We start from the raw sequence: 288,358 nt of genomic DNA on the forward strand, positions 1-288,358 counted from the left end.
TGTCCTTATGTAGCCCCTCAATAAAAGAACCACAGGCAACCGCCAGGTTTCATAGGCAAAGGTTTATACATGAATTCATGGGACAAGTGCGTGAGAGCAGCTGCTAAACCTGCGCATCTTCCATTCGGTCGATTATTCACGAAAACCACGAAAGGCGTAAAAATGCACATCCAATCATGTGATGTAGGAAGAATAGGAACACATCACATACATCACATACAAACATAAGTTCCCAAATCCCAATACAAACATTTTAGGCTAGGGATAGTTGTAAACTAATGTAAGTAGTGAAAGGCTTAATACATGACATGCTAAAAAAAGACAGACTGTGGGTTCAATAGAAAAGGCAGGTCATATTTAGGACAAACAAACACTTATTACTTAGGAAACTTATACACATGCTGCATTGTTAAGTTAGCTGTGCTGAAACACACAAGAGGCCCAAGCCACATTAGAATGAGAGTTTTTCTTTAAAGCTGCACCAACTGTTGCTTTCAAAATGTTCACTTAGCACAAACAGGGTGGAACAGAAGGGTGTATCATGCCTTAGCACAAGGGTCCTAAAAACCACAAGTAATTCATATCTTGGTGAGGGGAACTGTGTAAGGGTCAGATAAGCATTAGCACAAGGCAGGGCTTCCGTGAGCATCATGTAACATATAATCACTTGTTGTGCAGGAAAGATAGAGATGCAGAATGACGTCAATGTTACTTACCCACCCATGAGGTGACCAGTAATCGTGCATGTGCTCTTGTCAAGAGGTCCCCCTCCTCTATTATCTTATCTGTACTGCTTGTTCTTGCTTACGTCAATGCTGAACTTGTCATCATAGTTTTTTTGTGGTTTTTAAAGTATAAATACCACTGCTTGTGAACTAGAACTTTTAACTTCAGTCATGGCTCCTATGGAGAGACTGCCTGTTGTTCCCAGCTGAAAATCGATTAAACTATATTACTGTGTCAAATTGATCTGTCTTATTTTATTAACAGATTTCCCTCTAACACATGAGACAGAAATAATGATTACCTCATCATTATAATTAGATTCGTGGCGTGAGGCTGATATGAAGGTGCAGCAATTACACAATCATCAGAGTATCCAGCCAATCAAACTGAAATGACAAGTCATGATAGGAGTCTGATACGGGATGGCTGCAGGTTTGACCTTTGCATGCTCGATAGCGAGAACTATCCAATGTACAAGTACACTAATTCTGCACAATTCCTACCCAATCAAAATGCAGGTCTTTGGACCTCTGGCTGTATACGGTCATAGATGTGTCTAACTGTTACTGTTTCTGGGCAGGCGAGAGAATGCTTACCATGTGATATGTCCTTTTGTGCAAGCCTTGCATTACAATCTGCTCAGCAAAGTGCATTAGTTTACCCGAGGTCATGAGACCTTTAGCCACATCTTGCAGGTCTTGTCATCACCAAATATCACATATGTGAACAGAAGAAGATGGATCCCACATAAAATAAAACATGCTTCCACACTTAACAACCAGAGGCCAGGATAAGTGACCAATGCAGCTGCCCCACACGGCCCACACCAGCAGGCGCAGTGTGTGACCCTCTCCACCTGCCATTCATAACAGTGATGTGCACTGTGTCATGGACTTCACTGGGACCTGCCCAGGGTGAAGCTGCAGACGGAGTGACTATCCTTGACTCAACCTCAGATATTTCCTATCCCTCATAAGTTCCAATGAGGCCAAAGTGGGGTGTTGCTGTTGTGCTTGGTCCAGGGGACTTCCAGAGGTGACTCTGCAAGCACACACAGCTTTGTGTCAGCTGGCTGCACACAGAAACACAGCAGTTGCACAGGTGATCGGTGGGGAAAACTGTTCAAGGAGGTTTCTGGCTCCTTTGCAAGCGCCTTCACGTGTTCCAGCACGTCCATGATCAATCAAATGTTCTTCGTGCCCAGAAGCTCTTGTCTGGTTCTCTCTATCCCTTTGAGTTTCTTCCTTCACACAGCTTCTGACAAAGGAGGCTCTCGCCTGGTCTGGTGCCCGGCGATGGTCCGCCCCCTCTGTAAGCTGCCCCTGTGTCTCTTGCCACAGCAGTGGTACCCACAGGGCTGTGAAGAGTCTTGCATCCTTCTGAGGTGTGATGAGTCACTCATCCCCGTCCTCTGACATGCCCGCCAGGCCCATCTTATTACTTCTGTTAGATGCTTCCAGATCAATTCTCTTCTTTTGAAGTTTCTCGCCTCCCTGTTCATGGCATTGTGTGACCTGTTAGCTCCCTGCCAGCTCCACCAACAGTTCCCCTGTCACACTTTTGGCTTTATCCGAGAGGTCAGTCAGCCACAGAAGGTTTCATCCAACCTTCTCCTTTATCCGCTTGCTGCAGCCACCATAGACCCCTGCTGCGGAAACTTACTCCTGCGCTGACATTTACTCCTCAGGAGGGGAGGGGCAGGCTGCTTCTGCTTCTTACAGAGGGGGCTTGGTTGGAGAATGTTAAGAGAATTTAAAAACAACCATTCCTTGCACATCCATCAGCCATCGACTAGAACCTAACTGGTCACGTTACTGTCTCACTAGTGGAGACGTGATGAAGGCACGAAGCAGCATACAGAATGGAGCAGACCTTGTTTCATTCACGTCTTCGTCAATTATTGCTTTTAACTGCACCTGCTGACAATATCCCCCGTCCACACTCTCTAAGGGCTAGAAAAGGATGTCCCTGCAGACGTCCGAAATGAGTGGGATAACGCCTGCCTCTTTGCCTTTAACTCATATGAGCTATGTGATTAGATGCTTATGGGTCTCTGCATTATTTATCTTTCACAACAGGTAAATACTATCATAAGTGTTTTATCTACAAGTGAATCACTATTGAAATATTAGGAAAATAAAAAAATAAAAAAAGACAAATAAATCAGCTTGAAGTACAGCAAGACTTGAAAGTCTGAGTTTATAAATTACAACTTCAAATGTCAATGTATTATCTTCCTTATACATGTACACCCTCTCTATGTACTTATGTATCTATATATTTATTACTTTACTCCTAGTGTAGAAGGAAAAAAAGCCTTTGACTCTCTCTAATGCACTACTCTGTCTCGCCCTGGACCTCTCTCAGTCTGTCCTCTGCGTCCGCTCTCTGACTCACCCAAACCTCATTGTACTGCCGTGATCTCTAGAACAACCCGTCCTAGACTCTTCCCTCCTCTGCGTCCGCTCTCTGACTCACCTAAACCTCATTGTACTGCCGTGATCTCTAGAACAACCCGTCCTAGACTCTTCCCTCCTCTGCGTCCGCTCTCTGACTCACCCAAACCTCATTGTACTGCTGTGATCTCTAGAACAACCCGTCCTAGACTCTTCCCTCCTCTGCGTCCGCTCTCTGACTCACCCAAACCTCATTGTACTGCTGTGATCTCTAGAACAACCCGTCCTAGACTCTTCCCTCCTCTGCGTCCGCTCTCTGGCTCACCCAAACCTCATTGTACTGCCGTGATCTCTAGAACAACCCGTCCTAGACTCTTCCCTCCTCTGCGTCCGCTCTCTGACTCACCCAAACCTCATTGTACTGCTGTGATCTCTAGAACAACCCGTCCTAGACTCTTCCCTCCTCTGCCCCTCCTGGCTCACCCCAAACCTCATTGTACTGCTGTGATCTCTAGAACAACCCGTCCTAGACTCTTCCCTCCTCTGCGTCCGCTCTCTGACTCACCCAAACCTCATTGTACTGCTGTGATCTCTAGAACAACCCGTCCTAGACTCTTCCCTCCTCTGCCCCTCCTGGCTCACCCCAAACCTCATTGTACTGCTGTGATCTCTAGAACAACCCGTCCTAGACTCTTCCCTCCTCTGCCCCTCCTGGCTCACCCCAAACCTCATTGTACTGCTGTGATCTCTAGAACAACCCGTCCTAGACTCTTCCCTCCTTTGCGTCCGCTCTCTGACTCACCCAAACCTCATTGTACTGCTGTGATCTCTAGAACAACCCGTCCTAGACTCTTCCCTCCTCTGCCCCTCCTGGCTCACCCCAAACCTCATTGTACTGCTGTGATCTCTAGAACAACCCGTCCTAGACTCTTCCCTCCTCTGCCCCTCCTGGCTCACCCCAAACCTCATTGTACTGCTGTGATCTCTAGAACAACCCGTCCTAGACTCTTCCCTCCTCTGCCCCTCCTGGCTCACCCAAACCTCATTGTACTGCTGTGATCTCTAGAACAACCCGTCCTAGACTCTTCCCTCCTCTGCGTCCGCTCTCTGACTCACCCAAACCTCATTGTACTGCTGTGATCTCTAGAACAACCCGTCCTAGACTCTTCCCTCCTCTGCCCCTCCTGGCTCACCCAAACCTCATTGTACTGCTGTGATCTCCAACATAAGCCTTTCTAGACTCTTCCCTCCTGTATCCCTCCCTGGATCATACCAAATCTCATTTTACAACTATGATCGCCCTAATCCAGTTCTACAGACTCTTCCCTCCCCATCTACACTTTTACTCACCCCAAACCTCATCTTACTACGATGATCTCCCAAGTAACACTTCCTAGACTCTTCCCTCCTCTGTCCCTCCATTATTCCATTCAATCCAACTAACAGTCTCACGTCCTCCACTCACATTAACTCATATTCCCCTGTACTAATCCACCACTAATACATTTTGGGTTCCGGAGTAGCGTGCTATTCGCCAAAAAGCACTTCAACGCCTCGTCAGGGGTAGTAAGCGCTATATAAATACAATTACAATCATGCATACTTGGAGAATCTCTCATTTATATCAGACTCATTCCCTACCACGTTCCACATTCAAATCCCTCTTACAATGATAATTAGGTTTACATAAAATGAAGATCATTTTACATTAGTCCAATCTGTTGCTTCCACAATGTTTCCAAACACCATCCAGGTATAAAGCAGTCCCCACTTTCATCCCCACACTGAATGTGCTTGTAACAAGCAGGCACGTTCTCACCTGCTCTAGTGCTTGAGCCGGTGGTTGCTGGTGGTGACCACCAGTGCTCTTGTTTAGGGACTGGTATCTATTGTACCTAATCAGACATTGATCAAAAACAAGAGAGGGAAAAACACCCAAAGGCGCTAGAAGGAGGAAGAGAGGGAAGGGGAAACCGCCGCAAAGGAGAAAGCAGGAGCCTGCAAGAGTGACAGGGGCAGGGAGTGTCTGTCAGTGGATGAAAGAGGCCTGAGGAGGGGTCTAAGGCTACGCAGCCTTGGTATTGGCAGTGCTTAATATGAGCCGGTGGTGTTCGGTGCGGAGCACCGGCACTTATTTTTGAGGGCTGGCACTTATTTTTCTGCCTCAAGCTTTTGCTGCGAGCAAAAGACACATATGAGAAAGACAGAGGAAGAGAAAAACTCAAAATCGTCACAATGGAGGAAAGCAGAAAGCTGCAAGAGTGAGCTGAAGGGCATGGAGTGCCTGTAAATGGATTAAAGAGGCGCGAGATGGCTTCAGGATTACGCTGCCTCAGTATTCCGCGCTCACACATTTAATTGCAGCAGCTGCGTGTTTAAGAGGAGGGCTTTAAGCACCAGCACGTTTTTATTTGCAAATTAAGCACTGGCAACATTGATTGCATCGGCCTGCCAGGGAAGTTTTAAGGCATGGACAAAGTGGGCAATTGCCAGGGCCCCTGCCTCGCACAGGGCTCCCTGGTAAAGTGAGTGGACGGCAGAAATTCCTACCACTGTAAGGTAGCTCATAGAAAACGGCATATTTATTAACTTCACCGGTGAGCATGGTTAACGGAAACCTATAGCCACATTTGCTAATCATTTGTGTGGGCTAACTAAGCATCGCGCTGACTGATGCGCACACACTGGCAAAGGTATTTATTAAAAGTTATTTTGCGCTGGGAATGTGCCCTTTTTTCGGCACAAATAGCACTTTGCCCACTTCGTGTCAAGAGAGCATTACTTAGGCAGATTAGCACAAGCGCCCATAGTTTTTTTTTATTCTAATGCAAAGACTGATCTACTAAAAATAGCCAGACCGGGTTTGCATCAAAATTATAGCGCCTCCTTGAAGCAGGCGCTAACATGGAACGATGTTTTACTTTCCACAAACATTCCACACATTGCATGTGGGTTTCTTTAGCATCATCACCTTTGCCTTTCTCTCTCTCACACACAGCTCTCTCTATCTCTATCTCTCTCCCTCTCTCACTTACACACACACACACACACCCCTCTCTCTCTCTCACACACACACACATACACACACACCTCTCTATCACACACACCCACACACCTCTCTCTCACTCTCTCTCACACACCTCTCTCCCACTCTCACACACACACACACCTCTCTCTCTCTCACACACACACATACACCTCTCTCTCTCTCACACACACACACCTCTCTTTCTCTCTCTCTTTCTCACACACACAAACACACACCTCTCTCTCTCTCTCTCTCACACACACACACACACACACACACTTCTCTCTCTCTCTCACACACACACACACACACACCTCTCTCTCACACACACACACCTCTCTCTCTCTCACTCTCTCACACACACACACACACACATCCCTCTCTCTCTCTCACAAACACACACACACACCTCTCTCTCTCACACACACATACACCTCTCTTTCTCTCTCTCTTTCTCACACACACAAACACACACCTCTGTCTCTCTCTCTCACACACACACACACACACACACACTTCTCTCTCTCTCTCACACACACACACACACACCTCTCTCTCACACACACACACCTCTCTCTCTCTCACTCTCTCACACACACACACACACACACACATCCCTCTCTCTCTCTCACAAACACACACACACACCTCTCTCTCTCACATACACACACACCTCTCTCTCTCTCATACACACTTCTCTCTCTCTCTCACACACACACACCTCTCTCTCTCACACACACACCTCTCTCCCTCTCTCTCTCTCACACACACACCTCTCACACACACACACTTCTCTCTCTCTCTCTTTCTCTCTCTCTCTCTCTCACACACACACACACACACACACCTCTCTCTCTCTCTCACTCTCACACACACCTCTCTCTCTTTCTCTCTCTCTCACACACACACACACACCTCTCTCACACACAGACACACCTCTCTCTCTCTCTCTCTCTCTCTCACACACACCTCTCTTTCTCTCTCTCTCTCTCACACACACACAGACACCTCTCTTTCTCTCACACACACCTCTCTCTCTCTCTCTCACACACACACACACACCTCTCTCTCTCTCACACGCACTCACACACACCTCTCTCTCTCTCTCTCCAGGCATCTCTCGCACACTCAAACACATCTCTCTCTCTCAAACCCTCCGTCTCCATTTCAACCCACCCCCTCCACCTCACCCTTCTCTCTCTCACCCCCTCCACCTCACCTTTCTCTCTCTCTCCCCCTCACCCTTCTCTCTCTCACCCCCTCCACCTCACCTTTCTCTCTCTCTCCCCCTCCAACTCACCCTTCTCTCTCTCACCCCCTCCACCTCACCTTTCTCTCTCTCCCCCTCCACCTCACCCTTCTCTCTCTCTCACCCCTCCACCACACCCTTCTCTCTCTCTCCCCCTCCACCTCACCTTTCTCTCTCTCTCCCCCTCCACCACACCCTTCTCTCTCTCTCCCCCTCCACCTCACCCTTCTCTTTCCCTCACCCCTCCACCTCACCCTTCTCTTTCCCTCACCCCTCCACCTCACCCTTCTCTTTCCCTCACCCCTCCACCTCACCCTTCTCTTTCTCTCCCCCTCATCTCACTATTCTCTCTCACCCCCTCCACCTCACCCTACTCTCTCTCTCCCCCTCCACCTCACCATTCTCTCTCACCCCCTCCACCTCACACTTCCCTCTCAACCTCGTTCTAGATCTTCCCAGCGCTTCCTCCTGTTCTATCTCACCCCTCCCTGCCTCTGCAGAAGACTCACCTCTCTACACCACATGTTCCACAATGTCCTCACTTCGCCCCGCGCCCCACTTCTCCTTCGGCGCTTCACCCCTCTCCCCACCGTTCTCTCTTTCTCCCTAGTTTTTTTATCTGACCAGTTTTTCTAAACCTCTCCTTGCTGTCTCTTTAACTTCCATCTCTTTGTTTTTCCTCGAGTCTTTCTCTCTGCGTCTATCTCTGGCTGCCTCACCTGTCTCTGATTCACCCTCTCTGTACATCACCTCTCACCCCCACCCCTCTCTCTCACCTATGTCTCTCCCTCCCTCCCTTCCACTACCTACATCTTCATCTTTCTACCGCTCCTGGCCTGTCCTCCTGGCGGCCCCCCCTTTGGTACTCTCTGTACCTCTCTCCCTCCCTCATGTGTCTTTCAGCAGCATCTACAGCCCCCCCTTCTCCCTCTGCTTCAGTTCCCTACTCCCTCTTCTCTTCATGGCCCTCCACATCTCTGTTATCCAGTGGCGTAACAAAGGCTCCCGCAGGGGAGGGGCGAGCTCCAGGGGGCACCTCAGCACAGCACCCTGGCCCGAGAGCTCCCGAGTGAGTCAAGTCAAGAGTGGGGCACCTCCACGACTGTGCAGGAGGGGGGGAGGGGCTCTGTAGGAAAGTACCATCTTGCCTGGCATGTTACCCCCATTTTTCACTGTATATATGTTGTTTTAGTTGTATGTGTCACTGGGACCCTGCCAGCCAGGGCCCCAGTGCTCATAAGTGTGCCTGAATGTGTTACCTGTGTTATGACTAACTGTCTCATTGAGGCTCTGCTAACCAGAACCTCAGTGGTTATGCTCTCTCATTTCTTTCAAATTGTCACTAACAGGCTAGTGACCAATTTCACCAATTCATATTGGCATACTGGAACACCCTTATAATTCCCTAGTATATGGTACTGAGGTATCCAGGGTATTGGGGTTCCAGGAGATCCCTATGGGCTGCAGCATTTCTTTTGCCACCCATAGGGAGCTCTGACAATTCTTACACAGGCCTGCCACTGCAGCCTGAGTGAAATAACGTCCACGTTATTTCACAGCCATTTTACACTGCACTTAAGTAACTTATAAGTCACCTATATGTCTAACCTTTACCTGGTAAAGGTTAGGTGCAAAGTTACTTAGTGTGAGGGCACCCTGGCACTAGCCAAGGTGCCCCCACATTGTTCAGGGCCAATTCCCCGGACTTTGTGAGTGCGGGGACACCATTACACGCGTGCACTACATATAGGTCACTACCTATATGTAGCTTCACAATGGTAACTCCGAATATGGCCATGTAACATGTTTATGATCATGGAATTGCCCCCTCTATACCATCCTGGCATAGTTGGCACAATCCCATGATCCCAGTAGTCTGTAGCACAGACCCTGGTACTGCCAAACTGCCTTTCCAGGGGTTTCAATGCAGCTGCTGCTGCTGCTAACCCCTCAGACAGGCTTCTGCCCTCCCGGGGTCCAGCTAGGCCTGGCTCAGGATGGCAGAACAAAGGACTTCCTCTGAGAGAGGGTGTTACACCCTCTCCCTTTGGAAAATGGTGTGAAGGCAGGGGAGGAGTAGCCTCCCCCAGCCTCTGGAAAAGCTTTCATGGGTACACATGGTGCCCATTTCTGCATAAGCCAGTCTACACCGGTTCAGGGACCCCTTAGCCCTGCTCTGGCGCGAAACTGGACAAAGGAAAGGGGAGTGACCACTCCCCTGACCTGTAACTCCCCTGGGAGGTGCCCAGAGCTCCTCCAGTGTGCTCCAGACCTCTGCCATCTTGGAAACAGAGGTGCTGCTGGCACACTGGACTGCTCTGAGTGGCCAGTGCCATCAGGTGACGTCAGAGACTCCTTCTGATAGGCTCCTTCAGGTGTTGCTAGCCTATCCTCTCTCCTAGGTAGCCAAACCCTCTTTTCTGGCTATTTAGGGTCTCTGTCTCTTGGGATTCCTTAGATAACGAATGCAAGAGCTCATCCGCGTTCCTCTGCATCTCTCTCTTCACCTTCTGCCAAGGAATCGACTGCTGACCGCGCTGGAAGCCTGCAAAACTGCAACATAGTAGCAAAGACGACTACTGCAACTCTGTAACGCTGATCCAGCCGCCTTCTCGACTGCTTTCCTGGTGGTGCATGCTGTGGGGGAAGTCTGCCTCCTCTCTGCACTAGAAGCTCCGAAGAAATCTCCTGTGGGTCGACGGAATCGTCCCCCTGCAACCGCAGGCACCAAAGAACTGCATCACCGGTACCCTGGGTCTCCTCTCAGCACGACGAGCGAGGTCCCTTGAATCCAGTAACTCTGTCCAAATGACTACCACAGTCCAGTGACTCTTCAGTCCAAGTTTGGTGGAGGTAAGTCCTTGCCTCCCTACGCCAGACTGCATTGCTGGGAACCGCGACTTTTACAGCTACTCCGGCCTCCGTGCACTTCCGGTGGAAATCCTTTGTGCACAGTCCAGCCTGGGTCCACGGCACTCTAACCTGCATTGCATGACCTCCTAAGTTTTTCTCCGGCGACGTGGGACTCCTTTGTGCGACTTCGGGTGAGCACTGTTTCATGCATCCTTGTAGTGCCTGTTTCTGGCACTTCTGTGGGTGCTACCTGCTTCTGAGAGGGCTCCTTGTCTTGCTCGACGCCCCCTCTGTCCCCAGACGCAATTGGCGACATCCTGGTCCCTCCTGGGCCACAGCAGCATCCAAAAACCCTAACCACATGATTTGCAGCTAGCAAGGCTTGTTGGCGATCTTTCTTCAGGAAAACACTTTTGCACAACTCTCCACGGTGTGGGGGATCCGTCCTCCAAAGGGGAAGTTCCTAGCCCTTGTCGTTCCTGCAGAATCTCCAGCTTCTACTGTCCAGTAGCAGCTTCTTTGCACCCACAGCTGGCATTTCCTTGGCATCTGCCCATCTCCAACTTGCTTGTGACTTTTGGACTTGGTCCCCTTGTTCCACAGGTACCCTCGACTGGAAATCCATCGTTGTTGCATTGCTGATTTGTGTCTTTCCTGCAGAATTCCCCTATCACGACTTCTATGTCCTTTGGGGAACTTTAGTGCACTTTGCACTCACTTTTCAGGGTCTTGGGGTGGGCTATTTTTCTAACCCTTACTATTTTCTAATAGTCCCAGCGACCCTCTACAAGGTCACATAGGTTTGGGGTCCATTCGTGGTTCGCATTCCACTTTTGGAGTATATGGTTTGTGTTGCCCCTATCCCTATGTGTCTCCATTGCATCCCATTGTAACTATACATTGTTTGCACTGTTTTCTAATACTATTACAGCATATTTTGGTACTGTGTACATATAACTTGTGTATATTTGTTATCCTCACTCTGAGGGTACACTCTGAGATACTTTGGCATATTGTCATAAAAATAAAGTACCTTTATTTTTAGTATATCTGTGTATTGTGTTTTCTTATGATATTGTGCATATGACACTTGTGGTACTGTAGGAGCTTCACTCGTCTCCACGTTCAGCCTAAGCTGCTCTGCTAAGCTACCATTATCTATCAGCCTAAGCTGCTAGACACCCTATACACTAATAAGGGATAACTGGGCCTGGTGCAAGGTGCAAGTACCCCTTGGTACTCACTACAAGCCAGTCCAGCCTCCTACAGGCTCCATGTACTGTACATGGGGACCCCACCAAGTACTGTGCAGGGGACCCTCCATTTCCTGTGCACGGGGCCCTCCATGTACTGTGCAGGGGGCCACTCCATGTACTGTGCACGGGGGCCCTCCATGTACTGTGCAGGGGGGCCCTCCATGTCTTGTGCAGGGGACCCCCTTAGGTTCCCTTAACCACTGCGTCTATCCTGCCCAGTCTATTTGTCTTACTCAGCAGGGTCACATGGAACTGTCTAACCAGAGAAGTACACACAGCAACACAGAAGTACTAACAGTAACACAGAGTACTCACAGTAACACAGACGCACACACAGTAACTCAGAAGTACTCACAGTAACACAGACGCACACACAGTAACTCAGAAGTACTCACAGTAACACAGACGTACACACAGTAACACAGAAGTACTCACAGTAACACAGAGTACTCACAGTAACACAGACGCACACACAGTAACACAGAAGTACTCACAGTAACACAGACGTACACACAGTAACACAGACGTACGCACAGTAACACAGAAGTACTCACAGTAACACAGAAGCACACACAGTAACACAGAAGTACTCACAGTAACACAGAAGTACACACAGTAACACAGAAGTACTCACAGTAACACAGACGTACACACAGTAACACAGAAGTACTCACAGTAACACAGAAGTACTCACAGTAACACAGACGTACACACAGTAACACAGAAGCACACACAGTAACACAGAAGTACTCACAGTAACACAGAAGTACACACAGTAACACAGACGCACACACAGTAACACAAAAGTACTCACAGTAACACAGACGTACACACAGTAACACAGAAGTACTCACAGTAACACAGAAGTACTCACAGTAACACAGAGTACTCACAGTAACACAGACGCACACACAGTAACACAGAAGTACTCAGAGTAACACAGACGTACACACAGTAACACAGAAGTACTCACAGTAACACAGAAGCACACACAGTAACACAGAAGTACTCACAGTAACACAGAAGTACACACAGTAACACAGAAGTACTCACAGTAACACAGACGTACACACAGTAACACAGAAGTACTCACAGTAACACAGACGTACACACAGTAACACAGAAGTACTCACAGTAACACAGAAGTACTCACAGTAACACAGAGTACTCACAGTAACACAGACGCACACACAGTAACACAGAAGTACTCACAATAACACAGACGTACACACAGTAACACAGACGTACACACAGTAACACAGAAGTACTCACAGTAACACAGAAGCACACACAGTAACACAGAAGTACTCACAGTAACACAGAAGTACACACAGTAACACAGAAGTACTCACAGTAACACAGACGTACACACAGTAACACAGAAGTACTCACAGTAACACAGACGTACACACAGTAACACAGAAGTACTCACAGTAACACAGAAGTACTCACAGTAACACATAGTACTCACAGTAACACAGACGCACACACAGTAACACAGAAGTACTCACAATAACACAGACGTACACACAGTAATACAGAAGTACTCACAGTAACACAGAAGTACTCACAGTAAAACAGAAGAGGGACGTGGATGGGGACGAGAAAGTTATTAAATGTTTAAGTCAAACAAAAAGGAGACGGCAGCCAGTGCTTTCCACAAAATAATCTGGGAATGTACCTAAAAGTCTAATCACTCCATGGTGCTAAAGGGTAGGGGTGCGCTGCCAAGCACCCCAAAGATCACCCAGACAGGAAGGGTTAAAGGTAATGTAGATTCTTGTCCTGAGCACTCCAAGGTGTAAAAGGACCATGGAGGTTTGCATTAGAGCTACCGTTCTCCTTCCCTAAGGGTGCGAAACGTGTGACCTGCTCTCCTTGGACGCCTGCCTCGGGGACTCTCTAGATGTCTGGTGGGCTGGGAGTGTGCATCTGCTTTCCTGCCAGCCAGTTCCTTCTGTAAGGAAGCCCCTGTCCCTTCTTCCCTTGTTTTGTGGTGGGCATTGCCTAGAAGCGAGGAGGCCAGACCTGCCATTAACAGAAATCAGTAAAAGATGCTGTCTGCCCTGACTGGAACAGTGACTGTAATCTGAAGAAACCTTAGAGTTTGGCTGGTCCAGTGGTCCCTTCCAGCCAGTGATGGCGCTTCATTGGGGCTCATGGAAGGACCATCACTGAGAGGGGCGGCCCAGAGATGGGGCCCTTTTTGATGTTGTTTGCTAAAAGTCCAGAAATAGGCCTAGGAGTCTAGAGCAACAGAGCTGCGGTGGCCAGATCCGGAAAAAGAGGAAGTGGGAGAGGAGCAGTCCTAACCAAGGCGATGATGAGCAGGGCCCAGATGACTGACGCTTGGATGGACCCTCTGGAGCCCCGAGGACCCTGCAACCCAGCTGGTCAGACCTGACCCGGAAGCATCTGTGTGAGAAGAGGTCAGGGACCTGCAGAGAGCATGGCACTCTGCTTCACTCATGTGCTACAATGTCTGACTTAAGTATACAAATAAAGTGATGGATGGAATGCCTGAATTAATCTCACCCACTGGCAATCATTCAAGGCCGCATCCCAATTCATCATTATCCATTCCACCTCAGTTTGGACCCAGCCATATGCAGATCAGTTTGACCCTGCTCCCCATGGGAACAGTCCACCTTGAACTGCCAGGCCTGGCCCTTACTTGGGGCTGCATTCCGATCCAGCATAGTTTTCAGGTTCAGGGAGGACCCGGGTTAGCAGCTCTGGCTGGACTGTTCTTATTGGAGCAGGGTCAAGACTGATTTGCATATAGCTGGGTTAAAACTGGGGTGACATGGTGGGCAAAATAATGATGGACTGGGATGTGGCCCGAGTGCTTACCAGCGGCTGAGATTAATTCGAGCCTCCATTCATCACTGTTTTGTACACTTACTGTGCCTGACTTTGGAGGCCACAGAGACATGCTGAGGATGTTTGTCCTTACCATGGTCCTGGCTCTCTTACTGTGACTTTTCTCCCTTCACATCGGCTATTAACTGATTTCCCTACCCAGGATGCTTTGCATGGTGATGCCAAGCAGGGAAATCTGGTGATGGTAGCTACCATAAATGGCATCACTTTGATCTGATAGTTCAGTAGTGGGCGGGCTGTCCAGTGAAAGGTTTCTAATGATAGACCCAGCCAGGGCATCGGAAACCCAGGAGTTCTCTCTATTTTTTCAACCTTACTTCAAATAACCCCGAAACTCTGTCATTGTTGGACCCGGCCCCTTTTTACAGGTTCATCCCCAAACTTTTTGCCTTCCTCCTCCTGTTTTTTCTGACCTCTTGCTGGCTCTAGGACTCTGAGCACTTTATCACTGCTGATCAGTGCTAAGTGCAGGTGCTCTCCCTTCTAAAGGTGGTATGATTAGCTTATACCTAATTGGCACATTTATTTTACCTATATGTCCCTTGTACAGTGGTATCGCTTATACCCAGGGCCTGTAAATTAAATGCTACTAGTGGGCCTGCAGCACTGCTTGCACCAGCCGCAGAAGTAGCCTTTCAAACCTGTCTCATGCCTGCTAGCACAGGGCCTGCGTGTGCAGTTTGCTGCCATAGGGACCTGGAATCCAAACTTACTTGCTAGGCACAGAACCCTCCTTTCACTACATGTAAGTCACCCCTAAGGTAGGCCCTAGCTAGCCCTATGGTAGGGTGCCATGTATGTAGAAGGCAGGGCATGTGCCTGGTTGTATGGCGTGCCCTGGTAGTGACAAACAGCCTATTTGGCTTCTCACTGCTGTGAGTGCTGCCTTCTCATAGGATTACGTTGGAAATGTCGTGCCTTATGACTAGGAGGTATTGTCTGATCTATGAGGGGTAGTGTAGGCATGTTTGGTATTGTAATGGTAGTAAGAAATGCTGCTTACTGGTGTAGGTGGATTATTATCATTACAGAAATGCCACTTCTAGAAAGTGAGCATTTCTCCGTGCTTATGACTCTGGTGTTTTGCAGCCAATCCACGTCTGAGCAGAGTGACAGCTGGGCTTTCTGCATACTTCTCAGACAGTCTGTACACAGGGAGGGTGGAGGTGTCACAGAGGTGCATCTACATATTGAATGGTCTTCCTGGGCTGAGAGAAGAGGAGGCGGGGCACACTTGAATTTGTATAGGCTGTGACTTGCCTCACACAATGGGCTAGTTTACCCCCAACCTATGTCTGGAGCCAGTCTGGGGGAGAGAGGGGACACTCCTAGAACCAGTTGGAACTGGTTGGAGCCTCTCCTCCCCCTTTTTGTGAAAGGTTGTGCAAAATTGAGTATAAGTCAGGGGTTTTTCCCCATGTAGAGAAGACACTAATGGACTGATTTGCACACTGGATGGTGCTGGCAGGACTCGCCAGGAACTGCCTTGGTACTGCTGCTGTTGTGGTGACCTATGACCTGCTAGGTCATTGAGAGGGACTGCCACTACTTCTTGAACCTTGTGCTGGCAGATTGCTGGGGCCCTGCCGTCTCCAGGTCCTGGGTGGTGTGCCCCCCCCCCCCGAAACTCTTTTGCCTCTCAGCGCATAGCAGCGCTTTGCCCTTCTTTTTCCCCAAAATCTGAGGAGAGCGCTCCAACCCCTGGCTGCTGGAGTGCAAAGGGGCCGAGCAGGAACGCGTTAGGAGAACGCACCTCCTTACTTATGGTCGGGGCCCCGGAGGTAACTGCTTCCTGCCCCCCCTTTCTGCATCTTGGGGGCGTGTAGCAGAGCCGGAGCCGCCGCCAGTCTTCTCAAGGTGTAGACGAGGCGCACGCTCCATTTCGAGCTCAGGGGCGTGAGGCGGCTCTGGATTGGTATCACCGCCCAGTCCAGGCCAAGGGAAAGGAGCAGGGCCGGTCCGCAGCAGGAGGATCCCCCCCATGTAGCGCTGCTCCTCCCTGGAGGGAGAGTAGTGTTCCAGGAAGCCCTGGAGGGCCCCGGACGCACTGCAGAGACAAGGCGGCATTGAAAAAGGCGGCAACCGCACCGCAAGGACACGGGGGCTGTAAGAGGAGCACGTGAGCTCCAAGTTACAAGTACCACATTCCTCCTGACAGGGGCGCAGGAGCTCCCATGCTAGACAGGATGTGTGATACCACCCCTTATATGATAGCAGAGCAGGAGTGCCCTGCCCTCAATATGGACAACGTGTTTGCTACTGGCAGATGCCTTTGGGATAATGCCTGGGCCTCTGTCTGGGTTCACTGCACAGTGTGTATTTCTGGGTGATGTTTCATGGCAGGTGCAGTCATGATAATGTGGTACAGTGATAATTATGCCATGAGCTTTTCTGATGTTTTATTTTTATGGGCGGTCATGATGTTACTTTGACATGTATGATGATATGTTTGCCATGACGTGCATTTCTAATAACAATGTTTTCCTGACTACTGCTTATGTTGCAGAATAACCAGTAACCTAAATGTTTTATGTGACTACTGCTGGCTTTGCAGAGTAACTGTACTGTGCAATGTTCTAACAACTGCTTGGGTAGCAGGGTATTACTGACATGTTGTGTTTGGTCTAATGATGTTGTGCACAATACAGTTTATTTTATAGAACTTGGTGTTGTGTTTCCTTTGTGGTGTACATATTGTGTCACGTGTGTTGTGCAATTGCCTTACACATTGCCTCTGGGATAACCCTGACTGCTTGTGCCAACCTACCAAGGGGGTGAGCAGGGGTTATCTTGGGTGTGTAAGTCCCTCGCCCTGACTGGGGTGGGTTCTCCCTGGCTTAGGTGCATACCCTAGCCAACCAGAAACCCCATTTCTAACAGTCATTCATCGGGCACACATGTTCATTCCGGGTCCTGCAACCTTCTTGTGTCATGGCACACATTTTACTGCATGCTATGACTACTAGGGTGGGCGGGACTCACGGAGTTCCACTCTATGGAATTCTGCGTAGTTGCGTAAAAACTTCTTGACATTCCATGAAGTTCTGCGAGCGAGAGGAAATCAGTACATTGCGCTGATCTTGAGCTTGTTTCGCTGAGAAATAAGCGTGAACGGCACAATGCAGAGCCCGAGAGGGCGCTGCTGCTAGAGTTTGTTTTACTGCCACTCAAGTAGATTTTAAATCCACCAGGTGCCCTCCTAGCGCCCGAAAACTCATGCTAGGGGACGCCAATTCTCCCTTGCACTCGCCAACGTACCATTGCGAGCTAAGCTTGAGAAAAAACTCCCAGACAGCAGCCAGCGGAATTTGTCCAGAACTCTGAATCACATGCGTAACACGGAGTGGCTAAAACGCTGCGAACTCCTCCGGCGGAATAGTTTATCACCCACCCCTAATGATTACCCCATCAGGCAGTCCAGAGGACCCCACCAGTAGGTCACCTCCCCTCTGGGGGCGCAGCGCTCTGTGCTAAAATTAGCAGACACAGACAGGTGTGAAATGGCAGGAGGCACCCTTAGCTATGTGGCGGGGTTCAAAATGGGCGCACCCCTGCCCTGACCAGCATAGCTTTGGGATCTGTCATCAGAAATCAGGGTGCAGTCAGTGCGCGTGCACAAGTTGAGACCACTGGTGCTAGAACAGGCCAGGGCGTATGCAGTCAATGATGTTGGGGGGAGCACAGCCTTCCTTTCATGGGAGTGCCTTCCCCCTTACACACCTTCGTGTCAAAATTGTTTCACGCGCGAAGGACACTATGCACTATTAAATCTCCTCTCCAGTGCCTAACTGCTCGCAAGCCTGCTGGTAGGAGCTAGCTTGTCTTCTGTACTTCTCTGCTGTGTGGGTGTTCACATTAAGACCCGCACTTCGCTGCTCCCCTCTGTGTGCTGCTTGAAACTTTCACCAAAACAGTTTAAAAATAAAAGCGCGGCCCTAAAAACATGAACATATTGTAATGTGCCCAAGCTAAAATAAGCCGCAATTATAGGCGCTGAATATTTATATCCCCGCTAAATGCATGCACGCTGCGAAGAACATTAACTATGTTTGCCAAATAGATCTGGTTTCCTGCATTTTCAATATATCACTTTATGATTTTTTTAAATACCGATAGAGATCTGAGCACCTCACAAGCTAACTTTTCATGAAAACAGTAGTCGCATGAGAAGCACGCACAATGGCAGTTGTCAACACAGGTTAATATGCAGGGGTGCATGCCACTAATCCAAAGAGTTGGATGAAAGTGCTTGAACTTATCCTGATCACTGGTATATACTGTGGACACATTTCATTCCGTTGCTTCTTGGCCTGTCTGCGCCATTACAAATAGTGACTGTTGGTACTGGCCATTTTTACAGGGTCATCCCAAGACTTTTTGCCTTCTTCCTCCTATTTTCTCTGACCTGTTTTTGTTGACATTAGGACTCTGGGCACTTTACCGCTGCTAACCAGTGCTAAAGTGCATGTGCTCCCCATGTAAATTGTACTGGTGATTGGTTTATCCATGATTGGCATATATGATTTACTAGTAAGTCCCTAGTAAAGTGCACCAGAAGTGCCCAGGGCCTGTAAATCAAATGCTACTATTGGGCCTGCAGCACTGATTGTGCCACCAACATGAGTAGCCCTGTGAACATAGCTCAGACCTGCCACTGCCGTGTCTGTGTGTGCAGTTTTAAACTGCCAATTCGACCTAGCAAGTGTACCCACTTGCCAGACCCAAACTTTCCATTTTACTACATGTAAGTCATTCCTAAAGTGGGCCCAAAGCAGCCCCATGGGCAGGGTGCAGTGTATTTAAAAGGTAGGACATGGACTGGTGTGCTTTACATGTTCTGATAGGGAAATACTGCTAAATTTGTTTTTCACTATTGCAAGGACTCTCTCTCCTATAGGTTAACATGGGAATTAGCTTGAAATATATTTTAAATGTAGTTTCCCATTGGGAGCAGATAGAAATGTGGAGTTTGGGGTCTCGGAACTCACAATTTAAAAATACATCTTTTGGTGAAGTTGTTTTTGAACTGTGTGTTTGAAAATGCCACTTTTAGAAAGTGGGCATTTTCTTGCTTAAACATTCTGTGCCTTTGCCTGGCTGTTGAATACACATCTGGGTCGGGATGACAGTTGGGCTGTTTGTGCATTCACTCTAGACAGTCACGCAAAAGGAGCTGAGGTGTGACCTGCATATCCTGATGGCCCATCACCAGGATGATGGGTCTTTCTGAGGAAGGTCTTACTGTGGGAGGAGCTGACACTTGCACCTGAATAGGGCTGTTCCTGTCCTCACACAAAGTAGCCTCCATCCCCCTGGAGTGTGTCTGGGGCCAGGACAGGGAAAGGCAGGGTCTTGTGCACTGGAAAGACTTCGCTTTGAAGTTTGCCTACTCCAAAGGCCGAACTGGGTATAAGTACTAGACCTCTGACCCCAGAAAGTTAGAACAATTCTGGACTGAGGACATTCTGCCACAAAGAAGAGCTGGATGCTGGGGGAGGATCTGCTACTCTGCCTGTTGCTTTGCTGTGCTGGCCTGCTGCTGCTACGTCTGCCCTGGGAGTGAAAGGACTGGACTTGGCTTTCTACATTCTGCTTCCAAACGTTCTCCAAGAGCTTGGACTGAGCTTGCCTTCTGTTAAGAAGTCCCAGGGACATCAAAGACTTCACCTGCCAGTGCCTGGGCTCTCTTGCTGAGAGTCCTGATTTGCCAAGTGATGCCAAGTCCAGTGCCTGGGTTCTTAGGAGAGAGTTCTGGTGCAACAAGAAAGAAACTAGTGCATTGACTTCCAGAACGACTTAGGAACCGGTGCCGCTCTCAGACTCACGCCACTGCCTGCACCGGAGACGTGGTCCCCACTTAGTACAACGACCACAACATACAATGCAGGCCCGACGCTACCACAGTGCCGATGTCTGTGGCACCTGACTACAACTCCGCCCAGAACCTGTGGCCCCATGGTGTGATTGTGACACCTCAAAGTCGATGCCTCGCATCTGGACCTGCTGGATTCATCGACCTCGCCTTATTGTAAGGAACCGATGCCTCACCGCCAGCGCCTCATCACTTCCTCTGCAACTGCATCACCTCCCCGACTCCGTGCAATGTCTTTGTTTTCGCATTGTTTTACAAAGTACTGTAACCGGGATCTGTACGACTCCGTAGCCGACCGCGCTCCCTCATGGGTGGCACCGGACTGTTGGACGCAACTCTGTCACGCTGTTTTGATAGACACAGTTGAGCTATTGTGTTTCTAAGCGCTATATTACATTTAATCATTGGAAATTCATATCTGTACTCGTGCATGTTGGGTTTTTGTCGTTTTGGTCTTGTTTTACTCAGATAAATATTGGCATTTTTCTAAATTGGCATGGAGTACTATTGTGGTGTTTTCACTGTGACTGTGCCTGTGTACAAATACTTTATACATTGCCTCTGAGATAACCCTGACTGCTTGTGCCAAGCCACCAAGGGGGTGAGCAGGGATTACCCTAGCGGTGTGACTCTCTTACCCTGACTATAGTGAGGGTCCCAACTTGGACAGGGAGCAAACCACTGCCAACTAGAGACCAATTTCTAACAGTGACCAAATATATGGAAATCAGCCTTGGCTCCAATCCTAAAGTGCTCGAACTGCCAGACCTTGTCCTTTCCGGACAGTAACACCAGCAGCTCCACACAGCTCTAGCCTTGAGCCTCAATGGTGAGCTGCATGGTATCAAGAGCTGTGATCCCAAAGGCCCCCAATGATATACACATCCAAAATGGCACCCAAAACTGACAAGGGCTGCTTCAATGCTTTCGAGTGAGTGTTTTCGAGTGTAGCGTCAGAATCCTGGGGCCAAGCTACACCCCTAGCGTGAAGGACAACTGAGACCTGAAGCCCACCCAGAGGTGTACAGCTGGCAGGGTGGACCTGTTGCTGGTCCATGGCACCTAGTGATGAAGTTCAGTTTATGGGGGACCCTGATACTGGTGTTAGGGCGACCAGATCTTATGCACCAAAACCAGGACATTTGGCAAAAATAGAAGGACTACAAATTTACTTCAATGGAGTGTTGCAGAATGACAGCTCGGTCAACACAGGAACGCGGAAGAGGGACTAAGAAAATAAATAAAATGTAATTTTTTTAAATGAGCACCATATCTGATAATTAAATGCATGCTTATAACACCTGCTCACCAGACCTAAAAAAAGTGCTTCTCACAGTTTTAGTTGAGACCGGGACATGAGCCCAATTTGCTGGAATCTGCAAGGGCAGCTGGTGAATATCTGGGACGGTCCCAGCAAACTCAGGATGCCTGGTCACCCTAACTTTTATCAATGCTGGTTGACTTGTACTTCTGAGGCTGGTTCTTGGTGGCTTCTGCCCCACGGGGATCTGTGGGCTAGCGGCAGCAAGGTGCAGTCAGTGGGCAGAGGAGAAGCAGAGACGGTTTAAGCCATGGGCAAAGTGGGCAGTTGCCCAGGGCCCCCACCTTCCAAGGAGCCCCTCTCTAGCTCACTTCTGTGTATTTTTGCATCTAAATCTTCAACATATAATTCAATATTGTTAGGCAACATATTAGGCTTGAGTTTGCAGAAAGTGGGTAATAAAATTCAAAGTTGTTTTAAACAGGGGCCTACAAAATACTTCTTGCCCGAGGCCCCTAAAATCCTTCAGATGACACTGACTCGAAGCATGTGAGAGCCCTTATGCCAGTGTCAGCCTGCCCTGCTGTATCAGAAGCGACTGCGGGGACTCGACATCTCGACAGAGAGAAGGGTTGTCCAAGGGAAGCTCATTTGCATTGGTAATGAGAGAACAGAACTTGGTGTACTTTGCTGTCAGCGAGGGAGATAATGCATGCATTTTAATTTACCCCAAGTTTGTAAGGTGACATACCTCTTTCCTTAAGGGTGGCTGTCATAGCCGAACCTAGCACATGCTAGCAGATAATGCCAACGGGCTACTGGTGGGCAGTGGTACAGGCGACCCCCTCCCCTCAGATGTCCAGAGGCATATGCATACTTTTTAACATTTCCATTTATAGTTATCCATATTTTTTGACCATTTTATCTGCATTCATCCATATTTATTTTGTGTTTTGCTGATTAATGAAGTTGTAAAACTGTACATTTCCATATTTATTTAACTGATAGACACGTACTCATACTTTGATGTCTGTCGTGTTTTAGCTACTTCAGCTGCCAAATATTACATAACAACACATCCACTGGTAAGTATCAGCATTATCCCACAAATGCATCTTAAGATGTGCCATAATTTAAAGAAATCTCCTCCTCTTCTTTAACCCCCCATGCTGTCCATCTGCTCAGCTGTTGGCCTATAATTCATGAAAGACAGCAGGAGAGTCGCTTAAAGCAGCCGTTCCCAAAGTTTTGACTTCTGTGGACCCCCACGTTATTACTGGATTCTGGAGACCCCCACTGAATCTTTTTTGGAATCTGGGGACCCCCCACTGAGTCAGTACTGAAAACTGTGGACCTAATCTGTTAATCTTATTACATTTTCTAAGCAGTGGCGGACCCCCTGAGGATGCTTCAAAGACCCCCAGGGGTCCCCGGACCACAGGCTGCGCACCAATGATTTAAAAGCAAGTCCAATTGTCTGTATTTGTCCCCTTTTAAAAATGCATGCAGACAGAAAACACTTTCATTTCTGCCTGTATTTAGCTGTAAAAATCAGTAAACTTGGAAAACTGGGAGCCTCACCTATGATCCCTCATCCACGCAGTAGCCACAGAGCCTCCTGGGAGGATATTGCTAGCCACTGCGGCTCTGCTTACCTTCCATTGCCAGATACCACCTAAACTGCTTGAGTGAGGATGAGGAAGGGTTGAAGGCTGTGTCAATGTTTGGGTTTTTATTCAGACCCTCCGTATAATGCATTAGCACAGTGTTTTCAGCGTGACCCTCTCCCTACCTTCCGTCCTCTGCATACCACATCTTTCTGGGTACAGCCTCCTCTCAGTCCAACCCATGTCTGCCTCAGTTTCTCTTATTGTGTTTCTGCAAAGGCTGGCACCTCAGACAGAGATCACAGCCTCTCCATCTTTAAAGCCCCATCCCTGCAACCATCAGCCAGAGACCACAGCCTCTCCATCTTTAAAGCCCCATCCCTGCAACCATCAGCCAGAGACCACAGCCTCTCCATCCCCATCCCTGCAACCATCAGCCGGAGACCACAGCCTCTCCATCCCCATCCCTGCAACCATCAGCCAGAGACCACAGCCTCTCCATCTTTAAAGCCCCATCCCTGCAACCATCAGCCAGAGACCACAGCCTCTCCATCTTTAAAGCCCCATCCCTGCAACCATCAGCCAGAGACCACAGCCTCTCCATCTTTAAAGCTCCATCCCTGCAACCTAATACTCTCTAACCTCCGCGAGCCTGCCTGTGTGCACCCTCTGCATGAGCCCACAGAGCACCCCCAATCACACCTAACCCCTACTCTTTTTACCCTGCCACAAGGAAACTGGGGGAAATGCATGGAATGTTGTCTTGAGTGCAAGACTCATCCCAATAACCAACAATAACCGTTCGATTACCTACTACCCTTAGGTTGTGAAGTAGCATGCTACTCACTGTAAAGCCCTGGATTACCCACTGCCCTTGGGTTCTGTAGCAGCGTGCCACTCACTGTAAAAACCTGGATTACCCACTGTCCATGTGTCCTTGGGTAGCATGCTACTCACTGTAAAGCCCTGGATTATCCACTGCCCTTGGGTTCTGGAGCAGCGTGCTACCCACTGTAAAAACCTGTATTACCCACTGCCCGTGGGTCCTAGGGTAGCGTGCTACTCACTGTAAAGCCTTGGATTACTCACTTGCCTTGGGTTCTGGACTAGCGTGCTACTCACTGTAAAGCCCTGGATTACCCACTGCCTTTGGGTTCTGGAGCAGCGTGCTACTCACTGTAAAGCCCTGGATTACCCACTGTCCATAGGTCCTGGAGTAGTGTGAAACTCACTGTAATTCCTGGATTACCCACTGCCCTTGCGTTCTGGAGTAGCGTGCTACTCACTGTAAACCCTAAATTACTCACTGCCCTTGGGTTCTAGAGTAGGGTGCCACTCACTGTAAACCCTGAATTACACACTGCCCTTGGGTTCTAAAGTAGCATGCCACTCACTGTAAAGCCCTGGATTACCCACTGGTCTTGCTTCTGGAGTAGCGTGCTACTCACTGTAAGGCCCTGGATTACCCACTGCCCTTGGGTTCTGGAGCACCGTGCTACTCACTGTAATACACTGGATTACCCACTACCCTTGGGTTCTGGAGTGGCGTGCTACTTACTGTAAAGCCTTGGATTACTCACTGCCCTTGGGTTCTAGAGTAGCGTGCCACTCACTGTAAAACCCTGGATTACCTACTGTCCGTGGGTTCTGCAGTAGCGTGCTACCCACTGTAAAGCCCTGGATTACCCACTGCCCTAGCATGCTACCCACTGCCCTTGCGTTCTGAAGTAGCATGCTACTCACTGTAATACACTGGATTACCCACTACCCTTGGGTTCTGGAGTGGCGTGCTACTTACTGTAAAGATCTGGATTAATCACTGCCCGTGGGTTCTGGAGTGGTGTGCTACTCACTGTAAAGACCTGGATTACTCGCTGCCCTGAGTTCTGGAGTAGCGTGCTACTCACTGTAAAGATCTGGATTACCCACTGCCCGTGAGTCCTGGAGTAGCGTGCTACTCGCTGTAAAGACCTGAATTACCCACTTCCCTTGCTTCCTGGAGTAGCGTGCTACTCACTGTAAATACCTTGACTACCTGCTGCCTGTGGGTCCTGGAGTAGCGTGCTACTCACTGTAAAACCCTGGATTACCCACTGCCCTGGGGTTCTGGAGCAGCGTGCTACTCACTGTAAAACCCTGGATTACCCACTGCCCGTGGGTCCTAGGGTAGCGTGCTACTCACTGTACAGCCTTGGATTACCCACTGCCCTTGGGTTCTGGAGCAGCGTGCTACTCACTGTAAAACCCTTGATTACCCACTGGCCATGAGTTCTGGAGTAGCGTGCTACTCACTGTAAAGACCTGGACTACCCGCTGCCTGTGGGTCCTGGAGTAGCGAGTTTCTCACTGTAAAACCCTGGATTACCCACTACCCTTGTGTTTTGGAGTAGCGTGCTACTCGCTGTAAAGCACTGCAGCACCTCATCAGGGGCTGTAAGCACTATATAAACACAACTACAACCCTGAGTTATGCTGTCTTTGGCCAGCCTGCTGTGACACAGAAACGGCAAAGATACTTCATGTATATCTGCAGCAGGGTCTGCCATCTTGTAACGCTGATTTTGGATAGCATGGTAGTCCCTGAAGCATGCACTGGAGCAAACACTGCTTACAAAATGTGTGCACTCATGTCGTGTGTTTTGGCATGAGTGCATGAGATGCTATCACATGCAGGCTGCACTGAGGTAGTATCGCGTGCATCAGGACCCACTGCGGTATGAATTCTAAGCACTGGCAAACCCATTAAGTCTCACTTACGCAAGAGCTCTTAGCTCTGCCAATGTCTTTAAGCCTGTTGAACAGCAGTGCAGCTACTGTGCAGCTTGCCTGGGATCTAGAAAGAAAGCGGTATGACGTGGTCAGCACTGGCTGCATCACAGAGCTTTTTTCTGGGAGGGAGGAAGGCGACAAGCAACATCAATGCCGGTGGGGAAATGGAAGGCAATGCAGGAGGGGGCGGGGGCACAGAGGAAGCACAACAACACAGGAGTGGGGCGGAGAAAGTAACATGGCAGGAGGGGGTGGGAGGGGCAGGGCAAGCACAACAACCCAGAAGGGAGCGGAGAAAGCAACAATGCAGGAGGTGGTGGGAGGGACAGGGCAAGCACAACAACACAGGAGGGGGCGGGGAAAGCAACAATGCAGAAAGGGGTGGGAGGAACGGGGCAAACACAACAACACAGGAGGGGGTGGAGAATGCAACAATGCAGAAGGGGCGGGAGGAATGGGTCAAGCACAGCAACCCAGGAGGGGGTGGGGCAAGCAACAATGCAGGAGGGGGCGGGAGGAACGGGGCAAGCAGAACAACACAGGAGGGGGTGGAGAAAGCAATAATGCAGAAGGAGGCGGGTGGAACAGGACAAGCACAACAACACAGGAGGAGGCAGGGCAAGCAATAGTGCAGGAGGGGGCAGGCTGAACGGGGCAAGCACAACAACACAGGAGGGGGTGTGGCAAGCAACAATGCAGGAGGGGGCAGGCTGAACAGGGCAAGCACAACAACACAAGAGGGGACAGGGCAAGCAACAATGCAGGAGGTGCGGGAGGGACGGGGCAAGCACAACAACACAGGAGGGGGCGGGGCAAGCAACAATGCAGGAGGGGCGGGTGAACGGGGCAAGCACAACAACACAGAAGTGGGATGGAGAAAGCAATAATGCAGAAGTGGGTGGGTGGAACAGGGCAAGAACAACAACACAGGAGGAGGCAGGGCAAGCAATAATGCAGGAGGGGGCAGGCTGAACGGGGAGAGCACAACAACCCAGGAGAGCGCGGGGCAAGCAACCATGCAGGAGGGGGCAGGCTGAACGGGGCAAGCACAACACACAGGAGGAGGCAGGGCAAGCAATAATGCAGGAGGGGGCAGGCTGAACGAGGAAAGCACAACAACCTAGGAGAGCCTGGGGCAAGCAACAATGCAGGAGGGAGCAGGCTGAACGGGGAAAGCACAACAACCCAGGAGAGCGCGGGGCAAGCAACCATGCAGGAGGGGGCAGGCTGAACGGGGCAAGCACAACACAGAGGAGGGAACAGGGCAAGCAACAATGTAGGAGGAGGTGGGAGGAACGAGGCAAGCACAACACAGGAGGGGCCGTGGCAAGCAACAATGCAGGAGGGGGCAGGCTGAACGGGGCAAGCACAACAACACAGGAGGGGACAGGGCAAGCAACAATGCAGGAGGGGCGGGAGGAATGGGGCAAGCACAACAACACAGGAGGGGGCGGGGCAAGCAACAATGCAGGAGGGGGTGGGGGGAACAGGGCAAGCACAAAACAGGAGGGGCCGTGGCAAGCAACAATGCAGGAGGGGGCAGGCTGAACGGGGCAAGCACAACAACACAGGAGGGAGAGTGACAAGCAACAATGCAGGAGAGGGCAGGCTGAAAGGGGCAAGCACAACAACACAGGAGGGGACAGGGCAAGCAACAATGCAGGAGGGGGCGGGAGGAACGGGGTAAGCACAACAACCCAGGAGGAGGCAGGGCAAGCAACAATGCAGGAGGAGGATGGAGAAAGCAATAATGCAGAAGGGGGTGGGCGGAACAGGGCAAGAACAGCAACACAGGAGGAGGCAGGGCAAGCAATAATGCAGGAGGGGCGGGCTGAACGGGGCAAGCACAACAACCCAGGAGGAGGCAGGGCAAGCAATAATGCAGGAGGGGCGAGCTGAACGGGGCAAGCACAACAACCCAGGAGGAGGCAGGGCAAGCAATAATGCAAGAGGGGCGGGCTGAACGGGTAAAGCACAACAACCCAGGAGAGCGCGGGGCAAGCAACCATGCAGGAGGGGGCGGGCTGAATGGGGCAAGCACAACAACCCAGGAGGGGCGGGGCAAGCAACAATGCAGGAGGTGGTGGGCAGAACGGGGCAAGCACTACAACACAGGAGGGGGTTGTAGGAGGCTGGACTGGCTTGTAGTGAGTACCTAGGGGTACTTGCACCTTGCACCAGGCCCAGTTACCCCTTATCAAACCTCTTTCTACACAGAGACTCCTTGCTCCTTTCCAGCTAAGGCTTGTGACTTTTGGACTTGGTCCCCTTGTTCCACAGGTACCCTCGACTGGAAATCCATCGTTGTTGCATTGTTGGTTTGTGTCTTTCCTGCAGAATTCCCCTATCACGACTTCTATGTCCGTTAGGGAACTTTAGTGCACTTGGCACTCACTTTTCAGGGTCTTGGGGTGGGCTATTTTTCTAACCCTTACTATTTTCTAATAGTCCCAGCGACCCTCTACAAGGTCACATAGGTTTGGGGTCCATTCGTGGTTCGCATTCCACTTTTGGAGTATATGGTTTGTGTTGCCCCTGTCCCTATGTGTCCCCATTGCATACTATTGTAACTATACATTGTTTGCACTGTTTTCTAATACTATTACTGCATAGTTTGGTATTGTGTACATATATCTTGTGTATGTTTGCTATTCTCATACTGAGGGTACTCACTGAGATACTTTTGGCATATTGTCATAAAAATAAAGTACCTTTATTTTTAGTATATCTGTGTATTGTGTTTTCTTATGATATTGTGCATATGACACTAAGTGGTACTGTAGGAGCTTCACTCGTCTCCTAGTTCAGCCTAAGCTGCTCTGCTAAGCTACCATTATCTATCAGCCTATGCTGCTAGACACCCTATACACTAATAAGGGATAACTGGGCCTGGTGCAAGGTGCAAGTACCCCTAGGTACTCACTACAAGCCAGTCCAGCCTCCTACATTGGTTGTGCAGCGGTGGGATAAGTGCTTTGAGACTACTTACCACTCTTGTCATTGTACTTTTCATAAGAGAAAAATATACAAAACAAGTTCAGTGTGTGTACACATAACCAAAAAGTTTTGCATTTCTTTTCTCACCTCTTTTCTAAAGTGCTGAAAAGTACCTCTAAACTTTCTAAAAAGTTCTTAAAAGTTTAAAAAGTTTTTTCTGTCTTTCTAAAAGTTCTGAAAACTTTTTTCTCTTTTTCTATCACTTAAACTCTTTCTAAAAATGTCTGGCACAGGCCAAAATGTTGATCTGTCCAAACTTGCATATGACCACCTTAGCTGGAAAGGAGCAAGGAGTCTCTGTGTAGAAAGAGGTTTGAGTGTAGGGAAGAATCCTTCCTTGGAATTATTGCTTAACATGCTTAGAGAACAAGATAAGGCCACAAGGGCCCCATCTGTTGAAAAAGTAGCCAATGGTTCCCAATCTGATCCAGGGACTCCCCTAGGAAAAGATTCAGGAAATAAACTTCATAGCCTGCCCAATACTAGACAGTCTAGCATAGTTGGTAATGATGAAGAGGTACACCATACAGATAGTGTTATCTCACATCATAGCAAAAGTATTGTTTCTCACCACAGTAGAAGTGATGTTTCTGTTAACCAAGCTGTTAGGGTGCCTTCTGTAAGGGACAGGTCTCCTTCTGTCCATTCTCACCACACTTCTGTGTCAAGGAATGTCCCTCCCACCCACCCTGATGACAGATTGTTAGAAAGGGAGCTCAATAGATTGAGAGTGGAACAAACCAGACTGAAGCTCAAGAAGCAACAGCTGGATTTGGATAGACAGTCCTTAGAAGTAGAGAAGGAAAGACAGAAGTTGGGTCTAGAAACCCATGGTGGCAGCAGCAGTATTCCCAATAGTCATCCTGCAAAAGAGCATGATTCTAGGAATCTGCACAAGATAGTTCCCCCTTATAAGGAGGGGGATGACATTAACAAGTGGTTTGCTGCACTTGAGAGGGCCTGTGTTGTACAGGATGTCCCTCAAAGGCAGTGGGCTGCTATCCTATGGCTATCATTTAGTGGAAAGGGTAGGGATAGGCTCCTTACTGTGAAAGAAAGTGATGCTAATAATTTTACAGTTCTTAAGAATGCACTCCTGGATGGTTATGGCTTAACCACTGAACAATACAGGATAAAGTTCAGAGAGACCAAAAAGGAGTCTTCACAAGACTGGGTTGATTTCATTGACCATTCAGTGAAGGCCTTGGAGGGGTGGTTACATGACAGTAAAGTTACTGATTATGAAAGCCTGTATAAAACAATCCTGAGAGAGCATATACTTAATAATTGTGTGTCTGATTTGTTGCACCAGTACCTGGTGGACTCTGATCTGACCTCTCCCCAAGAATTGGGAAAGAAGGCAGACAAATGGGTCAGAACAAGGGTGAACAGAAAAGTTCATACAGGGGGTGACAAAGATGGCAATAAGAAGAAAGATGGTGAAAAATCTCAAGATAAGCATGGGGATAAGGATAAAACCAAAGATCCCACTTCAAATCTTAAACACTCTTCAGAGGGTGGGGATAAAACTAATTCTTCCTCTTCTTCTCAACCTGCACACATTAAAAAGCCTTGGTGCTTTGTGTGTAAAAACAGAGGCCATAGGCCAGGGGATAAGTCCTGTCCAGGTAAACCCCCTGAGCCTACCACCACTAATACATCAAGCTCTAGTGCCCCTAGCAGTAGTGGTACTAGTGGTGGTACTGCTGGCAACAGTCAAGCAAAGGGTGTAGTTGGGTTCACTTATGGGTCCATCATAGAAACTGGGGTAGTCAGTCCCAAGACAGTTTCTGTCACACCTAGTGGCATTGGCCTTGCCACACTGGCTGATTGTCCACTTACAATGGATAAGTACAGGCAGACAGTTTCAATAAATGGTGTTGAGGCCTTGGCCTACAGGGACACAGGTGCCAGTATCACTTTGGTGACTGAAAACCTAGTGGCTCCGGAACAACACATCATTGGACAACAGTATAAAATTATTGATGTCCATAACTCCACTAAGTTCCTTCCCTTAGCTATAATTCAGTTTAGTTGGGGTGGAGTTACTGGCCCTAAGCAGGTGGTGGTATCACCTAGCTTACCTGTAGTCTGTCTCTTAGGTAATGACCTAGAGGCCTCAGGTTGGGCTGATGTAGAGTTTTATGCCCATGCAGCCATGCTGGGCATCCCAGAGGAATTGTTCCCTCTCATTTCTACTGAAATGAAAAAGCAAAGGAGAGAAGGCCTGAAAACTCAGGATCCCTCTCCATCAACAGGTAAAAAGGGTATCACAGTATCCCCTAACCACCCTGCCATTCAGGATACCATTCCTGTGGTGGGAGAAACCTCTCCTGGGATGGCACCTGTTCCAAGGGAAGCATCAGCTGGCAAAGCTGTACTCCCTGAGGTAGAAGTACCTCTCTGTGGGATAACTAACATTGGTGAGAAAAAGAGCACCATTTTAGTTAACATGGAGCATCCCTCCAACCCTCCCAGAGAAACTTTAGTGCAGAAACTCTGCACTGCCTCACAACACGTAGGACAGCATCCCTGCCCTAGTGTGGAGCTCATAGGACAGCATCCCTGCCCTGCTCCAACCCAAGAGAAACAGCATCCCTGTTCTCTCTTCCAGCCATATGGACAAAAGTTTTGCCCAGCTATGGCTTTTCTGAGACAGCATCCCTGTCTGGCATTTCCATCACTACAAATAGGTTCAGTGGACAATTCCCACTGCTCTAAATTAAAACTTACTGATAGAAACTCTGAAAATACATCTTCACATTGTTGCTTAGCTAAAAAACTTCAAACAGGGTGGTTTACATCCCCACAGGGAAGTAACCATACAGTGGATGATAAAGGGAGTAACCAGTCTATTGCAGAGCTACTCTCTACTTATCACCACTTAGACAATAAAGTCTCAACTGGCCAAGGTTAGCCTTATTGTCCTTCGTTTGGGGGGGGGGGGGTTGTGTGAGAAAGTAGCCTCTTTCTAGCCTTGTTACCCCCACTTTTGGCCTGTTTGTGAGTGTATGTCAGGGTGTTTTCACTGTCTCACTGGAATCCTGCTAGCCAGGGCCAGTGCTCATAGTGAAAACCCTATGTTTTCAGTGTGGTTGTTATGTGTCACTGGGACCCTGCTAGTCAGGACCCCAGTGCTCATAAGTTTGTGACCTATAGGTATGTGTTCCCTGTGTGATGCCTAACTGTCTCACTGAGGCTCTGCTAATCAGAACCTCAGTGGTTATGCTCTCTCATTTCTTTCAAATTGTCACTAACAGGCTAGTGACCATTTTTACCAATTTACATTGGCTTACTGGAACACCCTTATAATTCCCTAGTATATGGTACTGAGGTACCCAGGGTATTGGTGTTCCAGGAGATCCCTATGGGCTGCAGCATTTCTTTTGCCACCCATAGGGAGCTCTGACAATTCTTACACAGGCCTGCCACTGCAGCCTGAGTGAAATAACGTCCACGTTATTTCACAGCCATTTTACACTGCACTTAAGTAACTTATAAGTCACCTATATGTCTAACCTTTACCTGGTAAAGGTTGGGTGCTAAGTTACTTAGTGTGAGGGCACCCTGGCACTAGCCAAGGTGCCCCCACATTGTTCAGGGCCAATTCCCCGGACTTTGTGAGTGCGGGGACACCATTACACGCGTGCACTACATATAGGTCACTACCTATATGTAGCTTCACCATGGTAACTCTGAATATGGCCATGTAACATGTCTATGATCATGGAATTGCCCCCTTTATACCATCATAGTTGGCACAATCCCATGATCCCAGTGGTCTGTAGCACAGACCCTGGTACTGCCAAACTGCCTTTCCCGGGGTTTCACTGCAGCTGCTGCTGCTGCCAACCCCTCAGACAGGCTTCTGCCCTCCTGGGGTCCAGCCAGGCCTGGCCCAGGATGGCAGAACAAAGGACTTCCTCTGAGAGAGGGTGTTACACCCTCTCCCTTTGGAAAATGGTGTGAAGGCAGCCTCCCCCAGCCTCTGGAAATGCTTTCATGGGCACACATGGTGCCCATTTCTGCATAAGCCAGTCTACACCGGTTCAGGGACCCCTTAGCCCTGCTCTGGCGCGAAACTGGACAAAGGGAAGGGGAGTGACCACTCCCCTGACCTGTACCTCCCCTGGGAGGTGCCCAGAGCTCCTCCAGTGTGCTCCAAACCCATTGCATCTTGGAAACAGAGGTGCTGCTAGCACACTGGACTGCTCTGAGTGGCCAGTGCCATCAGGTGACGTCAGAGACTCCTTCTGATAGGCTCCTTCAGGTGTTGCTAGCCTATCCTCTCTCCCAGGTAGCCAAACCCTCTTTTCTGGCTATTTAGGGTCTCTGTCTCTTGGGATTCTTTAGATAATGAATGCAAGAGCTCATCCGAGTTCCTCTGCATCTCTCTCTTCACCTTCTACCAAGGAATCAACTGTTGACCGCGCTGGAAGCCTGCAAAACTGCAACATAGTAGCGAAGACGACTACTGCAACTCTGTAACGCTGATTCTGCCACCTTCTCGACTGTTTTCCTGGTGGTGCATGCTGTGGGGGTAGTCTGCCTCCTCTCTGCACTAGAAGCTCCGAAGAAATCTCCTGTGGGTCGACGGAATCGTCCCCCTGCAACCGCAGGCACCAAAGAACTGCATCACCGGTACCTTGGGTCTCCTCTCAGCACGACGAGCGAGGTCCCTTGAATCCAGCAACTCTGTCCAAGTGACTCCCACAGTCCAGTGACTCTTCAGTCCAAGTTTGGTGGAGGTAAGTCCTTGCCTCCCCACGCCAGACTGCATTGCTGGAAATCGCGACTTTTGCAGCTACTCCGGCCTCCGTGCACTTCCGGCAGAAATCCTTTGTGCACAGTCCAGCCTGGGTCCACAGCACTCTAACCTGCATTGCACGACCTCCTAAGTTGTTCTCCGGCGACGTGGGACTCCTTTGTGCGACTTCGGGTGAACACTGTTTCACGCATCCTCGTAGTGCCTGTTCCTGGCACTTCTGCGGGTGCTGCCTGCTGCTGAGAGGACTCCTTGTCTTGCTCGACGCCCCCTCTGTCCCCTGACGCAATTGGCGACATCCTGGTCCCCCCTGGGCCACAGCAGCATCCAAAAACACTAACCGCACGATTTGAAGCTAGCAAGGCTTGTTGCCGGTCTTTCGGTGGGAAAACACTTCTGCACGACTCTCCATGGCGTGAGGGATCCGTCCTCCAAAGGGAAAGTCTCTAGCCCTTGTCGTTCCTGCAGAAACCTAAGCTTCTACAGTCCAGTAGCAGCATCTTTGCACCCACAGCTGGCATTTCCTGGGCATCTGCCCATCTCCGACTTGCTTGTGACTTTTGGACTTGGTCCCCTTGTTCCACAGGTACCCTCGACTGGAAATCCATCGTTGTTGCATTGTTGGTTTGTGTCTTTCCTGCAGAATTCCCCTATCACGACTTCTATGTCCGTTGGGGAACTTTAGTGCACTTGGCACTCACTTTTCAGGGTCTTGGGGTGGGCTATTTTTCTAACCCTTACTATTTTCTAATAGTCCCAGCGACCCTCTACAAGGTCACATAGGTTTGGGGTCCATTCGTGGTTCGCATTCCACTTTTGGAGTATATGGTTTGTGTTGCCCCTATCCCTATGTGTCCCCATTGCATCCTATTGTAACTATACATTGTTTGCACTGTTTTCTAATACTATTACTGCATATTTTGGTATTGTGTACATATATCTTGTGTATGTTTGCTATCCTCATACTGAGGGTACTCACTGAGATACTTTTGGCATATTGTCATAAAAATAAAGTACCTTTATTTTTAGTATATCTGTGTATTGTGTTTTCTTATGATATTGTGCATATGACACTAAGTGGTACTGTAGGAGCTTCACTCGTCTCCTAGTTCAGCCTAAGCTGCTCTGCTAAGCTACCATTATCTATCAGCCTATGCTGCTAGACACCCTATACACTAATAAGGGATAACTGGGCCTGGTGCAAGGTGCAAGTACCCCTAGGTACTCACTACAAGCCAGTCCAGCCTCCTACAGAGGGGAATGCAAGAAGCAACATGGGGACCAGGGCTAGCAAGCAACAGTGTGGGAGGGGGCGGTTGGGCCAGGGCAAACAACCGTCAAAGCGGGAGGGAGGGGCATGCAAGCAACAATATGGGAGCGGGTGTTGGGCCAAAGATTCAAGCAAGCAGAATGGGGCAAGCAACAGCGTGAGATGGATGGTGGAGATGGCCTGTAAACACATGCCCTTCTACAGAATGCTGCATTGGTGGATTCTGCATCGGTTGAGAGAGCAGGAAGTTGTAGCGAGGAGCACGGGGGCCCCCTCTTTAATATTGTATATTTACTCATGAAATGGTTGGACGGGTGCAACCGCTTGGTAATGGACTGTACAAGACTCTTGGAGTTAATTTATGGTGGACGGATGGTTGACAATATCCTACCTAGTGGGTGTGGTAGCTGGATGATGATGTCCTGAGGACACCCCTCAATTACTTTGGGGTTAAAAAGTCAACAACCCCCACCCCAGTTGTTTGACATTTACAATTAACAAGAGGGGCCTGCAAATTCGTTGGAACTTCTCTATGTTTGCTTGAAGATTATACAACCATTGGGGATTGTCTAGTGTCTTTGTGTATTAAATGTTGTAAATATAATCACCGTACAAGCACTGTCTCGTCTGCAATACCTATTCACATTTGCACACCTTGTTTGCATATGTATGAACACAATACATGTATGATGGAAATTCTTACTTTGTCCAGCACAGTACTTTCTATGGTAATGTTCCTAAACAATCAATTTGGAATTGAATGAGGTTAAGTAAATTAGAGAGCCCCCATACCTATGGATGAGCTCTCTGGACTCGAATGAGTACCAGTTTGTGCAGATTAATAGATAAACTTACCTATGTCGTATGGGTTGTCCTCGTCATAGATACATACCCTTAAGGAGTGCTGTAACTAAAGAAAAAAAAAGTACCTCTGAAAGTGCAAGCAGTGGAAGGACACTAGGCATTGAAGCAGTACATGGGCCATGCTCCTGCTGGGGTGTGAGAGCAAACACACAAAGAAGAAGTGAAGCTGGCATGAGCTGATCAAAGAAGCAAGGAAATGAGTGACAATGAAGCCAACCAATGATAAGCAATCAGCAGGCTGTAAGCACCATGTAAGTACGCAAAGGGTCTTATTTACAGTATTTTGGTACAAAGCGGTGCTGCAAGGCTTTTTACTGCGCTGCCCTTCGTCAAACAAAAAGGGCAGGAATGCACCATATATATGAGATACAGTGCATTGCTCTCGTTTTCCGCTGCACTGGCGCACAATTGGCTGCCATGCTACAATGAAGGCACCCTTGCACCTTGGTAGGAGTGATTGCTTTTGTTCAGTGGCTATGGCATCTAATGCATAATTATATGGTATGCCCATTTGCTGTGTAATTGCAGGTTTCACAGAACATGTGTCTAACTCAAATGGTTGAATTGTTCATTCTCTTTACCATATTTGTAATGCTGATTACCTTGCTTTGTTTCATTTGCCTTATTGTCGCAGCTCATTCTCTGTATGCCAGATTGCGATTGTTTCAATAAAATGTATTGAAAACCTATCTTGCATCTTTAGGGTCTCGTCTTGGCATGCATGAGTAATAATACAAAAGGAGTAAGATCTGTTTCCATGACTTTCGTGGGGAGTCAGAGTGACATGTTCAGGTTGCCATAATCACTTTCCACGTCAGTAGGTTCGGGGGTTAGGGTGGGACACTGTGAGCTAGCCACGAGTTAGGCCGGCAGTCACTAATGCTGTGGAAAGACTCAGTCTCCCACACTCTGCTGTTCTAATCATGCAGTCCTATTATCTGAGAAGGAACAGCATAACGCAGGGAGCAAGTGTAGCTTAAGGTCATGATGTATCAGCCGCCTGTCCATACAGATGTATAACAATGGCTTGACTCATGATTCTATGATTGTGAGAAAATGTTGAATGTCACAGAAAAGGACACACAACATAATCACACGGCTTGGCCACTTTCTGCGCAAGAATACACTTCAGTTAACAGCTCAACTAATGATACATTCACTGTGAAATTGTCAGTGTGGCAATACCCTGTCAAATGATAGTGTAGACTGAAGTATAACGTACATGTGTATAAGTATAACATTTGTCACCATCGCATGGATGACAATCTATGACAATATGAACAAAGCTAGGGGAGAACCACGTCACAAGTGTGTATCCCATAGAGCATCATGTGATCACACCAGGTATCACAGAGTGATGCTAGGAGGGAACCACATCACCAATGAGTATCCCATAGTGCATCATGTGATCACACAAGTGAGTATCCCATAGTGCATCATGTGGTTACACCAGGTATCACAGAGTGATGCTAGGAGAGAACCACATCACAAGTGAGTATCCCATAGTGCATCATGTGGTCACACCAGGTATCACAGAGTGATGTTAGGAGGGAACCACATGACAAGTGAGTATCCCATAGTGCATCAAGTGGTCACACCAGGTATCACAGAGCGACGCTAGGCAAGAACCACATCAAAAGTGAGCAGCACATGTATTGATATGGTGATACCTTGACAAAGCAAATAGGCTTGCCTTGAATATTGAGGTTCTCAACCCTAGGCAGAGCCAATAGGCTTGCATTTCATATATTGGTGTGGTGACCACTTGACAAATCCAGTAGGTCTGCCTTGTGGTAACCTCTTACGTTGTGATGTTGCCCCTGGTATAGGTGGTATTAATACACCCAGCCTTCAATCTGTACAGAGGTCGTGGTGGATAGACCAGTCCAACATCATACTGCACTATGCACAAACTTCACCCTGCATAGAGATTTTTACGCACAGGCAAAGCCTTTGTCTTGTAGAGTGATCTTTATGAACAGGCCAGTCCCTTATTAAACGCTACTATGTGTAGCCTTCGTCCTGTAGAGTGGTCTTTACGCGCAGGCCAGTTCCTCATTAAGCCCTACTATGTGCAGGCTTTGCCCTGCACAGAGGTCTTTGCAGAGAGGTCTGTCTCTCCTAACCCTAATACTTCCAGCCTTCCCCCTGCACAGAGGTCTTTGCAGAGAGGCCAGTCTCTCCTAACCCTAATACGTCTAGCCTTCGCCCTGCTCTCTTGGTCTTTGCAGAGAGGCCTGCCTCTCACCAAACCCTAATACGTCCAGCCTTCACCCTGCAAAGAGGTCTTTGCAGAGAGGCCAGTCTCTCACCTAACCCTAATGCGTCCAGCCTTCACCCTGCACAGAGGTCTTTGCAGAGAGGCCAGTCTCTCACCTAACCCTAATGCGTCTAGCCTTCGCCCTGCTCTCTTGGTCTTTGCAGAGAGGCCAGTCTCTCACCTAACCCTAATGCGTCCAGCCTTCACCCTGCACAGAGGTCTTTGCAGAGAGGCCAGTCTCTCACCTAACCCTAATGCGTCCAGCCTTCACCCTGCACAGAGGTCTTTGCAGAGAGGCCAGTCTCTCACCAAACCCTAACACGTCCAGCCTTCACCCTGTACAGAGGTTTTTTAAGACAGTATAATCCCTCACCAAACCCTACTAGGTGCGGCTTTCACCCTGTACAGAGGTCGCCACAAAGAGGCCAGTCCCTCACCAAACCCTGCTAAGTACACCTTCCACTCTTTACAGAGGTACACTGGGCTGCTGTTTACTCGACTCAGCTCTAATACTGAAAACATGTTAAATAAACATCAATAATTTATTTAAATGTTAACCTAAGTTTAAGAAAGGAAGGGATTAGGGTGTCCTGCACTGTTTAACTTTATGAAAACCTTCATTTGTGAAGCTATCTTGCAGGAAATCTGTACAAATATGATAAAGAAGCTTGAAAATTCAATAAGTGTAATTCACTAACATGCAAAACCATTTCACTTTAGTAAATCAGCTTCTATCAGTGCATTGAAAAGTATTTTTTTAAAGGGAGTTTCCAGACCTGGATTTAGAAACATTCATGACCCTCCCCCACCCCTGACAAAAATGGCACTATAAACCAAGCGGCGCGTCACTAGCTATGCACACCCTTTGGGTGGCCTGGGCTGACATAATACATCAACAACATTATAGTTTATTAAATCAAACACAGGAGAAGGTTTTGTAGGGCGCACATCCTGAAGTCAGGGACTTCGAGGTCCTCTTATATGTGATAATGAAGAAAAAGGAGGGAACGTGACATATGGCAATTGTCTAAATTACTGTAATTACTGTACACATCATTACATCATTTTAGACATGAGAGTAAGTACTAAGTGGTACAGAATCAGGGGGTGAGGCCAACCCCCTAAGATGGTGGCTGAAGAACTGGAGTGCTCACTGACCCGGCCCGAGTATCCTGTCACCGACAACTGCTTGGAGCAGCATCGGATCTTAATGCCACCACCATTTGCTCCTGAGAACGTACTGAGCCTGGAGAGCTACTCTGGGGCTCGCGGCGGCTGCTCTGGGACTCGGCCTGGTGCTGCGGCCTGCTTTTCACTGGGACCCCGGATTTTCCTGATCTGCGGGCCACGCGTGAAGCATAAGCGCTGTCAGAAGGCAGAGAAGGCGCAACACAAGCAGATTAGGACACCACCTGGAAACCGCAAAGTTAAGCATTAAGCGTGCTTCAGCCAGGTGAGAAGATGTGCAGGTGGCCCGTTGATGCAGGCCTGCCCGTGACTGTCCACAAAGGATCACAAGCTGAACTTGCATGACCACGAGGCTGGGGCCCAATTAGTTGATATTGACTGCTGACAGTACTGGGGGCACGTCAACTGCGCTGAACCACACAATTAGATGTTCTGCGATTTTTATACGTGTGGAGGTCCTCTGGGGCTTTGTAGAGTCTGTCCAATGCCCGAGCAAACCCTCAGCCGCGATTGCTGAGTCCTGGGTGCAGCAGGCAAGGTTTGGTGCCTTCTTCTTGGTGCAGAAGGACTTCAGTTCTCGAGCCTTGGCTCTTCTTTGTTGCTGGTCTTCTTGTGTCCTTTAAATCTGATTCTCTGGTCTAGGGGTGCCCACTCAATGCTGTATTTAGTGGGCATTTAGGGAAGTACCTAGCAGTGACCAATGGTTCATCTACCTGAGGGTGGCTTCACCCACTATGTGACCACTTCCTGTGGGCAGAGGTCACTTCCCTACACCTGATTGGCTATTTTCCTTCCCTGCAAGATAGAGGAAAATGAGATGGTGGCGTCACCTTGCATGTAACACCTTAGGGGTGGTGCAGGCGGGAGCTGGCCACTCCTCCGGTCCTTTGTGTGTTTTCCCGCCGTTGCTCTGGCCAAAAGTTGGGGGTTTGCAATGGGGGCGGCCATCTGCTGCAAGCAGCAGGCTTGGGGGTCGAGTTTCAAGGACAGTAAACCCTTTGAAGCTCGCTAGCAGGGCAGTGCACATTCCTGGGAGAGGTGTGATAGCACCTCTGCCCAGGAAGGGCTTTGTTCTGGGACCCAGAGAGCAGGATCTCTCACCCCAATGTACCAGAATCTTGTCTGGTGATGGCAGGCTGGTTGTCACCGACCAGCAACCATGCCAGGGGTAGTTAGCTTTGCAGCGGTCACGTCTAAGGTGGCCCTGGGTACCTTTTGCAATAAATCCAATACTGGTACTGGTTTGAATTTATCATTCTGAGTTGTTTGATACCAAACAACCCAGAGTTCAGAGTGGCCATCTTGTAGCTGTGAAACTCGTACTGACCAGTGTCTAGCACATGCATTTAAAATGGCTGCTCTGTTCACTTACTATGTCCCAGGTTTGGCAAGGACACAGTGGGGGCATATTGTTCATGCATCTATGCCCACACATACAGAATAGTGCACTTTGCCTTGGGGCTGGAAACCCGGCAGAGGGGTGACTTACCTATATTGCATGCAGTGTATAGTGGACAGGGCACACAGGCTGTGTGCCATGTCGAGTTTGTGTTTTAGGATTGCACCAGGACACTCAGCCTGGAATGGCAGTGCTGGGGGCACCTGGATGCATGGCCCTAGAGGGTGGCACAATCTGTGCTGCTGCCCTCAGGGGCCTACCCTTAGTACTCCATGTCCTGGGTACCTAAGTACCATTTACTAGGGACTTATAGAGGCAGCGTATTGCCAATTGTGCCAATACATCGCAACAGTTTTGTGAAAGAGATCTGGTCCAGGGAACCTGGCTAGCAGGGGCCCTGGTCACTAACAACTTTGAGACCACATCAAATACCATGTAAAAAGTAGGGGGCTAACCATGCCGCAAGAGGCCTTTTCTCACTTTTGGAGACACACTGCTGCATGCAGCGAGTGAAAAGACGCCCAGCCACATAGAAAACGTCAGGGTTTCCTTAATTAAAGATTAACAGATGGCTGTGCACAGGAAACGATTTTCATTCCAGGAGGTTAAAAAGCACCTGAATTCTGCAGGCCTTCAGTATGCCCTACTGTTCCCCGCCAGGCTGAAAGTGATCCATGAGGTGCGCTATCACTTTTTTGAAACACCAGAGGAAGCTTGGGAGTGGTTGGAACTGAATTTCCTGCGCACATGAAGCCAGCATGCACACCATTCTCAGCTGCTCAAGCCTCAACTTGTTCGACGGAGGAAACGGTGTCCCTGCACCTGGAGCAACCCAAAAGGGGATCCATCCATACAGCAGGCCAGGGAGGGGCCTGAGGCAGCAATTACCACCACGACTACCATGAGACGTAATAAAGACCACCTCAGTTCTAGCTCATCACAGGGTAGTTTCTCTGAGTCAGCAGCATTGTGCTTTTTCCATTATTCACCCTGCAGATGACTCATGACTGGATGAGATACTGGGTTTGAGTATGCCATTTAATGTGCTAGCTACATATATATATATATATATATATATATATATATATATATATATATATATTTGTTAGAAATGGGGTATTTGGTTGGCAGTCAGGTTACCCCCTGTCCACGCAAGGACCCTCACTCCAGTCAGGGTAAGGGAGAATCACACTCAGTAAACCCCGCTCACCCCCTTGGTAGCTTGGCATGGGCAGGCAGGCGTAACTTCAGAAATAATGTGTAAAGTATTAGTACCAACACACACAGTAATACAATGAACCACTAAAAAATGACACAAACCAGGTTTAGAAAAATAGGTAATATATATCTAAATAACACAAGACCAAAACTACAAAAATCCAAAATACACAAGTCAAGATATGAATTTTCAAAAGAATAAGAGTCTTAATCCTTAGAAAACAGTGAGAAGGCTGTTGTTACACAAAGTACCTGGTTAGTGTAAAAAATAAAGTCGCACGGACGCGAGCGTGTATTGGGAAAAAAGTCAGCGTTGCGTTGATTCCTTACTCGCCAGTGAGGCCGTGCGGCTTTTTCTTCTTCGGTCGGGTTGGCGATGCACCGTTTTTCTCCCTCGCAAGAGAGCGATGCGTTGATTTCCGGACGGGCACCTCGGATCCGTGCAGAGTCAGGTTGACTTGGACACCCAGGGACGATGCATGGAAAATCTGGTTGCACGGTATCAGAAAACTGTGCTGCGTGGAGTTTGCGTCATTATCAGCCTCCGTAAGCGGGTGTTGCGCATTGTTTCTCAAGCCGCAAGCATCAATCTCCCAGCCGCAATGCAGGTGGAGCATTGATTTCAGCCGCGAAGCCGGCAGCGCGTCATTTATCAGCTGCGTCGTGGAAGGTGTGCCGTAAATTTCCCCACATAGCATTTTGTGTGTGGATTTTCAGTTCTTGGCTGCCATCTTCACCTCTCAGGGGTCCAGGGACTGGATAGGACACAACTTGGCATGGCAGGAGTCTCAGCAGAGAGTCCAAGTGCTGGCAGGGGAAGTCTTTGATGGCCCTGAGACTTCAACAACAGGATGCAAGCTCAGTTCAAGCCCTGGGACATTTCTTCGCAAGCAGGAATGCACAACAAAGTCCAGTCTTTGTCTCCTTTCACAGGCAGAAGCAGCAACTGCAGGATAGCCCAACAAAGCACAGTCACAGGCAGGACAGCACTTCTCCTCAGCTCTACAGCTCTTCTCAAGGCAGAGGTTCCTCTTGATTCCAGAAGTGATCTAGTTTTCAGGGGTTTGTGGTCCACTACTTATACTCATTTCTGTCTTTGAATTAGGCAAACTTTAAGGAAAAGTCTCTCTTATTTGTAAGATCCTGCCTTGCCCAGGCCCCAGACACACTCCAGGGGGTTGGAGACTGCATTGTGTGAGGGCAGGCACAGCCCTTTCAGGTGTAAGTGACCACTCCTCCCCTCCCTCCCAGCACAGATGGCTCATCAGGAAATGCAGGGTACACCCCAGCTCCCTTTGTGTCACTGTATAGCAGTGAGGTGCAAACAGCCCAACTGTCAAACTAACCCAGACAGGGAATCCACAAACAGGCAGAGTCACAAACATGGTTTGAGCAAGAAAATGCCTACTTTCTAAAAGTGGCATTTTCAAACACATGATCTAAAAACAAACTTTACTAAAGTATGTATTTTTAAATTGGGAGTTCAGATACCCTAAGCTCCCTTTTTCTATCTGCTCCCAAAGGGAATCTGCACTTTAATATATTTAAAGGCGGCCCCCATGTTAACATATGAGAGAGATAGGCCTTGCAGAGTGAGAATCGAATGTGTCAGTATTTTACTGTTAGGACATATAGAACACATTAGTATATGTCCTACCTTAAACATACGCTGCATCCTGCAAATGGGGCTACCTAGGGCCTACCTTAGGGGTGTGTTACATGTAAGAAAAAGGAAGGTTTAAGCCTGCCAAGTGGGTACACCTGCCGAGTCGAATTGGCAGTTTAAAACTGCACACACAGACACTGCAGTGGCAGGTCTGAGCCATGATTACAGGGCTACTCATGTGGGTGGCACAACCAGTGCTGTAGGCCCACTAGTAGCATTTGATTTACAGGCCCTGGGCACCTCTAGTGCACTGTACTAGGGACTTACTGGTAAATCAAATATGCCAATCATGCAAAGCCAATTACACATACATTGTACATAGGAGCACTTGCACTTTAGCACTGGATAGCAGTGGTAAAGTGCCCAGAGTATCAAAAACAGCAAAAACAGAGTGCAGCACACATCAACAACCTGGGGAACAGAGGCAAAACATTAGGGGAGACCACGCAAGGATGCCAAGTCTAACAATATACATATATATATATATATATATATATATATATATATATATATATATATATATATATATATATATATATATATATATATATATATATATATATATATTTATATACTCTTTTTTCAGGTACTGACTAATCTGCTAAGGCCTGAGAATCCTAAGTAGCGGTCTGTGACGGGCCTCGAACTCCACGTACATACAATGTACCTTTGTTAGGATTTGACAGCCCTATGCGTGGTGTAGACCTTTGACACTATGTAACCACTGTCTGAACACCACTGATTGCTGCTCCTTGTTAATCTCTTTTGTTCTACAACCAAGGCTGAGGTCTAGGTGGCTCTCCTTGGTGGATATGGCTTCACCTCCTATTCTAGCTCGGTGTCATAGCCGACTGCACCCCCTTTGCGAAGGCAAATGTTTATCCACTTTGAATATGTTATTGCTGGTTCTAATGTTTGGTCTAGCAGTTATTGGAAACTGGAGCGAGTATTTAGATTTTGGGGTTTATAGTTCATCATTGTCACCTTATCCACCACTTCAAAGGAACGAAATGTGTTCTTTGGGGATGACTGCAGTGGCAGAGGAAAACTTTCTGCATAATATTGGTGTCGCTATGACCACGATCTCAAGCACCTATAAGGTTGTCACCTGAATGTGTGGGCCTTGGATCTGTATACAAGAGACACAGGGGCATATTTATACTCCATCTGCGCCGATTGTGCGTCAAACATTTTGACGCACAATCAGCGCAAATGTTGCCCCATATTTAAACTTTGCCGCCCGAGCCCGCGGATGACAAAATTCCGCCGTGTGCGTCATTTTTTGGATGCGGCAACCCGCCTTGCGTTAATTATATTCAAGGTAGGCGTTCCCGTCCAAAAAATTGCTTAAATGGCCGTGCGTCGTATTTATGCTTTCGGGCAAAAATGACACACGGCCGGGAGGCGGAGCCAGAAAATGACACACAGCCCGATTTGCGTCAAAAATTAACGCCTGGGTCAGGGCAGGCGTTAAAATGGGGCAAACACACCTGTATGTAATCAGAACACACAGAACAAACAGCAGAGCAGCAACAGGGAGCCATGGAGGTGATTCCAATCCAGCGTGCATGCAGACGCAGAGCCCAGCAGCAACAACAGCAGCTACAACAACACCAGCAGGGACCCCAAAGGCAGCGCAGAAGGCAGGAGAGGATATTCCGCCCAAGAACAACCCTTCAGGGCCTCAGGGAACATGACATCATACAGAGGTACCGGTTGAACTGGCAGGCCATTCAGCAGCTGCTGCGAAACATTGAACAGCAGTTGGCCCCCACTTTGGTGACACCCTGCACCATCCCAACAGAAACATAGCTGCTTGCCGTACTTCATATGCTGGCAAGGGGCTCTTTTCAAACAACTGGTGCCCTGGTTGGCGGAATATCACAACCATCATTCTCTGCCTTTTTGCCCAAAGTACTGGACGCCATCATTCGACTGACACCCCGCCACATCTGCTTCCCTAACACACTGCAGAAGCAGCAGGAAACTAAACAGGGGTTCTATGCAATCAGTGGCTTCCCACACGTCCTTGGTGCAATCGACTGCACACATGTACGCCTTGTGCCACCTGCTGCAACTGAACACCTCTACCGCAACAGGAAGCACACACATTCCATTAACGTGCAGGCCATAGTCGATCACTGGGGATTGATCACCAACATTGTTGCTAAATATCCTGGGAGTGTACATGACTCATACATCTTCCGTCACTGCACCATCAATGAACACTTCCAGGATGGACGGTATGGCAATGGACTACTTGTTGGTAAGTACAAAAACCTACTTATATACACACTCCACAGCAACCCTCTGGGACACACAACACATACACCACAACAGCAACATGTCAACAGGAACACACTGAGGTCGTGACATCGCTAGCCATGTTTCTCAAGTCACCACTGAACCTGTCACACATTGGAATTTACTGTACAGCCTAATGTGAAGACATCAATGAGTGTGGTTGCCTAAATGTCACCTTGCAAATTGTAAGTGTCCCAATGACCTTTACATTAATACATTGCCTAAGTCTAAAGGTATGGGATGTCCAGGATACTTTGATATGAACGTGTTAACAACACTTTCAATTTTAACTGTGCATGGAACTATCATCTCACCCCCAGTGAAGACATATGGACACCTGTATCACAAGTCACAATGCTAGGGAGGGCACACTGTACTGCAAATCCCAAAACATACCGCTGACAAACGGTCCGCAGACAAACACTTGTTCAGCCAAGGAAACAACACAATGCAGATGCTATAGCCTACAAGCATAGGATGTCACATTAGTACACAAAAGAGTCACAGACAACACAAGACAACTACTGCCATTAAAGGTCTTTTCAATAGTGCCAGCTACATCAACAGGATCCCATTCATTTTCTCTTGCAGCTGATCAGGGGTATGGCATCCAGCCATGGATTATGACACCATTTGGCAACCCGAGTGCAGCTGCAGAGCGTGCATACAACGAGGCCAATAGGAGGACACGCAGCATTGTCGAGCGGACCTTCGGCATCCTCAAGTCAAGGTTCCGCTGCCTCGACATCACTGATGGTCTGTCGGATCATCCTCACATGTGCAATATTGCACAACATTTGCATCAGAAGAAACATTCCCCTCCTGGAACCAGAGCCACACATGCCGGAAGAGGAGGATGCTGGCCTGCAACAGGAGGGGGAACTACAGAACACAGCTGCTGGTATATGCAGGCGGCAACAGATTGTAAATAATTTCTTCTGAGTATGATCACCTTCACCACTTTAGTTAACTATTTTAAATAAACACCTATTCTAATCACCATATAATGGTCTGGCTATTCCTTTTTACACACCTTCATCTCTAGTTATCAGAATATGAGTGTTGCCTCATGGAGCATTGCTGAGATACTGAGTAGGACACAGAACATCCCAGAGCTTATGTGATGCCTAACATACAATGGTCACACACACACACACTCTTAATGACATATATCATGTACATATCTCCTTTGAAGGCCTATAGCAGAGGACCACAACTATTTCACACATACATGTTGAAAGCAAGGTCCAACGCAGCATATGGCACACAACTATGACACCATCACTCAATAAGGGGAAAACAAGCCTCATAGACCTGGTCACAACCCACCTGTCGGAAGAGGTCCCTGGAATACTAAGATGTGTACCCTGATAATACCTCCTCTACACACACAGACCAACATTAGCAAACCAGTGTGCTACAACCTTTCCTATGGTATGCCATTGTCATAGAACATCTGACTGCATGGACGTCAGGTCAATTTATACACTGTCTTCTAGTTTCAAAGCCCTGTTAGCACATGTAGATTGCTTCCCCTTGTGAAAATGTCTGTTGGCCCTTAGAATGCAAGTCTCACCTACAGGACTGGTGAGAAACAGATGAAGCCCACACCTGTGATCACCTCCATGCACACCACACATTACAAAAAGCACTGCCCCTGATGATGCCTGGAACAGTATAGGAGTTGCCATTATGTCAAATACACCATCAACCATTGATAGTAATTAAGCCGTGTAACACAGCCCTTGGGTTCATTTGTCACCTTCAAAAACACAGGATGTACACAGATTGACATGTCAACTGTCTAGTTTGTCCTCCAAACAGTCTCAGTCAGACCACTGATTATGTAACTTGTCCAGTATCTGGCTCCTGAATCATCTTGCATTCTGTCAGCCTGACTGGCAACTGTCTGTGCGTCACACTAAAGTATCCCTGTGTCTACATATGTACCACACTTGCGTTAGCAAACCTGCCATTCATCAGGGGGCATTGGGCATGGGCTTCTACCATGCATACACAAATACATTGTATAGCATCATCTGCCTTTTAACTGTACCATTTGAGTTAAATCCTCTTGGAAAAGCAAAATTCATGGCCCATCCCTTGTCTGGGTTGCATTTATGCATGAATGACAAAGTGTGACAGTGTCCCAGGGTCATAGGCAGGGATTGGGTACAGGGCTTTCAGCACAACCAGCAACCTCTGATAATGTCCATGAATAATACACAAATGTCAGAACCATGACAGTTCACACACAGCATCACAGTGCGCACAACATAGTGAAGGGCCGTGTGTGGTGAATAGCTGCAAGAATAAACAGCACAGAGGCTATGATGTGCCCAGATGCAGTGGGAAGTGCAGAGGCCAACCTGTGTACAAATGTTGTAATGACACCTGCCGGAACATGACAATTGAGACATTATCTCACTCAGCACACCAAGGTTGCCCTGTTGACTGTCTCATTACACGTCTTTAGTGACAGGGTGGGACCATCCACATGTTGGTTCACATGTCCACATCTACTTTACTCACATTGATCAACCAAGGATACTCAGTTGATACAGGAATAGCTGCCGCTGACTCATGATGAGTCCTGGACCGAAATGTGACAAATTACACCCCAAAAAAGCTACAGGATCATCATTGGACCACACACATGAACAAGACACCTATGTGCAATTGATCACTGGAAATATGTGGACACATGCTGTCTTGAATGCTGGTCCACCACAGCCACTTGATAGTTGGGGCTTACTTCAATGGCCTCAACTGTGGTGTCATCATACATATGAGATTGACCCTTGTCTGTCTGTGCAAACAATATGGTACCCACTTCCTCAATTCATGTGTATGACTCACTGTGGGATTCATCAACTAGTGCCTAGGAAGCTCTTACCAATACTCTAGGACATTGGATGTAGAAATTGTGGACCTTTGACATGAACATGCGTCCGCCATCCATCTGGTGCATGCTATGTCACATGTGGTGTCTACGTGGCCCTAAAACTTGGAAGTATACTTTGCGGGTGTTGTTACATGTATGACTAACACATGCACTTGCTCATTTCAATTTTTACTTGCATCTTAGGGTTGGACACATGGAGGTCACATTCATACAACCAAATGTACAATAATGCTTCATGTGATGTACACACACACTTGGTCAACCAACAAATTAGTTGTCAAAGCACACACTTTGAGCCAAAAGCAATTAGGTATTGTACATATGTGCGTCACATTGCTATCCTCTCCTTATGGCAAACATGCACAATTTGTGCCACATATATATGTAGGGCACACTTATGACCATCTATGATGTCAGCCAACTGTAAACATACTGTGAAGGGTGTAGTGGATGATGTTCCGCTGCAGTATGATGTCACACATGTGAACATACACCATTAACACCATACTGTCTTCAATTAGCCAATCTTTGATGTGTTCCAAATGTAAAATAACCAAAAAAGAAGTAAAAATGCCCCAAACCAGTTAATGCACTGTAATTTTGACATCCCTAGCGGTGTCCGTCATTTTTTGTTTACCAAAACTGTATTTGCGTAATTTTTTTTGACGCACAGGAGTGAAATTTAACCCGCATCCAGATATTTGTACAGTCCGTGTATCAATATGTGGATGCGGGTTAATATTCACGTCTGTGCGTCAAAAAAAATGACGCAAATACAGTTTTGTGCAACAAAAAATGACGCATAACGCGAAAAAGGCGGGACTTTTCATACAGGAAGTGATGTAATAGGATATCCTGTTTACAGATCATGTACAGTGGGTGTACTTTCACTTTCACTTTGCAGTCTATGATCTTTCTACACTGTGTGGCCGTGTATAGAGTGTTGTCCAGAGATTTTGTGCTGTTTTTGTCCTGTGTGCTATCTGTAAAGTCCTTTTGTGAAATAAATATTGTTTGTGTATACTGTAGTACTGTGTTTTGACTACATTTGTCCATTTATCTTGTGTATTTCTTGTTTGTGGGAGTCTGTTGTGGGTAGTGTTAGTTTGGGGATAGTTGGTTTTTTTTAGTGTTTGGGTTTACTTTTTTCTGTCTTTTTACCCCTACTTTCACCCATTTCCCCTTTCTATATCTTTTACCCCTATTCCTTCTCTTCAATTATAAGTATGTCTGGTAGGCCACATCTTGGCAGGATGGGGGAAGAGGAGTTGGGGGGCTTCATCTGGCTGATGACACATTTCTTGCCGCTCATGATCCAGGCAGGGGGCAGGGTCATACAGGGGTACCCGACAGAGGCGTGCAGAATCCGATGGGGAAAGGTGCTGCATCACCTGCAGCGTGTGTATGCCAGCCAGAGGAGTGACCACCAGCTGAAGCACCGGTGGGCTGACCTCATCACCAGGGAGCAGGATCTCTTTTTGACCACCTGGGAATCATGATTGGTGGCACTGTTGGTGAGTACGACTATTGTTATTGTGCACAATTAAATGTTCTGTAGTGACATCAGTGGATTAGTGCAATGTCTGCCAGCTAACTTGATGACTGTGTGTAATTTTGGGGAAATATAAGGGGATCATTGATGCACTATGGCAAGGATCACAATTGCTAGCTGTCAGGTAGCACGTGCTCAGCAAACTTACAGGTAACTTTACCATGAAGGAAATTGGTGCGGCCTTTTTGTCAGCACAGCTAACAAAATAGGAGCCAATCATGTCTATATAGGGTATTATTGACAGAGAAGTACAGATGTACCAACATTTAGGACAACTATGTTGATGCAATTGCTAGACTGACTTTAGAATCACTACATGATGCTGAAAATGAATGCTGCCTTCACGTCAATTGATAATAGCAAAGTGGCTCAAACATTGGTCTCATGTGAGTCTGGTGAGTGTGGAAGGAAAGCGTTCACAGAAGTACTATGAATGTGTGGGATTATTGTGTTTCTTGATCTTTTTGGATACATGTCAGTTCATGCTTTGAAAACATTGTGAAAAGGTGTAAGGTGCCCTCAGCTAACATCTTAAGATGTTTGTTGGAATCGGTTGAGCCACAATCCAAATATGGATGGCAGTCCAAGTGTATGCACATGGCTTCACATCTCCATAGTTGGTGCAAATCACCATAGCTGGGCCATATCAATTGACTATACTGTAACAACAGGATGGCTTACAGGAGTCCCTGCCCCTCCCTCTGTACATTGGGCCTATGTGCACTAAATGTGTCATGGCCACAAGGCATGTTTGACTGGTAATGCAGTCCTCAAGTAACCAGGCTTTGGATGTCTCTCTTGGATGCACATGATGAGACGATTACACTTCATATTTTTTAGTGCTCACCAATTATGGGGCAAGTTTGCAACCACATGATAGTTAGGGCCAATGTATGTGTGCAGATATGTGTGTAACTGTCACAGGAGACCCATGCTATGTACAAGTTGGCCGTGAAATATCAGATGCAGTACCATCATGTCTGAATGGCTGCCATTTCCTTATTCAGCCTACACATTGTAAATGATACTGAAAATGTTGCACTGTGCACAGATTTTGAGCACATTTCTTCCTTCCATACCTTACAGGTGGACCGGCGCCCTACACTGTGGGAGAGGTGGCGACATTTGAGGACCCCGACCACTACAGTAAGTGTTGATATGTCTGTTATGTGTTGTGTTTGCTGGTTATGGACTCGTGTGAGTTGGACGCATAGCAAGGTGTGATGCGGTGGGCAAGTTTTTCACTTGTTCCATGAGTGGGAATGCAGTTCTCACATGTTTTGAGTTAGCCAATGCGTATCCAATGGTATCATGTAGGGATTGTAGGACATCCCTGTAGGCCCCACTGTGAGTACAGGGGATACTCATGTCTCTGACACTTGTATCACCAAGAGTCGCAATGGAAGTCAGCCCCTATTAATTCAGCCTATCAGTCCCACATTCTCTAAGATTGGTGGAGCTAATAGCTTCCCAATAGACATCTGCTTCCACTATTTACCTACTTAAGTTTGAAACAGTAGGTAGAACCTCCTAGCAGCATGTACTTCCACATGCAGTGCATCAAGTCTGTGGAACCTGAGTGTAATGGCCTAGGTGTGCATGCAATTCATGATCATGGGTGTTCTAGCAACTCTGTGTCTGATGTAAGTCAGGCCTCACTGGAAGTATATGTTTTGTACTAAGTTCTGCATTTCCTGACATGTCTGACCCTATGAGTGCTCCAGGGTTTGCTGACTCCAAATTGTAGATAGACCTTACCTGTGCTGTGTCTGTAGACACAAACATGTGTGGAGTTTTCTATACACTCCTCGGTATACATGTTGTTGGCAAATTATAGTTGTTTATCCACCCCCCCCCTTAAACACGGGCATGGGTTTGTGAATGGGGTACCTAGTACTGATGCTACCAGTATGTTACACATACCTGTGAAGAATTGACGTTTTGGTTGCATACTAGTATACACACTCAGGTTTGGCACTTGGTACTATACTGGAAAGTCCAGTTACAACTTGCAGACCATGTGGCTTTAGTTTTGCTTTCCGTACACTGACATTTGTAGCCCAGCTCTTGGTGGAGGATATGCAGCATGATTCTTAGATGTTAACTGTCAGAACTCAGATTGCAAGTCAAAGCCAGTTGTTACCCATCTTGTGGGTTATGAATGTGCTTTGTGTGATGTGACCTTTGTAGTCTGGCCTGCCATGTACTTCCTCAGGGACATTCGATGCTCTGTATCGTGATATGAGCTGTTAGAAGTACAGTAGATGTAATGTCTGATTAACTTGCTGTGCCGTTTCACACAATGCAGTTACTAATGTGGAATATCTGCATTTTTCTTCACAGCAGCTAACATGACTCCAGACCAGGTCCGTGAATTTCAGCGTCGGGCCATGCGATACCAGCACATCCTGCTGGTGGAGTCGGGGTTCCGGAGGATGGCCCGGCGATATCGCCATGAACGTGCCTCCGGGGCATGGCGAGCCTTCCCACAGGGTGGGCCTACTGTGCCCACCACAGCCACCACAGAAACAACCACCAATCAGAGCCAGGTGGCCCCACCCACAGCTGCCTCTGTTGAATCTACATCTGCAGGACTTCCTGGCCCCAGCATTGCTACCGGTGCAGGACAGCCCACACAGACCTCCTCCACCGGTACCCAGACTGCCACTGCTCCAGCTGTTGACCCTGCAGCCTTCAATAGACTTGAACACAAGATGGACAAAGTGCTGCGCAAGGGGAGCCACCTGAGCCGGGACGTGCGGCACATTAAACGGCGGGTCAAGGATATCAAGAGGACCCTCCGGAGGGCCAACCTCTAGACAGTTGAATAGATGGACATGATACCCTCCCCCCCCTCCTCTTTCCTTGTTCTTATACTTAGTGGGCTTAGGGGGCTTAGTGTTAGGTTAGTATAGGCTGTTAGTTTAGTCAGTGTTAGTGGGTGGGAGGTAGGGGGTCCTGCTTGTTTCTTTTTTGACTTATTACATGTGTGGGTGGGTGGGTGGCTGGTTATGTTGGGGTTCTTGTGTGTAAGAAAAAAAAATACCCAAAAAAGCAAAAAACATTTTTTTTAAAAATTACCAACAAAATATATATTTGTTTAGGATAGTATAGTATGTGTTTAGGTTAGTATGTGTTGTTCTCAATGTGTCCCGTCTCATAAGGGGGTTGGGGAGCAGATGTTTAGAACGTTTCGTTACATGTGATTAAGTAAGTGTAGCTTAGGTTAGTTAGGGACAGTTGTGGGTAATGAGTAGTCAGGGTAGATTAGGGTAGGTAAGATTTTTCCTTCAGTTTCCTCATCTATGGTTAGCTTTTAATAAATATTTGGTTACCCCTTAATAGTATGTGTTGAATGGTACTTGATCGTGGGTTTGGATTCCGTGTACATCTCTTTTGTACTATAACATCTGTGTCCTATGCTACAAACAAATCCCAACTGAGCTGTACGATTGGCAGCTAGCCCAGAGCTACCTTGCAAAGTGTCTACCCTTTGTTGCAACCACCAATCACAGTTAATATGGTTCCCAATGTGTTTCTGTTGATAAGTGTGTTTTCAAAGTCACTAACAGTGATTCCAGACTTGATACTGGGGAAACAGTTTTAGGTCTGACTGCAGTGTGATGACCATGCACACCCTTATGAGTTCTCATTGGCAATCTTGTATTCTTGTCTTCATGACCCTCATACATCATTTGTGACACAGTTCGGCATGATTACCTATTTGTATGTTAACTCAGACACCTTCATTTATGCAGTTTTTTTTTGTATTTACTTAGATTAGTGTGGCATGTTTATTGTGTTATTTTTGCATGTTGACAACATTTAGCGGGCACTATTTGATGACTTAGTTATCCCCTGAGGAAGCATTCTTCTGTCCAACACAGCATGGTGGTGTATGGTTTCTCACTTCATCAGATTATTCCCTCAGGATGGGCAGAGTATGATGCAATCATGGTCACTGTGCAGATTTCTCTAACTACATAATATCTGGACAGTTGTATTGAAAAGCTACGTTATTTGACAGTAGGGACATTTCAGTTATCTACTGCGCAGTTGATATGTCACATTACCCAGAGACAGATTTGTTGTGTAAGTGCTATTTATTGAAAAGTGCTGTAGTGCTATATGTACATTGTCCATGATTGTGAGTCCATTATAGTGATATCTTACATTGTGATCCAACACAAGGGTTTACCAAAATGCTTTTGTCATGCTGGGGTTGCTGTTTCAGACAGTGCAGAGGGACAGACTTAGCCAATGAGTAGGAGAGAGACAATCACTGGGCTGGGTGACAAGATATACAGTGGTTAGCAGAACAGTGCTTGAGTACAGTTGTTGTAAGACTGTCATGTTTCAAAACGCAGGACTTTGGTAATAGTTGGCCATGTGGCAGGGACTAGTGCTTCCGGGTACTTTTCCTTGTGAAGGTGATCTGTTCCATGTCTTCTTCTTCTGATGTGTGTGTTGCCTGCTTTGTCCTTGTTGTTGTTGGTTGTGAAGGGGCAACACACACCTCAGTGTTAGAAGACGTGGAGTCAGACATCCCGGTGGCTGATCCCTGTCCAGTTATGAAGGGCAGTACTGCAGCAAGGAGGGCGTGCTGGTTCTTGAGAATAGCAGCCACATCACGATGGTAGGCAGCCAGGTCGGCCCTGAGGGGTTCAATGTTGCATTCGTGCACGCGTTGACAGGATTGCTGTTGTAGGTGTTGGGTGAACTGTATTACAGCTGTGCTGATTTCCTTCTGGGTTTTCTGCAGTTCCTGCAAGATAGATGTTAGGGCTTGCATAGCTGCTGCCTGATCTGCAGATGACATCATGCACGAGCGCACCCCCTCAAGGCTGGCTGCCATAGTTTGCATCCCCACAGGCACCTCCTTGGCCAGCTCCTGCTGTACCCCAACTACAGTTCTCTCAAAGCTGGTGCCTGTGTCATCTGAGTCCTCAGCTGTATTGGAGCTGGCAGGTCTTACAATTGGGGTGGTGGGTGGATCCTCTGCGATGTCTGCTTGTTCTGTGCTCATACTTGTGACTGAAGGTGGGGTCTGCAGGGTTTCAAGGACCTTTTGGATGGTCTCCTGGGGAATGTTTATCGGCTCGTCATCCATGTCATCAGGGAAATCTGGGACAGGCATATTGGCAGGAGATCCATCTTCCTGTGCAATGAAACAGGGTACAATTAGTGTGTCTGTGTTGTGACAATTGTGATGTGACGTGCCTGCCTTTTGATGAATTCACTTTGTGATCGTGTTTTGTATTAATATCTGCAGTCCTTCAGATGGGCATTGTTTCAGGCCTATGGCCCACCTGTGTGTCACATGTATGTTATTGAGTTATCAGACTTGTCAGCCTCATCGCCTCTAGGTGTTGCTTTATGCCAAATAGAGAATTGCCACCTTCTTGTCCTACTCGACCCTCCGTGTACATCCATTCTCATGGTGAGACCTTTCACTGGCTGTGGGTGTTCTGATGGTCCTGGCAGCACACTTAACTATCAGGACCTGCCCCAAACCCTGATCGTTCACATCGACTTAAATGTCATTGACATGTTGCATATCCTATGCATGGCAATTTTATGATGTGATATGGATGTTGACATTGTTAATGTGTCCTGCTGATGTTGGGGAATGTGTGTTACATTAGATTGCCCTGATAGTCGTATCAGTGTCCTATTTCATCCTCTGACTGTGCAGGTGTATTTCAGTGACCAGTTACATGTGTCCCCTCCTCAATGCTGTTGTCTGAGCAGTATGACATTTGTGATGTTGCCTTGTTACCCAGGCACAGGATGGACCCTGACATATGCAGCATGGGTGTGTCCTTAGTGCTGTGTAGCTCCTATTGCTGTTTACTTTGGCTGATGTATGTGACAACTATGGGCATTGACATTTGAGTGTATTGGGGACTTTGTCTTGTTTCAGGGGATTGTTGCAGTTGTCATCCTCACCCCCTAATTTAGGTGTGTATGATCCATGGGGAGGTTACTGCCATTGGCTACTTGAGCTGCACACAGATCAGAGGTGGTAGTGGCAACTGTTGTCGCAGTTACATTGCAGTTGTCGGTTTGGCTAGAGGATTGCTAATAGGGCCCTAGTTAATGTAGGAGGTATGTTGACGGACGAGTGCCAGGATGTCAGTTTGATGTAGTGGCCTTCCCTCCTGTCGTGGCTTTCCCTTTGCTCCATCGTTGGCATGACAACATGCCCCCATGGGACTGTTGTTGGTGTTGTGTAATGGTGTGCCCCAGGTCTTCTCAGAACGGGCCATACTCCCATGCCGTGCCCCTTTACCCATGCCACTCCATGTATTAGATGACTTCCATGCATTTAGTGGTCGGTATCCCCCCCCATGCTCACAGTTGACATTATGCATTATAATTCCCCATGCGACTTACCCTGCATGTGCGTTGTGTCGTGGTAGTCTGCGCTGTCCTGTCCTTGAATCCCTGTGACGATCTCCTCTGGGATGACGGCTGCGACCATCTCCTCCATGTGGTCCAGGGCCTCCTGGTGTGCTGGACTCCCACCTCCCGTCTGCAGTGCTGACTTCCTGTTCCTGGCCATCTTTTCCTTTGTCCTACGTTTGCAGTCATGCCACTCGATGACTGTTCTGTGTACTTCTGCCACACTGTTAATCTTGTCGACAATTTGTTGCCATATGGCCTCTCTCCTACTGATTGGCAACTTAGAGGTGACAAACAGTTGGTGCTGGTGTTCCGTCACCTCTTTAACCAGGATTTCCTGCTCCTCTGCACTGAAGCGACACTTTCTTTTCTTCTTAAAAGTGTCCTGGTTCTTGTGTGGGTCCTCCTGGCTGGTTCCTGGTCTGCTGTCATCTTCCTGGGGTCTGTAGTGGCATCTGGGATCCATTTTGGCTCTCCTCTGGTGAAATGGCAGTGTTCGCTGTGTTTTTTTACGCTATTGCGTAAAAAAAACTGCGCATATCCGGTTTGCGGTGTCGTAAATCGACCCACAGTAATTTCCGCTGCGTTAACGTCGTTTTCCTTTACGACTTGACGCTGAGGTGTGCGTCAAAAATAATGACTCCTACCTGTTGTTTGCGCCGCCGTGCGTCAAAGTATAAATCTGACGCCCGCACGGCGCACCAAAATGGCATTAGCCGGCGGTAATATTTTTGACGCAAAAATATGGGCCACAGGGCGTTGACACAACTCAATAGATGCACTGCACGTATTACAATTTTGCAGGAGACCCACCTTTCCAACCACAAAACCCAGAAGCTGCACAGGAAATGGAGGGGGCAACTGTTCCGTAACGCTTACTCGGCCTTTGCCAGGGGTGCGGTGATATGGCTCAGAGCCGGGATCACATTTGCTCTCCTTGACACTAGGATAGACGTGCAAAGGCGCTATGCTTTACTGAAGGGCACGCTAGGGGGAGCTCCAATAGTGTTGGGGTGCATCTATGCACCTAACAAGGACCGAGATGTCCTGCTCCCACATCTCTGCACCCTACAAGCGGAGTGGGCGGCATCCCTTGGGTGCTTGGGGTGGGGGGGCTTTGGTGCAGTGCTTGATCCCACCTTAGACAGATTTCTCCCCTCTCCCCCCGCCTGGCACTCCACCAATACGTCAATCTAAGGCTGCAAAGCAATGGTTGGAAGACTGGATCCTTCAGATGTCTGGCGCAGCCGGAATGATGCCCTACATGAATACTCCTTTTATTCTAACCCCCAAGCACTACATTCCCACCTCGACAGGTTCCTGTGCCCCACTACACTCCTTCCCAATGTGATACACGCCGCACACCCAGAGAAGACGATTTGTGATCCCAACCGCGTAGAAATAACCGTCTCGTGGAGCCGAGTGCCAACCCTGATACCCACCTGGCACCTGCAGCCGGCCGTCCTGGAAGGCGCTGCTTTCAGGGATACCCTGGCCACCACCATTGACATCCATTGTGCCCAGAATGAGGGCACTGCCTCCTCCTCGTCAATAGAATGGGAGGCTTTCAAGGCCACAATTCGTGGCTCCTCCGTGGCACGATTGTAGGCGCTAGGCAACCCTAGAGGGGTGCCTAGAAACAAAGGTGCGCAGATACACTACTGCTGAAGCGCTCCAAGAGGCGCGCACTGTTCATGCTGAGCCGCTGAACACCTCCATCTCAGACTATAAAGCCTACACTCGGACACGACATGAGGAGGCGGATAGGTCAGGGCCATTGTTAGCTCACCTGATTTGATCCGATGCCACACCTGCACCCATTGTATCCATGCAAGACCCGGTTCATGGGTTACTCGATACACAGCGGCCGTTAATGGGGCGACTCATGTTTATTCTCCACTGGATACTGCCCCGCCTTCCCCGGACCCTGGCACTGCTGATGCATTCTTGCGAGTCGCAGCGCTACCCCGAGTGTACCAGATGAAAGGGAAATCTTAGGAGCGCCCGTAACACCAGGAGAGATTCGTGGGGTCATCAAGGAACCTGCTAGGAATAAAACACTGGGATTAGATGGACTCCTGATATAATCTTACTCCACAAAGGTCACCACATCAGTGCAGGAGTAGAAAAACTATACAACCTCTCCTTGAAGGAGGGTGGCTTCCTCCCTCCACTAGGGAAGCGGTGGTGACGTCGCCTTTGAAGCCAGGTAGACCACCAGAAGAGCTCACTTCATACGACCCCTCTCTGTAGGAGGCTGGACTGGCTTGTAGTGAGTACCAAGGGGTACTTGCACCTTGCACCAGACCCAGTTATCCCTTATTAGTGTATAGGGTGTCTAGCAGCTTAGGCTGATAGATAATGGTAGTTTAGCAGAGCAGCTTAGGCTGAACTAGGAGACGTGTGAAGCTACTACAGTACCACCTAGTGTCATATGCACAATATCATAAGAAAACACAATACACAGTTATACTAAAAATAAAGGTACTTTATTTTTATGACAATATGCCAAAGTATCTAAGAGTGTACCCTCAGTAAGAGGATAGGAAATATACACAAGATATATATACACAATAGCAAAAATATGCAGTATAGTCTTAGAAAACAGTGCAAACAATGTATAGTTACAATAGGATGCAATGGGGAAACATAGGGATAGGGGCAACACAAACCATATACTCCAAAAGTGGAATGCGAACCACGAATGGACCCCAAACCTATGTGACCTTGTAGAGGGTCGCTGGGACTATTAGAAAATAGTGAGAGTTAGAAAAATAACCCTCCCCAAGACCCTGAAAAGTGAGTGCAAAGTGCACTAAAGTTCCCCTAAGGACAAAGAAGTCGTGTTAGAGGAATAATGCAGGAAAGACACAAACCAACAATGCAACAACTGTGGATTTCCAATCTAGGGTACCTGTGGAACAAGGGGACCAAGTCCAAAAGTCACAAGCAAGTCGGAGATGGGCAGATGCCCAGGAAATGCCAGCTGTGGGTGCAAAGAAGCTTCTACTGGACAGAAGAAGCTGAGGTTTCTGCAGGAACGAAAAGGGCTAGAGACTTTCCCTTTGGTGGACGGTTCCCACTCGCCGTGGAGAGTCGTGCAGAAGTGTTTTCCCGCCGAAAGAATGCCAACAAGCCTTGATAGCTGCAAATCGTGCAGTTAGTGATTTTGGACGCTGCTGAGGCCCAGGAGGGACCAGGAGGTCGCAAATTGGACCAGCAGAGAGAGGGGACGTCGAGCAAGACAAGGAGTCCTCTCTGAAGCAGGTAGCACCCGGAGAAGTGCCAGAAACACTACTAGGATGCGTGAAACGGTGCTCACCCAAAGTCGCACAAAGGAGTCCCACGTCGCCGGAGACCAACTTAGAAAGTCGTGCAATTCAGGTTAGAGTGCCGTGGACCCAGGCTTGGCTGTGCACAAAGGATTTCCGCCGGAAGTGCACAGGGGCCGGAGTAGCTGCAAAAGTCGCGGTTCCCAGCAATGCAGCCCAGCGAGGTGAGGCAAGGACTTACCTCCACCAAACTTGGACTGAAGAGTCACTGGACTGTGGGGGTCACTTGGACAGAGTCGCTGGATTAGAGGGACCTCGCTCGTCGTGCTGAGAGGAGACCCAAGGGACCGGTAATGCAGCTTTTTGGTGCCTGCGGTTGCAGGGGGAAGATTCCGTCGACCCACGGGAGATTTCTTCGGAGCTTCTGGTGCAGAGAGGAGGCAGACTACCCCCACAGCATGCACAAGCAGGAAAACAGTCGAGAAGGCGGCAGGATCAGCGTTACAGAGTTGCAGTAGTCGTCTTTGCTACTATGTTGCAGGTTTGCAGGCTTCCAGCGCGGTCAGCAGTCGATTCCTTGGCAGAAGGTGAAGAGAGAGATGCAGAGGAACTCGGATGAGCTCTTGCATTCGTTATCTAAAGTTTCCCCAGAGACAGAGACCCTAAATAGCCAGAAAAGAGGGTTTGGCTACCTAGGAGAGAGGATAGGCTAGCAACACCTGAAGGAGCCTATCAGAAGGAGTCTCTGACGTCACCTGGTAGCACTGGCCACTCAGAGCAGTCCAGTGTGCCAGCAGCACCTCTGTTTCCAAGATGGCAGAGGTCTAGAGCACACTGGAGGAGCTCCGGACACCTCCCAGGGGAGGTGCAGGTCAGGGGAGTGGTCACTCCCCTTTCCTTTGTCCAGTTTCGCGCCAGAGCAGGGCTAAGGGGTCCCCTGAACCGGTGTAGACTGGCTTATGCAGAATTAGGCACATCTGTGCCCAAGAAAGCATTTCCAGAGGCTGGGGGAGGCTACTCCTCCCCTGCCTTCACACCATTTTCCAAAGGGAGAGGGTTTAACACCCTCTCTCAGAGGAAGTTCTTTGTTCTGCCATCTTGGGCCAGGCCTGGCTGGACCCCAGGAGGGCAGATGCCTGTCTGAGGGGTTGGCAGCAGCAGCAGCTGCAGTGAAACCCCAGGAAGGGCAGTTTGGCAGTACCAGGGTCTGTGCTACAGACCACTGGGATCATGGAATTGTGCCAACAATGCCAGGATGGCATAGAGGTGGCAATTCCATGATCTTAGACATGTTACATGGCCATATTCGGAGTTACCATTGTGAAGCTACATATAGGTAGTGACCTATATGTAGTGCACGCGTGTAATGGTGTCCCCGCACTCACAAAGTCCGGGGAATTGGCCCTGAACAATGTGGGGGCACCTTGGCTAGTGCCAGGGTGCCCTCACACTAAGTAACTTTGCACCTAACCTTTACCAGGTAAAGGTTAGACATATAGGTGACTTATAAGTTACTTAAGTGCAGTGTAAAATGGCTGTGAAATAACGTGGACGTTATTTCACTCAGGCTGCAGTGGCAGGCCTGTGTAAGAATTGTCAGAGCTCCCTATGGGTGGCAAAAGAATTGTTGCAGCCCATAGGGATCTCCTGGAACCCCAATACCCTGGGTACCTCAGTACCATATACTAGGGAATTATAAGGGTGTTCCAGTAAGCCAATGTAAATTGGTAAAATTGGTCACTAGCCTGTTAGTGACAATTTGGAAAGAAATGAGAGAGCATAACCACTGAGGTTCTGGTTAGCAGAGCCTCAGTGAGACAGTTAGGCGCCACACAGGGAACACATACCTATAGGTCACAAACTTATGAGCACTGGGGTCCTGACTAGCAGGGTCCCAGTGACACATAACAACCACACTGAAAACATAGGGTTTTCACTATGAGCACTGGCCCTGGCTAGCAGGATTCCAGTGAGACAGTGAAAACACCCTGACATACACTCACAAACAGGCCAAAAGTGGGGGTAACAAGGCTAGAAAGAGGCTACTTTCTCACACAACCCCCCCCCAAACGAAGGACAATAAGGCTAACCTTGGCCAGTTGAGACTTTATTGTCTAAGTGGTGATAAGTAGAGAGTAGCTCTGCAATAGACTGGTTACTCCCTTTATCATCCACTATATGGTTACTTCCCTGTGGGGATGTAAACCACCCTGTTTGAAGTTTTTTAGCTAAGCAACAATGTGAAGATGTATTTTCAGAGTTTCTATCAGTAAGTTTTAGTTTAGAGCAGTGGGAATTGTCCACTGAGCCTATTTGTAGTGATGGAAATGCCAGACAGGGATGCTGTCTCAGAAAAGCCATAGCTGGGCAAAAACTTTGTCCATATGGCTGGAAGAGAGAACAGGGATGCTGTTTCTCTTGAGTTGGAGCAGGGCAGGGATGCTGTCCTATGAGCTCCACACTAGGGCAGGGATGCTGTCCTAAGTGTTGTGAGGCAGTGCAGGGTTTCTGCACTAAAGTTTCTCTGGGAGGGTTGGAGGGATGCTCCATGTTAACTAAAATGGTGCTCTTTTTCTCACCAATGTTAGTTATCCCACAGAGAGGTACTTCTACCTCAGGGAGTCCAGCTTTGCCAGCTGATGATTCCCTTGGAACAGGTGCCACCCCAGGAGAGGTTTCTCCCACCACAGGAATGCTATCCTGAATGGTAGGGTGGTTAGGGGATACTGTGATACCCTTTTTACCTGTTGATGGAGAGGGATCCTGAGTTTTCAGGCCTTCTCTCCTTTGCTTTTTCATTTCAGTAGAAATGAGAGGGAACAATTCCTCAGGGATGCCCAGCATGGCTGCATGGGCATAAAACTCTACATCAGCCCAACCTGAGGCCTCTAGGTCATTACCTAAGAGACAGTCTACAGGTAAGCTAGGTGATACCACCACCTGCTTAGGGCCAGTAGCTCCACCCCAACTAAACTGAATTATAGCTAAGGGAAGAAACTTAGTGGAGTTATGGACATCAATAATCTTATACTGTTGTCCAATGATGTGTTGATCAGGGTGCACTAGGTTTTCAGTCACCAAAGTGAAACTGGCACCTGTGTCCCTGTAGGCCAAGGCCTCAACACCATTTATTGCAACTGTCTGCCTGTACTTATCCATTGTAAGGGGACAAGCAGCCAGTGTGGCAAGGCCAATGCCACTAGGTGTGACAGAAACTGTCTTGGGACTGATTACATCAGTTTCCACTATGGACCCATAAGTGAACCCAACTAGACCCTTTGCTTGACTGTTGCCAGCAGTCCCACCACTAGTACCACTACTGCTAGGGGCACTAGAGCTTGATGTATTAGTGGTGGTAGGCTCAGGGGGTTTACCTGGACAGGACGTATCCCCTGGCCTATGGCCTCTATTTTTACACACAAAGCACCAAGGCTTTTTAAATTGTGTAGGTTGAGAAGAAGAGGAAGAATTTGTTTTATCCCCACCCCCTGAAGAGTGTTTAAGATTTGAAGTGGGATCTTTGGTTTTACCCTTATCCCCATGCTTATCTTGAGATTTTTCACCATCTTTCTTCTTAGTGTTCTCTTTGTCACCCCCTGTATGAACTTTTCTGTTCACCCTTGTTCTGACCCATTTGTCTGCCTTCTTTCCCAATTCTTGGGGAGAGGTCAGATCAGAGTCCACCAAGTACTGGTGCAACAAATCAGACACACAATTATTAAGAATATGCTCTCTCAGGATCAAGTTATACAGGCTGTCATAATCAGTAACTTTACTGCCATGTAACCACCCCTCCAAGGCCTTCACTGAATGGTCAATGAAATCAACCCAGTCTTGTGAAGACTCTTTTTTGGTCTCTCTGAACTTTATCCTGTATTGTTCAGTGGTTAAGCCATAACCATCCAGGAGTGCATTCTTAAGAACTTGGAAATTATTAGCATAATTTTCTTTCACAGTAAGGAGCCTATCCCTACGTTTTCCACTAAATGATAGCCATAGGATAGCAGCCCACTGCCTTTGAGGGACATCCTGTACAACACAGGCCCTCTCAAGTGCAGCAAACCACTTGTTAATGTCATCCCCCTCCTTATAAGGGGGAACTATCTTGTGCAGATTCCTGGAATCATGCTCTTTTACAGGATGACTATGGGGAATACTGCTGCTGCCACCATGGGTTTCAAAACCCAACTTCTGTCTCTCCTTCTCTACTTCTAAAGTCTGTCTATCCAAATCCAGCTGTTGCTTCTTGAGCTTCAGTCTGGTTTGTTCCACTCTCAATCTATTGAGCTCCCTTTCTAACAATCTGTCATCAGGGTGGGTGGGAGGGACATGCCTTGAAACAGAAGTATGGTGAGAATGGACAGAAGGAGACCTGTCTCTTACAGAGGCCACCCTAACAGCTTGGCTAACAGAAACATTACTACCAGTATGGTGAGAATAAATGCTTTTGCTATGATGTGAGACAACACTATTTATATGGTGTGGCTCATCATCATTACCAACTATGCTAGACTGTCTAGTAATGGGCAGGCTAGGAAGTTTCTTTCCTGAATCTTTTCCTGGGGGAGTCCCTGGATCAGATTGAGAACCATTAGTTACTTTTTCAACAGATGGGGCACTTCTAGCCTTATCCTGTTCTCTAAGCATGTTAAGTAACAGTTCCAAGGAAGGATTCTTCCCTACACTCAATCCTCTCTCTACACAGGGACTCCTTGCTCCTTTCCAGCTAAGGTGGTCATATGCAAGTTTGGACAGATCAACATTTTGACCTGTGCCAGACGTTTTTAGAGAGAGTTAAAGTGATAGTAAAAGATAAAAAGTTTGTCAGAGCTTTTAGAAAGACAGAGAAAAAAACTTGTTAAACTTTTTAGAACTTTTTAGAAAGTTAGAAGTACTTTTCAGCACTTAGAAAAGAGTGAAAAGAGGAAATGCAAAACTTTTTGGCTATGTGTATATACACTGACCTTGTTTTGTATATTTTTCTCTTATGAAAAGTACAATGACAAGAGTGGTAAGTAGTCTCAAAGCACTTATCCCACCGCTGCACAACCAATGTAGGAGGCTGGACTGGCTTGTAGTGAGTACCAAGGGGTACTTGCACCATGCACCAGACCCAGTTATCCCTTATTAGTGTATAGGGTGTCTAGCAGCTTAGGCTGATAGATAATGGTAGCTTAGCAGAGCAGCTTAGGCTGAACTAGGAGACGTGTGAAGCTACTACAGTACCACCTAGTGTCATATGCACAATATCATAAGAAAACACAATACACAGTTATACTAAAAATAAAGGTACTTTATTTTTATGACAATATGCCAAAGTATCTTAGAGTGTACCCTCAGTGAGAGGATAGGAAATATACACAAGATATATATACACAATAGCAAAAATATGCAGTATAGTCTTAGAAAACAGTGCAAACAATGTATAGTTACAATAGGATGCAATGGGGAAACATAGGGATAGGGGCAACACAAACCATATACTCCAAAAGTGGAATGCGAACCACGAATGGACCCCAAACCTATGTGACCTTGTAGAGGGTCGCTGGGACTATTAGAAAATAGTGAGAGTTAGAAAAATAACCCTCCCCAAGACCCTGAAAAGTGAGTGCAAAGTGCACTAAAGTTCCCCTAAGGACTAAGAAGTTGTGTTAGAGGAATAATGCAGGAAAGACACAAACCAACAATGCAACAACTGTGGATTTCCAATCTAGGGTACCTGTGGAACAAGGGGACCAAGTCCAAAAGTCACAAGCAAGTCGGAGATGGGCAGATGCCCAGGAAATGCCAGCTGCGGGTGCAAAGAAGCTTCTACTGGACAGAAGAAGCTGAGGTTTCTGCAGGAACAAAAAGGGCTAGAGACTTCCCCTTTGGTGGACGGATCCCTCTCGCCGTGGAGAGTCGTGCAGATGTGTTTTCCCGCCGAAGGAACGCCAACAAGCCTTGCTAGCTGCAAATCGTGCAGTTAGCGTTTTTGGACGCTGCTGAGGCCCAGGAGGGACCAGGAGGTCGCAAATTGGACCAGCAGAGAGAGGGGACGTCGAGCAAGACAAGGAGCCCTCTCTGAAGCAGGTAGCACCTGGAGAAGTGCCAGAAACAGGCACTACAAGGATGCGTGAAACTGTGCTCACCCGAAGTCGCACAAAGGAGTCCCACGTCGCCGGAGACCAACTTAGAAAGTCGTGCAATGCAGGTTAGAGTGCCGTGGACCCAGGCTTGGCTGTGCTCAAAGGATTTCCGCCAGAAGTGCACAGGGGCCGGAGTAGCTGCAAAAGTCGCGGTTCCCAGCAATGCAGCCCAGCGAGGTGAGGCAAGGACTTACCTCCACCAAACTTGGACTGAAGAGTCACTGGACTGTGGGGGTCACTTGGACAGAGTCGCTGGATTCGAGGGACCTCGCTCGTTGTGCTGAGAGGAGACCCAAGGGACTGGTAATGCAGCTTTTTGGTGCCTGCGGTTGCAGGGGGAAGATTCCGTCGACCCACGGGAGATTTCTTCGGAGCTTCTGGTGCAGAGAGGAGGCAGACTACCCCCACAGCATGCACAAGCAGGAAAACAGTCGAGAAGGCGGCAGGATCAGCGTTACAGAGTTGCAGTAGTCGTCTTTGCTACTATGTTGCAGGTTTGCAGGCTTCCAGCGCGGTCAGCAGTCGATTCCTTGGCAGAAGGTGAAGAGAGAGATGCAGAGGAACTCGGATGAGCTCTTGCATTCGTTATCTAAAGTTTCCCCAGAGACAGAGACCCTTAATAGCCAGAAAAGAGGGTTTGGCTACCTAGGAGAGAGGATAGGCTAGCAACACCTGAAGGAGCCTATCAGAAGGAGTCTCTGACGTCACCTGGTGGCACTGGCCACTCAGAGCAGTCCAGTGTGCCAGCAGCACCTCTGTTTCCAAGATGGCAGAGGTCTGGAGCACACTGGAGGAGCTCTGGACACCTCCCAGGGGAGGTGCAGGTCAGGGGAGTGGTCACTCCCCTTTCCTTTGTCCAGTTTCGCGCCAGAGCAGGGCTAAGGGGTCCCCTGAACCGGTGTAGACTGGCTTATGCAGAATTGGGCACATCTGTGCCCAAGAAAGCATTTCCAGAGGCTGGGGGAGGCTACTCCTCCCCTGCCTTCACACCATTTTCCAAAGGGAGAGGGTGTAACACCCTCTCTCAGAGGAAGTTCTTTGTTCTGCCATCCTGGGCCAGGCCTGGCTGGACCCCAGGAGGGCAGATGCCTGTCTGAGGGGTTGGCAGCAGCAGCAGCTGCAGTGAAACCCCAGGAAGGGCAGTTTGGCAGTACCAGGGTCTGTGCTACAGACCACTGGGATCATGGAATTGTGCCAACAATGCCAGGATGGCATAGAGGGGGCAATTCCATGATCTTAGACATGTTACATGGCCATATTCGGAGTTACCATTGTGAAGCCACATATAGGTAGTGACCTATATGTAGTGCACGCGTGTAATGGTGTCTCCGCACTCACAAAGTTCAGGGAATTGGCTCTGAACAATGTGGGGGCACCTTGGCTAGTGCCAGGGTGCCCTCACACTAAGTAACTTTGCACCTAACCTTTACCAGGTAAAGGTTAGACATATAGGTGACTTATAAGTTACTTAAGTGCAGTGTAAAATGGCTGTGAAATAACGTGGACGTTATTTCACTCAGGCTGCAGTGGCAGGCCTGTGTAAGAATTGTCAGAGCTCCCTATGGGTGGCAAAAGAATTGCTGCAGCCCATAGGGATCTCCTGGAACCCCAATACCCTGGGTACCTCAGTACCATATACTAGGGAATTATAAGGGTGTTCCAGTAAGCCAATGTAAATTGGTAAAATTGGTCACTAGCCTGTTAGTGACAATTTGGAAAGAAATGAGAGAGCATAACCACTGAGGTTCTGATTAGCAGAGCCTCAGTGAGACGGTTAGGCATCACACAGGGAACACATACCTATAGGTCACAAACTTATGAGCACTGGGGTCCTGGCTAGCAGGGTCCCAGTGACACATAACCACACTGAAAACATAGGGTTTTCACTATGAGCACTGGCCCTGGCTAGCAGGATTCCAGTGAGACAGTGAAAACACCCTGACATACACTCACAAACAGGCCAAAAGTGGGGGTAACAAGGCTAGAAAGAGGCTACTTTTTCACACTCTCCCTCTTAAATACGGGGTGTAAGATCTTGAGTGAAATCCTTTGCCGTAGACTCCGTTCATTGTTCAGTGTGGCCTTGCGCCGCGCCCCGTACCTCGTTACACCGCCATGTCACGACTGGCTCTCGCGACCATCACCCACTTGCAGGCTGTGTATCTCTTGATGTATGTCGGGCACTTGACACCTTGGGGTGCGGATTTATGTTGGCGGCATTGACCCACTATGCAACCCCCCAGGCATACAGTCAACGGGTCACCGGGCCCAATGGCCAGAACAGCCCCCCCCCCCTATTTCTGCGACATATCGGACCACAGGTGGCACCAGACGGGGCGCCCCTTGTCACCCCTCTTGCTTGTCGCAGCGTTAGGGCCCCTAGCACAACATACTCCTAAGGAACATGGTGGACGGGGGCACCTCGGGGTGAATAACGCACCCTGCGCCCTGGTGCGCAGGTGAGGTGATGCTCCGCTTCCGAGATCTTCGTGCTGGGTCACAGGGCAGAGCCCCCCTATCCACACCCCGTGCGACACCCTCCGGTCTCATGCTAGGATTGGAAAGTCTTCCTCCTCCCAATGTGTTAACCATCCTATAGGTCCGGCTTTACAACTCGGTGAAGAGGAACTGTGTGTAGCTGCTCAGATGCTTCGTTACCTGGATATTCATATTTACCGAGATCCGAAGCACACACGCGAGGGCCGCCCCGTGACGGCAATCAAGTGAATTACAGCGCAGATTGCTTTTTGGACCACTCTACCGCTGTGGGTGCAGCCCCCGGCCTGGCGAGGCTGGTAATGTCGCTGCGCCCTCTGTGCTGTTTTGTGACTCTCCCGGTAGTTGTGCCAGGCTGTTCATTGAATACTCTGCTGGGGGCCCCGCCTGGGCGGGGGGGCGCTGAAGGCTCGGCCTCACTAAACTACATCTCGGACTACAGCTGGCCTGGGAGCCCCCGGCCTTCAAGCGTAAGGCAGAGCGGGCAACGCCCATGGCTGGCACACTGACGGAGATCACCTTCATGGGCAGAGCGGGCAACGCCCATGGCTGGCACACTGACCGAGATCACCTTCATGGGCAGAGCGGGCAACGCCCATGGCTGGCACACTGACCGAGATCACCTTCATGGGCAGAGCGGGCAACGCCCATGGCTGGCACACTGACGGAGATCACCTTCATGGGCAGAGCGGGCAACGCCCATGGCTGGCACACTGACCGAGATCACCTTCATGGGCAGAGCGGGCAACGCCCATGGCTGGCACACTGACCGAGATCACCTTCATGGGCAGAGCGGGCAACGCCCATGGCTGGCACACTGACGGAGATCACCTTCATGGGCAGAGCGGGCAACGCCCATGGCTGGCACACTGACCGAGATCACCTTCAGGGACTGATGTGCCCTGGTGTGACCACCTCCGACTACAGCTGGCTCTGCAGTGCTGGATGCTGGTGGTGCCTATACCGAGGTCACGTCACCATGCTCACCTAGTACTGCCCTCCGCGCTCTCCCTGCGCCACCTGCGATGACGACGCGTCGTTTAGCGCCGCGAGAATCGCAGGGAGTGTCGACACTCGAAGCGCTATTCAGGATATCACGCGACCATCACACGCAGACTCCGGGCGCCTGCATGCACTTCCAGACCTTGCTTTTAACACAGGCCAGCAGGGTTCGACGCGTGCAGCGACACCGGGCCCAGCCGGGAGTGAAGCCCCTCACACCTCGGCCGCTGCCTCTGCCTGAGCTCCGGGCACACCTGAGGAACTGTTGCTTCCTTTAAAATAGACTTGGGAGACTGATCTCACTCAAGAAATTCCTGACAAAAACTGGGCACGAGCACCTGAATATCCCACACGCATCTCCCGCAAGTCTGGATTTAAATGTATCCCGTTCACTATTCTGCACAGGCCGTACTCAACACCACAGAGGCTTTCCAGAACATTCCCAAAGCCCCCGTTGTACGGCTCGAGTGTCCACCCTTTTACATGTTATGGACTTGTCCCCCACTACCAGAATATTGGGCAGGGGTGCTGTCAACTTTGTGGGAAGTCCCAGGGCTGGATCAATGGGGTGCAGGGGCGCAGTGTCTGATACAAGACCTGCTCTATGAGCGCCCCCTTGTGCCCAGCGAGTGTCAGAGACAGTGTGGGCACCTTGGGGGAGGTCCCAGGGCTGGATGAGTGGGGTGCAGGGGCGCAGTGTCTGATGCAAGAACTGCTCTATGAGCGCCCCCTTGTGCTCAGCGAGTGTCAGTGACAGTGTGGGCACCTTGTGGTAAGTCACAGGGCTGGATCAGTGGGGTGCAGGGGCGCAGTGTCTGATACAAGAACAGCTCTATGAGCGCCCCCTTGTGCCCAGCAAGTGTCAGTGACAGTGTGGGCACCTTGTGGGAAGTCCCAGGGCTGGATCAATGGGGTGCAGGGGCGCAGTGTCTGATACAAGAACTGCTCTATGAGCGCCCCCTTGTGCCCAGCGAGTGTCAGTGACAGTGTGGGCACCTTGTGGGAAGTCCCAGGGCTGGATCAATGGGGTGCAGGGGCGCAGTGTCTGATACAAGAACAGCTCTATGAGCGCCCCCTTGTGCCCAGCGAGTGTCAGTGACAGTGTGGGCACCTTGTGGGAAGTCCCAGGGCTGGATCAGTGGGGTGCAGGGGCGCAGTGTCTGATACAAGAACTGCTCTATGAGCGCCCCCTTGTGCCCAGCGAGTGTCAGAGACAGTGTGGGCACCTTGTGGGAAGTCCCAGGGCTGGATCAGTGGGGTGCAGGGGCGCAGTGTCTGATGCAAGAACTGCTCTATGAGCGCCCCCTTGTGCCCAGCGAGTGTCAGAGACAGTGTGGGCACCTTGTGGGAAGTCCCAGGGCTGGATCAGTGGAGTGCAGGGGCGAAGTGTCTGATGCAAGAACTGCTCTATGAGCGCCCCCTTGTGCCCAGCGAGTGTCAGAGACAGTGTGGGCACCTTGTGGGAAGTCCCAGGGCTGGATCAGTGGAGTGCAGGGGCGAAGTGTCTGATACAAGACCTGCTCTATGAGCGCCCCCTTGTGCCCAGCGAGTGTCAGAGACAGTGTGGGCACCTTGTGGTAAGTCACAGGGCTGGATCAGTGGGGTGCAGGGGCGCAGTGTCTGATACAAGAACTGCTCTATGAGCGCCCCCTTGTGCCCAGCGAGTGTCAGTGACAGTGTGGGCACCTTGTGGGAAGTCCCAGGGCTGGATCAGTGGGGTGCAGGGGCGCAGTGTCTGATACAAGAACTGCTCTATGAGCGCCCCCTTGTGCCCAGCGAGTGTCAGAGACAGTGTGGGCACCTTGTGGGAAGTCCCAGGGCTGGATCAGTGGGGTGCAGGGGCGCAGTGTCTGATACAAGAACTGCTCTATGAGCGCCCCCTTGTGCCCAGCGAGTGTCAGAGACAGTGTGGGCACCTTGTGGGAAGTCCCAGGGCTGGATCAGTGGAGTGCAGGGGCGAAGTGTCTGATGCAAGAACTGCTCTATGAGCGCCCCCTTGTGCCCAGCGAGTGTCAGAGACAGTGTGGGCACCTTGTGGGAAGTCCCAGGGCTGGATCAGTGGGGTGCAGGGGCGAAGTGTCTGATGCAAGAACTGCTCTATGAGCGCCCCCTTGTGCCCAGCGAGTGTCAGAGACAGTGTGGGCACCTTGTGGGAAGTCCCAGGGCTGGATCAGTGGGGTGCAGGGGCGAAGTGTCTGATGCAAGAACTGCTCTATGAGCGCCCCCTTGTGCCCAGCGAGTGTCAGAGACAGTGTGGGCACCTTGTGGGAAGTCCCAGGGCTGGATCAGTGGGGTGCAGGGGCGAAGTGTCTGATGCAAGAACTGCTCTATGAGCGCCCCCTTGTGCCCAGCGAGTGTCAGTGACAGTGTGGGCACCTTGTGGGAAGTCCCAGGGCTGGATCAGTGGGGTGCAGGGGCGAAGTGTCTGATGCAAGAACTGCTCTATGAGCGCCCCCTTGTGCCCAGCGAGTGTCAGTGACAGTGTGGGCACCTTGTGGGAAGTCCCAGGGCTGGATCAGTGGGGTGCAGGGGCGCAGTGTCTGATACAAGAACTGCTCTATGAGCGCCCCCTTGTGCCCAGCGAGTGTCAGTGACAGTGTGGGCACCTTGTGGGAAGTCCCAGGGCTGGATCAGTGGGGTGCAGGGGCGCAGTGTCTGATACAAGAACTGCTCTATGAGCGCCCCCTTGTGCCCAGCGAGTGTCAGAGACAGTGTGGGCACCTTGTGGGAAGTCCCAGGGCTGGATCAGTGGGGTGCAGGGGCGCAGTGTCTGATACAAGAACTGCTCTATGAGCGCCCCCTTGTGCCCAGCGAGTGTCAGTGACAGTGTGGGCACCTTGTGGTAAGTCACAGGGCTGGATCAATGGGGTGCAGGGGCGCAGTGTCTGATACAAGAACTGCTCTATGAGCGCCCCCTTGTGCCCAGCGAGTGTCAGTGACAGTGTGGGCACCTTGTGGTAAGTCACAGGGCTGGATCAATGGGGTGCAGGGGCGCAGTGTCTGATACAAGAACTGCTCTATGAGCGCCCCCTTGTGCCCAGCGAGTGTCAGTGACAGTGTGGGCACCTTGTGGGAAGTCCCAGGGCTGGATCATTGGGGTGCAGGGGCGCAGTGTCTGATACAAGAACTGCTCTATGAGCGCCCCCTTGTGCCCAGCGAGTGTCAGAGACAGTGTGGGCACCTTGTGGGAAGTCCCAGGGCTGGATCAGTGGGGTGCAGGGGCGCAGTGTCTGATACAAGAACTGCTCTATGAGCGCCCCCTTGTGCCCAGCGAGTGTCAGTGACAGTGTGGGCACCTTGTGGTAAGTCCCAGGGCTGGATCAATGGGGTGCAGGGGCGCAGTGTCTGATACAAGAACTGCTCTATGAGCGCCCCCTTGTGCCCAGCGAGTGTCAGTGACAGTGTGGGCACCTTGTGGTAAGTCACAGGGCTGGATCAATGGGGTGCAGGGGCGCAGTGTCTGATACAAGAACTGCTCTATGAGCGCCCCCTTGTGCCCAGCGAGTGTCAGTGACAGTGTGGGCACCTTGTGGGAAGTCCCAGGGCTGGATCAGTGGGGTGCAGGGGCGCAGTGTCTGATACAAGAACTGCTCTATGATGCCCCCTTGTGCCCAGCGAGTGTCAGAGACAGTGTGGGCACCTTGTGGGAAGTCCCAGGGCTGGATCAGTGGGGTGCAGGGGCGCAGTGTCTGATACAAGAACTGCTCTATGAGCGCCCCCTTGTGCCCAGCGAGTGTCAGTGACAGTGTGGGCACCTTGTGGTAAGTCACAGGGCTGGATCAATGGGGTGCAGGGGCGCAGTGTCTGATACAAGAACTGCTCTATGAGCGCCCCCTTGTGCCCAGCGAGTGTCAGTGACAGTGTGGGCACCTTGTGGGAAGTCCCAGGGCTGGATCAGTGGGGTGCAGGGGCGCAGTGTCTGATGCAAGAACTGCTCTATGAGCGCCCCCTTGTGCCCAGCGAGTGTCAGTGACAGTGTGGGCACCTTGTGGTAAGTCCCAGGGCTGGATCAGTGGGGTGCAGGGGCGCAGTGTCTGATGCAAGAACTGCTCTATGAGCGCCCCCTTGTGCTCAGCGAGTGTCAGAGACAGTGTGGGCACCTTGTGGGAAGTCACAGGGCTGGATCAGTGGGGTGCAGTGTCTGATACAAGAACTGCTCTATGAGCGCCCCCTTGTGCCCAGCGAGTGTCAGTGACAGTGTGGGCACCTTGTGGGAAGTCACAGGGCTGGATCAGTGGGGTGCAGGGGTGCAGTGTCTGATACAAGAACTGCTCTATGAGCGCCCCCTTGTGCTCAGCGAGTGTCAGAGACAGTGTGGGCACCTTGTGGTAAGTCACAGGGCTGGATCAGTGGAGTGCAGGGGCGAAGTGTCTGATGCAAGAACTGCTCTATGAGCGCCCCCTTGTGCCCAGCAAGTGTCAGTGACACTGTGGGCACCTTGTGGGAAGTCACAGGGCTGGATCAGTAAGGTGCAGGGGTGCAGTGTCTGATGCAAGAACTGCTCTATGGCGCCCCCTTGTGCTCAGCGAGTGTCAGAGACAGTGTGGGCACCTTGTGGGAAGTCCCAGGGCTGGATCAGTGGGGTGCAGGGGTGCAGTGTCTGATACAAGAACTGCTCTATGAGCGCCCCCTTGTGCTCAGCGAGTGTCAGTGACACTGTGGGCACCTTGGGGGAGGTCCCAGGGCTGGATGAGTGGGGTGCAGGGGCGCAGTGTCTGATGCAAGAACTGCTCTATGAGCGCCCCCTTGTGCCCAGCGAGTGTCAGAGACAGTGTGGGCACCTTGTGGCAAGTCACAGGGCTGGATCAGTGGAGTGCAGGGGCGAAGTGTCTGATGCAAGAACTGCTCTATGAGCGCCCCCTTGTGCCCAGCAAGTGTCAGTGACACTGTGGGCACCTTGTGGGAAGTCACAGGGCTGGATCAGTGGGGTGCAGGGGTGCAGTGTCTGATGCAAGAACTGCTCTATAAGCGCCCCCAGGGCTCAGCGAGTGTCAGAGACAGTGTGGGCACCTTGTGGGAAGTCCCAGGGCTGGATCAGTGGGGTGCAGGGGTGCAGTGTCTGATACAAGAACTGCTCTATGAGCGTCCCCTTGTGCTCAGCGAGTGTCAGTGACACTGTGGGCACCTTGGGGGAGGTCCCAGGGCTGGATGAGTGGGGTGCAGGGGCGCAGTGTCTGATGCAAGAACTGCTCTATGAGCGCCCCCTTGTGCCCAGCGAGTGTCAGAGACAGTGTGGGCACCTTGTGGGAAGTCCCAGGGCTGGATCAGTGGGGTGCAGGGGTGCAGTGTCTGATACAAGAACTGCTCTATGAGCGCCCCCTTGTGCCCAGCGAGTGTCAGTGACAGTATGGGCACCTTGTGGTAAGTCACAGGGCTGGATCAGTGGGGTGCAGGGGTGCAGTGTCTGATACAAGAACTGCTCTATGAGCGCCCCCTTGTGCCCAGCGAGTGTCAGAGACAGTGTGGGCACCTTGTGGGAAGTCACAGGGCTGGATCAGTGGGTTGCAGGGGTGCAGTGTCTGATGCAAGAACTGCTCTATGAGCGCCCCCTTGTGCCCAGCGAGTGTCAGTGACAGTGTGGGCACCTTGTGGGAAGTCCCAGGGCTGGATCAGTGGGGTGCAGGGGTGCAGTGTCTGATACAAGAACTGCTCTATGAGCGCCCCCTTGTGCCCAGCGAGTGTCAGTGACAGTGTGGGCACCTTGTGGGAAGTCCCAGGGCTGGATCAGTGGGGTGCAGGGGCGCAGTGTCTGATACAAGAACTGCTCTATGAGCGCCCCCTTGTGCCCAGCGACTGTCAGTGACAGTGTGGGCACCTTGTGGTAAGTCACAGGGCTGGATCAGTGGGGTGCAGTGTCTGATACAAGAACTGCTCTATGAGCGCCCCCTTGTGCCCAGCGAGTGTCAGTGACAGTGTGGGCACCTTGTGGGAAGTCCCAGGGCTGGATCAGTGGGGTGCAGGGGTGCAGTGTCTGATACAAGAACTGCTCTATGATGCCCCCTTGTGCCCAGCGAGTGTCAGAGACAGTGTGGGCACCTTGTGGGAAGTCCCAGGGCTGGATCAGTGGGGTGCAGGGGCGCAGTGTCTGATACAAGAACTGCTCTATGAGCGCCCCCTTGTGCCCAGCGAGTGTCAGAGACAGTGTGGGCACCTTGTGGGAAGTCCCAGGGCTGGATCAGTGGGGTGCAGGGGTGCAGTGTCTGATACAAGAACTGCTCTATGAGCGCCCCCTTGTGCTCAGCGAGTGTCAGTGACACTGTGGGCACCTTGGGGGAGGTCCCAGGGCTGGATCAGTGGGGTGCAGGGGCGCAGTGTCTGATACAAGAACTGCTCTATGAGCGCCCCCTTGTGCCCAGCGAGTGTTAGTGACAGTGTGGGCACCTTGTGGGAAGTCCCAGGGCTGGATCAGTGGGGTGCAGGGGCGCAGTGTCTGATACAAGAACTGCTCTATGAGCGCCCCCTTGTGCCCAGCGAGTGTCAGTGACAGTGTGGGCACCTTGTGGGAAGTCCCAGGGCTGGATCAGTGGGGTGCAGGGGTGCAGTGTCTGATACAAGAACTGCTCTATGATGCCCCCTTGTGCCCAGCGAGTGTCAGAGACAGTGTGGGCACCTTGTGGGAAGTCCCAGGGCTGGATCAGTGGGGTGCAGGGGCGCAGTGTCTGATACAAGAACTGCTCTATGAGCGCCCCCTTGAGCCCAGCGAGTGTCAGTGACAGTGTGGGCACCTTGTGGTAAGTCCCAGGGCTGGATCAGTGGGGTGCAGGGGTGCAGTGTCTGATGCAAGAACTGCTCTATAAGCGCCCCCAGGGCTCAGCGAGTGTCAGAGACAGTGTGGGCACCTTGTGGGAAGTCCCAGGGCTGGATCAGTGGGGTGCAGGGGTGCAGTGTCTGATACAAGAACTGCTCTATGAGCGCCCCCTTGTGCTCAGCGAGTGTCAGTGACACTGTGGGCACCTTGGGGGAGGTCCCAGGGCTGGATCAGTGGGGTGCAGGGGCGCAGTGTCTGATGCAAGAACTGCTCTATGAGCGCCCCCTTGTGCCCAGCGAGTGTCAGAGACAGTGTGGGCACCTTGTGGGAAGTCCCAGGGCTGGATCAGTGGGGTGCAGGGGTGCAGTGTCTGATACAAGAACTGCTCTATGAGCGCCCCCTTGTGCCCAGCGAGTGTCAGTGACAGAGTGGGCACCTTGTGGTAAGTCACAGGGCTGGATCAGTGGGGTGCAGGGGTGCAGTGTCTGATACAAGAACTGCTCTATGAGCGCCCCCTTGTGCCCAGCGAGTGTCAGAGACAGTGTGGGCACCTTGTGGGAAGTCACAGGGCTGGATCAGTGGGGTGCAGGGGTGCAGTGTCTGATGCAAGAACTGCTCTATGAGCGCCCCCTTGTGCCCAGCGAGTGTCAGAGACAGTGTGGGCACCTTGTGGGAAGTCCCAGGGCTGGATCAGTGGGGTGCAGGGGTGCAGTGTCTGATACAAGAACTGCTCTATGATGCCCCCTTGTGCCCAGCGAGTGTCAGAGACAGTGTGGGCACCTTGTGGGAAGTCCCAGGGCTGGATCAGTGGGGTGCAGGGGCGCAGTGTCTGATACAAGAACTGCTCTATGAGCGCCCCCTTGAGCCCAGCGAGTGTCAGTGACAGTGTGGGCACCTTGTGGTAAGTCCCAGGGCTGGATCAATGGGGTGCAGGGGCGCAGTGTCTGATACAAGAACTGCTGTATGAGCGCCCCCTTGTGCCCAGCGAGTGTCAGTGACAGTGTGGGCACCTTGTGGGAAGTCCCAGGGCTGGATCAGTGGGGTGCAGGGGCGCAGTGTCTGATGCAAGAACTGCTCTATGAGCGCCCCCTAGTGCCCAGCGAGTGTCAGTGACAGTGTGGGCACCTTGTGGTAAGTCCCAGGGCTGGATCAGTGGGGTGCAGGGGCGCAGTGTCTGATGCAAGAACTGCTCTATGAGCGCCCCCTTGTGCTCAGCGAGTGTCAGAGACAGTGTGGGCACCTTGTGGGAAGTCACAGGGCTGGATCAGTGGGGTGCAGTGTCTGATACAAGAACTGCTCTATGAGCGCCCCCTTGTGCCCAGCGAGTGTCAGTGTGGGCACCTTGTGGGAAGTCACAGGGCTGGATCAGTGGGGTGCAGGGGTGCAGTGTCTGATCCAAGAACTGCTCTATGAGCGCCCCCTTGTGCTCAGCGAGTGTCAGAGACAGTGTGGGCACCTTGTGGTAAGTCACAGGGCTGGATCAGTGGAGTGCAGGGGCGAAGTGTCTGATGCAAGAACTGCTCTATGAGCGCCCCCTTGTGCCCAGCAAGTGTCAGTGACACTGTGGGCACCTTGTGGGAAGTCACAGGGATGGATCAGTAAGGTGCAGGGGTGCAGTGTCTGATGCAAGAACTGCTCTATGGCGCCCCCTTGTGCTCAGCGAGTGTCAGAGACAGTGTGGGCACCTTGTGGGAAGTCCCAGGGCTGGATCAGTGGGGTGCAGGGGTGCAGTGTCTGATGCAAGAACTGCTCTATAAGCGCCCCCAGGGCTCAGCGAGTGTCAGAGACAGTGTGGGCACCTTGTGGGAAGTCCCAGGGCTGGATCAGTGGGGTGCAGGGGTGCAGTGTCTGATACAAGAACTGCTCTATGAGCGCCCCCTTGTGCTCAGCGAGTGTCAGTGACACTGTGGGCACCTTGGGGGAGGTCCCAGGGCTGGATCAGTGGGGTGCAGGGGCGCAGTGTCTGATGCAAGAACTGCTCTATGAGCGCCCCCTTGTGCCCAGCGAGTGTCAGAGACAGTGTGGGCACTTGTGGGAAGTCCCAGGGTTGGATCAGTGGGGTGCAGGGGCGCAGTGTCTGATACAAGAACTGCTCTATGAGCGCCCCCTTGTGCCCAGCGAGTGTCAGTGACAGTATGGGCACCTTGTGGTAAGTGTAGGAGGCTGGACTGGCTTGTAGTGAGTACCAAGGGGTACTTGCACCTTGCACCAGGCCCAGTTATCCCTTATTAGTGTATAGGGTGTCTAGCAGCTTAGGCTGATAGATAATGGTAGCTTAGCAAAGCAGCTCAGGCTGAACTAGGAGACGTGTGAAGCTACTACAGTACCACTTAGTGTCATATGCACAATATCATAAGAAAACACAATACACAGTTATACTAAAAATAAAGGTACTTTATTTTTATGACAATATGCCAAAGTATCTTATAGTCTACCCTCAGTGAGAGGATAGGAAATATACACAAGATATATATACACAATAGCAAAAATATGCAGTATAGTCTTAGAAAACAGTGCAACCAATGTATAGTTACAATAGGATGCAATGGGGAAACATAGGGATAGGGGCAACACAAACCATATACTCCAGAAGTGGAATGCGAACCACGAATGGACCCCAAACCTATGTGACCTTGTAGAGGGTCGCTGGGACTATTAGAAAATAGTGAGAGTTAGCAAAATAACCCTCCCCAAGACCCTGAAAAGTGAGTGCAAAGTGCACCAAAGTTCCCCTAAGGACAAAATAGTCGTGTTAGAGGGAGAATGCAAGGAAAACACAAATCAGCAATACAACAACGATGGATTCCTGTCTGAAGGTACCTGTGGAACAAGGGGACCAAGTCCAAAAGTCACAAGCAGCTCGGAGATGGGCAGATGCCCAAGAAATGCCAGCGGTTGGTGCAAAGAAGCTCTTACTAGGCTGAAGAACTGTGAATACTGCAGGAACGACAAGGGCTAGAGACTTCCCCTTTGGAGGATGGATCCCCCACGCCTTGGAGAGTCGTGCAGAAGTGTTTTCCCGCCGGATGGACGCCAACAAGCCTTGCTACACGCAAATCGTGCGTTTGGCGTTTTTGGACGCTGCTGGGGCCCAGGAGGGACCAGAAGGTCGCAAATTGGACCTGCAGAGAGAGGGGACGTCGAGCAAGACAAAGAGCCCTCACTGAAGCAGGTAGCACCCGGAGAAGTGCCAGAAACAGGCACTACGAGGATGCGTGAAACGGTGCTCGCCGAAGTTGCACAAAGGAGTCCCACGTCGCCGGAGACCAACTTAGAAAGTCGTGCAATGCAGGTTAGAGTGCCGTGGACCCAGGCTTGGCTGTGCACGAAGGATTTCCGCCGGAAGTGCACAGGGGCCGGAGAAGCTTGCAAAGTCGCCGTTCCCAGCAATGCAGCCCAGCGAGGTGAGGCAAGGACTTACCTCCACCAAACTTGGGCTGAAGAGTCACTGGACTGTGGGGGTCACTTGGACGGTGTCGCTGGATTCGAGGGACCTCGCTCGTCGTGCTGAGAGGAGACCCAAGGGACCGGAGATGCAGCTTTTTGGTGCCTGCGGTTGCAGGGGGAAGATTCCGTCGACCCACGGGAGATTTCTTCGGAGCTTCTGGTGCAGAGAGGAGGCAGGCTACCCCCACAGCATGCACAAGCAGGAAAACAGTCGAGAAGGCGGCAGGATCAGCGTTACAGAGTTGCAGTAGTCGTCTTTGCTACTATGTTGCAGGTTTGCAGGCTTCCAGCGCGGTCAGCGGTCGATTCCTTATCAGAAGGTGAAGAGGGAGATGCAGAGGAACTCGGCTGAGCTCATGCATTCGTTATCTGAAGTTTCCCCAGAGACAGAGACCCTAAATAGCCAGAAAAGAGGGTTTGGCTACCTAGGAGAGAGGAAAGGCTACTAACACCTGAAGGAGCCTATCACAAGGAGTCTCTGACGTCACCTGGTGGCACTGGCCACTCAGAGCAGTCCAGTGTGCCAGCAGCACCTCTGTTTCCAAGATGGCAGAGGTCTGGAGCACACTGGAGGAGCTCTGGACACCTCCCAGGGGAGGTGCAGGTCAGGGGAGTGGTCACTCCCCTTTCCTTTGTCCAGTTTCGCGCCAGAGCAGGGGCTAAGGGGTCCCTGAACCGGTGTAGACTGGCTTATGCAGAATTGGGCACATCTGTGCCCAACAAAGCATTTCCAGAGGCTGGGGGAGGCTACTCCTCCCCTGCCTTCACACCATTTTCCAAAGGGAGAGGGTGTCACACCCTCTCTCAGAGGAAGTTCTTTGTTCTGCCATCCTGGGCCAGGCCTGGCTGGACCCCAGGAGGGCAGCTGCCTGTCTGAGGGGTTGGCAGCAGCAGCAGCTGCAGAGAAACCCCAGGAAGGGCAGTCTGGCAGTACCAGGGTCTGTGCTACAGACCACTGGGATCATGGAATTGTACCAACAATGCCAGGATGGCATAGAGGGGGCAATTCCATGATCATAGACATGTTACATGGCCATATTCGGAGTTACCATGGTGAAGCTACATATAGGTAGTGCCCTATATGTAGTGCACGCGTGTAATGGTGTCCCCGCACTCACAAAGTTCAGTGAATTGGCTCTGAACAATGTGGGGGCACCTTAGCTAGTGCCAGGGTGCCCTCACACTAAGTAACTTTGCACCTAACCTTTACCAGGTAAAGGTTAGACATATAGGTGACTTATAAGTTACTTAAGTGCAGTGTAAAATGGCTGTGAAATAACGTGGACGTTATTTCACTCAGGCTGCAGTGGCAGGCCTGTGTAAGAATTGTCAGAGCTCCCTATGGGTGGCAAAAGAAATGCTGCAGCCCATAGGGATCTCCTGGAACCCCAATACCCTGGGTACCTCAGTACCATATACTAGGGAATTATAAGGGTGTTCCAGTAAGCCAATGTAAATTGGTAAAATTGGTCACTAGCCTGTTAGTGACAATTTGAAAGTAATGAGAGAGCATAACCACTGAGGTTCTGGTTAGCAGAGCCTCAGTGAGACAGTTAGGCACCACACAGGGAACATATACATGCACACCTATGAGCACTGGGGCCCTGTGTGACAGGGTCCCAGTGACACATACATATAGGCCACAAACCTATGAGCACTGGGGTCCTGACTAGCAGGATCCCAGTGACACATAACAACCATACTGAAAACATGGTGTTTTCACTATGAGCACTGAGGCCTGGCTATCAGGATCCCAGTGAGACAGTGAAAACAGTGACAAACACCCTGACATACACTCACAAACAGGCCAAAAGTGGGGGTAACAAGGCTAGAAAGAGGCTACCTTCTCACACAACCCCCCCCCAAACGAAGGACAATAAGGCTAACCTTGGCCAGTTGAGACTTTATTGTCTAAGTGGTGATAAGTAGAGAGTAGCTCTGCAATAGACTGGTTACTCCCTTTATCATCCACTATATGGTTACTTCCCTGTGGGGATGTAAACCACCCTGTTTGAAGTTTTTTAGCTAACCAACAATGTGAAGATGTATTTTCAGAGTTTCTATCAGTAAGTTTTAGTTTAGAGCAGTGGGAATTATCCACTGAACCTATTTGTAATGATGGAAATGCCAGACAGGGATGCTGTCTCAGTAAAGCCATAGCTGGACAAAAACTTTGTCCATTTGGCTGGAAGAGAGAACAGGGATGCTGTTTCTCTTGAGTTGGAGCAGGGCAGGGATGCTGTCCTATGAGCTCCACACTAGGGCAGGGATGCTGTCCTAAGTGTTGTGAGGCAGTACAGGGTTTCTGCACTAAAGTTTCTCTGGGAGGGTTGGAGGGATGCTCCATGTTAACTAAAATGGTGCTCTTTTTGTCACCAATGTTAGTTATCCCACAGAGAGGTACTTCTACCTCAGGGAGTCCAGCTATGCCAGCTGATGATTCCCTTGGAACAGGTGCCACCCCAGGAGAGGTTTCTCCCACCACAGGAATGGTATCCTGAATGGTAGGGTGGTTAGGGGATACTGTGATACCCTTTTTACCTGTTGATGGAGAGGGATCCTGAGTTTTCAGGTCTTCTCTCCTTTGCTTTTTCATTTCAGTAGAAATGAGAGGGAACAATTCCTCAGGGATGCCCAGCATGGCTGCATGGGCATAAAACTCTACATCAGCCCAACCTGAGGCCTCTAGGTCATTACCTAAGAGACAGTCTACAGGTAAGCTAGGTGATACCACCACCTGCTTAGGGCCAGTAACTCCACCCCAACTAAACTGAATTATAGCTAAGGGAAGAAACTTAGTGGAGTTATGGACATCAATAATCTTATATTGTTGTCCAATGATGTGTTGTTCAGGAGGCACTAGGTTTTCAGTCACCAAAGTGAAACTGGCACCTGTGTCCCTGTAGGCCAAGGCCTCAACACCATTTATTGAAACTGTCTGCCTGTACTTATCCATTGTAAGGGGACAAGCAGCCAGTGTGGCAAGGCCAATGCCACTAGGTGTGACAGAAACTGTCTTGGGACTGATTACATCAGTTTCCACTATGGACCCATAAGTGAACCCAACTACACCCTTTGCTTGACTGTTGCCAGCAGTCCCACCACTAGTACCACTACTGCTAGGGGCACTAGAGCTTGATGTATTAGTGGTGGTAGGCTCAGGGGGTTTACCTGGACAGGACTTATCCCCTGGCCTATGGCCTCTATTTTTACACACAAAGCACCAAGGCTTTTTAATGTGTGCAGGTTGGGAAGAAGAGGAAGAATTTGTTTTATCCCCACCCTCTGAAGAGTGTTTAAGATTTGAAGTGGGATCTTTGGTTTTACCCTTATCCCCATGCTTATCTTGAGATTTTTCACCATCTTTCTTCTTATTGCCATCTTTGTCACCCCCTGTATGAACTTTTCTGTTCACTCTTGTTCTGACCCATTTGTCTGCCTTCTTTCCCAATTCTTGGGGAGAGGTCAGATCAGAGTCCACCAAGTACTGGTGCAACAAATCAGACACACAATTATTAAGAATATGCTCTCTCAGGATTAAGTTATACAGGCTGTCATAATCAGTAACTTTACTGCCATGTAACCACCCCTCCAAGGCCTTCACTGCCTGGTCAATGAAATCAACCCAGTCTTGTGAAGACTCCTTTTTGGTATCTCTGAACTTGATCCTGTACTGTTCAGTGGTTAAGCCATAACCATCCAGGAGTGCATTCTTAAGAACTTGGAAATTGTTAGCATCATTTTCTTTTACAGTAAGGAGCCTATCCCTACCTTTTCCAGTAAATGATAGCCATAGGATAGCAGCCCACTGCTTTTGAGGGACATCCTGTACAGCACAGGCCCTCTCAAGTGCAGCAAACCACTTGTTAATGTCATCCCCCTCCTTGTAAGGGGGAACTATCTTATGCAGATTCCTGGAATCATGCTCTTTTGCAGGATGACTATGGGGAATACTGCTGCTGCCACCATGGGTATCTAAACCCATTTTCTGTCTTTCCCTCTCTATTTCTAAAGACTGTCTATCCAAATCCAGCTGTTGCTTCTTGAGCTTCAGTCTGGTTTGCTCCACTCTCAATCTATTGAGCTCCCTTTCCAACAATCTGTCATCAGGGTGGGTGGGAGGGACATTTCTAGATACAGAGGTATGATGGGAATGAACAGAAGGAGACATGTCCCTTACAGAGGGCACCCTAACAGCTTGGCTACCAGCATAATGTGAGAGCACACCATCAGTATGGTGTGATTCAACCTCTGTACCAACTATGCTAGACTGTCTAGTAATGGGCAGGCTGAGAAGTTTCTTTCCTGAACCTTTTCCTGGGGGAGTCCCTGGATCAGATTGAGAACCATTAGCTACTTTTTCTACAGATTGGGCACTTATGGCCTTATCCTGTACTCTAAGCATATTAATTAACAGTTCTAAGGAAGGATTCTTCCCTACACTCAAACCTCTCTCTATGCAGAGACTCCTTGCTCCTTTCCAGCTAAGGTGATCATATGCAAGTTTGGACAGTTCAACTTTTTGGCCTGTGCCAGACATTTTTTAGAGAGAGTAAAAGTGATAGACAAAGAGAAAAAAGTTTGCAGAACTTTTTGGAAAGACAGAAAAAAACTTTTTAAACTTTTAAGAACTTTTTGAAAGTTTAGAAGTACTTTTCAGCACTTAGAAAAGAGTGAAAAGAGGAAATGCAAAACTTTTTGGCTATGTGTATATACACTGACCTTGTTTTGTATATTTTTCTCTTATGAAAAGTACAATGACAAGAGTGGTAAGTAGTCTCAAAGCACTTATCCCACCACTGCACAACCAATGTAGGAGGCTGGACTGGCTTGTAGTGAGTACCAAGGGGTACTTGCACCTTGCACCAGGCCCAGTTATCCCTTATTAGTGTATAGGGTGTCTAGCAGCTTAGGCTGATAGATAATGGTAGCTTAGCAAAGCAGCTCAGGCTGAACTAGGAGACGTGTGAAGCTACTACAGTACCACTTAGTGTCATATGCACAATATCATAAGAAAACACAATACACAGTTATACTAAAAATAAAGGTACTTTATTTTTATGACAATATGCCAAAGTATCTTATAGTGTACCCTCAGTGAGAGGATAGGAAATATACACAAGATATATATACACAATAGCAAAAATATGCAGTATAGTCTTAGAAAACAGTGCAACCAATGTATAGTTACAATAGGATGCAATGGGGAAACATAGGGATAGGGGCAACACAAACCATATACTCCAGAAGTGGAATGCGAACCACGAATGGACCCCAAACCTATGTGACCTTGTAGAGGGTCGCTGGGACTATTAGAAAATAGTGAGAGTTAGCAAAATAACCCTCCCCAAGACCCTGAAAAGTGAGTGCAAAGTGCACCAAAGTTCCCCTAAGGACAAAATAGTCGTGTTAGAGGGAGAATGCAAGGAAAACACAAATCAGCAATACAACAACGATGGATTCCTGTCTGAAGGTACCTGTGGAACAAGGGGACCAAGTCCAAAAGTCACAAGCAGCTCGGAGATGGGCAGATGCCCAAGAAATGCCAGCGGTTGGTGCAAAGAAGCTCTTACTAGGCTGAAGAACTGTGAATACTGCAGGAACGACAAGGGCTAGAGACTTCCCCTTTGGAGGATGGATCCCCCACGCCTTGGAGAGTCGTGCAGAAGTGTTTTCCCGCCGGATGGACGCAAACAAGCCTTGCTACACGCAAATCGTGCGTTTGGCGTTTTTGGACGCTGCTGGGGCCCAGGAGGGACCAGAAGGTCGCAAATTGGACCTGCAGAGAGAGGGGACGTCGAGCAAGACAAAGAGCCCTCACTGAAGCAGGTAGCACCCGGAGAAGTGCCAGAAACAGGCACTACGAGGATGCGTGAAACGGTGCTTGCCGAAGTTGCACAAAGGAGTCCCACGTCGCCGGAGACCAACTTAGAAAGTCGTGCAATGCAGGTTAGAGTGCCGTGGACCCAGGCTTGGCTGTGCACGAAGGATTTCCGCCGGAAGTGCACAGGGGCCGGAGAAGCTTGCAAAGTCGCGGTTCCCAGCAATGCAGCCCAGCGAGGTGAGGCAAGGACTTACCTCCACCAAACTTGGGCTGAAGAGTCACTGGATTGTGGGGGTCACTTGGACGGTGTCGCTGGATTCGAGGGACCTCGCTCGTCGTGCTGAGAGGAGACCCAAGGGACCGGAGATGCAGCTTTTTGGTGCCTGCGGTTGCAGGGGGAAGATTCCGTCGACCCACGGGAGATTTCTTCGGAGCTTCTGGTGCAGAGAGGAGGCAGGCTACCCCCACAGCATGCACAAGCAGGAAAACAGTCGAGAAGGCGGCAGGATCAGCGTTACAGAGTTGCAGTAGTCGTCTTTGCTACTATGTTGCAGGTTTGCAGGCTTCCAGCGCGGTCAGCGGTCGATTCCTTATCAGAAGGTGAAGAGGGAGATGCAGAGGAACTCGGCTGAGCTCATGCATTCGTTATCTGAAGTTTCCCCAGAGACAGAGACCCTAAATAGCCAGAAAAGAGGGTTTGGCTACCTAGGAGAGAGGAAAGGCTACTAACACCTGAAGGAGCCTATCACAAGGAGTCTCTGACGTCACCTGGTGGCACTGGCCACTCAGAGCAGTCCAGTGTGCCAGCAGCACCTCTGTTTCCAAGATGGCAGAGGTCTGGAGCACACTGGAGGAGCTCTGGACACCTCCCAGGGGAGGTGCAGGTCAGGGGAGTGGTCACTCCCCTTTCCTTTGTCCAGTTTCGCGCCAGAGCAGGGGCTAAGGGGTCCCTGAACCGGTGTAGACTGGCTTATGCAGAATTGGGCACATCTGTGCCCAACAAAGCATTTCCAGAGGCTGGGGGAGGCTACTCCTCCCCTGCCTTCACACCATTTTCCAAAGGGAGAGGGTGTCACACCCTCTCTCAGAGGAAGTTCTTTGTTCTGCCATCCTGGGCCAGGCCTGGCTGGACCCCAGGAGGGCAGCTGCCTGTCTGAGGGGTTGGCAGCAGCAGCAGCTGCAGAGAAACCCCAGGAAGGGCAGTCTGGCAGTACCAGGGTCTGTGCTACAGACCACTGGGATCATGGAATTGTACCAACAATGCCAGGATGGCATAGAGGGGGCAATTCCATGATCATAGACATGTTACATGGCCATATTCGGAGTTACCATGGTGAAGCTACATATAGGTAGTGCCCTATATGTAGTGCACGCGTGTAATGGTGTCCCCGCACTCACAAAGTTCAGTGAATTGGCTCTGAACAATGTGGGGGCACCTTGGCTAGTGCCAGGGTGCCCTCACACTAAGTAACTTTGCACCTAACCTTTACCAGGTAAAGGTTAGACATATAGGTGACTTATAAGTTACTTAAGTGCAGTGTAAAATGGCTGTGAAATAACGTGGACGTTATTTCACTCAGGCTGCAGTGGCAGGCCTGTGTAAGAATTGTCAGAGCTCCCTATGGGTGGCAAAAGAAATGCTGCAGCCCATAGGGATCTCCTGGAACCCCAATACCCTGGGTACCTCAGTACCATATACTAGGGAATTATAAGGGTGTTCCAGTAAGCCAATGTAAATTGGTAAAATTGGTCACTAGCCTGTTAGTGACAATTTGAAAGTAATGAGAGAGCATAACCACTGAGGTTCTGGTTAGCAGAGCCTCAGTGAGACAGTTAGGCACCACACAGGGAACATATACATGCACACCTATGAGCACTGGGGCCCTGTGTGACAGGGTCCCAGTGACACATACATATAGGCCACAAACCTATGAGCACTGGGGTCCTGACTAGCAGGATCCCAGTGACACATAACAACCATACTGAAAACATGGTGTTTTCACTATGAGCACTGAGGCCTGGCTATCAGGATCCCAGTGAGACAGTGAAAACAGTGACAAACACCCTGACATACACTCACAAACAGGCCAAAAGTGGGGGTAACAAGGCTAGAAAGAGGCTACCTTCTCACAGTAAGTCACAGGGCTGGATCAGTGGGGTGCAGGGGTGCAGTGTCTGATACAAGAACTGCTCTATGAGCGCCCCCTTGTGCCCAGCGAGTGTCAGAGACAGTGTGGGCACCTTGTGGGAAGTCACAGGGCTGGATCAGTGGGGTGCAGGGGTGCAGTGTCTGATGCAAGAACTGCTCTATGAGCGCCCCCTTGTGCCCAGCGAGTGTCAGAGACAGTGTGGGCACCTTGTGGGAAGTCCCAGGGCTGGATCAGTGGGGTGCAGTGTCTGATACAAGAACTGCTCTATGAGCGCCCCCAGGGCTCAGCGAGTGTCAGAGACAGTGTGGGAACCTTGTGGGAAGTCACAGGGTGGATCAGTGGGGTGCAGTGTCTGATGCAAGAACTGCTCTATGAGCGCCCCCTTGTGCCCAGCGAATGTCAGTGACAGTATGGGCATTGGGCACTTTGGTAGATGCAGGGCATGAGTCTGTTTCACCTGGGCTCCCCTCTCACACCTGTCTGGATGGGTAAACTGCCACCTCCCCCCACATGAAGGTACGTCATCTCCAGGTCCCCACTGAAGTAGAACCGCATATGGCTCATTGTTTACATGTTTGTAATGTTATGAAGTATCCTGGGTTATGCTGAACAGAACGGCTAAATGTAATGACACATGTACTTCGAATGTCGATTTCCCACTCCTGAATATTATCAATCGTATGTCTTAAAAAATGCAATAAAATAGGTGTTTAAAAAAAGCAGTGCAGAATCATGTAAAGCATAAATTACCTTCAGACACACAGGCTTCTTCAGGTGAACCGGGCTCCTCCCGCACACATCATTCACCCTGTACCAAGAGCCTTATGGAAAGGTGGCGATGTGGGTAACCGACCCAACACGAGTGGTCAAGGCGCTGCCGGCCACCATCTTCACCGTGCGTACAACTCTCCATGGAGAACCCATTCCCTTCAGTCACCCAGGACTGTATTAGCCCAGAGTTTGGCCTGTTCATCGATGACTTCACTTACATGTTGGCAATGCTGCCTCTTCACATATCACCCTTTGAGTGTTACCATGAGAGGGTTGATACAAAGATATATTCCTGTTTCCTCACAGCCTCATGTGAATGACTAATCGGGAGTAGACCTGTGGTCTTGTCATTGGTGACTCGAGGTTGTGCCAGTGTGTTGGATTTCGTTGCAACAGTACCACACCATAGCGCCAAGGGAAATGCGCCTTACCACGCAGATGTGTGGATGGTGGTGGTGACTTACCTCAGTTGGTAAGTCTTAGGAAGCTTTGTAACAGGTCCTTTCTATACATTCATTCATAGATGATTCCTTCATCCTCATGTGTCTCCTGCATATATTTATGTCCCGTGATGACCCCTGTCTAAGTCATTGTGTATTGTGGGTCGAAACGTCAACGTTTGCAGTGGATTGGTTTTTAAATTTCATTGAGGACTTCCAATCTTGAGTGCTGTTTGTTCCATCCATATGTCCCTGTCAGTCACAGGTACATACCTGCATCTCGTGTAGCACCTGCGCTCTATTCATCACTTGCACAGCACCATTGCAACTTCAGGAGCAACTGCTATATGTTTGATATTCAGACCCAAATTAAGATCCTGATGTGAATAATAATTTTTTTCTAATAAATACAATTGTTTAAGTGCAACTCATCTACTGAAGGTTTGTTGATAAACATTGCCGTGGAAGTGTGCGTTTATACTTCCCCCTTAAGGAGCAAAAGGACAGAAAGAATCCTGTGTGCAACAGAAGCACCCTGGCATCATGGGGCAAGGGTGCCTGCGTTGGCACCAGGCTGCCAAAACGGCACCAGCGCAAGGGAAAGGGCAGGAACGCACCTGCAAGGAAACTTGTGGTGCTGCCCTACTATTCTAGTAAATGTGCCCTTTAGTGTATTAAACAAGGGAGTACAGCTGGCTGAAATGTGAACTTCTTTGGAAGCTGAGGTATTTAAAACAAAAATGCTATTGAATGGATGTTGTGTGGGTGCTTGCAGGTCAGTGAGAGCTTACGTGAGAGAGTGTGTGTGTAAGTGTGAGCGTGTGTGTGAGTGAAAGTCAACGTCAAAGGGTGTGTGATGTCACTTCCGCTACCACTGGCATTTTGGTGAATTGACGTTCGTGCAAAAGTTGTTCCTCCTTTAGATTTAATGTCCTTGTTTGGTAAGTTGCAGCCAAGTTTGCTCTTTGTTTTCCTTAAAATGTCATTTATCTATGAAGCCTTGCGCCGTCAACTTCAAACCTGAATCCGATGGACAACACCAATAGCGGGAAATGCCCAGAGAAACCGTCCAGCGGCCTAAAAACCAAGCAAGTCTGAAGCCCCAATAGGTATCAGAATCACACTGCATGATCAGGCCCCTGATGTGGTGAGGCCCTTCTTATTCTTAAAGTAGACCATATTTTACATGAAAAAATATAGCTTAAGGATACGCAGGCACCATGACAGAAATATCAACACTGAATAACTGTACACTGGGGAAAAAAGTAGACAGCAGGGTACGTGGCTGAAACGGGACGTGGGGTGTGAAGCAAAGGACAGCGGGAAGAAGCGGTGGTGGGTTAAAAACAGCAGCGGTGGGCAGGGTAGGTTAAAATAACAGGATGGTAGGTTAAAAACAAATAATGCATGCCGAAACATTTTAAAAAAGAGTACCTGCAGGAGCCTGTGGCCGGTGGAAGGACACTGAGCACAGGAAGGAGTTCTTGGTCCAGGATCCGTGGCAGGACCACAGCAGGATGAAGACTGAGGAAGCCGGAGGCGAGGAGGAGGCGCTGACCAATAGGAAGCAAGCAAACAATAGTGATGTGGGAGCCAGCCATTGGCAAGTAAAGGAAAGTAAGGGGCAGGCTCTAAGCCTCTTTTAACATTTTAATTTACAAGAAATTTTGCAAGCACAGCACATGCTCTGAGCAGGCGAAACCTAAAATGGGTCGGCCTCAGGGAAGAGCCTTGGGGAACTCCACAGTTGATGAATTAGGACTTCCATAAAAGGGATCATCAAAAACTTTGACGCTACAGTGTAATGGGAGTGCCCCTACAGGGTTGCCGCCGGCAAAGACTGTTACCGGGGCAACCTTAGACGGGGTCACAGGGAAGTGCCCCAGGGGCACCTCAAGGAGAAGAGATCCGGCGACCTAAGGAGACTTCCTGGGTCAGAAGGTGGCGAGTGAGGAGGAGGAGACGCGGAGAGGCAGCAGCAGGAGGGGAGAGGCGACGCAAGCAAGGAGGAGGACAGAGGGAGGAGTGTCGACAGAAAGAAGCAGAGAGTGAAACCGGGCACAGGAAGAGAGAAGACCGCAGAGGCGAAAAGGGACAAAGAGCAACACAGAGAGGAGCCTGACACCAGAAAACCCCACCACGTTCCTGGAGGGATGTGGCTGCACAAGGCCCAATCCTATTTTTGTAAAGGATCTCCCATTGAGGCTAGGGGAGCTGGAGAGAGGATGACGGGACGACCAGGGGGGACTAACCTTATAGTGTAAAGGTGGGTTAGGTGGGTGAAAGGGGAAACACCTTATCAAGAGCACCTATGCATGCCATGCACGTGTGACACCTGAGTACTCCCACCTCACGTCCCCACTCACTCCCTTCCCTGGTGAACCTGTCCTATAATTTATATAAAATATCACCTACCTGGTACCTGGTTTCCATCTCTTCCTCCAGAGGCACGCCGGTCTGAAGCAGGACTCGACTCCAGAAGAGTGAAGAAACGACCTAGGAGAGAAAGGAAGGACATAAAAAGGACTTTAGCATGTCGTAACCATCTTGTCTCAAAAAAATACACAGAAAATAAAACAAACATGCAGAAAACCCCCAATTATATATTATATATCCCATCTATCTATTATATATCCCATCTATTACATGCACTATTGGCCACATACAGTGGTGTCAGAAGTGGGATTTGAGATAACTATACCCCTACCCACAGCAAAATGGACACCAGCATAACGGACATGATACGCCAATTAGCTGAAGGCCAGAGACATTTAATTTTTGAAGAACAAGTTAAGAATGCTGAAAAAGATCGGGATTAATTACAGGCGCATTAAACAGCCAGGCAACCATAACTGCAAACAATCAGTTAGTGCATGAAACAGCTATACAAAAACTGACAGAGACAATTGCCAGTTCTAAGGTACATCTGAATGTTCCCAGTTCGGTCTTACAGAAATATGTACCAGGAGAAGGCTCTGACTCATTCTTTACTCATTTTGAGAGGGTCGCCCTCTCTGCTACATGGTCCAAAGAAAGGTGGGGCCAGTATGTTGCCCCCTTATTGGTAGGCGAATTACAAAACGCGTATCAGTCAGATCAACCCAGGGGGAACTACTCCCTATGATGAGATCAAAAAGGCTATTCTTGAAAGATTAGGATATGGTAGTGAACACTACAGGGTACAATTTCGATGGGAGAAATGGAGTGCCCAGGATAATGCTAGAGCTTTATTTTTTCGAGTTCAGGATTTGGGGTTAAGATGGTTAAAACCTGAGGAGTCCACTAAAGAGGAAATAATACGGAAGATCTTACTAGAACAGTATTTAGAAACTTTACCCAGTTCCACTAGGCATTGGATAAAACAACACCCAAACGTATCCACTACCGAAGCTATTGAATTAGCTAATGCATATCATAGAACCATGGACTAAGAAGCCTATCCGTCACGAAACAGCCGGGCACCGTTTCCGACGGGGAAAACAGCTGTAGAAAAACCCTCTTCATGGGAAATCTTGGATAATACTGGGCTCCCCAGACCCAGGGGAAGGGAGATCGGTAGCCAACCCCAATGCTATAATTACGCAGAGTGGGGTCATATTGCCAGAAATTGTCCCCGGAGGGTTCAGAGTCCTGAACCCATGGAAATCAGATTTTTGAAAGGGAGGGTTCTATGCACAGAGGGACTCCAGATGAAGTACCTTATTGGTATGAAAGTCAATGGACAACCCATACAAGTATTAATAGACTCAGAGTGTCCCCTGTCTGTAATCCAATCTGAAAGAGTAGCACCCGAACAATGGATGCCCAAACAGAAAACGGCCATAACCTGTGTATGTGGAGACACCCGAACATACCCCCTTGCACAAGTAACCCTTGAATGGAGAGGCAACATAGAAACACTTCAGGTGGGAGGGATACCAGAGAAGTTGGTGTCTTACAGGCAAAAGCAGTGCAAAGGAAGAGAAGTGGTGAGAGCAACGCCATGGGTGGGCGGACAGCCTTGGAGCGGGCTTGATCCTACGGACAGGTAAGGGATTATCGCAGAATTTAACCAGAGCCTTCTGTAGGCATTGGAGGGGACGGCAAAGGTGGAAAGGTAAATATGTAGTGGACCAAGGGACAGGCTTGGCTGATAACCAAAGGTGTGTTGGAACTGGGCAAGGAACGTATGTTGGCTTGGGACGAGGGAGCAGTGAAAGGCGATATAGAGGACGGGGAGAAAGGGCAGGAGGCTGCGGGGGAAAAAGAGATCATGCACAGTAAAAAGGGGACATGGGATTTACTAAGCCTTTGAGTACACACATGATGTTGGCAACAAAAAAAGCATATAGAGTGAGGGAATATATGAAGGTATTTAAGCTCTATTATAGAGAGGTTCAGGTGAAAGAGTGATCAAGAGAAGAACATGAGCTGGCACATTGGCCAAGGGTAGCAGTGACTACAGAGCACTGGAATGCAGCCTTTTTTACATACATGCCAGTATGTGCTGTGAAATATACCCAGAGTGCTATATTGTGCTTGTTCAGTACATGGATGAGATGAGGAAGCAGAAATCACTGGTGGAGCTCTCCTTATGATGAGAAGTTCCAGGTGAGATTGTCAGCGGACGCAGAAGGGAAGTGGGTAGAGTTGGATAATGATCTGTGGTGCACAGGATGCCCTCAGCAGGCCTTCTCTAGCTACCCATCCAGCTGCTGGTTTGCCGCTGATTTATCGACCCATTCAAGGGCGCGCCACCCAAGCACGGGTGGGAGCAGCGTGCAGGAGGAAGCACAGGGGTGCATGTAGCATGGTGGAGCTACACTGGAGGATCTGCATTAGGGAGTACTGCTGGTTTGGTAGGCTGGATCACTTGCAGGGCTGTCTTCAGTTGTACAATTGAAAGGAAGAGGCAGAGCGTTTGCTGAGGGGTTTTCTGTTGCACTCAAGTTAAATTATGAGTGTCTCTGGGAGGCGCGGTGGGCGGAGAATTTGCATTCAGAAAAACCATTGCTACACATTTTCTGGTCCAGGCAGGTAAGAGGTGAATGGAGGGGCCTTTTCATGACTTGCGCTGCCAAACCAGATCATTTCTCCATAGTAGTTGTATCCAAAAAAGAAAGAGGGGGGCATGTAGGAGGCTGGCCTGGTTTGTAGTAGGTGTCTTGGGTACTTACACCAGGTCCATTTATCTCTTATTAGTGAAATGTAGTAGTGTTCTAGCAGCTTAGGCTGATAGAGGCAGCTATAGCAGAGCAGCTTAGGCTGAACCAGGAGACATGCAAAGCTCTTGCACTACCAATTATAGTTACACAGTACTTATGCACAAGTAAAGACAATACTCAGTATTACCATAAATAAAGGTAGTTTATTTGGGTGACACAAGGCCAAAAATATCTTAGAGGTAATACTCCTTCTCGAGGTAAGTATTATGCACAATATACACTAGACACCAAAATAAGGTAAGTAATTAGACATAGGATAGTGCAAACAATAGGGAATGCTATAGAATGCAATGGGAGAAAATAGATCTAGGGGCAACACAAACCATATACTAAGAAAGTGGAATGCAAACCACAAATTCCCCCCTAGACAAGTGTAATGTGTGCAGAATCGCTGGAAGAGTAAGAATACAGTAAAGGTAAGTAAATTACCCCACCCCAGAGCCCAGAAAAGCAGGAGTAAAGTACTGCAAGTTTCCTTAGGACACACTACACCTCGTGATTGGAATTATTCAAAGAACCAACCAAGTCTGCAAACAACAAACAGTGGATTCCTGTACCTGAAGACCTGCAAAGAGAGGAGACCAAGTCTAGAAGTCAAAAGAAGTTCCAGGAAGGACAGGAGCCCCTGCCAACCCAGAAGAGGGTGCAAAAGAAGAGTCTCCGGTTGGACGAAGACTGCAGAAATGCACCCTAGGAAGATGCCGGCGGGTTCCTGCATGATGCAAAGGATGTCCCACGTCGTGAAGTTGGATGCAGGCGAGTTTTGGCGCTGGATTCCTCCAACAAGCCTTGGTTCTGGCAAAGTTGCATTTTGCGTCAACTAGGCGCTATCTGGACCCAGGAGGGAACTGGAGCCCCAAGCCTGTGTGAGGAGGAAGAGGGGGCTCTCAACACTTTGGAGGGCCCTCAGAGCACCAGATAGCACCCAAGGGTGTCCCAGGATACGGGGACAAAGGAGGTGCAAAATGCGGTTGGTGCAACACTACAAGGGAAGGTCCCACGCCGCCGGAGGTCAACTCAGCGAGTTGAGCATCACAGGAAACAACCTGCATGGAAACAACCTGCATGGAAACAACTCTGCATCCTCCAGCACGCCGTGGGACATCTTCTGACCAAAGGAGAAGTTCCTGGCACCTTCCGTTGTTGCAGAATCTCTGGCTTCTTCCACCCCGATGCTGCCCTTTTGCACCTTCATCTGGGGTTTAGTGGGCTCCTGCCCCCCCTGGACACTTGCGTGACTCTTGGACTTGGGCCCCTTCCTTTGCAGGTCCTCAGGTCCAGGAATCCATCTTCAGTGCTTTGCAGTCAGTTGTTGTCTTTGCAGAATCCCCTATCTCGAGTTTACTGTCTTTCTGGGGTAGTAGGGTAACTTTACTCCTACTTTTCAGGGTCTTGGGGTGGGGTATATTAGACACTCTTAGTGTTTTCTTGCACTCCCGGCAACCCTCTACACACTACACTAGGCCTGGGGTCCATTCGTGGTTCGCAGTATATGGTTTGTGTTGCCCCTAGGCCTATTGTCTCCTATTGCATTCTATTGTGTTCTGCAGTGTTCGCAATACTTTTCTAAGTGTTTTACTTACCTGATTTTGGTTTGTGTGTATATTTTGTGTATTTTACTTACCTCCTAAGGAAGTATATCCCCTGAGATACTTTTGGCATATTGTCACTAAAATAAAGTACCTTTATTTTTAGTAACTCTGAGTATTGTGTTTATTGTGATATAGTGCTATATGATATAAGTGGTATAGTAGGAGCTTTGCATGTCTCATAGTTCAGCCTAAGCTGCTCTGCTATAGCTACCTCTATCAGCTTAAGCTGCTAGAACACTACTAATCTACTAATAAGGGATAACTGGACCTGGCACAAGGTGTAAGTACCATCAGGTACCCACTATAAGCCAGGCCAGCCTCCTACATTGATGGTCACTTCAGTGCTATATAGGGAGTCAGGCAGTTACCCATTACTTAGATGGCTTAATACTAGAGGGCTATAAAGACAAAGAAGGGACTGGGAGATTGACTGGTCCAGTGCACGTTCTCCCAGTATACACTGTATATATCAATAGGTCCTCTGTTCCAGATAACGGGGGAATGTTCAACCCCCCTCACATCGGCACACACGCTCAGAAACAATAGCCCTCATGCATCATCATCGGGCTCTGCTTCACACCAGACTGGCACTGCAATGTCTGGCGAGGTCCGACGTGGGACCATCAAGCCACTGAGGGTCTCTCAGTACGAAAATAATTTTTGGAAGGTTACTGAGAGGACTGCTGGAGAGAAAAAAGACAATTAAAACTGGCTTGTGTACCTCCTCAGTGTAAACATTATTTAATGAAAAGCAAGGACCTGGTCAAGATTAAAAACACAGTAAAAGTGACAGGGAAATAATGATCCCACACTCTTTACATTTGCCAGGTCGAGCACAATGACTTCAACCTTAGCTCAAAGTCAACATGTTTCGCGCCTAAAACTTGTCCTACAGGATCTATCGGCGCTTCATCAGGACTAGAATGAAAATACTTCTCCAGAACATCGCATGTATGAATACAATATTGTTCATAAAAATAGGAGAGAGCAATTCTTACTCACTGCAGTTATGTGTATACTAGCACAAAACTTGTAGAAACCATAGTCAGAAGAAATACCTCCATAAGGGCTTATGGTAAAAATCAATCAATCAGGATATTCATGACGCGAATCCCGTCAGCGTTCTCAAATTCAGAGGGGTCAGAGGTTGGGGTGGGCGGTTCAGATACCTGGCATATATGTAACACTGGATCATGGGCGGTTTTCACAAACACAACCTGTAGGAAACTACCATCTTTCTTGGCATGTTACCCCCATTCTTACATGTATGTCAGTGTGTTTTGCCTGTCTCATTGGGATCCTGCTAGCCAGGACCCCAGTGCTCATAGTTTGTGGCCTGAATGTGTATAGCAGTGTAGTGCCTAACTGTGTCACTGAGGCTGTGCTAATCAGAACCTCAGTGCTCATGCTCTCTCTGCCTTTAAATTTGTCACTATAGGCTAGTGACCACTTTTACCAATTTCAATTGGCATAATGGAACACCCTTATAATTCCCTAGTATATGGTACCTAGGTACCCAGGGTGTTGGGGTTCCAGGAGATCCCTATGGGCTGCAGCATTTCTTTTGCCACCCATAGGGAGCTCAGACAAGCCTTTACACAGGACTGCCATTGCAGCCTGAGTGAAATAACACACACATTATTTCACAGCCATTTTCACTGCACGTAAGTAACTTATAAGTCACCTATATGTCTAACCTTAACTTGCTGAAGGTTAGGTGCAAAGTTACTAAGTGTGAGGGCACCCTTGCACTAGCAAAGGTGCCCCCACATAGTTCAGGGCCATTTCCCCAGACTTTGTGAATGTGGGGACACCATTACACGCGTGCACTACATATAGGTCAATACCTATATGTAGCTTCACAATGGTAACTCTGAATATGGCCATGAAACATGTCTAAGATTATGGAATTGTCCCCCCATTCCAAATCTGGTATTGGGGAGCCAATTCCATGCATCCCGGGGGCTCCACTATGGACCCCTGGTACTGCCAAACCATCTCTCTGGGGTTTTCTCTGCAGCTACCGCTGCTGCCACCCCACAGACAGGGTTCTGCACTCCTGGGGTCTGGGCAGCCCAGTCCCAGGAAGGTAGTTCAAAGCATTTCCTCTGAGAGCAGGATGTTACACCCTCTCTCTTTGGAAATAGGTGTCAAAGGCTGGGAAGAGGTAGCCTCCCCCAGCCTCTGGAAATGCTTTGAAGGGCACAGATGGTGCCCTCCTTGCATAAGCCAGTCTACATTGGTTTAGGGAACCCCCAATCCATGCTCTGGTGCGAAACTGGACAAAGGAAAGGGAAGTGACCACTCCCCTGTCCATCACCACCCCAGGGGTGGTGCCCAGAGCTTCTCCAGTGTGTCCCAGACCTCTGCCATCTTGTTTCCAGAGGTGTGAGGGTACTCTGGAGGCCTCTGAGTGGCCAGTGCCAGCAGGTGACGTCAGAGACCCCTCCTGATAAGTGCTTACCTGACTAGGTGGCCAATCCTCCTCTGAGGGCTATTTAGGGTCTCTCCAGTGGGCTTTTCCTCAGATAACAACTTGCAAGAATCCAGCAGGACTCCTCTGCACTTCTCTCTTCGACTTCTGCTAAGGATCGACCGCTGACTTCTCCAGGATGCCTGCAAAACTGCAACAAAGTAGCCAGAAGACTACCAGCGACATTGTAGCGCCTAATCCTGCCGGCTTTCCCAACTGTTTCCTGGTGGTGTATGCTCTGGGGGCTGCCTGCCTTCACCCTACACTGGAAGCCACAAAGAAATCTCCCGTGGGTCGACGGAATCTTCCCCCGCTCCAGCAGGCACCAAACGTCAGCTTCACCGGTACTCTGGGTCCCCTCTCATTTTGAAAACGTGGCCCCTGGAACACAGGTGGTAGACCCAAGTGACCCGGACTGTCCAGTGATCCAACTGTCCGAATTTGGAGGAGGTTAGTCCTTGCCTCCCCTCTCCAGACAGTAATCCTGTGCACCGCGTGATCTGCATCTACAAGGGCTTCTCTGCACATTTCCAAGACATCCTGCATGCACAGACGAGCCTAGGTCCCCAGCACTCTGTCCTGCGATGCTCAGCTCCCTGAGTTGATCTCCGGTGTCATGCGACCTCTCTTTGCAGTGTTGAGATGACCGCCATGTTCAGACTTCTTGAACCCATGTTGAAGGACTTCTGCGGGTGCTTCCTTCCTGTCCGAGGGCTCTCTACGTTGCTGAGGGCCCCCTCTGTCTCCTCTCCCAAGTGGCGACATCCTGGTCCTTCCTGGGCCCGGGCAGCACCCTTTTTCTTCAACCACGACTCTTGCAGCTAGCAAGGCTTGTTTGCGGTATTGTGCCAAGAAAACAACTCTGCATCCTCCAGCACGCCGTGGGACATCTTCTGCATGAAGAAGAACTTCCTACCTCCTTCTGTTGTGGGAAAATCTGCAGCTTCTTCCAACCGGAGGCAGCCATTTTGCACCTTCATCCGGGGTTTAGTGGGCTCCTGCCCCCCTGGACACTTTAGCGACTTTTGGACTTGGGCCCCTTCCTTTGCAGGTCTTCAGGTCCAGGACTCCGTCTTCAGTACTTTGCAGTCTGTTGTGGTCCTTGCAAAATCCCTTATCACGACTTTAGTGTGGTTCTGAGGAAATAGTAGTACTTTACTCCTACTTTCCAGGGTCTTGGGGTGGGGTATCTTTTACACCCTTAGTGTTTTTTTAAACTCCCAGAGACCCTCTACACACTACACTAGCCTAGAGGTCCATTCGTGGTCCGCATTCCACTTTCTTAGTATATGGTTTGTGTTGCCCCTGGGCCTATTGCATCCTATTGTATTCTACAGTGTTTGCACTACTTTCTGACTGTTTTACTTACCTGATTTGGTTTGTTGTGTATATTTTGTGTACGTTACTTACCTCCTATGGGAGTATATCATCTGAGATATTTTTGGCACATTGTCACTAAAATAAAGTACCTTTATTTTTAGTAACTATGAGTATTGTCTTTCTTAGGATATAGTGCCTATATGATATAAGTGGTATTGTATGAGCTTTGCATGTCTCCTAGTTCAGCCGTGGCTGCTCTGCTATAGCTACCTCTATCAGCCTAAGCTGCTAGAACACTACTACACTCTACTAATAAGGAATAACTGGACCTGGCACAAGGTGTAAGTACCATTGGTACCCACTATCTGCCAGGCCAGCCTCCTACACAACCTGGGGAGAGTCCATCAGGACTATAAAGCAGACATGCACCTCAAGATTGCTGCATCACTCCAAGAATTCAGAAAAGACTCAAGACATGGCTGGTCGAATGAATAGAGCACCAGAAAGCTGCTAGCAACCCCAGTGCCTTGCGACCCTCACAGGTGATTTGCTACACTTTATAAATCTTGATTGATTGACATGGGGCACAGGTGGAAACTTCCACTTTCGTTGATGAGCAGATCTGCCATATACAAAATGATTAGGAGTGTGGGGGTACTCACGGAGTTTCACTCTGGAATTCCGCACAGTTCATAAAAACTTTGCGTGAGTTTTGGACTTTCGTGAGCAGCAGAATTCAGCATATTTCCCTGCTCACACTTATGTTTAGTGCCAGGAGCTTGTTCAGTGCTGTAAAATCAGCGCCAACAGCAGCAGCTGGCATGCCAGAGGCACTGCTTCTTTCTGTTGCTCAAGTAGATTTTCTACTCGAGCGGCAGCTTTCTCATTGTGAATGGTAGCAGCCTGCTGCGATTGCCCACGTTGAGAAATCTCCCTGGGAAGCGATCTAGCTCTTGATTTTCTAACTTGCCAGCTTAATATTGGTGAGTTGCACATGAGAAAAAACTCCAACAGTTGGTGGAATTTTCTGGAATTCCGTGGCCCAAGTAGAGCGTGGAATGTGCAAAACTCTGCAAACACTGCCGGTGGAGTGGATTTTATCACCCACCCCTAGTCACAGGACCAAGCAGTCTATCTACTTTCCAGGAAGCAGGAATCGATGGTGGATATTGGAGTTCCCCTAGCTTTGATGAAAATATTTGGACCACAATAGTTCTTACCCTATCAAGGCATTGAAATAGACTCTGACCCAATGGAAGCTAGACTGCTGAAGAACACCGTGGTGTTGTTGCAGGTGGTGGATGACATGATTCTGAGAAAAAAAGGTCACAGGGAGAGAGGTAAAACTTCTGCTGGGGCATTTCAGTTTTGTTTGCCAAGCTGTAAAAGCAAATGGACTTTCTGTAGAAGGTTAGGTTTGGCATTGGCAAGAAGGCAGTTTCCTCATCACAGGGTTGGGCCGACACCAGAAAAAAAGGTTGATTTTGCAAAGTATTTTTGGAACATTTCAATGTACACACTGGAGGCAGTGGGGGAACAGGATGAGTGATCTATCTAGATATTGTCAGATGCAGCGGGAGGGGGAAGTCTTGGCCTTCCATGGCAAGGGAAATGGTGTGCGGGGGAGTGGCTGGACAAATGGAAGCATGGAGGGCTACATTACCTTTCTGGAGTTCTTTCCCCTGGTGGAGGTAGTAAAGCTGTGGGGAGGCAATTTTGAGAACAAGAAGGTTTCCTTGAACGTAGATAACCAGGCAGTGATGGACACAGTGAACAGGCAGTCAGCGAAAGATGCCAAGGTCTTACAGTTGCTGAGGGGTTTTGTGCTTGGATGTTTGACTTGACATTTTTTGCTCAGCACGTACCAGGGGTCGACAATGACATTGCAGATGCTCTGTCTCGTTTACAGTGCAGGAGATCCATGGGCTTGTGCCAAAGGCAGGCAAGGGAAAAAACGCCCATGCCAATGACGATCTGGGATGTTGGCAGCTTAAACTGAAGGAACTGATCGAAGGGTCATTGGCACCATCGACAAGGGGAGCTTACCTTCAGGTTTGGCACAAGTTTAAAAATTCAGGAGCTGACTGGAAGCAGGCCGGGGGCAAGGAGTGCATAAATTATGTGGTGAATTTTAACTCGGATTTAATTGAGACAAGGTTGTCAACGGTGTCTCTAGCAGAAAATTGTCAGTGGTTTTGTACTTGCATCTGTTCCCTTGTTAATGTATTTTTTATCGCTGCTTAAATGCAGGATGCATGACTGCCACTGTATGGATCTGTGGTCACTCCTTTGGTAAATGGGGAGCATGGAAGGCTTCGCAGTGGCAGTATGAGCACCAACTGGGGTTTGAAGGGGCAAATAAAGTGGTTTGGTAAGGGGGGAATATGGTGGCTGAGTTGTTAACTCACACTTAACAAATGGAAAAAATGTTGGGCATATCTGAATGTGCTGCTAATACATCTGTGGGGAAAAGACCCGGGGAAGATGAGGGGTTGAGATTATTGAAAGAGATACCTAAAGGAGGTGCGGCATGTTGGGCATGGACAGCCATAGGAGGACAAGCCACTCAAAGCTTGAGCCTGGTTCTGGCTCAGCTCGAAGTCTACTTGAGAGCTCAAGCCCAAAACGAGCCCAGCTTTCATGTGGGTGCTGCCTGCCCCTCAGGCTGTCACAAGTTAAAGACAAAGCTTGGATGACAAACCCTTGAAGTAAAACGTATGAGAAACACTGATACACATCTAGTGACCAAACTGCACAGTATAAAACAAGAAATCCCAGCTCCTCGCCTTGACAAGATTATGTGATCCCAGGCAAATATTATTTTTTCAGTATCTCATTTGAGAGAGCCTTCAAATATCTGTGTTCAGGATGTGCCCTGTACAAAAAACTTTTGTTTTTGGTTTAATAGACCACAATGTTGCTGAGTCTACAGTACAAAGCTACACCAAATACACAGGGATCACATCACAGCTGACTTGTCTCTTACTTCACTAGTGGCATTGTCTTGAGGGCGGGGCAGAATTGTTTTTAAGTTAATGTATACAAACTCACTTTTAATAAATACTTCTCAATGCAGGAACACTAACTAATGTTCTGAAAAGCATCCGCATGTTAAAAATACATTTATTTTTAATTTTGACGCCTCTTTACCATATGTACATAATTTTGCTCTCCATATTTTCAGGGCTAGGCTCGTGCACGGGATCTTGGCTCGGCTCTGGCTCGGCTCTCCCAGTTAATTTCGTTGGCTCACCCACCTCCAGGGACAGCTGCGATTTGGACGGAATTGACGCCTTTTTGGGAATGGCGAGGAGCACTGAATCCAGAGGCCACAGACCAGGCAGGCAGAAGGATTAACAGGGAGTTGGGACACTTCTGCTGAGATGAAAGGGGAAATCGGATGGTGCATGAGGAAATAAGATATAAAGTAAAAGAGTTCTGAGAGGGATGGTAAAGGATGAGAGACGTTCAGAAAAAGTGATGAATTAGTGAGGTTTTTAAGAATAGGCTGTGTGGGGTTTTAAAAGGTTTTGTTACAGTGTGATGCACACCTGTCTCATTCAAGCGGTCTTTTTCACACACTTTTTGTGCAGGTGGTCGTTGGTAGGTGTCGTCTCACACGCTGTGTTTTTGTCAAGGCGTTTTTTCATAGAGTTAACTCAATCAATCAGGATATATAAAGCGCGGCTAATCACCCGAGAGGGCATCCAGGCGCTTGCAGGTCCCGGAGACATACTCAAACATCCAGGTCTTGAGGGCCCTTTGGAATTCCGGAAGTGAGGTGATGGTCCGGAGGTGCTTGCGGAGGCTGTTCCAGGTTTTTGCTGCGATGTGAGAGAAGCAGCGTCCTCCACTTCTGCTTCGGTAGATGCACGGAGTATGGGCAAGAGAAAGGGAGGCAGAGCGGAGTCTTCTCTACGGTTGGTGGAAGTTCATGCCGTGGTTAATGTACGCTGGTCCTTGGTTGTGTAGAGCGTTGTGTGCGTGGGTCAGCAGCTTGAATTGGCATCTCTCCTGTACGGGGAGCTAGTGGAGTTGCCTGAGGTGGAGTGTGATGTGGGTTTTGTTGGGGAAGGCCCAGGATGAGTCTGGCAGTGTCGTTCTGTATAAAGACGGTGTGGTGGAGTATTTCGATGAGCATGTGGTAGGATAAGGTGTTAAAGGCTGCTGAGAGGTCACAGAGGATCAACGCTGCTGTTTCTCCTCAGTGGAGAAGGGTTTGGATATCTTTGGTGGCTTCAATCAGGGTAGTTTTAGTTCTGTGATTGCTGCTGAAGCTAGATTGGGAGGCACTGAGTAGCTGGTTCTGCTCTAGGTATGTCATTAGTTGCTTGTTGATGATGTCTTCCAGTACCTTTGCTGCAAATGGGAGCAGGGAGATAGGTCAGTAGTTTTTGGGTTCGCTGGGGTCAGGGGAGGGTTTTTTGCGCAGTGGTCTGACTTTGGCGTGTTTCCAAGTGCTGGGAAATGTTGCGGCAGTAATAGAAGTTTTGAGCAGGGTGGTGAGCTCCTGACCGGTCCTTTGGTTTCCAAGGTTGAAGATGCGGTGCGGACATGGGACTGTGGGCGCTCCCGAGTGGATGCATTTCATGGTGGAGCTGATGTCCTGGGTGGAGAGGATGCTTTAGGTGGTCAGTGTGTGGTTCGTATCGGTTACCATGGCGGCGTGTCTGTCAAAGAAGTCCATAGGTGTGGGTTGGGGTTTGAAGTTTTTGTATATGGTTGCGATCTTTTCATCAAAGAAGTGGACGAAGTTGTCGCACAGCTCCTGTGAGGGTGTGATGTTGTTTTCACCGGAGGCCAGGTTGGAGTACTCGTTAACCATGTTGAAAAGTTCCTTGGTGTTGTGGGCACTTGTTTCGATGCATGGGCAAGGGCTGTCTTCTTTTTTGCCCTAACAGGTGGTGGTAGAGGTTGTGGGAGGTCTTGAAGGCTGCTCTGTCGGAGGTGCTGGTGTCCGGGTGGAGGGTGTTAAGCTCGCTGATGGTGAATCTTCGGGGGACAGGAGCTGTGGTGCTGGGTGCAGTCAAGACGCGGTCGGGCACAGACGGGCTTGCCTTTGGCACGCCAGCGGCAAACCCACTGCATGTGGTTGCTGCGCAGTCGTGCTGCAGTCTGCATTAAGTAGGTCGCGGGGTGAGCGGGACGTCTATTGGTGGGAAGAACGGTAAGTGCGCAAACTGGTCGAGAAAACCCTCGGGGAAAACCGAGGCAGCTGTGGTTTCTCTGGATCTGGAACTCAAAGCCAAAGGCATGGCATAGCAATGACTGCACCGGGCAGCTAATAAGTCACCATTGTTTGGCCAGTCAACTTCTGACCTTGGCTAAACCAATAGAGGAGCCAGAAGTTTCTCTATTGGTAACATGTCCACCACACGGGGTTTACTGACTACAGTGATAATAATACTGGAAGACCCGATGGTTTTAGTGTAGTGTCTGTTAACTCCTTTCTCGGTGCCTCAAAACTAAGGGAAAGAAAGAGAAGAAAGACTTCAATGGGCAGGAGGTACCTCAGAGGAGCTCTTGGGCCAGGACCGCTGCCGGATATAAGTTTACTGAGAGCGCATTGGAGCGAGATTTACAATCTCTCATCGGATGGATATTTTTAAGTTGACGGGGACGCAAAGGGAGTTAAAAATAAAACAATTGAAATTTCGTGAAGCCAATTTGGTCACATAATAAGAACCGGGAATCGCTGATTGAAGTTAAGTAATTTTGTTTGCAATCAATAATCAATCCAATATACATGCATATTATGAAAATAGTAAATAGATACAGGATCATAGCTGGCAAGCTGAAATATCGCTATAAGTTCAGTCTCCATAGTTTAAAATACAAAGCAATCACAGCCACTGCAATACAGAAACTGAGAATTACAAATAGGTGTTCGATAAAGAAACTCCGATTCTCTCTCCTAAACATAAATAAATTCTAAAGTCATCTAATCAAGGTTCTGAAATAAAGTATGGGATTGTTTGTTAAATAGAGTCTCAAGGAATCTCGGAAATTTGAGAAGGTGTCAGCATAGGAAGACTTCAGGAGAAGCCTTCCAAGAAAGGAATGTGCAGCATATTTACAAGCCCCTAGCGCCATCAGAGCTCCGGTGGCGCAGTGCACTGCACCATATTTACAAGGCGGCGCTTTTTGTGGCTTAATGCCTACTTGTAACTATGGGTCCCTCCCTCCCAGGGGTGGTGTTAACAAGGCGCAACGAGGAGAAATACTTTTATTTTTCCACGTTTTTGCTTTTTCCATGTGTGCTGCAGTCTGCAGCACACATAGAGCAAAATGCCATGAATGATTACTCAGGTGCAGGAAGGTGTCCCTTCCTGCACATAAACAATCATTCAATAAGGACAATTTGCTACTTCTATGTGTGCTGCATCCTGCAGCACACATAGAAGCGCCAAATCACCATTGTAAATTGTTTATGTGCAGAAGGGACACCTTCCTGCAAATAAACAATCACTCCCCTCAACAAAGACACCCTTGCACTATGGTGCAAAGATGCATGCGTTGGCAGCCGAATTTAGCGGCAGCACAGGGGACAACACAGGGGTGTGCGTATTTTTGTAAAATTGGTGCATCCCTGCATTTCAGAACTGACGCAGCACAGCCAATTTTGACGTAGCACCAGCTGCGCCAGTTGCTTGTAAATTTGGTCTTAAGTGTTTAGCGTAAAGCTTCACACTTGCAAGAATGAAGGAAGCAGAGAGGTCTGTACCTCTCAAAAGCTGAGGGAATCTTCCTTAACTTCTAACAGCATGAACATTAATTAAAGCAAATAGAACCTTCATCCACAATTGTATTTCTTCCCACTTTCAACGTCACCTGAATTAGTCATCCCACAGAACTTGGAAAGTTACTGCAACCTTGAGCATCCCTCGTTCCTGATAGGCGATGAATAGGAGACTTCAGCTTCCCATTAGGTCTTCACATTTCCTGCCAAGATTTCTCTTCTCAAGCCTTGTTCTCAGTAAACTAATCCAGTAAATCATTAGAACGCACCAACAAAAGAAGAACACGCTAACACAGCAAACACATTTCAAAATCAAGCCCTTTAGTCAAGATAATTTTAACTAACCATGAAATGTGCATTTGGGATATATAATTATATATGCACACTTATAGCTTTCAGAATAAATGCAAAACATGAATACATGAAATGCAAAACATAAATAGGAGAATGCATGTTACTTCTGCAAATGCAACTTAAATATAAAACATGAATAATGAATGCATGAAAGCAATTTAATTGAGCATTAGTACACATGTTGTGAGCTTTAGTGCACACCTTATAAAACTTTCAGTTTCCCAGTGGTCACATTGCATTAATGCCTTTACATGTTCAGACACGTTAATATTATTTAGGCACACAGTAAATATAATGTCAAATGTAAATGCGTAATTGCGCTACGACAAGGTGGAAAGGATGGAGTCTAAGTTGTGCTGCTCCAGTACAGGAGCACCGATTAAACACGCAGGAGCGCAGGCGGGGAGAAAGGCCGTCGGGCAATGAGCACGTTCACCTAGTTGTCCATTCTGATATTGCCAGGCCTGCTTCTGGATGTTGCAGGGCTTTTATCCAGCGGACTCTTGCATTACTTGGTTAGGTCTCCTGAGCCCTGGTTGGGGGCTGAGTGTAAGACGTGTGATCACCCCCCTTTGCGCACTGCGTGAAAGCCGCGATGATGAGAGCACCTTGAGCCAGGCCTGGAGGCAACAAGCGCCTCTGTGAAGCGCCTACCCCAAGGGCCTTCAGGCTGATGGAGTCAGAAGGAAGCTCTGATGGTCCTCGGAATGTAAATGCCATCTGTGGAGGGGTAAAAGCTCAGGTGCCTGTGAGAGCATGGGCATCTGGGAGCCCACATCTGGTGGAAGGTGCAGAAGCTGGCCTGATAGAAGCTGTGGCCAAGAGACTTGATGATGCTGAGGGTCACTAGTCAGTCAATCTACACACTGCTGTTGAGACAGCTCAGTGGGGACTGTGCCTGCTTCAGAGAGGAGATAACTGGTGAAATCTACACAGCACAGCTGTCCATAATAAAAAGGACTCCCCCTGCTCTGTACATCTCCCACTCCAGCTGCGGAGGGGGGGGGGGCACTTTACGCTTTCCTGTTGTCAATGACCCCCACATTTTCAGGCAGTTTCTCAGGTACCCTTTCACAGAACAAATCACCATGGTTACCCCAAAACCGCCATAGTACAGTGATATGGAGAGCTTCTGGCCAGATTTAAAGGGGTGGTAGTGATAAAACCACCAAAAATGGATGAGGGTCTCATCTGCAGCGCCAGCTGTTCCTCCCACCTTCCAAAACTACAGTGTGGGGGGCGCCAGATCTCCTGGCAGTGGAGCGTGCTTCCACCATCAGGACCATAACGTGGCAGGTCCACCATCAGGCCCATACCATGGCAGGCGCAGGGGTGGACCTGCCAGCCACCCCAAAGTGCCACGGTGTGTGTTGAATACCGGATGTCCTGCCAGTGGAGCGTGCTTCCACCATCAGGACCATAACGTGGCAGGTCCACCATCAGGCCCATACCATGGCAGGCGCAGGGGTGGACCTGACAGCCACCCCAAAGTGCCACGGTGTGTGTTGAATACCGGATGTCCTGCCAGTGGAGCGTGCTTCCACCATCAGACCCAGAACATGGCAGGTCCACCATCAGGCCTAGAACATGGCAGGGGTGGACCTGCCAGCCAGCCCAGTGTGACACGGTGTGTGCACGGTGACAAAGCGCCTTGGAAAGGGTTTTGGACTTTCTCAAGCCTCCATAACATAAGTTGGAAACCAAAATCCAGCCAGCAGAGACCCTTGTGAGAAATGTGTCCATACTTTGGGGTACACTTCTCACACCTGCTTATGTTGGCGGGAGCCCCCCCTCGGCTTCTTCTTGAAGCAGTGTTAGAAGGAAATCTGTTAATAAAATAAGATAGATCAATTTGACACAGTAATATAGGTTTCATCAATTTTCAGCTGGGAACAACAGGCAGTCTCAACATAGACGCCATGACTGAAGGTCAAAGTTCTAGTTCACAAGCAGTGGTATTTATACTGTAAAAACCACAAAAACTATGCTGACAAGTTCAGCATTGACGTAAGAAAGAACAAGCAGTACAGATAAGATAATAGGGGAGAGGCACCTCTTGACAAGAGCACATGCACGATTACTGGTCGCCTCATGGGTGGGTAAATAACATTGATGTCATTCTGCATCTCTATCTTTTCTGCACAACAAGTGATTATATGTTACATGATGCTCACGGTAGCCCTGCCTTGTGCAAATGCTTATCTGGCCCTTACACAGTTCCCCTCACCAAGAGATGAATGACTTGTGGTTTTTAGGACCCTTGTGCTAAGGCAGGATACACCCTTTTGTTCCACCCTGTTCGTGCTAAGTGAAGATTTTGAAAGCGACAGTTGGTGCAGCTCCAAAGAAAACCTCTCATTCTAATGTGGCTTGGGCCTCTTGTGTGTTTCAGCACAGCTAACTTAACAATGCAGCATGTGTATAAGTTTCCTAACTAATAAGTGTTTGTTTGTCCTAAATATGACCTGCCTTTTCTATTGAACCCACAGTCTGTCTTTTTTTTTAGCATGTCATGTATTAAGCCTTTCACTACTTAAATTAGTTTACAACTAGCCCTAGCCTAAAATGTTTGTATTGTGATTTGGGAACTTATGTTTGTTTGTATGTGATGTGTTCCTATTCTTCCTACATCAGCAGCTTCCCCCATGCTGGGTGCGGACACCCTCTGATATTTCAGCTTGTGCACCACCCGCAGGGAGGGGGCGATGCTGATGACACGCGCACTTTCTAAAACTGGGGCACCGCTTTCTTGTTTTTACTGATGTTTTACAAATATGTACAGACAGCAGCCTGTTCCCCCTTTATATTTATTTTTAGAAGAGAAAAGTGCAGACATTAGACGCTCTTTGGAGTCTGTCTCGCGCTGTCAGCGCTGACTGTCAGTGGATGCTTGTGGGAGTGAGGGGCGTGGGAGGAGTGATGACGTGAGTAAGATTGCGCCACTATCCTTAATTAGCTGAAGCCGGAGGCACGTGGCCCAGTCCCACTAATGGGTTCAGGTGCGTGTCTGATGTCATTGTGTAGGGCTGCTTACCACCACAGACCCGCTGACACCAAGGTGTGAGTTCACATTGATCATTTAACTAATATCTGCAAATATACTCGCTGCATCTTTATTTTTGCCGATAGAACCGGAAAACAAACTGGATAAACAGGGGCGTGGTTTGATCAGTAGCTCTGAGGGGCGGTGGGGGAGGAGGGGGGTCAGGGGGCAGCGGAAGCTTCAGAGTTTCCAACAATCACACAGCATATCATGGTAAAATACATTATCCGAGCTGCAGGACAGGAGGGGGTTCAAGAGGCAGTGGAAAGGGTGAGGTGTGCGGTTTGTGGGGGCGCATAGGGCATGGGGGCTCTTTTATAAGCCCCTCTGCACCGCTGGAACCTCAGTTTAGTGACCGCAGCGCACAACGTAGGGCCATATCTACAAGGCTGCGTAAAGTCACCCTGCCTGGCTTTACATGTCCTTAAGCTGCTGTGCCTCACACTGCAATGGGGAGGCGTTCCAGCGGGGTACTGTGGGTGTCCCCACTTAACACCCACAGCATTTGACACATTCCCAGATTTACGAGATTAGCGCAACGAGGAGAAATACCTTTATGTCTCCTTGTTTTTTCCTCTTCACGCATAGAAAAGGGAAAATCTCCTCCATTGATTGTTTTTGTGCAAGATGCCCCTTCCTGCAGAAGAACAGTCATCCCTGCAACGCAGAACCCCTGCATCAGGATGCACTGGCGCATGGCAGCCCACTGTGCACCAGTGCAGGGGAAAGGACTTGAATGCACTGTATCTCATAGACACAGCACATTCCTGCCCTTTTCTTTTGACGCAGGACAGTGCAGCAAGAAGGCTTATGGCTCTCCCTGTGGCAAAAGATTGTAAATGACCTTTAAAACAAGAGTGAATGTGTCTCAGTGAATATTTAAAAATCCCAGGTGAAATCCAGCATAAACCTTATCATACCGGACTGAAAGCTCCTGTACCCAACTATTTGTTAAATAATACATTTACTAGGGGAGGTGTAACACCCTAAACACCCCCCCACCCGAAGCTACACCCCTGTGGCCAAATACATGCAGAGGTCTCATAAATAAATACCACAATAAAGGGAGACCTACGTTTAATCTGTTCTTAAATTCATAAATATGACTGACCATCAAGCTAATCTGTACCAGTCAGTCTTAGAAGGCTTGAGGTCATCATTTTACTGCCCATCACCCTAGCAGTAAGTGGCACCTTGGGGACAGAGCCTGCACTCAGGGTCATGGGCAGGGAAGTGTAGGGAGAGCCAAGAGGCGGAGGGAACACCATATCCTGGGATGTACCAGGTGGGAAAGAAAGGAAGGTGGGGCCATGGGCGTCATTTAGCGGTCGCCAGGGGTTGCAGCTGAGACCCATGACTTGCCCCTTGCGACCCCGGCATTGCCTTTGCGACCCCAGGCCTCACAGGTGGCAAATTCAGTGCCAGGAACACAGGGACAGCGCGTCCTTATGGACATCAGTCGGACTCCACTCTTTGTTTTCTGTCGTTTTTTTTATCACACTGATAGTGAATAATAATTAGGGCTCACGGTTTTATGGTAATTATTTTTTTACATTTTCATCTGTATTTATCCATATTTATTTTGTGTTTTCAGTATTAACAGAGACGTAAAATGGCATATTTCTACATTTATTTAACTTTTAGATGTGCTGTCATTCGCGGAAGCCTGCTGAGTTTGAGCAAATTAGGCAGCCACATGTAACAAGACACTACACCCACAGGTGAACATTGGCGTCATAGTACAAATACATGTTAACACATTTAAGGAAATCTCATGCTGTTTTTAACTCCCCATGCTGTCTGTCTGCTGAGCTTTTGCCTGAAATTCATGAAAGAGGGCATTGGGAGTCTTTCATAAAAAGCACAATTTTCAGTATTTTTCCACTTTTAAAAATAAATACATACAGGAAACGCATTGTATTCTGTCTGTATATATCTGTAAAAATCAGTAAAAAACAGAAAACTGCGAACCTTAATAATAATAATAATAATATATTATTCACTATGAGTGTAATAAAAACAGAGTACAGTTAGCTGGAATATGCCGTGGCAGCTGAGATAAGTAAAAAAATGATTTTAAACATGTGTTGTGTGCGTGCTGGCGGGTGTTTGGTTATTTGAGAGAGAGTGTGAATTTGTGTGAATGTGTAAGCATGTGTGTGTGAGTGAAAGTGGAAGTCAAAGGGCTGGTGATTTCACTTCCGCTTCCCCTGGCAGTTTGGTGCATTGACGTCCCTGGGGTAGGAGGAGCCAAGGTGAGAGGCCAAAGTGTGAATTTGGGTGTATGTGTAAGCATGTGTGTGTGAGTGAAAGTGGAGGTCAAAGGGCTTGTGATGTCACTTCCGCTTCCCCTGGCAGTTCGGTGCATTGACGTCCCTGGGGTAGGAGGAACCAAGGTGAGAGGCCAAAGGGCGGGAGGAAAGGGGTAAGGGCGGGCCGAGTGTGAAACGCAAGGTCCATGCAACCATGGGTCTGTTTTCAGGGGTCCAGCATGAGGAAACTAGTCATTCCCTGGAGCAACCCCTTCCACGCCTCTTCCTGAAACACACGTTTTACACGTTTACCTGATGCCCAGGAGCCGACATAAAACTGCACCGGGTGCAAATGGAAAAACTGAACAAAAACTGGTTTACAGACCACCTGCTCCACTGAGAAGGACTTAAAGGAGAGCAAAATTAAAGAGCACGAAATCCAGCATTGCCAAACTGAGACACAACCCATAAAGTCCAGCCAACCCTGAATTCACCTACAACCCCCCTGTCAGTTCCTGCAGTCACTCAGTCAGTTTTTATTATAAACAAGGCTCCCAGTTTTGACAGATTTTTACAGATAAATAAGGACAGAAGACAATGTGTTTTCTGTCTGTATTTATTTTTAAAGCAAAAAAATGCAGAATATTGTGCTTCTTGTGAGTGACTCTCCGTGCTGTCTTTCGTGAATTCCAGGCCAACAGCCAGCAGAGACATGCAGGAGGACTTGAGAAACAGGATTGGATTTCCTTGACTACAGGCATATGTCTGCATACATTTGTATATGATGCTCAGAGTTATCTGTGGGTGTGGGGTTTTGTTACATGTGGTTGCTGGCACTCGACAGGCATCAAAGTATGAGTGAATACTTGTCAAATAAATGTGGAATAATACCATTTATGACTCCTTTTATTCTCAAAACACATAATAAATATGGATAAATATAGACTGGGAGCCGCAAAATATCTCTGTACTCTCCAAACATACCCTAAAGTAACCTTTTAATCTCACATTCAAGAGCTTATTGCACCAAAACGTTATATTATTGTCGTGTGGCGCTCAGCGTCTAATCACATTTCATTTGCTTGTTCTTTTTTTTTTCAATTGACTTTTTAAAAACATTTTTCACCTTTAAATGTCAGAAAGATCCCAGCCACAGGCAGCCTTTCCCATTTAGATCCTCTTTTTCAATTGTGTTATCTGGAGACGCCAAGGAAACGCTGCTCCCTGCCAGTGACCTTGCCTGGGGGGCACCTGGGGAAGAGCAGAGGGGGCCCTTCCTGGCAAAGAGTGCTCAAAGGGCTCGGCTCTGCAGCCACAGTGGAAGGATGGATGCAATGACTGAACTGACCTCAGCCACTCCAGGCCCCATTCCATCTTGTAATTCTTGCCAAGTATACCACTTCAGACAGGGATCAGCCTTATGCAAATTAGCCTTAGTTCTGCTCCAGTAGGAACCATCCCTCCTAAACCTTCAAGCCATGTCTATTTCAGATGGAAACACCTGCAACCCTACGCTGGTTTAAACCATGTTGGCCAAAAGCAACCCAAACTTAAATGTGAAATACGGATTGCATTAGCCTAGCAGCTCCTTTTATCTTGCTCATAAACCTAGATTTTTTATGTGCAACTTTATGTTCTAGTTAAGGGTGCAATCAGTTTGTGGGGTGCACTATATGAAATTAAATTATCCCTAAACATGTCTTGCATGAAAGCTTAGTTCTGAGATGACACCCCAAGGACTGTGAGCATCACACCACTTACACCTGTGTTGATTTGGGGTGCCCCCCTCAAGTGAAACGTGTATTTACTGATGCCAATCACTTGTGCTTGCAGTATCCGCTTCCAGCATCATATTACTCCCTTCAGGCTTCAGTGCTTGGCCTGCTACCACCTGTGAGCTGAGGAGCCAACGACTGCACAAGCATCCAAGGCCCTGCACTTCGCTGGCTTTACTCCTTTCTGGCAAGCTGCATCCAGTCGGTCAGCCTGGCCCCCTTCACCTCTCATACTGTCAACCTCATGTGCAGATTGCCACAAAGATTCTTACTCAGTCCCACTCTGTTCAACACCTACATAAGCCCTCTTGCCAGCATCACTCGCGCCCACGGAATCAACATTATATCCCTTGATAACGAAGCCCAGCTCATAACCTCCCCGCCTGACCAAAGGCGCCAGATGGATGAAAACCAACAGCCTCAAGATAACACAAACTAGAGGAAAGTAGTCATCTTTGGCAACTCCACCTGGTGGCCTGCTGAACTAGGTCCCACACCTCTCCCAGCAAACCATGCAAAGAACCTCAGCATAGCAATCGACAACCAAACTTATTATGATTGGCCAAGTGAATGCAATCTCTCTCTCCTGCCTTCAGACACTCAAGATGCTCAAGAAGATCATCAAATGGCTCCTCATCAACCCTCACAGAACCATCACCCAGCACTCATCACAGCAAGATGGACTACGGGAACACACTCCATGCTGGAATCACTGCTCAAATGACCTGAAAACTCCAAACCATACAAAACTCACCCAACTTCCCACCTCGCACTGACATCAGCCGGCACCCCAAAGACCTCCACTGGCTCCAAACCAAAAACAAGCACTCTTCAAACTCCTCACGCACACATACAAAGCCTCACACAACACTGGCCACATGTACCGCAACAACCGTATAAACTTTAAGAAACCAAACAGACACCTCCGCACAGCCGGACTTCTACCTGCACACTCACCTCCGCATACACAACACCACATCCGGCGGTTGTGTCGTCTACTTCACTCCTAAAGTCTAGAACGACCTATTCCGGCAAATCAGAGCCGCCTCCTCAGTTCTTGAGTTCCACAAGAAGCTGAAGACCTGGCTGTTCTCCAAGCCCCAAACCCGGCCCACCCCATACAGCTCATGCTTCAGCGTCAGGACACCCACATGGATGAATTGTGCATTATACAAATACACATAACATATTACACATAACATAGTGCACATAACATGCTGCTGAATCTTTGCAACCATAGCACCCAATATTCAAGAAATGTGGGAGTTCAAACAGTGACACCTTCAGGACTGATATGGTTTTGTATTCAATACTCGACACTGGGGAAAGGTCTTCACTTATGCCAAGTGGTGCAACTGGGATAAGAACCCAAGTGACACAATTACCATTTGAGATGAAGGTTGATATTGCACATAGCAGTGCTTGAAAGAGGTTGGAAGAGATTGAGCCTACAACAGAAATCGAGAAAGTGATCATGGCAGTAATAGTGGCCACAGATCTGAAGGATCTGTGTCTCACAAGAAGCTTAGAGACGAGGAACATCTGACCGAAGCCCCCTGATTGAGAAACAGCACCATTACCAGTATCTAGAGAAGCACAACTGGTAAGCAGACACTGGCATGGGAAACTGATCAGCCTGAGACACCATAGAGCCTTCCACCAGACCGGCACACGTGTGTTGGCAGAGCCACCATGGCCCCTCCAGTCTCACCCCTATCGATGCTCTATATTCACTTGAAGCACTTCCAGCCCACACACCAGGACCTGCCTTGCTGCCAAAGCAAGTTCAGAGAGGCTATCAGAACTCCTTTAGGAGGGCCAGGGGCACACGGGGGCTACGGGGTCCAACTATGGTGGTTGAGGCTTTTCACTCCTTATATCCCAGGGCCCAACCTACTAAGGGTCCTGAGCAACTGGGTGAAGTACCCCTTCTGCACTTGATTCTCAGGTGTAGCTCTGGTCGAGAACTCAAGACTCCCTCGGGAGGGTAGATGTAGATACAGGTCGGTGAACACGACTCATAACTCAAAGTGCACACATTACAAACAATAGGTCAATCTCCAGTCAAATACTTGCTTTTATAAGAAAAAGTAGTATTTCATTTTATTTTAACTCTATACATGCAAAGGAATGCAACATTCAGAAGCAACAACACTATCCCCTTGAGGTTGCGGTTCTACTAGTTGTCAGACAAATCCCCGACCCACCTTCCTTCATGGAATTTGTGTGGGGTTATTCACCATTCAATGGTGGCCCCATCATCCAGGCAATGCTCACTATTAGGCAGCACTCAAGAGTTCCCCTTTGACTCTGTACGTTTTAGTCAAAAGTGTCTGTGGAGGCACGTCACCATTAGCAGCGAGTTCCCCGGGGCCCAATTGGCCCTGTGGAAGTCTTACCCGCTCGCGCAGCACAAAAGACAATTGGTGCAGCAGGTGCTCTAAGCGGGAGCACTCAGAAGCCCTGCTTGGCTCGGAGAAGTCGGGCTGCACACGCGGTGGCACGTGGCAGTACCCGCGGGCCAGGGCCTTTCTCCTGAGCGGTGCTGCCGGACTCCTCTCATTTGTTGGAGCAGCTCCCAGATCGCAAAGAAGAGGTAAGTTGGCTTTACACAACAGGGGGGGAGAGGAAGTGTAAAGGGACTCTCTTCCTCCTTTCCTCCAGTGTGTGTCCCACCACACACAAATCTGTCTGGGGGGATTCTTCTTTTCCTCATATCTTCACCAGGCAAGCTAGGGCTTCCCGAGATGGAACCCAGGGTCCTCCATTGCAGGATCACTCACTCAGTGTACATTCACAGCGCACTTACTGAGGAGCGCTGTTCCGTCCATCCATTACAACTGCACAAAGATTCAGTACACACATTCTGTTTGTATGCACTGTTTAGCACCAAAGCTTCTGCATACTGTACCAGGGTGTCCCATTCACAAAACACTTTCTCCCAGCACAATCACTCACCGTGTGTGCATTGCACAAAACGTCAGCCTTTAGGTATTGTACTTCATGCAAACACACTTACACCCAGCACAGACACTCACCGTGTGTGCATTGCACAGAACGTCAGCCTTTAGGTATTGTACTTCATGCAAACACACTTACACCCAGCACAAACACTCACCGTGTGTGCATTGCACAGAACGTCAGCCTTTAGGTATTGTACTTCATGCAAACACACTTACACCCAGCACAAACACTCACCGTGTGTGCATTGCACAAAACTACAGCCTTTAGGTATTGTACTTCATGCAAACACACTTACACCCATCACAAACACTCACCGTGTGTGCACACTTGCACCCAGCACAAACACTCACCATGTGTGCAGTGCACAGAACGTCAGCCTTTAGGTATTGTACTTCATGCAAACACACTTACACCCAGCACAAACACTCACCGTGTGTGCATTGCACAAAACTACAGCCTTTAGGTATTGTACTTCATGCAAACACACTTACACCCATCACAAACACTCACCGTGTGTGCACACTTACACCCAGCACAAACACTCACCATGTGTGCAGTGCACAGAACGTCAGCCTTTAGGTATTGTACTTCATGCAAACACACTTACACCCAGCACAAACATTCACCGTGTGTGCATTGCACAAAACTACAGCCTTTAGGTATTGTACTTCATGCAAACACACTTAGACCCAGCACAAACATTCACCGTGTGTGCACACTTACACCCAGCACAAACACTCACCGTGTGTGCATTGCACAAAACGTCAGCCTTTAGGTATTGTTCTTCATGCAAACACACTTACACCCAGCACAAACACTCACTGTGTGTGCATTGCACAAAACTACAGCCTTTAGGTATTGTACTTCATGCAAACACACTTACACCCAGCACAAACACTCACCGTGTGTGCATTGCACAAAACTACAGCCTTCAGGTATTGTACTTCATGCAAACACACTTACACCCAGCACAAACACTCACCGTGTGTGCATTGCACAAAACTACAGCCTTTAGGTATTGTACTTCATGCAAACACACTTACACCCAGCACAAACATTCACCGTGTGTGCACACTTACTCCCAGCACAAACACTCACCGTGTGTGCATTGCACAAAACGTCAGCCTTTCGGTATTGTTCTTCATGCAAACACACTTACACCCAGCACAGACACTCACCGTGTGTGCATTGCACAAAACTACAGCCTTTAGGTATTGTACTTCATGTAAACACACTTACACCCAGCACAGACACTCACCGTGTGTGCATTGCACAAAACTACAGCCTTTAGGTATTGTACTTCATGTAAACACACTTACACCCAGCACATGATTGTATTGAGCATGCACTGCACAGCACTCCATCTTTCATTTCATGTATTCCTCACACACATCTATATATACTAAGCACATGCACTAATCCCAAACGTACTACAGAGTACTGCTCTATCCCTGTACTCTACCCCCTCCCAGTCGCACATACATCCAGCTCAGAATCACTACTCCTGTGCAGAGCTCCAAATCTACCTGATGTAGGCCTCGAGTGAGTAAAGCGCTCATCAGCAGAGCTTTTAAAAAGTTGAGAGAGCCTGTAGGCCCGACTCCAGTGACAGATTAAAAAGGTCCTGTTCACTACTAGCGATCACTACATGGTGTGCTGCTCCCACCACGCTCATGCTGCTTAACTTCGGGTGAAGGGGGTACCTTCTACTACTATGAGGGTAGCACATAGGGTGCCCCTTCTGGTCAAAAAAACACACTCTGTGACACAGGCCTATGTCATGGCGCACACATATGATCTGTGTTTACCTATGACAGCAAATCAGCATTAGGGATCCAGAAAACAGTACAGTTGGGTGCTAAGGGCAGGGGTACACAGCTTCAGCCATGCAGAGGTCTTTTCCGTCACAACAGAGACATTGATAAGTGCAGACTCAAAGCAGAACATAAGAGGTTGGGGCTAGCAGACACACCTCCTGTGAAGCATGCAATTGCAACTGGAACGGACTTGTTGACCTGGTTAGCTAGGTGTGAATTTGCATGTACTATGCAGAGGATTAAGGCAGAATGCTCACACAACTATCTGCTTTTGGGTGATATCAAGAGTCTAATGAGGTGGATGAATCAGAGACAAAAAAGTTATCGGGAAGTAAAAAATGCATTTGGAGTTGCTTAGTCAGGAATCTGCCCAGTCTTCCAGAATATCTGAGACAGTCAGAAAAAAAACAGATTGTAATTTGTAAATATTGAATTTACTGGATGGTTGTGAAAAGGGCAGATATGTGGAACGGATTAACTCTGTAAAAGCATGTCACTGGTGCTTGTCCCACAGAATGATCTCAACATGTGGCTGTCCCATGGGTGACTCGCATCAATCATCTACTTCTGGCTCTTAAGTGGGGCGTAGCTAACAGTGTCAATCAGAACAGGGGGTAACACGGTGGAAGAAGGGGACCATCTGAAACAGGGACCGGAAGAACACACACAGTCATCCCAGGGCCCAAAGCAGAGGAGTAATGCTGGGGTGGGTGGTACCAACCAGCAGCAATTACAGAGAGTAATGTTTACATGGGAGAGAGCTCCAGAGGAGCATGACGGCCCCTGGGGAGCCCAAGGCATGAAAAGTCAGAAGAGATCTTGAAAGACTCCCAGCCCCACAGCACCAGCCCCTCCCCAGTGGGCTTGCAAATAGTGACATCCACTCACAGGCAGCCATGCCTTGGGGGGGGACAAGGACCCAAATGTCCTGATCCCACAAGCCACCACTTCCTAACGTCAATATCTACCGAGGTTGTTCCAGTCGTGACCCTGAGTTACACTGAGGCCATCATCACCATGATGAATAGTGGGCGTACTCACCCCAAAAATGGTGACATGAAGTTGAAGAGGATGGGGAGAGCGATGTGGCCTGCTTTGCAAAGGCGTCATCTGCAGTAGTCGGCACCACCTCCTGAGTAGCCCTGCTACAGAAGCATGGCGAGAGGAGTGTGGCTAGCTGTGCCAGCTCACGGCCTAGCAGATAAGTGACGCGGCGGAGGTGGCTTCCTGTCTACGCGGCAGAACACACACATCTCTGTAGCACGGAGACTGTAGCAACGGTACAGGCAGCAGGATGAAAGATGAACAGGCCTCAAAACTGGACGAGTCACCGCCTCCTCTACAGCCCTCTGTAGGCACTAATAAAATGAACAACTATTGTCCAATCTCCAATTTCCCTTTCTTCGCAAAAGTTATCAAAAGATGTGTAGCAGAGCAATTCACCCAACACATCAAAAACAACGACCTTCCTAGTTGAATACCAATCTGGTTTCAATCAGGGCTGCAGCACAGAAACCACACTACTACAGGTGGTCAGTGACACTCTGAATTCCAAACAAATCCTGCCTCCTGATTCTTCTCGAACCTATCACCAGCCTTTGACATGGTCAACCACCCAATGCTCCTCGACAATAATGGAAATTGATGGCATGATCCTTAAATGATTCACTTCATTCTTCATGGACAGGTCGCAGAGGATAATAAAATGATGACTATCTGTCTACACCAATCACGGTTGAATGAAGGGTCCCTCAGGGGTCTTAACCTTGCACCAACCCTATTCCACCTAAACATTGAGCCACTTGCATCCCTCTTTAAAAAGGCAGGCATCTTTTATCATCAATATGCTGACGACACACAACTGTATTTAAAGGTCTCCTCACCAATTGACATCTCACACCTCGTCAGCACCCTCAATTCATCTCACGACTGGATAACCTCTCATTATCTAAAATTAAACCCTTCTAAAACTGAATTTCTCCTCACCTCCTTTGGGCAAAAGGCTCAACTTACACTCTCAAATCAGCGCCACAGCCCAAAATGGGTGCTATCAATTACGTCTTCTGTGTGGAATATGCATTTCCATCCCATAGTAAAACCTAAATATCATGGTCAAGGACTGGTGCTCTCCAGGATAGAATATTCTCTCTCTTGACTGGCCTCCGCAAAACTCATCTCACTCCACTGAAATCCTACACTCTGCAGCACGGTTCATCCATGGTCCCATCCAATGGAGGCAAAAGGAATGACCACATTACACCCTTGGTGATCGCTCTCTGATGGTTCCCAATTGAAGCCGGGGCTATCTATAAGGCTGCCTACATCATCCATAAAGGTCTGCGAAAACCCACTCCCTGAAGCTATCAGGCGTCTCAAGACCATTGCGAAACGTCCAGGCAGTGCTCCTTGAACCCGCGTCCTTTAAACAGGAATCTCTAAAGGCACAGTCCTTCTCAGGAAGTACAACCAGAACTTGGAACTCATTTTCTCCAAACCTTCGCACAACCACCTCACTGGCGACTTTCAAAACGGACCTGAAAGCCCTTCTCTGCCAATGATACACTACCTAAGACATTACATTCAAGTTTTGGCAATGACATCTACACTACCTCAACTTTTTCACTGCTGTAGACACCTCTTGTTTTTCTGTAATGATACCTTGATAACAATTTTTGGTAGTTTTGTAACTTCCATGTAACAAAATATTTATATTGTAAAGTTCCCTAGCATATTTGAGTAATGTTCATGCTTAAATAAATAAACAGGCCCAGGCTACGTGCACCTTGACCCAGTGGCATAACAAAGACCCCTGCACCGCCCCTGGTGCGGGGGGCCTGAGATCCAGGGGGCCCCTTCAGCACAGTACCCTGGCCTGAGAGCTCCTGAGTAAGTCTGGGGGGGTCCATCCATGCACTGTGCAGGGGGGGTCCCTCAAGTTTCATTACACCACTGCCTTTACCCACATGGAGTGAGAAGCTCTCCGCCTCAGTTTATCCACGAAACGTTTCTACGCAGGTCATACATGAAGCTGAGGTGAGGTAGGAACGTGGCAGGAACTGTACCCCTTGCCTGAAAATGCACTAATGCAGCAGAGTATTGCATGGAAACAAAGTTACAAACCTGCAACCAAATGTGGTTAATAAAGAAGCAAGTTGTTTGAAAGCATCTCGAAATGTCTGTTTCTGCTGCTCATCTGGAGGGTGAGTGTAAAATCATGGCACGAGTGATGCTACAAGAGACGTAGCGCCCAGGTGGGAAATCTCTGCACCGACGTCCCCCCGCATCTACTGCGCTGGACCCAAGGCCTCGAGGTGCACTGAAATAAATCTCAGTCATATCCCTGCAGACACGTGGTCAAACTCCCAGCTGCAGGAGCCACTCGTGGTGCGGGAAAGGGTTGGGGCGACGCGTCGCGACGGGGGGAGGGTGGAATCCGGGGAAGAAGACAAACAGAAACATTAAATACAAAAAACATTTACCTGATTCCCCGCCGCGCTGCTCTTCTGGCTCCGCTGCAGGCACAGGCTCCCAGCCTACTCTGTGGCCAATCCAAACGCTGCTGTCATGCTGATGGCAGCATGACAGCAGTGTTCGGATTGGCTGGAGCGTGCTGGCTTGGTGCTCCGGGGCAGACTGAGAGCAACACAGTGCCGGGTGGAGAGAGCCCAGTGCGCATGTGTGTTTGCCTGGCCCGAGACCCTCTGATCCCTGTCATCGCCTGTGGCCCCGTCCCCGAAGAATAAAAGCAATAATAAACACAGTTTATTATTGTTTTTATTTTTCAATTTGCAGCTGCTGGTGGGGGGAGGGCGACGCTCCTCCACCATAGCAGAGGAGATGCCACTGCCCAGCTGGTTATGTCCAGGAGCGCTCCTTAGCAATGGCAAAGGAGCATCGCTCCCTGGCTAAGCTGGGAGCTGAAAAATAAAACAATATTTCTTTATCGTTTTATCTTTCAGTTGCTGGCCCAGACAAGAGCATGTGAATGGAGGGGGGATTGGGCGGAGGAGAGAGTGCATCTCAGTGCGCATATGTGTTTGGCCGGATATCTTAGGCCAGCCAAACACATATGCGCACTTACATTTCTCCAGCCCGGCTGTGTTGAACAGACGGGCTGCAGAAACTGCACAGATACCAAGGCAGTGTCTGAGCGGCAGCCCAAGCCATTTACACGTATCCTGACGCTGCTTTCATGCTAGCTTTAGCATGAGAGCAGCCCCAGGATTGCTGGGAGCCTGTGCTGGTGTCCCAGTGAATGCTGGGACACCAGAAGAGGAGGAGCGAGGCAGCGGTGACGGGAAGAGGTACGGTTTTTAAAACTATTTTTTTATTCCCCCGTCCCTCCCCGCCGCCCGCCCCTCCCCTGGAGATTTGTGGCAGCCGCCGCTGGTTATGTCATAGGTGGATAGTAACACTGAGACACTCTGATGTAATACTGGATGCTCTGACGTAAACTGGGCCAGCCCTGCGTGCTTACGTCACGTCTCCATGAAGTGAACGTCTTGGCATCGGTAGTATGTATTTAATGGCCAGAGCTGTGTGCAGAAAGGGGCAGAAAAAAGCATCTCGGATGAGAATAAATAAAATTACCTGTTTTATTTTAACAGCTTTTTTCATAAACTTTTACACTTAAACTGAGCGTGATGGCTTAATGGCTACAGGTTGGACACAGTTCTGCAAGCAGAATTTAATATATGAAAGCTGATTTAGGGGTTGTGGCCAATATGGCGCCAAGCTCGGACGCCTCGTGCTGAGGCTCCGATAAACTCTGGACCGAGCACTGCTCATCCTTATCAATCGGATGCCCTGACTCACCAGGTGAGCTCTCCTCTACCCTCCTTTGTGGTGCTCCAAGCTTGGGGACCTCGGAGGCGCTCCGGTGCTGCTGTGAGGGACACGGCCTAGCTCCCATGAGAGCGCGGGGACAAGGTGGCCTACCGGTCCAGCAGAGACCAGAGATCCCCTCATTTATGGAGTCGTCCGCAGCTTAGGAGAGCTGCGCTGCTGAGCGACTGCTTGGAGCTGGGACCTGAGGACACCGGCAGGTGGTAAATGCTGGACTGGGCTGATGGCTTGACTGCGGGCTTGTGGCCTAGGCAGCTCCTGCACTTTAGACCGCTCTTGGCACGATGCAAGCAAGGGACAGCACAGACCGTGGACTGGCCACTACCTGCCGACATTGAAACTGAAGCTGCCGGCGGACCAGGGCTGTGCACAGTGCACTCCCCAGAGCTTGGCAGCCTGTGCTCCCATTTATTGAGGCATGAATCTCCGCCAGCTCTTCCCAAGGACCTGTACCCTAACCTGGTTCCCTCCATGTCCTGCAGCGCTTGGCTCACTTCGAGATCTGCTTCATGCATGAGGGGCACAAATTTGAGCTGCAGTGACCTCAGCCCTGCCAAGTGCCACGCAGTCGCGTTAGAGTTAAGCATTTTTGGTCATTTTCCCGCATTACCTCAATGCCTGAAATTGTGACGCAAAAGAACCGTGTCCTGAAGTGCGGTAAAACCTTATAATTACAGTTTCTCACTTTGCTAGGTAAGCTCTGAGTAGTATTTATCAAAGGCCACAAGGTGGCGCTGATGCACAACGGGATACGAGTACAATAGGATTCTCGATCCAGTACAATATTTAAATGGTTCCCGCGCCTTCATCGCTTGATGTTGTTTGCAGGAAAGTGTCACTCATAGTCGATGAAATGTCACTCATAATTGCACTGAAATTATGAAAATGCCCCACATAGCAATGTGAAACCTCGACAGCTATGTGACCTTGGAGGTGAGTCGCTATCTATGTGCACTGAAGTGTCCCCTGAGCGGTGTATGCGTGCTGCCTACACCCCCACACTAATTGATGCCTGCAGCTCTTTGTCTTCCACTCAACAGTACAGGCCCGACTGCGAATAGTGGCTTCTCACCAGCTGATTGTAGGAGTACAGGCACAGCTGCATAGACCTGGTTATCCGTGGACTAACTCGGGGGAATCTTCCTGCATGGTCCTGGAGTGTGACGAGCTGGCTGGTCCCTGGGGCCACTGAGATTGACAGTGCTGGTTTTCTTGCTGAATTTAGAAGAGATGTCCCTTGGACGGGGGTTAGGTCTATTGGGGATTGAGCGGGGGCCCCCTCCCCTCTGACGCAGACTTCCATTTTGCTCCGCCTTGGCCTCCGTACATGGCTTCGCCAACTCCAACATGATGCTCGTTGTCCTCTCTTCGTGCCATAAGAGAGTCCAGTGCCCCCCCCCCTTCCATGAACACTTCCAATGACTCTGCAAACTGTAAATCCCTGGGGACAGGCACACGCATCGAGTGGATTGCCCTTGCTTAGGTCCTCCAGTGAATGTTGACCTAATACTCTCTCCTAAAAATGAAGCCTGACATGCTTTTTTTGTTTTTCATGGATACTACCTACATCTCTACTATTGAGAGGCGCTCCCTGATTGGGTGTTCCAGGAGCCGTCGTAATGCAACTAAACCTCTGCCCCAGAGGTCCATAATGGGTATGCTCTCAGCCACCCGGTCATCAATGTCACCAACTGGAGAACATTTTAGAAAAACACACTGCAATGTTTGACAAAGTTCTAGAGGAGATCCAGACTCCGAGACAGCAATGGAAATGCAATTGGATGCAATTTATATTGAAACAGGCCTACTGCAGGCAGATCAAGACAAAAGTGCGGAGTGCGTAGATGGCACTGAATCTAAGCTGGTAACAATAGAACCCACAGTGTAGACCTTGCAAGTTCAAGTGAAGACTCTTCAGAAAGAGGTTTGGGAGCTCACTGAGAGGGCAGAGGATGCAGAAGGATGCTTTCAGCAGAATAATATCTACTTTCTGGGCTTTCCGGAGGGGTCTGAGGGCCTAAGCACAGAACTATTCCTTGAGGGATGCCTGACATCAATGGTGCTTATGGCTAAAGTCCCTAATTTTTCTCTATTGAGAGGGCGCACAGGATTCCGGGATACCCTCCTCACCCGGGATCCCCTCCCTACCCCATTATAGTGCACCTCCTCAATTACTGGGACAGAGATCTGTTGGTACAGTTGTTCAGAGCAAAGGGACCCTGGACTTACAATGGTTCTACGATTACGACATATCCTGATTACATGGCAGAAGTTCAAAGGAGGCGTAGCAATTTATAGCGATTAAGGCGCAGCTCCCCATCTTGGGTCTTTCGTATGCCTTTCTTTTTCCAGCCAAACTACGAGTGATTTACTGTGACACTGTACACATGTTCTCTAGCCCAGAGGAGTGTGGGACTGGTTATGCTCCAAAGGTGTACAGTCCGTCTCCGATGCCTCTCAGAGTGCGTTAGGAGGCTGGTCGGATGGGAGGCCGAAGAGCCGCCAATGCCCATGAAAAACCCGCTCTCACCGAGCAGAAGAACAGACAGCCTGGCTGGAGAGGTTGCGGGCTGTTGCTGATTTCTCCACTTACAACACTAATCACTATGGGCCTTGGCTGCGGACATTGATGTTGACTCAAAAATAGAAACCACTGGCTCTGTTGCCTCTGGACTGGACTTTCTGATCTCTCCACTGTGCTCTCCCCGGAGGAAGATGTTCTCTTAATTCTGCATATTGTTTACTGTCTGATACAGTATGACACTAGAGTTGGATACACCTGTGAGTATTGGGGCTTGTTACCTAGTCTCCATTTGTTGGGCCCAGAGAGCCCTTCATGCTCATTGTGAGAAAGTAGCCTCTTTCTAGCCTTGTTACCTCCACTTTTGGCGTGTTTGTGAGTGTATGTCAGGGTGTTTTCACTGTCTCACTGGGATCCTGCTTGCCAGGGCCCAGTGCTCATAGTGAAAACCCTATGTTGTCAGTATGTTTGTTATGTGTCACTGGGACCCTGCTAGTCAGGACCCCAGTGCTCATAAGTTTGTGGCCTATATGTATGTGTTCCCTATGTGATGCCTAACTGTCTCACTGAGGCTCTGCTAACCAGAACCTCAGTGGTTATGCTCTCTCTGCTTTCCAAATTTGTCACTAACAGGCTAGTGACTAAATTTACCAATTCACATTGGCATACTCGTACACTCATATAATTCCCTAGTATATGGTACTGAGGTACCCAGGGTATTGGGGTTCCATGAGATCCCTATGGGCTGCAGCATTTCTTTTGCCACCCATAGGGAGCTCTGACAATTCTTACACAGGCTTGCCAGTGCAGCCTGAGTGAAATAACGTCCACGTTATTTCACAGCCATTTACCACTGCACTTAAGTAACTTATAAGTCACCTATATGTCTAACCTTCACCTGGTGAAGGTTGGGTGCAAAGTTACTTAGTGTGAGGGCACCCTGGCACTAGCCAAGGTGCCCCCACATCGTTCAGGGCAAATTCCCCGGACCTTGTGAGTGCCGGGACACCATTACACGCGTGCACTGTACATAGGTCACTACCTATGTACAGCGTCACAATGGTAACTCCGAACATGGCCATGTAACATGTCTAAGATCATGGAATTGTCACCCCAATGCCATTCTGGCATTGGGGGGACAATTCCATGATCCCCGGGTCTCTAGCACAGAACCCGGGTACTGCCAAACTGCCTTTCTGGGGTCTCCACTGCAGCTGCTGCTGCTGCCAAACCCTCAGACAGGTTTCTGCCCTCCTGGGGTCCAGGCAGCCCTGGCCCAGGAAGGCAGAACAAAGGACTTCCTCTGAGAGAGGGTGTGCAGGCTGGGGAGGAGTAGCCTCCCCCAGCCTCTGGAAATGCTGTGATGGGCACAGATGGTGCCCATCGCTGCATAAGCCAGTCCACACCAGTTCAGGGATGCCCCAGCCCTGCTCTAGCGCGAAAATGGACAAAGGAAAGGGGAGCGACCACTCCCCTGACCTGCACCTCCCAGGGGAGATGCCCAGAGCTCCTCCAGTGTGTCCCAGACCTCTGCCATCTTGGAAACAGAGGTGTTTGTGGCACACTGGACTGCTCTGAGTGGCCAGTGCCAGCAGGTGACATCAGAGGCTCCTTCTGATAGGCTCTTACCTCTCTTGGTAGCCAATCCTCCTTCCTAGGTAGCCAAACCTCCTTTTCTGGCTATTTAGGGTCTCTTCTTTGGGGATCTCACCAGATAATGAATGCAAGAGCTCACCAGAGTTCCTCTGCATCTCCCTCTTCACCTTCTGCCAAAGGATCGACCGCTGACTGCTCAGGACGCCTGCAAAACCGCAACAAAGTAGCAAGACGACTACTAGCAACCTTGTATCGCTTCATCCTGCCGGCTTTCTTGACTGTTTCCAGGTGGTGCATGCTCTGGGGGTAGCCTGCCTCCTTCTTTCACCAGGAGCTCTGAAGAAATCTCCTGTTGGTCGACGGAATCTTCCCCCTGCAACCGCAGGCAACAAAAGACTGCATCACCGGTCCTCTGGGTCCCCTCTCAGCACAACAAGCGTGGCCCCTGGAACTCAGCAACTCTGTCCAAGTGACTCCCACAGTCCAGTGACTCTTCAGTCCAAGTTTGGTGGAGGTAAGTCCTTGCCTCCCCACGCTAGATTGCATTGCTGGGTACCGCGTGATTTGCAGCTGCTCCTGTGCACTCGTCCAGGATTTCCTTCGTGCACAGCCAAGCCTGGGTCCCCGACACTCTAACCTGCAGTGCACAACCTTCTGAGTTGTCCTCCGGCGTCGTGGGACTCCCTTTTGTGACTTTGCGTGGACTCCAGTTCACTCTTTTCCAAGTGCCTGTTCCAGTACTTCTGCGGGTGCTGCCTGCTTCTGTGAGGGCCCCCTGACTTGCTGGGCGTCCCCTCTGTCTCCTCATCCAAGTGGCGACATCCTGGTCCCTCCTGGTCCCTCCTGGGCCACAGCAGCATCCAAAAACCTTAACCGTGACCCTTGCAGCTAGCAAGGCTTGTTTGCGGTCTTTGTGCGTGGGAACACTTCTGCAGGCTTCTTCACGATGTGGGACATCCATCCTCCAAAGGGGAAGTTCCTAGTCCTCTTCGTTCTTGCAAAACACCAAGCTTCTTCCATCCAGTGGCAGCTTCCTTGCACCCTCAGCTGGCATTTCCTGGGCTCCTGCCCACTCTCGACACTGTCGCGACCCTTGGACTTGGTCCCCTTGTCTTACAGGTACTCAGGTTCGGAAATCCACTGTTGTTGCATTGCTGGTGTTGGTTTTCCTTGCAGAATCCCCCTATCATGACTTCTGTGCTCTCTGGGGGTTGTAGGTGCACTTTACACCTACCTTTCAGGGTCTTGGGGTGGGCTATTTTTCTAACCCTCACTGTTTTCTTACAGTCCCAGCAACCCTCTACAAGCTCACATAGGTTTGGGGTCCATTCGTGGTTCGCATTCCACTTTTGGAGTATATGGTTTGTGTTGCCCCTATACCTATGTGCTCCTATTGCATTCTATTGTAACTTTACACTGCTTGCATTACTTCCTTTTGCTATTACTTGCATAATTTTGGTTTGTGTACATATATATTGTGTATATTTCTCATCCTTATACTGAGGGTACTCACTGAGATACTTTTGACATATTATCATAAAAATAAAGTACCTTTATTTTTAGTAACTCTGTGTATTGTGTTTTCTTATGATATTGTGCATATGACACCAGTGGTATAGTAGGAGCTTTGCATGTCTCCTAGTTCAGCCTAAGCTGCTTTGCCATAGCTACCTTCTATCAGCCTAAGATGCTAGAAACACCTCTTCTACGCTGATAAGGGATAACTGGACCTGGCACAAGATGTAAGTACCTCTGGTACCCACTACAAGCCAGGCCAGCCTCCTACACTCATTGATTGACTTTCTTCACATTGTACGTGGTCCGCCCCCCCTCCCTCTGTTACATTTCAGAATGGACCTCTACTCACTTCTATATCTTGATTGTTTTTTGCTATCGAGCCTTAATGGTATGATGCCGGCTGGTGCCTATGTCTAGGGTTGGGAGTTTTGTTGTAAAGCAGTTCTTGTGGGTTTCTTTTCATCTGGCTAAACGGGTGGGACTGTGAAAACATGGGGTAAATGCTGTGTACAAGACGCTGTGGATCCTGCTATATTGGGTTCTGTTCAGGACTCCTCATGTTATCAATGTCTGCGTTAAATAATGTGTTAACTTAGAATGTTAGGGGGATGACTAGGCCTACTAGGCAACATAGGATGTATGCATACCGTCGAAATGTATAGATAGCATGCCTCCAGGAAACGCATCTCACTAAGAAGGAACTAGAGAAGCTGACTAAACGCTGGCAAGGACAAACCTATGGCACTGTGCACCCTGCTTACTCCTGTGGGGTTCTGATTTGGGTGGTTCCAAGTGTGCCCTTTGTACATCATAGAGTACTGATTGACACTGAGGGTAGATGTAGAATAGGGACTAATAGATGGCTGCCCCCTATTTTATTTGAGTGTATGCAGCTGACGACTTCCAGGGCGACTTCCTCCACAGCTTGTTTCTATCTTTAATACACGACTTCCAGGTCCCTGGATTGTCATGTGGGGGTTTTAATTGTGTCCATGATTTACTATTAGATCAGCGCCCCCACTCCCGGGCACCCAGGGGATACAGGCAACTAAGCGCTTTCAACACTGGACTACGACACTCCATCCTCATGATGTGTGGTGACTAGGTCATCCCACTGACATAGAATACTCCTATTATGCCCCTGACCATCAGACCCACACTAGACTGGATTACATATTTTGCACCTCTGAACATTGGCCCTTAATGCAAACCTCTGAATATTTGGGCCGGTCTATTTCTAACCATAACTCACGTAAGGTCACATTCCGTTAGGGGAGGACCATGTCTGCCATCCCACGTGGAGGCTGAGGATGGAGGCACTCAAAGATGTGCCCTGGAGAGAATCTGTTATTGTACATCTCTCCCAATACTTTGAACATAGTGACGGTACGGCCACCACCAAGGGCCACAAGTGGGATGCCATGAAGGTAATCATGAGGGGACACTCAGTGCTTTAAATGGGAAAAAATAAGTGCAGGTACTCATGAACATGAGCTTGTAGTGTGGTGGGTGGGGCAAGGGGCGGGGCTAAGAGCAAGACATGAGGATAAGTTATGACTTATATACCAGTTGCAGCACATACCAAGACACACAAGAAATGTGTTTAAATAAAACAAGTTAACTCATTACACAAAATGAAAGCGAAACACAATTATATTTTAACATTTTGTTTTGTTTTGCAATATTTGCAGCTTCCTAATGCCATACTGTTATTTGCTGTCGTTTTGCACAATACTATATATTCTTGAGCAAACAGACACACACAACGAAACAAGCAGACACGCAAACACAAAGCATTCCACACAGTCCTCCTTAAAGCGTCCCGATTCTCTCCCTCTTTCATTCGCTTTTCTCTCACAGAAGAACACATGCATACAAGCAGGCAAACACACAAACATAAGCAGACCCTCCTTCAAAAGACTCAGGAGGAATTAAAGCCATTTTAAACTTCTTTCCTCCCATGGCTTTCTTAGATGTCCCTGTTAGCGGGGATCCCTCCATTCCTGTGTTTGCACATATGTACACAGTAGTGTGAATGTGATGGACAGCACAGGGCCTGAATGGGCCCTGTTCTGTCAAACACAGCCGGACATTAGGCAGATAATTCCTGCTGAATAGCTCAGCGGGGTCGGCTCAGGGCTAAAGCAGCACCTTAGCTGTCAGAGATAGGTTCAACTCTGACAGGCTAGTGCTCAGCAGCACTAGCAGCTAATGAGACTACCTTTCATGAGTACCGGTACTCTACTTGGCAGCAGATAAGTGCCGGTACTCAGAGTGAGAAAAATAAGAAGTGCCGGTACTCAGTACCTGTGAGTACCGGCCCATTTAAAGCAGTGGCGGACACTGCATTAACACTTCGTGGGGCGTGAGATTGACACTATGCGCTCTGTCGTGGATCTCAAAACACGTGCTGCAGAACGTGAGGCAGTGAGTACTGCAACAGCACGTCTGCGAGGGGTGGAGCTTCACCCCCAGTATCGAGAGCTTACTCAGCGCTTGAGTAACATTGATCACAAAGCTGCTGTGCCGCATCAACATGCGGAGGGTGGTAAGCCTGGGCAAATGTTAACGTGGCTAGGAAATCCCATGAACGGTCATAGTTGCCATTCAAAATGCCACAGGTCACGTAGCGAATACACAAGAGGGCATAAATAAAGTCTTTTCAACCTACTATGAGACGCTATGCACCCCAGCCAGTGAGCCCTTGTGGCCAGCCCTTGAAGACTTCCTACAAGGAACTGCCCTCCCACAATTATCTGGAATTAGAACAGCCCATGCAGCTAGAAGAGATCCAATTGGCCATCCGTCAAGTGGCACTTGGGTAGACTCGGGTATGGATGGGTTTCCCGTAGAGTCTTTTGCGGCGTATCGTGCAACACTGGCCCCTAAGCTACTAGCGATGTTCCAAGAGGCGCATCAGTGGGGTTGTCTACCTGATGCACTACGGGAGGCCCTTTTTGTGGTTCTGGCAAAACAAGCAAAGACCTACTTTTGGGGAGCTCCTATCACCCCCTCTCCATGCTCAATATTGACCACCAGATTCTGAGCAAAGTTCTGGCGAACAGACTGCTCCCCACGTTGGGTTTTCTGATCCATTCTGACCAATGTGGATTTATTCCGAATTGGTTGACTGCATACAATATGCGCAGGCTTTGCCATATAATAGACACTGTAGAAGGTATGGAACACCCCCCCCCCCCCCCCCCCCGTGGTGCTCCCCCTAGATTCTGAGAAGGCCTTCAACATGCTGGGTTGGACTTCCTTGATCCACGCGTTGCAGGCTTTCGGCATGGACCTTAAATGGATCCAATTATTGTATGCAGCTTCGCGGGCTAGAGGGCACACGGGAGGCCACATCTCACACTCTTTCTTAATTAAAAGGGGCACCAGGCAGGGCTGCTCCCTCTCGCCCATAATCTTCGCATTGGCATGGAGCCCCGGGCTGCTGCCCTGGGGCTAAAGGCCACTTTTGGGGTTTACAGATACACAGACATCGTTTCACTTTTCGCAGATGATGTGCCCATAGATCTGTTGGATCACACCTGATCCCTCCCTGCCCTTTATAACCTGCTTGATACCCTTGGCAGCTGAGCAGAACTTTGGGTCAACTGGGATAAACCCTGTATTCCCCTCTCCGATGGTTGAGTGCGCATGAACGAGCTGCACCGGGCACTTTGAAACTTTTCGCTGTCTAGGGGCCAATGTGACCAGGATGATAAAGATCATTTAGATGGAAACCATGGCATGGGCTTGACTTCGGTACGACAATTACTGGCTTTTTGGGAGAGTCTACGTTTATCACTTGTGGGCTGAGCAGTTGTAGCTACAAGGCTCGTCTTCCCGAGACTATTATGTTCCTTCTCAACACTTCAGTACTGCCCTTTAAGGCCTTCAAAGAGCTGTGTAGTCTAGAACTAGAACTGATTTGGGGGCCTTCCCATAGACGTGTGTCGCTGCAGACACTACATTGTCCTGTGAAGGATGAAGGCCTGGGCACGCCGGATTGAAAACTATATTTTGCAGCAGAGAAACTGCAATGGCCTGTGCAATGGCTAGCAAAGGCCAAAATGAGAGAATTTAAGTTTGTACTCAGTGAACTGGGAGGCAGGAACTTATTTCATTGGTTGCTAGCGACATGTCGTCCGGCCAAAGACTCGCCAAAGGTCTTATGTGTATCCAAACTGGCACGGAATAGATGCGTGCAGCCCAGATGCTCAGAACCCCCATATGCACCAGAACTCCCCCTCTGGGACCCACCGGCCACAAGACCACTCTTGGCAGGTCATGATGCCAATCTGTGGCAAGGGGCAGAGTCGCTGCAGCTGGCCGAGGGGTCTCTACAGTCATTTCAAGAGCGTCAGGATGCCCATGGTCTGGGAACTGACTCCTTCCTCATCTAGTGCCCTCTCCTACTTGGTATCGAGGACACATGGGCGCTGAGAGATGCTGTGTCACCCCTCCATCAGGGGTTGCACTGCTTTCTTATTTATGGGGTGGGTTGAAAAGTGATAGTCCAATATGCGGCTCTACTGATGCCAGGTGTGAACCACATACTTAAGGGCAAGACTAGATGGCAAGCAGATCTGGGCACTGAATTTACAGATAAGCAATGGGCAGTGGAGCTCGATCATGTCACGCAAGTGACCTTTAATGCACGCCTTAAGTTCACACGATTTAATTATCTCTACCAAACCTACCTTACCCCACACCGACAACACATGATGTCCCGGAAAAACCCCTTATTTGTCCCAGATACGGACACACCAAGGCAGTGCTTAATTTGTAAATAAAAAGGTGCCGGTGCCCACAGCCCTCTTCTTGAACACGCGGCCGCTGCATTTAAATGTGCGAGCGCGGAATACTGAGGGAGCGTCATCCTGAAGCCATCTCTGGCCTCTTCAATACAGTTACAGCCGCTCCCTGCCCCTTCAGCTGACTTTACACCTTTCTGCTTTCGTGACGCTCTTCCCTTTTTCTCTTCTTCCGTCTTTACCACATTTGCCTTTTGCTCACAGCAAATGCTTGAGGCAGAAGAATAAGCCCCGGCCCTCAAAAACAAGTGCCGGTGCTCAGCACCGGGAACAACGAGCACAAATTAAGCACTGCACTAACGCCACATTTGTACATATGGTTTGGGAATGTCCGCTACTAGTGTGCACCTGGACCCAAATACTGGAATACACCTCTGCAGTCTACTGGGAATCACCAAACGCTCAAATGCTCTAAACACTACTTGAAACTAGCAGACTTGGCGTTAGCATTATATAAAGGAGTGATAGCCATGTCTTGGAAGGCGGCCCAGCCGCTGAGGTGTGAATGTGGCTTCACTTGCTACATAAATAGGCGATAGCGGAAGCAGGTGCCTTATTGGCCGCCTCATTTGGGCGAGGCAAGGCAGGTCCAATCACGATATGGGACATCTATGTGCAAAAACTGTTCAACAAACTACATCTCCCCCTCGTTGATGCACCGCCCTCTTCATCTGTCCCTATGCTGCTGATCATGTCTCCTTAAATGTCCTCCCTCCATCGATCAGAGATGTTTTCAATAATGCGGGCCCTGCTGAGATGCACTCCCATGCACATTCATCTGTAGACCCTCCTACCCTCTTTGTGTTCCCTCGGGATCATTGTTCCTATGTACCCTGCCCCCTATGTTATTCCCCATGCACTCTACATGGTGGGGAGTCTCTCACACCTCTAGCGGTATTATAGAAGTTATTGTTGCTATTGTTCATCTCTTCTGGTATTATCATTATATTGCATGATGTGAAATTTCAACATACATGTGAAATCGTGTTTACTTTAAATCGATGAGTGCCTGAATCCCCTGTGTGGTTCCTGAATTGTGCTCTCTCTATGGATATATGAACTGTTGCTACCAAATATGTGTATGTTTGTACCTTGAAAATGACAATAAAGAGATTATAAAAAAAAATTAAAGCTGAGTTAGCCCTAATGAATCATCAAAACAGAAGATTCACAAGTGATGCTTCCAGTGACTAAAGCAGGGTCAGAGCAGCGCTGTGCTCGGAAAGCAGTGGCTTCGGTAACTCCTGGAAGTGCGTTGTTGTCTTCTCATGGTGCCTGTGTCTGGCCTTGTATGTCTCTCCCACAATACTTACTGTGTGAATGTTATGTTGTGACCCACGCTTCTAGGAGAGCAGTCTACCTGGTAGATTGTGACCTGTGCTTCCAGAAGAGAGGTCTACCCAGGTAGATCGTGACCCATGCTTCTATAAGAGAGGTCTACCTGTAGGAGGCTGGACTGGCTTGTAGTGAGTACCAAGGGGTATTTGCACCTTGCACCAGGCCCAGGTATCCCTTATTAGTGTATAGGGTGTCTAGCAGCTTAGGCTGATAGATAATGGTAGCTTAGCAGAGCAGCTTAGGCTGAACTAGGAGACGTGTGAAGCTACTACAGTACCACTTAGTGTCATATGCACAATATCATAAGAAAACACAATACACAGTTATACTAAAAATAAAGGTACTTTATTTTTATGACAATATGCCAAAGTATCTCAGAGTGTACCCTCAGTGAGAGGATAGGAAATATACACAAGATATATATACACAATACCAAAATATGCAGTAATAGTATTAGAAAACAGTGCAAACAATGTATAGTTACAATAGGATGCAATGGGGACACATAGGGATAGGGGCAACACAAACCATATACTCCAAAAGTGGAATGCGAACCACGAATGGACCCCAAACCTATGTGACCTTGTAGAGGGTCGCTGGGACTGTAAGAAAACAGTTAGGGTTAGAAAAATAGCCCACCCCAAGACCCTGAAAAGTGAGTGCAAAGTGCACTAAAGTTCCCCAAAGAGCACAGAAGTCGTGATAGGGGAATTCTGCAGGAAAGACACAAATCAGCAATGCAACAACGATGGATTTCCAAACAAGGGTACGTGTGGAACAAGGGGACCAAGTCCAAAAGTCACAAGCAAGTCGGAGATGGGCAGATGCCCAGGAAATGCCAGCTGTGGGTGCAAAGAAGCTACTACTGAACAGTAGAAGCTGAGGATTCTGCAGGAACGACAAGGGCTAGAGACTTCCCCTTTAGAGGATGGATCCCCCACGCCGTGGAGAGTTGTGCAGAAGTGTTTTCCTGAAGAAAGACCGCCAACAAGCCTTGCTAGCTGCAAATTGTGCAGTTAGGGTTTTTGGATGCTGCTGTGGCCCAGGAGGGATCAGGATGTCGCCAATTGCATCTGGGGACAGAGGGGGCATCGAGCAAGACAAGAAGCCCTCTCACAAGCAGGCAGCACCCGCAGAAGTGCTGGAACAGGCACTATGAAGTGGAGTGAAACGGTGCTCACCCGAAGTTGCACAAAGGAGTCCCACGCCGCCGGAGGACAACTTAGGAGGTCGTGCAATGCAGGTTAGAGTGCCGTGGACCCAGGCTGGACTGTGCACAAAGGATTTCCGCCGGAAGTGCACGGAGGCCGGAGTAGCTGCAAAAGTCGCGGTTCCCAGCAATGCAGTCTGGCGTGGGGAGGCAAGGACTTACCTCCACCAAACTTGGACTGAAGAGTCACTGGACTGTGGGAGTCACTTGGACAGAGTTGCTGGATTCAAGGGACCTCGCTCGTCGTGCTGAGAGGAGACCCAGGGTACCGGTGATGCAGTTCTTTGGTGCCTGCGGTTGCAGGGGGACGATTCCGTCAACCCACAAGAGATTTCTTCGGAGCTTCTAGTGCAGAGAGGAGGCAGACTACCCCCACAGCATGCACCACCAGGAAAGCAGTCGAGAAGGCGGCAGGATCAGCGTTACAGAGTTGCAGTAGTCGTCTTTGATACTTTGTTGCAGTTTTGCAGGCTTCCAGCGCGGTCAGCAGTCGATTCCTTGGCAGAAGGTGAAGAGAGAGATGCAGAGGAACTCAGATGAGCTCTTGCATTCGTTATCTAAGGAAATCCCCAAAGCAGAGACCCTAAATAGCCAGAAAAGAGGGTTTGGCTACTTAGGAGAGAAGATAGGCTAGCAACACCTGAAGCAGTCTATCAGAAGGAGTCTCTGACGTCACCTGCTGGCCCTGGCCACTCAGAGCAGTCCAGTGTGCCAGCAGCACCTCTGTTTCCAAGATGGCAGAGGTCTGGAGCACACTGGAGGAGCTCTGGGCACCTCCAAGGGGAGGTGCAGGTCAGGGGAGTGGTCACTCCCCTTTCCTTTGTCCAGTTTCGCGCCAGAGCAGGGCTAAGGGGTCCCTGAACCGGTGTAGACTGGCTTATGCAGAAATGGGCACCATCTGTGCCCATGAAAGCATTTCCAGAGGCTGGGGGAGGCTACTCCTCCCCTGCCTTCACACCATTTTCCAAAGGGAGAGGGTGTAACACCCTCTCTCAGAGGAAGTCCTTTGTTCTGCCATCCTGGGCCAAGCCTGGCTGGACCCCAGGAGGGCAGAAACCTGTCTGAGGGGTTGGCAGCAGCAGCAGCTGCAGTGAAACCCCGGGAAAGGCAGTTTGGCAGTACCAGGGTCTGTGCTACAGACCACTGGGATCATGGGATTGTGCCAACTATGCCAGGATGGCATAGAGGGGGCAATTCCATGATCATAGACATGTTACATGGCCATATTCGGAGTTACCATTGTGAAGCTACACATAGGTAGTGACCTATATGTAGTGCACACGTGTAATGGTGTCCCGCACTCACAAAGTCCGGGGAATTGGCCCTGAACAATGTGGGGCACCTTGGCTAGTGCCAGGGTGCCCTCACACTAAGTAACTTTGCACCTAACCTTTACCAGGTAAAGGTTAGACATATAGGTGACTTATAAGTTACTTAAGTGCAGTGTAAAATGGCTGTGAAATAACGTCGACGTTATTTCACTCAGGCTGCAGTGGCAGGCCTGTGTAAGAATTGTCAGAGCTCCCTATGGGTGGCAAAAGAAATGCTGCAGCCCATAGGGATCTCCTGGAACCCCAATACCCTGGGTACCTCAGTACCATATACTAGGGAATTATAAGGGTGTTCCAGTAAGCCAATATAAATTGGTAAAATTGGTCACTAGCCTGTTAGTGACAATTTGGAAAGAAATGAGAGAGCATAACCACTGAGGTTCTGATTAGCAGAGCCTCAGTGAGACAGTTAGTCATAACACAGGTAACACATCCAGGCACACTTATGAGCACTGGGGCCCTGGCTGGCAGGGTCCCAGTGACACATACAACTAAAACAACATATATACAGTGAAAAATGGGGGTAACTTGCCAGGCAAGATGGTACTTTCCTACACTACCCAGTAGACTTGACCCATGCTTCTATAAAAGAGGTCTACCTGGAAGAGTGTGGCCCGTGCTTCTATAAGAGAGGTCTACCTGGTAGACTTGACCCATGCTTCTATAAGAGAGGTCTACCTGGTAGACTTGACCCATGCTTCTATAAAAGAGGTCTACCTGGAAGAGTGTGGCCCGTGCTTCTATAAGAGAGGTCTACCTGGTAGACTTGACCCATGCTTCTATAAGAGAGGTCTACTTGGTAGACTTGACCCATGCTTCTATAAAAGAGGTCTACCTGGAAGAATGTGGCCCGTGCTTCTATAAGAGAGGTCTACCTGGTAGACTTGACCCATGCTTCTATAAAAGAGGTCTACCTGGAAGAGTGTGACCTGGACTTCTATAAGAGTGATCTACCTGGTAGAGAATGACCTGTGCTTTCAGAAGAGAGGGCTACCTGGACATTGTGTGACCCATACTTCTACAGGGGAAGGGTGCCTGGTAGATTGTGACCCGTGCTTCTACAAGAGAAGTCTACCAGGCAGAGTGTGACCTGTGCTTCTAGAAGAGAGGTCTTTCAGAAGAAAGGTCCACCCTGTAGATTGTGACCCAGGCCTATGGAAGGCAGGTATACCCAATAGAATGTGACCCACTTCTCTAGAAGAGAGGTCTACCTTTGAATTGTGAGCATAGTCCTTGGAAGAGAGGTGTTCCAGGTAGATTGTGACACACACCTATAGAAGACAGGATTTCCAGGTAGATTGTGACCTGGGCCTCTGGAAGACATGTCTACCAGGTAAATTGTGGCCCTGGTCCCACATCTCTAGAAGAAATGTCTACCAAGTAGACTGTGTCCCGTTCCTCTAAAAGAGATGTCTACTATGTAGATTGTGACATAGGGCTCTAGGAGAGAGTTCTAGTTGGTATGTTGTAAGTTGCACCTCTAGAAGAGAGGTCTGCCAGGTATATTGTGATCCAAGCTCAAGAAGAAATGCCTGCCATGTAGATTGTCCTGTGCATCTTCAAAAGCACAGTATCCTCATGCTTATTCACTGTCTGTAGGACCCACATGACAGCCTGTCTCTGCACAAAAGGAGCCTGTATTGGTTGAGAGACCCTCAACTATGTGGGCTTTCAGGGGTCACATGCTTAAGGGTTTTGTAGAGTACCTACCCTCAAGAGACCGAGCTGAAACACTGGCGCCTGGGGGATTTAGAGGTCCTCTAGAATGAACATCATTTCTTATGAATGAATGAACATCATTTCTCTGGTGGGCACCAGAATGTGCATGCAAGGGGCACATTTATGGGTTCCATTAAGTGCCAGAAGGAGCCTCGTGGCACTGTTCCCTCCCTTAAAGAGTGCACTCTGATGCTCAAGTATGTATGTATATGTGTGTATGTATGTATATGATATTTCAATAGCACAAACCTATCCAAAAGGTAGCAGAGAGTTTTACCAGGTCAAGGACAAGCATGAAGTAAACAAGTGACACAAGAGGAAACTGAGTTAGACAGTTCATGCTTTGTGATGTGGTGTTTAAAGAGGTGAGACTGCAACTCCTTCCGACATTTGAGCAACTTTGGGACAATCCTCATGGACATGGGAATGGCATTCCAGCTCCTGAATGCATTGATGGGAATGGCCTGCTGTCTCGATTTTTTATTTTTTATACTTTTTCGCTTGCAGTCTGATGTTGCTGTGGCTACGGGTGTGCCAAGAACCACTGGAGAAGGTGAGCTTCTTAATCAGGTAGGAGAGGATGCTGGTCATGATGGCTTTGTAAGTTACGCTGCTAGTTTTGGAGATGTATGGGCTGGCAAGCAGGCCAGTGGAGTTCCACTAAGAATGGGGTGATGTGATCATATTTCTTCAGGCCCTGAATGAGACGTACCATGGTTTGTAGGAAGCCCTTAGAGCAGAGGTCTTCAAACTGTGGGGCGCTCCACCCTGGGGTTCCGCAGCTACATTACCAGAGGGGCACAGATCTGTCGACAACTACTTGTAAATGAAGATGGCCAGGATGTGCGATTCTGTTCATTTGGTGTGTTTCCAGTTGTCTACATTTACATAAAAAAAGTATGTGAACTGTGATCCTGAGTGCCATGGGGCAGGGCCAGAAGGTGGGGTGACAGGGTCAAAGAAGTGGGTAAAGAGAGCAACATATTCTGTAACTAGTTTGTTGTTTTTCCTTTCTAGTAACCACATGTACAAGAACAGGTGCATGTTAAAGGAGAAATAAATGTAAGTTGAACGATGTATGGGAATGTACTATTTTAGGTTGTGAAGCCTCAGTTGGCTGATGATGCGATCACTGCAGAGTCCCTGTGTGTGACAAGACAGTCACACAAAGTAATCCTAGTTGTGTAGTGGAGAATAGTGTGTGTGTGTGTGCATTTATAGTTCCACGAGGTCCGAGACTGTAACAGGAAGCACTGTAAATATGCCAGTCATTATTTTTAACTATATATATTTTATTGAAAAGTAATGGGACTGTACCTCAACACATTGTTATAACTACCATTAAAAGGACACACTGCAGAACTAACCTGGTAACAACCGCACATTCCCTCCCCAGAAGAATAAATATTGTCACTGTGAGCTCCAAGTGACTTCGCCAGTTAGAGTCTATACTGGCTTCCAAGCACTTGGTATATTTGGTGATTAACCAATTGAACACATTTATCTTTTGGTGGTAGAGATAAGGGGCATTTTTCCTTTTTTTGTTTTTTGTGTTTTTTGCACAGAGGGGCAGAAAGCCTGCGTTGTGTCACAGGCCTAGGAGTGATGCCCACTGGAGTGGGCAGAGCAGAAGCCTGCTTCACTGAGCTGCAGGTATGATTGGCGCTGCTGGTGCAGTGGTATGAGGCGCCAGCTGAACTCCATGTCCATTTTACCATTCCTCCTAATTTGCATTAGGGCCCAGTGCAGACGTGCTCTGCCAGTGTTGCTTTGGGCCCCTGAGTAATGGTCCAGGGGTGGGAAACATTGAAATAGAGGCGACACCTTAATTTGGGCATCGGCAAGATGGCAGTGAGGCGGATGGACCAAGAAAGGACCCTATGTTTGTAACAAAGGGCAAAGTAGACATCCTAGTTTGTGAGGCAGTAACTATCAATAGTGAAGCAGGTGCAGCAGTACAGGGTCCGGCGCATAAGGGGCCCACCATGTCACAATTATGCCTTTCTTCAAGAAAAAGATTTCAGGCTCATTTTCCTTGCTAGCATTAGGGCTGAGGGCACGTTTGCTGTAAAAAGGGGGGGGGAGGCAACATGTGGGAGCTCATTTTTTTCTGAAAGGGAGGATGTTAGACCTGAAATCCTTGGTGTGGTCTCCCCCAACTTTTTTGCCACTAGTTCCCAGGTTGTTGCTCTGTGCTGGACTCTGTTTTTTCTGTTTTTGTTACTCTGGGTACTTTACCACTGCTATCCAGTGCTGAAGTGCAAGTGCTCCCTATGTGAAATTGTATGTGTAATTTTCTTTCCCATGATTGGCATATTTTGATTTATTAGTAAGTCCCTAGTAAAGTTCACTACAAGTGCTAGGGCCTGTACATCAAATGCTACTCGTGGGCCTGCAGCACTTGTTGTGCCACTCACATGAGTAGCCCTGTAAACATGCCTCAGACGTGTCACTGCAGTGTCTGTGTGTGCAGTTTTAAACTGCCAATTTGACTTGGCAACTGTACCCACTTACCAGGCCTAGACCTTCCCTTTTTATACATGTAAGGCACCCCTAAGGTAGGCCCTAGTTAGCCCCCTGGGCAGGGTGCAGTGTATTTTAAAGGTGGGACATGTACTGATGTGTTTTACATGTCCTGACAGTGAAATACTGCCAAATTCAGTTTTCACTGTTGCAAGGCCTATCTGTCTCATAGGTTAACACGAGGGCTGCCTTTAAATATCCTAAAGTGCGGTTTCCCTTTGAGAACAGATAGAAATGTGGAGATTGGGGACTCTGAACTCACAATTTAAAAATACATATTTTAATGAAGCTGTTTTTTTGATTTTTAGTTTGAAAATGCCACTTTTAGAAAGTGGGCATTTTCTTGCTTCACCGTTCTGTGCCTCTTCCTGCTTGTGTATTCCACGTCTGGGTCCGACTGACAGTTGGGCTGTTTGTGAATTTCCTCTAGACAGTGACCCAAAGGGAGCTGGGTTGTAGCCTGCATATCCCGATGAGCCATCTGGGCCAGAGTGGAGGGAAGAGTGGTCACTCACACCTAAATGGGCTGTGCCTGCCCTCACACAATGCAGTCTCCAACCCTCGGGTGTGTGTTTGGGCCTTGTAGGAGGCTGGACTGGCTTGTAGTGAGTACCAAGGGGTACTTGCACCTTGCACCAGGCCCAGTTATCCCTTATTAGTGTATAGGGTGTCTAGCAGCTTAGGCTGATAGATAATGGTAGCTTAGCAAAGCAGCTCAGGCTGAACTAGGAGACGTGTGAAGCTACTACAGTACCACTTAGTGTCATATGCACAATATCATAAGAAAACACAATACACAGTTATACTAAAAATAAAGGTACTTTATTTTTATGACAATATGCCAAAGTATCTTAGAGTGTACCCTCAGTGAGAGGATAGGAAATATACACAAGATATATATACACAATAGCAAAAATATGCAGTATAGTCTTAGAAAACAGTGCAAACAATGTATAATTACAATAGGATGCAATGGGGAAACATAGGGATAGGGGCAACACAAACCATATACTCCAAAAGTGGAATGTGAACCACGAATGGACCCCAAACCTATGTGACCTTGTAGAGGGTCGCTGGGACTATTAGAAAATAGTGAGAGTTAGAAAAATAACCCTCCCCAAGACCCTGAAAAGTGAGTGCAAAGTGCACCAAAGTTCCCCTAAGGACAAAATAGTCGTGTTAGAGGGAGAATGCAAGGAAAACACAAATCAGCAATGCAACAATGATGGATTCCTGTCTGAAGGTACCTGTGGAACAAGGGGACCAAGTCCAAAAGTCACAAGCAGCTCGGAGATGGGCAGATGCCCAAGAAATGCCAGCGGTTGGTGCAAAGAAGCTCTTACTAGGCTGAAGAACTGTGAATACTGCAGGAACGACAAGGGCTAGAGACTTCCCCTTTGGAGGATGGATCCCCCACGCCTTGGAGAGTCGTGCAGAAGTGTTTTCCCGCCGGATGGACGCCAACAAGCCTTGCTACACGCAAATCGTGCGTTTGGCGTTTTTGGACGCTGCTGGGGCCCAGGAGGGACCAGGAGGTCGCAAATTGGACCTGCAGAGAGAGGGGACGTCGAGCAAGACAAGGAGCCCTCACTGAAGCAGGTAGCACCCGGAGAAGTGCCAGAAACAGGCACTACGAGGATGCGTGAAACGGTGCTCGCCGAAGTTGCACAAAGGAGTCCCACGTCGCCGGAGACCAACTTAGAAAGTCGTGCAATGCAGGTTAGAGTGCCGTGGACCCAGGCTTGGCTGTGCACGAAGGATTTCCGCCGGAAGTGCACAGGGGCCGGAGAAGCTTGCAAAGTCGCGGTTCCCAGCAATGCAGCCCAGCGAGGTGAGGCAAGGACTTACCTCCACCAAACTTGGGCTGAAGAGTCACTGGACTGTGGGGGTCACTTGGACGGTGTCGCTGGATTCGAGGGACCTCGCTCGTCGTGCTGAGAGGAGACCCAAGGGACCGGAGATGCAGCTTTTTGGTGCCTGCGGTTGCAGGGGGAAGATTCCGTCGACCCACGGGAGATTTCTTCGGAGCTTCTGGTGCAGAGAGGAGGCAGACTACCCCCACAGCATGCACAAGCAGGAAAACAGTCGAGAAGGCGGCAGGATCAGCGTTACAGAGTTGCAGTAGTCGTCTTTGCTACTATGTTGCAGGTTTGCAGGCTTCCAGCGCGGTCAGCGGTCGATTCCTTATCAGAAGGTGAAGAGGGAGATGCAGAGGAACTCGGCTGAGCTCATGCATTCGTTATCTAAAGTTTCCCCAGAGACAGAGACCCTAAATAGCCAGAAAAGAGGGTTTGGCTACCTAGGAGAGAGGAAAGGCTACTAACACCTGAAGGAGCCTATCAGAAGGAGTCTCTGACGTCACCTGGTGGCACTGGCCACTCAGAGCAGTCCAGTGTGCCAGCAGCACCTCTGTTTCCAAGATGGCAGAGGTCTGGAGCACACTGGAGGAGCTCTGGACACCTCCCAGGGGAGGTGCAGGTCAGGGGAGTGGTCACTCCCCTTTCCTTTGTCCAGTTTCGCGCCAGAGCAGGGGCTAAGGGGTCCCTGAACCGGTGTAGACTGGCTTATGCAGAATTGGGCACATCTGTGCCCAACAAAGCATTTCCAGAGGCTGGGGGAGGCTACTCCTCCCCTGCCTTCACACCATTTTCCAAAGGGAGAGGGTGTCACACCCTCTCTCAGAGGAAGTTCTTTGTTCTGCCATCCTGGGCCAGGCCTGGCTGGACCCCAGGAGGGCAGCTGCCTGTCTGAGGGGTTGGCAGCAGCAGCAGCTGCAGTGAAACCCCAGGAAGGGCAGTCTGGCAGTACCAGGGTCTGTGCTACAGACCACTGGGATCATGGAATTGTACCAACAATGCCAGGATGGCATAGAGGGGGCAATTCCATGATCATAGACATGTTACATGGCCATATTCGGAGTTACCATGGTGAAGCTACATATAGGTAGTGACCTATATGTAGTGCACGCGTGTAATGGTGTCCCCGCACTCACAAAGTTCAGTGAATTGGCTCTGAACAATGTGGGGGCACCTTGGCTAGTGCCAGGGTGCCCTCACACTAAGTAACTTTGCACCTAACCTTTACCAGGTAAAGGTTAGACATATAGGTGACTTATAAGTTACTTAAGTGCAGTGTAAAATGGCTGTGAAATAACGTGGACGTTATTTCACTCAGGCTGCTGTGGCAGGCCTGTGTAAGAATTGTCAGAGCTCCCTATGGGTGGCAAAAGAAATGCTGCAGCCCATAGGGATCTCCTGGAACCCCAATACCCTGGGTACCTCAGTACCATATACTAGGGAATTATAAGGGTGTTCCAGTAAGCCAATGTAAATTGGTAAAATTGGTCACTAGCCTGTTAGTGACAATTTGAAAGTAATGAGAGAGCATAACCACTGAGGTTCTGGTTAGCAGAGCCTCAGTGAGACAGTTAGGCACCACACAGGGAACATATACATGCACACCTATGAGCACTGGGGCCCTGTGTGACAGGGTCCCAGTGACACATACATATAGGCCACAAACCTATGAGCACTGGGGTCCTGACTAGCAGGATCCCAGTGACACATAACAACCATACTGAAAACATAGTGTTTTCACTATGAGCACTGAGGCCTGGCTATCAGGATCCCAGTGAGACAGTGAAAACAGTGACAAACACCCTGACATACACTCACAAACAGGCCAAAAGTGGGGGTAACAAGACTAGAAAGAGGCTACCTTCTCACACAACCCCCCCCCAAACGAAGGACAATAAGGCTAACCTTGGCCAGTTGAGACTTTATTGTCTAAGTGGTGATAAGTAGAGAGTAGCTCTGCAATAGACTGGTTACTCCCTTTATCATCCACTATATGGTTACTTCCCTGTGGGGATGTAAACCACCCTGTTTGAAGTTTTTTAGCTAAGCAACAATGTGAAGATGTATTTTCAGAGTTTCTATCAGTAAGTTTTAGTTTAGAGCAGTGGGAATTGTCCACTGAACCTATTTGTAGTGATGGAAATGCCAGACAGGGATGCTGTCTCAGAAAAGCCATAGCTGGGCAAAAACTTTGTCCATCTGGCTGGAAGAGAGAACAGGGATGCTGTTTCTCTTGAGTTGGAGCAGGGCAGGGATGCTGTCCTATCAGCTCCACACTAGGGCAGAGATGCTGTCCTAAGTGTTGTGAGGCAGTGCAGAGTTTCTGCACTAAAGTTTCTCTGGGAGGGTTGGAGGGATGCTCCATGTTAACTAAAATGGTGCTCTTTTTCTCACCAATGTTAGTTATCCCACAGAGAGGTACTTCTACCTCAGGGAGTCCAGCTTTGCCAGCTGATGATTCCCTTGGAACAGGTGCCACCCCAGGAGAGGTTTCTCCCACCACAGGAATGGTATCCTGAATGGTAGGGTGGTTAGGGGATACTGTGATACCCTTTTTACCTGTTGATGGAGAGGGATCCTGAGTTTTCAGGCCTTCTCTCCTTTGCTTTTTCATTTCAGTAGAAATGAGAGGGAACAATTCCTCAGGGATGCCCAGCATGGCTGCATGGGCATAAAACTCTACATCAGCCCAACCTGAGGCCTCTAGGTCATTACCTAAGAGACAGTCTACAGGTAAGCTAGGTGATACCACCACCTGCTTAGGGCCAGTAACTCCACCCCAACTAAACTGAATTATAGCTAAGGGAAGAAACTTAGTGGAGTTATGGACATCAATAATCTTATACTGTTGTCCAATGATGTGTTGTTCAGGAGGCACTAGGTTTTCAGTCACCAAAGTGAAACTGGCACCTGTGTCCCTGTAGGCCAAGGCCTCAACACCATTTATTGAAACTGTCTGCCTGTACTTATCCATTGTAAGGGGACAAGCAGCCAGTGTGGCAAGGCCAATGCCACTAGGTGTGACAGAAACTGTCTTGGGACTGATTACATCAGTTTCCACTATGGACCCATAAGTGAACCCAACTACACCCTTTGCTTGACTGTTGCCAGCAGTCCCACCACTAGTACCACTACTGCTAGGGGCACTAGAGCTTGATGTATTAGTGGTGGTAGGCTCAGGGGGTTTACCTGGACAGGACTTATCCCCTGGCCTATGGCCTCTGTTTTTACACACAAAGCACCAAGGCTTTTTAATGTGTGCAGGTTGGGAAGAAGAGGAAGAATTTGTTTTATCCCCACCCTCTGAAGAGTGTTTAAGATTTGAAGTGGGATCTTTGGTTTTACCCTTATCCCCATGCTTATCTTGAGATTTTTCACCATCTTTCTTCTTATTGCCATCTTTGTCACCCCCTGTATGAACTTTTCTGTTCACCCTTGTTCTGACCCATTTGTCTGCCTTCTTTCCCAATTCTTGGGGAGAGGTCAGATCAGAGTCTACCAGGTACTGGTGCAACAAATCAGACACACAATTATTAAGTATATGCTCTCTCAGGATTGTGTTATACAGGCTTTCATAATCAGTAACTTTACTGCCATGTAACCACCCCTCCAAGGCCTTCACTGAATGGTCAATGAAATCAACCCAGTCTTGTGAAGACTCCTTTTTGGTATCTCTGAACTTTATCCTGTACTGTTCAGTGGTTAAGCCATAACCATCCAGGAGTGCATTCTTAAGAACTGTAAAATTATTGGCATCATTTTCTTTCACTGTAAGGAGCCTATCCCTACCTTTTCCACTAAATGATAGCCATAGGATAGCAGCCCACTGCTTTTGAGGGACATCCTGTACAGCACAGGCCCTCTCAAGTGCAGCAAACCACTTGTTAATGTCATCCCCCTCCTTATAAGGGGGAACTATCTTGTGCAGATTCCTGGAATCATGCTCTTTTGCAGGATGACTATGGGGAATACTGCTGCTGCCACCATGGGTATCTAAACCCAACTTCTGTCTTTCCCTCTCTATTTCTAAAGACTGTCTATCCAAATCCAGCTGTTGCTTCTTGAGCTTCAGTCTGGTTTGTTCCACTCTCAATCTATTGAGCTCCCTTTCTAACAATCTGTCATCAGGGTGGGTGGGAGGGACATTTCTAGATACAGAGGTATGATGGGAATGAACAGAAGGAGACCTGTCCCTTACAGAGGGCACCCTAACAGCTTGGCTACCAGTATAATGTGAGAGCACACCATTAGTATGGTGTGATTCAACCTCTGTACCAACTATGCTAGACTGTCTAGTAATGGGCAGGCTGAGAAGTTTCTTTCCTGAACCTTTTCCTGGGGGAGTCCCTGGATCAGATTGAGAACCATTAGCTACTTTTTCTACAGATTGGGCACTTATGGCCTTATCCTGTACTCTAAGCATATTAATTAACAGTTCTAAGGAAGGATTCTTCCCTACACTCAAACCTCTCTCTATGCAGAGACTCCTTGCTCCTTTCCAGCTAAGGTGATCATATGCAAGTTTGGACAGTTCAACTTTTTGGCCTGTGCCAGACATTTTTAGAGAGAGTTAAAGTGATAGACAAAGAAAAAAAAAGTTTTCAGAACTTTTTGGAAAGACAGAAAAAAAACTTTTTAAACTTTTAAGAACTTTTTGAAAGTTTAGAAGTACTTTTCAGCACTTAGAAAAGAGTGAAAAGAGGAAATGAAAAACTTTTTGGCTATGTGTATATACACTGACCTTGTTTTGTATATTTTTCTCTTATGAAAAGTACAATGACAAGAGTGGTAAGTAGTCTCAAAGCACTTATCCCACCACTGCACAACCAATGTAGGAGGCTGGACTGGCTTGTAGTGAGTACCAAGGGGTACTTGCACCTTGCACCAGGCCCAGTTATCCCTTATTAGTGTATAGGGTGTCTAGCAGCTTAGGCTGATAGATAATGGTAGCTTAGCAAAGCAGCTCAGGCTGAACTAGGAGACGTGTGAAGCTACTACAGTACCACTTAGTGTCATATGCACAATATCATAAGAAAACACAATACACAGTTATACTAAAAATAAAGGTACTTTATTTTTATGACAATATGCCAAAGTATCTTAGAGTGTACCCTCAGTGAGAGGATAGGAAATATACACAAGATATATATACACAATAGCAAAAATATGCAGTATAGTCTTAGAAAACAGTGCAAACAATGTATAATTACAATAGGATGCAATGGGGAAACATAGGGATAGGGGCAACACAAACCATATACTCCAAAAGTGGAATGTGAACCACGAATGGACCCCAAACCTATGTGACCTTGTAGAGGGTCGCTGGGACTATTAGAAAATAGTGAGAGTTAGAAAAATAACCCTCCCCAAGACCCTGAAAAGTGAGTGCAAAGTGCACCAAAGTTCCCCTAAGGACAAAATAGTCGTGTTAGAGGGAGAATGCAAGGAAAACACAAATCAGCAATGCAACAATGATGGATTCCTGTCTGAAGGTACCTGTGGAACAAGGGGACCAAGTCCAAAAGTCACAAGCAGCTCGGAGATGGGCAGATGCCCAAGAAATGCCAGCGGTTGGTGCAAAGAAGCTCTTACTAGGCTGAAGAACTGTGAATACTGCAGGAACGACAAGGGCTAGAGACTTCCCCTTTGGAGGATGGATCCCCCACGCCTTGGAGAGTCGTGCAGAAGTGTTTTCCCGCCGGATGGACGCCAACAAGCCTTGCTACACGCAAATCGTGCGTTTGGCGTTTTTGGACGCTGCTGGGGCCCAGGAGGGACCAGGAGGTCGCAAATTGGACCTGCAGAGAGAGGGGACGTCGAGCAAGACAAGGAGCCCTCACTGAAGCAGGTAGCACCCGGAGAAGTGCCAGAAACAGGCACTACGAGGATGCGTGAAACGGTGCTCGCCGAAGTTGCACAAAGGAGTCCCACGTCGCCGGAGACCAACTTAGAAAGTCGTGCAATGCAGGTTAGAGTGCCGTGGACCCAGGCTTGGCTGTGCACGAAGGATTTCCGCCGGAAGTGCACAGGGGCCGGAGAAGCTTGCAAAGTCGCGGTTCCCAGCAATGCAGCCCAGCGAGGTGAGGCAAGGACTTACCTCCACCAAACTTGGGCTGAAGAGTCACTGGACTGTGGGGGTCACTTGGACGGTGTCGCTGGATTCGAGGGACCTCGCTCGTCGTGCTGAGAGGAGACCCAAGGGACCGGAGATGCAGCTTTTTGGTGCCTGCGGTTGCAGGGGGAAGATTCCGTCGACCCACGGGAGATTTCTTCGGAGCTTCTGGTGCAGAGAGGAGGCAGACTACCCCCACAGCATGCACAAGCAGGAAAACAGTCGAGAAGGCGGCAGGATCAGCGTTACAGAGTTGCAGTAGTCGTCTTTGCTACTATGTTGCAGGTTTGCAGGCTTCCAGCGCGGTCAGCGGTCGATTCCTTATCAGAAGGTGAAGAGGGAGATGCAGAGGAACTCGGCTGAGCTCATGCATTCGTTATCTAAAGTTTCCCCAGAGACAGAGACCCTAAATAGCCAGAAAAGAGGGTTTGGCTACCTAGGAGAGAGGAAAGGCTACTAACACCTGAAGGAGCCTATCAGAAGGAGTCTCTGACGTCACCTGGTGGCACTGGCCACTCAGAGCAGTCCAGTGTGCCAGCAGCACCTCTGTTTCCAAGATGGCAGAGGTCTGGAGCACACTGGAGGAGCTCTGGACACCTCCCAGGGGAGGTGCAGGTCAGGGGAGTGGTCACTCCCCTTTCCTTTGTCCAGTTTCGCGCCAGAGCAGGGGCTAAGGGGTCCCTGAACCGGTGTAGACTGGCTTATGCAGAATTGGGCACATCTGTGCCCAACAAAGCATTTCCAGAGGCTGGGGGAGGCTACTCCTCCCCTGCCTTCACACCATTTTCCAAAGGGAGAGGGTGTCACACCCTCTCTCAGAGGAAGTTCTTTGTTCTGCCATCCTGGGCCAGGCCTGGCTGGACCCCAGGAGGGCAGCTGCCTGTCTGAGGGGTTGGCAGCAGCAGCAGCTGCAGTGAAACCCCAGGAAGGGCAGTCTGGCAGTACCAGGGTCTGTGCTACAGACCACTGGGATCATGGAATTGTACCAACAATGCCAGGATGGCATAGAGGGGGCAATTCCATGATCATAGACATGTTACATGGCCATATTCGGAGTTACCATGGTGAAGCTACATATAGGTAGTGACCTATATGTAGTGCACGCGTGTAATGGTGTCCCCGCACTCACAAAGTTCAGTGAATTGGCTCTGAACAATGTGGGGGCACCTTGGCTAGTGCCAGGGTGCCCTCACACTAAGTAACTTTGCACCTAACCTTTACCAGGTAAAGGTTAGACATATAGGTGACTTATAAGTTACTTAAGTGCAGTGTAAAATGGCTGTGAAATAACGTGGACGTTATTTCACTCAGGCTGCTGTGGCAGGCCTGTGTAAGAATTGTCAGAGCTCCCTATGGGTGGCAAAAGAAATGCTGCAGCCCATAGGGATCTCCTGGAACCCCAATACCCTGGGTACCTCAGTACCATATACTAGGGAATTATAAGGGTGTTCCAGTAAGCCAATGTAAATTGGTAAAATTGGTCACTAGCCTGTTAGTGACAATTTGAAAGTAATGAGAGAGCATAACCACTGAGGTTCTGGTTAGCAGAGCCTCAGTGAGACAGTTAGGCACCACACAGGGAACATATACATGCACACCTATGAGCACTGGGGCCCTGTGTGACAGGGTCCCAGTGACACATACATATAGGCCACAAACCTATGAGCACTGGGGTCCTGACTAGCAGGATCCCAGTGACACATAACAACCATACTGAAAACATAGTGTTTTCACTATGAGCACTGAGGCCTGGCTATCAGGATCCCAGTGAGACAGTGAAAACAGTGACAAACACCCTGACATACACTCACAAACAGGCCAAAAGTGGGGGTAACAAGACTAGAAAGAGGCTACCTTCTCACAGGCCTGGCCTGGGCAAGGTAGGATCCTGTAAACAACAAAGACTTTTCTTTGAAGTATTGGACCCAAAACCCGAGACTTGCTTCTGGAACCTCTGCCAAGGAGAAGAGCTGAGGAGAAGTGCTGCCCCTGCCTGTGACTGTGCTTTGTTGGGTTATCCTGCAGTTGCTGCTTCTGCTTGTGAAATGGAACAAAGACTGGACTTTGTGGTATATTCCTGCTTGAGAACAATCTCCAAGGGCTTGGACTGAGCTTGCCCCCTGTTCTGAAGTCTCAGGGCCATCAAAGACTTCCTCTGCCAGCACCTGGACTCTCTGCTGAGACTTCTTCCCTGCCAAGTGGTGCTTATCCAGTTCCTGGGCCCTTGAAAAAACTGGTGGAAAAAACAAGAAAAACCAAAGTGACTGACTTCGGATGACTCTGGACCAACGCCACTGCCAAATCCTGTGATGCTGCCTGCAACTGAAGCCGTGGTCCTTGCTGGAGTGTGACGACCCCGCAGGCCCGACGCCGCTGCAGCCTCGCTAAAGTCCGCAACTCCATGGAAGTCGCCACACCACTTTGTGACCGCCGGATACCGACTCTGCTGGAAGTGCGCGGATCCAACGCCTTGCAACCGACGCCGCCTCACCTCCACCGCTCTGCAGCAAGGACCCGATGCCACTTCGTGATGCCTTGGCCCCGCAGCACCGGAACCAACGCCGCCTCAGATCCAGCGACGCTGCGATCCCCGACTCCGTGCCCCGCCTTGTTTCCGCATTTACACAAGATACTGTACCTGGGGGATCCGTGTGACTCCGTGACTGGCTCCATTGGCGTCGGATTGTTGGGAACGACTCTCTTACGACGCCATGATTTCTTCTGTTTGAAGCATTTGTGTTTCTAAGCGCTATTTTTGTGGTTAATCTTTAAAAATTCATAATTGTGCTTGTGTATGTTGGATTTTTGTTGTTTTGGTCTTGTTTTGTTCAGATAAATATTGGCTATTTTTAATTTAGTGTTGAGTCATTTTGTAGTGTTCTCACTGTATTACTGTGTGTGTTGGTACAAATACGTTATACATTGTGTCTGGGTTAAGCACATCTGCTCGTGTCAAGCTACCAAGGGGGTGAGCGGGGGTTAACTGGGTGTGTTTTTCCTTTGCCCTGACTAGAGTGAGGGTCCTTGCTTGGACAGGAACAACCTGACTTCCAGCCAAAGACCTCATTTCTAACAGAGGCGTTATGGCCTAATGGTGACAGCTGCTGACTTTGGAGCTGTGGAACCAGGTTCAAGTCCGTGTTGGCTCAACATCCTGTGATTCTGGGAAAGTCACTTAATTTCTCTGAGCCTTAAAAAATCTTATCTTGTGTAATGTAATTGGTGCTTTTATAAAGTGTTCCAATGCCCTTGAGCTGAGTTTGGTCTATATAAAACTTAACAAGAAAAGCACAGCAAGCCTGTTTCAAGATTGGAATGATCAGGCATGGTAGGGCAGGGGTTGAAAGAGGCAGAGGAGATTGCTTGGGACTCAGGGTCATGGCTATCATTACTGCAGCAGCTTCATTATGGCCGTGCGGTGTAATGGACTTGCAACACCCCAGTTATGGTGAGCAGAGTTTTGCTGGCCAATTTATGTTTTTGTTTGGTGAATTTGTTCTTTTTTAAGTCTCACATTTATTGTGGATTATCTCTCATAAGCCTTCCCCTGTGCTTAGCCCTCCCCCAATCCTTGCCATAAACGTTCGGAGGAGGGGGTAGAACTTCAAAACATTTTAATTAGGACAGAGGTCTCTTTGAAAAGAACTGCACTTCAATAAAAGTAGGTGGCAGGCTGGCTTTCCTGTCATCCTGGCACCATTACTGTAACTATCGGTGGCTCGCATGTGCTAGATGCAAAATGTTTTCCAGCCAAGGGCAGACTTTCCTCCATTAGTGAACTTCACATCTTACTCCAAGACAAGAGCATCTACTTGTAGATAGGGCAAGGAGACCCAGAAGAGGAAGAGGACCAAGCGGAACACACCCCACAGTGTTGGGGTAATTGAGGTATCAGTGAGTGACACACCTACAGAGAGCTCTGTTCCTCTCTCTATGGTGACATCTTGAGGAACCAGAGTATCTTCGTTGAGTCCCACTCGCACTTGCTTACCACGCGACCATTCAGAGCAGCCCTTCGAGTCTGATCAGATCATCCTAGGTGCACCCACGCAAGTGTGAATGTGTGCTTGAAGAATGTTCACCTTGTTGAACCAGAGTGTTTACCTTCTTTTTCGTGATGCCCTGTAAGCATTATGAAAAACTTCTTGGATGTGGTTCAAGGTCTTCTTGGTTCACTTAATGAGAATCGCAGAATCTTCTGTAGACAAGATTCCAAATTAAGCCTAGTGTACCTGTAAGGCTAGAGGCAGAGACTACTACATTCTACTTGTTGGAACAAAGGTTGATGGCTCCATTGCTGTGTTGCACACCCCATCTAACAGATGAACAGCCCAGGACACTGCAAGAAAACACAATCATAACCTCTATGGTAGGATTTTTAGTGTCACAGGTAATCTGGAATACAACGATGCGCAATGGGAAAGATGGCCACTGTTTGAAACGGCAGGATATTAACTCTTTTCTTTACAATTTTCACCATCCACCCACCTTCCTAATTCCCTCTAGGTACCACCTTCAAAGCCCTGTCTGAAGAAGCCAATATCTGGTCATAGTAAGAGAACAGGGCTAAATGAGGTGAGTCGGGAAGAAGGTCATCTTGAGCATGACACCCAAAGGCCACTTTTGGTTTCAGGACCTCAGGAGAGTCCCAAGGTTGCCAACCTAGGGACTGGAGAGGACACCTAAAGTAAGGTGTGCAGAACTACATGCAGCATACGTAGAAGGAACTATTCAGCCGCTGGATAGAGGAGCTGCCAGTTTAGCACTCAGCTGAGATAAACCATCAAACACACAAGAGGTGGTGGGAGGCAGGCGTGCAATGAGTCTAACCACTGGCAGATATTCCATTCCCATTGTTGTGCTGCCCACCATGGCACGTCAGGTTTTACCCACCATGGCACATCAGGTTTTACCCACCATGGCACATCAGGTTTTACCCACCATGGCACATCAGGATTTACCCTGCGTCGATGGGAACAGAACTGCCAGGCCAGCCCTGAACCAGGGCAGATGCAACCCAAGACTGGTTTTACACTAATTAGGGCTCATCAGCCGGGTACAGCTGGGTTCAAGTGGCACAGTGGCATACTCATCCCAACTGGGGAATCACAAAACAAAGTGATAGATGGAATGCTTGAGTTAATCTCAGTCACTGGTAATTACTCAGTGGGCACCACAGTCCATCATTATTTTGCACACCTTCCATGCTTCCTCAGTTTGGATCAAGCCATATGCAAATCATCCTTGACCCTGCTCCGAAGGGAACAGTTCAGCCCGACCTACCTGGCCAGTCCTCCCTGACCTGGAAAACAAGCAACCCAAAATCAGTTTTCCCCTTATTCAGGCTCATCAGCCAGAAACAGCTGGGTTGCTATCTCACGTGTCCACGGGATCCACCCTGGGCATTCTCGTTACACTTAGGGCATCTCAGCCACTTCTAATTGCTTGGGGCCACATTCCAACCCACCATTAATGTCCCCATCAAGACCTACTACTTCTACTTCTACCATCTACTGCTTTCAAATTCCGCCCCTAACGAGGAGAAACCAGAGGACCAAGCTCTTGAGTCCATGGTATTCTCCTGACCTTAGAGAATTTAAATAAAAGTGCAGGCACCAGGAGCAAATATGTAGGATAGATTATTGTCCTGAGGGAAAGAATAAATATAAATGTTCCTCCAATGCAAACTCTACACCTGTGGAAGACTTTCTATATGTGGAGACGCTTGGAGAGACCACTAATGCTAAGTCGGATCCCATCTTAAACGCTCTCATAGTATTCGCTCCCGCACTGAGGAGAAGGTTGTCAAGCTCATCTAATCTACAACATCTGGCCCTTGCTCTCCCTACATCCTTCACAGAGTCTCAGGCATGGTACCAGTTCATCTTACTGCACTTTTGAACAGAATTCTGATTTCGGGATGTTTTGCAATAGCGTGGCAAAAGGCCTCGATACTCCTGTTACTTAGCCTCCCCTAGATCCCCACAATGTGAAGAAATACCGGCCCATCTCTCGCCTTCCTCAGCCAGCTAGAAGATTAGAGAAGGCAATGAATCAGGATATTATGGCCTTCCTTGATGAAAGCCTTTTAGAGCCCTCTCAACATGGGTTCAGACTCAATCACTGCACAGTCAGCCCTTGTGGCGGTCACAGAGGAAATTAGAGCTATTGCTGACAGTGGGAAGGCGGCTTTGATTTTGCTCGACCTTTCGGCCGCGTTTGATGCGGTTAACCCCTCATTACTCATCAACTGGCTCAAACGCATAGGCGCTATGAGCTTGGCACTCTCTGCTAAGTTCCTTTCTGTTGGATAGAGAGCAAGCAGTCGCAGTTAGGGACTTTACCTCAGAAACTTTCTCTCTTACTTGTGGGGTCCCTCAAGGATCATCGTCAAGTCCCACTCTTTTTAATATTTACGAAACTCCTTTGGTCAGCTCGATCTGCACCTGTGGGTTCTCGGTTATTTCTTATGCCGATCATACTGTTTAATCTAACGGCAAAGAGATGGTGAAACAGTTCAACAACTACGTGATTAATATCGTCAGTTAGAAGAAGAATACTTGTCTTAAATTAAATTCCGATAAGACCGAGGTACTCCTATTCGGTAACATCATCTCCTTTTGGAATACCACCTGGTGGCCTCTCAATCTTGGCGCTCTTTCTCTACCAGTGCAAAAAGCCAAAAATGTAGGCGGCCTTTTCAATGAAAAGCTGTGCTTTGCTGACCATATTAATCAGGTGACTTCCTCCTGCTTTTTCATAATAAGAATTAAAAAAAAAATCTCTCCATTTATCTCTGGAGAGCTCAAGAAAACTTATTGCGGCTGTTAGAAATGGGGTTTCTGGTTGGCTAGGGTATACACCTAATCCAGGCAGAACGCGCCACTCTAGTCAGGGCGAGGAAGTTACACACAAAAGATAACCTGTGCTCACCCCCGGTAGCTTGGCACAGAGCAGTCAGGCTTATCCCCTGAGGCAATGTGTATAGCATTTGTGCAACACACTCACACCAGTGACACAATAAATACCCACAGAAGAGGCTCCACACCAAGATGTATAAAAATATAAGTATATTATACATACATCCTAGTCCGATACGACATAAATCAGTGATGGTTTTGCCACTAGGCAATTGTCACAACCATAACAATGAGTACGACAAAGAAACTACTGTTAGGTTGTCAACCATCATGAAAGAAAACATTGCTGTGCATACTAGGCAGTCCGCTGATACAACACTCGTTATCCTGCGTAGAGAAGAATCAAAAACAGAGGCATCATGGTATCAGGGCATGCAATGAAGCAGGGTATGAAATAAGGGCACATGAATTATTACAGGTGACAATAAATGCATGGGTCCACATACAACCAGACCATAGGGTACAGCACACCTGCCCTCCTATGAGGGGCCTTACATTATTCTGAGATTGCTAGTGGGACACAGAAGCACTTGCGCGCTTTCTAGCAGGATTATGATAACCTGATGGTTCTTGGCAGAGAACAAACTCCAAGTGGCCACCCCCTTGTGGGGCTCGGTGACCTCCATAGGTAGGTTCTCCCCCTGGTAAGGCCCAACAGGGGGTACACACAGTACATATAGAGGCAGGTCAAGGCTTCCTGGTCAGGGCAAGGTGAGGTGGATGGGAGCCCGCACAAGGTAGTGGGGGAGGGAATAACCCGTCCTCAGAGAAATCTCCCAACAAGAGTGCTTCACAGGTCCTGCGAGGTCCGTGTAGAGGGGCGCTCAGCTGTCCCCGTCTTCAGTGTGGCCTTAATATCTATCTCTGACTACTCCAGGCTACCTCGCTGCAGGAAGTCACTGACACGGCCACACTCCGTTGGGTCCCACTCTCGTGGCGTATGGTGGAAGGCAGGGCTGACGTTGTTGGCTTCTCGGTGTCCTCTGCGGGCCCTGGGAGTGGGGTGACCAGCTCTCTTCACGGCGCTCTGACAACCACATCAGGCCTGCGACAGCAAGTGCACCTTCTAGGATGCTCGGTCCTGAAACAACGCCCCACCTCAGCACTCTTTAGAACATGATAGGGATCTGACCAAACTGCATGGTTTCCCAGTAAAATGAAGCACTGTACTCCAGTGAGGTGGAACACTAGTGCCTCGAGTGTTGGCAGGCCTCGATAGCGAGTCCGTTGTTAGGTGTCTTCATGTCTTGGGTTGCTTCCTGGCAATAAACAGCACTCCCCCTGCACTAGAGAGAAGAAAAACACTACTCACGTGCCAAGTAGCAACAAAGCACCGTCACCATGCACTTCAGCAATACAGATTGAAAGCACTCACTAGGTGCTATGATCCACTAATAAAGCGATCACAGGGCACCAGGTACTATATCAAGCACTCCCCCAGGTGCTGGATTTTACGGGAGGCCAAGGAGCAGGGAATCAGTGCTCTCTCTGTGGTGACTTCTTGGGAGGCACTGAAGGGGGGCACAACAGGGACAGGCAGGCCAGCTCAGATAGAGGGGTGGCGGATCCTCCTTGCAGTCCTGGCAGTGCCTGGCAGCAGGGCAACAAACAGAAAAGCAAGACAGAGGAGTCCTTTGTGCCACCCAGCAGATACCAGACAGCAGGACAACAATGGAAGAGCAGTCCAGATGAGTCCTTTGTGCAGTCCAGCAGTCCTTCTTACAGGGGTTCAGTCCCAGTCCCAAAAGTGCTCTGGAATCAAGAGGTCAGAGCCCCTGTACTTATACTCCAAAAAAGGGCTCTTTCAAGTGAAGAACAGGACCCTTTCAACCCAGCCCTCACTCCAGACATCAGTAGGGGGTATTCATGCCATTGTGTGAGGGCAGGACACAGTTTATTTACATGTAAGGTGTGGACGACCCTCCTTCTCCCCAGCCCAGGATGAACATCAGTATTCAGATGCCTCTTCTGTCTCACCCAGTCCTTCCTGTGTTATGGCTGTCTGGAAAGTATGCACCAAATGGAGCTGTCACTCTGCCCCAGACGTGGATTGGGGTCAGGTTGCAAAGCACTAGAGTTTCAAGCTCAGAGAAATGCCCACTTTCTAAAAGTGGCATTTCTGAAATAGTAATGTAAATTCCAACTACACCAGTAAGCAGGATTTATCACTACCATTCCAAACATACCAAACATGCTCACGCTACTCCTCACAGATCAGAAATTACCACTTAGACATATATAAGGGAATTCCCAATGCAAACCTATGAGAGGACTCACAGAAGTTAAAAACGAAATAGCCTGTTTATCACTACTATGACATTCAAAAACATAAAGGTACATGACCTACCTTTTACATACAAAGTGCCCTGCCCGTAGGGCTAACTAGGATTACCTTAGGGTTGGCATAGGTGTAGTAAAAATTTAGTTAGGCCTTGGCAAGTTGTTTAACTTGTCAAGTCAATATGGCAGTAAACAGAGCACGCAGGCACTGCTGTGGCATGCCTGAGGAAGGTTGAAAGGCTACTTCTGTGGGTGGCACAATCAGCACTGCAGGCCCACTCGTAGCATTTAATTTACAGCCACTGGGCACATGTTATACCACTTTACAAGGAACTTACAGGTAAATTAAATGTACTAAACAGGTATAAGTCAATCATGCCACGTTTTAGGGGAGAGAGCACATGCAGTTTAGCACTGATTAGCAGCTGTGAAGTGCCCAGAGTCTTAAAGCCAACAATAAGTGGGTCAGAAAAGTAGGAGAAGAAAGGCAAAAAGTTTGGGGATAAGACCATTTCCAACAGTGGCACTAATCATCTCAAGGCTAAACCCTTGAAATGCTCCATACTTGGGCGCCCTGTAGCGCCTACTGAAAAAAAACTCTATACCCTTCAAAACGCAGCTTCTCGTTTACTCATGAAACTCCTAAAATTCAGTTTGGTTTCACAAACCATTATCAGTCTTCATTGGCTGCAAGTGGATTAGGTTTAAGGCCAAATGCTAGGCACAGAAAGCTCTTCATAAGGTCAGCCCTGACTGCTTTCAAAAACCTTTTCAATGGCACTTACCTACTCACAATCTCCTATGCGAGTTCAGCAAAAATGGTAATCATCCCCAGAATTAAAAAGGCTCGATAGGGAGATAGAAGATTTTCCTATTCCACTTGTAAATGGTGGAACTCACTGCCTGGCCGTCTCAGAGTCCAGAAAATTCAGGAATCAGCTGAAAACCTGGCTTTTTTCTTCTCTGCTTTTTTTTAAGGCTCTGTCTGGATGCTAGTGCCAAGATGCCGACAGGCATTCACGAGCTTTACAAGCCTCATTCATAAATCTCTTTATTATTGTTTTTTTTGTTTAGCTTACATTTCACATCTTGTCTTGATTAGTGATTATTACAATACAGTGTATTTTAGCGCTTGTTTTCATATTGTTACATAATTTTTAATACAGCGGTATCAAATTTATACGACATTCGCTACGTTATGTCACTGCGATTGTTCTGTTGTTAATCACAGTTGTGGTTCTTGTTAGGGTAACATTGTTTTGTCCCAAGTGTCAGATTGTTGCGCTTGGCTGAGAAAAATAGGCGGAGCAGATAATATGATTTTTATATAGATTAACCTTAAAGTGAAAAAGAGTAAAAGAAAAGAGGAACATGTGTAACAATAACATTGGCCGATGTCCACCCCTATGTAATTAATTTAAATTTCGCTGTTTTCATGCCGGGTTGGGGATCAATTGTGACGAATCAGTTTGCAGGCGGGGAGGGGGGAGGTCTTTTGTGGAAGTCGTTGCTTATGTCCTTCTCGGTTCTCAATGTCTTAGTTTGCTCAATTGTGCTGTGCGTTCTATTCCCCTATGTGATGTGATCTTCTCATTTGTGGATGTCAGTTCGCTTTAGTCTAATCTCTCCCCTGTCAGGTGTGATTCCGTGTTATATAGTTGGAGTAAGAGCCCCTCCCAGTCGATGGAGATCGGGAATTGTCGTAGCCCTAGGGTTTCTTCTCGTATGAGTGTTAAGTTTTCTGCTCCCGCCCATACCCTGAGTGAGCGTCTCCAGGCCTGTATCGGTGGAGAGTGTTTAATTTGCCTTTAGTATTCAGCAGGTTGCGTGTCTTCAGTGTTGTGTCCCCCCTGTTGAGTTCCTGTGTTTGATCAGGGGAGGGTCAGGCCCGCTTGTCGGGGGCGAGGAGACCGCGTCCCAGCGACAGCACATACAGCCCGGTCGGTTAACGCCTCCCTCCGGGTCACTGCTCTCCGCTCTTGTGGCGCCCCAGGCGCCCCAGGGGGTCCCGGCCGGCTCAGGGGTCCCAGCGTCGCTGTAGGTCTGCTTTAGTGGTTTTAGCAGTTTTGATATGTGTCGGATAGGGTCTCTGACTGTGTTTTTCCAGGCTTTTCCCACTTGGCGCCAGCCACCAGGAGGGGGTCACTCCCTTCTTCCGAACGCCTCCAGCAGTGTCGTGGGACGCGATCCCCCTGCCTCCACCAGCACGTTCCGGCATTCGTGCGTGTCATTCGGATTTACCTCAATGCTCGGCACGGGAATTGGTCAGGTCACACCCGGACTCTGCATATGCGCCGTCGCCAGCGGGCTTGCTCTCGCCGTAAGGGTTCAGTCACAGCTCGGGCAGGAGGGCCATAGTATAAAGGGAAAGGCGCGCCAGCCTCGGTGTTTAGTCCTGGCTGTAGCAGTCGTCTCTGTTCCCGTGATTGGGCCTTTCCGTGGATGGCCAGTAAGTTCAGCTTTCTGGGCCTGGTCGCCTCCTCCCCACTGAGAGTGAAGTGAGTGGGGAAGAAAGAGAGTCAGGGGTATCCTTGGGATTTTTCACGCAGTAGCTCCCTTGTAGGGCTATGCACGTTTCCTTCGATTTTCTCTCCTTCTTCCTTCTTTTGTTTGCTTTTTTCTTTTAAAAAAAGAGGTTGGTGGCCAAGGGGGGCTCCCAGTTTCTGTGCGTCGCTTCAGTAGGGCCCCTCCTCCCCCTTCCACTGGTCTATCCCGTCATCTAGGGCCCCGTGGGCATTTCCAGGGCACGGCTGCAGTGAAGCAGAGGGGGAAGAGAGGGCCTCGGGCACCGCCCACAGCTTCGATGCTGCCCCGGCAAGGTGCCTCGCTATTTACTATTTTGTGCAAGGGGGGGAAGGGGGCGCCCTTTCTCACCGGTTGTTCAAGGCGTCTCCGGTGGGGGGGCCAGCAGCGGTCTGATCCCTGCATGCGGCTCCGGCCGCGCCCGCCGCCTCTCTCCGCTCGCGCTCCTCGCCCCGTAGCTCCACCTCGTGGCGCAGCCCACACGACCGCGGGATCGTCCAGGAGCCGAGGCCACCGGGGGGCGGCTCCAGCCCAAGGAGCTCCGATGCATCGCCCGCGTCCAGGTCGATCAGCGCGGGGTGTTGCGCCCCGCCCGCTCCCCCACCCAGGTGCTGTTTAAGCCAGTTGCGGTGCGGAGCTCTACCAGCTCGCGCCCGCCATGTTAGGTGGCTTAGCCACACCCCTCACAAGCTTTACGAACATCATACTAGCCATATGCAAATCTTTCTTGACCCTGCTCCAATGGAAACAGTCCAGCCGAACTGCTATGCCAGGACCTCCCTGAACCAGAACACAAGCAACCCAAGATCGCTTTCACCTTGATTGGGGCTCATCAGTTGGGTCCAAACTGAGGTGGCATAGTAAGCAAAATGTTGATAGAATGGGAGGTGCCCTTGAGTAATTATCAGTGGTTGAGATTAATTCAAGCATTCCATCCATCATTTTTTGTATATTTCAGCTGAGATGGAAAGCAGCATCTAAAGAGAGCTCCTTCTGGGAAGAAGTCCCTGAGGGTGAACCCATTTGTCTCCTGATTGAAGAAGCAGAATCCCAAAATATCACTGAACACAGTGTCCCTGAGGACAGGTGTAGAAGTGAATGCACCTGAGGGATAGTTCTCTCAACGGTTTTCTTCAGGTAAAGCGTGAAAAGGGGAAGACGAGTGTTTACACTATGGTCCGGTCCTCTTTTCTGGTGACAAGAGTGAGAAGGGGTATGCCCTTCCCCTTCCTGTTATGTTATGTTTTGCAGATTTGTAGAGTGCACTATTATCCAGGATGGAATCCCTGTGCTGAGCAACTGTGTGTCTAGTCACATCTAGGGCCTAGTGGAATACATGAAAAGCCAGGTCTTCAGTTTCTTGTGGAATTCAAGAAGAGGAGACGCTTATGAGTAGCGGCATGCATTCCACGTTGTAGGAGCAATGTAGGAGAAGGGTCGACCACCAGATCTGCTGTTCTGTGTGTTTGGGATGTGGGCAAACAGGCGTCCAGATGAGCAGGGGTGTCAGGAAGGTTTGTGAAAGCAGATGCCGTTGTTGAGGTATGTTCGGCCAGTGATATGTAGTGCCAAGACAGTGTGGGTGAGGCGTTTGAATGGCACTCGTTTGTGAATGGCGAGTTCCTTCAGGTGTGATGTGGTGTGATGTGAGTCCGGCATGGGAGGTTAAGAGTGATTCTGGCTTCCCAGTTCTAAATAGTCTGCATTTTTCTGGTGAGTTTTTTGTTGGCCATCACATAGAGGGTGTTCCCGCAGTCCAGCTCGCTTGTGACCAGGGGGGGCATGACGGTTTTTCCTGGTGCTGATTGAGAGCTATTTGAAAATCTTCCCCAGCATCTTCAGGGTATGGATCATAGGCGGTGAAGGCATTGACTTGGGTGGTCATGTTGAGTTTGCTGTGGTTGATGATCCTGAGGTTCTTGGTGTGGGTGGTGGGAGCAGGTGTCGGTCCTAGCTCGGTTGGCCTCCAAGTGCAGTACCTCAGTGATGTGCTCTTCCCAAAGATTACAATTTCGGTCTTCTTGGTGTTCAGCTTTAGATAGTTTGGGGCATATATTTATGAGAGGCTTGCGCCACTGTTGCATGAAGGCGCAAACCTTTCAAAGGTATCTATGAGGCCAGGCAAAGCCACTCTGAATGGCTAAGAATGGCCTCATAGATATGGAGTGAGGCAAGGCAGCGCAAGTCACTGAGTTGCCTTACTCCGCGCTGGGGAGGCGTTCCATGGGCATTACGGTGGGTGTTCACATGGTACACTCATGGATTTTGAAGTAGCCCCAGATTTACAAGAGCATGTTTTTATTTCTCCTAATTTTTCCTCTTTCTATGTGTGCTGCATTCTGCAGTACACATAGAAAGAGGAAAAAGCCCCCAGGATTGTTTTTGTGCAGGAAGGTGCACCTTTCTGCACAAAAACAATCCTGCCTACAACACAGGCTCTCTTGCACCATGGCTGGGAATAGTAGCAGGGAGACTGATCTGTAGTTGGTGACTGTTGAAGGGTCTGCAGAAGGTTTCTTCAGCGATGGAAGGACAGTTGCATATTTCCAAGCATCTGGGAAGGTAGCGGAAAAGGCGGAGGGATTCAGGATTGGTGTGAGCATACCACTGATAGATTGCAGTCCTGTGGAGTAGGGCCTCTCAATGGATGAACTTCATGGTGGTGGTGGTTTCTCCTGGGGACATGATGTGCCATGTGGTTAGCATTGGTTCTTTGGATAAGATCAAGGGACGTTTAGGGAGGTCTAATGGGTCCGGTTGCAGTTTGATGCTGCTGTAAATGGAGGGGATTTTGTTGCTGAGGAATTGAGAGAGATTGTTGCAGATGTCTTGCGAGTAGGTGATTCAGTTGGAGGCGGGTGATGGTGAGGTGAAATCTTTTACAATGCAAAGTTTTTTTGCATCTGTTGGTGCTGACATCAATGCGTTCTGCCATAAAAGCGCGTTTGGTGGTATGGATAATTTGGTGGTAGCGTCTTAGGGTGCACCTGTCTGTATTGTCCTAGGTCATTCGTCATTTACACACCAGTTGTTCACAGTGGCGTTTCATCAGTCTGAGTTCCTTTGTGTACCAACTGGCCTTGGGTCCGGATCTTATTGTATTGCAGTGTTTGAGGAGGGTCGGGTGTAGGAAAGTACCATCTTTCTTGGAATGTTACCCCCAATTTCTGCCTGTTTGTCAGTGTATTTTGCCTCTCTCACTGGGATCCTGCTAGTGCTCATAGTTTGTGGCCTAATGTGTGTGTTGCCAGTATGCTTAACTGTGTCACTGAAGTTCTGCTAATCAGAACTCCAGTGCTTATGCTCTCTCTACTTACCAAATTTGTCACTATAGTTTAGTGACTGCATATTCAAATTCTAATTGGCACACTTGACCCCCCTTATAAGTCCCTAGAATACGGTACCTAGACACCCAGGGCATTGGGGTTGCAGGAGATCCTTATAGGCTGCAGCATTTCTGTTGCCACCCATAAGGAGCTCAGACAAACCCTTCGACAGGCCTTCCATGGCAGCCTGCGTGAAATAGTGCACACACTATTTCACAGCCATTTTCACTGCACTTAAGTAACTTATAAGTCACCTATATGTCTAACCTTCACTTGCTGAAGGTTAAGTGCAAAGTTACTAAGTGTGAGGGCACCCTTGCACTAGCAAAGGTGCCACCACATAGTTCAGGGCCATTTCCCCGGACTTTGTGAGTGTGGGGACGCCATTACATGCGTGCACTACATATAGGTCAATACCTATATGTAGCTTCACATTGGTAACTCCGAATATGGCCATGTAAGGTGTCTAAGATCATGGAATTGTCCTCCCTATTCCAAATCTGGTATTGGTGAGCCAATTCCATGCATCTTGGGGGCTCCACTGTGGACCCAGAGTACTGCCAAACCAGCTCTCTGAGGCTTGCACTGCAGCTACAGCTGCTGCCACCTCACAGACAGGGTTCTGCCCTCCTGGGGTCTGAGCAGCTCATTCCCAGGAATGCAGAACAAAGCATTTCCTCTGAGAGCAGGGTGTTACACCCTCTCCCTTTGGAAATATGTGTTACAGGCTGGGGAGTGGTAGCCTCCCCCTGCCTCTGGAAATGCTTTGAAGGGCACAGATGGTGCCCTCCTTGCATAAGCCAGTCTACACCGGTTCAGGACCCCTTGTCCCCTGCTCTGGCGCGAAACTGGACAAAGGAAAAGGGAGTGACCACTCCCATGTCCATCACCACCATAGGGGTGGTGCCCAGAGCTCCTCCAGTGGGTCCCAGACTCCAGCCATCTTGCTTTGCAAGGTGTGGGGGCACTTTGGAGGTCTCTGAGTGGCCAGTGCCAGCAGATGACCCCAGAGACCCCTTCTGATAGGTCCTTACCTGATAAGGTAGCCAATCTCCCTCTCAGGGCTATTTAGGGTCTCCCCTGTGGATTCACTTCAGATTCTACTTGCAAGTTTCCAGCAGGAATCCTCTGCAACTACTACTTCATCCTCTGACCTCGGATCAACCGCAGCCTGCTCCAGGAACCGCTGTAACAGCAACAAGGTATCCACAAGGGATACTTTCCTTCTGCAACTTCAGCTCCAGCCAGCAACTGCAACAGTTTCCACAGTGTGCACGCTCTGAGGACTCCCTGTGTTCATCCTGCACCAGAAGGACCGAAGAAATCTCCCGTGGGGTGACTGAGTCACTCCCCTGCTCACGCAGGCACCTTCTAAGTCGACGACCAGTACTCCTGGACTCCTCTCACAGCAACAAGCGTGCTCCTTGGAACACAGAGGGTGGACCCCATCGACCCAGACTGTTCTGAGGTCCTGCTGACGCAATTTGGAGGAGGTAAGACCCTGGTTTTCCTGAGAGGGACAGTACCCATGTGCACCACACCTCCTTCACATCCTGAGGCCTCTGTGCACTATTTGCAAAATTTGTTCATGCACAGCCTGGCTCAGGTCCCCAGCACTCTATCCTGTGATGCTCAACTCGCTGAGTTGACCTCCTGCGACGTGGGACCCTTCTTTGTAGTGCTGCACCAACTGTGTTTTGCACCTCCTTTGTCCCCCTGTCCTGGGACTCCCGTGGGTGCTGTCTGGCATCCTGAGGGCTCTCTAAAGTGCTGAGAGCTCCCTCTTCCTCTTCACACCAAGTTAAGGCCCCCAGGTCCCTCCGTGGTCCAGCCAGTGTAATTTTTACACAAAACGCAACTTTGACATAACCAAGGCTTGTTGGCGACTTCCAACACGAAATCACATCTGCATCCATCTTCACGTCATGGAACATCCTTTGCATCACACAAAGACCCGCTGGCATCTTCCTAGGGTGCATTCCTGCAGTCTTCGTCCAACCAGGGACTCTTCTTTTGCACCCTCTTCTGGGTTGGCAGGGGCTCCTGTCCTTCTTGGAACTTCTTTTGACTTCAGGACTTGGTCCGCTTCTTTTGCAGGTCTTCAGATCCACGAATCCAGCAGTTGTTGTTTGCAGACTTGGTTGGTTTCTGCAATAATCCATATCACGAGGTGTAGGGTGTCCTAAGGAAACTTGCAGTACTTTACGCCTGCTTTTCTGGGCTCTGGGGTGGGGTAATTTACTTACCTTTACTCTATTCTTACTCTCCCAGCGATTCTGCATACACTACACTTGTCTAGGGGGGAATTTGTGATTCGCATTCCACTTTCATAGTATATGGTTTGTGTTGCCCCTAGACCTATTTTCTCCCATTGCATTCTATAGCATTTCCAATTGTTTGCACTATCCTATGTCTAATTACTTACCTTATTTTGGTTTCTAGTGTATATATTGTGAATAATACTTACCTCCAGAAGGAGAATTGTCTCTAAGATATTTTTGGTACTGTGTCACCCAAATAAATACCTTTATTTTTGGTAACACTGAGTATTGTCTGTACTTGTGTATAAGTACTGTGTAACTATAAGTGGTATTACATGAACTTTGCATATCTCCTAGTTAAGCCTACGCTGCTCTGCTATAGCTACCTCCAGCAGCCTAAGCTGCTAGAACACTACTGCACTGTACTAATAAGGGATAACTGGACCTGGTATAAGGTGTAAGTACCCAAGGTACCCACTACAAGCCAGGCCAGCCTCCTACAGTTTCAAATCAAAGCACCTCATATTATCTGTAAGAATGATTGCCTCTTTACTGTGAAAATTAAAATCCCCTAAGGTGGTATAGTTAGGATATTGCATACCTGACTCTGTGAGTTATGCACCTGTGCAGTTGTTGTTAATGCTACAGTTGAAGGATAGATAGCGCTTCGCACTCCTTCGTCCTGGCGGTCTCATGCAATCTCAAAATGGGAGCGATGTGTTATCGCTAATCCTACGCCTCTACCCACCTGGTCTAATCTGGTAATGACGCAGCCTGCTGGTAATGCAGTGGTCATGTCTGGATCCGAGGAGTCACTGGTCCAAGCTTCTGTGAAAAAGGCTGTGTCAGGGGCATGGGGATACAAAACCTCTGGGAGCTCAGATCTATGTTTTATGGCAGAACAAGTATTCATTAAAAAGAAGTTCAGTTATTATGTCTTGTCGTTCGATTCCATAAAGGTGAGGGGTGAGAGGTACTCTTTCAGCAGGTCTGTTGATGGTTGTGATTTCATTTTACATGTGAAATTACAAATATTACACTGAAAGTTCCCACCAGTCTCCCCAATATTAACCATGTTACATAAAGGCTTCTTTTCTGGCTTACCAAGTCCATCTAGCATTTCCCTAGTATATTCCTGGGGCTCAAATCGGGCAGGGGTCCTGGCGCAAGGCACAAACCGGGTGCGGAAGGGCACAGACAGGCTTGCCTTTGACATGCCTTTGGCGACCAGCAGTGCACCCACTGCGCACATCCACTGCGTGTCCGCGGCTGGAGGCTCATTAAATCCAAGAACCAGCCCTAGGAAATCTTAAAAACAATTAAAATCGCTCATTTTGTGTATAATGTCGCAATGCTCCTATGGATCTTACCTTGACAGTGCAACACTTCCGCCGGAATGGCGGCATGCCGAGACCGTGGTCTTCCTTAAGCCGGGTCGCCCACCAGAGGATCACTCCTCTTATTGCTCGATCTCCCTCCTGAATATGGAGGCGAAGTTATTGGCCAAAACTTTCGCAAACAGGCTGGTCCCGGACCTTGACGTTATGGACCAGTCGTGCTTCATGTCCCGATGGGTCACGCGCCACAACTTTCGACGTGTATTCAATGCCTTAGCCCTTGTAGATCATTTGGGGTGTCCGTGGCGGTGCCTCTAGAGGACATAGACAACGCGTTTGACTCAGTCAGTTGGGAATACCTGTTCGTTTTGCTGGGGGGGGGGGGTTTAACTGTGGCCCCAGATTACTCTCCTACATCCGATTTATCGGTTGCGGTTAGAGTTGCTGGCGCCACATCAGCTTAATTCCCAACCTACGTGGGGACACGGCGAGGTGCCCCATGGTGTCCGCTATTATTCGCACTGGTTATGGAGCCCCTGTCGGTGTGGGTCAGGATGGACGCCCAGGTGAGTGGCTTTGAATGGATGGGTGTCGGGACTGGCTCTGGCCAAAGGTGGATTTAAATTTCTGGGGGTCTATATATCTCTGGAGGCAACACTGTCGTGGTCCCGGAACTTAGCGCCAGCCTTGGCCTGAGTGAAGGAAGAGGTGAGGGTTTGTCCGATCCTGCTGTTGTCACTGAGGGGCAGGTCGTCCATATTCAAATGGTTTCCCTGCCTCCATTGCTCTGGGGGGGTTTGGCCCTAGCGCCCTTAATAAACGCTTTGAGTCCACGTATTGCGGGGATCGCCAAGGTTGATATTCACTCTTATTACTCTGTGTCACAACTATTGATTATCAATGATCCGTGGTATGACCTCAAGGTCGACCTGGAGAATGTGGTCAAGAAGTGGGCGATGAGAGTCACTCCCCTGCTCGATTACTTGTATGGTGGGGTGGGCGCCTTCCCTCGAGTACTTGTATGATAGGGTGGAAACCCTCCCCCTGGCAGCCCAAGTAGTCCTAAACGTATGGAAGCGCTCCTGCATCGTATAGGATGATGGAGGAAGCTGATTGAGTGGACATCGCTATGGCAGGGACAGGGGACTCGGCTGGAGGGCTTTCAGAAGGTAGACATTATTGGGTCTCCACTCTAGGGGATCTGATGCGGGGCACAGACCAAAAATCATTCCAGGAACTGCAAACGGAACATCAATTACACCGCAGCCAGTTTTATCTGTATTTGCAACTCCACCATGCACTTACCCCTGATAGCGCATCCAGTCCTTATAAATTACTTATGCTTGGACACGCCAGAGGTCGGTGAACCTTTTGACCGGGTTGAGTTCGCCTCATCCAAAGAATTGTCGGATCCCTCAAATCAATAATCAATAATCATTTATAATCAATAACCAATACTCGATTAGTAATCAATCAACAAATTAGTTAAACAGAAAATCAGTAATTAGACACGCCATGACCTGTCAGTCATGAATAACCACACCTGTTTATTAAAAGTTAATGAGTTCATTTCCCTATATTAACAATGCTAACACAATATAAGTAAGTCTCAAAATCAAATGATACACATATACGAACATTACTGGCTGTCCATAGCGACGGAAGAAACGCAATCTACACAAAACTTGGATTATAATGCACTCGGCTATAGCAATGCAAATCACTAATAAAAGTAACTGAATTTGACTAATTGCATACATTGGTCAGCATAACAAGATTTCAATTCAGCTTGGTGCATCAAATGAATACCTCAACTAACCTCTGATTAGCATTGGCATGTGGGGCTTCATGCAAAAATGAATTTAATCAACATAAATTTAGAAACCTTCTAGCTTAGGCTCTGTCAAAAATAAGAAGTTGGTACCTAAGAAGGAAAATACAACGAATAATACATTTATCCTTTTATAATTACCAAATACAATCAGCATTCAAGGAAAGTCTTCGTCCTTCAGGTACCAGTTCGATCAGCATGGGGCTTCTCCAAAGGAGGGGCAAAGTTAAAGTCAAGTTTTCCTTGCAGCAGCAAGGAAAACGGGAGGGCCAAAAGTTATCGTATGGGCAAGACGGGGTAAAGTTAAAGTTAAAGTCTCTAGGGTGAGAATTCTTTAGAGTCTCTCTCTCTCTGGGATAGAGAGAAAGCATCAAAGTGTCATTAAGGTAAAAGTGGCTATGGCATCAAAATGGCGTCAAAATGGCTTCTCAAAATATGGCTTCAAAATTGCATGTCTTCTCTTTGTCCGGTGGGATTAAGTAAGAAAAGTTCCAAATTCTTCAGGTTCTTCCATTGGAGGGTCCATGGGGTGATTTCTCTTTGACCAATGAATAGTGTCTTTTCTCTTAATACTCATCTACGCATAAGGTGTCCTTGGAGTTTTGGAACATAACTAGCAACAAAGTTGCCAATTAATTCTGCATCAGTGTCTTCATTGTCTGCACCTGCAGAAACTGACCTTGCTTCAAAGGGGATGAAAGTTGCCTAGCACGCAACCTTGAGATAAGTGTATTAGTCATTCTACTGGAAAAATACAGCTTTAAAGGTTTAAAACACGTCTTTGTTAATACAAGTGAAAACTACGCAGTTAAAATTGAGACCAGGCAACTAGGCCAAAGTCTCTGCTAAATTTAAGCTAAGTATATAACAATTTTAACGAGAAAATCATAGAATATGGCTGCAATTATGACATATTAATACATTTGTTGATTTTCATGCTTAATTAAGCTTGTTTATACTAATGGCGATCTACTCCGTGGGCACATTTTCTACATACATTATTTTTTCTTTGCTAAAATCACATTGTCTTATACGATTTTGTTACATGATATATAAATGTTGTTAGTCTTTCTTTTTCTGCCTCATCACCCCCTATATTAGCAACCTCGCAGCTCTCCCTGAATTCAACCCACTGGAGGGTAAACTCCACCTGGGAGATCATAAAAGTGAAAATATAGCAGTGGTTCATCTCGAATAGCCCAGACACGCTGCGCGCCCTCAGAGCGGCATGGGAGGCAGATAGTGGCAACTGGACAATGGTGACTGGACTCTCAAAACCCAATAAAATTTGTTATATATAAAAAAATGCACCAGACCAGGGGAGTGGAGAAGGTGAGTGAGTGTTGCAGGCGAGGCAGTTAACTAGAACCAGGGGGCGCCATCAGCCCACTTAAATGAGCAGGACCAGGAACCATAAGTGTCTGGGAGCCAGGTTAGATGTGACATTAAACATGTATACTACATTTATAATCAGCAAGGGGGCATCTGTGAGACAGAAGCCCTGACCTGAGTGTTGACAGCTACCCACTCTGCATGTTTGCACTTTTCCTATCTGAGATGGTTCATCGACTCTGGTCCTCAAGTAACTCTCGTGAGACGTGTAGTCCACATCTTTGCGTAAAATATCTATCTACTAGGAGTAAAGGAAGTACTCTGAGCCCAGTGAACCTCTGGCTTCCCTTATTCCCAGCAGAGTTTAAAGGGACATGTGGTATATTTACATAATGGAGTGTGTTGAGCAGGGTTCATCTGCTTGTTTTTATGAAGGCATCAGTACATGAAGCCCCTGTGGTGCAGAATGGTCTATGTCAGTCAGATCTGCGGCGCAGAGTGATGTCATCATTGCAGTGCAGAGTGATGTCATCATTGCAGCGCAGAGTGATGTCATCATTGCAGCGCAGTGATGTCATCATTGCAGCGCAGAGTGATGTCATCATTGCAGTGCAGAGATGCCATCATTGCAGCGCAGAGTGATGTCATCATTGCAGCGCATAGTGATGTCATGATTGCAGCGCAGAGTGATGTCATGATTGCAGCGTGGAGTGCTGTCATCATTGAAGCACAGAGTGATGTCATCATTGCAGCGCAGAGTGATGTGATCATTGCAGTGCAGTGATGTCATCATTGCAGCGCAGTGATGCCATCATTGCAGCGCAGTGATGTCATCATTGCAGTGTAGAGTGGTCATCATTGAAGCATAGAGTGATGTCATCATTGCAGCGCAGAGTGATGTGATCATTGCAGTGCAGTGATGTCATCATTGCAGTGTAGAGTGATGTCATCATTGCAGCGCAGAGTGATGTCATCATTAGAATGCTAGGACTGGTGCTGAATAATTCATGAGAGTTGGGAGACAGAAGTAAAGTCTCGCAGCTCACGGGGTTAAGGCCCAAACCTGTGTCTGATTCAGTCTCCTTGAAGAGGCTTCACTACATGCAGCCCAACGGGAGCTTAGTCCAGAGCACCACCTCATGCCTCTCTAAGACTTGTCCTTTTTCTGTCTCCACTGCTCCTGGTGGACAAACAGTGCTTCCAGAGGGCAGCGTCTCTACATGCTGCACCCCCCAGTGCCCACTCTCTGACAGGTCCAGATGTCGCACGTGACACACAGTGGGAGGGGCTGACCCCATCCTTCCCTCGGCTTCCATCTCCTTCCTGCAGTGCTGGTGGGGCTGGCCGGCTCCACGCCCTAGACCTCCCAGAGCCCCTCTTCTTGGCTGGACGAGCCCCAGGTTCTGTGTGTCTCCTGGCCCACACATTGGGAAGGACTGTCTCCACCCTCTCTCCAGCTTCCACCTACCTCCGGGGCCTTGGTGGTGACTGTCTCTATACTTTGGACGTCCTAAAGTCCCTCACCCTGGCCAGACAGGTCCCAAGTCCTGGGTGTCTCCTGAGCCTCACATTGAAAGCAGATGGCTCCGTCCTTCCATCAGCTTCCATATTTTTACCTCTAGTGCAGTGGTTCCCAACCTTTTGATTTCTGCGGACCCCCACTTTGTCATTTTTGGAGCCCGGGGACCCCCACTAAATCATTTTTGGAATCCGGGGACCCCCCCCCCCCCACTGAGTCAATACTGAAAGCTGAGGACCTAATCTGTTAATAATATTTAATTTTCTAAACAGTCCTGGACCCCCTGAGGAGGGTTCGCGGACCACTAGGGCTCCCCAGACCACAGTTTGGGAACCACTGCTCTAGTGCTCCAAATGAGGGCAGTGCCACATATTGGGCCTCCCAGAGTCCTGAGCCTGGCCCGTAACCTTCGGCTCCCTGTGCCCAGACACACAAGCAAGGGGCTGGCCTGATTCTTCACACCGGCTTCCATCACCTGCCTGCGGCGCTCCAGGAGAGGGGGGCTCCACACCTCCAGTCCCAGAGTCCTCTGCACCACCTTGGGCATGTCTCTGCAGCGCTCTCTTCTCCACATTAGGAAGGGCCGGGCCCATCCTGCTCTTGGGGCGCACTGGCTCCATGTGTTAGACCTCACAGAGCCACCTTCAGGGGCTGGCTGGGCATGTCCCGGGTGTCTTTCATTAGAAGGAGCTAGCCCCATCCTTCCCCAGCCTCCATCTCGGGTCTCCACTCCTCCTGGGGCCCTGGCTCCACACCATAGACCTCTCTGGGTACCTCCCCCTCGCTGGCCGGGCATCTCCTGGGGTCTCTATCCTGTGCCTCACACTAGGAGGGGTCTGGGCCCATCCTTTCCCTAGCGTCCACCGTCTACATCCAGTTCTCCAGGGGGCCTGGCTCCACACCCTAGACCTCTCTGGCTACCTCCCCCTCGCTGGCAGGGCATCTCCTGGGGTCTCTATCCTGTGCCTCACATTAGGCTGGCCCCATCCTTCCCCAGCTTCCACCTCGGGTCTCCACTGCTCCCGGGGGCCCTGGCTGCACACCGTAGACCTATCTGGGTACCCCCCTTACCTACAGGCCATGTCCAGGGGGGTCTCTATCTTGTGCCTCACAATAGGCTGGCCCCATCCTTTCCCTACCTCCCCCTCGGGCCTCCACTGCTCCTGGGGGCCTGTCTCATCACCTTGGGCCTGGGTCACCCCCAGTGGCCGGACATGTCCCGGGTGTCTCTATCTTGTGCCTCACATTAGAAAGGGCTGGCCCCATCCTTTCCCCCCTCCCCCTCGGGCCTCCGCCGCTCCTGCTGGGGGGCTCACGCCTGCTCACCTGCGGATGATTACTGGTTGCTATGGTGGGATGCAGTAGCTGTGCGTGCGGACTATTTTTAGTGACACTGCTCCCTCCTGCGCTCTTCTTTCGCCTGAAAGGGTTGTTAATGTTTCGTCTGGAGCAGCTGCGCCCGGCTCCCGCTGGCCACGGCGGGGCTCCCCCTCCCAGGCTCGGGGTTGTCATTACTGCCCCTGGGCAGCTTCTGTCGCGGTCTCCATCAGTCCTCAGCCCCTCTGCTGGCCTTCATCACTCCGAGGGAAAGGCTTCGGGGCTTCCCTTCTCTGTGCTTTACCTGGAGCAAGGACTTTCAGCGCAGGTGGAGCCTGAGGGGAGGTCGTGGCCGAGGAGGCCAGCTCCATCCTGTGGAGAGGAGGAGGGAATGCTGGGCCCTGGGGGGTGAGGGCTGAGTCCTGCAGACAGGTGGAGGAAAGGCCATTGTAAGCCCAGACTGTGTATTTATGTTTTTGTGTATGTGATTTTTGTAGTGCAAACCCAGCTGTAGTGTAACAGAGGCCGGTTTATGGCGGACAGGACACTCCACCACAAACGCCACAGGTGACCCTCTCTGCCAAACCTCGGCCTGCCTGTCTCACTTCCAGGGGCGGCTCTTCTGTAATAGCGAAGGAGCGTCGCCGCCCTGCTGAGAGTCCAGCAGTGACAAACAAAATAATAAAATAATGTTATTATCATTTTATTTGTTACTGTCTGAGTCTCTCTGACAGCCATGGCCGGGTGGTGCGGGCCGGCCATAAGGAGGAGGAGGAGTGGTGGGCACTGTAAAGTCAGCTGGACTGGCTGCATTAGGCAGGCCAAACTGGCATGCGCACTTGCATTTCTCCAATACAGCTGTGTTACACAGTCAGGTTGGAGAAATGGCACAGGCTCCCTGTGCCCGAGCGAGCGACAAACCAGCCTCCTGAGGCCAGTCCCGGCGCTGCTCTCATGCTTCGTGTAGCATGAGAGCGGCGTCTGGATTGGGAGCCTGTGCTGTGTGTCCATGTGACTGCCGGGAGGACGAGGAGCACTGAGGTTGCCGGCACTGGGACCGGAGCAGCAGGTACTTTTTTATTATTTTTACCCCATGCCCCCAAACCGCCAACACCCCCACCGCCCCTCCTGCTTCTGATTACCAGCAGTTGCCACTGCTGCAGACTCTGTCGACAAAGTAGAGGCCGTCAGTGAAAGGGCATTCCACCGTCCTGTTCTACTTAAGGCGGAGGGTGTGATGGCAGTACTTAATTTGTAAAGAAATAAGTGCCAGGGCCCTTGTCCGGAGACCACTGCAGCTTGCACCACCCATAGCACTTCTAAAGGCAATTTAGACAGTTTATACATAAAAAATGACTAATACCAGCCACCCACGCTATTTTGTAGCTGTGGGTGGCAGGTGTTAGTCTTTGTTAATGTATATAGAATTATTAAACGACTGATGTGTTTATCACAAAATCAGACAAACAGCGCCACCATGCGGCACTGTCATAAGTGCCGGTGTTGACAATTAAGTGCTTGTGCTGAGCACCCAAAACTATCGGCTCAAATTAAGCACTGTGTGATGTGCTTGAGGGACAGAACAAAACAAATAATGACCCCCCCCCCCACCACTACACTCAGAGAAAAAAATCCATGGTTGTGGGGGCCATTAGTGTTTTGTTTTCCAATAAGAAATTCCCAAAGTGGCAGGATGTTATTGAAAAACAAAAACTTTGCTAAACTTGGGTGAACAGCTGTCAAAACAAAACTCTTTGTACCTTGAGAGGAACTGCCATGACAAGGGTTTCTATCAAGATACAGAGGTCACCCCTGGGGGGATGATGGGTGATCTCTAAATGTGGCAGACAAGAGTCTGTTAGGGAGGGCGGAGGTAATGTCCTTCACTATGTGAAGAACTGTACTCTATACCTCCATCCGGCCCACAGTTCAGTACAAGAGCACGGCGCTACAGAGAGTGGTGGAGAACTGGGGTAGAGGCAGGAGTCGCCCTGCAGTGATCTGGGAAGAGGGGGCAGGAAGGGGCAGGATTGTAACAGAGGAAGGCTGCTATAGATTTACTCAGGGTAACAAGATCGGGGCAGGGATGGAAAGGTGTCACTACCATCTTAAGGATTTTTTAGGGCCCGGGCAAAATATATTTTGGGGCCCTAGTTCAAAAAAACTTTGAGTTTTATTACACATGTTCTGCTACTTCAAGCCTCCATGGATGCCAAACTCCATTGACTTATGCTTATGCTTTGGAAAATTGGGTCATATAGAAAAAATTGAAATAGGTCTTGCCTAGGGCCAAAAAATCCTGATAATGACAGTGTGTATAGAGAAAAAGAGTGAGCTGTAGAGATGGGCAGAGAGAGGGGGAGCGGTTGAGGTGACATATATAAAGTGATCACTCTCCGGGGGGCCCTGGACAGTTGCCCACATTTCTCATGCCTTAAAAAGTCTCTGAAGGGGCTGAAGCTTAAGGTTAAGGGAGGGAGGAGTGGGGAGAAGGGAGTGGCTTCAGATGGGCTGATGCTGGGAGGTTTCTGTAGGGAAGGCACCAATTCATGCTCCAAGACTGGAGAGAACACTACAGCCTTTCAACATAACTCCTCCAGATTCACGGTAAAGTGTGCAGGGATTTTATTAAGCCCATTCCATATTCCAGCCACCACATTCCTAGCTCCATGGCATTAATTGGATGAAAAGGTTGGGATGGGGTTCTCTAAAAGAGGCGCGGTCAAATAAGCACAACTATGAATCCTTTCCAAGAGGCACAGCCTCTACAATTAGGGGTGTGGCTTAAAAGATGTAAACCAAAATCCTGTTCTTCACACAACATTCCACCTGGCTAGTATTGGAGGATCTGTGCATCCTGACATATCGCACAATATGTGGCACCTGGTTTATGGTCTGTTCTGAACTTCACAACTCTCCCTCCCCAAGTCTACATTCTATAATGCTCAGTCTCCTAAGTGCTGGTCAATGATTCCATCTTTATTCTAGTATTTTTTCTCTCTGTTTGTTCTGAAAGTTCTATAAACCTATGATACAATCCAGTCATCCTTTTTCTCTCTTTGCGTTAGAACAGCGCCCACGCAAAGACTGGCAGCATCCGCACCAATTATAGATTTTTTCCCAAGCACAAAAGGTGTAAGACATGGGGCACAGAAAATGTGCAGCTTCCCAAAGGCAGCACCCCGCTCACTAACCCTCATTTTTGTTCAACAATATCCTTAACGGCTGAGCCTCAAATGCATAATTATTCACAAATTTCGATTGAAATTTAGTCAAACCCAATAAAGATAAAGGGCCTGATTCACAAAAGTAAACTTAGACCAAGAGTCTAAGTTTAGACCAAAGGTCTAACTTTAGAACTTTGTACAGGAGCTTTAAGTGTAGCTTTTATGTGGTCTACTTTGAGCTTAATCCTACTGGATATGATGTTGTGTTCCATACTCCACACTGTTGCGGGCAAACATCCACTTGTCCAACCTTAGTGTTAAACCCTTCTCAGCCAAATCCCTCACATCTCAGTGCAGTCCTCGTAAATGAGAATCTAGTCCTGAAATGCCCCATCTAAACTCTCCAAACCCTTTCTACAAATGTTGGATTGTGGGTGAAGCCCTTTACTGGAAGAAGCCTTTTGGAGTGAGGATTGCTCTGAGATATATCAACTCTTCATAGAGAACTAGTTGGTGATGTGCGTTGCCTAAACCCAAAGTGGAAAAAAATACATTGCCTTGTGGAAATCATTCCATTTTTGTTAGGCAGCGGATATTGGTCCATGATTATGGCATAATATAATGTGTGCATGTCGATGCAGAAACGTAACTCTCTTCTACGCTTCAGCAGTATTAGAACAGGAGAAACTCAAGAAGATGACTCGGACAACCCTTTTGGCTCTATAACCTTACTACTATCTAAGCCCTTAAAAATCTTATTAACTTGCCCCTTTTCTGACTTTCTGCTTTATGGAACAGCAACTTTAGATTCCTTGATCCAGTGTTTCAACCCCTTGCATTTGCCAATTTTTTTCAAAAAGAGAGCACTAAATTTATCAACTTTGTTCCTTTCTTACACTTTTCCCTCTTAAATAAAAAATACAGCGAAGGATCCACCCCCGGGTCCAGGTTGATACCCAAATTCTCTTGGTGATGCCACCCAAATATTGTTTCTCCTCTGTCTGCGACAAACAGCTTACCACCATTGCTCCAGCCCTTGATCTCCTAAACCACCCAAGTGAAGCCTGGCATATTTATTTATGCCCCTGGATAAACCTCTATAGGACTTAAGGCCTGATTTAGAGTTTGGCAGACAGTGCACTCTGCCACAGATGTGGTGGAGTACACTGTCTGTCAAACTAATGGTCCGCCAGTTCTATTTAGAGTCTGGCCGACTTTCATGTCCCGTCTGCAGTGCTCTCACTGACTCAGTTGGTGGAAACCGTACACTGATAGACTTGGGGCCGCCGGTGTCAGATAGTCCATCCTATTTACAGCACATGATGTACTTGTTTTTCCTGTTTGAACAACCACTAAAAGCCTGTCAGTCCCAAAGAGAAAAAAGGAAAAATTAATCCCATACCACGGAATAAAACTCCGAGGGTAGCTGGGTCATTTTTTTGTTTTACAGAAACAAATTCCTACTTTCGGAGTTTGTTTCTGTAAAACAAAAAATGTTGTTGAGCGGCTGAATAAAACATGGAGGCCACCCAGCAAACATTCAATGTCTTCAGATGAGCCAATACTGTGCACTCTTCTCTAAAGGCACAGAGATCTCTGCCTGGCTGCTGAGGTCACAGGTGATGCTGTGACCCAGCCATGCACTGAATTTAGATGGTGCTACCTGACTGTGGAGAAGTGTGGCTCAATGGTTAGAGCGGCAGACCCTGATGCAGAAATCTGGCCTGGGATCAGGGTTCAATTCCCGCCTTGGCAGGTCTTGGGCTCAATTTCCTCGGACCTGATAATTCTTGCATTGGTGCCTAATCTAATTCATGGGTCCCACTCTGGGCAATAGCTTGCTTAATCTCCACAACAGCCCCAACAGTGTGGGGATGCCTGGCTTCACCTTGGAGGTTGCCCAGGAGTGGGCACCTCACAGGGAAAAGCCAGGAGGGGTTCCACAGCGGTATGCGTACAGCACCTTGAGACCCTAACGGGTGAGTAGTGCGCTATACAAGTACGAAGTTTACAGTTTTACTGTAGAATAGACCCTGTCTCCACTGTCATGACACTTATGAAACTTGTGGTGAAAAGTATCTCAGAGTCGAATAGTTTGAATACTTTTTGTGAGGTGTTAGAGTCACCATGCTCCTCTTGGTAATTTCCCCAAATCCTTCAAAGGAGAGTACATTGTGGATGGTTATTTGGACTCCTCGAGCAGCTGTCACTATTGTGCATTTCTAGTTTGAAGCAGCATCTTTAAAGTCCCTCACCTGAGCTTGTCCCTTGTGAATGAACACGGTTGCGTGAGTGCTGACCCCCTGAATACCCCCTCGGTGATTAGTGCACTATACAAATCAACATAACATACACACATTGGTTTCTGTGGGCTGCCTGACTTCCTGTATGTTGATCACTGTGAGGAATTCCATACTCTTCATGTGTTCCAGGTGTTTTTTATATAGATATTTATATTTGTTTATTTGTCTGAAGCCCCCCTGAGGCCTGCTACTCAGCTTTCAGACACCTGTGCTCTGTTAGAATGATATGTGCTTTCATTGCCAGTGCAGGCCCTGCTGTGAGTCTGGCCTGATTATGTCCCGGCCACCAGGCTCACATCAGGATGTGTCAACAAGCTAGATGTGTGGCAGCAGTAAGAGTGCCCATCACCAGGTATTGTTGCTTCTGCACCAGTTATGGGTCATTAAAGAAGGATAACATATTCTCTCAGTCAAAGGATTTCTTGTTTAGCTTAAAATGATGTATTGACTGGTAACAGCTCAATAGTAACTCATATCCTCCTAAAGAAAAATACAATTTAACTCTCAATTCCGTCCTAGAGTTTGACAGCAGTTAGTATTATGCACGCATGTAGTTTTACTTCAAAAGTGAGAGAATTTTGAACCCCGACTTCCTCGGCTGCAGCGGGAGTTTGTGGGGGCCCTGGAACATTCTTTATAGCTCCTTCATGCTTTGATCTTCAAAATCCAGGTCTCTGCTCAACAGCCGGTAAAAGCAAAAGGATATGATGGCAGATCTGTGGGGTGCTGAGGGAAGTGTGCCAAAAAAGATAAGCACCATGGGGATACAAGTCAAAATTATGAAATGAGGAAAGAAAAAAGTGAGCGAGGCCAATGAGAGAGCACAGGAAAGGAAGATGGAAGGGAGTGGGTGGGAATAAAGATGGGAAAGGGTGGTTGGCAGGAAACGTGTAAGGATGGGGGTGGAAGGAAGAAGGTGAAAGAAAGCATTGAAGGATGGAAATAAGTGAGGAAGGAAAAGAGGGAAGGAACGAAATGTGGAAAGATGTAAGGGACGATGAAATTATACTAGAAAGGATCGATGGAACAATAGATGAATAAAAGGAAGGGTGTCACAATGGAAGGAAAGATGGAAAGAAAGATAGGAAAAAAGGAAACATTCAAGAACAGAGGGACGAAAGATAGAAGGGTGGAAGGGAAGATAGAATGTTGAAGAATAGAGTGATAAAAGGATGGATGTAAGAGAATAGCTCCATGAAGGGAATTCTGTAAGGAGATATGTAAGGAAGAATGTAGGCATGCAAAATTCTCTGATATGCATCAAATGCCATTTTCCTCCTAAGTCTCATTGGAGGTGACCCACAAACTCTCCTACATGGTTTGACGCTTGTTCACTTTGCTCTCTCACTTAGTGACATTCGGGATATGGCTCAAAGTGGTGGGCTTTTTATTTTTCTGGCTACTCCTTTGTTCCAAAGTATGTATCTGTAGACAACATCTGATCAGCTATTCATACTAGACGATCTAGAGCACTGTGTGTTCTTTACATCAGTGAAATAATGTGATATCGCCTTTCTTGGGCTAGGCAGCACTGCCTTTCCAACAGGCTAATTGGCCTAGCTTACCTTTTTCCTGTGCCTAGGACTTCAATGGATTCCCCATGAAGCCTAGGACTGCAATGGATTCCCCATGAAGCCCAAGACCTCAATGGACTACCCATGATGAGACCAGGAAACAGGTGGGATGAGAAGAAACTAGACCCTCTTTGCTTTTTGGGCCAGAGACGATTTCCCGATACTCTTCTCTATGTTCTTTGGGAAGTTCTGTTTATATTTCATGATCTCATTTTGATTGTGCTATTGTTTTTTCTTAAAGAAATTGAACATTCTTCTCTGGAAAACAGATGAAAGAAGAAGCTAGTCTGAAACGCAACAGAACAAACCAAACAGGATAATGAAAGTTGTTAAGGCTTTGGAATATTATGTTACCACTGTCTGATGGTAAGCATTACTGATATTTAAGTTAGAAAATACCTTGTTACATTCAAGACTAAGGATCATTTAATTAATGTTTGGCAAGAGTTGCCTGCCAATCAAAAATGGACTTACATAGTTCCCTCAAATCAACACAAAGCCACAATTTTCCATTATTTTTTAAAGAACAATAGGAGACACTCATTGTGCAAATTCTATTTCCTCCATAATGCCTTGTGACTCCAAACTCCAACATTGCTTGTAGTTCCAGTCTAACACTAATCAGGACACCCTGAGTCTCTACTCACCCACCGGGGAATAGGCCTTGAAACAAATTTTGTCTTCTGTCCCAAGAAGAGTTTCTATGGAACAGAGCACATCAGGGAACTCTTTAATCCATCATACAGATTGCTCAATAGGTTTCACGTTTTTGGTTACTGTGTCTATCTTAGTGTCACCCATTACCCACAACTGTTCTTGTATATGTTTAGAATTAGTATTTACAATTATTTGGTCCATGATCACCACATCCACAGATGCACAAAAGTTGCACCTATTGGCAGGATCCCGTAACACAGTTAAAAATCCATCATATATAGAAATGGTGCCTCTTTAATATTACACTGCTCTGTGGTTTGAAGGGTTTTTCCAGCCTTTCGATAGCTTTCTCAGACTCTTTAAGATCTCCTGCACCAGCAGGTGATGTCACTTTGGCTAAATTCCTATGTATTTGTTGGCCATCTGATTCTGGACAACGTAATAAATCATGTTTTACTCTCCACAAACATTTTATCAAGTTGGATGGCAACCACATACGTAAAAAACACACATCCATAAATTTTTTCCAGGGATAGAATGGTCATTGCTTTGAAGAAATATCTGCAGTGGGTGAAATTGCACAGTGAGGGATATAGAAGAGGAATATAATGTGCTGTGCCTCAAGGAACAAATACGACTGTACCTCAAAATAGAAGATATAGCACGTGAACATCAACATTATGTGAATTGTGTGCACATTTCAGGAACCAATGTCGTGAGCGAACTGAACAATGTGAGTGAAAGAGTTGCATAGAGTGAGTTTTGCTCTGCACAATGAAGCACCACAATGTCCTTCAGGTTGCCATTGTGTCGCACACACACCACTGACTAGCTATGTTAGTGCACATCACAGAGATTTTCAGAGACAGCGTAATCCAACATGAATTTGGGAATAAGTTCACATCCTAGTTAGTTTCCTTGTGCATGTGAATACATGGCAGGAAATACAATGTAGCCACGTAATTATAAATGGAATTTTAAGGCTCTACAAAGCTTCATAAAAAACTTCACAGAATAAACATGTACTGGTTGATGGAAAGACAATATTGCCTGACAATGCACACAAATGCTTCATAAATTGTGTGTATGTGTGGGCATCACAGATTGACGTATGCTCAAGCATTTACAAACCATGTTCTTCACGTAGTTGGTTGGGAAGAGCCTGCAATCATGCTACCAGGTCATAGTTGTTATGTACAAATATGGCACACCCAGCTTCACGCATGATTGTTGAGAGTACAGCGAAGCCATACCGTCAGATCAGCCCCACAGCAAGAAGCGTAGTCTCAAGAGGTAAACCTCTGAGAAATGTGGGAAGCTTCCACAGTTCAGTGCAGTAGGAAAGTACCATCTTCCTTGGGATGTTACCCCCATTGTTACATGAATGTCTGTATGTTTTTGCGTGTCTCACTGGGATCCTGCTGGTCACGACCCCAGTGCTCATAGTTTATGGCCTAATGTGTGTGGTGTGTATAGTGTTTGACTGTGTCACTGAGGCTCTGCTAATCAGAACCTCAGTGCTCATGCTCTCTCTGCTATTACATTTGTCACTATAGGCTAGTGACTTCATTTACCAATTTCAATTGGCACACTGGACCACACTGGATATACAAGTCCGTAGTATATGGTACCTAGGTACTCAGGGCATTGGGGTTCCAGGGGAACCTTATGGGCTGCAGCATTTCTTTTGCCACCCATAAGGAGCTCAGACAAACCCTTCCACAGGCCTGCCATTGCAGCCTGCGTGAAATACTGCACACACTATTTCACAGCCATTATCGCTGCACTTAAGTAACTTATAAGTCACCTATATGTCTAACCTTCACTTGCTGAAGGTTAGGTGCAAAGTTCTGAAGTGTGAGGGCACCTTTGCACTAGCAAAGGTGCCCTCGCATAGTTCAGGGCCATTTCCCAGGACTTTGTGAGTGCGGGGACGCCATTACACACGTGCACTACATATAGGTCAATACCTATATGTAGCTTCACAATGGTAACTCCGAATATGGCCATGTAAGGTATCTAAGATCATGAAATTGTCCCTATTCCAAATCTGGTATTGGGGAGCCAATTCCATGCATCCTGGGGGATCCACTATGGACCCACAGTACTCCCAAACCAGCTCTCTGAGGCTTGCATTGCAGCTACAGCTGCTGCCACCTCACTGTAGGAGGCTGGACTGGCTTGTAGTGAGTACCTAGGGGTACTTACACCTTGCACCAGGCCCAGTTATCCCTTATTAGTGTATAGGGTGTCTAGCAGCATAGGCTGATAGATAATGGTAGCTTAGCAGAGCAGCTTAGGCTGAACTAGGAGACGAGTGAAGCTCCTACAGTACCACAAGTGTCATATGCACAATATCATAAGAAAACACAATACACAGATATACTAAAAATAAAGGTACTTTATTTTTATGACAATATGCCAAAAGTATCTCAGTGAGTACCCTCAGTATGAGGATAGCAAATATACACAAGATATATGTACACAATACCAAAATATGCAGTAATAGTATTAGAAAACAGTGCAAACAATGTATAGTTACAATAGGATGCAATGGAGACACATAGGGATAGGGGCAACACAAACCATATACTCCAAAAGTGGAATGCGAACCACGAATGGACCCCAAACCTATGTGACCTTGTAGAGGGTCGCTGGGACTATTAGAAAATAGTAAGGGTTAGAAAAATAGCCCACCCCAAGACCCTTAAAAGTGAGTGCAAAGTGCACTAAAGTTCCCCAAAGGACATAGAAGTCGTGAAAGGGGAATTCTGCAGGAAAGACACAAACCAGCAATGCAACAACGATGAATTTCCAGTCGAGGGTACCTGTGGAACAAGGGGACCAAGTCCAAAAGTCACAAGCAAGTCGGAGATGGGCAGATGCCCAGGAAATGCCAGCTGTGGGTGCAAAGATGCTGCTACTGGACAGTAGAAGCGTAGGTTTCTGCAAGAACAGCAAGAACTAGAGACTTCCCCTTTGGAGGACGGATCCCCCACGCCGTGGAGAGTTGTGCAGAAGTGTTTTCCCGCCGAAAGACTGCCAACAAGCCTTGCTAGCTGCAAATCGTGCAGTAAGGGTTTTTGGATGCTGCTGTGGCCCAGGAGGGACCAGGATGTTGCCAATTGCGTCAGGGGACAGAGGGGGCGTCGAGCAAGATAAGGAGCCCTCTCAGCAGCAGGCAGCACCCGCAGAAGTGCCAGAAACAAGCACTACGAGGATGCGTGAAACGGTGCTCACCCAAAGTCGCACAAAGGAGTCCCACGTCGCCGGAGAACAACTTAGGAGGTCGTGCAATGCAGGTTAGAGTGCTGTGGATCCAGGCTGGACTGTGCACAAAGGATTTCCGCCGGAAGTGCACGGAGGCCGGAGTAGCTGCAAAAGTCGCGGTTCCCAGCAATGCAGTCTGGCGTGGGGAGGCAAGGACTTACCTCCACCAAACTTGGACTGAAGAGTCACTGGACTGTGGGAGTCACTTGGACAGAGTTGCTGGATTCAAGGGACCTCGCTCGTTGTGCTGAGAGGAGACCCAAGGTACCGGTGATGCAGTTCTTTGGTGCCTGCGGTTGCAGGGGGACGATTCCGTCGACCCACGGGAGATTTCTTCGGAGCTTCTAGTGCAGAGAGGAGGCAGACTACCCCCACAGCATGCACCACCAGGAAAGCAGTCGAGAAGGCGGCTGGATCAGCGTTACAGAGTTGCAGTAGTCGTCTTTGCTACTATGTTGCAGTTTTGCAGGCTTCCAGCGCGGTCAGCAGTCGATTCCTTGGTAGAAGGTGAAGAGAGAGATGCAGAGGAACTCGGATGAGCTCTTGCATTCGTTATCTAAGGAATCCCAAGAGACAGAGACCCTAAATAGCCAGAAAAGAGGGTTTGGCTACCTAGGAGAGAGGATAGGCTAGCAACACCTGAAGGAGCCTATCAGAAGGAGTCTCTGACGTCACCTGGTGGCACTGGCCACTCAGAGCAGTCCAGTGTGCCAGCAGCACCTCTGTTTCCAAGATGGCAGAGGTCTGGAGCACACTGGAGGAGCTCTGGGCACCTCCCAAGGGAGGTACAGGTCAGTGGAGTGGTCACTCCCCTTTCCTTTGTCCAGTTTCGCGCCAGAGCAGGGCTAAGGGGTCCCTGAACCGGTGTAGACTGGCTTATGCAGAACTGGGCACCAAATGTGCCCATGAAAGCATTTCCAGAGGCTGGGGGAGGCTACTCCTCCCCTGCCTTCACACCATTTTCCAAAGGGAGAGGGTGTAACACCCTCTCTCAGAGGAAGTCCTTTGTTCTGCCATCCTGGGCAAGGCCTGGCTGGACCCCAGGAGGGCAGAAGCCTGTCTGAGGGGTTGGCAGCAGCAGCAGCTGCAGTGAAACCCCGGGAAAGGCAGTTTGGTAGTACCAGGGTCTGTGCTACAGACCACTGGGATCATGGGATTGTGCCAACTATGCCAGGATGGTATAGAGGGGGCAATTCCATGATCATAGACATATTACATGGCCATATTCAGAGTTACCATTGTGAAGCTACATATAGGTAGTGACCTATCTGTAGTGCACACGTGTAATGGTGTCCCCGCACTCACAAAGTCCGGGGAATTGGCCCCGAACAATGTGGGGGCACCTTGGCTAGTGCCAGGGTGCCCTCACACTAAGTAACTTAGCACCCAACTTTTACCAGGTAAAGGTTAGACATATAGGTGACTTATAAGTTACTTAAGTGCAGTGTAAAATGGCTGTGAAATAACGTGGACGTTATTTCACTCAGGCTGCAGTGGCAGGCCTGTGTAAGAATTGTCAGAGCTCCCTATGGGTGTAGGAGGCTGGACTGGCTTGTAGTGAGTACCAAGGGGTACTTGCACCTTGCACCAGGCCCAGTTATCCCTTATTAGTGTATAGGGTGTCTAGCAGCTTAGGCTGATAGATAATGGTAGCTTAGCAAAGCAGCTCAGGCTGAACTAGGAGATGTGTGAAGCTACTACAGTACCACTTAGTGTCATATGCACAATATCATAAGAAAACACAATACACAGTTATACTAAAAATAAAGGTACTTTATTTTTATGACAATATGCCAAAGTATCTTAGAGTGTACCCTCAGTGAGAGGATAGGAAATATACACAAGATATATATACACAATAGCAAAAATATGCAGTATAGTCTTAGAAAACAGTGCAAACAATGTATAGTTACAATAGGATGCAATGGGGAAACATAGGGATAGGGGCAACACAAACCATATACTCCAAAAGTGGAATGCGAACCACGAATGGACCCCAAACCTATGTGACCTTGTAGAGGGTCGCTGGGACTATTAGAAAATAGTGAGAGTTAGCAAAATAACCCTCCCCAAGACCCTGAAAAGTGAGTGCAAAGTGCACTAAAGTTCCCCTAAGGACAAAATAGTCGTGTTAGAGGGAAAATGCAAGGAAAACACAAATCAGCAATGCAACAACGATGGATTCCTGACTGAGGGTACCTGTGGAACAAGGGGACCAAGTCCAAAAGTCACAAGCAGCTCGGAGATGGGCAGATGCCCAAGAAATGCCAGCGGTTGGTGCAAAGAAGCTCTTACTAGGCTGAAGAACTGTGAATACTGCAGGAACGACAAGGGCTAGAGACTTCCCCTTTGGAGGATGGATCCCCCACGCCTTGGAGAGTTGTGCAGAAGTGTTTCCCGCCGGATGGATGCCAACAAGCCTTGCTACACGCAAATCGTGCGTTTGGCGTTTTTGGACGCTGCTGGGGCCCAGGAGGGACCAGAAGGTCGCAAATTGGACCTGCAGAGAGAGGGGACGTCGAGCAAGACAAAGAGCCCTCACTGAAGCAGGTAGCACCCGGAAAAGTGCCAGAAACAGGCACTACGAGGATGCGTGAAATGGTGCTCGCCGAAGTTGCACAAAGGAGTCCCACGTCGTCGGAGACCAACTTAGAAAGTCGTGCAATGCAGGTTAGAGTCCCGTGGACCCAGGCTTGGCTGTGCACGAAGGATTTCCGCCGGAAGTGCACAGGGGCCGGAGTAGCTTGCAAAGTCGCGGTTCCCAGCAATGCAGCCCAGCGAGGTGAGGCAAGGACTTACCTCCACCAAACTTGGGCTGAAGAGTCACTGGACTGTGGGGGTCACTTGGACGGTGTCGCTGGATTCGAGGGACCTCGCTCGTCGTGCTGAGAGGAGACCCAAGGGACCGGAGATGCAGCTTTTTGGTGCCTGCGGTTGCAGGGGGAAGATTCCGTCGACCCACGGGAGATTTCTTCGGAGCTTCTGGTGCAGAGAGGAGGCAGACTACCCCCACAGCATGCACAAGCAGGAAAACAGTCGAGAAGGCGGCAGGATCAGCGTTACAGAGTTGCAGTAGTCGTCTTTGCTACTATGTTGCAGGTTTGCAGGCTTCCAGCGCGGTCAGCGGTCGATTCCTTATCAGAAGGTGAAGAGGGAGATGCAGAGGAACTCGGCTGAGCTCATGCATTCGTTATCTAAAGTTTCCCCAGAGACAGAGACCCTAAATAGCCAGAAAAGAGGGTTTGGCTACTTAGGAGAGAGGAAAGGCTACTAACACCTGAAGGAGCCTATCAGCAGGAGTCTCTGACGTCACCTGGTGGCACTGGCCACTCAGAGCAGTCCAGTGTGCCAGCAGCACCTCTGTTTCCAAGATGGCAGAGGTCTGGAGCACACTGGAGGAGCTCTGGACACCTCCCAGGGGAGGTGCAGGTCAGGGGAGTGGTCACTCCCCTTTCCTTTGTCCAGTTTCGCGCCAGAGCAGGGGCTAAGGGGTCCCTGAACCGGTGTAGACTGGCTTATGCAGAATTGGGCACATCTGTGCCCAAGAAAGCATTTCCAGAGGCTGGGGGAGGCTACTCCTCCCCTGCCTTCACACCATTTTCCAAAGGGAGAGGGTGTCACACCCTCTCTCAGAGGAAGTTCTTTGTTCTGCCATCCTGGGCCAGGCCTGGCTGGACCCCAGGAGGGCAGATGCCTGTCTGAGGGGTTGGCAGCAGCAGCAGCTGCAGTGAAACCCCAGGAAGGGCAGTTTGGCAGTACCAGGGTCTGTGCTACAGACCACTGGGATCATGGGATTGTGCCAACCATGCTAGGATGGCATAGAGGGGGCAATTCCATGATCATAGACATGTTACATGGCCATATTCGGAGTTACCATTGTGAAGCTACATATAGGTAGTGACCTATATGTAGTGCACGCGTGTAATGGTGTCCCCGCACTCACAAAGTTCAGGGAATTGGCTCTGAACAATGTGGGGGCACCTTGGCTAGTGCCAGGGTGCCCTCACACTAAGTAACTTTGCACCTAACCTTTACCAGGTAAAGGTTAGACATATAGGTGACTTATAAGTTACTTAAGTGCAGTGTAAAATGGCTGTGAAATAACGTGGACGTTATTTCACTCAGGCTGCAGTGGCAGGCCTGTGTAAGAATTGTCAGAGCTCCCTATGGGTGGCAAAAGAAATGCTGCAGCCCATAGGGATCTCCTGGAACCCCAATACCCTGGGTACCTCAGTACCATATACTAGGGAATTATAAGGGTGTTCCAGTAAGCCAATGTAAATTGGTAAAATTGGTCACTAGCCTGTTAGTGACAATTTGAAAGTAATGAGAGAGCATAACCACTGAGGTTCTGGTTAGCAGAGCCTCAGTGAGACAGTTAGGCACCACACAGGGAACATATACATGCACACCTATGAGCACTGGGGCCCTGTGTGACAGGGTCCCAGTGACACATACATATAGGCCACAAACCTATGAGCACTGGGGTCCTGACCAGCAGGATCCCAGTGACACATAACAACCATACTGAAAACATAGTGTTTTCACTATGAGCACTGAGGCCTGGCTATCAGGCTCCCAGTGAAACAGTGAAAACAGTGACAAACACCCTGACATACACTCACAAACAGGCCAAAAGTGGGGGTAACAAGGCTAGAAAGAGGCTACCTTCTCACAATGGGTGGCAAAAGAAATGCTGCAGCCCATAGGGATCTCCTGGAACCCCAATACCCTGGGCACCTTAGTACCATATACTAGGGAATTATAAGGGTGTTCCAGTAAGCCAATATAAATTGGTAAAATTGGTCACTAGCCTGTTAGTGACAATTTGAAAGAAATGAGAGAGCATAACCACTGAGGTTCTGGTTAGCAGAGCCTCAGTGAGACAGTTAGGCACCACACAGGGAACACATACATATAGGCCACAAACTTATGAGCACTGGGGTCCTGACTAGCAGGGTCCCAGTGACACATAACAAACATATTGAAAACATAGGGTTTTCACTATGAGCACTGGGCCCTGGCTAGCAGGATCCCAGTGAGACAGTGAAAACACCCTGACATACACTCACAAACAGGCCAAAAGTGGGGGTAACAAGGCTAGAAAGAGGCTACTTTCTCACACAACCCCCCCCCCAAACGAAGGACAATAAGGCTAACCATGGCCAGTTGAGACTTTATTGTCTAAGTGGTGATAAGTAGAGAGTAGCTCTGCAATAGACTGGTTACTCCCTTTATCATCCACTATATGGTTACTTCCATGTGGGGATGTAAACCACCCTGTTTGAAGTTTTTTAGCTAAGCAACAATGTGAAGATGTATTTTCAGAGTTTCTATCAGTAAGTTTTAGTTTAGAGCAGTGGGAATTGTCCACTGAACCTATTTGTAGTGATGGAAATGCCAGACAGGGATGCTGTCTCAGAAAAGCCATAGCTGGGCAAAAACTTTGTCCATATGGCTGGAAGAGAGAACAGGGATGCTGTTTCTCTTGAGTTGGAGCAGGGCAGGGATGCTGTCCTATGAGCTCCACACTAGGGCAGGGATGCTGTCCTAAGTGTTGTGAAGCAGTGCAGGGTTTCTGCACTAAAGTTTCTCTGGGAGGGTTGGAGGGATGCTCCATGTTAACTAAAATGGTGCTCTTTTTCTCACCAATGTTAGTTATCCCACAGAGAGGTACTTCTACCTCAGGGAGTACAGTTTTGCTAACTGATGATTCCCTTGGAACAGGTCCCACCCCAGGAGAGGTTTCTCCCACCACAGGAATGGTATCCTGAATGGTAGGGTGGTTAGGGGATACTGTGATACCCCTTTTACCTGTTGTTGGAGAGGGATCCTGAGTTTTCAGGCCTTCTCTCCTTTGCTTTTTCATTTCAGTAGAAATGAGAGGGAACAATTCCTCTGGGATGCCCAGCATAGATGCATGGGCATAAAACTCTACATCAGCCCAACCTGAGGCCTCTAGGTCATTACCTAAGAGACAGTCTACAGGTAAGCTAGGTGATACCACCACCTGCTTAGGGCCAGTAACTCCACCCCAACTAAACTGAATTATAGCTAAGGGAAGAAACTTAGTGGAGTGATGGACATCAATAATTTTATACTGTTGTCCAATGATGTGTTGTTCAGGAGCCACTAGGTTTTCAGTCACCAAAGTGATACTGGCACCTGTGTCCCTGTAGGCCAAGGCCTCAACACCATTTATTGAAACTGTCTCCCTGTACTTATCCATTGTAAGGGGACAAGCAGCCAGTGTGGCAAGGCCAATGCCACTAGGTGTGACAGAAACTGTCTTGGGACTGACTACCCCAGTTTCTATGATGGACCCATAAGTGAACCCAACTACACCCTTAACTTGACTGTTGCCAGCAGTCCCACCACTAGTACCACTACTGCTACGGGCACTAGAGCTTGATGTATTAGTGGTGGTAGGCTCAGGGGGTTTACCTGGACAGGACTTATCCCCTGGCCTATGGCCTCTGTTTTTACACACAAAGCACCAGGTCTTTTTAAATTGTGTAGGTTGAGAAGAAGAGGAAGAATTTTTTTTATCCTCACCCCCTGAAGAGTGTTTAAGATTTGAAGTGGGATCTTTGGTTTTACCCTTGTCCCCATGCTTATCTTGAGATTTTTCACCATCTTTCTTCTTATTGTTCTCTTTGTCACCCCCTGTATGAACTTTTCTGTTCACCCTTGTTCTGACCCATTTGTCTGCCTTCTTTCCCAATTCTTGGGGAGAGGTCAGATCCGAGTCCACCAGGTACTGGTGCAACAAATCAGACACACAATTATTAAGAATATGCTCTCTCAGGATCAAGTTATACAGGCTGTCATAATCAGTAACTTTACTGCCATGTAACCACCCCTCCAAGGCCTTCACTGAATGGTCAATGAAATCAACCCAGTCTTGTGAAGACTCCTTTTTGGTCTCTCTGAACTTTATCCTGTATTGTTCAGTGGTTAAGCCATAACCATCCAGGAGTTCATTCTTAAGAACTTTGTAATCATTGGCTTCACTTTCTTTCACAGTAAGGAGCCTATCCCTACCTTTTCCACTAAATGATAGCCATAGGATAGCAGCCCACTGCCTTTGAGGGACATCCTGTACAGCACAGGCCCTCTCAAGTGCAGCAAACCACTTGTTAATGTCATCCGCCTCCTTATAAGGGGGAACTATCTTGTGCAGATTCCTGGAATCATGCTCTTTTGCAGGATGACTATGGGGAATACTGCTGCTGCCACCATGGGTTTCTAAACCCAGTTTCTGTCTCTCCTTCTCTACTTCTAAGGTCTGTCTATCCAAATCCAGCTGTTGCTTCTTGAGCTTCAGTCTGGTTTGTTCCACTCTCAATCTATTGAGCTCCCTTTCTAACAATCTGTCATCAGGGTGGGTGGGAGGGACATGCCTTGACACAGAAGTATGGTGAGAATGGACAGAAGGAGACCTGTCCCTTACACAGGGCACCCTAACAGCTTGGTTAACAGAAACATCACTTCTACTGTGGTGAGAATGAATGCTCTTGCTATGATGTGAGACAACACTATCTGTATGGTGTGACTCTACATCAGTACCAACTATGCTAGACTGTCTAATAATGGGCAGGCTTTGAAGTTTCTTTCCTGAATCTTTTCCTAGGGGGGTCCCTGGACCAGATTGGGAACCATTAGCTGCTTTTTCAACAGGTGGGGCCCTTCTGGCCTTATCTTGTTCTCTAAGCATGTTAAGCAATAATTCCAAGGAAGGATTCTTCCCTACACTCAAACCTCTTTCTACACAGAGACTCCTTGCTCCTTTCCAGCTAAGGTGGTCATATGCACGTTTGGACAGATCAACATTTTGGCCTGTGCCAGACATTTTAGAAAGAGTTTAAGTGACAGAAAAAGTGAGAAAAAGTTTTTAGAGCTTTTAGAAAGACAGAAAAAAAAACTTTTAAAACTTTTAAGAACTTTTAGAAAGTTTAGAAGTACTTTTCAGCACTTTAGAAAAGAGTGAAAAGAGGAAATGAAAAACTTTTTGGTTATGTGTACATACACTGAACTTGTTTTGTATATTTTTCTCTTATGAAAAGTACAATGACAAGAGTGGTAAGTAGTCTCAAAGCACTTATCCCACCGCTGCACAACCAATGTAGGAGGCTGGACTGGCTTGTAGTGAGTACCAAGGGGTACTTACACCTTGCACCAGGCCCAGTTATCCCTTATTAGTGTATAGGGTGTCTAGCAGCATAGGCTGATAGATAATGGTAGCTTAGCAGAGCAGCTTAGGCTGAACTAGGAGACATGTGAAGCTACTACAGTACCACAAGTGTCATATGCACAATATCATAAGAAAACACAATACACAGATATACTAAAAATAAAGGTACTTTATTTTTATGACAATATGCCAAAAGTATCTCAGTGAGTACCCTCAGTATGAGGATAGCAAATATACACAAGATATATGTACACAATACCAAAATATGCAGTAATAGTATTAGAAAACAGTGCAAACAATGTATAGTTACAATAGGATGCAATGTAGACACATTAGGATAGGGGCAACACAAACCATATACTCCAAAAGTGGAATGCGAACCACGAATGGACCCCAAACCTATGTGACCTTGTAGAGGGTCGCTGGGACTATTAGAAAATAGTAAGGGTTAGAAAAATAGCCCACCCCAAGACCCTGAAAAGTGAGTGCAAAGTGCACTAAAGTTCCCCAAAGGACATATAAGTAGTGAAAGGGGAATTCTGCAGGAAAGACACAAACCAGCAATGCAACAACGATGGATTTCCAGTCGAGGGTACCTGTGGAACAAGGGGACCAAGTCCAAAAGTCACAAGCAAGTCGGAGATGGGCAGATGCCCAGGAAATGCCAGCTGTGGGTGCAAAGATGCTGCTACTGGACAGTAGAAGCGTAGGTTTCTGCAAGAACGACAAGGGCTAGAGACTTCCCCTTTGGAGGACGGATCCCCCACGCCGTGGAGAGTCGTGCAGAAGTGTTTTCCCGCCGAAAGACCGCCAACAAGCCTTGCTAGCTGCAAATCGTGTGGTAAGGGTTTTTGGATGCTGCTGTGGCCCAGGAGCGACCAGGATGTCGCCAATTGCGTCAGGGGACAGAGGGGGCGTCGAGCAAGACAAGGAGCCCTCTCAGCAGCAGGCAGCACCCGCAGAAGTGCCAGAAACAGGCACTACGAGTATGCGTGAAACTGTGCTCACCCGAAGTCGCACAAAGGAGTCCCATGTCGCCGGAGAACAACTTAGGAGGTCGTGCAATGCAGGTTAGAGTGCCGTGGACCCAGGCTGGACTGTGCACAAAGGATTTCCGCCGGAAGTGCACGGAGGCCGGAGTAGCTGCAAAAGTCGCAGTTCCCAGCAATGCAGTCTGGCGTGGGGAGGCTAGGACTTACCTCCACCAAACTTGGACTGAAGAGTCACTGGACTGTGGGAGTCACTTGGACAGAGTTGCTGGATTCAAGGTGTAGGAGGCTGCACTGGCTTGTAGTGAGTACCTAGGGGTACTTGCACCTTGCACCAGGCCCAGTTATCCCTTATTAGTGTATAGGGTGTCTAGCAGCATAGGCTGATAGATAATGGTAGCTTAGCAGAGCAGCTTAGGCTGAACTAGGAGACGAGTGAAGCTCCTACAGTACCACTTAGTGTCATATGCACAATATCATAAGAAAACACAATACTCAGTTATACTAAAAATAAAGGTACTTTATTTTTATGACAATATGCCAAAGTATCTCAGAGTGTACCCTCAGTGAGAGGATAGGAAATATACACAAGATATATATACACAATACCAAAATATGCAGTAATAGTATTAGAAAACAGTGCAAACAATGTATAGTTACAATAGGATGCAATGGAGACATATAGGGATAGGGGCAACACAAACCATATACTCCAAAAGTGGAATGTGAATCACGAATGGACCCCAAACCTATGTGACCTTGTAGAGGGTCGCTGGGACTATTAGAAAATAGTGAGGGTTAGAAAAATAGCCCACCCCAAGACCCTGAAAAGTGAGTGCAAAGTGCACTAAAGTTCCCCAAAGGACAAAGAAGTCGTGATAGGAGAATAAGGCAGGAAAGACACAAACCAACAATGCAACAACGATGGATTTCCAGTCGAGGGTACCTGTGGAACAAGGGGACCAAGTCCAAAAGTCACAAGCAAGTCGGAGATGGGCAGATGCCCAGGAAATGCCAGCTGCGGGTGCAAAGAAGCTTCTACTGGACAGAAGAAGCTGAGGTTTCTGCAGGAACGAAAAGGGCTAGAGACTTTCCCTTTGGTGGACGGATCCCTCTCGCTGTGGAGAGTCGTGCAGAAGTTTTTTCCCACCGAAAGAACGCCAACAAGCCTTGCTAGCTGCAAATTGTGCGGTTAACGTTTTTGGATGCTGCTGTGGCCCAGGAGGGACCAGGAGGTCGCAAATTGGACCAGGAGGTATAGGAGACGTCGAGCAAGTCAAGGAACCCTCTTAGCAGCAGGTAGCACCCGGAATAGTGCCAGAAACAGGCACTACAAAGATGCGTGAAACGGTGCTCACCCGAAGTTACACAAAGGAGTCCCACGTCGCCGGAGACCAACTTAGAAAGTCGTGCAATGCAGGTTAGAGTGCCGTGGACCCAGGCTTGGCTGTGCACAAAGGATTTCCGCCGGAAGTGCACAGGGGCCGGAGTAGCTGCAAAAGTCGCGGTTCCCAGCAATGCAGTCTAGCGAGGTGAGGCAAGGACTTACCTCCACCAACCGTGGACTGAAGAGTCACTGGACTGTGCGAGTCACTTGGACAGAGTTGCTGGATTCGAGGGACCTCGCTCGTCGTGCTGAGAGGAGACCCAAGGGACCGGTAATGCAGCTTTTTGGTGCCTGCGGTTGCAGGGGGAAGATTCCGTCGACCCACGGGAGATTTCTTCGGAGTTTCTAGTGCAGAGAGGAGGCAGACTACCCCCACAGCATGCACCACCAGGAAAACAGTAGAGAAGGCGGCAGGATCAGCGTTACAGAGTTGCAGTAGTCGTCTTTGCTACTATGTTGCAGGTTTGCAGGCTTCCAGCGCGGTCAGCAGTCGATTCCTTGGCAGAAGGTGAAGAGAGAGATGCAGAGGAACTCGGATGAGCTCTTGCATTTGTTATATTAGGAATCCCAAGAGACAGAGACCCTAAATAGCCAGAAAAGTGGGTTTGGCTACTTACGAGAGAGGATAGGCTAGCAACACCTGAAGGAGCCTATCAGCAGGAGTCTCTGACGTCACCTGGTGGCACTGGCCACTCAGAGCAGTCCAGTGTGCCAGCTGCACCTCTGTTTCCAAGATGGCAGAGGTCTGGAGCACACTGGAGGAGCTCTGGGCACCTCCCAGGGGAGGTACAGGTCAGGGGAGTGGTCACTCCCCTTTCCTTTGTCCAGTTTCGCGCCAGAGCAGGGCTAAGGGGTCCCTGAACCGGTGTAGACTGGCTTATGCAGAACTGGGCACCAAATGTGCCCATGAAAGCATTTCCAGAGGCTGGGGGAGGCTACTCCTCCCCTGCCTTCACACCATTTTCCAAAGGGAGAGGGTGTAACACCCTCTCTCAGAGGAAGTCCTTTGTTCTGCCATCCTGGACCAGGCCTGGCTGGACCCCGGGAGGGCAGATGCCTGTCTGAGGGGTTGGCAGCAGCAGCAGCTGCAGTGAAACACCGGGAAAGGCAGTTTGGCAGTACCAGGGTCTGTGCTACAGACCACTGGGATCATGGGATTGTGCCAACTATGCCAGGATGGTATAGAGGGGGTAATTCCATGATCATAGACATATTACATGGCCATATTCGGAGTTACCATTGTGAAGCTACATATAGGTAGTGACCTATATGTAGTGCACGCGTGTGATGGTGTCCCCGCACTCACAAAGTCCGGGGAATTGGCCCTGAACAATGTGGGGGCACCTTGGCTAGCGCCAGGGTGCCCACACACTAAGTAACTTAGCACCCAACCTTTACCAGATAAAGGTTAGACATATAGGTGACTTATAAGTTACTGAAGTGCAGTGTAAAATGGCTGTGAAATAACGTGGACGTTATTTCACTCAGGCTGCAGTGGCAGGCCTGTGTAAGAATTGTTAGAGCTCCCTATGGGTGGCAAAAGAAATGCTGCAGCCCATAGGGATCTCCTGGAACCCCAATACCCTGGGTACCTCAGTACCATATACTAGGGAATTATAAGGGTGTTCCAGTAAGCCAATGTAAATTTAAAAAATTGGTCACTAGCCTGTTAGTGACAATTTTAAAGAAATGAGAGAGCATAACCACTGAGGTTCTGATTAGCAGAGCCTCAGTGAGACAGTTAGTCACTACACAGGTAACACATTCAGGCACACTTATGAGCACTGGGGCCCTGGGTGACAGGGTCCCAGTGACACATACAACTAAAACAACATATATACAGTGAAAAATGGGGGTAACATGCCAGGCAAGATGGTACTTTCCTACACAACCCCCCCCCCCCCCCAAACGAAGGACAATAAGACTAGCCATGACCTGATGAGTCTTCATTGTCTAAGTGGAAATATCTGGAGAGTCCATCTGCATTGGAGTGGCTACTCCCAGGTCTATGTTCCACTGTATAGTCCATTCCCTGTAGGGATATGGACCACCTGAATAATTTAGGATTTTCACCTTTCATTTGTTTTAGCCAAAGTAGAGGTTTGTGGTCTGTCTGAACAATGAAGTGAGTGCCAAACAGGTATGGCCTCAACTTCTTCAGAGGCCAGACCACAGCAAAGGCCTCCCTCTCTATGGCAGACCAACGCTTTTCTCTAGGGGTCAACCTCCTACTAATAAAAGCAACAGGTTTATCCTGGCCCTCAGAATTTAGTTGTGATAGGACTGCCCCTACTCCTAATTCAGATGCATCAGTTTGGACATAGAATTTTTTAGAGTAACAAGAGCTTTTCAGGACAGGTGCAGAGCACATGGCCTGCTTCAGCTCCCCAAAAGCTTTCTGACAGTTTGCTGTCCACAATACCTTTTTAGGCATTTTCTTGGATGTGAGGTCATTAAGAGGGGCTGCAATGGAGCCATTGTTCTTAATGAACCTCCTGTAATACCCAGTGAGGCCTAGGAAGGCTCTCACCTGAGTCTGAGTGGTAGGGGGAACCCAATCAATAATTGTTTGGATTTTCCCCTGAAGTGGTGCAATCTGTTCCCCACCAACAAGGTGTCCCAGATAAACCACCTTACCCTGCCCTATCTGGCAATTTGAAGCCTTGATAGTGAGGCCTGCCTTTTGCAGGGCCTCTAAAACTTTCCATAGGTGGACCAGGTGATCATCCCAGCTGGAGCTAAAGACAGCTATATCGTCCAAATATGCTGCACTGAAAGCTTCCAGCCCTTGCAGGACTGTGTTCACCAACCTTTGAAAAGTGGCAGGTGCATTTTTCAATCCAAAAGTGTAGGAAAGTACCATCTTGCCTGGCATGTTACCCCCATTTTTCACTGTATATATGTTGTTTTAGTTGTATGTGTCACTGGGACCCTGGTAACCCAGGGCCCCAGTGCTCATAAGTGTGCCTGAATGTGTTACCTGTGTAGTGACTAACTGTCTCACTGAGGCTCTGCTAATCAGAACCTCAGTGGTTATGCTCTCTCATTTCTTTCCAAATTGTCACTGACAGGCTAGTGACCATTTTTACCAATTTACATTGGCTTACTGGAACACCCTTATAATTCCCTAGTATATGGTACTGAGGTACCCAGGGTATTGGGGTTCCAGGAGATCCCTATGGGCTGCAGCATTTCTTTTGCCACCCATAGGGAGCTCTGACAATTCTTACACAGGCCTGCCACTGCAGCCTGAGTGAAATAACGTCCACGTTATTTCACAGCCATTTTACACTGCACTTAAGTAACTTATAAGTCACCTATATGTCTAACCTTTACCTGGTAAAGGTTAGGTGCAAAGTTACTTAGTGTGAGGGCACCCTGGCACTAGCCAAGGTGCCCCCACATTGTTCAGAGCCAATTCACTGAACTTTGTGAGTGCGGGGACACCATTACACGCGTGCACTACATATAGGTCACTACCTATATGTAGCTTCACCATGGTAACTCCGAATATGGCCATGTAACATGTCTATGATCATGGAATTGCCCCCTCTATGCCATCCTGGCATTGTTGGTACAATTCCATGATCCCAGTGGTCTGTAGCACAGACCCTGGTACTGCCAGACTGCCCTTCCTGGGGTTTCACTGCAGCTGCTGCTGCTGCCAACCCCTCAGACAGGCAGCTGCCCTCCTGGGGTCCAGCCAGGCCTGGCCCAGGATGGCAGAACAAAGAACTTCCTCTGAGAGAGGGTGTGACACCCTCTCCCTTTGGAAAATGGTGTGAAGGCAGGGGAGGAGTAGCCTCCCCCAGCCTCTGGAAATGCTTTGTTGGGCACAGATGTGCCCAATTCTGCATAAGCCAGTCTACACCGGTTCAGGGACCCCTTAGCCCCTGCTCTGGCGCGAAACTGGACAAAGGAAAGGGGAGTGACCACTCCCCTGACCTGCACCTCCCCTGGGAGGTGTCCAGAGCTCCTCCAGTGTGCTCCAGACCTCTGCCATCTTGGAAACAGAGGTGCTGCTGGCACACTGGACTGCTCTGAGTGGCCAGTGCCACCGGGTGACGTCAGAGACTCCTTGTGATAGGCTCCTTCAGGTGTTAGTAGCCTTTCCTCTCTCCTAGGTAGCCAAACCCTCTTTTTCTGGCTATTTAGGGTCTCTGTCTCTGGGGAAACTTTAGATAACGAATGCATGAGCTCAGCCGAGTTCCTCTGCATCTCCCTCTTCACCTTCTGATAAGGAATCGACCGCTGACCGCGCTGGAAGCCTGCAAACCTGCAACATAGTAGCAAAGACGACTACTGCAACTCTGTAACGCTGATCCTGCCGCCTTCTCGACTGTTTTCCTGCTTGTGCATGCTGTGGGGGTAGTCTGCCTCCTCTCTGCACCAGAAGCTCCGAAGAAATCTCCCGTGGGTCGACGGAATCTTCCCCCTGCAACCGCAGGCACCAAAAAGCTGCATTACCGGTCCCTTGGGTCTCCTCTCAGCACGACGAGCGAGGTCCCTCGAATCCAGCGACGCTGTCCTAGTGACCCCCACAGTCCAGTGACTCTTCAGCCCAAGTTTGGTGGAGGTAAGTCCTTGCCTCACCTCGCTGGGCTGCATTGCTGGGAACCGCGACTTTGCAAGCTACTCCGGCCCCTGTGCACTTCCGGCGGAAATCCTTCGTGCACAGCCAAGCCTGGGTCCACGGCACTCTAACCTGCATTGCACGTCTTTCTAAGTTGGTCTCCGGCGACGTGGGACTCCTTTGTGCAACTTCGGCGAGCACCGTTTCACGCATCCTCGTAGTGCCTGTTTCTGGCACTTCTCCGGGAGCTACCTGCTTTAGTGAGGGCTCTTTGTCTTGCTCGACGTCCCCTCTCTCTGCAGGTCCAATTTGCGACCTCCTGGTCCCTCCTGGGCCCCAGCAGCGTCCAAAAACGCCAAACGCACGATTTGCGTGTAGCAAGGCTTGTTGGCGTCCATCCGGCGGGAAAACACTTCTGCACGACTCTCCAAGGCGTGGGGGATCCATCCTCCAAAGGGGAAGTCTCTAGCCCTTGTCGTTCCTGCAGTATTCACAGTTCTTCAGCCTAGTAAGAGCTTCTTTGCACCAACCGCTGGCATTTCTTGGGCATCTGCCCATCTCCGAGCTGCTTGTGACTTTTGGACTTGGTCCCCTTGTTCCACAGGTACCCTCAGTCAGGAATCCATCGTTGTTGCATTGCTGATTTGTGTTTTCCTTGCATTTTCCCTCTAACACGACTATTTTGTCCTTAGGGGAACTTTAGTGCACTTTGCACTCACTTTTCAGGGTCTTGGGGAGGGTTATTTTTCTAACTCTCACTATTTTCTAATAGTCCCAGCGACCCTCTACAAGGTCACATAGGTTTGGGGTCCATTCGTGGTTCGCATTCCACTTTTGGAGTATATGGTTTGTGTTGCCCCTATCCCTATGTTTCCCCATTGCATCCTATTGTAACTATACATTGTTTGCACTGTTTTCTAAGACTATACTGCATATTTTTGCTATTGTGTATATATATCTTGTGTATATTTCCTAACCTCTCACTGAGGGTACACTCTAAGATACTTTGGCATATTGTCATAAAAATAAAGTACCTTTATTTTTAGTATAACTGTGTATTGTGTTTTCTTATGATATTGTGCATATGACACTAAGTGGTACTGTAGTAGCTTCACACGTCTCCTAGTTCAGCCTAAGCTGCTCTGCTAAGCTACCATTATCTATCAGCCTAAGCTGCTAGACACCCTATACACTAATAAGGGATAACTGGGCCTGGTGCAAGGTGTAAGTACCCCTTGGTACTCACTACAAGCCAGTCCAGCCTCCTACATTGGTTGTGCAGTGGTGGGATAAGTGCTTTGAGACTACTTACCACTCTTGTCATTGTACTTTTCATAAGAGAAAAATATACAAAACAAGGTCAGTGTATATACACATAGCCAAAAAGTTTTGCATTTCCTCTTTTCACCCTTTTCTAAGTGCTGAAAAGTACTTCTAAACTTTCAAAAAGTTCTTAAAAGTTTAAAAAGTTTTTTTTCTGTCTTTCCAAAATGTTCTGAAAACTTTTTTCTCTTTTGCTATCACTTTAACTCTCTCTAAAAAATGTCTGGCACAGGAAAAAAAGTTGAACTGTGCAAACTTGCATATGATCACCTTAGCTGGAAAGGAGCAAGGAGTCTCTGCATAGAGAGAGGTTTGAGTGTAGGGAAGAATCCTTCCTTAGAACTGTTAATTAATATGCTTAGAGTACAGGATAAGGCCATAAGTGCCCAATCTGTAGATAAAGTAGCTAATGGTTCTCAATCTGATCCAGGGACTCCCCCAGGAAAAGGTTCAGGAAAGAAACTTCTCAGCCTGCCCATTACTAGACAGTGTAGCATAGTTGGTACAGAGGTTGAATCACATCATACTGATGATGTGCTCTCACATTATGCTGGTAGCCAAGCTGTTAGGGTGCCCTTTGTAAGGGACAGTTCTCCTTCTGTTCATTCCCATCATACCTCTGTATCTAGAAATGTCCCTCCCACCCACCCTGATGACAGATTGTTAGAAAGGGAGCTCAATAGATTGAGAGTGGAGCAAACCAGACTGAAGCTCAAGAAGCAACAGCTGGATTTGGATAGACAGTCTTTAGAAATAGAGAGGGAAAGACAGAAGATGGGTTTAGATACCCATGGTGGCAGCAGCAGTATTCCCCATAGTCATCCTGCAAAAGAGCATGATTCCAGAAATCTGCACAAGATAGTTCCCCCTTATAAGGAGGGGGATGACATTAACAAGTGGTTTGCTGCACTTGAGAGGGCCTGTGCTGTACAGGATGTCCCTCAAAAGCAGTGGGCTGCTATCCTATGGCTATCATTTACTGGAAAAGGTAGGGATAGGCTCCTTACTGTAAAAGAAAATGATGCTAACAATTTCCAAGTTCTTAAGAATGCACTCCTGGATGGTTATGGCTTAACCACTGAACAGTACAGGATAAAGTTCAGAGATACCAAAAAGGAGTCTTCACAAGACTGGGTTGATTTCATTGACCAGGCAGTGAAGGCCTTGGAGGGGTGGTTACATGGCAGTAAAGTTACTGATTATGACAGCCTGTATAACTTGATCCTGAGAGAGCATATTCTTAATAATTGTGTGTCTGATTTGTTGCACCAGTACTTGGTGGACTCTGATCTGACCTCTCCCCAAGAATTGGGAAAGAAGGCAGACAAATGGGTCAGAACAAGAGTGAACAGAAAAGTTCATACAGGGGGTGACAAAGATGGCAACAAAAAGAAGGATGGTAAGTCTTCTGACAAGGGTGGGGACAAATCTAAAAATGAGTCTTCATCAGGCCCACAAAAACACTCTGGTGGGGGTGGTGGGTCCAAATCCTCCTTTAATCAGAACAAGGAAAAGAAACCATGGTGCTATTTATGTAAGATAAAAGGCCATTGGACAACAGATCCCAGTTGTCCAAAGAAAGGCACCACAGCTCCTACCACTACAACCCCTACTGCTACACCTAGTGTCCCTACTAATAGCAGTGGTGGTGGGAGCAAACCTACTAATAGCCAATCCAAGGGAGTAGCTGGGCTCACTTTTGGTAATTTAGTTGGGGTTGGTCTGATTAGGGAGACCACAGAGGCTACTTTAGTCTCTGAAGGGGCTATTGATTTAGCCACTTTGGTTGCTTGCCCCCATAACTTGGAGAAGTACAAGCAACTAACCCTAATAAATGGTGTTGAGGTCCAGGCCTACAGGGACACAGGTGCCAGTGTCACAATGGTGATTGAGAAACTGGTGCACCCTGAACAACACATACTTGGACACCAGTACCAAGTAACCGATGCTCACAACATAACACAAAGCCACCCCATGGCTGTTGTAAATCTCAACTGGGGGGGGGTATCTGGTCCAAAGAAAGTTGTGGTAGCTTCAGATTTACCTGTAGACTGTCTATTAGGGAATGATTTGGAGACATCAGCTTGGTCAGATGTGGAGTTGGAGGCCCATGCAGCAATGCTGGGCATCCCAGGGCATATTTTTGCTTTGACAAGGGCTCAGGCCAAAAAGCAAAAAGGACAGGGAAGCTTGGATCCTGGAACAATGGACCAAGTGCTCCCTAAAGCTAGGGCTAGTAGAAGCAAACCACTTCCTACTATCCCTCCCTCTACAGTGGATTCTACTTCTGAGGAAGAAGAATTCCCTCCCTGTGCAGAACCTACACCAGAGGAGCTGGAAGCAGACACTGCTGAGCTTTTGGGTGAAGGGGGGCCTGCCAGGGAGGAGCTGAGTGTGGCACAGCAAACCTGTCCCACATTAGAGGGTCTCAGACAGCAAGCTGTCAAACAGGCTAATGGGGATGTCAGTGACTCCCACAGAGTTTACTGGGAGGACAACCTCTTGTACACTGAGCATAGGGATCCTAAACCTGGAGCTGCCAGGAGATTAGTGATTCCTCAGGAGTACAGAAAGTTCCTCCTAACACTGGCACATGACATTCCCTTAGCTGGGCACCTGGGTCAAATGAAAACTTGGGACAGATTGGTACCATTGTTTCATTGGCCTAGGATGTCTGAGGACACAAAAGAATTTTGTAAGTCCTGTGAAACCTGTCAAGCCAGTGGCAAGACAGGTGGCACCCCAAAGGCACCCCTTATCCCACTGCCTGTGGTTGGGGTTCCCTTTGAAAGGGTAGGGGTTGACATAGTTGGCCCCCTTGACCCTCCTACTGCTTCAGGCAATAGGTTTATCTTGGTGGTAGTGGACCATGCCACAAGATATCCTGAAGCAATTCCTTTAAGGACCACTACAGCTCCTGCAGTGGCAAAGGCCCTCCTGGGAATATTTTCCAGGGTGGGCTTCCCAAAGGAAGTAGTATCAGACAGAGGAAGCAATTTCATGTCTGCATACTTAAAGGCCATGTGGAAGGAGTGTGGTGTAACTTACAAGTTCACAACACCCTATCATCCACAAACAAATGGACTGGTGGAGAGATTTAATAAAACTCTCAAAGGCATGATTATGGGACTCCCTGAAAAACTCCGCAGGAGATGGGATATCCTTCTACCATGCCTCCTTTTTGCCTACAGGGAGGTACCCCAGAAAGGAGTGGGCTTCAGCCCCTTTGAACTTCTTTTTGGACACCCTGTTAGGGGTCCACTCACACTTGTAAAGGAGGGTTGGGAACAACCTTTAAAAGCTCCTAAGCAGGATATTGTGGATTATGTACTTGGCCTCAGATCAAGGATGGCTGAGTACATGAAAAAGGCCAGTAAAAACCTTCAGGCCAGCCAAGAGCTCCAGAAGCAATGGCATGATCAGAAGGCTGTTTTGGTTCAGTACCAACCAGGGCAGAAAGTGTGGGTCTTGGAGCCTGTGGCCCCAAGAGCACTCCAAGATAAATGGAGTGGTCCACACACAATTGTTGAAAAGAAGGGTGAAGTCACCTACTTGGTTGACTTAGGCACTGCCAGGAGTCCCCTTAGGGTGCTCCATGTCAACCGCCTAAAACCCTACTATGACAGGGCTGATCTCACCCTGCTCATGGCAACAGATGAGGGACAGGAAGAAGACAGTGATCCTCTACCTGATCTCTTCTCTTCCACAGAACAAGATGCTCTTGTGGAAGGTGTAGTTTTGGCTGATTGTCTTACTGCTGAGCAGAAAGATAATTGCATAAATCTCCTGGGACAATTTTCAGAACTCTTCTCCATTGTGCCAGGCACCACTTCTTGGTGTGAGCACACTATAGATACTGGAGACAGTTTACCTGTCAAAAGTAAGATCTATAGGCAGCCTGACCATGTCAGGGACTGCATAAAGCAAGAAGTTCAGAAAATGTTGGAACTAGGAGTGGTTGAGCACTCTGACAGTCCATGGGCTTCTCCTGTGGTACTGGTACCAAAACCCAATTCTAAAGATGGAAAGAAGGAAATGAGGTTTTGTGTAGACTATAGAGGTCTCAACTTGGTAACCAAAACTGATGCTCACCCTATACCCAGGGCAGATGAGCTTATAGATACACTGGCATCTGCCAAGTATCTAAGCACTTTTGATTTGACTGCAGGGTATTGGCAGATCAAATTGTCAGAAGATGCTAAACCTAAGACTGCATTTTCTACCATTGGAGGACATTACCAGTTTACTGTAATGCCTTTTGGTTTGAAAAATGCACCTGCCACTTTTCAGAGGTTGGTGAACACAGTCCTGCAAGGGCTGGAAGCTTTCAGTGCAGCATATTTGGATGATATAGCTGTCTTTAGCTCCAGCTGGGATGATCACCTGGTCCACCTATGGAAAGTTTTGGAGGCCCTGCAAAAGGCAGGCCTCACTATCAAGGCTTCAAAGTGCCAGATAGGGCAGGGTAAGGTGGTTTATCTGGGACACCTTGTTGGTGGGGAACAGATTGCACCACTTCAGGGGAAAATCCAAACTATTATTGATTGGGTTCCCCCTACCACTCAGACTCAGGTGAGAGCCTTCCTAGGCCTCACTGGGTATTACAGGAGGTTCATTAAGAACTATGGCTCCATTGCAGCCCCTCTTAATGACCTCACATCCAAGAAAATGCCTAAAAAGGTATTATGGACAGCAAACTGTCAGAAAGCTTTTGAGGAGCTGAAGCAGGCCATGTGCTCTGCACCTGTCCTGAAAAGCCCTTGTTACTCTAAAAAATTCTATGTCCAAACTGATGCATCTGAATTAGGAGTAGGGGCAGTCCTATCACAACTTAATTCTGAGGGCCAGGATCAACCTGTTGCTTTTATTAGTAGAAGGTTGACCCCTAGAGAAAAGCGTTGGTCTGCCATTGAGAGGGAGGCCTTTGCTGTGGTCTGGGCTCTGAAGAAGTTGAGGCCATACCTGTTTGGCACTCACTTCATTGTTCAGACAGACCACAAACCTCTACTTTGGCTAAAACAAATGAAAGGTGAAAATCCTAAATTGTTGAGGTGGTCCATATCCCTACAGGGAATGGACTATACAGTGGAACATAGACCTGGGAGTAGCCACTCCAATGCAGATGGACTCTCCAGATATTTCCACTTAGACAATGAAGACTCATCAGGTAATGGCTAGTCTTATTGTCCTTCGTTTGGGGGGGGGTTGTGTAGGAAAGTACCATCTTGCCTGGCATGTTACCCCCATTTTTCACTGTATATATGTTGTTTTAGTTGTATGTGTCACTGGGACCCTGGTAACCCAGGGCCCCAGTGCTCATAAGTGTGCCTGAATGTGTTACCTGTGTAGTGACTAACTGTCTCACTGAGGCTCTGCTAATCAGAACCTCAGTGGTTATGCTCTCTCATTTCTTTCCAAATTGTCACTGACAGGCTAGTGACCATTTTTACCAATTTACATTGGCGTACTGGAACACCCTTATAATTCCCTAGTATATGGTACTGAGGTACCCAGGGTATTGGGGTTCCAGGAGATCCCTATGGGCTGCAGCATTTCTTTTGCCACCCATAGGGAGCTCTGACAATTCTTACACAGGCCTGCCACTGCAGCCTGAGTGAAATAACGTCCACGTTATTTCACAGCCATTTTACACTGCACTTAAGTAACTTATAAGTCACCTATATGTCTAACCTTTACCTGGTAAAGGTTAGGTGCAAAGTTACTTAGTGTGAGGGCACCCTGGCACTAGCCAAGGTGCCCCCACATTGTTCAGAGCCAATTCACTGAACTTTGTGAGTGCGGGGACACCATTACACGCGTGCACTACATATAGGTCACTACCTATATGTAGCTTCACCATGGTAACTCCGAATATGGCCATGTAACATGTCTATGATCATGGAATTGCCCCCTCTATGCCATCCTGGCATTGTTGGTACAATTCCATGATCCCAGTGGTCTGTAGCACAGACCCTGGTACTGCCAGACTGCCCTTCCTGGGGTTTCACTGCAGCTGCTGCTGCTGCCAACCCCTCAGACAGGCAGCTGCCCTCCTGGGGTCCAGCCAGGCCTGGCCCAGGATGGCAGAACAAAGAACTTCCTCTGAGAGAGGGTGTGACACCCTCTCCCTTTGGAAAATGGTGTGAAGGCAGGGGAGGAGTAGCCTCCCCCAGCCTCTGGAAATGCTTTGTTGGGCACAGATGTGCCCAATTCTGCATAAGCCAGTCTACACCGGTTCAGGGACCCCTTAGCCCCTGCTCTGGCGCGAAACTGGACAAAGGAAAGGGGAGTGACCACTCCCCTGACCTGCACCTCCCCTGGGAGGTGTCCAGAGCTCCTCCAGTGTGCTCCAGACCTCTGCTATCTTGGAAACAGAGGTGCTGCTGGCACACTGGACTGCTCTGAGTGGCCAGTGCCACCAGGTGACGTCAGAGACTCCTGCTGATAGGCTCCTTCAGGTGTTAGTAGCCTTTCCTCTCTCCTAGGTAGCCAAACCCTCTTTTCTGGCTATTTAGGGTCTCTGTCTCTGGGGAAACTTTAGATAACGAATGCATGAGCTCAGCCGAGTTCCTCTGCATCTCCCTCTTCACCTTCTGATAAGGAATCGACCGCTGACCGCGCTGGAAGCCTGCAAACCTGCAACATAGTAGCAAAGACGACTACTGCAACTCTGTAACGCTGATCCTGCCGCCTTCTCGACTGTTTTCCTGCTTGTGCATGCTGTGGGGGTAGTCTGCCTCCTCTCTGCACCAGAAGCTCCGAAGAAATCTCCCGTGGGTCGACGGAATCTTCCCCCTGCAACCGCAGGCACCAAAAAGCTGCATTACCGGTCCCTTGGGTCTCCTCTCAGCACGACGAGCGAGGTCCCTCGAATCCAGCGACGCTGTCCAAGTGACCCCCACAGTCCAGTGACTCTTCAGCCCAAGTTTGGTGGAGGTAAGTCCTTGCCTCACCTCGCTGGGCTGCATTGCTGGGAACCGCGACTTTGCAAGCTACTCCGGCCCCTGTGCACTTCCGGCGGAAATCCTTCGTGCACAGCCAAGCCTGAATCCACGGCACTCTAACCTGCATTGCACGTCTTTCTAAGTTGGTCTCCGGCGACGTGGGACTCCTTTGTGCAACTTCGGCGAGCACCGTTTCACGCATCCTCGTAGTGCCTGTTTCTGGCACTTCTCCGGGAGCTACCTGCTTCAGTGAGGGCTCTTTGTCTTGCTCGACGTCCCCTCTCTCTGCAGGTCCAATTTGCGACCTCCTGGTCCCTCCTGGGCCCCAGCAGCGTCCAAAAACGCCAAACGCACGATTTGCGTGTAGCAAGGCTTGTTGGCGTCCATCCGGCGGGAAAACACTTCTGCACGACTCTCCAAGGCGTGGGGGATCCATCCTCCAAAGGGGAAGTCTCTAGCCCTTGTCGTTCCTGCAGTATTCACAGTTCTTCAGCCTAGTAAGAGCTTCTTTGCACCAACCGCTGGCATTTCTTGGGCATCTGCCCATCTCCGAGCTGCTTGTGACTTTTGGACTTGGTCCCCTTGTTCCACAGGTACCCTCAGTCAGGAATCCATCGTTGTTGCATTGCTGATTTGTGTTTTCCTTGCATTTTCCCTCTAACACGACTATTTTGTCCTTAGGGGAACTTTAGTGCACTTTGCACTCACTTTTCAGGGTCTTGGGGAGGGTTATTTTTCTAACTCTCACTATTTTCTAATAGTCCCAGCGACCCTCTACAAGGTCACATAGGTTTGGGGTCCATTCGTGGTTCGCATTCCACTTTTGGAGTATATGGTTTGTGTTGCCCCTATCCCTATGTTTCCCCATTGCATCCTATTGTAACTATACATTGTTTGCACTGTTTTCTAAGACTATACTGCATATTTTTGCTATTGTGTATATATATCTTGTGTATATTTCCTAACCTCTCACTGAGGGTACACTCTAAGATACTTTGGCATATTGTCATAAAAATAAAGTACCTTTATTTTTAGTATAACTGTGTATTGTGTTTTCTTATGATATTGTGCATATGACACTAAGTGGTACTGTAGTAGCTTCACACGTCTCCTAGTTCAGCCTAAGCTGCTCTGCTAAGCTACCATTATCTATCAGCCTAAGCTGCTAGACACCCTATACACTAATAAGGGATAACTGGGCCTGGTGCAAGGTGTAAGTACCCCTTGGTACTCACTACAAGCCAGTCCAGCCTCCTACAAAAAGGCATTACAGTGAACTGGTAATGTCCTCCAATGGTTGAAAATGCAGTTTTAGGTTTAGCATCTTCTGATAATTTGATCTGCCAATACCCTGCAGTCAAATCAAAAGTGCTTAGATACTTGGCAGATGCCAGTGTATCTATGAGCTCATCTGCCCTGGGTATAGGGTGAGCATCAGTTTTGGTTACCAGGTTGAGACCTCTATAGTCTACACAAAACCGCATTTCCTTCTTTCCATCTTTGGAATGGGGTTTTGGTACAATTACCACAGGAGAAGCCCATGGACTTTCAGAGTGCTCAACCACTCCTGTTCTAACTTTTTCTGCACCTCTTGCTTTATGCAGTCCCTGACATGGTCAGGCTGCCTATAGATCTTACTTTTGACAGGTAAACTGTCTCCAGTATCTATAGTGTGCTCACACCAAGAAGTGGTACCTGGCACAGTAGAGAAGAGTTCAGAGAATTGATCTAGGAGGTTTATGCAATGGTCTTTCTGCTCAGCAGTAAGACAATCAGCCAAAACTACACCTTCCACAAGAGCATCTTGTTCTGTGGAAGAGAAGAGATCAGGTAGAGGATCACTGTCTTCTTCCTGTCCCTCATCAGTTGCCATGAGCAGGGTGAGATCAGCCCTGTCATAGTAGGGTTTTAGGCGGTTTACATGGAGTACCCTAAGGGGACTTCTTGCAGTGCCTAAGTCAACTAAATAGGTGACTTCACCCTTTTTCTCAACAATTGTGTGGGGTCCACTCCATTTATCTTGGAGTGCTCTTGGGGCCACAGGCTCCAAGACCCACACTTTCTGCCCTGGTTTGTACTGAACCAAAACAGCCTTCTGATCATGCCATTGCTTCTGGAGCTCTTGGCTGGCCTGAAGGTTTTTACTGGCCTTTTTCATATACTCAGCCATCCTTGATCTGAGGCCAAGTACATAATCCACAATATCTTGCTTAGGAGCTTTTAAAGGTTGTTCCCAACCCTCCTTTACAAGTGTGAGTGGACCCCTAACAGGGTGTCCAAAAAGAAGTTCAAAGGGGCTGAAGCCCACTCCTTTCTGGGGTACCTCCCTGTAGGCAAAAAGGAGGCATGGTAACAGAATATCCCATCTCCTGCGGAGTTTTTCAGGGAGACCCATAATCATGCCTTTGAGAGTTTTATTAAATCTCTCCACCAGTCCATTTGTTTGTGGATGATAGGGTGTAGTGAACTTGTAAGTCACACCACACTCCTTCCACATGGCCTTTAAGTATGCAGACATGAAATTGCTTCCCCTGTCTGATACTACTTCCTTTGGGAAGCCCACCCTGGAAAATATTCCCAGGAGGGCCTTTGCCACTGCAGGTGCTGTAGTGGTCCTTAAAGGAATTGCTTCAGGATATCTTGTGGCATGGTCCACTACCACCAAGATAAACCTATTGCCTGAAGCAGTAGGAGGGTCCAGGGGGCCAACTATGTCAACCCCTACCCTTTCAAAGGGAACCCCAACCACAGGCAGTGGAATAAGGGGTGCCTTTGGAGTGCCACCTGTCTTGCCACTGGCTTGACAGGTTTCACAGGACTTACAAAAATCTTTTGTGTCCTCAGACATTCTAGGCCAATGAAACAAGGGAACCAGTCTGTCCCAAGTTTTCATTTGTCCCAGATGCCCAGCTAGGGGAATGTTGTGTGCAAGAGTTAGGAGGAACTTTCTGTACTCCTGAGGAATCACTAATCTCCTGGCAGTTCCAGGTTTAGGATCCCTTGCCTCAGTGTACAAGAGGTTGTCCTCCCAGTAAACTCTGTGAGAGTCACTGACATCCCCATTAGCCTGTTTGACAGCTTGCTGTCTTAGACCCTCTAATGTGTGACAGGTTTGCTGTGCCACACTCAGCTCCTCCCTGGCAGGCCCCCCTTCACCCAAAAGCTCAGCAGTGTCTGTTTGAAGCTCCTCTGGTGTAGGTTCTGCACAGGGACGGAATTCTTCTTCCTCAGAAGTAGAATCCACTGTAGAGGGAGGGATAGTAGGAAGTGGTTTGCTTCTACTAGCCCTAGCTTTAGGGAGCACTTGGTCCATTGTTCCAGGATCCAAGCTTCCCTGTCCTTTTTGCTTTTTGGCCTGAGCCCTTGTCAAAGCAAAAATATGCCCTGGGATGCCCAGCATTGCTGCATGGGCCTCCAACTCCACATCTGACCAAGCTGATGTCTCCAAATCATTCCCTAATAGACAGTCTACAGGTAAATCTGAAGCTACCACAACTTTCTTTGGACCAGTAACCCCCCCCAGTTGAGATTTACAACAGCCATGGGGTGGCTAAGTGTGTTGTTGTGAGCATCGGTTACTTGGTACTGGTGACCAAGTAGTTGTTGTTCAGGGTGGACCAGTTTCTCTATGACCATAGTTACACTGGCTCCAGTGTCCCTGTAGGCCTGAACCTCAACACCATTTATTAGGGGTAGCTGCTTGTACTTATCCATATTAAGGGGACAAGCAACTAAGGTGGCTAAATCAATAGCCCCCTCAGAGACTAATATAGCCTCTGTGGTCTCCCTAACAAGACCAACCCCAACTAAGTTACCAATACTGAGCCCAGCTACTCCCTTGGATTGGCTATTAGTAGGTTTGCTCCCACCACCACTGCTATTAGTAGGGACACTAGGTGTAGCAGTAGGGGTTGTAGTGGTAGGAGGCTTGGTGCTTTTCTTTGGACAACTGGGATCTGTTGTCCAATGGCCTTTTATTTTACATAAATAGCACCATGGTTTCTTTTCCTTGTTTTGATTAGAAGAGGATTTGGGCCCACCACCCCCACCAGAGTTTTTTTGTGGGCCTGATGAAGACTCATTTTTAGATTTGTCCCCACCCTTGTCAGAAGACTTACCATCCTTCTTCTTGTTGCCATCTTTGTCACCCCCTGTATGAACTTTTCTGTTCACCCTTGTCCTGACCCATTTGTCTGCCTTCTTTCCCAATTCTTGGGGAGAGGTCAGATCAGAGTCCACCAAGTACTGGTGCAACAAATCAGACACACAATTATTAAGAATATGCTCTCTCAGGATCAAGTTATACAGGCTGTCATAATCAGTAACTTTACTGCCATGTAACCACTGTAGGAGGCTGGACTGGCTTGTAGTGAGTACCAAGGGGTACTTGCACATTGCACCAGGCCCAGTTATCCCTTATTAGTGTATAGGGTGTCTAGCAGCTTAGGCTGATAGATAATGGTAGCTTAGCAGAGCAGCTTAGGCTGAACTAGGAGACGTGTGAAGCTACTACAGTACCACAAGTGTCACTTGCACAATATCATAAGAAAACACAATACACAGTTATACTAAAAATAAAGGTACTTTATTTTTATGACAATATGCCAAAGTATCTTAGAGTGTACCCTCAGTGAGAGGATAGGAAATATACACAAGATATATATACACAATAGCAAAAATATGCAGTATAGTCTTAGAAAACAGTGCAAACAATGTATAGTTACAATAGGATGCAATGGGGAAACATAGGGATAGGGGCAACACAAACCATATACTCCAAAAGTGGAATGCGAACCACGAATGGACCCCAAACCTATGTGACCTTGTAGAGGGTCGCTGGGACTATTAGAAAATAGTGAGAGTTAGAAAAATAACCCTCCCCAAGACCCTGAAAAGTGAGTGCAAAGTGCACTAAAGTTCCCCTAAGGACAAAGCAGTCGTGTTAGAGGAATAATGCAGGAAAGACACAAACCAACAATGCAACAACTGTGGATTTCCAATCTAGGATACCTGTGGAACAAGGGGACCAAGTCCAAAAGTCACAAGCAAGTCGGAGATGGGCATATGCCCAGGAAATGCCAGCTGCGGGTGCAAAGAAGCTTCGACTGGACAGAAGAAGCTGCGGTTTCTGCAGAAACAAAAAGGGCTAGAGACTTCCCCTTTGGTGGACGGATCCCCCTCGCCGTGGAGAGTCGTGCAGAAGTGTTTTCCCGCCGAAAGAACGCCAACAAGCCTTGCTAGCTACAAATCATGCGGTTAGCATTTTTGGACGCTGCTGTGGGCCTGGAGGAACCAGGAGGTCGCAAATTGGACCAGGAGAGAGAGGGGACGTCGAGCAAGACAAGGAGCCCTCTCAGCAGCAGGTAGCACCCGGAGAAGTGCCAAGAAACAGGCACTACAAGGATGTGTGAAACGGTGCTCACCCGAAGTTACACAAAGGAGTCCCACGTCGCCGGAGATCAACTTAGAAAGTCGTGCAATGCAGATTAGAGTGCCGTGGACCCAGGCTTGGCTGTGCATGAAGGATTTCCGCCGGAAGTGCACAGGGGCCGGAGTAGCTGCAAAAGTCGCAGTTCCCAGCAATGCAGCCCAGCGAGGTGAGGCAAGGACTTACCTCCACCAAACTTGGACTGAAGAGTCACTGGACAGTGGGGGTCACTTGGACAGAGTTGCTGGATTCGAGGGACCTCGCTCGTCGTGCTGAGAGGAGACCCAAGGGACCGGTAATGCAGCTTTTTGGTGCCTGCGGTTGCAGGGGGAAGATTCCGTCGACCCACGGGAGATTTCTTCGGAGCTTCTGGTGCAGAGAGGAGGCAGACTACCCCCACAGCATGCACAGACAGGAAAACAGTCGAGAAGGCGGCAGGATCAGCGTTACAGAGTTGCAGTAGTCGTCTTTGCTACTATGTTGCAGGTTTGCAGGCTTCCAGCGCGGTCAGCAGTCGATTCCTTATCAGAAGGTGAAGAGAGAGATGCAGAGGAACTCGGCTGAGCTCTTGCATTCGTTATCTAAAGTTTCCCCAGAGACAGAGACCCTAAATAGCCAGAAAAGAGGGTTTGGCTACTTAGGTGAGAGGATAGGCTAGGAACACCTGAAGGAGCCTATCACAAGGAGTCTCTGACGTCACCTGGTGGCACTGGCCACTCAGAGCAGTCCAGTGTGCCAGCAGCACCTCTGTTTCCAAGATGGCAGAGGTCTGGAGCACACTGGAGGAGCTCTGGACACCTCCCAGGGGAGGTGCAGGTCAGGGGAGTGGTCACTCCCCTTTCCTTTGTCCAGTTTCGCGCCAGAGCAGGGGCTAAGGGGTCCCTGAACCGGTGTAGACTGGCTTATGCAGAATTGGGCACATCTGTGCCCAAGAAAGCATTTCCAGAGGCTGGGGGAGGCTACCCCTCCCCTGCCTTCACACCATTTTCCAAAGGGAGAGGGTGTAACACCCTCTCTCAGAGGAAGTCCTTTGTTCTGCCATCCTGGGACAAGCCTGGCTTGACCCCAGGAGGGCAGATGCCTGTCTGAGGGGTTGGCAGCAGCAGCAGCTGCAGTGAAACCCCAGGAAGGGCAGTTTGGCAGTACCAGGGTCTGTGCTACAGACCACTGGGATCATCGAATTGTGCCAACAATGCCAGGATGGCATAGAGGGGGCAATTCCATGATCTTAGACATGTTACATGGCCATATTCGGAGTTACCATTGTGAAGCTACATATAGGTAGTGACCTATATGTAGTGCACGCGTGTAATGGTGTCCCCGCACTCACAAAGTTCAGGGAATTGGCTCTGAACAATGTGGGGGCACCTTGGCTAGTGCCAGGGTGCCCTCACACTAAGTAACTTTGCACCTAACCTTTACCAGGTAAAGGTTAGACATATAGGTGACTTATAAGTTACTTAAGTGCAGTGTAAAATGGCTGTGAAATAACGTGGACGTTATTTCACTCAGGCTGCAGTGGCAGGCCTGTGTAAGAATTGTCAGAGCTCCCTATGGGTGGCAAAAGAAATGCTGCAGCCCATAGGGATCTCCTGGAACCCCAATACCCTGGGTACCTCAGTACCATATACTAGGGAATTATAAGGGTGTTCCAGTAAGCCAATGTAAATTGGTAAAATGGTCACTAGCCTGTTAGTGACAATTTGGAAAGAAATGAGAGAGCATAACCACTGAGGTTCTGATTAGCAGAGCCTCAGTGAGACAGTTAGGCACCGCACAGGGAACATATACATGCACACCTATGAGCACTGGGGCCCTGTGTGACAGGGTCCCAGTGACACATACATATAGGCCACAAACCTATGAGCACTGGGGTCCTGACGAGCAGGATCCCAGTGACACATAACAAACATACTGAAAACATAGTGTTTTCACTATGAGCACTGAGGCCTGGCAATCAGGATCCCAGTGAGACAGTGAAAACAGTGACAAACACCCTGACATACACTCACAAACAGGCCAAAAGTGGGGGTAACAAGGCTAGAAAGAGGCTACCTTCTCACACAACCCCCCCCCCAAACGAAGGACAATAAGGCTAACCTTGGCCAGTTGAGACTTTATTGTCTAAGTGGTGATAAGTAGAGAGTAGCTCTGCAATAGACTGGTTACTCCCTTTATCATCCACTATATGGTTACTTCCCTGTGGGGATGTAAACCACCCTGTTTGAAGTTTTTTAGCTGAGCAACAATGTGAAGATGTATTTTCAGAGTTTCTATCAGTAAGTTTTAGTTTAGAGCAGTGGGAATTGTCCACTGAACCTATTTGTAGTGATGGAAATGCCAGACAGGGATGCTGTCTCAGAAAAGCCATAGCTGGGCAAAAACTTTGTCCATCTGGCTGGAAGAGAGAACAGGGATGCTGTTTCTCTTGAGTTGGAGCAGGGCAGGGATGCTGTCCTATCAGCTCCACACTAGGGCAGGGATGCTGTCCTAAGTGTTGTGAGGCAGTGCAGAGTTTCTGCACTAAAGTTTCTCTGGGAGGGTTGGAGGGATGCTCCATGTTAACTAAAATGGTGCTCTTTTTCTCACCAATGTTAGTTGTCCCACAGAGAGGTACTTCCACCTCAGGGAGTCCAGCTTTGCTAGCTGATGATTCCCTTGGAACAGGTGCCACCCCAGGAGAGGTTTCTCCCACCACAGGAATAGTATCCTGAATGGTAGGGTGGTTAGGGGATACTGTGATACCCTTTTTACCTGTTGATGGAGAGGGATCCTGAGTTTTCAGGCCTTCTCTCCTTTGCTTTTTCATTTCACTTGAAATGAGAGGGAACAATTCCTCAGGGATGCCCAGCATGGCTGCATGGGCATAAAACTCTACATCAGCCCAACCTGAGGCCTCTAGGTCATTACCTAAGAGACAGTCTACAGGTAAGCTAGGTGATACCACCACCTGCTTAGGGCCAGTAACTCCACCCCAACTAAACTGAATTATAGCTAAGGGAAGAAACTTAGTGGAGTTATGGACATCAATAATCTTATACTGTTGTCCAATGATGTGTTGTTCAGGAGGCACTAGGTTTTCAGTCACCAAAGTGAAACTGGCACCTGTGTCCCTGTAGGCCAAGGCCTCAACACCATTTATTGAAACTGTCTGCCTGTACTTATCCATTGTAAGGGGACAAGCAGCCAGTGTGGCAAGGCCAATGCCACTAGGTGTGACAGAAACTGTCTTGGGACTGATTACATCAGTTTCCACTATGGACCCATAAGTGAACCCAACTACACCCTTTGCTTGACTGTTGCCAGCAGTACCACCACTAGTACCACTACTGCTAGGGGCACTAGAGCTTGATGTATTAGTGGTGGTAGGCTCAGGGGGTTTACCTGGACAGGACTTATCCCCTGGCCTATGGCCTCTATTTTTACACACAAAGCACCAAGGCTTTTTAATGTGTGCAGGTTGGGAAGAAGAGGAAGAATTTGTTTTATCCCCACCCTCTGAAGAGTGTTTAAGATTTGAAGTGGGATCTTTGGTTTTACCCTTATCCCCATGCTTATCTTGAGATTTTTCACCATCTTTCTTCTTATTGCCATCTTTGTCACCCCCTGTATGAACTTTTCTGTTCCCCCTTGTTCTGACCCATTTGTCTGCCTTCTTTCCCAATTCTTGGGGAGAGGTCAGATCAGAGTCTACCAGGTACTGGTGCAACAAATCAGACACACAATTATTAAGTATATGCTCTCTCACGATTGTGTTATACAGGCTTTCATAATCAGTAACTTTACTGCCATGTAACCACCCCTCCAAGGCCTTTACTGAATGGTCAATGAAATCAACCCAGTCTTGTGAAGACTCCTTTTTGGTCTCTCTGAACTTTATCCTGTACTGTTCAGTGGTTAAGCCATAACCATCCAGGAGTGCATTCTTAAGAACTGTAAAATTATTGGCATCATTTTCTTTCACAGTAAGGAGCCTATCCCTACCTTTTCCAGTAAATGATAGCCATAGGATAGCAGCCCACTGCTTTTGAGGGACATCCTGTACAGCACAGGCCCTCTCAAGTGCAGCAAACCACTTGTTAATGTCACCCCCCTCCTTGTAAGGGGGAACTATCTTATGCAGATTCCTGGAATCATGCTCTTTTGCAGGATGACTATGGGGAATACTGCTGCTGCCACCATGGGTATCTAAACCCATCTTCTGTCTTTCCCTCTCTATTTCTAAAGACTGTCTATCCAAATCCAGCTGTTGCTTCTTGAGCTTCAGTCTGGTTTGCTCCACTCTCAATCTATTGAGCTCCCTTTCTAACAATCTGTCATCAGGGTGGGTGGGAGGGACATTTCTAGATACAGAGGTATGATGGGAATGAACAGAAGGAGACCTGTCCCTTACAAGGGGCACCCTAACAGCTTGGCTACCAGCATAATGTGAGAGCACATCATCAGTATGATGTGATTCAACCTCTGTACCAACTATGCTAGACTGTCTAGTAATGGGCAGGCTGAGAAGTTTCTTTCCTGAACCTTTTCCTGGGGGAGTCCCTGGATCAGATTGAGAACCATTAGCTACTTTTTCTACAGATTGGGCACTTATGGCCTTATCCTGTACTCTAAGCATATTAATTAACAGTTCTAAGGAAGGATTCTTCCCTACACTCAAACCTCTCTCTATGCAGAGACTCTTTGCTCCTTTCCAGCTAAGGTGATCATATGCAAGTTTGGACAGTTCAACTTTTTGGCCTGTACCAGACATTTTTAGAGAGAGTTAAAGTGATAGACAAAGAGAAAAAAGTTTTCAGAACTTTTTGGAAAGACAGAAAAAACTTTTAAAACTTTTAAGAACTTTTTGAAAGTTTAGAAGTACTTTTCAGCACTTAGAAAAGAGTGAAAAGAGGAAATGCAAAACTTTTTGGCCATGTGTATATACACTGACCTTGTTTTGTATATTTTTCTCTTATGAAAAGTACAATGACAAGAGTGGTAAGTAGTCTCAAAGCACTTATCCCACCGCTGCACAACCAATGTAGGAGGCTGGACTGGTTTGTAGTGAGTACCAAGGGGTACTTGCACCTTGCACCAGGCCCAGTTATCCCTTATTAGTGTATAGGGTGTCTAGCAGCTTAGGCTGATAGATAATGGTAGCTTAGCAGAGCAGCTTAGGCTGAACTAGGAGACGTGTGAAGCTACTACAGTACCACTTAGTGTCATATGCACAATATCATAAGAAAACACAATACACAGTTATACTAAAAATAAAGGTACTTTATTTTTATGACAATATGCCAAAGTATCTTAGAGTGTACCCTCAGTGAGAGGATAGGAAATATACACAAGATATATATACACAATAGCAAAAATATGCAGTATAGTCTTAGAAAACAGTGCAAACAATGTATAGTTACAATAGGATGCAATGGGGAAACATAGGGATAGGGGCAACACAAACCATATACTCCAAAAGTGGAATGCGAACCACGAATGGACCCCAAACCTATGTGAGCTTGTAGAGGGTCGCTGGGACTATTAGAAAATAGTGAGAGTTAGAAAAATAACCCTCCCCAAGACCCTGAAAAGTGAGTGCAAAGTGCACTAAAGTTCCCCTAAGGACAAAATAGTCGTGTTAGAGGGAAAATGCAAGGAAAACACAAATCAACAATGCAACAACGATGGATTCCTGACTGAGGGTACCTGTGGAACAAGGGGACCAAGTCCAAAAGTCACAAGCAGCTCGGAGATGGGCAGATGCCCAAGAAATGCCAGCGGTTGGTGCAAAGAAGCTCTTACTAGGCTGAAGAACTGTGAATACTGCAGGAACGACAAGGGCTAGAGACTTCCCCTTTGGAGGATGGATCCCCCACGCCTTGAAGAGTCGTGCAGATGTGTTTTCCCGCCGGATGGACGCCAACAAGCCTTGCTACACGCAAATCGTGCGTTTGGCGTTTTTGGACGCTGCTGGGGCCCAGGAGGGACCAGGAGGTCGCAAATTGGACCTGCAGAGAGAGGGGACGTCGAGCAAGACAAAGAGCCCTCACTGAAGCAGGTAGCACCCGGAGAAGTGCCAGAAACAGGCACTACAAAGATGCGTGAAACGGTGGTCGCCGAAGTTGCACAAAGGAGTCCCACGTCGCCGGAGACCAACTTAGAAAGTCGTGCAATGCAGGTTAGAGTGCCGTGGACCCAGGCTTGGATGTGCACAAAGGATTTCCGCCGGAAGTGCACAGGGGCCGGAGTAGCTGCAAAGTCGCGGTTCCCAGCAATGCAGCCCAGCGAGGTGAGGCAAGGACTTACCTCCACCAAACTTGGGCTGAAGAGTCACTGGACTGTGTGGGTCACTTGGACAGCGTCGCTGGATTCGAGGGACCTCGCTCGTCGTGCTGAGAGGAGACCCAAGGGACCGGTAATGCAGCTTTTTGGTGCCTGCGGTTGCAGGGGGAAGATTCCGTCGACCCACGGGAGATTTCTTCGGAGCTTCTGGTGCAGAGAGGAGGCAGACTACCCCCACAGCATGCACAAGCAGGAAAACAGTCGAGAAGGCGGCAGGATCAGCGTTACAGAGTTGCAGTAGTCGTCTTTGCTACTATGTTGCAGGTTTGCAGGCTTCCAGCGCGGTCAGCGGTCGATTCCTTATCAGAAGGTGAAGAGAGAGATGCAGAGGAACTCGGCTGAGCTCATGCATTCGTTATCTAAAGTTTCCCCAGAGACAGAGACCCTAAATAGCCAGAAAAGAGGGTTTGGCTACCTAGGAGAGAGGAAAGGCTACTAACACCTGAAGGAGCCTATCAGCAGGAGTCTCTGACGTCACCTGGTGGCACTGGCCACTCAGAGCAGTCCAGTGTGCCAGCAGCACCTCTGTTTCCAAGATGGCAGAGGTCTGGAGCACACTGGAGGAGCTCTGGACACCTCCCAGGGGAGGTGCAGGTCAGGGGAGTGGTCACTCCCCTTTCCTTTGTCCAGTTTCGCGCCAGAGCAGGGGCTAAGGGGTCCCTGAACCGGTGTAGACTGGCTTATGCAGAATTGGGCACATCTGTGCCCAACAAAGCATTTCCAGAGGCTGGGGGAGGCTACTCCTCCCGTGCCTTCACACCATTTTCCAAAGGGAGAGGGTGTCACACCCTCTCTCAGAGGAAGTTCTTTGTTCTGCCATCCTGGGCCAGGCCTGGCTGGACCCCAGGAGGGCAGCTGCCTGTCTGAGGGGTTGGCAGCAGCAGCAGCTGCAGAGAAACCCCAGGAAGGGCAGTCTGGCAGTACCAAGGTCTGTGCTACAGACCACTGGGATCATGGAATTGTACCAACAATGCCAGGATGGCATAGAGGGGGCAATTCCATGATCATAGACATGTTACATGGCCATATTCGGAGTTACCATGGTGAAGCTACATATAGGTAGTGACCTATATGTAGTGCACGCGTGTAATGGTGTCCCCGCACTCACAAAGTTCAGTGAATTGGCTCTGAACAATGTGGGGGCACCTTGGCTAGTGCCAGGGTGCCCTCACACTAAGTAACTTTGCACCTAACCTTTACCAGGTAAAGGTTAGACATATAGGTGACTTATAAGTTACTTAAGTGCAGTGAAAAATGGCTGTGAAATAACGTGGACGTTATTTCACTCAGGCTGCAGTGACAGGCCTGTGTAAGAATTGTCAGAGCTCCCTATGGGTGGCAAAAGAAATGCTGCAGCCCATAGGGATCTCCTGGAACCCCAATACCCTGGGTACCTCAGTACCATATACTAGGGAATTATAAGGGTGTTCCAGTAAGCCAATGTAAATTGGTAAAATTGGTCACTAGCCTGTTAGTGACAATTTGAAAGTAATGAGAGAGCATAACCACTGAGGTTCTGGTTAGCAGAGCCTCAGTGAGACAGTTAGGCACCACACAGGGAACATATACATGCACACCTATGAGCACTGGGGCCCTGTGTGACAGGGTCCCAGTGACACATACATATAGGCCACAAACCTATGAGCACTGGGGTCCTGACGAGCAGGATCCCAGTGACACATAACAAACATACTGAAAACATAGGCCCGTATTTATACTCCGTTTGCGCCGAATTAGCGTCGTTTTTTTCGACGCAAATTCGGCGCAAAACTAACGCCATATTTATACTTTGGCGTTAGACGCGTCTAGCGCCAAAGTATGGGCAAATAGCGTCATTTTTTTGCGTGAACGCCTTCCTTGCGTTAATGAGATGCAAGGAAGGCGTTCCCGTCTAAAAAAATGACGGCGACGCAAATGCGTCGTATTTATACTCCCGGGCAAAAGTCACGCCCGGGAGGTGGCGGGTCAAAAAACCCCGCATTTGCGCCACTATTTAACGCCTGGGTCAGGGTAGGCGTTAAGGGGCCTGTGGGCTCAAAATGAGCCCACAGGTGCCCTCCCCTGCCCCCAGGGACCCCCCCTGCCACCCCTGCCCACCCCAGGAGGACACCCAAGGATGGAGGGACCCACCCCAGGGACATTCAGGTAAGTTCAGGTAAGTATAATTTTTTATATTTGTTAATTTTTTTGGGGTGGCATAGGGGGGCCTTATTTGTGCCCCCCTACATGCCACTATGCCCAATGACCATGCCCAGGGGACATAAGTCCCCTGGGCATGGCCATTGGGCAAGGGGGCATGACTCCTGTCTTTACTAAGACAGGAGTCATTTAAATGGCGTCTGGGCGGCGAAAATAATGGCGCAAATCGGGTTGAGGCGATTTTTTGCCTCAACCTGACTTGCCCCATTTTAAGACGCCCTAACGCCATTTTCCCCCTACGCCGGCGCTGCCTGGTCTACGTGGTTTTTTTCCACGCACACCAGGCAGCGCCGGTCTGCTAGCGCCGGCTAACGCCATTCCATAAATACGGCGCCCGCATGGCGCTTCAGAATGGCGTTAGACGGCGCTAAATTTTTTGACGCTAAACTGCGTTAGCGCAGTTTAGCGTCAAAAAGTATAAATATGGGCCATAGTGTTTTCACTATGAGCACTGAGGCCTGGCAATCAGGATCCCAGTGAGACAGTGAAAACAGTGACAAACACCCTGACATACACTCACAAACAGGCCAAAAGTGGGGGTAACAAGGCTAGAAAGAGGCTACCTTCTCACAGTCACTACACAGGTAACACATTCAGGCACACTTATGAGCACTGGGGCCCTGGTGAACAGGGTCCCAGTGACACATACAACTAAAACAACATATATACAGTGAAAAATGGGGGTAACATGCCAGGCAAGATGGTACTTTCCTACACAACCCCCCACCCCCCAAACGAAGGACAATAAGACTAGCCATGACCTGATGAGTCTTCATTGTCTAAGTGGAAATATCTGGAGAGTCCATCTGCATTGGAGTGGCTACTCCCAGGTCTATGTTCCACTGTATAGTCCATTCCCTGTAGGGATATGGACCACCTCAACAATTTAGGATTTTCACCTTTCATTTGTTTTAGCCAAAGTAGAGGTTTGTGGTCTGTCTGAACAATGAAGTGAGTGCCAAACAAGTATGGCCTCAACTTCTTCAGAGCCCAGACCACAGCAAAGGCCTCCCTCTCAATGGCAGACCAACGCTTTTCTCTAGGGGTCAACCTCCTACTAATAAAAGCAACAGGTTGATCCTGGCCCTCAGAATTAAGTTGTGATAGGACTGCCCCTACTCCTAATTCAGATGCATCAGTTTGGACATAGAATTTTTTAGAGTAACAAGGGCTTTTCAGGACAGGTGCAGAGCACATGGCCTGCTTCAGCTCCTCAAAAGCTTTCTGACAGTTTGCTGTCCATAATACCTTTTTAGTCATCTTTTTGGAAGTGAGGTCATTAAGAGGGGCTGCAATGGAGCCATAGTTCTTAATGAACCTCCTGTAATACCCAGTGAGGCCTAGGAAGGCTCTCACCTGAGTTTGTGTGGTAGGGGGAACCCAATCAATAATTGTTTGGATTTCCCCCTGAAGTGGTGCAATCTGCTCCCCACCAACAAGGTGTCCCAGATAAACCACCTTACCCTGCCCTATCTGGCACTTTGAAGCCTTGATAGTGAGGCCTGCCTTTTGCAGGGCCTCCAAAACTTTCCATAGGTGGACCAGGTGATCATCCCAGCTGGAGCTAAAGACAGCTATATCGTCCAAATATGCTGCACTGAAAGCTTCCAGCCCTTGCAGGACTGTGTTCACCAACCTTTGAAAAGTGGCAGGTGCATTTTTCAAACCAAAAGGCATTACAGTAAACTGGTAATGGCCTCCAATGGTAGAAAATGCAGTCTTAGGTTTAGCATCTTCTGACAATTTGATCTGCCAATACCCTGCAGTCAAGTCAAAAGTGCTTAGATACTTGGCAGATGCCAGTGTATCTATGAGCTCATCTGCCCTGGGTATAGGGTGAGCATCAGTTTTGGTTACCAAGTTGAGACCTCTATAATCTACACAAAACCGCATTTCCTTCTTTCCATCTTTGGAATTGGGTTTTGGTACCAGTACCACAGGAGAAGCCCATGGACTGTCAGAGTGCTCAACCACTCTTAGTTTTAACATTTTCTGGACCTCTTGCTTTATGCAGTCCCTGACATGGTCAGGCTGCCTATAGATCTTACTTTTGACAGGTAAACTGTCTCCAGTATCTATAGTGTGCTCACACCAAGAAGTGGTCCCTGGCACAGTAGAGAAGAGTTCAGAGAATTGATCTAGGAGGTTTATGCAATTGTCTTTCTGCTCAGCAGTAAGACAATCAGCCAAAACTACACCTTCCACAAGAGCATCTTGTTCTGTGGAAGAGAAGAGATCAGGTAGAGGATCACTGTCTTCTTCCTGTCCCTCATCTGTTGCCATGAGCAGGGTGAGATCAGCCCTGTCATAGTAGGGTTTCAGGCGGTTTACATGGAGCACCCTAAGGGGACTCCTTGCAGTGCCTAAGTCAACCAAATAGGTGACTTCACCCTTTTTCTCAACAATTATGTGTGGACCACTCCATTTATCTTGGAGTGCTCTTGGGGCCACAGGCTCCAAGACCCACACTTTCTGCCCTGGTTGGTACTGAACCAAAACAGCCTTCTGATCATGCCATTGCTTCTGGAGCTCTTGGCTGGCCTGAAGGTTTTTGCTGGCCTTTTTCATGTACTCAGCCATCCTTGATCTGAGGCCAAGTACATAATCCACAATATCCTGCTTAGGAGCTTTTAAAGGTTGTTCCCAACCCTCCTTTACAAGTGTGAGTGGACCCCTAACAGGGTGTCCAAAAAGAAGTTCAAAGGGGCTGAAGCCCACTCCTTTCTGGGGTACCTCCCTGTAGGCAAAAAGGAGGCATGGTAGAAGGATATCCCATCTCCTGCGGAGTTTTTCAGGGAGACCCATAATCATGCCTTTGAGAGTTTTATTAAATCTCTCCACCAGTCCATTTGTTTGTGGATGATAGGGTGTAGTGAACTTGTAAGTTACACCACACTCCTTCCACATGGCCTTTAAGTATGCAGACATGAAATTGCTTCCCCTGTCTGATACCACTTCCTTTGGGAAGCCCACCCTGGAAAATATTCCCAGGAGGGCCTTTGCCACTGCAGGTGCTGTAGTGGTCCTTAAAGGAATAGCTTCAGGATATCTTGTGGCATGGTCCACTACCACCAAGATAAACCTATTGCCTGAAGCAGTAGGAGGGTCAAGGGGGCCAACTATGTCAACCCCTACCCTTTCAAAGGGAACCCCAACCACAGGCAGTGGAATAAGGGGTGCCTTTGGGGTGCCACCTGTCTTGCCACTGGCTTGACAGGTTTCACAGGACTTACACAATTCCTTTGTGTCCTCAGACATCCTAGGCCAATGAAACAATGGAACCAGTCTGTCCCAAGTTTTCATTTGTCCTAGATGCCCAGCTAGGGGAATGTCATGTGCCAGTGTTAGGAGGAACTTTCTGTACTCCTGAGGAATCACTAATCTCCTGGCAGATCCAGGTTTAGGATCCCTATGCTCAGTGTACAAGAGGTTGTCCTCCCAGTAAACTCTGTGAGAGTCACTGACATCCCCATTAGCCTGTTTGACAGCTTGCTGTCTGAGACCCTCTAATGTGGGACAGGTTTGCTGTGCCACACTCAGCTCCTCCCTGGCAGGCCCCCCTTCACCCAAAAGCTCAGCAGTGTCTTCTTTAAGCTCCTCTGGTGTAGGTTCTGCACAGGGAGGGAATTCTTCTTCCTCAGAAGTAGAATCCACTGTAGAGGGAGGGATAGTAGGAAGTGGTTTGCTTCTACTAGCCCTAGCTTTAGGGAGCACTTGGTCCATTGTTCCAGGATCCAAGCTTCCCTGTCCTTTTTGCTTTTTGGCCTGAGCCCTTGTCAAAGCAAAAATATGCCCTGGGATGCCCAGCATTGCTGCATGGGCCTCCAACTCCACATCTGACCAAGCTGATGTCTCCAAATCATTCCCTAATAGACAGTCTACAGGTAAATCTGAAGCTACCACAACTTTCTTTGGACCAGTAACCCCCCCCCCCAGTTGAGATTTACAACAGCCATGGGGTGGCTAAGTGTGTTGTTGTGAGCATCGGTTACTTGGTACTGGTGACCAAGTAGGTGTTGTTCAGGGTGGACCAGTTTCTCTAAGACCATAGTTACACTGGCTCCAGTGTCCCTGTAGGCCTGAACCTCAACACCATTTATTAGGGGTAGCTGCTTGTACTTATCCATATTAAGGGGACAAGCAACTAAGGTGGCTAAATCAATAGCCCCCTCAGAGACTAATATAGCCTCTGTGGTCTCCCTAACAAGACCAACCCCAACTAAGTTACCAATAGTGAGCCCAGCTACTCCCTTGGATTGGCTATTAGTAGGTTTGCTCCCACCACCACTGCTATTAGTAGGGACACTAGGTGTAGCAGTAGGGGTTGTAGTGGTAGGAGGCTTGGTGCTTTTCTTTGGACAACTGGGATCTGTAGTCCAATGGCCTTTTATTTTACATAAATAGCACCATGGTTTCTTTTCCTTGTTTTGATTAGAAGAGGATTTGGGCCCACCACCCCCACCAGAGTTTTTTTGTGGGCCTGATGAAGACTCATTTTTAGATTTGTCCCCACCCTTGTCAGAAGACTTACCATCCTTCTTCTTGTTGCCATCTTTGTCACCCCCTGTATGAACTTTTCTGTTCACCCTTGTTCTGACCCATTTGTCTGCCTTCTTTCCCAATTCTTGGGGAGAGGTCAGATCAGAGTCCACCAAGTACTGGTGCAACAAATCAGACACACAATTATTAAGAATATGCTCTCTCAGGATCAAGTTATACAGGCTGTCATAATCAGTAACTTTACTGCCATGTAACCACCCCTCCAAGGCCTTCACTGAATGGTCAATGAAATCAACCCAGTCTTGTGAAGACTCCTTTTTGGTCTCTCTGAACTTTATCCTGTATTGTTCAGTGGTTAAGCCATAACCATCCAGGAGTGCATTCTTAAGAACTTTGTAATCATTAGCTTCATTTTCTTTTACAGTAAGGAGCCTATCCCTACCTTTTCCACTAAATGATAGCCATAGGATAGCAGCCCACTGCCTTTGAGGGACATCCTGTACAACACAGGCCCTCTCAAGTGCAGCAAACCAGTTGTTAATGTCATCCCCCTCCTTATAAGGGGGAACTATCTTGTGCAGATTACTGGAATCATGCTCTTTTGCAGGATGACTATGGGGAATACTGCTGCTGCCACCATGGGTTTCTAAACCCAACTTCTGTCTCTCCTTCTCTACTTCTAAGGTCTGTCTATCCAAATCCAGCTGTTGCTTCTTGAGCTTCAGTCTGGTTTGTTCCACTCTCAATCTATTGAGTTCCCTTTCTAACAATCTGTCATCAGGGTGGGTGGGAGGGACATGCCTTGAAACAGAAGTATGGTGAGAATGGACAGAAGGAGACCTGTCCCTTACAGAGGGCACCCTAACAGCTTGGCTCACAGAAACATCAGTACCACTGTGGTGAGAATAAATGCTTTTGCTATGATGTGAGACAACACTATTTGTATGGTGTGGCTCTTCATCATTACCAACTATGCTAGACTGTCTAGTAATGGGCAGGCTAGGAAGTTTCTTTCCTGAATCTTTTCCTGGGGGAGTCCCTGGATCAGATTGGGAACCATTAGCTACTTTTTCTACAGATGGGGCACTTCTAGCCTTATCCTGTTCTCTAAGCATGTTAAGTAACAGTTCCAAGGAAGGATTCTTCCCTACACTCAAACCTCTCTCTATGCAGAGACTCCTTGCTCCTTTCCAGCTAAGGTGCTCATATGCAAGTTTGGACAGATCAACATTTTGGCCTGTGCCAGACATTTTTAGAGAGAGTTAAAGTGATAGAAAAAGAGAAATAAGTTTGTCAGAGCTTTTAGAAAGACAGAGAAAAAAAACTTTTAAAACTTTTTAGAACTTTTTAGAAAGTTTAGAAGTACTTTTCAGCACTTAGAAAAGAGTGAAAAGAGGAAATGCAAAACTTTTTGGCTATGTGTATATACACTGAACTTGTTTTGTATATTTTTCTCTTATGAAAAGTACAATGACAAGAGTGGTAAGTAGTCTCAAAGCACTTATCCCACCGCTGCACAACCAATGTAGGAGGCTGGACTGGCTTGTAGTGAGTACCTAGGGGTACTTACACCTTGCACCAGGCCCAGTTATCCCTTATTAGTGTATAGGGTGTCTAGCAGCATAGGCTGATAGATAATGGTAGCTTAGCAGAGCAGCTTAGGCTGAACTAGGAGACGAGTGAAGCTCCTACAGTACCACAAGTGTCATATGCACAATATCATAAGAAAACACAATACACAGATATACTAAAAATAAAGGTAGTTTATTTTTATGACAATATGCCAAAAGTATCTCAGTGAGTACCCTCAGTATGAGGATAGCAAATATACACAAGATAGATGTACACAATACCAAAATATGCAGTAATAGTATTAGAAAACAGTGCAAACAATGTATAGTTACAATAGGATGCAACAGAGACACATAGGGATAGGGGCAACACAAACCTTATACTCCAAAAGTGGAATGCGAACCACGAATGGACCCCAAACCTATGTGACCTTGTAGAGGGTCGCTGGGACTATTAGAAAATAGTAAGGGTTAGAAAAATAGCCCACCCCAAGACCCTGAAAAGTGAGTGCAAAGTGCACTAAAGTTCCCCAAAGGACATAGAAGTCGTGAAAGGGGAATTCTGCAGGAAAGACACAAACCAGCAATGCAACAACAATGGATTTCCAGTCGAGGGTACCTGTGGAACAAGGGGACCAAGTCCAAAAGTCACAAGCAAGTCGGAGATGGGCAGATGCCCATGAAATGCCAGCTGTGGGTGCAAAGATGCTGCTACTGGACAGTAGAAGCGTAGGTTTCTGCAAGAGCGACAAGGGCTAGAGACTTCCCCTTTGGAGGACGGTCCCGCACGCCGTGGAGAGTCGTGCAGAAGTGTTTTCCCGCCGAAAGACCGCCAACAAGCCTTGCTAGCTGCAAATCGTGCGGTAAGGGTTTTTGGATGCTGCTGTGGCCCAGGAGGGACCAGGATGTCGCCAATTGCGTCAGGGGACAGAGGGGGCGTCGAGCAAGACAAGGAGCCCTCTCAGCAGCAGGCAGCCCCCGCAGAAGTGCCAGAAACAGGCACTACGAGGATGCGTGAAACTGTGCTCACCCGAAGTCGCACAAAGGAGTCCCATGTCGCCGGAGAACAACTTAGGAGGTCGTGCAATGCAGGTTAGAGTGCCGTGGACCCAGGCTGGACTGTGCACAAAGGATTTCCGCCCGAAGTGCACGGAGGCCAGAGTAGCTGCAAAAGTCGCAGTTCCCAGCAATGCAGTCTGGCGTGGGGAGGCTAGGACTTACCTCCACCAAACTTGGACTGAAGAGTCACTGGAATGTGGGAGTCACTTGGACAGAGTTGCTGGATTCAAGGTGTAGGAGGCTGGACTGGCTTGTATTGAGTACCTAGGGGTACTTGCACCTTGCACCAGGCCCAGTTATCCCTTATTAGTGTATAGGGTGTCTAGCAGCATAGGCTGATAGATAATGGTAGCTTAGCAGAGCAGCTTAGGCTGAACTAGGAGACAAGTGAAGCTCCTACAGTACCACTTAGTGTCATATGCACAATATCATAAGAAAACACAATACTCAGTTATACTAAAAATAAAGGTACTTTATTTTTATGACAATATGCCAAAGTATCTCAGAGTGTACCCTCAGTGAGAGGATAGGAAATATACACAAGATATATATACACAATACCAAAATATGCAGTAATAGTATTAGAAAACAGTGCAAACAATGTAGAGTTACAATAGGATGCAATGGAGACACATAGGGATAGGGGCAACACAAACCATATACTCCAAAAGTGGAATGTGAATCACGAATGGACCCCAAACCTATGTGACCTTGTAGAGGGTCGCTGGGACTATTAGAAAATAGTGAGGGTTAGAAAAATAGCCCACCCCAAGACCCTGAAAAGTGAGTGCAAAGTGCACTAAAGTTCCCCAAAGGACAAAGAAGTCGTGATAGGGGAATAAGGCAGGAAAGACACAAACCAACAATGCAACAACAATGGATTTCCAGTCGAGGGTACCTGTGGAACAAGGGGACCAAGTCCAAAAGTCACAAGCAAGTCGGAGATGGGCAGATGCCCAGGAAATGCCAGCTGCGGGTGTAAAGAAGCTTCTACTGGACAGAAGAAGCTGAGGTTTCTGCAGGAATGAAAAGGGCTAGAGACTTTCCCTTTGGTGGACGGATCCCTCTCGCCGTGGAGAGTTGTGCAGAAGTGTTTTCCCGCCGAAAGAACGCCAACAAGCCTTGCTAGCTGCAAATTGTGCGGTTAGCGTTTTTGGATGCTGCTGTGGCCCAGAAGGGACCAGGAGGTCGCAAATTGGACCGGGAGGTAGAGGGGTCGTCGAGCAAGTCAAAGAACCCTCTTAGCAGCAGGTAGCACCCGGAGAAGTGCCAGAAACAGGCACTACAAAGATGCGTGAAACGGTGCTCACCCGAAGTTACACAAAGGAGTCCCACGTCGCCGGAGACCAACTTAGAAAGTCGTGCAATGCAGGTTAGAGTGCCGTGGACCCAGGCCTTTGCTGTGCACAAAGGATTTCTGCCGGAAGTGCACAGGGGCCGGAGTAGCTGCAAAAGTCGCGGTTCCCAGCAATGCAGTCTGGCGTGGGGAGGCAAGGACTTACCTCCACCAAACTTGGAATCAAGAGTCACTGGACTGTGGGAGTCACTTGGACAGAGTTGATGGATTCAAGGTGTAGGAGGCTGGACTGGCTTGTAGTGAGTACCTAGGGGTACTTGCACCTTGCACCAGGCCCAGTTATCCCTTATTAGTGTATAGGGTGTCTAGCAGCATAGGCTGATAGATAATGGTAGCTTAGCAGAGCAGCTTAGGCTGAACTAGGAGACGAGTGAAGCTCCTACATTACCACTTAGTGTCATATGCACAATATCATAAGAAAACACAATACTCAGTTATACTAAAAATAAAGGTACTTTATTTTTATGACAATATGCCAAAGTATCTCAGAGTGTACCCTCAGTGAGAGGATAGGAAATATACACAAGATATATATACACAATACCAAAATATGCAGTAATAGTATTAGAAAACAGTGCAAACAATGTATAGTTACAATAGGATGCAATGGAGACACATAGGGATAGGGGCAACACAAACCATATACTCCAAAAGTGGAATGTGAATCACGAATGGACCCCAAACCTATGTGACCTTGTAGAGGGTCACTGGGACTATTAGAAAATAGTGAGGGTTAGAAAAATAGCCCACCCCAAGACCCTGAAAAGTGAGTGCAAAGTGCACTAAAGTTCCCCAAAGGACAAAGAAGTCGTGATAGGGGAATAAGGCAGGAAAGACACAAACCAACAATGCAACAACGATGGATTTCCAGTTGAGGGTACCTGTGGAACAAGGGGACCAAGTCCAAAAGTCACAAGCAAGTCGGAGATGGGCAGATGCCCAGGAAATGCCAGCTGTGGGTGCAAAGAAGCTTCTACTGGACAGAAGAAGCTGAGGTTTCTGCAGGAACGAAAAGGGCTAGAGACTTTCCCTTTGGTGGACGGATCCCTCTTGCCGTGGAGAGTCGTGCAGAAGTGTTTTCCCGCCGAAAAAACGCCAACAAGCCTTGCTAGCTGCAAATTGTGCGGTTAGCGTTTTTGGATGCTGCTGTGGCGGAGGGACCAGGAGGTCGCAAATTGGACCAGGAGGTAGAGGGGACGTCGTGCAAGACAAGGAGCCCTCTTAGCAGAAGGTAGCACCCAGAGAAGTGCCAGAAACAGGCACTACGAGGATGCGTGAAACGGTGCTCACCCGAAGTTACACAAAGGAGTCCCACGTCGCCGGAGACCAACTTAGAAAGTCGTGCAATGCAGGTTAGAGTGCCGTGGACCCAGGCTTGGCTGTGCACAAAGGATTTCCGCCGGAAGTGCACAGGGGCCGGAGTAGCTTGCAAAGTCGCGGTTCCCAGCAATGCAGCCCAGCGAGGTGAGGCAAGGACTTACCTCCACCAAACTTGGGCTGAAGAGTCACTGGACTGTGGGAGTCACTTGGACAGAGTTGCTGGATTCGAGGGACCTCGCTCGTCGTGCTGAGAGGAGACCCAAGGGACCGGTAATGCAGCTTTTTGGTGCCTGCGGTTGCAGGGGGAAGATTCCGTTGACCCACGGGAGATTTCTTCGGAGCTTCTAGTGCAGAGAGGAGGCAGACTACCCCCACAGCATGCACCAACAGGAAAACAGTCGAGAAGGCGGCAGGATCAGCGTTACAGAGTTGCAGTAGTCGTCTTTGCTACTATGTTGCAGGTTTGCAGGCTTCCAGCGCGGTCAGCAGTCGATTCCTTGGCAGAAAGTGAAGAGAGAGATGCAGAGGAACTCGGATGAGCTCTTGCATTCGTTATCTAAGGAATCCCAAGAGACAGAGACCCTAAATAGCCAGAAAAGAGGGTTTGGCTACCTAGGAGAGAGGATAGGCTAGCAACACCTGAAGGAGCCTATCACAAGGAGTCTCTGACGTCACCTAGTGGCACTGGCCACTCAGAGCAGTCCAGTGTGTCAGCAGCACCTCTGTTTCCAAGATGGCAGAGGTCTGGAGCACACTGGAGGAGCTCTGGGCACCTCCCAGGGGAGGTACAGGTCAGGGGAGTGGTCACTCCCCTTTCCTTTGTCCAGTTTCGCGCCAGAGCAGGGCTAAGGGGTACCTGAACCGGTGTAGACTGGCTTATGCAGAAATGGGCACCAAATGTGCCCATGAAAGCATTTCCAGAGGCTGGGGGAGGCTACTCCTCCCCTGCCTTCACACCATTTTCCAAAGGGAGAGGGTGTAACACCCTCTCTCAGAGGAAGTCCTTTGTTCTGCCATCCTGGACCAGGCCTGGCTGGACCCCAGGAGGGCAGATGCCTGTCTGAGGGGTTGGCAGCAGCAGCAGCTGCAGTGAAACCCCGGGAAAGGCAGTTTGGCAGTACCAGGGTCTGTGCTACAGACCACTGGGATCATGGGATTGTGCCAACTATGCCAGGATGGTATAGAGGGGGCAATTCCATGATCATAGTCATATTACATGGCCATATTCGGAGTTACCATTGTGAAGCTACATATAGGTAGTGACCTATATGAAGTGCACGCGTGTGATGGTGTCCCCGCACTCACAAAGTCCGGGGAATTGGCCCTGAACAATGTGGGGGCACCTTGGCTAGTGCCAGGGTGCCCACACACTAAGTAACTTAGCACCCAACCTTTACCAGATAAAGGTTAGACATATAGGTGACTTATAAGTTACTGAAGTGCAGTGTAAAATGGCTGTGAAATAACGTGGACGTTATTTCACACAGGCTGCAGTGGCAGGCCTGTGTAAGAATTGTCAGAGCTCCCTATGGGTGGCAAAAGAAATGCTGCAGCCCATAGGGATCTCCTGGAACCCCAATACCCTGGGTACCTCAGTACCATATACTAGGGAATTATAAGGGTGTTCCAGTAAGCCAATGTAAATTGGTAAAATTGGTCACTAGCCTGTTAGTGACAATTTGAAAGAAATGAGAGAGCATAACCACTGAGGTTCTGATTAGCAGAGCCTCAGTGAGACAGTTAGTCACTACACAGGTAACACATTCAGGCACACTTATGAGCACTGGGGCCCTGGGTGACAGGGTCCCAGTGACACATACAACTAAAACAACATATATACAGTGAAAAATGGGGGTAACATGCCAGGCAAGATGGTACTTTCCTACACAAGGGACCTCGCTCGTCGCGCTGAGAGGAGACCCAAGGTACCGGTGATGCAGTTCTTTGGTGCCTGCGGTTGCAGGGGGACGATTCCGTCGACCCACGGGAGATTTCTTCGGAGCTTCTAGTGCAGAGGGGAGGCAGACTACCCCCACAGCATGCACCACCAGGAAAGCAGTCGAGAAGGCGGCTGGATCAGCGTTACAGAGCTGCAGTAGTCGTCTTTGCTACTATGTTGCAGTTTTGCAGGCTTCCAGCGCGGTCAGCAGTCGATTCCTTGGCAGAAGGTGAAGAGAGAGATGCAGAGGAACTCGGATGAGCTCTTGCATTCGTTATCTAAGGAATCCCAAGAGACAGAGACCCTAAATAGCCAGAAAAGAGGGTTTGGCTACCTAGGAGAGAGGATAGGCTAGCAACACCTGAAGGAGCCTATCAGAAGGAGTCTCTGACGTCACCTGGTGGCACTGGCCACTCAGAGCAGTCCAGTGTGCCAGCAGCACCTCTGTTTCCAAGATGGCAGAGTCACAAAGTCCGGGGAATTGGCCCTGAACAATGTGGGGGCACCTTGGCTAGTGCCAGGGTGCCCTCACACTAAGTAACTTAGCACCCAACCTTTACCAGGTAAAGCTTAGACATATAGGTGACTTATAAGTTACTTAAGTGCAGTGTAAAATGGCTGGGAAATAATGTGGACGTTATTTCACTCAGGCTGCAGTGGCAGGCCTGTGTAAGAATTGTCAGAGCTCCCTATGGGTGACAAAAGAAATGCTGCAGCCCATAGGGATCTCCTGGAACCCCAATACCCTGGGTACCTTAGTACCATATACTAGGGAATTATAAGGGTGTTCCAGTAAGCCAATATAAATTGGTAAAATTGGTCACTAGCCTGTTAGTGACAATTTGAAAGAAATGAGAGAGCATAACCACTGAGGTTCTGGTTAGCAGAGCCTCAGTGAGACAGTTAGGCACCACACAGGGAACACATACATATAGGCCACAAACTTATGAGCACTGGGGTCCTGACTAGCAGGGTCCCAGTGACACATAACAAACATACTGAAAACATAGGGTTTTCACTATGAGCACTGGGCCCTGGCTAGCAGGATCCCAGTGAGACAGTGAAAACACCCTGACATACACTCACAAACAGGCCAAAAGTGGGGGTAACAAGGCTAGAAAGAGGCTACTTTCTCACACTCACAGACAGGGTTCTGCCCTCCTCGGGTCTGAGCAGCTCAGTCCCAGGAAGACAGAACAAAGTTTTTCCTTTGGGAGCAGTGTGTTACACCCTCTCCCTTTGGAAACAGGTGTTACAGGCTGGGGAGGGGTAGCCTCCCCCAGCCTCTGGAAATGCTTTGAGGGGCACAGATGGTTCCCACCTTGCATAAGCCAGTCTACACCGGTTCAGGGATCCCCCAGCCCCTACTCTGGCGTGAAACTGGACAAAGGAAAGGGGAGTGACCACTCCCCTGTCCATCACCACCCTAGGGGTGGTGCCCAGAGCTCCTCCAGTGTGTCCCAGACTTCAGCCATCTTGCTTTGAAATGTGTGGGGGCACTCTGGAGGCCTCTGAGTGGCCAGTGCCAGCAGGTGACATCAGAGACCCCTCCTGATAGGTCCATACCTGATAAGGTACCCAATCCCCCTCTCAGGGCTATTTAGGGTCTCTCCTGTGGGTTCTCTTCAGATTCTTCATGCAAGTTTCCAGCAGGAATCCTCTGCAACTACTACTTCATCCTCTGACCTTGGATCAACCGCAGCCTGCTCCAGGAACTGCTGTAACAGCAACAAAGTATCCACAAGGGATACTTTTCTTCTGCAACTTCAGCTCCAGCCAGCAACTGCAACAGTTTCCATGGTGTGCACGCTCTGAGGACTCCCTGTCTTCACCCTGCACCCGAAGGACCAAAGAAATCTCCCGTGGGGTGACGGAGTCACTTCCCTGCTCATGCAGGCACCTTCTCAGTCGACAACCGGTTCTCTTGGACTCCTCTTCTGGCAACAAGTGTACTCCTTGGTACACAGAGGGTGGACTCCATCGACACATACCATCCTGAGGTCCTGCTGTCGCAATTTGGAGGAGGTAAGACCTTGTCTTCTCCCAGAACGACGGTACCCCTGTGCACCACGTCTTCTTCACCTCCTGAGGCCTCTGTGCACTATTTGCTAAATTCCTTCATGCACAGCCTGGCCCAGGTCCCCAGCACTCTATCCTGTGACGCTCAACTCGCTGAGTTGTTCTCCGGCAGCATTGGACCTTTCTTTGTAGTGCTGCACCAACTGCATTTTGCACCTCCTTTGTCCCCGTGTCCTGGGACTCTCGTGGGTGCTATCTGGTGCTCTGAGGGCTCTTTGAGGTGCTGAGAGGCCCCTCTTCCTTCTCACACAGAGTTGAGGCCCCTAGATCCCTCCTGGGTTCAGATGGTACCTAGTTGATGCAAAACGCGACTTTGCCGGAACTAAGGCTTGTTGGAGGAATCCAGCCCCAAAACTCACCTGCATCCAACTTCACGACGTGAGACATCCTTTGCATCATGCAGGAACCCACTGGCATCTTCCTAGGGTGCATTCCTGCAGTCTTCGTCCAACCCGGACTCTTCTTTTGCACCCTCTTCTGGGTTGGCAGAGGCTCCTGTCCTTCCTGGAACTTCTTTCAACTTCTGGACTTGGTCCCCTTCTTTTGCAGGTCTTCAGGTCCAGGAATCCACTGTTTGATGTTTGCAAACGTGGTTGGTTCTTGCAATAATCCCAATCACGAAGTGTAGTGTGTCCTAATTAAACTTGCAGTGCTTTACTCCTGTTTTCTGGGCTCTGGGGTGGGGTATTTTACTCATCTTTGTGGGTTTCTTACTCTCCCAGCGATTCTGCACACACTACACTTGTCTAGGGGGGAATTCGTGATTCGCATTCCACTTTCTTAGTATATGGTTTGTGTTGCCCCTAGACCTATTTTCTGCCATTGCATTCTATAGCATTTCCTATTGTTTGCACTATCCTATGTCTAACTACTTACTTTATGTCTAGTATATATATTGTGTATAATACTTACCTCCAGAAGGAGTATTGCCTCTAAGATATTTTTGGTACTCTGTCACCCATATAAACTACCTTTATTTTTGGTAACACTGAGTATTGTCTCTACTTGTAAGTATTGTGTAACTATAAGTGGTATTGCAGGAGCTTTGCATGTCTCCTAGTTCAGCCTAAGCTGCTCTGCTATAGCTACCTCTATCAGCCTAAGCTGCTAGAACACTACTAATCTACTAATAAGGGATAACGTGACCTGGTATAAAGTGTAAGTACCCCTTGGTACCCACTACAGACCAGGTCAGCCTCCTACACCCTGTCTCACTGTTGCAAGGCAGAGAACAGTCTGAGCAGACACCCTGGCAGCACCTCACAGGTCACCCTCTCCTTGCAAAGACGCCTTCTCCCCATGTGTCATCTGCTTCCCGTCAAATCACTTTTGACATTTCATTCTCGCCTTCTCCCCTGTGGACAAACCGGCTCTGTCATTCCTACACTTCCTACACCTGTCTATGACCATCACTGAGAATACCTTGAAACTATTCTTGCACCGCATACATTATCTGCAGCAGCGCACACCCTCACAGAATGCACCAGACATAAATATTACAGAAAATATGTGCATTTTAGAAAGCAGAGTCCAGGGTAGATTGGAGATGGCCTGAGTCCTGGTGGAAGCCACCGGCCGAGATGCTTTGTTATTCACAAAACGAGGCCACCCAAATGTAGGCTTAGCACAGCAGGCCTGGCTGTTTATCCTCACAGAGACAGTAGCAGGAACAGCAGATGTGATTCTGGGTCTTCCAAAGATGGTGGCAGGATCAGGGATAGAACAGCAGAGACATAGGTTTACTGGCCCACCAAGGGAACACAGGGTCGGTCGTCGGTCAGATCACATTCTGATCAGATATAGACAGAGCAGACATATTTGTTCACCTCCAAAAGATGTTCCCTAGGTTCAGGATTAGAAGGGCAGACAGCCTTGTTTACCTGCAAAAAACAGTGCGAAGGATCCAGCATAGAACAGAACACATGCTGTTTCCTTTACAAAGATGGCTGCAAAGTTCAGTCATAGAACAGGAGACACTCTCCTTTACCTTACAAAGATGGCTGCCACGATCACTCAAACATTCAGGCAGCTATACAAGCATTCATGCTGTTCTGTTCTTGATTCTGGGCTCCCAGAACCAGGCTCAGAAGAGCAGCCATGCGTCTTTGTCGTCACAACAGTGCACCAAGACTCAGTCTTAGAACATCAGAGATTCTTGTTTACCTGAAGAGAGGCTGCCTAGCATTCGGCACAGAACAGCAGAGGTGGCCAGGAGTAAAAGGTGGTTTGTGAGACCTGACTCCAAGGGTCCCAGGGCAGTCAGGAGCTACTGGGCTCCAACAGTGACATGGGACCGGGAATGGGACTTGTTTACCGCTGGTGTCCTGGGGTCTCTGTAATATTGGCCCAAACTGAATACCACATAGAGCCCTTTAGCTCTCCACCCAGCAAGGGAGCACAGTCCAAGGCTTAATCTGTGGTGTGATGAGGATTCGACATTCAGAACTCAGAACTCAGAATCACAACTAGCTATCACTTTATAAATCAATGTCCAATCAGACCTTTGCATTTCCAACAAAGAGTAGGACTTTAAGGCACACATAATTAGTTCACGTGAAACAGAGCATGAAAGCCAGAGCGCTCCAGCTGCTTCCAGCTACAGAATGAATGAAGTCCAAACTTCTCTCTTAAAGAGAACACAATGTAATGGTCAAAGGCCGGGTGTTTCTATTATATTTTCAGACCCTGGATCTGCTAATCTGGAAATGGGACTGGACTGGAAGCACACAGAAATCAAGCCCCAGCTGAAGAAACCTTAAGCAGATCCCAACAAACTCAGCAACTACAGACCCATCTCCCTGCTCACCTTTCCCAGACAAAGTCATAGAAAATGCCACCAACCAACAACTCACCATCTACCTGAACACAATCACCTGGATGACTCTGAATCTGGATGAGGCAGCCCTGATCACGGTCCCAGTCGACATCTGTGTCCTCCTTGACAAATAAGAGACAGCCGCCCTTATCCTCCTCAATCTCTCAGCAGCCTTCGACACTGTCTCCCATCACATATTCATCGTTAGCTTCACGACATAGGCATCCAAGAATCTGCCTTCAGATGGATTGCCTCCTTTCTTACTGACAGAACACCTTCCACCCTTCACCTCAGAGCCAACACCAATCACCTGCGGAGTACCTTAAGGCTCATCTTGCAGCTCCACCTTCTTCAACATCTACATGTCCCCTCTGCCAACATAGTCAGATCCCATGGGCTCAATATTATATTAATTTGTGTTTTGCTTTGCTTTTGCTGCCATAAGTGCGCCGGGTATGCCCAGACGTGGGTTCCGGGCTCACTATGCCACTGGATTCAAGCTAGCCTGGCTTGTTTCCGGTCCAGGGAGGACCTGGCTTGGCAGTTCGGGCTGGACTGTTCCCATGAGGAACAGGGTCAAGGTTGATTTGCATATGGCTGGGTCTAAACTAAGGTGGCGTGGTGAGCAAAAGAACAATGGATTAAACCCAGATCTGTGACTGGGGGTGAATGTTTGATTGATTCTGCATTCCGTCCATCATTTGTGTTTTGCTTTGCTTTTGCTGCCATAAGTGTATCCTACATCGACTACACACAACTCATCCTCTCCCTCTCCGAAAACTACTCCTCTGCCAGAACCAATTTCCACTGATGCATGACCAGTGTTGCCAATTGGATGAGAAATAACTGCCTCAAGTTCAACACAGATAAGCTGAAAGTATTGAACTTCGGCAGCGACAACACCCTTTTGGGCACCTCCTGGTGGCCAATAGAACTGGGGCCCACGCTAACCACAGCCGCGCATGCTAGGAATCTCTGTATCATCCTGGACAGCAAGCTTACCATGTGGCCCGGGTCAACACAGTGTCATCCTCCTGCTTCTTCATCCTGTGCCTGTTACAGAAGATTTTCAAGTGGATTCTCCAAAACAAGGGACACACTATCACCTGAGCCCTTGCTAACAGGCTACTGGTCTACGGAATCACCCTCTGTGTGGGAATTGAGACCCACCTACTTCAAAGACTACAGACTATCCTGAACGCTGCAGCAAGAGTCATTCGGAATCTCCCTTGTCGCACCCACACCACCTCCCACCTCGAAAAGCTGCACTGGCTCCCGGTTCAGAAGAGATGCCAGTTCAAGGTCCTCACCCTATCTTTCAGGGCCCTGCACGACTCTACGCCCGCCTACATCAACCACCGCCTGAGATTCCACAAACCCTCAAGACACCGCCGCTCCGTCTCCCTCACGCTGGCTCATCCACCTGCATACAAAGCAGCTGAGAAAAAGGACGCTCCTTCTCCTACCTTGCATCCAAAATCTGGAACAGCTTCCCCCCTGCACCTACAGACCTCCCCTCCATACAGGAGTTCCATAGGACGCTGAAAACACAGCTCTTCGACTCTGACCCTGCCAGCGCCTGGATACCCTCGCGGCTGACAAGTTGCACTCTACAAGTTGACTGATTGACTGATTGTTTAACTGTGTACTATTCAAAGCTGGCGGGGTCTGGGCATCCTCCGATTCTGCAGGCAACCTGCATGATCAGTTTATTAAAGGGTGGTGATTAACAATAGGCTTGCTGAGTTAGCTCAGAGAGCCAGGCCAAACACTTTATGACACAGAAGAGGCATGAAAGATGGGGGGAGGTGGGGTCAGAGCCAGGAGCACTTGGCAGGAGAACAAGAGCCAAATAGAAAGGGCGGAATTTGAGACACCTCACATGCGCAGGTAAGTGTAATCTCTCCCATTCACACATGAGGGTAACCCTCTCCCACACACGGGTCAGTGAAACCCTGACACACACACAGGTCAGTGTGGCCCTCTTTCACCCACAGGTCAGGATAACCCTCTCCCATCCACAGGTCAGTGTAACCCTCTCCCATACACAAGTCAGGGTAACCCTCTCCCATACACAGGTCAGTGTAACCCTCTCCCATACACAGGTCAGGGTAATCCTGTCCAATCCACAGGTCAGTGTAACCCTCTCCCATACACAAGTCAGGGTAACCCTCTCCCATACACAGGTCAGGGTAACCCTCTCCCATACACAGGTCAGGGTAACCCTCTCCCATACACAGGTCAGGGTAACCCTCTCCCATACACAGGTCAGGGTAACCCTCTCCCATACACAGGTCAGGGTAACCCTCTCCCATACACAGGTCAGTGTAACCCTCTCCCATCCACAGGTCAGGGTAACCCTCTCCCATACACAGGTCAGGGTAACCCTCTCCCGTCCACAGGTCAGGGTAATCCTGTCCCGTACACAGGTCAGGGTAACACTCTCCCATCCACAGGTCAGTGTAACCCTCTCCCGTACACAGGTCAGGGTAACACTCTCCCATACACAGGTCAGTGTAACCTTCTCCCATACTGAAGATTATGGCAACAATGACTAGTTCTTAGCTGCACATTCCTATCAGTTCGAAAGTCTGGATAGACGGTGCTCAAACACGCCAAAGTACGTATACTGGGATAAAACACATTTAAGCCAGTTATTCACAAACCAAAAAACAGTTAGCGGAGCACACATATATGAAAGTTCCTAAATTTTAGCAAAGTCAATATTGAATTATATATCAATGTAGGCATGTTATCTTATAACAGAATATTTTTACACAAAAATAGAAATGGGTATGTGGCAAATTAAATCAAATGAACAATTTATTAAACACAAGAATAAATCCATATCAAAATATATAAATTATCTTACAAACCTAAAGTTCTAATATAAAATTTACATGAATTTTAACCAGATTCAAATAATTAATCACATTCTGTGACCAAATCATAAGAGGTCCAACTAAAAGCAGTCTTCACAGATGTTAACATGATTCAGCCAGTAGTTGAAGTTAACAGGATTCCCTCTCCCATACACAGGTCAAGGTAACCCTCTCCCATACACAGGTCAGTGTAACCCTCTCACACCCACAGACCACTGTTATCCTCTCCTACACACAGGTCAGTGTATTCCTCTCCTACACACAGGTCAGTGTAATCCCCTCCTACACACTGGTAAGTGTGTAACCCTCTTCTACACGCAGGTCAGTGTAACCCTCTCCCACACACAGTTCAGTGTAACCCTTTCCATACACAGGTCTATGTAACACTCTCCCACACACAGGTCAGTGCGACCCTCTCCCGCACACAGGTCAGTGTAACTCTCCTCCACCCACAGGCCACTATAACGCTGTCCCACCTACAGGTCAATGTAACCCTCTCCCACACACAGATAGTGCAAACCTCTCCCACACACAGGTAGTGTAACCCTCTCCCACACACAGGTAGTGTAACCCTCTCCCACACACAGGTCAGTGTAACCCCCTGCCACACACAGGCCAGTGTAACCCTCACCTACACACAGGTCAGTGTAACTCTCTCTCACCCACAGCCCAGTTTAGCCCTCTCCAACACACAAGTCAGTGTTACCCCCTGCCACACACAGGCCAGTGTAATCCTCACCTACACACAGGTCAATGTAACCCTCTCCCACCCATAGGTCAGTGCGACCCTCTCCCGCACACAGGTCAGTGTACCTATCTTCTACACACAGGTCAGTGTAACTCTCCCCCACCCACAGGCCACTATAACGCTGTCCCACCTACAGGTCAATGTAACCCTCTCCCACACACAGGTAGTGCAACCCTCTCCCACACACAGGTAGTGTAACCCTCTCCCACACACAGGTAGTGTAACCCTCTCCCACACACAGGTCAGTGTAACCCCCTGCCACACACAGGCCAGTGTAACCCTCACCTACACACAGGTCAGTGTAACTCTCTCTCACCCACAGGCCAGTTTAGCCCTCTCCAACACACAAGTCAGTGTTACCCCCTGCCACACACAGGCCAGTGTAATCCTCACCTACACACAGGTCAATGTAACCCTCTCCCACCCATAGGTCAGTGCGACCCTCTCCCGCACACAGGTCAATGTACCTATCTTCTACACACAGGTCAGTGTAACTCTCCCACACCCACAGGCCACTATAACGCTGTCCCGAACCCTCTCCCACACACAGGTAGTGCAACCCTCTCCCACACACAGGTAGTGTAACCCTCTCCCACACACAGGTAGTGTAACCCTCTCCCACACACAGGTAGTGTAACCCTCTCCCACACACAGGTCAATGTAACTCTCTCCCACACACAGGTCAATATAACCGTCTCCCACACACAGGTCAATGTAACCCTCTCTCACACACAGGTAGTGTAACCCTCTCCCACACACAGGTCAGTGTAACTCTCCCCCACCCACAGGCCACTATAACGCTGTCCCACCTACAGGTCAGTGTAACCCTCTCCCACCCACAGGTCAGTAAACCCTCTATAATAGGAGACTTGCAGAAAGGAAGGAATTTTGCTGTGCAGGGTCCCCGTCTGACAAAAGACCCACCAGCCTCTCAAGGGCCCCCACTGCCCTGTGCGACCATCTGATACAGGGAACCAGAATGGATTTGAAGGAGCACCCAGCCACCCATGCACCCAGACTGTGTGCTCATCCTGTGGCACCCGTGTATGGTGCACATCCATGGAAGAGAAAGGCCCTAGGTAAGTTCACAGCACAGCATTTCAAACCAAGAGGACAGTGGGCAGGGGGACATGCGCCCTGATGGTAAGAAGTGAAATGTACCCTCCCTTCACTACAATCTGTACATCACCCCTGTGTAGGAAAGTACTGTAGGAGGCTGGACTGGCTTGTAGTGAGTACCAAGGGGTACTTGCACCTTGCACCAGGCCCAGTTATCCCTTATTAGTGTATAGGGTGTCTAGCAGGTTAGGCTGATAGATAATGGTAGCTTAGCAGAGCAGCTTAGGCTGAACTAGGAGACGTGTGAAGCTACTACAGTACCACTTAGTGTCATATGCACAATATCATAAGAAAACACAATACACAGTTATACTAAAAATAAAGGTACTTTATTTTTATGACAATATGCCAAAGTATCTTAGAGTGTACCCTCAGTGAGAGGATAGGAAATATACACAAGATATATATACACAATAGCAAAAATATGCAGTATAGTCTTAGAAAACAGTGCAAACAATGTATAGTTACAATAGGATGCAATGGGGAAACATAGGGATAGGGGCAACACAAACCATATACTCCAAAAGTGGAATGCGAACCACGAATGGACCCCAAACCTATGTGACCTTGTAGAGGGTCGCTGGGACTATTAGAAAATAGTGAGAGTTAGAAAAATAACCCTCCCCAAGACCCTGAAAAGTGAGTGCAAAGTGCACTAAAGTTCCCCTAAGGACAAAAGAGTCGTGTTAGAGGAATAATGCAGGAAAGACACAAACCAGCAATGCAACAACTGTGGATTTCCAATCTAGGGTACCTGTGGAACAAGGGGACCAAGTCCAAAAGTCACAAGCAAGTCGGAGATGGGCAGATGCCCAGGAAATGCCAGCTGCGGGTGCAAAGAAGCTTTGACTGGACAGAAGAAGCTGAGGTTTCTGCAGGAACGAAAAGGGCTAGAGACTTCCCCTTTGGTGGACGGATCCCTCTCGCCTTGGAGAGTCGTGCAGAAGTGTTTTCCCGCCGGAAGGACGCCAACAAGCCTTGCTACACGCAAATCGTGCGCTTGGCGTTTTTGGACGCTGCTGGGGCCCAGGAGGGACCAGGAGGTCGCAAATTGGACCTGAAGAGAGAGGGGACGTCGAGCAAGACAAAGAGCCCTCACTGAAGCAGGTAGCACCCAGAGAAGTGCCAGAAACAGGCACTACGAGGATGCGTGAAACGGTGCTCGCCGAAGTTGCACAAAGGAGTCCCACGTCGCCGGAGACCAACTTAGAAAGTCGTGCAATGCAGGTTAGAGTGCCGTGGACCCAGGCTTGGCTGTGCACAAAGGATTTCCGCCGGAAGTGCACAGGGGCCGGAGTAGCTGCAAAGTCGCGGTTCCCAGCAATGCAGCCCAGCGAGGTGAGGCAAGGACTTACCTCCACCAAACTTGGGCTGAAGAGTCACTGGACTGTGGGGGTCACTTGGACAGCATCGCTGGATTCGAGGGACCTCGCTCGTCGTGCTGAGAGGAGACCCAAGGGACCGGTAATGCAGTTTTTTGGTGCCTGCGGTTGCAGGGGGAAGATTCCATCGACCCACGGGAGATTTCTTCGGAGCTTCTGGTGCAGAGAGGAGGCAGGCTACCCCCACAGCATGCACAAGCAGGAAAACAGTTGAGAAGGCGGCAGGATCAGCGTTACAGAGTTGCAGTAGTCGTCTTTGCTACTATGTTGCAGGTTTGCAGGCTTCCAGCGCGGTCAGCGGTCGTTTCCTTATCAGAAGGTGAAGAGAGAGATGCAGAGGAACTCGGCTGAGCTCATGCATTCGTTATCTAAAGTTTCCCCAGAGACAGAGACCCTAAATAGCCAGAAAAGAGGGTTTGGCTACCTAGGAGAGAGGGTAGGCTACTAACACCTGAAGGAGCCTATCAGCAGGAGTCTCTGACGTCACCTGGTGGCACTGGCCACTCAGAGCAGTCCAGTGTGCCAGCAGCACCTCTGTTTCCAAGATGGCAGAGGTCTGGAGCACACTGGAGGAGCTCTGGACACCTCCCAGGGGAGGTGCAGGTCAGGGGAGTGGTCACTCCCCTTTCCTTTGTCCAGTTTCGCGCCAGAGCAGGGGCTAAGGGGTCCCTGAACCGGTGTAGACTGGCTTATGCAGAATTGGGCACATCTGTGCCCAAGAAAGCATTTCCAGAGGCTGGGGGAGGCTACTCCTCCCCTGCCTTCACACCATTTTCCAAAGGGAGAGGGTGTCACACCCTCTCTCAGAGGAAGTCCTTTGTTCTGCCATCCTGGGCCAGGCCTGTCTGGACCCCAGGAGGGCAGATGCCTGTCTGAGGGGTTGGCAGCAGCAGCAGCTGCAGTGAAACCCCAGGAAGGGCAGTTTGGCAGTACCAGGGTCTGTGCTACAGACCACTGGGATCATGGAATTGTACCAACAATGCCAGGATGGCATAGAGGGGGCAATTCCATGATCATAGACATGTTACATGGCCATATTCGGAGTTACCATTGTGAAGCTACATATAGGTAGTGACCTATATGTAGTGCACGCGTGTAATGGTTTCCCCGCACTCACAAAGTTCAGGGAATTGGCTCTGAACAATGTGGGGGCACCTTGGCTAGTGCCAGGGTGCCCTCACACTAAGTAACTTTGCACCTAACCTTTACCAGGTAAAGGTTAGACATATAGGTGACTTATAAGTTACTTAAGTGCAGTGTAAAATGGCTGTGAAATAACGTGGACGTTATTTCACTCAGGCTGCAGTGGCAGGCCTGTGTAAGAATTGTCAGAGCTCCCTATGGGTGGCAAAAGAAATGCTGCAGCCCATAGGGATCTCCTGGAACCCCAATACCCTGGGTACCTCAGTACCATATACTAGGGAATTATAAGGGTGTTCCAGTAAGCCAATGTAAATTGGTAAAAATGGTCACTAGCCTGTTAGTGACAATTTGGAAGTAATGAGAGAGCATAACCACTGAGGTTCTGGTTAGCAGAGCCTCAGTGAGACAGTTAGGCACCACACAGGGAACATACACATGCACACCTATGAGCACTGGGGCCCTGTGTGACAGGGTCCCAGTGACACATACATATAGGCCACAAACCTATGAGCACTGGGGTCCTGACTAGCAGGATCCCAGTGACACATAACAACCATACTGAAAACATAGTGTTTTCACTATGAGCACTGAGGCCTGGCCATCAGGATCCCAGTGAGACAGTGAAAACAGTGACAAACACCCTGACATACACTCACAAACAGGCCAAAAGTGGGGGTAACAAGGCTAGAAAGAGGCTACCTTCTCACACAACCCCCCCCCCAAACGAAGGACAATAAGGCTGACCTTGGCCAGTTGAGACTTTATTGTCTAAGTGGTGATAAGTAGAGAGTAGCTCTGCAATAGACTGGTTACTCCCTTTATCATCCACTATATGGTTACTTCCCTGTGGGGATGTAAACCACCCTGTTTGAAGTTTTTTAGCTAAGCAACAATGTGAAGATGTATTTTCAGAGTTTCTATCAGTAAGTTTTAGTTTAGAGCAGTGGGAATTGTCCACTGAACCTATTTGTAGTGATGGAAATGCCAGACAGGGATGCTGTCTCAGAAAAGCCATAGCTGGGCAAAAACTTTGTCCATATGGCTGGAAGAGAGAACAGGGATGCTGTTTCTCTTGGGTTGGAGCAGGGCAGGGATGCTGTCCTATCAGCTCCACACTAGGGCAGGGATGCTGTCCTAAGTGTTGTGAGGCAGTGCAGAGTTTCTGCACTAAAGTTTCTCTGGGAGGGTTGGAGGGATGCTCCATGTTAACTAAAATGGTGCTCTTTTTCTCACCAATGTTAGTTATCCCACAGAGAGGTACTTCCACCTCAGGGAGTCCAGCTTTGCCAGCTGATGATTCCCTTGGAACAGGTGCCACCCCAGGAGAGGTTTCTCCCACCACAGGAATGGTATCCTGAATGGTAGGGTGGTTAGGGGATACTGTGATACCCTTTTTACCTGTTGATGGAGAGGGATCCTGAGTTTTCAGGCCTTCTCTCCTTTGCTTTTTCATTTCAGTAGAAATGAGAGGGAACAATTCCTCAGGGATGCCCAGCATGGCTGCATGGGCATAAAACTCTACATCAGCCCAACCTGAGGCCTCTAGGTCATTACCTAAGAGACAGTCTACAGGCAAGCTAGGTGATACCACCACCTGCTTAGGGCCAGTAACTCCACCCCAACTAAACTGAATTATAGCTAAGGGAAGAAACTTAGTGGAGTTATGGACATCAATAATCTTATACTGTTGTCCAATGATGTGTTGATCAGGGTGCACTAGGTTTTCAGTCACCAAAGTGAAACTGGCACCTGTGTCCCTGTAGGCCAAGGCCTCAACACCATTTATTGTAACTGTCTGCCTGTACTTATCCATTGTAAGGGGACAAGCAGCCAGTGTGGCAAGGCCAGTGCCACTAGGTGTGACAGAAACTGTCTTGGGACTGATGACATCAGTTTCCACTATGGACCCATAAGTGAACCCAACTACACCCTTTGCTTGACTGTTGCCAGCAGTCCCACCACTAGTACCACTACTGCTAGGGGCACTAGAGCTTGATGTATTAGTGGTGGTAGGCTCAGGGGGTTTACCTGGACAGGACTTATCCCCTGGCCTATGGCCTCTATTTTTACACACAAAGCACCAAGGCTTTTTAATGTGTGCAGGTTGGGAAGAAGAGGAAGAATTTGTTTTATCCCCACCCTCTGAAGAGTGTTTAAGATTTGAAGTGGGATCTTTGGTTTTACCCTGATCCCCATGCTTATCTTGAGATTTTTCACCATCTTTCTTCTTATTGCCATCTTTGTCACCCCCTGTATGAACTTTTCTGTTCACCCTTGTTCTGACCCATTTGTCTGCCTTCTTTCCCAATTCTTGGGGAGAGGTCAGATCAGAGTCTACCAGGTACTGGTGCAACAAATCAGACACACAATTATTAAGTATATGCTCTCTCAGGATTGTGTTATACAGGCTTTCATAATCAGTAACTTTACTGCCATGTAACCACCCCTCCAAGGCCTTCACTGAATGGTCAATGAAATCAACCCAGTCTTGTGAAGACTCCTTTTTGGTCTCTCTGAACTTTATCCTGTACTGTTCAGTGGTTAAGCCATAACCATCCAGGAGTGCATTCTTAAGAACTTGGAAATTATTAGCATCATTTTCTTTCACAGTAAGGAGCCTATCCCTACCTTTTCCACTAAATGATAGCCATAGGATAGCAGCCCACTGCCTTTGAGGGACATCCTGTACAACACAGGCCCTCTCAAGTGCAGCAAACCACTTGTTAATGTCATCCCCCTCCTTATAAGGGGGAACTATCTTGTGCAGATTCCTGGAATCATGCTCTTTTGCAGGATGACTATGGGGAATACTGCTGCTGCCACCATGGGTATCTAAACCCAACTTCTGTCTTTCCTTCTCTAATTCAAAAGACTGTCTATCCAAATCCAGCTGTTGCTTTTTAAGCTTCAGTCTGGTTTGTTCCACCCTCAACTTATTGAGTTCCCTCTCTAACATTCTGTCATCAGGGTTGGTGGGAGGGACATTTCTAGAAACAGAGCTATGATGGGAATGAACAGAAGGAGACCTGTCCCTTAGAGAAGCCAACTTAACAGCTTGGTTTACAGAAACATTACTACCAGTATGGTGAGAATAAATGCTTTTGCTATGATGTGAGACAACACTATTTCTTTGGTGTGGCTCATCATCATTACCATCTATGCTAGATTGTCTAGTAATGGGCAGGCTAGGAAGTTTCTTTCCTGAATCTTTTCCTGGGGGAGTCCCTGAATCAGATTGGGAACTATTAGGTACTTTTTCAACAGATGGGCCACCTCTGGCCTTATCCTGTTCTCTAAGCATGTTAATTAACAGTTCCAAGGCAGGATTCTTCACTACACTCAAACCTCTCTCTATACAAAGACTCCTTGCTCTTTTCCAGCTAAGGTTGTCATATGCAAGTTTGGACAGATCAACACTTTGGCCTGTGCCAGACATTTTTTAGAGAGAGTTAAAGTGATAGAGAAAGAGACAAAAGTTTTCAGAACTTTTTGGAAAGACAGAAAAAAAACTTTTTAAACTTTTAAGAAGTTTTTGAAAGTTTAGGAGTACTTTTTAGCACTTAGAAAAGAGTGAAAAGAGGAAATGCAAAACTTTTTGGCTATGTGTATATACACTGACCTTGTTTTGTATATTTTTCTCTTATGAAAAGTACAATGACAAGAGTGGTAAGTAGTCTCAAGCACTTATCCCACCACTGCACAACCAATGTAGGAGGCTGGACTGGCTTGTAGTGAGTACCAAGGGGTACTTGCACCTTGCACCAGGCCCAGTTATCCCTTATTAGTGTATAGGGTGTCTAGCAGCTTAGGCTGATAGATAATGGTAGCTTAGCAGAGCAGCTTAGGCTGAACTAGGAGACGTGTGAAGCTACTACAGTACCACTTAGTGTCATATGCACAATATCATAAGAAAACACAATACACAGTTATACTAAAAATAAAGGTACTTTATTTTTATGACAATATGCCAAAGTATCTTAGAGTGTACCCTCAGTGAGAGGATAGGAAATATACACAAGATATATATACACAATAGCAAAAATATGCAGTATAGTCTTAGAAAACAGTGCAAACAATGTATAGTTACAATAGGATGCAATGGGGAAACATAGGGATAGGGGCAACACAAACCATATACTCCAAAAGTGGAATGCGAACCACGAATGGACCCCAAACCTATGTGACCTTGTAGAGGGTCGCTGGGACTATTAGAAAATAGTGAGAGTTAGAAAAATAACCCTCCCCAAGACCCTGAAAAGTGAATGCAAAGTGCACTAAAGTTCCCCTAAGGACAAAAGAGTCGTGTTAGAGGAATAATGCAGGAAAGACACAAACCAGCAATGCAACAACTGTGGATTTCCAATCTAGGGTACCTGTGGAACAAGGGGACCAAGTCCAAGAGTCACAAGCAAGTCGGAGATGGGCAGATGCCCAGGAAATGCCAGCTGCGGGTGCAAAGAAGCTTTGACTGGACAGAAGAAGCTGAGGTTTCTGCAGGAACAAAAAGGGCTAGAGACATCCCCTTTTTTGGACGGTTCCCACTTGCCTTGGAAAATCGTGCAGAAGTGTTTTCCTGCCGGATGAACGCCAACAAGCCTTGCTACATGCAAATTGTGCGTTTGGCGTTTTTGGACGCTGCTGGGGCCCAGGAGGGACCAGGAGGTCGCAAATTGGACCTGAAGAGAGAGGGGACGTCGAGCAAGACAAAGAGCCCTCACTGAAGCAGGTAGCACCCGGAGAAGTGCCAGAAACAGGCACTACGAGGATGCGTGAAACGGTGCTCGCCGAAGTTGCACAAAGGAGTCCCACGTCGCCGGAGACCAACTTAGAAAGTCGTGCAATGCAGGTTAGGGTGCCGTGGACCCAGGCTTGGCTGTGCACAAAGGATTTCCGCCGGAAGTGCACAGGGGCCGGAGTAGCTGCAAAGTCGCGGTTCCCAGCAATGCAGCCCAGCGAGGTGAGGCAAGGACTTACCTCCACCAAACTTGGGCTGAAGAGTCACTGGACTGTGGGGGTCACTTGGACAGCGTCGCTGGATTCGAGGGACCTCGCTCGTCGTGCTGAGAGGAGACCCAAGGGACCGGTAATGCAGTTTTTTGGTGCCTGCGGTTGCAGGGGGAAGATTCCGACGACCCACGGGAGATTTCTTCGGAGCTTCTGGTGCAGAGAGGAGGCAGGCTACCCCCACAGCATGCACAAGCAGGAAAACAGTCGAGAAGGCGGCAGGATCAGCGTTACAGAGTTGCAGTAGTCGTCTTTGCTACTATGTTGCAGGTTTGCAGGCTTCCAGCGCGGTCAGCGGTCGTTTCCTTATCAGAAGGTGAAGAGAGAGATGCAGAGGAACTCGGCTGAGCTCATGCATTCGTTATCTAAAGTTTCCCCAGAGACAGAGACCCTAAATAGCCAAAAAAGAGGGTTTGGCTACCTAGGAGAGAGGGTAGGCTACTAACACCTGAAGGAGCCTATCAGCAGGAGTCTCTGACGTCACCTGGTGGCACTGGCCACTCAGAGCAGTCCAGTGTGCCAGCAGCACCTCTGTTTCCAAGATGGCAGAGGTCCGGAGCACACTGGAGGAGCTCTGGACACCTCCCAGGGGAGGTGCAGGTCAGGGGAGTGGTCACTCCCCTTTCCTTTGTCCAGTTTCGCGCCAGAGCAGGGGCTAAGGGGTCCCTGAACTGGTGTAGACTGGCTTATGCAGAATTGGGCACATCTGTGCCCAACAAAGCATTTCCAGAGGCTGGGGGAGGCTACTCCTCCCCTGCCTTCACACCATTTTCCAAAGGGAGAGGGTGTCACACCCTCTCTCAGAGGAAGTCCTTTGTTCTGCCATCCTGGGCCAGGCCTGGCTGGACCCCAGGAGGGCAGATGCCTGTCTGAGGGGTTGGCAGCAGCAGCAGCTGCAGTGAAACCCCAGGAAGGGCAGTTTGGCAGTACCAGGGTCTGTGCTACAGACCACTGGGATCATGGAATTGTACCAACAATGCCAGGATGGCATAGAGGGGGCAATTCCATGATCATAGACATGTTACATGGCCATATTCGGAGTTACCATTGTGAAGCTACATATAGGTAGTGACCTATATGTAGTGCACGCGTGTAATGGTGTCCCCGCACTCACAAAGTTCAGGGAATTGGCTCTGAACAATGTGGGGGCACCTTGGCTAGTGCCAGGGTGCCCTCACACTAAGTAACTTTGCACCTAACCTTTACCAGGTAAAGGTTAGACATATAGGTGACTTATAAGTTACTTAAGTGCAGTGTAAAATGGCTGTGAAATAACGTGGACGTTATTTCACTCAGGCTGCAGTGGCAGGCCTGTGTAAGAATTGTCAGAGCTCCCTATGGGTGGCAAAAGAAATGCTGCAGCCCATAGGGATCTCCTGGAACCCCAATACCCTGGGTACCTCAGTACCATATACTAGGGAATTATAAGGGTGTTCCAGTAAGCCAATGTAAATTGGTAAAAATGGTCACTAGCCTGTTAGTGACAATTTGGAAGTAATGAGAGAGCATAACCACTGAGGTTCTGGTTAGCAGAGCCTCAGTGAGACAGTTAGGCACCACACAGGGAACATACACATTCACACCTATGAGCACTGGGGCCCTGTGTGACAGGGTCCCAGTGACACATACATATAGGCCACAAACCTATGAGCACTGGGGTCCTGACTAGCAGGATCCCAGTGACACATAACAACCATACTGAAAACATAGTGTTTTCACTATGAGCACTGAGGCCTGGCCATCAGGATCCCAGTGAGACAGTGAAAACAGTGACAAACACCCTGACATACACTCACAAACAGGCCAAAAGTGGGGGTAACAAGGCTAGAAAGAGGCTACCTTCTCACAAGTACCATCTTGCCTGGCATGTTACCCCCATTTTTCACTGTATATATGTTGTTTTAGTTGTATGTGTCACTGGGACCCTGTTCTCCAGGGCCCCAGTGCTCATAAGTGTGCCTGAATGTGTTACCTGTGTAGTGACTAACTGTCTCACTGAGGCTCTGCTAATCAGAACCTCAGTGGTTATGCTCTCTCATTTCTTTCAAATTGTCACTGACAGGCTAGTGACCAATTTTACCAATTTACATTGGCTTACTGGAACACCCTTATAATTCCCTAGTATATGGTACTGAGGTACCCAGGGTATTGGGGTTCCAGGAGATCCCTGTGGGCTGCAGCATTTCTTTTGCCACCCATAGGGAGCTCTGACAAATCTTACACAGGCCTGCCACTGCAGCCTGAGTGAAATAACGTCCACGGTATTTCACAGCCATTTTACACTGCACTTAAGTAACTTATAAGTCACCTATATGTCTAACCTTTACCTAGTAAAGGTTGGGTGCTAAGTTACTTAGTGTGAGGGCACCCTGGCACTAGCCAAGGTGCCCCCACATTGTTCAGGGCCAATTCCCCGAACTTTGTGAGTGCGGGGACACCATTACACGCGTGCACTACATAAAGGTCACTACCTAGATGTAGCTTCACAATGGTAACTCCGAATATGGCCATGTAATATGTCTATGATCATGGAATTGCCCCCTCTATACCATCCTGGCATAGTTGGCACAATCCCATGATCCCAGTGGTCTGTAGCACAGACCCTGGTACTGCCAAACTGCCTTTCCCGGGGTTTCACTGCAGCTGCTGCTGCTGCCAACCCCTCAGACAGGCATCTGCCCTCCTGGGGTCCAGCCAGGCCTGGCCCAGGATGGCAGAACAAAGGACTTCCTCTGAGAGAGGGTGTTACACCCTCTCCCTTTGGAAAATGGTGTGAAGGCAGGGGAGGAGTAGCCTCCCCCAGCCTCTGGAAATGCTTTCTTGGGCTCAGATGTGCCCAATTCTGCATAAGCCAGTCTACACCGGTCCAGAGGACCCCTTAGCCCTGCTCTGGTGCGAAACTGGACAAAGGAAAGGGGAGTGACCACTCCCCTGACCTGCACCTCCCCTGGGAGGTGTCCAGAGCTCCTCCAGTGTGCTCCAGACCTCTGCCATCTTGGAAACAGAGGTGCTGCTGGCGCACTGGACTGCTCTGAGTGGCCAGTGCCACCAGGTGACGTCAGAGACTCCTTGTGATAGGCTCCTTCAGGTGTTGCTAGCCTATCCTCTCTCCTAGGTAGCCAAACCCTCTTTTCTGGCTATTTAGGGTCTCTGTCTCTTGGGATTCCTTAGATAACGAATGCAAGAGCTCATCTGAGTTCCTCTGCATCTCTCTCTTCACCTTCTGCCAAGGAATCGACTGCTGACCGCGCTGGAAGCGTGCAAAACTGCAACATAGTAGCAAAGACGACTACTGCAACTCTGTAACGCTGATCCTGCCGCCTTCTCGACTGTTTTCCTGGTGGTGCATGCTGTGGGGGTAGTCTGCCTCCTCTCTGCACTAGAAGATCCGAAGAAATCTCCCGTGGGTCGATGGAATCATCCCCCTGCAACCGCAGGCACCAAAAAGCTGCATTACCGGTCCCTTGGGTCTCCTCTCAGCACGACGAGCGAGGTCCCTCGAATCCAGCAACTCTGTCCAAGTGACTCCCACAGTCCAGTAACTCTTCAGTCCAAGTTTGGTGGAGGTAAGTCCTTGCCTCACCTCGCTAGACTGCATTGCTGGGAACCGCAACTTTTGCAGCTTCTCCGGCCTCTGTGCACTTCCGGCGGAAATCCTTTGTGCACAGCCAAGCCTGGGTCCACGGCACTCTAACCTGCATTGCACGACTTTCTAAGTTGGTCTCCGGCGACGTGGGACTCCTTTGTGTAACTTTGGGTGAGCACTGTTTCATGCATCATCGTAGTGCCTGTTTCTGGCACTTCTCCGGGTGCTACCTGCTGCTAACAGGGCTCCTTGTCTTGCTCGCCGTCCCCTCTACCTCCTGGTCCAATTTGCGACCTCCTGGTCCCTCCTGGGCCACAGCAGCGTCCAAAAATGCTAAACGCACAATTTGCAGCTAGCAAGGTTTGTTGGCGTTCTTTTGGCGGGAAAACACTTCTGCACAACTCTACAAGGCAAGAGGGATCCATCCTCCAAAGGGGAAGTCTCTAGCCCCTTGCGTTCCTGCAGAAACCGCAGCTTCTTCTGTCCAGTAGAAGCTTCTTTGCACCCGGTAGCTGGCATTTCCTGGGCATCTGCCCATCTCCGACTTGCTTGTGACTTTTGGACTTGGTCCCCTTGTTCCACAGGTACCCCAGATTGGAAATCCAGCGTTGTTGCATTGTTGGTTTGTGTCTTTCCTGCCTTATTCCCCTATCACGACTTCTTTGTCCTTTGGGGAACTTTAGTGCACTTTGCACTCACTTTTCAGGGTCTTGGGGTGGGCTATTTTTCTAACTCTCACTATTTTCTAATAGTCGCAGCAACCCTCTACAAGGTCACATAGGTTTGGGGTCCATTCGTGGTTCGCATTCCACTTTTGGAGTATATGGTTTGTGTTGCCCCTATCCCTATGTTTCCCCATTGCATCCTATTGTAACTATACATTGTTTGCACTGTTTTCTAAGACTATACTGCATATTTCTGGTATTGTGTATATATATCTTGTGTATATTTCCTATCCTCTCACTGAGGGTACACTATGAGATACTTTGACATATTGTCGTAAAAATAAAGTACCTTTATTATTAGTATAACTGTGTATTGTGTTTTCTTATGGTATTGTGCATATGACACTAGGTGGTACTGTAGTAGCTTCACACGTCTCCTAGTTCAGCCTAAGCTGCTCTGCTAAGCTACCATTATCTATCAGCCTAAGCTGCTAGACACCCTATACACTAATAAGGGATAACTGGGCCTGGTGAAGGTGCAAGTACCCCTTGGTACTCACTACAAGCCAGTCCAGCCTCCTACATTGGTTGTGCAGCGGTGGGATAAGTGCTTTGAGACTACTTACCACTCTTGTCATTGTACTTTTCATAAGAGAAAAATATACAAAACAAGTTCAGTGTATATACACATTGCCAAAAAGTTTTGCATTTCCTCTTTTCACTCTTTTCTAAGTGCTGAAAAGTACTTTTAACTTTCTAAAAAGTTCTAAAAAGTTTTAAAAGTTTTTTTTCTCTGTCTTTCTAAAAGCTCTGACAAACTTTTTTCTCTTTTTCTATCACTTTAACTCTCTCTAAAGAAATGTCTGGCACAGGCCAAAATGTTGATCTGTCCAAACTTGCATATGACCACCTTAGCTGGAAAGGAGCAAGGAGTCTCTGTGTAGAGAGAGGTTTGAGTGTAGGGAAGAATCCTTCCTTGGAATTGTTACTTAACATGCTTAGAGAACAAGATAAGGCAAGAAGTGCCCCATCTGTTGAAAAAGTAGCTAATGGTTCCCAATCTGATCCAGGGACTCCCCCAGGAAAAGATTCAGGAAAGAAACTTCCTAGCCTGCCCATTACTAGACAGTCTAGCATAGTTGGTAATGATGTGGAGTCACACCATACAAATAGTGTTGTCTCACATCATAGCAAAAGCATTTATTCTCACCACAGTGGTACTGATGTCTCTGTTAGCCAAGCTGTTAGGGTGCCCTCTGTAAGGGACAGGTCTCCTTCTGTCCATTCTCACCATACTTCTGTTTCAAGGCATGTCCCTCCCACCCACCCGGATGACAGATTGTTGGAAAGGGAGCTCAATAGATTGAGAGTGGAACAAACCAGACTGAAGCTCAAGAAGCAACAGCTGGATTTGGATAGACAGACTTTAGAAGTAGAGAAGGAGAGACAGAAACTGGGTTTAGAAACCCATGGTGGCAGCAGCAGTATTCCCCATAGTCATCCTGCAAAAGAGCATGATTCCAGGAATCTGCACAAGATAGTTCCCCCTTATAAGGAGGGGGATGACATTAACAAGTGGTTTGCTGCACTTGAGAGGGCCTGTGCTGTACAGGATGTCCCTCAAAGGCAGTGGGCTGCTATCCTATGGCTATCATTTAGTGGAAAAGGTAGGGATAGGCTCCTTACTGTAAAAGAAAATGAAGCTAATGATTATAAAGTTCTTAAGAATGCACTCCTGGATGGTTATGGCTTAACCACTGTACAATACAGGATAAAGTTCAGAGAGACCAAAAAGGAGTCTTCACAAGACTGGGTTGATTTCATTGACCATTCAGTGAAGGCCTTGGAGGGGTGGTTACATGGCAGTAAAGTTACTGATTATGACAGCCTGTATAACTTGATCCTGAGAGAGCATATTCTTAATAATTGTGTGTCTGATTTGTTGCACCAGTACTTGGTGGACTCTGATCTGACCTCTCCCCAAGAATTGGGAAAGAAGGCAGACAAATGGGTCAGAACAAGGGTGAACAGAAAAGTTCATACAGGGGGTGACAAAGATGGCAACAAGAAGAAGGATGGTAAGTCTTCAGACAAGGGTGGGGACAAATCTAAAAATGAGTCTTCATCAGGCCCACAAAAACACTCTGGTGGGGGTGGTGGGCCCAAATCCTCTTCTAATCAAAACAAGGAAAAGAAACCATGGTGCTATTTATGTTAAATAAAAGGCCATTGGACAACAGATCCCAGTTGTCCAAAGAAAAGCACCAAGCCTCCTACCACTACAACCCCTACTGCTACGCCTAGTATCCCTACTAATAGCAGTGGTGGTGGGAGCAAACCTACTAATAGCCAATCCAAGGGAGTAGCTGTGCTCACTATTGGTAACTTAGTTGGGGTTGGTCTTGTTAGGGAGACCACAGAGGCTATATTAGTCTCTGAGGGGGCTATTGATTTAGCCACCTTAGTTGCTTGTCCCCTTAATATGGATAAGTACAAGCAGCTACCCCTAATAAATGGTGTTGAGGTTCAGGCCTACAGGGACACTGGAGCCAGTGTAACTATGGTCATAGAGAAACTGGTCCACCCTGAACAACACCTACTTGGTCACCAGTACCAAGTAACCGATGCTCACAACAACACACTTAGCCACCCCATGGCTGTTGTTAATCTCAACTGGGGGGGGGTTACTGGTCCAAAGAAAGTTGTGGTAGCTTCAGATTTACCTGTAGACTGTCTATTAGGGAACGATTTGGAGACATCAGCTTGGTCAGATGTGGAGTTGGAGGCCCATGCAGCAATGCTGGGCATTCCAGGGCATATTTTTGCTTTGACAAGGGCTCAGGCCAAAAAGCAAAAAGGACAGGGAAGCTTGGATCCTGGAACAATGGACCAAGTGCTCCCTAAAGCTAGGGCTAGTAGAAGCAAACCACTTCCTACTATCCCTCCCTCTACAGTGGATTCTACTTCTGAGGAAGAAGAATTCCCTCCCTGTGCAGAACCTACACCAGAGGAGCTTCAAGCAGACACTGCTGAGCTTTTGGGTGAAGGGGGGCCTGCCAGGGAGGAGCTGAGTGTGGCACAGCAAACCTGTCCCATATTAGAGGGTCTAAGACAGCAAGCTGTCAAACAGGCTAATGGGGATGTCAGTGACTCTCACAGAGTTTACTGGGAGGACAACCTCTTGAACACTGAGGCAAGGGATCTTAAACCTGGAACTGCCAGGAGATTAGTGATTCCTCAGGAGTACAGAAAGTTCCTCCTAACTCTTGCACACGACATTCCCCTAGCTGGACACCTGAGACAAATGAAAACTTGGGACAGGCTTGTTCCCCTGTTTCATTGGCCTAGGATGTCTAAGGACACAAAGGAATTTTGTAAGTCCTGTGAAACCTGTCAAGCCAGTGGCAAGACAGGTGGCACTCCAAAGGCACCCCTTATTCCACTGCCTGTGGTTGGGGTTCCCTTTGAAAGGGTAGGGGTTGACATAGTTGGCCCCCTTGACCCTCCTACTGCTTCAGGCAATAGGTTTATCTTGGTGGTAGTGGACCATGCCACAAGATATCGTGAAGCAATTCCTTTAAGGACCACTACAGCACCTGCAGTGGCAAAGGCCCTCCTGGGAATATTTTCTAGGGTGGGCTTCCCAAAGGAAGTAGTATCAGACAGGGGAAGCAATTTCATGTCTGCATACTTAAAGGCCATGTGGAAGGAGTGTGGTGTGACTTACAAGTTCACTACACACTATCATCCACAAACAAATGGACTGGTGGAGAGATTTAATAAAACTCTCAAAGGCATGATTATGGGTCTCCCAGAAAAACTCTGCAGGAGATGGGATATTCTGTAACCATGCCTCCTTTTTGCCTACAGGGAGGTACCCCAGAAAGGAGTGGGCTTCAGCCCCTTTGAACTTCTTTTTGGACACCCTGTTAGGGGTCCACTCACACTTGTAAAGGAGGGTTGGGAACAACCTTTAAAAGCTCCTAAACAAGATATTGTGGATTATGTACTTGGCCTCAGATCAAGGATGGCTGAGTATATGAAAAAGGCCAGTAAAAACCTTCAGGCCAGCCAAGAGCTCCAGAAGCAATGGCATGATCAGAAGGCTGTTTTGGTTCAGTACAAACCAGGGCAGAAAGTGTGGGTCTTGGAGCCTGTGGCACCAAGAGCACTCCAAGATAAATGGAGTGGACCCCACACAATTGTTGAGAAAAAGGGTGAAGTCACCTATTTAGTTGACTTAGGCACTGCAAGAAGTCCCCTTAGGGTACTCCATGTAAACCGCCTAAAACCCTACTATGACAGGGCTGATCTCACCCTGCTCATGGCAACTGATGAGGGACAGGAAGAAGACAGTGATCCTCTACCTGATCTCTTCTCTTCCACAGAACAAGATGCTCTTGTGGAAGGTGTAGTTTTGGGTGATTGTCTTACTGCTGAGCAGAAAGACCATTGCATAAATCTCCTAGATCAATTCTCTGAACTCTTCTCTACTGTGCCAGGTACCACTTCTTGGTGTGAGCACACTATAGATACTGGAGACAGTTTACCTGTCAAAAGTAAGATCTATAGGCAGCCTGACCATGTCAGGGACTGCATAAAGCAAGAGGTGCAGAAAATGTTAGAACTAGGAGTGGTTGAACACTCTAAAAGTCCATGGGCTTCTCCTGTGGTACTTGTACCAAAACCCCATTCCAAAGATGGAAAGAAGGAAATGCGGTTTTGTGTAGACTATAGAGGTCTCAACCTGGTAACCAAAACTGATGCTCACCCTATACCCAGGGCAGATGAGCTCATAGATACACTGGCATCTGCCAAGTATCTAAACACTTTTGATTTGACTGCAGGGTATTGGCAGATCAAATTATCAGAAGATGCTAAACCTAAAACTGCATTTTCAACCATTGGAGGACATTACCAGTTCACTGTAATGCCTTTTGGATTGAAAAATGCACCTGCCACTTTTCAGAGGTTGGTGAACACAGTCCTGCAAGGGCTGGAAGCTTTTAGTGCAGCATATTTGGATGATATAGCTGTCTTTAGCTCCAGTTGGGATGATCACCTGGTCCACCTATGGAAAGTTTTGGAGGCCCTGCAAAAGGCAGGCCTCACTATCAAGGCTTCAAAGTGCCAGATAGGGCAGGGGAAGGTGGTTTATCTGGGACACTTTGTTGGTGGGGAACAGATTGCACCACTACAGGGGAAAATCCAAACTATTATAGATTGGGTTCCCCCTACCACTCAGACTCAGGTCAGAGCCTTCCTAGGCCTCACTGGGTATTACAGGAGGTTCATTAAGAACTATGGCTCCATAGCAGCCCCTCTTAATGACCTCACATCCAAGAAAATGCCTAAAAAGGTATTGTGGACAGCTAGCTGTCAGAAAGCTTTTGAGGAGCTGAAGCAGGCCATGTGCTCTGCACCTGTCCTGAAAAGCCCTTGTTACTCTAAAAAATTCTATGTCCAAACTGATGCATCTGAATTAGGAGTAGGGGCAGTCCTATCACAACTTAATTCTGAGGGCCAGGATCAACCTGTTGCTTTTATTAGTAGGAGGTTGACCCCTAGAGAAAAGCGTTGGTCTGCCATTGAGAGGGAGGCCTTTGCTGTGGTCTGGGCTCTGAAGAAGTTGAGGCCATACCTGTTTGGCACTCACTTCATTGTTCAGACAGACCACAAACCTCTACTTTGGCTAAAACAAATGAAAGGTGAAAATCCTAAATTGTTGAGGTGGTCCATATCCCTACAGGGAATGGACTATACAGTGGAACATAAACCTGGGAGTAGCCACTCCAATGCAGATGGACTCTCCAGATATTTCCACTTAGACAATGAAGACTCATCAGGTCCTGGCTTGTCTTATTGTCCTTCGTTTGGGGGGGGGGTTATGTAGGAAAGTACCATCTTGCCTGGCATGTTACCCCCATTTTTCACTGTATATATGTTGTTTTAGTTGTATGTGTCACTGGGACCCTGTTCTCCAGGGCCCCAGTGCTCATAAGTGTGCCTGAAGGTGTTACCTGTGTTATGACTAACTGTCTCACTGAGGCTCTGCTAATCAGAACCTCAGTGGTTATGCTCTCTCATTTCTTTCAAATTGTCACTGACAGGCTAGTGACCAATTTTACCAATTTACATTGGCTTACTGGAACACCCTTATAATTCCCTAGTATATGGTACTGAGGTACCCAGGGTATTGGGGTTCCAGGAGATCCCTATGGGCTGCAGCATTTCTTTTGCCACCCATAGGGAGCTCTGACAAATCTTACACAGGCCTGCCACTGCAGCCTGAGTGAAATAACGTCCACGTTATTTCACAGCCATTTTACACTGCACTTAAGTAACTTATAAGTTACCTATATGTCTAACCTTTACCTAGTAAAGGTTGGGTGCTAAGTTACTTAGTGTGAGGGCACCCTGGCACTAGCCAAGGTGCCCCCACATTGTTCAGGGCCAATTCCCCGAACTTTGTGAGTGCGGGGACACCATTACACGCGTGCACTACATATAGGTCACTACCTATATGTAGCTTCACAATGGTAACTCCGAATATGGCCATGTAATATGTCTATGATCATGGAATTGCCCCCTCTATACCATCCTGGCATAGTTGGCACAATCCCATGATCCCAGTGGTCTGTAGCACAGACCCTGGTACTGCCAAACTGCCTTTCCCGGGGTTTCACTGCAGCTGCTGCTGCTGCCAACCCCTCAGACAGGCATCTGCCCTCCTGGGGTCCAGCCAGGCCTGGCCCAGGATGGCAGAACAAAGGACTTCCTCTGAGAGAGGGTGTTACACCCTCTCCCTTTGGAAAATGGTGTGAAGGCAGGGGAGGAGTAGCCTCCCCCAGCCTCTGGAAATGCTTTCTTGGGCACAGATGTGCCCAATTCTGCATAAGCCAGTCTACACCGGTTCAGGGGACCCCTTAGCCCTGCTCTGGTGCGAAACTGGACAAAGGAAAGGGGAGTGACCACTCCCCTGACCTGCACCTCCCCTGGGAGGTGTCCAGAGCTCCTCCAGTGTGCTCCAGACCTCTGCCATCTTGGAAACAGAGGTGCTGCTGGCACACTGGACTGCTCTGAGTGGCCAGTGCCACCAGGTGACGTCAGAGACTCCTTGTGATAGGCTCCTTCAGGTGTTGCTAGCCTATCCTCTCTCCTAGGTAGCCAAACCCTCTTTTCTGGCTATTTAGGGTCTCTGTCTCTTGGGATTCCTTAGATAACAAATGCAAGAGCTCATCCGAGTTCCTCTGCATCTCCCTCTTCACCTTCTGCCAAGGAATCGACTGCTGACCGCGCTGGAAGCCTGCAAAACTGCAACATAGTAGCAAAGACGACTACTGCAACTCTGTAACGCTGATCCTGCCGCCTTCTCGACTGTTTTCCTGGTGGTGCATGCTGTGGGGGTAGTCTGCCTCCTCTCTGCACTAGAAGCTCCGAAGAAATCTCCTGTGGGTCGACGGAATCGTCCCCCTGCAACCGCAGGCACCAAAAAGCTGCATTACCGGTCCCTTGGGTCTCCTCTCAGCACAACGAGCGAGGTCCCTCGAATCCAGCAACTCTGTCCAAGTGACTCCCACAGTCCAGTGACTCTTCAGTCCAAGCTTGGTGGAGGTAAGTCCTTGCCTCACCTCGCTAGACTGCATTGCTGGGAACCGCGACTTTTGCTGCTACTCCGGCCTCTGTGCACTTCCGGTGGAAATCCTTTGTGCACAGCCAAGCCTGGGTCCACGGCACTCTAACCTGCATTGCACGACTTTCTAAGTTGGTCTCCGGCGACGTGGGACTCCTTTGTGTAACTTCGGGTGAGCACCGTTTCACGCATCCTCGTAGTGCCTGTTTCTGGCACTTCTCTGGGTGCTACCTGCTGCTAAGAGGACTCCTTGTCTTGCTCGACGTCCCCTCTACCTCCTGGTCCAATTTGCGACCTCCTGGTCCCTCCTGGGCCACAGCAGCGTCCAAAAACGCTAACCGCACGATTTGCAGCTAGCAAGGCTTGTTGGCGTTCTTTTGGCAGTAAAACACTTCTGCACAACTCTACAATGCGAGGGAGATCCGTCCTCCAAAGGGAAAGTCTCTAGCCCTTAGCGTTCCTGCAGAAACCGCAGCTTCTTCTGTCCAGTAGAAGCTTCTTTGCACCCGCAGCTGGCATTTCCTGGGCATCTGCCCATCTCCGACTTGCTTGTGACTTTTGGACTTGGTCCCCTTGTTCCACTGGTACCCCAGATTGGAAATCCAGCGTTGTTGCATTGTTGGTTTGTGTCTTTCCTGCCTTATTCCCCTATCACGACTTCTTTGTCCTTTGGGGAACTTTAGTGCACTTTGCACTCACTTTTCAGGGTCTTGGGGTGGGCTATTTTTCTAACCCTCACTATTTTCTAATAGTCCCAGCGACCCTCTACAAGGTCACATAGGTTTGGGGTCCATTCGTGGTTCGCATTCCACTTTTGGAGTATATGGTTTGTGTTGCCCCTATCCCTATGTGTCCCCATTGCATCCTATTGTAACTATACATTGTTTGCACTGTTTTCTAAGACTATACTGCATATTTCTGGTATTGTGTATATATATCTTGTGTATATTTCCTATCCTCTCACTGAGGGTACACTCTGAGATACTTTGGCATATTGTCATAAAAATAAAGTACCTTTATTTTTAGTATAACTGTGTATTGTGTTTTCTTATGATATTGTGCATATGACACTAGGTGGTACTGTAGTAGCTTCACACGTCTCCTAGTTCAGCCTAAGCTGCTCTGCTAAGCTACCATTATCTATCAGCCTAAGCTGCTAGACACCCTATACACTAATAAGGGATAACTGGGCCTGGTGCAAGGTGCAAGTACCCCTTGGTACTCACTACAAGCCAGTCCAGCCTCCTGCACCCTGCCAGTGCTGAGTCCAGGTTGAGAGGGTGGTGCAGAGTCTCCCAAAGAGGTTGCACATCGGATGACCCCTTGACCTCACAGTTACGTTCTGGGGAGGGGTTCTGTGAGAAAGTAGCCTCTTTCTAGCATGGTTACCTCCACTTTTGGCCTGTTTGTGAGTGTATATCAGTGTGGTTTTACTGTGTCACTGGGATCCTGCTAGCCAGGACCCCAGTGCTCATAGATAGAAAGCTCTATGTCAGTGTGTTTTCCCTGTCTTTCTGGGATTCTGCTAGCCAGGACCTCAGTGCTCATAGTTTGTGGCCTGATGTATGTGTTGTCAGTAGTGCTTGACTGTGTCACTGAAGCTCTGCTAATCAGAACCTCAGTGCTTATGCTCTCCCTGCTTTTAAATTTGTCACTGTAGGCTAGTGACTTCATTTACCAATTTCGTTTGGCACCCTGGACCCCCTTTATAAGTCCCTAGTATATGGTACCTAAGTACCAAGGGCATTGGGGTTCCAGGAGATCCCTATGGGCTGCAGCATTTCTTTTGCCACCCATAGGGAGCTCAGACAATTCTTACACAGGCCTGCCACTGCAGCCTGAGTGAAATAAAGTCCACGTTATTTCACAGCCATTTACCACTGCACTTAAGCAACTTATAAGTCACCTATATGTCTAACCTTCACTTGCTGAAGGTTGGGTGCAAAGTTACTAGTGTGAGGACACCCTTGCACTAGCAAAGGTGCCCCCACATAGTTCAGGACCATTTCCCCAGACTTTGTGAGTGCGGGGACACCATTACACGTGTGCACTACATAAAGGTCAATACCTATATGTAACTTCACAATGGTAACTCCGAATATGGACATGTTACATGTCTAAGATCATGGAATTGTCCCCTCATTCCAAATCTGGTACTGGGGAGCCAATTCCATGCATCCTGGAGGCTCCACCATGGACCCCCAGTACTGCCAAACCAGCTCTCTGAGGCTTGAACTGCAGCTACAGCTGCTGCCACCTCACAGAACGGTTCTGCCTTCCTGGGGTCTGGGCAGCCCAGTCCCAGGAAGGCAGAAAAAAGCATTTTCTCTGAGAGCAGAGTGTTAAACCCTCTCCCTTTGGAAATAGGTGTTAAAGGCTGGGGAGGGGTAGCCACCCCCAGCCTCTGGAAATGCTTTGAAGGGCACATATGGTGCCCTCCTTGCATAAGCCAGTCTACACCGGTTCAGGGATCCCTTGTGGACAAAGGAAAGGGGAGTGACCAATCCCCTATCTATCACCACCCCAGGGCTGGTGCCCAGAGCTCCTCCAGTGTGTCCCAGACTTCAGCCATTTTGCTTTGCAAGGTGTGGGGGCACTCTGGATGGCTCTGAGTGGCCAGTGCCAGCAGGTGATGTCAGAGACCCCTCCTGATAGGTCCATACCTAATAAGGAAGCCAATCCCCCTCTCAGGGCTATTTAGGGTCTCTCCTGTGGGTTCTCTTCAGATTCTGCTTGCAAGTTTCCTTCAGGAATCCTCTTCAACAACTTCAGCGTCCTCTGACCTCGGCTCAATCGCAGCCAGCTCCAAGAAACGCTGTAACTGCAACAAAGTATCCACAAGAGATAATTTTCTCCAGCAACCTCAGCTTCAATTCAGCAACTGCAACAGTTTCCAAGGTGTGCATGCTCTGAGGACTCCCTGTCTTCATCCTGCACCAGAAGGACAGAAGAAATCTCCTGTGGAGTGATGGAGTCACTCCCCTGCTCCAAGCAGGCACCTTTCCAGATGACGACTGGTACCCTTGGACTCCTCTCACAGCGACAAGCTTGCTCCTAAAGACACAGAGGGTGGACATCATCAACGTGGAATGTCCTGAGGACCTGCTGCCACAATTTGGAGGAGGTAAGACCTTGCCTTCCCTGAGAGCGACGGTACCCCTGTGTACTGCGTCTTCTTCACTTCCTGAGGCCTCTGTGCACTATTTGCAAAATTCCTTCATGCACAGCCTGGCCCAGGTCCCCAGCACTTTATCCTGTGATGCTCAACTCGCTAAGTTGTTCTCCGGCGGCGTGGGACCTTTCTTTGTTGTGCTGCATCAACTGCATATTGCACCTCCTTTGTGCCCGTGCCCTGGGACCTCCGGGGGTGCTGGCTCGCATCCCGAGGGCTCTCTAAACTGCTGAGAGCCCCCTCTTTCTCCTCACACAGAGTTGAGGCCCCCAGGTCCCTCCTGGGTCCATCCTGCGCCATTTTGATGCAAAACACACTTTTGTCGTAGCTCAGGCTTGTTGGCGACTTCCAACACTAAATCACATCTGCAACGGTCTTCACATCGTGGGACATCCTTTGCATCATGCAGAAACCTGCTGCCATCTTCCTAGGGTGCATTCCTGCAGTCTTCGACTAACTGGGGACTCTTCTTTTGCACCCTCTTCAGGGTTGGCAGGGGCTCCTGTCCTTCCTGGAACTTCTTTCGACTTCTGGACTTGGTCCCCTTCCTTTGCAGGTCTTCAGGTCCAGGAATCCAGCAGTTGTTCTTTGCAGACTTGGTTGGTTGCTGCAAAATCCCAATCACGAGGTGTAGTGTGTCCTAAGGAAACTTGCAGTACTTTACTTCTGCTTTTCTGGGCTCTGGGGTGGGGTAATTTACTTACCTTTACTGTATTCTTACTCTCCCAGCAATTCTGCACACACTACACTTGTCAAGGCAGGAATTCGTGATTCGCATTCTACTTTCTTAGTATATGATAGAATGAGTATTGTCTCTAAGATATTTTTGGTACTGTGTCACCCAAAATAAATACTTTTATTTTTGGTAACACTGAGTATTGTCTTTACTTGTGTATGAGTACTGTGTAACTATAAGTGGTGTTGCATGAACTTTGCATGTCTCCTAGTTCAGCCTAAGCTGCTCTGCTATAGCTCCCTCTATCAGCCTAAGCTGCTAGAACACTACTACATTTCACTAATAAGGGATAACTGGACCTGTTATAAGGTGTAAGTACCCAAGGTAACCACTACAAACCAGGCCAGCCTCCTACAGGTTCCACAAATTCATACAAGCCAACATTTTAGAGCAGGCAAGAGAGGATTTAGAAAATAGTCGGGAGAATGTATGTTCCCCACTGTCTTATATTGAAGGAGAGGCAATCTGCCTTATTCGGGTCTATCAGTGTGTATATGTATGGTGACATAATATAGCACAAACAAAAGGAAAGCTCTAAACTCTGGCAAACAGAAAAAGAGCTTGAAACTCTGGCAAAGAAGCAGTTTTCTCAACGCTGGTAAACACAAGCAGAGTTCTAAACTGTGACACACAAAACAAGAGTTCTAAACTCTGGCAAACAAAAGAGATATCAACTCTGGGAAACAAAAGCAGAGTTCTAAACTCTGGCAAACAAAAGAGTTCTAAACTCTGGCAAAAAAAAGAGTTGTAAACTCTGGCAAAAAAAAGAGTTCTAAACTCTGGCAAACAAAAGCAGAGTTCTAAACTCTGGCAAACGAAAGAGATATCAACTCTGGGAAACAAAAGCAGAGTTCTAAACTCTGGCAAAAAAAAGAGTTCTAAACTCTGGCAAAAAAAAGAGTTCTAAACTCTGGCAAACAAAAGCAGAGTTCTAAACTCTGGCAAACGAAAGAGATATCAACTCTGGGAAACAAAAGCAGAGTTCTAAACTCTGGCAAACAAAAGAGTTCTAAACTCTGGCAAAAAAAAGAGTTCTAAACTCTGGCAAAAAAAAGAGTTCTAAACTCTGGCAAACAAAAGCAGAGTTCTAAACTCTGGCAAACGAAAGAGATATCAACTCTGGGAAACAAAAGCAGAGTTCTAAACTCTGGCAAACAAAAAAGTTCTAAACTCTGGCAAAAAAAAGAGTTCTAAACTCTGGCAAACAAAAGCAGAGTTCTGAACTCTGGCAAACAAAAGCGATCTAAACTCTGGCAAACAAAAGCGATCTAAACTCTGGCAAACAAAAGCGATCTAATCTCTGGCAAACAGAAGCAGAGTTCTAAGCTTTGTTTTTGTTGATGATGTGTAAAACTGCTAAAAATAAAATGTTCAATCTTGTGTATGCAAAAGGGTTCCACTGACCTGTGGGTGGGAGATGGTTACACTGACCTGTGGGTGGGAGATGGTTACACTGACCTGTGTGTGGGAGACGGTTACACTGACCTGTGGGTGGGAGATGGTTACACTGACCTGTGTGTGGGAGAGGGTTACACTGACCTGTAGGGGGGAGAGGGTTACACTGACCTGTAGGGGGGAGAGGGTTACACTGACCTGTGTGTGGGAGATGGTTACACTGACCTGTGTGTGGGAGAGGGTTACACTGACCTGTGTGTGGGAGAGGGTTACACTGACCTGTGTGTGGGAGACGGTTACACTGACCTGTGGATGGGAGAGGGTTACACTGACCTGTGGATGGGAGAGGGTTACACTGACCTGTGTGTGGGAGACGGTTACACTGACCTGTGGATGGGAGAGGGTTACACTGACCTGTGTGTGGGAGAGGGTTACACTGACCTGTGTGTGGGAGACGGTTACACTGACCTGTGTGTGGGAGAGGGTTACACTGACCTGTGTGTGGGAGAGGGTTACACTGACCTGTGTATGGGAGAGGGTTACACTGACCTGTGTGTGGGAGACGGTTACACTGACCTGTGGATGAGAGAGGGTTACACTGACCGCCGGGTGGAAGTGGGTTACACTGACCTGTCGGGGGGAGAGGGTTACACTGACCTGTGTGTGGGAGACGGTTACACTGACCTGTGTGTGGGAGAGGGTTACACTGACCTGTGTGTGGGAGACGGTTACACTGACCTGTGTGTGGGAGACGGTTACACTGACCTGTAGGGGGGAGAGGGTTACACTGACCTGTGTGTGGGAGACGGTTACACTGACCTGTGTGTGGGAGACGGTTACACTGACCTGTGGATGGGAGAGGGTTACACTGACCTGTGTGTGGGAGAGGGTTACACTGACCGCTGGGTGGAAGTGGGTTCCACTGACCTGTAGGGGGGAGAGGGTTACACTGACCTCTGTGTGGGAGAGGGTTACACTGACCTGTGTGTGGGAGAGGGTTACACTGACCTGTGTGTGGGAGACGGTTACACTGACCTGTGGATGGGAGAGGGTTACACTGACCTGTGTGTGGGAGAGGGTTACACTGACCTGTGTGTGGGAGACGGTTACACTGACCTGTGTGTGGGAGAGGGTTACACTGACCGCCGGGTGGAAGTGGGTTACACTGACCTGTCGGGGGGAGAGGGTTACACTGACCTGTGTGTGGGAGACGGTTACACTGACCTGTGTGTGGGAGACAGTTACACTGACCTGTGTGTGGGAGACGGTTACACTGACCTGTGGATGGGAGAGGGTTACACTGACCTGTGTGTGGGAGAGGGTTACACTGACCGCTGGGTGGAAGTGGGTTCCACTGACCTGTAGGGGGGAGAGGGTTACACTGCCCGCTGTGTGGAAGTGGGTTACACTGACCTGTGTATGGGAGAGGGTTACACTGACCTGTGTGTGGGAGACGGTTACACTGACCGCTGGGTGGAAGTGGGTTACACTGACCTGTCGGGGGGAGAGGGTTACACTGACCTGTGTGTGGGAGACGGTTACACTGATCTGTGTATGGGAGAGGGTTACACTGACCTGTGTGTGGGAGACGGTTACACTGACCGCTGGGTGGAAGTGGGTTCCACTGACCTGTGTGTGGGAGACGGTTACACTGACCTGTGTGTGGGAGACGGTTCCACTGACCTGTGTGTGGGAGAGGGTTACACTGACCTGTGTGTGGGAGAGGGTTACACTGACCTGTGGGTGGGAGAGGGTTACACTGACCGCTGGGTGGAAGTGGGTTCCCCTGACCTGTGTGTGGGAGACGGTTACACTGACCTGTGTGTGGGAGACGGTTCCACTGACCTGTGTGTGGACGGTTACACTGACCTGTGTGTGGGAGAGGGTTACACTGACCTGTCGGGGGGAGAGGGTTACACTGGCCGCTGTGTGGAAGTGGGTTACACTGACCTGTGTATGGGAGAGGGTTACACTGACCTGTGTGTGGGAGACGGTTACACTGACCGCTGGGTGGAAGTGGGTTACACTGACCTGTCGGGGGGAGAGGGTTACACTGACCTGTGTGTGGGAGACGGTTACACTGATCTGTGTATGGGAGAGGGTTACACTGACCTGTGTGTGGGAGACGGTTACACTGACCGCTGGGTGGAAGTGGGTTCCACTGACCTGTGTGTGGGAGACGGTTACACTGACCTGTGTGTGGGAGACGGTTCCACTGACCTGTGTGTGGGAGAGGGTTACACTGACCTGGGTGTGGGAGAGGGTTACACTGACCTGTGGGTGGGAGAGGGTTACACTGACCGCTGGGTGGAAGTGGGTTCCACTGACCTGTGTGTGGGAGACGGTTACACTGACCTGTGTGTGGGAGACGGTTCCACTGACCTGTGTGTGGACGGTTACACTGACCTGTGTGTGGGAGACGGTTACACTGACCTGTGTGTGGGAGACGGTTACACTGACCTGTGTGTGGGAGAGGGTTACACTGACCTGTCGGGGGGAGAGGGTTACACTGGCTGCTGTGTGGAAGTGGGTTACACTGACCTGTGGGTGGGAGAGGGTTACACTGACCTGTGGGTGGGAGAGGGTTACACTGACCTGTGTGTGGGAGAGGGTTACACTGACCTGTGTGTGGGAGACGGTTACACTGACCGCTGGGTGGAAGTGGGTTACACTGACCTGTGTGTGGGAGAGGGTTACACTGACCTGTAGGGGGGAGAGGGTTACACTGACCGCCGGGTGGAAGTGGGTTACACTGACCTGTGTGTGGGAGAGGGTTACACTGACCTGTGGATGGGAGACGGTTACACTGACATGTGTGTGGGAGAGGGTTACCCTGACTTGTGTGTGGGAGATGGTTACACTGACCTGTGTGTGGGAGATGGTTACACTGACATGTGTGTGGGAGAGGGTTACACTGACCTGTGTGTGGGAGAGGGTTACACTGACCTATGTATGGGAGAGGGTTACACTGACCTGTGTGTGGGAGACGGTTCCACTGACCTGTGTGTGGGAGACGGTTACACTGACCTGTGTGTGGGAGACGGTTCCACTGACCTGTGTGTGGACGGTTACACTGACCTGTGTGTGGGAGACGGTTACACTGACCTGTGTGTGGGAGAGGGTTACACTGACCTGTGTGTGGGAGCCGGTTACACTGACCTGTGTGTGGGAGAGGGTTACACTGACCTGTCGGGGGGAGAGGGTTACACTGGCTGCTGTGTGGAAGTGGGTTACACTGACCTGTGGGTGGGAGAGGGTTACACTGACCTGTGGGTGGGAGAGGGTTACACTGACCTGAGTGTGGGAGAGGGTGTAGGAAAGTACCATCTTGCCTGGCATGTTACCCCCATTTTTCACTGTATATATGTTGTTTTAGTTGTATGTGTCACTGGGACCCTGGTAACCCAGGGCCCCAGTGCTCATAAGTGTGCCTGAATGTGTTACCTGTGTAGTGACTTACTGTCTCACTGAGGCTCTGCTAATCAGAACCTCAGTGGTTATGCTCTCTCATTTCTTTCCAAATTGTCACTCACAGGCTAGTGACCATTTTTACCAATTTACATTGGCTTACTGGAACACCCTTATAATTCCCTAGTATATGGTACTGAGGTACCCAGGGTATTGGGGTTCCAGGAGATCCCTATGGGCTGCAGCATTTCTTTTGCCACCCATAGGGAGCTCTGACAATTCTTACACAGGCCTGCCACTGCAGCCTGAGTGAAATAACGTCCACGTTATTTCACAGCCATTTTACACTGCACTTAAGTAACTTATAAGTCACCTATATGTCTAACCTTTACCTGGTAAAGGTTAGGTGCAAAGTTACTTAGTGTGAGGGCACCCTGGCACTAGCCAAGGTGCCCCCACATTGTTCAGAGCCAATTCACTGAACTTTGTGAGTGCGGGGACACCATTACACGCGTGCACTACATATAGGTCACTACCTATATGTAGCTTCACCATGGTAACTCCGAATATGGCCATGTAACATGTCTATGATCATGGAATTGCCCCCTCTATGCCATCCTGGCATTGTTGGTACAATTCCATGATCCCAGTGGTCTGTAGCACAGACCCTGGTACTGCCAGACTGCCCTTCCTGGGGTTTCTCTGCAGCTGCTGCTGCTGCCAACCCCTCAGACAGGCAGCTGCCCTCCTGGGGTCCAGCCAGGCCTGGCCCAGGATGGCAGAACAAAGAACTTCCTCTGAGAGAGGGTGTGACACCCTCTCCCTTTGGAAAATGGTGTGAAGGCAGGGGAGGAGTAGCCTCCCCCAGCCTCTGGAAATGCTTTGTTGGGCACAGAGGTGCCCAATTCTGCATAAGCCAGTCTACACCGGTTCAGGGACCCCTTAGCCCCTGCTCTGGCGCGAAACTGGACAAAGGAAAGGGGAGTGACCACTCCCCTGACCTGCACCTCCCCTGGGAGGTGTCCAGAGCTCCTCCAGTGTGCTCCAGACCTCTGCCATCTTGGAAACAGAGGTGCTGCTGGCACACTGGACTGCTCTGAGTGGCCAGTGCCACCAGGTGACGTCAGAGACTCCTTGTGATAGGCTCCTTCAGGTGTTAGTAGCCTTTCCTCTCTCCTAGGTAGCCAAACCCTCTTTTCTGGCTATTTAGGGTCTCTGTCTCTGGGGAAACTTTAGATAACGAATGCATGAGCTCAGCTGAGTTCCTCTGCATCTCCCTCTTCACCTTCTGATAAGGAATCGACCGCTGACCGCGCTGGAAGCCTGCAAACCTGCAACATAGTAGCAAAGACGACTACTGCAACTCTGTAACGCTGATCCTGCCGCCTTCTCGACTGTTTTCCTGCTTGTGCATGCTGTGGGGGTAGTCTGCCTCCTCTCTGCACCAGAAGCTCCGAAGAAATCTCCCGTGGGTCGACGGAATCTTCCCCCTGCAACCGCAGGCACCAAAAAGCTGCATTACCGGTCCCTTGGGTCTCCTCTCAGCACGACGAGCGAGGTCCCTCGAATCCAGCGACACCGTCCAAGTGACCCCCGCAGTCCAGTGACTCTTCAGCCCAAGTTTGGTGGAGGTAAGTCCTTGCCTCACCTCGCTGGGCTGCATTGCTGGGAACCGCGACTTTGCAAGCTTCTCCGGCCCCTGTGCACTTCCGGCGGAAATCCTGTGTGCACAGTGTAGGAGGCTGGACTGGCTTGTAGTGAGTACCAATGGGTACTTGCACCTTGCACCAGGCCCAGTTATCCCTTATTAGTGTATAGGGTGTCTAGCAGCTTAGGCTGATAGATAATGGTAGCTTAGCAAAGCAGCTCAGGCTGAACTAGGAGACGTGTGAAGCTACTACAGTACCACTTAGTGTCATATGCACAATATCATAAGAAAACACAATACACAGTTATACTAAAAATAAAGGTACTTTATTTTTATGACAATATGCCAAAGTATCTTAGAGTGTACCCTCAGTGAGAGGATAGGAAATAAACACAAGATATATATACACAATAGCAAAAATATGCAGTATAGTCTTAGAAAACAGTGCAAACAATGTATAGTTACAATAGGATGCAATGGGGAAACATAGGGATAGGGGCAACACAAACCATATACTCCAAAAGTGGAATGTGAACCACGAATGGACCCCAAACCTATGTGACCTTGTAGAGGGTCGCTGGGACTATTAGAAAATAGTGAGAGTTAGCAAAATAACCCACCCCAAGACCCTGAAAAGTGAGTGCAAAGTGCACCAAAGTTCCCCTAAGGACAAAATAGTCGTGTTAGAGGGAGAATGCAAGGAAAACACAAATCAGCAATGCAACAATGATGGATTCCTGTCTGAGGGTACCTGTGGAACAAGGGGACCAAGTCCAAAAGTCACAAGCAGCTCGGAGATGGGCAGATGCCCAAGAAATGCCAGCGGTTGGTGCAAAGAAGCTCTTACTAGGCTGAAGAACTGTGAATACTGCAGGAACGACAAGGGCTAGAGACTTCCCCTTTGGAGGATGGATCCCCCACGCCTTGGAGAGTCGTGCAGAAGTGTTTTCCCGCCGGATGGACGCCAACAAGCCTTGCTACACGCAAATCGTGCGTTTGGCGTTTTTGGACGCTGCTGGGGCCCAGGAGGGACCAGGAGGTCGCAAATTGGACCTACAGAGAGAGGGGGCGTCGAGCAAGACAAAGAGCCCTCACTGAAGCAGGTAGCACCCGGAGAAGTGCCAGAAGCAGGCACTAGGAGGATGCGTGAAACGGTGCTCGCCGAAGTTGCACAAAGGAGTCCCACGTCGCCGGAGACCAACTTAGAAAGTCGTGCAATGCAGGTTAGAGTGCCGTGGACCCAGGCTTGGCTGTGCACGAAGGATTTCCGCCGGAAGTGCACAGGGGCCGGAGTAGCTTGCAAAGTCGCGGTTCCCAGCAATGCAGCCCAGCGAGGTGAGGCAAGGACTTACCTCCACCAAACTTGGGCTGAAGAGTCACTGGACTGTGGGACTCACTTGGACGGTGTCGCTGGATTCGAGGGACCTCGCTCGTCGTGCTGAGAGGAGACCCAAGGGACCGGTAATGTAGCTTTTTGGTGCCTGCGGTTGCAGGGGGACGATTCCGTCGACCCACGGGAGATTTCTTCGGAGCTTCTGGTGCAGAGAGGAGGCAGACTACCCCCACAGCATGCACAAACAGGAAAACAGTCGAGAAGGCGGCAGGATCAGCGTTACAGAGTTGCAGTAGTCGTCTTTGCTACTATGTTGCAGGTTTGCAGGCTTCCAGCGCGGTCAGCGGTCGATTCCTTATCAGAAGGTGAAGAGGGAGATGCAGAGGAACTCGGCTGAGCTCATGCATTCGTTATCTAAAGTTTCCCCAGAGACAGAGACCCTAAATAGCCAGAAAAGAGGGTTTGGCTACCTAGGAGAGAGGAAAGGCTACTAACACCTGAAGGAGCCTATCAGCAGGAGTCTCTGACGTCACCTGGTGGCACTGGCCACTCAGAGCAGTCCAGTGTGCCAGCAGCACCTCTGTTTCCAAGATGGCAGAGGTCTGGAGCACACTGGAGGAGCTCTGGACACCTCCCAGGGGAGGTGCAGGTCAGGGGAGTGGTCACTCCCCTTTCCTTTGTCCAGTTTCGCGCCAGAGCAGGGGCTAAGGGGTCCCTGAACCGGTGTAGACTGGCTTGTGCAGAATTGGGCACATCTGTGCCCAACAAAGCATTTCCAGAGGCTGGGGGAGGCTACTCCTCCCCTGCCTTCACACCATTTTCCAAAGGGAGAGGGTGTCACACCCTCTCTCAGAGGAAGTTCTTTGTTCTGCCATCCTGGGCCAGGCCTGGCTGGACCCCAGGAGGGCAGCTGCCTGTCTGAGGTGTTGGCAGCAGCAGCAGCTGCAGAGAAACCCCAGGAAGGGCAGTCTGGCAGTACCAGGGTCTGTGCTACAGACCACTGGGATCATGGAATTGTACCAACAATGCCAGGATGGCATAGAGGGGGCAATTCCATGATCATAGACATGTTACATGGCCATATTCGGAGTTACCATGGTGAAGCTACATATAGGTAGTGACCTATATGTAGTGCACGCGTGTAATGGTGTCCCCGCACTCACAAAGTTCAGTGAATTGGCTCTGAACAATGTGGGGGCACCTTGGCTAGTGCCAGGGTGCCCTCACACTAAGTAACTTTGCACCTAACCTTTACCAGGTAAAGGTTAGACATATAGGTGACTTATAAGTTACTTAAGTGCAGTGTAAAATGGCTGTGAAATAACGTGGACGTTATTTCACTCAGGCTGCAGTGGCAGGCCTGTGTAAGAATTGTCAGAGCTCCCTATGGGTGGCAAAAGAAATGCTGCAGCCCATAGGGATCTCCTGGAACCCCAATACCCTGGGTACCTCAGTACCATATACTAGGGAATTATAAGGGTGTTCCAGTAAGCCAATGTAAATTGGTAAAAATGGTCACTAGCCTGTTAGTGACAATTTAGAAAGAAATGAGAGAGCATAACCACTGAGGTTCTGATTAGCAGAGCCTCAGTGAGACAGTTAGTCACTACACAGGTAACACATTCAGGCACACTTATGAGCACTGGGGCCCTGGGTTACCAGGGTCCCAGTGACACATACAACTAAAACAACATATATACAGTGAAAAATGGGGGTAACATGCCAGGCAAGATGGTACTTTCCTACACACAGCCAAGCCTGGGTCCACGGCACTCTAACCTGCATTGCACGACTTTCTAAGTTGGTCTCCGGCGACGTGGGACTCCTTTGTGCAACTTCGGCGAGCACCGTTTCACGCATCCTCGTAGTGCCTGTTTCTGGCACTTCTCCGGGGGCTACCTGCTTCAGTGAGGGCTCTTTGTCTTGCTCGACGTCCCCTCTCTCTGCAGGTCCAATGTGCGACCTCCTGGTCCCTCCTGGGCCCCAGCAGCATCCAAAAACGCCAAACGCACGATTTGCGTGTAGAAAGGCTTGTTGGCGTCCATCCGGCGGGAAAACACTTCTGCACGACTCTCCAAGGCGTGGGGGATCCATCCTCCAAAGGGGAAGTCTCTAGCCTTTGTCGTTCCTGCAGTATTCACAGTTCTTCAGCCTAGTAAGAGCTTCTTTACACCAACCGCTGGCATTTCTTGGGCATCTGCCCATCTCCGAGCTGCTTGTGACTTTTGTACTTGGTCCCCTTGTTCCACAGGTACCCTCAGTCAGGAATCCATCGTTGTTGCATTGCTGATTTGTGTTTTCCTTGCATTCTCCCTCTAACACGACTATTTTGTCCTTAGGGGAACTTTGGTGCACTTTGCACTCACTTTTCAGGGTCTTGGGAGGGTTATTTTGCTAACTCTCACTATTTTCTAATAGTCCCAGCGACCCTCTACAAGGTCACATAGGTTTGGGGTCCATTCGTGGTTCGCATTCCACTTCTGGAGTATATGGTTTGTGTTGCCCCTATCCCTATGTTTCCCCATTGCATCCTATTGTAACTATACATTGTTTGCACTGTTTTCTAAGACTATACTGCATATTTTTGCTATTGTGTATATATATATTGTGTATATTTCCTATCCTCTCACTGAGGGTACACTCTAAGATACTTTGGCATATTGTCATAAAAATAAAGTACCTTTATTTTTAGTATAACTGTGTATTGTGTTTTCTTATGATATTGTGCATATGACACTAAGTGGTACTGTAGTAGCTTCACACGTCTCCTAGTTCAGCCTGAGCTGCTTTGCTAAGCTACCATTATCTATCAGCCTAAGCTGCTAGACACCCTATACACTAATAAGGGATAACTGGGCCTGGTGCAAGGTGCAAGTACCCCTTGGTACTCACTACAAGCCAGTCCAGCCTCCTACATTGGTTGTGCAGCGGTGGGATAAGTGCTTTGAGACTACTTACCACTCTTGTCATTGTACTTTTCATAAGAGAAAAATATACAAAACAAGGTCAGTGTATATACACATAGCCAAAAAGTTTTGCATTTCCTCTTTTCACTCTTTTCTAAGTGCTGAAAAGTACTTCTAAACTTTCAAAAAGTTCTTAAAAGTTTAAAAAGTTTTTTCTGTCTTTCCAAAAAGTTCTGAAAACTTTTTTCTCTTTGTCTATCACTTTAACTCTCTCTAAAAAATGTCTGGCACAGGCCAAAAAGTTGAACTGTCCAAACTTGCATATGATCACCTTAGCTGGAAAGGAGCAAGGAGTCTCTGTATAGAGAGAGGTTTGAGTGTAGGGAAGAATCCTTCCTTAGAACTGTTAATTAATATGCTTAGAGTACAGGATAAGACCATAAGTGCCCAATCTGTAGAAAAAGTAGCTAATGGTTCTCAATCTGATCCAGGGACTCCCCCAGGAAAAGGTTCAGGAAAGAAACTTCTCAGCCTGCCCATTACTAGACAGTCTAGCATAGTTGGTACAGAGGTTGAATCACATCATACTGATGATGTGCTCTCACACTATGCTGGTAGCCAAGCTGTTAGGGTGCCCTTGGTAAGGGACAGGTCTCCTTCTGTTCATTCCCATCATACCTCTGTATCTAGAAATGTCCCTCCCACCCACCCTGATGACAGATTGTTAGAAAGGGAGCTCAATAGATTGAGAGTGGAACAAACCAGACTGAAGCTCAAGAAGCAACAGCTGGATTTGGATAGACAGTCTTTAGAAATAGAGAGGGAAAGACAGAAAATGGGTTTAGATACCCATGGTGGCAGCAGCAGTATTCCCCATAGTCATCCTGCAAAAGAGCATGATTCCAGGAATCTGCATAAGATAGTTCCCCCTTACAAGGAGGGGGATGACATTAACAAGTGGTTTGCTGCACTTGAGAGGGCCTGTGTTGTACAGGATGTCCCTCAAAAGCAGTGGGCTGCTATCCTATGGCTATCATTTACTGGAAAAGGTAGGGATAGGCTCCTTACTGTAAAAGAAAATGATGCTAACAATTTCCAAGTTCTTAAGAATGCACTCCTGGATGGTTATGGCTTAACCACTGAACAGTACAGGATAAAGTTCAGAGAGACCAAAAAGGAGTCTTCACAAGACTGGGTTGATTTCATTGACCAGGCAGTGAAGGCCTTGGAGGGGTGGTTACATGGCAGTAAAGTTACTGATTATGACAGCCTGTATAACTTGATCCTGAGAGAGCATATTCTTAATAATTGTGTGTCTGATTTGTTGCACCAGTACTTGGTGGACTCTGATCTGACCTCTCCCCAAGAATTGGGAAAGAAGGCAGACAAATGGGTCAGAACAAGAGTGAACAGAAAAGTTCATACAGGGGGTGACAAAGATGGCAACAAAAAGAAGGATGGTAAGTCTTCTGACAAGGGTGGGGACAAATCTAAAAATGAGTCTTCATCAGGCCCACAAAAACACTCTGGTGGGGGTGGTGGGCCCAAATCCTCCTTTAATCAGAACAAGGAAAAGAAACCATGGTGCTATTTATGTAAGATAAAAGGCCATTGGACAACAGATCCCAGTTGTCCAAAGAAAGGCACCACAGCTCCTACCACTACAACCCCTACTGCTACACCTAGTGTCCCTACTAATAGCAGTGGTGGTGGGAGCAAACCTACTAATAGCCAATCCAAGGGAGTAGCTGGGCTCACTTTTGGTAATTTAGTTGGGGTTGGTCTGATTAGGGAGACCACAGAGGCTACTTTAGTCTCTGAAGGGGCTATTGACTTAGCCACTTTGGTTGCTTGCCCCCATAACTTGGAGAAGTACAAGCAACTAACCCTAATAAATGGTGTTGAGGTCCAGGCCTACAGGGACACAGGTGCCAGTGTCACAATGGTGATTGAGAAACTGGTGCACCCTGAACAACACATACTTGGACACCAGTACCAAGTAACCGATGCTCACAACATAACACAAAGCCACCCCATGGCTGTTGTAAATCTCAACTGGGGGGGGGTATCTGGTCCAAAGAAAGTTGTGGTAGCTTCAGATTTACCTGTAGACTGTCTATTAGGGAACGATTTGGAGACATCAGCTTGGTCAGATGTGGAGTTGGAGGCCCATGCAGCAATGCTGGGCATCCCAGGGCATATTTTTGCTTTGACAAGGGCTCAGGCCAAAAAGCAAAAAGGACAGGGAAGCTTGGATCCTGGAACAATGGACCAAGTGCTCCCTAAAGCTAGGGCTAGTAGAAGCAAACCACTTCCTACTATCCCTCCCTCTACAGTGGATTCTACTTCTGAGGAAGAAGAATTCCCTCCCTGTGCAGAACCTACACCAGAGGAGCTGGAAGCAGACACTGCTGAGCTTTTGGGTGAAGGGGGGCCTGCCAGAGAGGAGCTGAGTGTGGCACAGCAAACCTGTCCCACATTAGAGGGTCTCAGACAGCAAGCTGTCAAACAGGCTAATGGGGATGTCAGTGACTCACACAGAGTTTACTGGGAGGACAACCTCTTGTACACTGAGCATAGGGATCCTAAACCTGGAGCTGCCAGGAGATTAGTGATTCCTCAGGAGTACAGAAAGTTCCTCCTAACACTGGCACATGACATTCCCTTAGCTGGGCACCTGGGTCAAATGAAAACTTGGGACAGATTGGTACCATTGTTTCATTGGCCTAGGATGTCTGAGGACACAAAAGAATTTTGTAAGTCCTGTGAAACCTGTCAAGCCAGTGGCAAGACAGGTGGCACTCCAAAGGCACCCCTTATCCCACTGCCTGTGGTTGGGGTTCCCTTTGAAAGGGTAGGGGTTGACATAGTTGGCCCCCTTGACCCTCCTACTGCTTCAGGCAATAGGTTTATCTTGGTGGTAGTGGACCATGCCACAAGATATCCTGAAGCTATTCCTTTAAGGACCACTACAGCTCCTGCAGTGGCAAAGGCCCTCCTGGGAATATTTTCCAGGGTGGGCTTCCCAAAGGAAGTAGTATCAGACAGAGGAAGCAATTTCATGTCTGCATACTTAAAGGCCATGTGGAAGGAGTGTGGTGTAACTTACAAGTTCACAACACCCTATCATCCACAAACAAATGGACTGGTGGAGAGATTTAATAAAACTCTCAAAGGCATGATTATGGGACTCCCTGAAAAACTCCGCAGGAGATGGGATATCCTTCTACCATGCCTCCTTTTTGCCTACAGGGAGGTACCCCAGAAAGGAGTGGGCTTCAGCCCCTTTGAACTTCTTTTTGGACACCCTGTTAGGGGTCCACTCACACTTGTAAAGGAGGGTTGGGAACAACCTTTGAAAGCTCCTAAGCAGGACATTGTGGATTATGTACTTGGCCTCAGATCAAGGATGGCTGAGTACATGAAAAAGGCCAGTAAAAACCTTCAGGCCAGCCAAGAGCTCCAGAAGCAATGGCATGATCAGAAGGCTGTTTTGGTTCAGTACCAACCAGGGCAGAAAGTGTGGGTCTTGGAGCCTGTGGCCCCAAGAGCACTCCAAGATAAATGGAGTGGTCCACACACAATTGTTGAAAAGAAGGGTGAAGTCACCTACTTGGTTGACTTAGGCAATGCCAGGAGTCCCCTTAGGGTGCTCCATGTCAACCGCCTGAAACCCTACTATGACAGGGCTGATCTCACCCTGCTCATGGCAACAGATGAGGGACAGGAAGAAGACAGTGATCCTCTACCTGATCTCTTCTCTTCCACAGAACAAGATGCTCTTGTGGAAGGTGTAGTTTTGGCTGATTGTCTTACTGCTGAGCAGAAAGATAATTGCATAAATCTCCTAGGACAATTTTCAGAACTCTTCTCCATTGTGCCAGGCACCACTTCTTGGTGTGAGCACACTATAGATACTGGAGACAGTTTACCTGTCAAAAGTAAGATCTATAGGCAGCCTGACCATGTCAGGGACTGCATAAAGCAAGAAGTTCAGAAGATGTTAGAACTAGGAGTGGTTGAGCACTCTGACAGTCCATGGGCTTCTCCTGTGGTACTGGTACCAAAACCCAATTCTAAAGATGGAAAGAAGGAAATGAGGTTTTGTTTAGACTATAGAGGTCTCAACTTGGTAACCAAAACTGATGCTCACCCTATACCCAGGGCAGATGAGCTAATAGATACACTGGCATCTGCCAAGTATCTAAGCACTTTTGATTTGACTGCAGGGTATTGGCAGATCAAAATGTCAGAAGATGCTAAACCTAAGACTGCATTTTCTACCATTGGAGGACATTACCAGTTTACTGTAATGCCTTTTGGTTTGAAAAATGCACCTGCCACTTTTCAGAGGTTGGTGAACACAGTCCTGCAAGGGCTGGAAGCTTTCAGTGCAGCATATTTGGATGATATAGCTGTCTTTAGCTCCAGCTGGGATGATCACCTGGTCCACCTATGGAAAGTTTTGGAGGCCCTGCAAAAGGCAGGCCTCACTATCAAGGCTTCAAAGTGCCAGATAGGGCAGGGTAAGGTGGTTTATCTGGGACACCTTGTTGGTGGGGAACAGATTGCACCACTTCAGGGGAAAATCCAAACTATTATTGATTGGGTTCCCCCTACCACTCAGACTCAGGTGAGAGCCTTCCTAGGCCTCACTGGGTATTACAGGAGGTTCATTAAGAACTATGGCTCCATTGCAGCCCCTCTTAATGACCTCACATCCAAGAAAATGCCTAAAAAGGTATTATGGACAGCAAACTGTCAGAAAGCTTTTGAGGAGCTGAAGCAGGCCATGTGCTCTGCACCTGTCCTGAAAAGCCCTTGTTACTCTAAAAAATTCTATGTCCAAACTGATGCATCTGAATTAGGAGTAGGGGCAGTCCTATCACAACTTAATTCTGAGGGCCAGGATCAACCTGTTGCTTTTATTAGTAGAAGGTTGACCCCTAGAGAAAAGCGTTGGTCTGCCATTGAGAGGGAGGCCTTTGCTGTGGTCTGGGCTCTGAAGAAGTTGAGGCCATACCTGTTTGGCACTCACTTCATTGTTCAGACAGACCACAAACCTCTACTTTGGCTAAAACAAATGAAAGGTGAAAATCCTAAATTGTTGAGGTGGTCCATATCCCTACAGGGAATGGACTATACAGTGGAACATAGACCTGGGAGTAGCCACTCCAATGCAGATGGACTCTCCAGATATTTCCACTTAGACAATGAAGACTCATCAGGTAATGGCTAGTCTTATTGTCCTTCGTTTGGGGGGGGTTGTGTAGGAAAGTACCATCTTGCCTGGCATGTTACCCCCATTTTTCACTGTATATATGTTGTTTTAGTTGTATGTGTCACTGGGACCCTGGTAACCCAGGGCCCCAGTGCTCATAAGTGTGCCTGAATGTGTTACCTGTGTAGTGACTTACTGTCTCACTGAGGCTCTGCTAATCAGAACCTCAGTGGTTATGCTCTCTCATTTCTTTCCAAATTGTCACTCACAGGCTAGTGACCATTTTTACCAATTTACATTGGCTTACTGGAACACCCTTATAATTCCCTAGTATATGGTACTGAGGTACCCAGTGTATTGGGGTTCCAGGAGATCCCTATGGGCTGCAGCATTTCTTTTGCCACCCATAGGGAGCTCTGACAATTCTTACACAGGCCAGCCACTGCAGCCTGAGTGAAATAACGTCCACGTTATTTCACAGCCATTTTACACTGCACTTAAGTAACTTATAAGTCACCTATATGTCTAACCTTTACCTGGTAAAGGTTAGGTGCAAAGTTACTTAGTGTGAGGGCACCCTGGCACTAGCCAAGGTGCCCCCACATTGTTCAGAGCCAATTCACTGAACTTTGTGAGTGCGGGGACACCATTACACGCGTGCACTACATATAGGTCACTACCTATATGTAGCTTCACCATGGTAACTCCGAATATGGCCATGTAACATGTCTATGATCATGGAATTGCCCCCTCTATGCCATCCTGGCATTGTTGGTACAATTCCATGATCCCAGTGGTCTGTAGCACAGACCCTGGTACTGCCAGACTGCCCTTCCTGGGGTTTCTCTGCAGCTGCTGCTGCTGCCAACCCCTCAGACAGGCAGCTGCCCTCCTGGGGTCCAGCCAGGCCTGGCCCAGGATGGCAGAACAAAGAACTTCCTCTGAGAGAGGGTGTGACACCCTCTCCCTTTGGAAAATGGTGTGAAGGCAGGGGAGGAGTAGCCTCCCCCAGCCTCTGGAAATGCTTTGTTGGGCACAGAGGTGCCCAATTCTGCATAAGCCAGTCTACACCGGTTCAGGGACCCCTTAGCCCCTGCTCTGGCGCGAAACTGGACAAAGGAAAGGGGAGTGACCACTCCCCTGACCTGCACCTCCCCTGGGAGGTGTCCAGAGCTCCTCCAGTGTGCTCCAGACCTCTGCCATCTTGGAAACAGAGGTGCTGCTGGCACACTGGACTGCTCTGAGTGGCCAGTGCCACCAGGAGACGTCAGAGACTCCTTGTGATAGGCTCCTTCAGGTGTTAGTAGCCTTTCCTCTCTCCTAGGTAGCCAAACCCTCTTTTCTGGCTATTTAGGGTCTCTGTCTCTGGGGAAACTTTAGATAACGAATGCATGAGCTCAGCCGAGTTCCTCTGCATCTCCCTCTTCACCTTCTGATAAGGAATCGACCGCTGACCGCGCTGGAAGCCTGCAACATAGTAGCAAAGACGACTACTGCAACTCTGTAACGCTGATCCTGCCGCCTTCTCGACTGTTTTCCTCCTTGTGCATGCTGTGGGGGTAGTCTGCCTCCTCTCTGCACCAGAAGCTCCGAAGAAATCTCCCGTGGGTCGACGGAATCTTCCCCCTGCAACCGCAGGCACCAAAAAGCTGCATTACCGGTCCCTTGGGTCTCCTCTCAGCACGACGAGCGAGGTCCCTCGAATCCAGCGACACCGTCCAAGTGACCCCCACAGTCCAGTGACTCTTCAGCCCAAGTTTGGTGGAGGTAAGTCCTTGCCTCACCTCGCTGGGCTGCATTGCTGGGAAACGCGACTTTGCAAGCTTCTCCGGCCCCTGTGCACTTCCGGCGGAAATCCTGTGTGCACAGCCAAGCCTGGGTCCACGGCACTCTAACCTGCATTGCACGACTTTCTAAGTTGGTCTCCGGCGACGTGGGACTCCTTTGTGCAACTTCGGCGAGCACCGTTTCACGCATCCTCGTAGTGCCTGTTTCTGGCACTTCTCCGGGTGCTACCTGCTTCAGTGAGAGCTCTTTGTCTTGCTCGACGTCCCCTCTCTCTGCAGGTCCAATTTGCGACCTCCTGGTCCCTCCTGGGCCCCAGCAGCGTCCAAAAACGCCAAACGCACGATTTGCGTGTAGCAAGGCTTGTTGGCGTCCATCCGGTGGGAAAACACTTCTGCACGACTCTCCAAGGCGTGGGGGATCCATCCTCCAAAGGGGAAGTCTCTAGCCCTTGTCGTTCTTGCAGTATTCACAGTTCTTCAGCCTAGTAAGAGCTTCTTTACACCAACCGCTGGCATTTCTTGGGCATCTGCCCATCTCCGAGCTGCTTGTGACTTTTGGACTTGGTCCCCTTGTTCCACAGGTACCCTCAGTCAGGAATCCATCGTTGTTGCATTGCTGATTTGTGTTTTCCTTGCATTCTCCCTCTAACACGACTATTTTGTCCTTAGGGGAACTTTGGTGCACTTTGCACTCACTTTTCAGGGTCTTGGGGAGGGTTATTTTGCTAACTCTCACTATTTTCTAATAGTCCCAGCGACCCTCTACAAGGTCACATAGGTTTGGGGTCCATTCGTGGTTCGCATTCTACTTCTGGAGTATATGGTTTGTGTTGCCCCTATCCCTATGTTTCCCCATTGCATCCTATTGTAACTATACATTGTTTGCACTGTTTTCTAAGACTATACTGCATATTTTTGCTATTGTGTATATATATATTGTGTATATTTCCTATCCTCTCACTGAGGGTACACTCTAAGATACTTTGGCATATTGTCATAAAAATAAAGTACCTTTATTTTTAGTATAACTGTGTATTGTGTTTTCTTATGATATTGTGCATATGACACTAAGTGGTACTGTAGTAGCTTCACACGTCTCCTAGTTCAGCCTGAGCTGCTTTGCTAAGCTACCATTATCTATCAGCCTAAGCTGCTAGACACCCTATACACTAATAAGGGATAACTGGGCCTGGTGCAAGGTGCAAGTACCCCTTGGTACTCACTACAAGCCAGTCCAGCCTCCTACAGAGGGTTACACTGACCTGTGTGTGGGAGACGGTTACACTGACCACTGGGTGGAAGTGGGTTACACTGACCTGTGTGTGGGTGAGGGTTACACTGACCTGTAGGGGGGAGAGGGTTACACTGACCTGTGTGTGGGAGAGGGTTACACTGACCTGTGTGTGGGAGAGGGTTACACTGACCTGTGTATGGGAGAGGGTTACACTGACCTGTGTGTGGGAGACGGTTACACTGACCTGTGGATGGGAGAGGGTTACACTGACCTGTGTGTGGGAGAGGGTTACACTGACCTGTGTGTGGGAGACGGTTACACTGACCTGTGTGTGGGAGACGGTTACACTGACCTGTGTGTGGGAGAGGGTTACACTGACCTGTGTATGGGAGAGGGTTACACTGACCTGTGTGTGGGAGACGGTTACACTGACCTGTGGATGGGAGAGGGTTACACTGACCTGTGTGTGGGAGAGGGTTACACTGACCTGTGTGTGGGAGAGGGTTACACTGACCTGTGTGTGGGAGACGGTTACACTGACCTGTGTGTGGGAGAGGGTTACACTGACCTGTGTGTGGGAGACGGTTACACTGACCTGTGTGTGGGAGACGGTTACACTGGCTGCTGTGTGGAAGTGGGTTACACTGACCTGTAGGGGGGAGAGGGTTACACTGACCTGTGTGTGGGAGAGGTTTACACTGACCTGTGTGTGGGAGACGGTTACACTGACCTGTGGGTGGGAGATGGTTACACTGACCTGTGTGTGGGAGACGGTTACACTGACCTGTGTGTGGGAGACGGTTACACTGACCTGTGTGTGGGAGACGGTTACACTGACCTGTGGATGGGAGAGGGTTACACTGACCGCCGGGTGGAAGTGGGTTACACTGACCTGTCGGGGGGAGAGGGTTACACTGACCTGTGTGTGGGAGACGGTTACACTGACCTGTGTGTGGGAGAGGGTTACACTGACCTGTGTGTGGGAGACGGTTACACTGACCTGTGTGTGGGAGACGGTTACACTGACCTGTGGATGGGAGAGGGTTACACTGACCTGTGTGTGGGAGAGGGTTACACTGACCGCTGGGTGGAAGTGGGTTCCACTGACCTGTAGGGGGGAGAGGGTTACACTGACCTGTGTGTGGGAGAGGGTTACACTGACCTGTGTGTGGGAGAGGGTTACCCTGACCTGTGTATGGGAGAGGGTTACACTGACCGCCGGGTGGAAGTGGGTTACACTGACCTGTCGGGGGGAGAGGGTTACACTGACCTGTGTGTGGGAGACGGTTACACTGACCTGTGTGTGGGAGAGGGTTACACTGACCTGTGTGTGGGAGACAGTTACACTGACCTGTGTGTGGGAGACGGTTACACTGACCTATGGATGGGAGAGGGTTACACTGACCTGTGTGTGGGAGAGGGTTACACTGACCGCTGGGTGGAAGTGGGTTCCACTGACCTGTAGGGGGGAGAGGGTTACACTGCCCGCTGTGTGGAAGTGGGTTACACTGACCTGTGTATGGGAGAGGGTTACACTGACCTGTGTGTGGGAGACGGTTACACTGACCGCTGGGTGGAAGTGGGTTACACTGACCTGTCGGGGGGAGAGGGTTACACTGACCTGTGTGTGGGAGACGGTTACACTGATCTGTGTATGGGAGAGGGTTACACTGACCTGTGTGTGGGAGACGGTTCCACTGACCGCTGGGTGGAAGTGGGTTCCACTGACCTGTGTGTGGGAGACGGTTACACTGACCTGTGTGTGGGAGACGGTTCCACTGACCTGTGTGTGGGAGAGGGTTACACTGACCTGTGTGTGGGAGAGGGTTACACTGACCTGTGGGTGGGAGAGGG

Source organism: Pleurodeles waltl, chromosome 2_1, assembly GCF_031143425.1.
Source record: "Pleurodeles waltl isolate 20211129_DDA chromosome 2_1, aPleWal1.hap1.20221129, whole genome shotgun sequence".
NCBI lineage: Eukaryota > Metazoa > Chordata > Amphibia > Caudata > Salamandridae > Pleurodeles > Pleurodeles waltl.